This window comes from Heteronotia binoei, chromosome 7 (genome assembly GCF_032191835.1).
Source record: "Heteronotia binoei isolate CCM8104 ecotype False Entrance Well chromosome 7, APGP_CSIRO_Hbin_v1, whole genome shotgun sequence".
Lineage (NCBI taxonomy): Eukaryota > Metazoa > Chordata > Lepidosauria > Squamata > Gekkonidae > Heteronotia > Heteronotia binoei.
The window spans coordinates 73,619,566-73,890,859 of record NC_083229.1 but is presented as its reverse complement, the minus strand read 5'-3'; the positions used below and the strand labels follow the sequence as shown (position 1 = coordinate 73,890,859).

The following is a 271,294-nucleotide window of genomic DNA, read 5'->3' as shown; positions in this document are numbered from 1 at the left end:
ATTGTTAATGCATGACTCCATGGGTGACCTTTGGAGCCCTGGCCTAAGTGGTTCTGGAGCCTGCTGGTTCAGGAAATGGAAGCAACAAAGAGTGCATACACTGGTAGTAGGCTGTAATCCCACATCCCTCCCCATGCCAGTCCCTGCTGTGTTTATGCTGCATAAGCTCCGGTATGTAGCATTAAGGATATTGTGTGCAATATGTGGGAGCTCGTGGAGTTCTTCCTAATACTATCCAACTGTCCTCAACCAGAGCCAGGGCTGTTTTGGCCTTAGCTCTGACCTGGTGGAACTCTGCCAAATGACATCCATGTCGGCGTCATCAGGGACAACACTGGATTTTAGGCAAAACAGTATGGTAAAAGTGGCATCAAACCATAGAGTTTCCCCAAAAAAACAGAGTGTCACTGCATGACATACCCAATGCAATGACATCACATGTCAGAGATGTCACACAGCAACATAACTGTTTGCAGGTGTAGCTTCCCCACCAGCCCAGCCCATTGGACATCCACAAGCCAGAGACCCCAAAACCAGGGAATCTTCTGCCCAGAACTGGGGAATGGCAACCCTTTGTTTACATCATTCTCCTCTCCTCCATTTTATCCTCATAACAATCCTGGCTCATGGTTAGCTAGCGAGTTCCCATGGCCAAGTGCGGATTCAAAACCTGGGTCTCCAGATTCTAGTCCAGATCTCTTAACTACAGCACAATGCTGGCTGTCATGTTCTGTGCTGGATGATTTAATAATGATAATAAAAAAGAATCCATGCTAAAAATGTGTACCCTATGGCTACAGCGTACATAGGAATTATTGCCTAATTCTGTCCATTGTCAGACATAAAATTTCTGTGGAACACATTTTGAGTAATGTCTTGTATTTCATTTCACTCATTTCCAGAGGGGGAATCGTAGGAGTTTTTTCAGTGGTCCCCAAAATGTCCCTAAGGTGTTTTCATTTTGAATGAGAAAAACCTTGTTCTAAATAGCATTTTACTTATTCCAAAAGAGAAAATACTTCATTTCAGGTTTGTTTTTTCAATGCTCCCTAAAATTTCCCATTTTTTCCATCAGAATAGAAAATCAAAAAAGTTTTCCCAAAAAAATTCTACCCCTCCAGCCCTTTATATCTGTAGGAATCAGAACAGCAGTCAGATGTTAAACTTGGCGTAATGTCATAAATGGCTTATCCCTGACTAACACATGTGCTGCCTCACTCTGTATTAGTTGAAGCTTCCACATTGTTTTCAGGAGCAGCCCTGCTGACTGACCTTTTTGTCCAGCAGGACAGCCAGATTCAATTTCATCTAAGCTTCAACATATTCTTCAGCCACTTGCCTGTGGCTTTTGAAGATTGTCCTAATATAAAGTCAGGTGCTTCTGGAAGTTTACTTAATATCATAGCTGGGTGTTATGAGCATATCAATGACAGCCAGCCAGCCACTCTGACTTACATCTTTAAATTGTTTTCCTGGGTTTCTGGATGACTGGCATCCATCCTGGTCTATTTTGGCCCAAGCAGTATCCTGCACTAAGATATCTGGTGACTTATGGAGAAGTGTCTCTGCCTCTGTAAGCTATAAACTACCCTTCTTAGGGAGGAGAGGTTTGCTAACCATGTACCCCTGTGAAACTCCACACAAGAGCTCTGAAATCATAGATTAGGTCAACAAGAACCACTTTCTGCATTTGGTCTGATCAAAATGATTGAAATCACCTAAGTACTGTTCTAGATATGCCAGTTGTTGATGTGTGTCTGTTTAAAGGATGAAACCGATTTGCTGTGATCTTAGGTCAGTGGTTTTCAACTTTTTCAGACTCAGGACCTACCAGGTTATGACTTCACCTGTGTCAAAGTCAGGACATTAGGCAGTAGATCAAGAAAGCAGGGATAGGAAACAAAATTAGTACTAAGAGGTGCACCATGCTAAGAAATAAACCAGGAGTCAGCACCACTGAGGAACCCTTTCCCCTACTGGGTGACAACTGGCCCACTGCTCCTTTTAGCTTGCAATGGAGTGGGACCCATGCTGTCTACACATGCATGCTAGCAAAAAGGCCTTCTCAAAAACAACAGAACAAATATGGCAACATTTTAGCAGCTCATGGAAGTGTGGGTCTCCAATGCACTTGAGGTCCTGACCTTCAGGTTGAAGACTGTTCTAGGCTGAGGTACTAAACCATCAAATGTGGCTATACAAATCAGATTACATGGCCAGGTGCAATATTTGATATTTCACAGCATCCTGTTCATGTTAAGAAACTTGCAACTGGAAAACCTCCCATTCAACAAAGAAGGGTTGTTTCATTTTGTTAATGAAAAACTGAAACACTCTTATTTATGTTACTAAATTCCAGGCGAGGAGAAGGCCTCGCATCAGCAGCAGCAGATAAGACTTTGCATGGGATTTCTTTGCACGGCCTACCTTTCTTACCACTAGGTGGCCCAGCCGAGCCGAGCCCAGGTGGTGATTGTGGTGGTGGTGGCAGGCTATAAACTCACTGGGAAAAATCCCAATGGCTATAATGATCAATCCACATCTGCTACTGTGAGGCCTTCTCAGCTGGAAGGCAGTACCCTGTTGAACTCTGTGTGATGTGGGGCTATCTGGACAAGTGGGCTTGGTCTTTCTCCCTCCCAAAAGAAGATAACCGCTTTCCAAAGCTGTTTTTAATACTAGTAGAAGAAAACCGAACATGCCTTTCTTTTTGTTGCCTACTGCCACAATGGTGGTGGAAAGTGTCATCAACTTGCAGCTGTCCTAGGTAGACCCTGTATGGTGTTCAAGGCAAGAAACTAACAGAAGCAGTTTGCCATTGCCTCCTCTGCATAGCAACTCTGGATTTCTTTGGTGGTCTCCCATCCAAACACTAATCAGGGTCAACCTTGCTTAGCTTCCAAGATCCAATGAGATTGGGCTGCTAGCCTGAGCCAATCCAAGTCAGGACATTAATACAATAGATGAGTCATAATAGCTTGTTTAGCATGATCAAGGTACATATCTCATGCCTGCAATAAAAGAGCAAAGGTTCTAGTTTATGACAGCATATTAAATACATAAAATGACATGGACATTAAGAGTCTGTAGTTCATGCATAGTACACAGTTCATACAAAGATTGTACAATACAATGGATTGGTGGCCAGTTTCTGTGGTCTTAAGCTGGGCTCTTCTTCAGGTTGCTTGCAGTGTGGTAAGGCAACAAAGAAAATATTATTTTCATATATTTAGACTTGAGAACAGAAATGGATAACTTTTTAAAAAAATAAGTTATATTTTTGAGTAATGAAAAACATCCTGTGCTCCCCACTTCTAAACAAAACATGGACTAGGAAGAGCACCAGAAGTAAAGCTATCAGCTAAACAGCAGAGAAAAATACTATTAAATGAAAATTTAAAAAAGATCTAGCTGCAAATTATTAAAAGAGCATGGTGCATCTTACTGAATCTTTTTCTTTTATTCCAGCCTATTCAGGAACAACTTGGTGAGTTGTATTTAGCACTCTATTAATTTGTTTAAAATCTAGAAAACAGGACCAGTTTGTGAACCCAGCAGGTACAAATATAGATTGATAATTACTATCACATTGACAGTCCAATGCTTAAAAAGTTTAACTGGAAATGTGCTGTTGAGTTCAGGATTCCAGCAGGATTGTTATGACTAATAAATGTGTAGTATGATTATTTAGTACAGTAGTATCAACTTTTCCTAAATAAATTGCCATACAACAACCAAATAAAATATACAATTATAGACAGTGTTATGCTGAATACATTGTTTCTGTGCCATTTTTTCAGAAATAGGTGAAGACAATGGAATGGATCAAGATATCTTTGATATCAATGAAGGTTTTTAAGTCTGAATTTTTATATTTTTTCATATTTTTGCCTTTTACAACAATGGGGGATAATGAGAATGCATTAATCTGTACTGGATTTTCTCTTTTTTTAGCTTTAGGACTGGACCTGTTTGAGGGTGATATCAAACTTGATGAGGTGAGTTCCAGAGGCAAGCTTCAGTGTAAATGTTAGCAAATCTGGAAATGAAAAGGTCCATAGCTTATTATGGTAAAAAGGTTATCAGTTTTTCCTCTAATCTGAGATGTCCTCTTCTTAAGGGTTTAATGATGAGGAATAGGAATGTGCATGAGCTGGGAAAATATAGTTTGGTTCATGGTTCATGGCAGACCTATGAACCAAAGCACAGACCATCATGAACTGAAAATGCATTATATGAACCAAACAGGTTTGTGATGTGGTAGAATCCCCCTCTGGTGTGCTAGAGACACCAAACTTGCAGGGGACTTTCCTCTACCTGTCCTCTGAGGTTAGTGAATATAGGAATTATGGGGTCTAAGTTACACCTTCCCCCCCCAAAAAAAAGAGAAGGTACCCCCAGGAAAGTGAGAAAATGGCAGGTGCAGATTCAGGAGTGTATAGAATGCCCCCCATGTGCTAGAGACACCAAACTCACAGTGGACCCACGTGCCAAGGTGACTGCTTTATTTATCAACCCACTAAAGCAATCACCCTGTCATTGCTTCAATTGTCAAATATTTCCCTTCAGCAGATGGCACAGTAGGCACAGGTAAAGTTTTGAACAGTTTTTGGTTTATTGCAGGGGTGGCCAAGTTGAATCCGACAAAGACGGAGGTTCTCTACCTGAGCCGTCTGCTGGCTCTTGACGAGGTGTCACTAATACCGGCCCTTAAGGTCAAGAGCTTGGGTGTGCTCCTTGAGTCCTCTCTTACAATGGAGGCCCAGGTAGCAACCACTACTAAATCTGCCTTTTTTCATCTTTGGCAGGTGCGGCAGTTGGCCCCTTTCCTGGAGCAATGGTGATCCATGTCACGGTCACCTCAAGAATAGATCACTGTAATGCTCTCTACATGGAGCTACCCTTGACGCTGATTCGGAAACTACAGCTAGTGCAGAACGCTGCAGCATGGCTGTTAATGGGGCTCACCCAATGGGAGCACATTCGGTCAGTGCTGAAAGAGCTGCACCAGCTACCTATTGTATTCCGAGTCCATTTCAAGGTGTTGGTATTGATCTTTAAAGCCCTTTATGGTCAGGGGCCTATCTGCGGGACCGCCTTTCTCCACATGTTCCCCAGAGAGCACTGTGTTCAGGGACAAAAAAATCTGTTGTCCATCCCTGAACCAAAAGAGGCTAAATTGTATTCAACGCAAGCTAGGGCCTCGGTGGCAGCACCAGAATTGTGGAATGCTCTCCCGGAGGCCATAAGGGCCCTGCAGGATCTTTCCATTTTCCACAGGGCCTGTAAGACCGAACTGTTCTGACAGGCCTTTGATATCTAACCGGGAGAGAACTGCCACCCGACATCATATAGAGTACTAGGTGATCACTGTCAGAAAAGAAGAACTCGCTTATATTGTAGTGATACAGCACCACGAAATGTTTTTAAAATCTTAAATTGTAATTATGTTTTATTGGTTTTTACTGGTTTTAACTTGTGAATATGAATGTTGTCAGCCGCCCAGAGTCCACTTGCGGAGAGGGCAGGATAGAAATTTAAAGTAATAATAATAATAGCTCTCCAGGTGTTTTTTGCCTACAACTCCCATCAGCCGCAGCCAGCACGGCCAATGGCTGGGGCTGATGGGAGCTGTAGGCAAAAAATATCTGGAGAGCTACCGTTGGCCACCCCTGGTTTATTGGAACAAACTGGCAGGGAAGGGAATTGATATTTACATAGGATTTTGGATTTGGTGATGACTTGCTCCTGGCTGGCTGTGTGGGCACAGAGCACTTTGGCAATGTCCTGGAAAAGCTTCAGATCACACGCCATTTGAGAAGAGGGTCAGCTAGTCATTTGAGCTGATGCTGAGTTTCTCTTCACTGTGCAGGACATGGAGGAAATTACTTCTTTCAGTGTGCTCTTCTGCTCCACCAAATTCTCTATTATAGCATAGGTAGAGCTCCAGCAGGTGGGTAGGTCCTGGATGAGCCAGTGTTCAGGCTCCTCTCCCTCCATCTCCTCTCACACAGCAGATGGGCAGACTTGATACTGTGCGAGAAGTGGGTAGCCAGGTACTGGCATGTTTCAAGGGACTGCAGCCCAAGGGCAACAGCATATATGGATGGATTTATAATGTTTAGCCTTACACCAAACTAGATCAGTGAACCACCAAAAAGGAAATGTCAAGAAGCACATGCCATGCATTTACAAGCCTTTCTTCATAGAAGTCTAGAAAGCTATTTTGTGTTTATTAAAATAGGTGATACTTTACAAATTTGGTATCAGCATATATGACCTTGCACAGCCCATTTGACTAGACTCAAGCACTAACAGATTATCCCCAGTTAACTACATTACAGTTTGCCATAAGCAATGAGAAACAAACATGCTCCATAATAGAGTCACTAATACACAAGGGCAGAGTGCTTTGGTAAGATCAACCTTCGTGCTTTGCTTCCCTGAATTCTTTCCACTTACCTTCCTTTCTAGAAACGAAACTCCATTATTGGCGATGAGTATCGATGGCCCCACACAATTCCATATGTCTTGGAGGACAGCCTGGGTATGATAGTGCATTCATTTATATTGCGCTTTGAAAAGCAGTCTTCAATATGAACACTTAAAATGTTAGTTTCTGAAGTTATTTGCCAGGATGGAGCAAACATGCTCATTAGAATAAATTGGATTAAAATATTAGTGATGAAACATTTTGTATTGTGCAAAACAGACAAAAATGTAGAAAAATACAATGAAAGGGGGAAATGTTTAAATAGAAATAATATTTTAGCTTGCATACTTGTACTACTTATCCACCATGAGTCTCTACCAGAAAGGAACACTATAAACTATGCCAATAAATAACATACAAACAATCAAAGAAAATGCCTAAAGGTTATAGTAAATTAAGCTAGGCATGGTAATCAATTTTATATAGAACACATAATATAAGCAATAGGCTAATATAATTTTTACAGCAATATATTTTCTATTAATGATCAAATTTATACTCAGTGTTACCAGCAATATTCTTGGTTTATGACAAGAATGTTACCTGAGTTAACAGACATATATTTTAATAACTGACTGTTTATTTTTCTTCCAGAAATGAATGCCAAAGGACTTATTCTCAAAGCCTTTGAACAATACCGCCTAAAAACCTGTATTGATTTCAAACCCTGGGAAGGTGAAGCAAATTATCTCTCAGTGATCAGAGGAAGTGGGTATGAAGAATCACAACATATTATATTTTGCTGACATACCAAATGGTGCCAATTTATATGCTGGGGAGATGTACACAAAGCAAAACCTGCACACTGTCTGTCCAACAGCAGCATCTCTTCCCCACTGCATATGGGATTCAGTCAGGAGGATTCTGCGGTTCAAAGAGGCACATTAGCAAACTGACACAATTCAGAGTGGACTCAGAAGGGTGTAACTCTGTTTAGGATGGTGCTGTAAAGATTAGGATTTGTGCCAGCTAGGTACGTGGAATTATAAACTTGGGACCTGTAAATATGACATTATCTACAGGAGACACTAGGCTGGCTCCAGAAGAGCACTTCTATGGACAGAAAGCCTTCCATCCACAGAAGTACTCTGTTGGAGCCAAACAATGTGTTGTTCAGAATTCAGTGATTCTAACGTGTGACTAAATATTTTGTAATGCTGATCCTGATTATGGTTTGAGATGGTATTTTGCTTGAAGGGTTATCATGAAATCCTTCCAGTAATGGCATAATTGCCAACAGCCTTTTTTCCCTGGACCCATCACAAATTTATACTTAGCTCTTCCTCTGCCATTTAAAAAAAAACCTCTGTATGCTCTGTACACAACTGTCTTAAAAAAAAAAACTTTCACACAGAGCATTTTTGCTAGATATGCCTCCATTAACTGCAAACCCTTAACTGAGATCTATGCCCGCCTCCCCGTTTCAGTCCCTTGGCCTGAATGCTGGTGAAAGTATAATACAGTGGGTCCCATGCAATAAACAGGCGAGGTGGTAGTGATCATAGCTCTTTTTATTATCACAGCATAGCATAGTATAGGGCTGTGCTCTAAGACTGAAGACTGGGCCAACAGGGCCAACTATATATACACTCAAGGTTCCCGCGCTAGCATGCTATTGGACCATTCAAACCAGCAGGGGGCTCGTGATTGGAGCAGGACAGCAGGGATTTGGATCCTGCTGCCTATTGTTACCGAGTCCCCAAGCTCAGTCCTACAGGCTCCAAGGAGCCAGGCAAGAACACCATACTATATACATATATCCAATCGCATATACAACAGAAAGATAATATTATTTGTCATTGTGCTGGTTACATTTATTTACTAGCACAGTAAAAAAATTATTTCAGTGGCAAATTTTATACCAGTAACAGCTGAACTGTTTTCTTCTCAGGATACTGCTTTTTTTTTTTTAAATCTTGCAACTGTAATAACCATGTACAAAAATGCCAGTTCATCTGGTTTGTTGGAATTTATCTTGGTTTTTACATAAGATACCTATTGTTGTAAACAATCTATAAACAGTGCCTGTCCTCTGAATAGTGCAATATATTCCTATTTTTATAGTTGCTGATAAATTTGTATAGCTTCCTGCAGGAATGGTTGTATGAAATGTGTCTAACAGCTTCCACTTGCATTGCTTTGCAGTGTCAGTGTTTACAGTGTCTTCACACTATCTGAATTAGCACATTTTTTATCTGTCTTTCAGACATTTTGAATATTTTAGATCACTTTTCCCCCCCATCTGATCAGTTGTCTGGTTTAAATAATCCAGGCTGGGCCTTTATTATGAGTTCAGACTCTCTCAGGTTTTCAGAACTGAATCAGCTGAGATAAAAGATCATGAATCGGTCATAAGGATTTTGAAAATAACAGTAAGAGATGGAAGCGTAGCAAGTGGAGCTTTAGGCAACATTTTTGGCCCAAATACTATCGCCCCTTCTCCCCTGCTGGCTGGATTTACTGTACTGGCTGATCCACGTTGCAGGCCAGTCATGAGCAGGAATGCACCAGACATCAGAACTCAGCTTTGGTCAGGCAAGGAAAAAGCTGTTAGCAAGCAAATTTAAACCAGTGTTTCTCAGAACAAAGTGTGAGTCCAATGGCACCTTTAAGACCAACAAAGTTTTATTCTGGGTATGTATAAGCTTTTGTGTGAGAGAAACAAAGTGCTTCAATACTACCTCTACTCACTCATGTCTGGGGGCCAACTGATAAGGTTAGTCAGGGCTTTTATTGCAGAAAAAGGCTAGCAGGAACTCATTTGAATATTAGGCCACACCCCTTGATGTCCCTATTGTTTTGCATAGGGGGGTTTTTTGTAGAAAAAGCCCAGCAAGAACTCATTGGCATATTAGGCCACACACCCTGACACCAAGCCAGCTGGAACTGCGTTCCTGCTCAGAAAAAGCCCTGAGGTTATTCATTTTCCATAGTCAAAAATTTGGATCTGCTTGCAGTTTGTGCTCAAACACCAAAACTAGAGAAGCATGTGAACAGTTTTCCATGCACATCATGTTACTTTGTGGTCATTTGTTTGTACCAGTCAGACTTGAAAGAGGTTAGGGGGGTGCATTAAACACAGAACATGCAGAAATCCACAAGAGCTTTTTAAATAGGCTAGATACCAACCTGCTTAAGGTAGGGACTGAAGACTGCAAATCAAATAGAAGTTCATGCCATCACCCCCATCTTAGATGATGCATTTGATATCTCCAGTCCAAATGTAGATGTGTGACTACATTAATTGCATTCATAATAACTGATTTAGCAAGCTCTTTCTTGTTTTATCAGGGTGATGTGAAAAATGTTTCTGCTGGGAAGGACCTGTTTTTGAGGACAAATGTAAGATCATACACACCATATATTTGGATCTCTTTATATTTCTTACTAGCTGCTGGTCCTATGTAGGAAACCGTCAAACTGGAAGGCAAGAACTCTCCATAGGAACCAACTGTGACCGGATTGGGACTGTTGAGCATGAATTCCTTCACGCACTGGGATTCTGGCATGAGCAATCACGATCTGACAGGGATGATTATGTCACAATAATGCGAGACAGAATTCAGGCTGGTAACTAATCTGCCTTCATCTAATCATTTGTAGCACTCTACAAAGTTTCTCTTTCACATAAAATCTGGTTTAAAACATTATAGTTTGATAATATCTAAAAATGTATGTATGATGAACACAATGCAACTAAGATTAGCCACAACAAAATCTTATTGAAAGCAACTGAATAGGACTGATTTAAATCCTATTGATGTCAATAGGCCTTAGTCATGACTAAATTTTGTTGCTTTGTGTTCAAAGGGTACAGATAACTTTTCACTGTTAAGAACCATTAGAGCGGTTCCTCAGTGGAACAGACCCCCCCCCCCCCCGGGAGGTGGTGGGCTCTCATTCCTTGGAGGTTTTTAAACAGAGCCTAGATGGCCATCTGACAGCAATGAAGATCCTGTGAATTTAGGGGGAGGTATTTATGAGTTTCCTGCATTGTACAGGGGGTTGGACTAGATGACCCCGGAGGCCCTTCCATCTCTATGATTCTAAGTATTTATTCCGTGAAAAGTATATTTAAAACTAGGGTTTTTTCCATATACATGAAAAAAACTTCACTATATTGCTTTTAAAAATACATATTTATTTCAGTAAAATGGAATATGATCCAGCCAACACTGAAACATTAAGTCCTATTGACTTAAATGGGTGAGTTAAACAAATGCTGAAATTTCCTTTGAAAATAATAAAAGTACGACAATATGATTAATGCTGGCTGGATTGTCCTCTTATCAATTGATATAAAACAAAAGATTTAATAAAAATTATCCTAATTGCAGTCAGATATTCTGAAATATAATCTGGGGATCAGGGAACAGGATATTCATCTATGACCTCCTTTGGAATTCATTGATTCAAATATGGAATCCAGACAAACTTCTGTGAAAGACATTTAGGAACATGTTTAGCTCTCTTGTTGAAATCAAAGACTTTTTAAAAATGTTTAACTTTGGCTGGATTGTGCTCATTAATAACTGTTGTCACCAAAGTATGGAATATTATATTTTTCTTTCTTGGTTAGGAAGAGAAGGAAACTTCAATAAATATAATGACAAAACATCAGACTTCCTTAATGTCCCTTATGACTACACCTCTGTAATGCACTATAGTAAAACTGCCTTCATGAATGGCACTGAACCAACAATAGTAACTAAAATACCAGCCTTCATTGATGTGATTGGACAACGGATGGATTTCAGTGAATATGATATCCAGAAACTGAGTCGATTGTATAACTGTAGTAAGTGTTTAAGGCTCCTTCATATTGATTTTTTGTAACTTTCTTTTGTTGGATTTTTTAAACATATTTTTATTAACAGATTTTGGTTTACAATAAAGAACACTGTTATTTATCACCTCAAATAATGCAGCCTTAATGAGGAAATAATTAACAAATTTTTAAAAAACCAAGAAAAATTAATTCATAAAATAGAGAACCAAGGAGCAGTCATACAATTATACTGAAGTTCTTTGTTGGATTTGATTTTGCTACCAATGTTCGTATGCTGGCACAGTGGTTGGCTTTGCCTGAAGACTGTTATAAAGGTTTTTGAGCTTCACAGTCTGGCTTTTAAATTGCTACTTGGCCAGTTTGCTTGGGATGAGTATAAACTCACCTTGGGTGACCATGGCTGATTAAGAATATTCCTTTTGGAATCTATCTTCACCAGGGCTTTTTTTGTATAAAACTCCAGCAGGAACTCAATTGCATATTAGGCCACACCCCCTGGTGCCAAGCCAGCTGGAATTGCATTCCGGTGTGTTCCCGCTCAAAAAAAGCCCCAATCTTCACCATGGGTCTTTTAAAGAAATCCAGTTCTGAGTGAATTTTATTTGCTGACACCGATATATAAATGAACTTACTTTTGTGCCTGTAGCTCCCTGCTTTGTTTTACATACTATCAGGGCTTTTTAAAAATTATGTTTTAGCAGAAATGCACATAAACACAGTTCTGGCTGGCTTGGTGTCAGGTGGTGTGGCCTAATATGCAAATAAGTTCCTACTGGGTCTTTTTCTCCAAAAAAAAGTCCTGCGTACTATGGTTCTTCTCTGGCTGTTCATAATATATGAATGCAGAAACACTAGTCAGGTTCCCCCTACTAACTGGAATATAAAACAATGGTTTCTGGCTACCTGGAAGAAACTAACTGCAGTTTACCTGCATAACTGCACCTGGTCAATGGGTAATCAGGGACAGTGTTTAACCATAATTGCTTCTGAAAGAAATGAAGGGGAGAAGCAACATACACCCTTTCAGATTGAATGTTTTTGCTAACTGGGCTAGGACAATTTCACCCTCTCATACAGAGTTTCCCTTTATCTCCTTTTTGGCTGAGCAGCCCCTTTTCTTCTTTGTTTTTCTCTGACTGTCTCACCCATTTGTTTGAATGTATATTGGTAAAAGTTGACCCAGCCTTGGGAACTGAAAGGAGACTCTAAAATCTTTCTTATATCCTTTTTCATAACAACACACAAGAGACTGATGGTAGAAACTCCCCCACACTGCTTTATTTGAGCTGAAATGGTCAGGTAGGAATCAAGCTTAGCACTTATGAGGTAAGTAGGCAACAGGAATGAGGTAAATTTTGTACAAATAAATGCCAGATCCTTTGTCATAAACAAGTAACTGTTTCTGTTATTCAGACAGGTCTTTAAAACCTGAGGAAAGATTTCTTGGCAGTCTCTGCTTAAATACGCAATTTGTCTAACATTTGTGAAAGAAATGAGGGGGAGTAGCAACATGCACCCTTTCAGATTGATGCATGTTTATGTTAACTAGGCTATGACAATTTCACCCTGTAATTAACTCCACAAAAGTTACCAACTCAGTAAAATACTATTAAAAATCAAATAAAAATTCACCATCCTTCACAGAGTTTCCCATCCTTGTCCTGCATAGAGCGGTAGTAATGGCTTGGCTAATAATGTTATAAAAGCCTTATACAGCATTGTATATTGAATTTCTTTGAGAACTTGGGAAAGTGTTATATTAATGTGTATGGCTTTCATTTGAAGTCATTGGTTTGGTGTCGTGATGTAATGGATAAGAGTGGTGGATTCTAATCTGGAGAACAGGATTTCATTCCCCACTCCTCCACATGCAGCAGCTGAGTGACCTTGGGCCATTCACAGTTCTCTTAAGAGCAGTTCTCTCAGAGCTTTCTCAGCCCCACCCCACCTACCCCACAGGGTGTCTGTTGCGAGGAGAAGAAGAGAAGGAAATTGTAAGCCACTCTGACTCCAAGTGAAGGGCAGGTTATAAATCCAAGCTGTCATCATCATCTTCTTCTCCTTCCAGTTGGTGAAAACAGTAATGTTCAAGTTCCACTCTCCTTCTTATCTATAGGCTAGGGATTACCCCAGTCTTTTAGGAACTATTTCTCTTGGATTTGTTAGGGATGGGCTAAGCTTCCCATTTCCCTAATTCAGGATCCTTCTTGATCCTCTCCCAGCCTCTTAGCCTTCCTTCCCAGTCAACTGTCAGTTCTTAACTGCCATTCCTGCCACTCTTTAACTGATACTCTCAACTGAAGAATTCCATCCAATTCCCATGTCACCCAAGGTTCTCAGACCAGGTTACGGCATTAGCCATGTACTTATTATGTATCACACAGACTTATGTCTGAATACAGCCACTGTTTATTATTTGAGTCAGCTTGATCATATGAAGATCACTTCAGGAAGGCAGCTGTGTTGGTCTGCAGAAAAGAGCTATATAGAGTCCAATAGCACCATAAAGACAAACAACAGTTTTGGGGTATAAGCTTTCCAGAGTCAAGCTCCATCAGATATGGAGTGTTGTTTCCCCAAGAGGTCCTTCTTATAGAAGGTTGTTGATTCTGCTAGAAATAGATAATAGGTACCTCCTAAGGGGGTGGGGAGACAAAGAGCTTGACTTTTGTTGATTTTAAACTGAAGCCAATGTACGTGATCTAAATGATTTATGAATTCTGCTGATACTATTAATTGATGATATAATGGCTAAGTTGATATCAACTGTAAAAAACTAAGCTCCATTATATGTTGATCCAGTTGAGTTCTTTTACTCAGCTTTGCAAACATTGAATCTACCATGTATAAATATTTTGTTTGTTTAATTTTGTAGCCACCTCCTTAAGCTTTATGGAAACATGCAGTTTTGAATTTGAAAATGTGTGTGGCATGATTCAAAGTTCAGAAGATAATGCGGACTGGCAGCGTATAACTGAAGTTCCTGGTGGACAAAAAACTGATCATACCTATGCTGGAAACTGCCAGGGTAATTTGTGGCAATAACTGTTATCTCTTAAAGAAGTAACTCCTGTAGGTACATTAGTGAACTTTGATCTTATTTAACTCTCTCTCTCTCTCGGCTTGGCTTCACGAATGAAGATTTAAGAAGGGTGCAATAGTCCACGTCTGCTGCAGGCTCGCTGGTGGCTGACAAGACCAATGCGGGACAGGCAGGTCCGGCCACAGTGGCTGCAGGGAAAAGTCTGATTTAGGGTTGGTGCTGTAGCAGTGCGATTCTTCCTCAATCTCCTTTTGTCCTCAAGACCAGCTATGCGTGCGTAGTCCTTGTACCTCTTCTTTGGTGCCCCTCTATTTCGATGGCCGGTGGAGAGTTCGCCATACAGGGCAATCTTGGGAAGGCGGTGGTTTTCCATCCTAGAAATATGCCCTGCCCAGTGCAGCTGCATCTTCAACAGCAGTGCCTCGATGCTGGTAACCTCCGCCCGCTTGAGAACTTCAGTGTTGGTCACAAAGTCACTCCAGTGGATGTTGAGGATGGTGCGAAGGCAGCGCTGATGAAAGCGCTCGAGGAGTCGCAGGTGATGACGGTATAAAACCCACGATTCGGAGCCGTAGATGAGGGTTGTCATCACAACCGCTTTGTAAACATTGATCTTTGTGCCTTTTTTCAGATGCTTGTTGCTCCACACTCTTTTGTGCAGTCGGCCAAAGGCACGGTTTGCCTTTGCCAGCCTGTTGTCAATCTCCTTGTCGATCTTAGCATCTGAGGAGATGATGCACCCCAGCTAGCTGAACTGCTGGACTGTCTTCAGAACTGATTCACCCACAGTGATGCAGGGAGGGTGATAATCTTCCTGGGGTGCAGGCTTATTTATTTATTTAACTAACTTACTGATAAATTACTATTGCATTTTAAACCTATGAAATACTTAGAATTTTTTTAAAAAAACTTTTAGAAGTTCAAGTGAGAGACACTAAACTTTTTTGATTACCTTATTACCTTGACTCATTTTACAGGACGCACACATATCTGTTAACAGTGCCAGAATCTTACTTTGTGCTCATTTTTGCTGGCATGTATCTAAAACTAGCTTAAGCTCCAAAAGTATACTTACAATGTTTTCTAAACATTCACAAGAAGCACAGGGGCAGATTGACCATTAAGGCCACCCACCCCACCCCCAGGGACCACTCTAATTTGCAAAGTAATCTCCATATCTAGCCTACTCTCAGTCAGCCATGACAAGGAATGAGACATGCCCACTTGTCCTTGCCTCACCTCCTGCTTGGGGCTGGCTAGGCAGGCTTTCCTTCCTTCCTTTGGGGGTGGTGAGGAGACGCCAAGGTGGACTGAGGCTGAGGCTCTTTTGCAGTGCTGTTCCCCCCTATAACAGCGCACCTCGCGGTCTCACTGGATCGCTTCTATATGCGGCTTATGGCTACCCCAGCCCCTCTTCCGCCTCAGTTCTTCCTTTTGAATTTTACCTCATGACTATGAAACTCAAGGGGTGGGTGTAATATGGATTTCTCACTACTAGTCTCTTCGGGGTTTTTGTTTTGCTTTCAGATGGATATAAACTCAGTTTGTAGGTAGGGGACCACAGCAGCTTTGATAGTTTTCCCAATATACTGGCACCAGAGAACTTTAAAGTAAACCACAGAAATTTATTAACATACACACACCGTCTTCAACTGGGGAATGGGAAATATATACATGGGCTATATTGTATCTCAAGCAGTTAACAGTTTCTTCGTAGTTCAGGCTTTATAATATCAAGTTCACTTAGGTCTCTCAGGTTTCACAGATCCTATAGCTTTCACTCTCCAACACTATTCTAGGTTGGCCTCTTGGGTATAATGTGCCAAGTCCCTGAAGTTGACTGGTGTCTCTTCTCCCAGCCCTTCAGACTTCTAGACCCACATCTTTCCCTCAACCACCTCTTTAGTTCTTAAGAGAAGTGTCTCCGTGTCTGTGACCTCTCAGGTCTTTTACTGTGACTCTTCTCTAGTCACACACAGCCCCTTGGCTGTCTTAATAGAGAGAACAGTGAGCTTTGCTTCTCTCGAAGACTCTCCTCAGCTCCTGTCTCAGCTCCTTCTCAGACCAACTGCTCTCTTCAGCAGTCTCCCTCAGACTCTGTCTGACACTAACTGCCCTCAGCCGTTAGCTGTCAATCACCTCTGAGAGTTCCGAGCACTCTGGCCCCCACCCTCAGGTCACCTGAAGCAGGCTCTATGCTTCCTTGGTTTTCTTGTTAACCCGTTCATTACCGTCACACCCCCAATCAATCCCAGGGAGACTTCTTCTAGAAGCTTATTCCAAATACATGGGACTACTCTTAGGGAGGTCCTGCTGTTCCCTGTTTCTCTCTAGATCTTGCTGGATGACAGGACTTTGAGTTCAGTGATCTAGGGATAAAAATGTATCCATTTCTCTCATTCATTAATGCTAGGTTGCAGGCCTCGGATTCTGTGGGAGCTCACAGGAGCACAGCTCCTGAACCTTTCTGAGAGTTCTACCTCCTCCTTCCCACCTTGTCCATTGAATAGTAGGTGCAGCTGCATATCAATCCCTGGATGAGCTCCACCATCTATTTTTCTACAAAACAACCCCTGGGTTTCAGCATCAGATGAGTACAAACAATGCTTTGGAATAGAAACAATGAAGATAAAGCCAACTAAATAGGAAGTGATTATGACTTTCTAATTCCAGTAATCTATCCCCAGAGACTGAGCATCTTTTCATTCATGAATTTAATGTCACGTGTGTGGTTTTTTTACTTGCTAAATTCTAATTGGGTGTTGTTTATTCCCTTCTTTCTATGCCTTCAATAGAAACTGGCTTCTTTATGCATTTTAACACTAGCGCTGGAGTCACAAGGGACCAAGCCATTTTAGAGAGCCGATTTCTGTATCCCAAGAGAGGATTCCAGTGCCTGCAGTTCTATTATTACAACAGTGGGAGTGAAAGTGATCAGCTGAATGTCTTAGTTAAGGAGTACAGTGAAGCAAACCCCAACGGTACTTTAAAACTTGTGAAAACAATTCAAGGTATGAAAATCATGCTACACTCAGTGTCTGTTAGTTATTTCTAAGGGATCAAATGGATGAGGCAAAGATCATGCTTGCTGATCACTTTGGGGTGGGGGGGAGATTTTAACTCTTTAGCCACTACTCAGTTTTGCTACTTAAAATGGGCTACCCTGACCCTGATAAATCAGTGTCCTTTAAAAGCAAGTATCTGTCCTTTTAAAAGTCCAACAACGGCACAGGAGAGCTGGTTTCAAATATTAAAACTGAGTGGAGGTTGAGGAGTTAAATGTCCTCTCCCTTTTCTGCATGGCCCCAGGCAAACTGATGCTGTACAAGCCTGCAGTATTCATTTTATGGATGGACCAGGATGTGTGTGTTTGCATTTATCTTCTTACAAAGCTTTGGCTGTTTAAGATTTTATGTGTCAAAGCCAGCACCTTGAGTTCTGTCTGGAAGACAAATGGGACCAGTCCAAATAATACTCCACTAGTGACTCAGAAGCCCCATGGCAGAGTGGTAAGCTACAGTTCTGCAGTCAAAGCTCTGCTCACAACCTGAGTTTGATCCTGGCAGAAGCTGGGTTCAAGTAGCTGGCTCAAGGTTGACTCAGCCTTCCACCCCTCCAAGGTCAGTAAAATGAGTACCCAGCTTGCTGGGAGTAAAGTGTAGATGACTAGGGAAGGCAATGGCAAATCACCCCGTAAAAAGTCTGCTTACCAAAGTCTTATGCTTACACAGGGGACTACCTTTTCCTTTACTTACTCAGCACAGTTAGGAGGCAGGCTTTGGTATTTTGTACCAGCCAAAGTTCTGAGCAACATGAAAAAGGGTGTACTTTATTGAATGCATTACAGTAGTCTAGCTTTGAGGCAGGACACAATAATGTATATATTTAAAATTTTATATACAGTTTTTCAGAAAGAAAAGTTTTTCAGTTCAGCGAAGAGACAGGCTTTGCCTCTACAAGCTTATAAACAAAAAAGAAATGCAGAAGAGCAAAGAAAAAGGACAGTGGAATGAATTGTGACAAGTCTTTGCACATATTCTAAATACCATTAACAATATTAATATTCACAAGCAGGGGACCTATAAGGACTTGCTGGAGCGCATCTAATTTCCCCTCCTCCACTATTTCTTCTTTTCCTTACCTGAAAGCTGCCATACTCTCCTCTTTTCCTAGTTCCTTCTTTTCTTTCCCACCCACCAGCTAACCTACCTTTAACTGTTCCCATGTCTTTAGCATTTCATCCTCCCCTTCTCCAACGCCTTCTGCTTCAGAAAATGATGGCCCAGTTGTACAGTATGTAACACACAACTTGCAAAGGCATCTCATGTATTCCGGTATTCCTTTCCCCACACTATTTTTTCTTTCTCCCTTCCTGGCAAACCCCATATCTCACATTCCCCTTCTTCCTTCTCTCCTTCCCATCTACTCATAAACTTATCTTTTTATATGCCAGCCATTTTCAGCAATACTTATTTTCTCTATTTATACCCCACCTTTCTGCAAAATGCAAAGCAGCTTATATCATTCTCCTCTCCTCAATTTGTGAGGTGAGCTTGGCTAAGAATGTATAACTGGTCCAAAGTCACCCAGTGAGCTTCCATAGCAAAGTTGTAATTTAAACCTGGGTCTCATAGGTCCTATTCTGATATGCTAACCACTCCACTCCACTGGCTTTTGTGTGGTGGCTGGTGTTGAACAGTAACAAGCAACCAGGCCTGAGTGAATAATGCAACTTGTGTGGTATTATATTGTCGGTGGGTCTGACCTCATTAAATGCTCTCTTAAAGGACAAAAAAAGCCCTGGAAAGGGATCTGCCCTCCCTCTGCCTTTTACTGACAGAAACCAAGGCTGGAAAGCTGGCAATACTGTTGTGATTTCACAAGATTTCAGATTTTACTGAAAAACATGGAGCTTTTCTCAGTCTGTCCACGACCCCCCCATCTCAGGATTTAAGTATCCACAGATGGAGCCATGTTGAGAGTTAGATGCATCATTGAAATAATATTTACAACTTAATAAAGTATATTTATAACATATTTTGTGCTTCTTTTTCAGGTTCACCAAAGGACTATTGGGAGCTATACCATGTTCCACTGAATGCTACAACTAAATTCCGAGTTGTATTTGAAGGCATAAAAGGATCTAGTGTATCAAATGGAGGTCTTTCAATTGATGATATCAATCTGTCAGAAACCCAGTGCCCTCACCATGTTTGGCATATAAGAAATTTCACTCAGCTCCTTAATTCAAGCCCTGCAGGAGAGGCAGGAGCATTATACAGTCCACCATTTTATTCCATGCAAGGTTATGCATTTCAGATTGCATTGCATGTGAATAGTACGAGCCCATTTAATTTAGGTATATATTTGCATTTAGTCTCTGGTGCAAATGACAATAATCTTACATGGCCTTGTGCATGGCAGCAAGCTACTATGGTTCTCCTTGATCAAAATCCAGACATTCGTCGACGTATGTCAAATCAAAGGAGCATAACAACAGATCCACAGCAATTACTAGGTGGGTAATCAGTTTCCCTTAGATTATATGATAGTTCTTTTTGGCAACTATGAAATTCATCATTAAGCTTTGTACAGTTACAGTGATGATTTTCCCATCAGGGATGCTATTGAACAAGATGACAAAAAGTAAATACTCTAAAGGATAAGCTGGTTGTCTCCTTCAGTGGATTCAATGACTACAGTGTTTCTGATGAATGCCCTCTGTTTATTTGAAAAATATGTATTCTACAACCCTACGCTTATGTCTTTTAATCATGCATTCCTTCCCTCATAGTAATCCATACACTGTTTTCCTCCAATCCTTACAAAGGAACTGGATTTCTTTATTTTTCTGATGTAGCAGACACATGTTTGCCAGTGCATTGCCAGTCAAAGTGTACTTTTCTGTTTCCAAAGGTAGTATAAAGAGTCCACAGAAATATGCAGTCAACCTGCTAGATGTCAGTAGCATCACTCCACCACATAGATTTTCATGATGCATGATAATCAATTAAAGAAACTTGACTTCTCCTGCTCAGATATGTCTGGCAAATCCACTGAGCAAAGATTTAAAATGGGAGTAGACAAATCTGTTGAGAATAGGGCTATCAATGGCTATGAGCAGGGGGGGTTTTTTGAGCAGAAACGCACAGGAATGCATTTCCAGCTGGTTTGGTACCAGGGGGTGTTGCTGAATATGCAAATAAGTTCCTGCTGGGCTTTTTCCACAAAAAGCCCTGTGGAACAATGGTGATGTCAGTGGGTGTAGCCTAATATGCAAATGAGTTCCTGCTGGACTTTTTTTTACAAAAAAAGCTCTGGCTATGAGTCATAATGGCTATCTATTCCCTCCAGTACCAGAGGCTGCATGCCTCTTTTTCTATCAATTGTTGGGGAACACAGGCAGGAGGGTACTTTTGCAATCATCCCACGTGTGGGCTTCCTAGAGGTGGCTAGTGGGGCCTTTCTCTGAACAAAATGTTGGACTTGATGGGCCTTTGGTCTGATCCTGCACAGAAGTCCTTGATTGCTTTTACACATGATAAGTAACGCAGTTTCAATCCATTTCAGCAACAGTTTGCAAGTGATCAAGTTGCTAAGTACATTGAAAGTGGACTGAATGTACATCATTTAGTGTGCATGAAACCACCCCAATAGCAAATATTTGGAGGCTTGTAATTGGTTTGCTTGCCTCTGCATCATGGGATTTACTGTGCTGCAGTGGAATCTGCAGTAATCCTTGCAGAAAATGCTGGGTCAGGATCCATACAAGCAGGTCTCTTTTTGGGCAGGAGCTCACAGGCGTGAAGTTCAAGAACCTCTAAATTTTATTGTGTTCCTTCTTTCTTAAACCCCCCCCCCCCCCAAAAAAAAAAAACTTGCTTCTGGGTTCCATTGTTCAAACCCCCTGTGAGAATTTTGATGAACTCTAAGATTTGACAAACTTTCTAATATTTTCCTCCACAAAAATGGGAAAATAACTAAAACATATAAAGCAGACAGCGGGAAATCTTCATCATGCCACTGTGGCCACACAGGAGAAAGCAATTTAAAAATATGATGGGAGTAATTATAACACTATAATTCAAGAAGAGTTTTAAGATAGATGCTGAGCTGGTATAATTTAGTACACCTACCAGTGATGTCAGGGGTGTGTGGCATATGCAAATTAATTGTGCTAATGAGCTCTGGCACCCCTTTTTCTATAAAAATGACCCCTGCATACAAGAGATTAGCTTTGGGGACTTTATTAATACCTATATTGTTCACTTTCCTGTTAAGAACCACAAGACAACTAGGGCTGTTGATGAATCTATATTTTAATATAATTGAATAAAATAAATAGCCAAATCCATGGGTAGCTAAATCTGCTGATCAGGCTCACTTACACTGAAGTAAGACTTTCTTGCAAACTTTGGGTCTGGAGACTCTCCAGGGTTGCAATATAAATCTGAAAGTAAGAAAAAAAAGGCTGAGGGTACTACAAAACCTAAAAATTTCAGCACTACTGTGGAAAGGGGGATGAATGATTGTCTCTCCTAATGGTAACTGGAGGAAAAGATGAAATCCATTGTTCAAACCCCCTGTGAAATCTAGGGTGCTGATGGAGGGGTAGGGCCTGTTCCAGTGCCTGGGGCTCTCAAAAGGCAACTGCGGACAGCTGAGAGGTGGTTGGGACTGGTGGAGGAAGCAGGAGGAAAAATGGCAGCCAGAGAATCACCTTGCAGCAGCCTCTAGAGACAGAGAGGCAGGGGCTGGGGTAGGCTCAGGGAAGTCATGAAGTCCCAAAGTGGCAGCAGCAGGACAGAGGAGTGCCCACTAGCTGCAGTGAAGACAGGACCATAAGTACTGGTGGGGAGGAGAATGGGGAGGCAAGGAACCCCCTCCCATGAACTCTGGAATGCAATGGAGGCAGGTAGATGGTGAGGCGAATGGAATGGCTGCCCCTTGCAAACGCTTTTCAGATCCTCACTTGTTCTGGGATCAGAGTGGGTTATTAGAGTAAAGCCTTTATAGTCTTCCTACTTTTCAGACTCTCATATACCTGGGCTCATTTCAGTCTTTTAATTTTGCTAAGAGGTAGACAATATCACTTCAAAGTTCCCTCACACAAGGGAACTCAGAAAGGTTCCTGTGGAACTTGCCTATATTCCACAGGGCTTGTACGACAGAGTTATTCCATCAACCAGGCATTCCACTAATATAGTTTTGTTGGACGCTACCATCAATTCTGTTGATTTTTATGCCAAAATCATTAGCTTTCTGCTAAGTTTTTTAAAAATTGGATTCTATTGAAGTTATAATTTCATGACTTGTCATACTACTGCTATGTTGTTAAACTGCTCCAAGCCCCATACTGGAAGAGGAGTGGGATAAAAATATAATAAAATAAATAAAAATAAAAATATACAGTGTATTTATTATTCGTTTTTCCCCTCACAGGATCTTTGAATCTTTTTTTCTGGGACAGACCAGATAAAGTAGGAGAATCAGCTAATTTTACTAATGGCACTGAGTTTATGAGAGGTCCTAAATCTGGAACATCCGCCTTTTTAACACATGAAAGGCTTAAAAGTCGTGACTTTATTAAAGACGACAGTGTTTTCATTTTAACAACAGTAGAAGGTATGTGGGTCTTTGTATGAATCTGTTCTTCTATACTGTAAAATAGCTTTTTACTTTAGAATCAAGTATCCAAAATTAAGCACCAGCTGCCTCATGACAGTCAATGTAGTTGATTTAAGACTGATAGCTCAGTCTCCTGCCTCTCTTCTGCACCCCTCTGTCTCGGTTTAGAAGACACTGCTTAGACAAAGGTAAGGTAGCCACTTAAATGTGTGGAGTCATGTCTAGGATGCCTTAGCTTCTGCCATATACTAGAGGTTCAAGAGCCACTAGAAGGTTGCATCTCAGTCTCAGGAATGCCACTATGGCAAAGGGAAGACTAGCTTGACTAGTATATAGATAGGTTTCCAGTTGTTGGCATCAGAAGCTTAAGGAAAGAACAGGGTGCTAAATGCAATCAGAGCCAGTGTGCTGAAGTGGTAAAACTGTCAGATTATAATCTGGAACACTCAGGTCTGAATCACACTGTGCCATGAAAGCTTACTGGGTTACCTTGGGCAAGTCACATATTCTCAGCCTAATTTACCTCACAGCAGGTGTTTTCTTTGAGCAAGAACGCACGGGAACACAGTTTTGGTTGGCTTGGCCTATGGGGGTGTAGCTTAATATGAAAATGAGTTATTGCTGGGCTTTTCCTACAAAAAAAGCCCTGCCTCACAGGGTTGTCATGGTAAAACTGAGAAAGGGGAGAATGTTGTAAGACACTTTGGATCTCCACAGGGAAGAAAAGTAGTCTAAATGAAGTCAGTACATAAAAATGACTAATGTGAAGCTCCTACATCAAGTTGAATCAAGTCTGTTATGCTTGTTTTTCAGTATATTCCACTATCAAAATATCTATTTTTAAGAACATTCAAATTAATGTTGTTTAAAGCTTTATATTAGGGCCCTGCAGGGACTGTTGCAGTTCTGCAGGGCATGTAAAACAGAGCTGTTCCACCAGGCATTCAATTGAGGCTGCGGACGATTTGTTACTCTGTGGCCTCCCTGCTGCAGGGGCCCAGTGAAATAACTCTGTTGAGTCATTTATTTTATACCAGCTGGGGGATGTATGGGAGTAGTGGAGGCAACTGGTACCACCAACTGCAGAATTAGAGTTCGTTTTCAAACTATTATGTTTTATTATATGAATTTGAATTTAATTTTGTATTATTGATTGTTGTTACCTGCTCAGAGCCCATTCGGGAAGGGGCGAGCTATAAATAGAATTATATATATATATATATACACACACAATATGTCATATTTTTAATTATTTCAGTTCTTTGATTTAAAATTTTTTTGCAATTACACTTTTAAAAGAAAGTGATTTTCACAGCAACATGTTTAAATGTATACTTGCTTAAATATTCAAACCCAAAGTTTGTAAAATACCACAACAAATATATAGTACAATAATTGAAGCTATATTTCATTTGTTTTTCTTTTAGATATATCCCATTTATTATCTATGGAGCCAAATTTTACAACCACAACTACTGCAGCAGTTAGCACAGAAGAATCAGCTATTAGGTCCAGCACTGCTGAATCAATTATTATGCCCAACACTACTAAATCAACTATTATGCCCAGTACTGCTAAATCAACTATTATGCCCAGCACCGTTAATGTTTGTGACACTTATGGTTGTCAAAATGATGGGATCTGCACTGTTGTAGACGGAAAGCCAGTTTGTAGGTAACTGATTTATATAGCTTCTCAACTTTAGTTAATGCACAGTTCTTTCTAGGAGAATATAATTAAGCAACTTTTTTTAAAAAAAAAATCTTGTATAGATTAGTACAAAATATTTGCATTTCTGCTCTTAAACATACCTGTTGAAATTACTATACACATTGGAACTGAATTTTTTAAAAAAATATTTCCTGAGCCTGGTGCAAAGTTTTAGGCCTCAGTCTTGCAGTATTTTATATGTCATTAAGTCTGCTGTCTAATTCAGTTTTTTGTAGTTTTTTGTAGCTAGGGTTCTGTATAAAAACTTGACATGCTGGTAAATCAACTATTTAGTATTAACATACCTTTGTCAGTTTCCCTTTTGTTGGCTATGGAACTGAGAAAGGTGTTCAGCAGAAAATCCTTCAGGAATTGAGTCTGTGACAATAAGGTGAGAGGGGCTATAGCTCAGGTAAGACCTAACAAAGACCTTTGCCTGAAACCTTATAGAGCTTGTGGCTGTTAGAGCAGACACTATTATGCTAAACAGATCAGTGATATAGGACAGTTTTAAGTATTCATGTAAGTAAGAGACAGACAGTAAGAGGCTTCTAGAGCTGGAAGGGAATCCATTAGATCATCTAGTCCAAACTTTATTCCTGAAATAGAACATCCATATCCAAGATTCTTCAGCATATACATGCCTGACCTTTCCAAAAGGCTCCTTCACTGCAGGTTTTCATTTCAGACTAGAGCATTGAGGCCATCTTTTCCCAATGTTTGAATACATCTAAATCCTCAGCACGGCAGAATACATGAATACTTAAATCCAGATTCCAGAGCCATGAACAGACAAGACAGATCTCTCTACAAACTTTAGAAAAGCCCCAGATTTTTAGAAAAACCTGAAATGGAGAGAGAGGGAGATCTCAGCCTAACCTACCTCACAAAGTTGTGAGGATAAAATGGAGAAAGGAGAATTATGTAAGCTGTTTTAGGTCCCATTGTGGAGAAAGGTGTAGTATAAATGCACCAAATAAATAATAAGTATAGCTGAAGAGGGGAAGGAGAGGTAAAGGGTGGGTTGGTAGGAAAGAGAAAAGGAAACAGGGGAGATGGAGGGGATGAGGGTTGCCAGAAGAAGGACAAGAGAAAATAGTGTGGGGAAGGAGAGACAGGGGAAAGTGAGATGACCCCCCCTCCCCGAAAGAAGTCCTTGTGGGTTCCTCACCAAGCAACTGAGCCTGACAACCAGCACATGCAAAGTTTTCTTGGGGAGAATTTGCCTGGGAGTGGGAATGATGGAAAGCTGAAGTAATGGAGGAACAGATAAAGGTAGGTTGAATGGTGGGTGGAAGGGGAAAAGGAAGCTGGAAAGGGGGGGAGGATATGAGGGCTTTCAGGAAAGGGAAGGAGAAATAGTAGGGGAAGGGAAATTGAGATGTCTCCTGTAAGTCCTTGTGGGTACCCTGCTTGTGTGTGTGTATTATAACCTTGTTATTAACTAATTCCCATGTTACATGCATAATTAATAAAAGATTTAACAATGTGCTTCCCTATTAAGAAAAGCTGAAGCTCAAAATTTAAGCCACCTTAAAGGTAGTTTCCTTAGAGTGATCAAAAAACAGAAGGGACATATGAAATGTTGGATCTACCTGGAAAATTGGATAGAATTAAGGTGTTGTTTAAGGAGCAAATGTCCTTATAGAGTGAAAATACAATAGAACATATTTAACTATTTCAACTGCATTTGATTGGCAAGGATAAGCATGTTGAGAACAGGGGTTGCTGCATCCCCCTAGAGTTTATAAGACCCAGGAGAAGAATATTGTGGGGATCCTGTTTATTTTCTCTGTGATTCTTTGGGGACCCATTAGGTTTGTAACATTAATTGAAAATATGATGGAATATAGTCTAAATGCTTCTAAGACAATTTCACCTTCAAGACAATATTAACTATGCATAACATTTTACAAGTTTGAGCATCGCATTATGTTATAATGCGAGTTTGGTGTAGTGGTTAAGTGTGCGGACTCTTATCTGGGAGAACTGGACTTGATTCCCCACTCCTCCACTTGCACCTGCTGGAATGGCCTTGGGTTAGCCATAGCTCTGGCAGAGGTTGGCATAGCCTCTCCAGCCCCACCCACCTCAAAAGGGTGTCTGTTGTGGGGGAGGAAGGTAAAGGAGATTGTGAGCCGCTCTGAGATTCTTCGGAGAAGAGGGTGTGATATAAATCCAATATCATCATCATCATCTTCTTATAGCAGTTCAATATGCCCTTGTCCACTTTCTATTTGTGTTGCTTACTTGCTTGCCATGCTTTGCAGGTGTCCTGCAGGTCATGACTGGTGGTACATGGGAGAAAAATGTGAAACAAGTGGATCAACTAAGGACACATTGGTTATAGCAATTTCATCATCACTTTCTGTATTTGCCGTTATGCTGATTGTCACTGTTGTTTCCATCAGCTGTATTCGAAAGAAATATCGTAAGCAACTGAAAGCTAGTACAGACCAGGAATTACAAAATGTAAGTAAACCGCTTGGGACACTGGCTGTATTCAGATATTGCAATATGCTTAAACTCTAGTTGTGATACCTCTAGTTGAGACAATTCAACAAAGTGAAGGGGGGGTTGGTAATAAATTAGTTGCTTGTGGTAAAACAGCTCCTTCAGATATCTCTAGTTCTGCCAACTGGTTCATTGGCTGAGGTCCCAAGTTATCAACCCTTGTCTTGTCCTCGCAGAATTTTATTAAACTTTATTAAATTTTAAAAGTTGGATACAATCAACAAAAGAGGTACCTAGTTGACATCCCCTTTCCCAGTGCCAGCCTCTGTCCCTAACCAAGGAGAAATGAGGAAAGACACAAATTCCCATGTAAGCAAGGCAGTGGTTCAGGAGCCTATTTTACCAGGTGTAAAGTTCCAACCACAATTCTGTACCTCATTAAAAAGGCCACAAAACTCCTAGTTGTTGTTACTGTATAAAAGATTCCTCAGTTATCCCTTCAAAATAAAATATCTATTGAATATTTACTTAGGCTGGTTTTATGTATTCAGTGTAACTATAGTCTATGCATAGTAATATAATTTCCTCAGAAGATTTGTGAAGTTTTTTATTTAATAGTCATGATTCACGAAACATATTTTCTTCTACAGAAAACATCATTCTGAAGATGGTAAAAGTTTGGAATCCAAACAGATGACATAAAATATTCACAAAATTATGTCTATCTTCCTTTTTCTCCAAAGCTGGATAATATTTTGCCTTTATGAAAAATTATTTGAACATAGAATCAGCGTAAGAATTAACTGTTTAAAACAAACACAACGATTGTTGAAAGATGGGGGCATGTGAGTGTGAACATGTGAAAGGCATAAGCAGGGCTGCCAAGAGTCACCATTGGCTCCCGGACAAAAATTCCACCTGGGCCCTCTATATGATTCTGCTCCAAATCAAATATAATGACAAAACAAATCACTTGGCTGGCTGTTACCATGCATGTATATAATAATAATAAAGAATCTACATGTCTCTGCGTCTATTTGTGGCAAGCATAACTCATCCGCAAATAATAATAATAATAATAATTTATTATTATTATTATTATTATTATTACATTTGATTTATATCCCGCCCTCTCCGCAAGCGGACTCAGGGCAGCTCACAGTATCTACACAATTAAACCAGTACAATATATAAAACCATAATTTAACATTTTCAGTTTAAAAAATATATTACAATTAAAATTATTAAAACCATTTTAGAGTGCTGAATCCCTACATTATAGCGGCATTAGAATTCCAAACAGTGATCACCGGCGTTCTGTGTGATGTCCGGTGGCAGCCATCTTCGTCAAGCATCGAAGGCCTGCTTGAACAACTCGGTCTTACAGGCCCTGCAGAACGCAGACAGATCCCGCAGGGCCCGTATGGCTTCTGGAAGAGCATTCCAGAGCTCTGGTGCTGCCACCGAAAAAGCCCTAGATCTTGTCACGCTTAGCCTGGCTTCCTTTGGTCCGGGGACCAAGAGTAGGTTTTTTGCCCCTGAACGCAGTGCTCTCTGGGGGATATGCGGAGAAAGGCGGTCCCGTAGATATGCAGGTCCCTGACCATAAAGGGCTTTAAAGGTCAATACCAACACCTTGAAGCGAACTCATAACACAACAGGTAGCCAGTGTTTGGAGAAACTAGGATTCTCCAAACTGGCCACTACTTCAAGATTATGTGGGAGTTCCAGAGCACCAAATGAAAGGAATTGGAAAATCCTGACCCAAATTATCTCCAGACTCCCCTCCCCCTTCCTGTTGGCAATAGAAGGTACACTAAATCCTAATTGACGTTGCTTGGTTATTACCACTAAAGCAGATTAACTTTCTTTTTCTTATGTATGTAAAGAGTGGAAGTGGTGAAGCATCCAATTACTGCTTCGCCCTTTGGTTTAAAATATTAACAAAGGTTTGCTGCTATTCTACTATTAAATATGTTTTAAATTGCCAGCTGGGATAGATGAGAAGAAAATTGACCAAGATGGAAAAATAAGGGAAAGGAGAAAAAATTAGAAACGTAGAGAAAAATCAGATCATAAAATTAAGAGAGCCAAATGAAGGAGAGGGAAGAATTAGAGACATTAAGTAGAAGACAACACGTTTTAAAAATTTTGCTGCCACTTACTAAAGCTCTGCCCCTTTGCAGGAACTGACTGTGCAGATGAAACTATGGAGCTGGATTAGGGTTGGCAGGCTGACCCAGGAAATATCTGAGGACTTTGGGGGTGGAGCCAGGAGACTTTCCCATTAGATAGATGGATAGATGGATAGAGGATAGATGGATAGATAAAAATACAGCAGTGTAGTTCCCCTGAATACAGTCTTAATTTCCTCATTTTTTTGCCTACACTGGCAAAGCAGCATTTCCGCCAAATGAAAGTGAAATCTGTCATACTCCTACAAGTCCCCTTGTTAGGCTTTGGAAGCGTTTCCAAGCATGGCTTTTTTAATGGACAGGCACACACACTCACAAAGCAGCCAAAAGAAACAAGTTTGCAAGCCCACACTTTTAGGATCTCACTGGGATAATGTACTCATGAGAGTGGCTGAATGTATTTCAACCAGCTTCTTCAGACAGGAACAGGAAGAGAACAGCCTGGGGTGGGAGATTTCCTTCATCCCATAATCAGGTTCTAGTTAACTCTTTCTGTTCCATTTTACTATAGAAGCAACTTCTGAAGCAAATGCAAAACACATGTACTCTGCTCTCTGCCTTTCTCACAGCTTCACACACTCATGGCTCTCCCTGCTTGCAATGTCCCCTGCTTTCCTGCTGCTGAGATTTAAAGGCACACACATGTTCCAAAACACAAATAGTTGCAAGTGTCTTCTAAGCCTACCAAATTTAAAGTCACATGGTAGCTGCTGGGACTGGGCTTTCTCCCAGTGGTTGGCTGGCTGGAGGCAGGGAGGAGCCTGAAAAACTGGAGGATCCCCTGCTGGGGCCTGGGGACTGGGAAGCTTGATGGAATTGAAGAAAAAAAAAAACCAGACTGCTGGAGATAACTTTAGGAGGCTGCATCCTGGCAACAACTATAACTTGTACAGGCTGGTCTTGCCTTGCTCCAGTGCTAGCTTGGCTGATGGATTTAGCAGGATTCGTGAAGCAATGGTTTCCCTCAACCTCTTAGTAAAAGTTGCAGAAAGGCCTGGCCAGAACTATTTATTGTGCTCTTCCTTCCCTATGCCCCTTGTGGCTGCAATGCAGAATGGCATTCAAGTAAAAAAAAAAAAAAAGTGAATACGTTCCTCAAATGTAGCAGGAGCCCTCTAGCTGACTTGGGCCCTGGGTAGAAGCCTTATGAACATTTTTTTTATTACCCTGACATAACATGTATCTTGGAATGCAGTTCTTTCACTGTAATACATTTTGTTGGTTGAGTACCAGGGCACATACATTTGAATTTTATCAACAGCTTCTCTACAGAAGACTCCCCCTAAACTCAAATTGCTCTTTAGACCTCCAGAGTTCAAAAAGCAGCCTGGTGGTTTGACACAACCGTTTTGAGTGGGGAGAGAAAATGGGAATACAACGGCCCATGACACCAGCAATTACTTTATTGTCAGGGTATAAGGACAGTTGTGTGGATGTGTATGAGGTGGCTCTCTTTAGGGTGGTGACTGTAGCAGCTTTTTACGCAGCACTTTGGATCAGAGTTGCTTGCAGCATTCTGCTGGGATGTTTCCTGGAAAGCTCTGCAAATTGAGGATTTGTCATGGGTGGAAGGCGAGGTCCAGTTGTGAATACACAAGTCCAAGGCTGATCAGCTTGGCAGGGGTGCCCCAGTAGTCCTTAGGACTGCAAATGTCACATGAATATGTCCACTTTAATTGCTGTCTCAGTTCATGGGGCTCTCCTTGGTTGCCCCCAACCAGTCAAAAGGCCAGGAAGCCACCCGCTACCCCAAATCACATAAGAATTGGAGAAAGGGTGGTGTGGGGTTCTCCAGGGGTTAATGAGGGCTGCTCGGGGTGTGGCAAAGCTCCTGGTGGGTGAGTGGCTGCCCGCTTTTCTAATCCAGGGATTGTTATGCAGCTGCACCTTGTCCATTAAATGGACAAGGTAGGTGGGGAGGAAGGGGGCCATCAGCATGGCCGGTGTGTGGGAGTAGGCCAAGTAGGTGGCTGCCTAGGGCGCCACCTGGCCTGGAGATGCCACCAGGTGCCCCTCTTCCCAAGTGCAGTGTATGTGCTCCTTGGAGTCTGCCTTCCCCAATAGAAAGCAGGCTGCATGCAGCACAGATGCTGCCTGGCTGGTTTCGTGTTCCCTGGGTCTGTTGCAGACCTGGGAAATCCAAAAGTGGATGGCACCTACGCAGCGTGCTACTTAGAGAACGGCAGGGATAAATTAACCTATTATAAAAGCTGAAGAAGAGCCAATTACAGTTTCTAAAAATTGGCTCCTGTTGAAGTTGTATGCTGTCACTTATCCTTTCTACTCTACTTTAACAGCCATGGGGTGGGAGCCATAGCTCAGTGGTAGAGCATCTTTCTCACATGCACAAGGTCTTGTCACTGGCACTTCCAGCTAAAAGGGTCAAGTTATATTCTCACAATTTTTATTGCTTAATCTCACAATGTTTTTTTTAAATAAAATTTAAAATAAAAAACCCTGTAAGTTAAAAATGTAAATAGTTTCAAGTGTCTTCATTTTTCCTACAATTCTGTTTTTTAAATTTCAGGGGGGGCACTAGTGGGCAGCTCACCTAGGGCACCAAAAACCCTAGCACTGACCCTGGCCATCAGAAAGGTTCAGGAGCTGTGCTCCTGTGAGCTCCTGTTGAATTCAAGGCCTGGGTGCAGCTTCTATGACAGCCAATCTGAGGATGTCTGGCCTAGCTACTCAAATAATTGGGGGATGGAAATCAAAAGCTTACAATTATTATATTAGATAAGCAGATTGATTTTGTTTTTTCAGCTCCAGGAATACCAAGGAATCCATTCAGAGAAATAATACTGGGGCATTCCACTGTATTGTGAGCTAGCAGACATGCCATCAACAGTGGAATCAAAACACAGCTCATTATATCCCCTCACCAGTGTGCTGTGGTGTGGCAGAAGAGGGATGTTGTGGAACCATCCCCTGACTTCTCATTAGGTTTTGAGAGAGAGCAGATATTCTGAGATCCTGGTGTTCCACTTTGGTGAAAATGACCTAGTGTGCTGCAAACCCAGGGATTCACTCTTAGGCACAGAATAATTAGGGATTTAATAGGGTGAGAGAGTTGCTATCAGGAGTCATGATTGTTTGGTTGCAGCTGTTACAGCAGAGAGTTTCTAGTTGGGCATTAACCCCCCCCCCCCCCCCCAATTGAAAGATCATGGCACAAATTGGATTTGGCTGTCTGTATGTTTTTGATGGAGTTGGGACTTACATCCCATGTCAGGCAATTAGATTTAATCTGCCTCATCTTTTTAAGGATGATGGGATCCATCTCTCTCCAGTGGGATGCCACTTTTTCTTGCCTAATCTATATCAGGATCCGCAGTAAACTACAAATTAGTTAAACCCACATTGTTGTCTTGAGTCTTTATTTGCGTTCTGGGACCAAAGCTAACTACACTTAGTATCATTGCTAATATAATGCTTGCTAGAAAGGAATGAGAGGATTCCTGTGTGTGAGAGAAGGGGGGTACATACAATCGCCTTGTTAGCATTAAGTTTATATCTGGTCTTCATACACATTTATGACCAATCAAAGTCTAGAAGCAGTGTTGGAATTCACAAAACTATACATTGTAAATAAGTGCCAATTTACTAAGTTAAAAAAAAACCCTTACCTGTAATTTTATTTCAGTTTTTCGTAACTGAATAAACTGTTGCTAGTTGTTAATTTTAAGCTATCTATTTAACTATTAATGAAATAACTGAGCTATACACATTTCAAATATCATGAAAATAATATTTAATATAGTTATATAATTACAATAAATCATGGACATTTATTCATGTACATTATAGGGTTATTTATCCGCAGCTTGTTTAAATAAACATTCTCCACCCCTTGTTTTACAGAGATGTTCAAGCCAGTACAGACTTTCACACATGAACATTTAATTTTACAATATTCACTTGGAGGTTGTTCTGAAATATATATTTTATACATGAAAACCATTAGAAGCTGAACAGCTTACCCCAGAAGTTGCTTTTGTTTGACACAAGCAGAATCCAGGGGAAAGCATATCTAAAATTTTGCCGGTTATATTATACTTCATTTGCTTCTAGATTTAAAACTATTCTGAGATGGAAAGGCTCCTCCTCTGTAGTTATTAACTAGGCTTGGAGACAGCTTTCACAACACAGAAATAAAAGCAAGGCAGTATCATTTGTTATTTCAATCTTCTATTTGGGTCATCTTATGAAAAGGTTGTTTCAATTAAAGGTAATCTCATGTACTACTATTAATTCTGTAATTCAATTTCAAAAATAACGTTATTTAAACTATGGAAGTTAATGTTCAAATTGCAACTGCCCGAAATATAATACTAATGGTAGTAGGAAAGTAAAGATCCCCACGCGCCAATTTGAGTACGTAGGTAGAACAACTACATTATTATATACTCTTTAAAACTGCAGTCTGTAATTCACAATGAGTCGAGCTGGATTCATGCAACTCAGCCATTCTCTAGCACCTAGACGCAGTTTGTTCCATATTTCTAAATGACAGTCTTCTCACACCTCTAGTTCTCCCGAGGCCACACACATATATTATTAAGATGTAGAATTGAAGTTTGAGTTGGTTTCTCTCAAGCTACTTACCAATGATTGAGCTGATTTGGTTAAGGCACAAGCTTTTACGGCGTGGGCTACTGCAGATTTTCTCAGCGCAAGTCCAATTCATAGTGGCATGCCTGTAATGTGAACCAGGGGAGACATGAACCTACATCCCTTTAGGATGTCACATGCCCTTAAAAGTTTGGCCAACATCTCTGTACTTCAAACTGTATCTGGGGCAAATTTTTTTTTGCATTAATATACTTTAAAGTAGTAGGGAACCAAAGATTTCCAAAAAAGGAATTTTTAGGACTAAATGTTTTAGCTTTGAAAGAGGGTTTACAGACTGTAAAACTGAATCATACCGTCTCTTTCAAATGAGCTGTTTCCATTATAAAATTAAAATACATAACACAATTACCATAATGTGGCTATAAAAGAAATCTAGTTTAACTCACAATATCTTAGCGGCAAACAGCTTTTAAAAGTGCATGTACCTTATGTAATTAAGCGAGTACTCTAAAACTTTATATTTCTATCACTAACAGCCTGATCCAGTGCATGTTTACTTGGAAGAAAGCTCAGTGGGGCTGCTCCCAAGTAATGTGCTTAGGATGGGCAGCCTTTCTATAGAAAAGAAATTGAATAAAACATATGAGTTCTTCAGTAAATCCAAGATAATACCCAAGGTACTGCAACAGGTACATTATGGTGGAACTAATTTCTCCTTATTCCCCTGAAAAAAACCATAAAAGATATTGGATTTATATCCCACCCTCCACTCCAAATTTCAGAGTCTCAGAGTGGCTCACAATTTCCTTTATCTTCCTCCCCCATAACAGACACCCTGTTAAGTGGATGGGGCTGAGTGGACTCTCATAGCAGCTGCCCTTTCAAGGACAACCTCTGCCAGAGCTATGGCTGACCCAAGGCCATTCCAGCAGGTGCAAGTGGAGGAGTGAGGAATCACACCCGGTTCTCCCAGATAAGAGTCTGCACACTTAACCACTACACCAAACTGACTCACAAAACTTGAAACTTGTGGGGAAAAATATTTTGTAATATTTGTTATATTTTGTTCATGTGTACAGTACTGCATATGAGAGGGTTTCATAGCAAGGATGACTAAAAACAGGAATATGACCATTGCACTGTTCCTAAAGGGATAAATTATATAAATGCATCTTTTAGCCAGCACTTTAATCTTGATTCTTTATTCAACATGCATTTAAGATTAGAGCTTGTTTAATCAGAATACGTACAGGAAGTTATACAGTTAATTTTTGTCATATTCTGTAGGAACTTTGACAACAGCTTCCTTGTCCAACTAGATATTCAGAGTTCCAACTCCAACCTGCAGTAGGAAAACACAGGGAGAATGCTGCCAAGTGTTCTGGGCTCTTCTCCTTGTTCTATTGCTTGTATACCATCATGAAAAAACTCTGGTAATTAGTCTCTAATTCAGTAAGAAGGCAGATCGCTAAACAAGGAGGGGGGCACTGGAAACTACACTGGAGGTCTTTTGTTACATGGAGAAGTTTTGATGGATTAGTACCACTTATTGCAATTGGTATGAATCAGTGTGACTATCTCTCCCACAATTAGTCATCCAATGGATGATCGTGATAAGAAACTTCATTTTGGCAGACTGGAATGGGATTTCCTTTTTCAGACTTATCTTTGGAATAGGTTTTTTTCCCCTTAGGAATGATAAGAACTATTAATCACAATCACATGCTTGTCTGCAAGTAAATGGAATATTACTATCTCATATTATCTGTTAGCTTCCAGTTGTTTCAAGGCATACATTTGCACTAAGCTCCAAGCCAATCACAGTGAAGGCTAGGGAGTCTGGAGAAATAGACTGTATGGGTGGAGAGGAATTTAAAACGAGTCTCTATGAAGACAATATCATTCTAAACAATCAATTGTCAATATTTTATGAATTATTCAGTGTTTCTGGGTATAATGTATCTATCTGAACAAGTAAGCCCTGAATCGTTAAAGTTCATACTGAAATAAGTCGTTAGTTTTTAAGGTATTCACTGGACTTTTGTTTTATAAAGCAAATAAGAGAACAGGTTGCTTACCTGTAACTGATGATCTTCGAGTGGTCATCTGTGCAGTCACACTGATGGGATATAGGCGCCTGCGCCGATCTCGATCGGTATTCTTGAAAGCTGCGGATTTCCGCGCCCCAGGCCCAGTGCGCATGCGCAGAAGCCCCACTGCGCATGCCCACAGGGACCGGAGCGGACATCCCGCCAGTTCCTTCTGACCGCTGCGTAAGCCCTTAGAGATGGACCGGCAGCGGAGGGGAAGGAGGGCGGGTAGTGTGACTGCACAGATGACCACTCGAAGATCATCAGTTACAGGTAAGCAACCTGTTCATCTTCTTCGTGGTCTCTGTGCATCACACTGATGGGAGATTAGCAAGCAGAGTCCTACCTGGAGGAGGGTGCAACGGTCCATCATCGAGAAGCCTCTTGAAGCACCGCACGGCCCACTGATGAGCGTCTACGCCAGTCCAGGTCCAACGCATAATGGTTCACAAACGTATGCGGGGAGGACCAAGTGGCCGCATCACAAATGTCTTTCAGTGGGATTCCTCTCATAAAGGCTGCCGATGTCGCTAGGGCTCTAGTGGAATGAGCTCTAATCTGTCTTGGCAGGGGCCTCTTGCTTAACAAGTAGCATAGTTTTATCGTCTCAGTTATCCATTTGGAGATTCGCTGTGACGATACTCTTACACCTTGTGATGTTGTGGAATATGAGACAAAAAGTCTAGTGTCCTTACGTCCAGGCCTCACTCTATGTAAGTAGAACGAGAGTGCCCTTTTTACATCTAGAGTGTGAAGTTTCCTCTCCCAGTCAGTGCTTGGGTTTGGAAAGTATACGGGTAGGCATATTTCTGCATTGAGGTGAAAGGCAGATGTCACTTTCGGAAGGAAGGTTATATCCGGGCGCAGCCTCACTCCTTCTGCGCTGAATTTCAAGTATGGGTCATCGCAGCGTAACGCTGCCAGTTCACCGACCCTGCGGGCTGAGGTAACAGCCACTAAGAAGGCTGATTTCCAAGACAGTAATTGCAAGGAACATGTCGCCATTGGTTCGAAGGGTTTTCCCGTTAACGCCTGCAACACTGCTGGAAGGTCCCAGGCCGGGGCTGGGTCACGTACCGTAGGGTACAATCTCGCTAAGCCCTTTAAGAACCGTTTAGTATCAGGGTGAGAAAATACCGAATGGCCTCCCAATTGTTCATGGTTAGCCGATATAGCTGCCAGGTACACCCTCACCGATGACACCGTTAGTCCCTTGTCCATTAGTGAAAGCAAAAAGTCTAATATTAGTGGCAGGCCTGCTGTCCTAGGTTCGTTATTAGTCCTGTTAACAAATTGGGCAAACCTTGTCCATTTGTACTGATACGATTTTCTCGTGGATAACTTTCTACTATTCAGCATGACGTCAAGGGCTCTGTCCGACAATCTCGTCACTCCAGCCGCCAAGCTGTGAGTTTCAGGTGGGGTACATCGTGGTGAATCACCCTGCCCTCGTGAGATAGTAGAAGGTCTGAGCTCACTGGGAATTGGTGGAACCTCCCGTGAGACAGTCGCAGTATCGGGGAGAACCATTGTTGTCTGGGCCACCATGGTGTGATGAGAATCCCCTTGGGGCGTTCTAAATGAATCTTGTGAACCACCCTCGTGATCAGAGGGATCGGTGGGAAGAGGTACACGTGGCGGCGGGACCATGTGATCAGTAACCCGTCTCCCAACGATAGGGGGTCCGCCCCCCCTCTGCAGCAAAATTTTTCGCATTTTGAGGTGCTGCGTGTGGCAAACACGTCCACTTCCGGTGTGCCCCATTTCTGGAACACCGGCCGAAGGAACTCCCAATTGAGTTCCCATTCGTGGAGGGAGGCGCCCCCTCGACTGAGGTAATCCGCACAGGCGTTCAGATTGCCTGGCAGATGTGTGGCTACTAGAGTTGTGTCCAATTCTCTGCAGATTTCCCAAATCCTTAGGGCTAGAAAGCACAGTTTCCTTGAAACCGTGCCGCCTTGTCTGTTCACATAAGAGAGGGCAGTGGTGTTGTCTGTCAAGATCGCTACCGTTCTCCCCGTAATCAGGTGTTTGAAGGAGAGGACGGCATGATGTATGGCCAGCAGCTCCAGGAAGTTGATATGGTAACGCAGAAGATCCTGAGGCCATTTGCCCCCCACACACATGTCGTTCGCGTGTGCACCCCAGCCCCACAGGGATGCATCCGTGGTTATAGTCAGCGTGGGAGTCTGCCGGTGGAACGGTGCTCCCTGGAGGAGGTTCTGTCTCTCCTGCCACCAGGGCAGGGTCCAGAGCACCGCCAGTGGGACCGTCAGTTGGCGTGAAGGGGGGTCTGTTTGGCAGTTGAACACACGTAGGAACCACAGCTGCAGTGTCCTCATGTGGAATCTGGTGAATCTCAGGACTGCCGTGGTCGCTGCCATTAAGCCCAGGAGGCGTTGAATCTGGAACGCCGTGACTGTAGGGTTGGTCAGGAACACGTGTATTAGAGATATGATGTCTTCCGCTCTTTGTGTCGGCAGGAAAGCCCTGCAGGCTTTTGAGTCCAGTATGGCCCCTATGAATTGCACCCTCTGGGAGGGCTGCAACGCCGATTTCTTTAGGTTGACCTGTAGGCCTAATTTTTGCAGAAGGGCTAAGGTGACTTCTACGTGTCGTGTTAAAAGTGTTTTCGAACTCGCTACCAGCAGCCAGTCGTCTATATAGGGAAAGACAGTGATCCCCTGTAGACGCAGATGAGCAGCCACTACCACCATGATCTTTGTAAAAACTCTCGGTGCCGTAGAGAGACCAAAGGGCAAAGCTTTGTATTGGTAGTGGGAGTCTCCAATTGTGAATCTGAGGAACTTCCTGTGGCCCTGATGTATGGTCACATGGAAGTAGGCATCTTGCAGGTCTAGTGTGGCCATCCAATCCCCTTGGTTCAGTAGGGGTAGGATATTCTGTAGGGAGACCATTCTGAATTTGTGGTTTTGTATGAAATTGTTCAGGCCTCGTAAGTCCATGATGGGCCGAAGGCCGCCATCCTTTTTGGGGATGGTGAAATAACGGGAGTAAAACCCTCGCCCCTCTTGGTTGGTTGGCACCTTCTCTATCGCATCTTTTTGGAGAAGCGATTGGACCTCTTCCTGTAGAGTGAGAGATGCTCTCGTGTGAATGACAGTGGGAACTGTGGGGTTTTCTCTGAAGTCTATTTGATAACCCTCGCGGATTATTGACAGAACCCATTTGTCCGTAGTGATTGTGGACCATGCCGGAGAGTATGGGAAAAGTCTGGTATGGTGTGAGTCCGAAAGGTAGGGGGCAAAACAGGGGGAAGGGCAGTCAAAGACCCTGTTTGGACGGTCTATTCCCCTTTTGCCTGGATGGCTGTGACGAAGTAGGTGAGTACTTCGTTTTCGGGTTGTACGGCGGCTTAGAGTAGGTTGAGGAACCCTTGGGCCTCCATTGTTGCTCGGTGGGTTGCTTGGAGAATGGCTTCTTACCCCAAGGTTTGTTCCAGGAGCGTTTCCCCTGGGTTCTAGATGACATGGGAACCCCCAAATTGCGAGATGTTTTGATGCTCTTGTCCATCTCTTGCAATATGGTGTCTGTGGTGGAGCTGAACAACCCACTTCCGTCAAAGGGAAGATCTTCGATGCAGGATTGTGTATCCGGTTGGAGTGCCGTCGACCTCAACCAAGAGTGGCGTCTTAAGGTGATAGCTGAGGTGAGTGTTTTTGCTGATATGTCACCTGCGTGTTTAGCCGAATTAATTTGCTGCTTAGCTAGTGCTATGCCTTCCCTTTGGATCTTCTTGAGTGCCTGTTTGGCTTGTTCTGACAGGTCCGGAAGTGTTGATAACTGATCCCAAAGGGCGTATTGGTAGCGGCCCATGCACGCGGCATAATTTGCCACCTTTATTCCCAGCGAGCCCGCCGTATAAATTTTTCTGCCTAAATTGTCCAACTTCTTTCCTTCCTTGTCTGGAGGAGAAGCATGTGTCTTTCTGGCCTTTGACGAGGACGCCACCACTACCGAGTTTGGTTTCGGGTGGGTAAACAAAAATTCGGCTGTGGATTCCTGAACTCGATACATGTGGTCGAGTCTTCGGGAGCTTATTGGTGTTGAGGCTGGCTTGTCCCACGACGCTTTTGTCGTGTGTAGCATCACCGTAGTAAGTGGTAGAGCTATGGCCGTCGAGGTATCCAGTTGCACGACATCGAACACGTTATCGGTAACCACCGGCTTGGGTTGGACCGTCGGTAGCGATAGAGTGTGCGCCATCCTTTTAATTAAATCTCCATATGATTTTAAGTCCTCTGATGGAGATATGGGCAACTCTTCGCCCACCTTGCTGGATGGAGCTGGCTCTTCCGGCGAAGAAATTTCCTCTTGGGGAGAGTCTTCCCCGGATGTTGGGGAGCCTTCTCTGGATTCTGAGTGTTCCGAGGAATGCTTGGGTGTTACTTGGGCCCTTGGTGACTCGGGAGTCTTCCGCTCGGGGCTCCGAGATCGTGGGGTAGTTTTCAGCTCTTTCGGTGGCGATGTGTCCGGCGGTTTCGACACCGACGGTGTGTGTCGGGGTCGGTATGACGTTCGGGATCTGACAGATGCTTCCGATTGTTGGTCCCAATCCAGATGTCTGGGAGGGAACCAGGGGAACATAGAAGGCATGGGGCAGGACCCGTAGAGGTACTGCCACTGTCTTTGATCCCACGACATTGTAGGCGGTGGTTTCGGAGGAGAACGATCCCTGTTGCGAGATTTCTCCTCTGAATCTCTGGATCGATGCCGATACCGGGGAGCATGCCGAGGGCTTCTTGAACGGTCGCGTCCGCGGTCCCCTCTCGGCGTGGTAGATCGATCTTCCTTGGGAAGCTGGGTTTGCCGACGATCGGGGCTGAGTGATGGTTCCCTGATCGGCGTTCGGGGTTGAGCGGTGTCCTCCACTGTGTGTATCTCCAGTGGGCTGCTCTCCGCTCCCGACCTCTGGGATAGCTCTAAGTCGCGATCGGAGTCGGATGAGATGGCGATCTGCGTCGACATCGATGCCAACACCGGGGGGCTTAACCGGCGGCGTGGGGAAGCGAACAGCGTCAGTGGTGGTACTTTCGCCGTCGATCCCGATGGTGACGTCGGTAGCGAAGTTGCGGACGATCGATGTTTGTCCGATTTTTTCTTTTTCTTCGCTTCCGGCTGCAGTCCCTTCTCCTCCCTTGGCCGTTTTGCAGGAGTGGAGGAGGCGGACTTTGATGCCGAGCCCGATTTCGTAGGGCGGTCGGCGTCGGAGGTGCTCTTGTCGGCGCCGAGCGACTCCGATGTCGACGGGGTGTGTGTCGCTGCCGACGTTCGTTTAGGCGACAGTGCTTTCTCCATCAGTGCCGCTGCTAAACGACCCGCGCGGTTCTTTTTCGTCTGGCGGGAAAATTTCGCGCAGTGGACACACGCGTCAGGAATATGCGTTTCTCCCAAGCAAAAAAGGCAAAGAAGGTGTCCGTCTGTGGGGGAGATCTTACTACCGCAGTTCTTACACCTTTTGAAAAATCCCCACCGTTTTTCCATACGGGGGGGGGGGGTGAGGGAAAGGCGGGAAAAAAGGGGAAAACTGAGGGAAAAATTTCGGAAAAGTCTTTCGCCTTCTCCCTCCCTAGTCTTTAAAAAGACTGTTGTGTGGTCTATGCCAAATAAAGTTCTATAACGTTCAAAATCCAACAACTAGCAACTTCCAAGAAAAGGATTTCTACCGACCGTGCGAGAGATCGACCGATCCAAGCGGCGGTCAGAAGAGAACTGGCGGGATGTCCGCTCCGGTCCCTGTGGGCATGCGCAGTGGGGCTTCTGCGCATGCGCACTGGGCCTGGGGCGCGGAAATCCGCAGCTTTCAAGAATACCGATCGAGATCGGCGCAGGCGCCTATATCCCATCAGTGTGATGCACAGAGACCACGAAGAAGATCAAAGACATTGTTTGGCAATGAATATAGACCAGATAATAAAGAAATCTCTTCTAGGTGTGGTATAATCAGAATCAGCAGAATGGGCTAAATATTTGGTTTTTTAAAAAAACTAATAATTATGTAAGGCTACTGAATCAAAATAAGGAGGATTTACACAGCTGGTTGCAACTTCATTTCATATCAAGCTGGAGAATGGTATATCTTTCTCGCTTCTTAGAAGTCCACCTAACAAGCAATATACAACTTTTTTAGATCTTTTAAGCCACTGGATGATGCAGCTTTATTTGCAGCTTTATACTTAAGTTTTTATCATATCCTATTTTATTGTATCTCCCTAACTCTGTTATAGGTAGTTTTGTTTAATACTGTTAAGGAATCTTCTAAAAACACTATTTTGGATTGATCTTTTAATAAAGATAAATTTAATCTAAATTGGGAGTCAGTACTGAAACTGAATGGAGGAAATTATTTGTATTGGGCCTAGCAAATACAGTTTGTACTAATATGAAAGAAAGTTTTTACAGATTAACCCATTTTTAATATTTCACATCCCCAAAGTCAAATGTTTTGGGACAAATCTCCACGCATTATATCCAAATATGTTGAGAGCATCCAGTAATTAAGGATTTTTGGAATAAAGTTATTGCAGAAATAAAGCATCTCTTCATATTTCATCTTCCTAAACATTCAAAAATTATTTTCAGGCCTGGTGTCTGATTTTTGAAAAAAAGCAAAATATGATATTGGATCTTATCTTGGCAGCCAACTACAAAAAACTGAAAATTAGCTATAAATTCAAAGTCTTGGGTTAGAGTAAGGTAACTCTGGCAAATCACTAAATTGCTAAAATAGAGTGAAATGGTGCACTTGAGAGGTGGTAGACAACAGAAATCTAACTTTTATACACCATGGCAACCTTTTCTAGTTTATTGGCTGCAAAAGTTGGATTATAAATTGAATATGTTTAATTGCTAATTTAAAAAACAAGCTGTTTTAAAGATGGTTAATGATGTAATTGACATCTTTTCTCTAGCTTTCCCTCCTTTCCCCTTTTTAAGTTGTATGACAAGGTCGCCCCCATGCATTATGTATACATTTATAAAAATATTTTTATAAGAGAAAATTTATGGGAGGGCAAAACAATTGAACTGGGGGAATAACAGAACATGGCTGACATGTAGCAATAAAGGGTGAAAACAGAGGAAGAACTGAATCTACAGATGTAAATAAGAGCCATTAAGAATTCTGTGACAACACAACATACAGATAGTGTTGATAGTGGGACATCACATGGCCATCCCAGAGATAGTGGGACATCACATGGCCATATAAAAACAATTGGCCAGGTGAACTAATGGGGGGGGGGTTACTTATTTTGCCCTCAAAAATTCTCCAAAAAGGTGTAGCACCTGGTTTCTTAAACATGAGAACCTTAAAACAATAACTGAAAGGTAAGTCATAACAGTCAACTAGCCTTGACACAAAGTGAATTGGGTGTACTATACGAGTTCTCTCAATTGTAGGTAGTTGTAAATAAATGTCAGCTAAATTAAATGACTGAACACACCTATCAAAGTAAAGAAGGACTGGGGAAGAATTTTAAAGGTAGCCCAAAGCACAGAATTGGTTGGCCTCAAGAGAAAACTTGCTAAAATCAGATGAACCAAAACACTTTCTTTATAACATTAATAACTCATAACATGGAGGCACTTGACAGCTCACAATGGATTATGAGCTGTGAAAAGCTAGTTCTGGAGCCTTCAGTTTTAATTACAAGCAGGCATCAAAAGCAGGAACATAGATTTGAAAATCTAGTGAACAGCAGCTATCAAACTATTGTACCATATCATTGATAGAGGTGGCAGGCTGCGATTCTCAAGACGTTGTCTCTATTTAGACATCACACCTAGTCATAGCTTGCACTAACCATCATTTGGAATGTAAACCATAGTTCAAGCTTTCAAAGGTATACCTGCTAAGTGCTAATTTTCTGTCTTTGTGTTTCAGCATTCAGTTTTGCAAGTCCATTCCTGCTTTCAGGACACAGTAGCTTCTTAAAAATAGAGTGATGGCTGCAATTGTGGTTTGTCACTCTGAACACCAGGCAAGCCACAGAAAACACAACCATGGCTTCCTGCTCTGGTTTGTCAGCTCTGATGTGATACCCAATCATAGTTAGGCACGACAAATGAATTGAATAACTGATTTAAGATAATGGTTTGGTACAGAGATATTTTTTCTTTATAGATGTGACCTTGGCAACGCATGTTTTTGATCACATAACAGGGAAAGGGGGTGGGAGTAAGGGAAGAAAAATCAGTGTTCACCAAGTAGTATGCAGCCAATAGTAATTTCTGGGTTGGATTCCACAGAAAAGCTAATGGAAGATGATGACAAAATAGATCTTTCTCTACTTCCTCTTCTTGCCAGCAGGCTGCTGCTTGCCCCCAAACCCCTCTCTGTGGTTTTCAAAGCCTTTAGTGAATAAAATGTACCATGTTACATAACATTGCAATTTGATCTACCAGCTTTGATCACAGCTTCCGTGAGGGTGAAGTAGATGAGATTTCCTTTTCCTTCTTCCAGGATTCAACCCTTTGTGATCATAGGAGCACTTTTGCTAAACACTGTGATCACAAACATTTCTAGAATTATCTGACTACCACCCAATTATACTGGATTCTCCTTTCTTAAGTATGTACCTAATGGCAGCTCTGGATTGTGTACAGAAATTGCTAGGTAATGGAAACAGGGTGTAAAGTAGCAGTTACATGATGTGACCAAGATTCCAAAAATAGAAGTAATGTCAGTTATAATCCTATGCTAATGTTCAGTATTTTCTTTCTGCATGCAATCTTCTGTTTAATTTTCTTCTGCTATCTTTGGGCACAACAGTGAGAAGATTATATTAAAACAATACTGCAATGAAGTCACAGACAGAAATTAAATCTGATTATTTTTGCCTTACATGCAAACATGAAACTTTTTATCCCAGCTATTCAACCCCAGATGATTGAACAGTGGAATTAGTAGTGATGTGTCAGACCAAGATCCCGCCTCTTCCTTATGTTTGCTGCTTACTATAGCAAGAGCAGAGCAACTGGATAAACATACGATGCAAGATATGAGGGGAGCCAGCTAGGCCACTGCTCAAATAGTCACAAGAGCGTAACTCTGCTTAGGACATCCAGAATCTCCTTTAGGAACAGGAATGCTGCTTTACAGATAGGGAATGCCCTCCCTATAACTCTGACTGGCACAAAATTTGTTGATCTTTCAGTGCCACATTAAGACATGGATGTTTGTTTAGGTACTACCTTAATATTTGTTATAACAAATAGCTCTTGTCACTGGTACAGCTGTTTATGATAGCTTTTTACTGTGTTTATTGCTGTATTTGATAAATTAATTACATTGGTAGAAAAATCATTTTATTGCTGCTGGATTTGCTTTGCTTTTATTTTCTGAAGTCTTTTATGGCTCTGTTAAATGTGTTTTATTATTGTTGAAAACAACATTAGGAATTTGTAAGCTGAGAAATGCAGTATACAATTGTACTTAACATTTATACTTCAATTTTCTCATTCCCAAGTAATGAACTCAACCCCCCCCTCCCAATTTTTTTTTAAGGTTAGTCTTTGTATTTCCTAAGTACATTTTAAAATGAAACTGCAGCAAAGTGCTTGGAATGATTTCTGAAATTAGTGCTCTATAGTATCACCTCCTGACGTTATCCTGCGATGCAGACCACCATCTTGTTGTGCATGTTACACCTAAGACAAAGGGATAATCATCCCTTTTTGGTAGCAAAAGCAAGGTATCAAAAGTTGTTCAGAACACAGAAAGGCATTTTGGTTATCTGCCAAATAGTTGTAAAAACAATTACATTCAGATTGTTATCTACTAATGATGAATGAATTTTCTGAAACAAAGTCTTTAAAACAATATGTTTATAACTGATGAGTTGCATCCAGACAGATTTCAGTGTCAGAACTGAACTTTCCTGCTTCTCACTAATTTTCATAAAATTTTCCTGGAGAATAAGGGACCCCAAAGAATTTCAATAGTGGGAAGGTGGAATTGGTGGAAATTGCAAGATTTGTCTTGATCCAACCTCTTGTCTATATTTTCGACCCTACAAGACACTTGGGCATTTACTTTCTATATCTGTTGTATGCTATGCAAGAGAACTCTGAGTGAACGCATCTACCAGCTTTGATCACAGCAGTTTCTAGTGTGTACTGAACAATATCATGATAAACAAAACTGGAAATTTGTAGTAAGAAGGAAGTGGATTGCAAAAACAACTCATCAGATTAATTTTAAGGGAAAAAGAGCCATCAAAGGGCTCATTCACAGATGATTCTATTAGCCTACTGGCTGTTTTGACTCTCCTTGCTTTCCCTCCTTCCCACTATGAAGGGGTAAGGACTGAGCAGGATGTAGCCACAAAAGAAAGGAAGTCCCAGGGAACAGAATATTTGGTGTGGACAAGGCAGTGGGGAATCAGTGTTCCATTTATGGGGAGCACAGAAAGGGGGCTCTTAGTGAAATTGGTATGCTCCAGCCCCCTGAGCCTCAACATCATCTAAAACTACTAGCTGTCAGTCGGTTATTCAAACACAGCAGCTCATATGTGTTTTCTCATCTCCAACGATTCTATAAGAAACAAAGTTCTCTTCCAAATAAACAATGAGCTATATGGTGAACTTGTTTTCCTCATGAGAAATCTGCAACATCTGGAGGACATTTGGAGCTAAACAAGTTCTTATTTTTATTTTGCTTTGTGAACTTTTAATAGGAATAAGGGCTCAAGGAATATAACAAGGAATCTTATCCCAAGAAACTTACATTTATATGAGTTGCCAAAAAAGATTTCATACCTGTTTACTTTACAGGCGACATTTCAACAAAACAGTTATAGAAACTGTTAGAAGGGGAAGTGAACACTACTTTCCATCGGATAAAGCAACATTAAATGCATGGTACGTAAGCCTTCAGAATAAAAATCCCAGAGGAAATACATTTATTTATAAGAACACAAAATTAAACTGATTTCTGTGCTGCTCAACATTGCCTAATCAATAATAATAAATATATGATGTCTCAACAGACTATGTAAGTACAAATTAAATTCCCTTTCATGTCCACTGTTTAGCAGCTGCTGAATGTTCAGGGATGCCCAAGGCACACCTTTACGCTTCCACTATGTAGAAAACGTCTGCTGACCACTTAAAGTATCTGCATAGTAAGACTTTTTTCCTGCTACTATTTATACACATACATGTACAACAAAGATTTTAGTGCAAAAAAAGTTAGCCCTGGCGCTTCTAGCACATCTCTGCCAAATGGTTTAGTACTACATTTTAGGCCGCCAGCCATTAATAAACTGCAATATTTTTTTAACTTGTAGTTTGCTTAGCTTGAAGTCCTCAGAAAGGATCTCTTCATTGAGCTGAACGAGCAAGTTGCCATCAATCTTCTCAGTAACAAAAAATGATACAACATCCTCTGATAGGCCTATAAATCTTAATGATTTAGAAACTTCCTCTATAGAGAGACCAGACAAATCTGTAGGTGGTTGCCAAGGAGAGCCATCGCCACAAGACCTTGGTGCTAGTTGAAGATGAAGAGGAGATGAGAAAGAATATGAAACTGCAAATAAGTCCTGCCTGCCCTTTGGACCAAGATACTGATCTTCAGAAAGATCTGTTGAGCTTGTTGGAGGCTCTGCTTCAGCGCCATCTATTTTGAGAGGCAGTGGACACAGCTCAAGACCTGGCTTTTCATCCACCAGTTTTGGTGCACGAGGAGGTAAGGCAGGACATGAGAGAGACTGCAGTGTGTTGCTTACTGCAAGACTTTTCTCATCAGTGCACTCAAGAGAGTAACTCGCAGATTTGGGGCAACTAGAAACAGCACTGCCAAACTCTGCTGTGACTGGCAGTGCTCCCCCTGCAGGAAGTTCACACTTGTCAAAGTCAAATGTAAAATGTGCTGGACAGTTTCTCTTTGGTGTGCCAGGAGTCTTCTGCCTTGGGTAACTGTAACTCCTGCTTGGATCCAATAGAAAATCACCACTATTAAGGTCTTCAGCCCCCCCAGAAAAATGATTTGGCCATGACAGTCTGGAGGACAGGGTATCAGCAGAGGGGCTTCCAAAAGGCAATTTGCTCCTAAGATCTTTTTGGTCAGCTTTCACGGTGCCACATGGATAACATGTGACAGGAGCACTTTCTGTAGGATTTTCCACCTCTTCTTCTGCAGAAGTACTTCTAAATTTTAAAAAAGCAAGACAGAAAATTAATATAAAAGCGTTAATAGTTAATTGTCATGTTAGGATTCTTTTATTTTGTCCATCACTCTAATACTCCAAAGTGATTTTTTAAAAAAACCGAAACTTAAGTAGAAGTTTTTGTGCAGCATAAATTCAAACTTAGAAATTAGACCAAGTAATGGATGGTATGAGAGACTAAATAACCCCCTGAACTCTTTTCAAAGAGAGTAGATAACTTTATTGGTTATGGCTTCAGCTTGCATTTGATAGTTAAAGACATATGCAACATCATCTATAAAGCAGCTCACTATGTTTCCGATCCCTATTCTTAGGCCAACAGACATCACATTAGGGCCGTCACTGAAGAAGGATAGAAGACTGGTGGAAGTGGGCTTTGAATTTTGTGATGGGACAATTGGCACATTCAGAGACCTGCATTTTTATTTGATCTGGCTTTTTAATCAATTAAATTTAAAATAAATGTGCATAGTGCCAAAAGCTCAACAAAGAACCTCTGAGAAATTAAAGTGTAAGGTGACTTGAGGCACAATCATTCCCATGTGAATGCAAATCAAGGGATTCCCCCCACAAGCCCTGTTTTCCCTTCTCCTCAGCCCATATTTAGGTCCTGCACTATGCCATTATGAAGCATACAGTCCTTGACTGAGTGGACTGGACTGGGATCTGGAAGGAAAGCACATGGTAGCCCTGTACATCTGAACACAAACTGAAGAGAAAGGAACAAGGTTTGGTTGGTTGTTACGCCCTGCAACAAAACCTCCCCACTCTGTGCCCCCATGGGAAAGGACTGCACCCCTATATATGCATCCTCTTGTGTTCCAATATTTTTTTTTCTTTTCTTTCAGCAAGGTATCAGTATCCAAATAATCTAAACCCCCTCCCCCCGCACTAATCCCCTGAACCCACATCCCTGCCAACTAGAATTGGCTTTCACTGATCTAAGTTTTATTTGGCAATCTATCACTTTAATAGACTGAAACTTCTGTCTTCCCCATTGTAGCGCCTCTACTGCTGTGCATACCTAAAACAAAGTTAAGAGCTGCTTTTTCATACTTACGTAAATATCCAATAAGGTCAGAAATTGATACACTAATTTTAAACTCGTTAAAAATGCTGCTCAATTTCCTCTCCCACTAGGACATTTTCTGCACATTTTTCACTTGTGAATAACTGGTTTCTTTATTTATACTTTGACCCAATCAACTGGTTTAAGAAGATGAGGTGCAATTGCAATCTATGCCAACATAGAGAGTTGCCTGTAGCCACCACCCACCATCCTAGATTTTCTGGCTCCCATAAAATATACCCAATATAAAATGTCAAATTTAATTACAAAAGTCTTTAGCTAGGGAAGAATTACATGCAAAAGGTTCCTGTTTTTCAATATTTCCTACCAGTCTATGACTTCACCATACCTGCCAGTGCCAGCTACTAAAATCCAACTGCTTCCCAAGATAGTGCCTGACATTTGCTACAAGGTAGAAATTACTCCCTTTTGAGGAGGTAAAAAAAAATCACTTATATGCTAGATAGGTTTCACCACATTTTATCATGTCAATAAAGCTGTCAAGTTAGAGAACGCTGCATATTTGCATTAAGTGTACAGGAGAGAGAAAATGGATTGATAAAGAATATTTGAACTGCAAGAATGAAGCCCAGACTCAATGCAATTAACAAGCATTATATTTCAATAGATACCTCACAAAGATACCAAGAGTCTAGTGTGACAAGGAATTCTTCCATTTATTTGGAAATTCTTGTTACATTTATCTGCGTAATCTTCATATTAAATCTTCACATTAAAATGAAGCCTGAATTATGCTCAGTTCTACATCAACCTGACAAATTACTCTTACCAAATCAAACCATCACATAGATCAGTGCTATCTGCTTTGACTGGAAATAACTCTCTAGGGGGAAAAAAAACTTTCCCTAACCCTGCCACATGTGCAAGTATGGACCAATTTTCTTAGAATAGTGCCATCAATCAAAAAGGTCTTCCTATATTTATTTGGCCTTCCCTAATAAGCTGCAACACTGACTGCATTTCATCATGAGTTCACACAGTAACTATTAGCATATGTATATTTTTCAGGGTGGATAAAAATCAATGCTTTTTAAAAAAATATAAAAAATCAGGTTTTTTTAAATCAATTTTTAAAATTTAAATTGGATTTTTAAAATTTAAACCGGATTTTAAAAAATAAAATGCTTTCTGAGGAAAATATCATCCAAAGGTTATTCCATCATGAAATAAGGATTAGTTTTTAATTCTGAAGCATAAGGCTGTATATTCATACAATGTTTAAATTTTTTGGTAATAAATTCTCTTAATCCATTCAATGTCATGCTCTTCCAGAGGTTTCTGTAAGATTACTGGGCAGTTTCTCTGTCTACAAGATATTATCACAGAACACAGATGCTTGGTTTTGCAGTTCTCAAAACTGTAATTTGTGTCTGCAGAGATCACATGTCTCTTCTACACAGCAAAAAATGTTATAAAATGAACAGAGTTGAGAAAAAGACCTTAATCTCATTGTCCTACAAACCTATATACACAGAATCAACTCCTTAAGTGCTAAGTTTCAAAAAATTCAATAAATGGAAAGCTGAGAACGAAACGTCTGGAAGAAAAACTTTCTCCAGTAGAACACGGCACTTGAGCCCGAAAGATTCTACAAACCCTAATGGAAAAGACTGCTTGGAGTGGAATATATCTGCACAAGAAGAAACCTAAGTTTGAGGAGGGAGGGGCAAGCAGTAAAAATGAAAGTGAAATTTTTTTAGCAGAATACTGCACAAGACTTTGGATCTTTTGTGTGTATAACCCGAGATTTATCACATTATTCTTTCCCTGGAGGAGAAAACCTATAATGGCAGCAGGCCATAAAAGAGACCCAGTTTGGGAATATTTTAATGAAGATCCTCTACCTATTGGTAAGGCAGGCATGTGTGCAAAATGCAAACACTGCAACAAAGAAATGCAAGGTCTGGTGGCCTGAATGAAGCAACATCATGAGAAATGCTATGATGACGATGACAACAGAAACAGGATTTTCATTTTTATTTAATCATATTTCTTAAAGACTGCCTTGAATTGTCATGTTTGAGCAAAATTATATTTCTTATTATTACTGCATGTTACTGTCATTTTGATACAGTTATGAAGAAAAGCAAATATTCCTTTCTGGGCAGTGCTGCATGGCAATGAATACAATAAGCAGAAATTGTATAAATAAAATAACAGCATTGATTTTTTTTTTTATTTAGGAGAATTCATCATCAACACATATCTGGTAACCAGATCAAAACTTAAGTGCTGAGGAAGAGGAGTTAGCTATGGCATGGGTATCCAGCAATCATCCATCTGTAAGGCCAGCTTTAATAAACTTCAGAGCTAAGGGGGAACCATTCAATAAATATATGTTTGCTGAAGATGCTTTAAAGAAAGTCACACCAGTGAACTGGTGGAAGTCACTTAAGCACTTAGATTTAGAGACTATTCAAATGATTTCACTTTTAACAGCAGTTGCTTCTTCTGCAGTGTAGAAAGAATATTCTCTTCCTTCCTTCATTCTAAATTGAGAAATCGCTTGGGACCTGACAAAGCAGTTAAGCTTATTTTTCTTTTCCAGATTATGAACAAAGAAGATAAAGATGATGAGTGAGCTAAAGAGGACAGTATTTAAGTTTTCATGTGTAGGCTGGGCTAACAGTTTAAGTTTTTAAAAAAATATATATTTTGTTTAACCACAACAAACATGGATGTTTAAGCAAACATATGCTATAATGTTATTGTTTTAGGTGAATAAAATGATTTAAATTAAGGAAACAATTATTTTTCTCCTTCCAATAAAATACAGCAGAAAAGTTGTCCAAATATAAATGATTAATCTATTAAACCGGAGATAATTCACCTCACAATAATTTCAAACTGCCTATCTATAATGTGTTTCTAATAGTATTAAAAATCAATATTTTTATATAACTGTAAAACGAATATGAACAGTTGTTATTCTAAAAATGAAATCTTCATCTGATTGTGAATATTAAGGTTATACCAACAAAAATGAGTCTATTTAGAAAACGATGATTTAAATCAAGTCTTACTGACTAGTGATTTAAATTGTGATTCAAATAAATTTGATTTAAATCGAATCCACCCTGATATTTTTAAAGTCTATGTACATTTTCGTTAATACAGAAGGCCAAAATATTTAACTACAAAATATATTATTGTTTAGTAAATGTATAAAGGTCAGAATCGCCCCCCCCCACAAAATAGATAAATAACTTGAGTTAACACAAGCAGCAATTACTGAAACCAGGCTTAGCGCCAGAAGGAAGCACTCCTTACTTACATACTATGTAGCCCTGAAGAATAGTATGAAAGCGTGGGACTGGGTGAACGAGTCTGCTGCTGCTGTGCTGCTTTGTTCATTCGAGGAAGAACGGACGGGCTGGTGGACGTGGGCTTTGAATTTCGTGGTGGGACAGGTGGTGCATTCAGGAGTCTGCATTCCTCTCTAACCTACATAAGACAAATACTTAGTCATTATATAGGACACTCAAAAATATTCCATAGCAATAATCCCAGTAATTCTTACAGCAATCCTATATGTCCCTCTATTCAGATAGGTAAGGGGGGTGGGTGGAAGGCTGGACAACAGTAACTTTGCCTGAATCAATTATTTACTTAGTTATGATTTCCCTTTCTCATTGAGACTTAAGGGGGATTACAGAATTAGAAAACAATCTAGTGAAGCCCAGGATAATACATATTGGCAGTGCAATAACACTGGACTGCAAAATTAGAGAACACTGCAATAAAACAGTAGAATATAGCCAATAACCAATTCCATCCCCTTTTTCATGATCACTACTCCCTTTATAAAAATACCCTCCTGAGCAATGCCATTTCACACATTCAGCAGAAGCCTGAAAACACAGAACCCTTCCCTTTTTATAAAAAGAGCCCTCTTGAATGACACTGAACACTTCCATTGTACTACTGCCTTATTCTCTACTGTCTTAAGCTCATTATAAAAACTGCTTTGTGGTTGAAGCACTGTTTGAATTGGAGGGGGGCCTCACACCTCATACCCATATTGTACCAGCTTTGTTAAATATTTAAGACAATGCTGGGGATGCCAGATAATTTGACTCAAGAATTCATGTCCTAGTTTTTATGGACAATAAACACAAAACACATCCATGGTAGCCCTAAGAGACTTTTAAAAAAATCCGAGTACTGCCATACTATTGTTTTTATGCATTCTTGAAAAGCTGATCCCCATTCTTAAAGAATATATGGCTGAGCTGGCTTACTTATGTGTTACCAGCAGAGGGCACACAGTAACCACTGGAAATGATCCTACAATCCTTTTGAATTTGGTTCCTACAAGTGGACTACTCATAAGAGCAGAGGCACGTCAGAGAGGAGAGTTCCATCACTGGAAAAATGTTTTGGGGGGTTATTTGAAAGTGTTATGAAACCACCTGTTCTCCACAGGAACAAGGAGCAATTTAAAAATGTTTAAAAGTATAGCTACTTGTGTCCTTTAAACTACTAACTGCAAAATGAAAATAATTGAACCTCAAAAGCAAAAAAGAACAGCTAATTCTGCAAGAAGAGACATGATGGAAGTTACAGACACTGACAGGATCTCTCTCCCTACAATAATGCTTCTAAAACTCCCTACAATAATGCTTCTAAAATTGCTGAATCAGTTATCCTAAATTATCAAAATTAACCTGCTCGTTTACTGTCAACTACTGAGATATGATCAGAACAACTGTTAGAGTTTTTAAAATGGTGACTAGGCAAGATGATCTGCACATTTCTATAGTCAAAGATGTGATCAAGCTAAGAGCTCCTAAACCTGAAGTTACACTTCCCTACTTGAATTATAAAGACTTGATTTAGGGGTAGTGAAAAGAAAATGGCTGAAGAGGTACATCTCTGAAAAGCCAGAAAAAAAGCCATAAGAGAATAAAACTCTAGAGTTTATTGAAACAAATGTGTATATAAGCTACTGTGTGATTGAAGGTTATCACCAATCCACACATACACCCCTCACAAAAACGGACAGAAAATTAACATTAATGCAAAGCTTCACTTATTTATCACGCATTGGTAAAGAGTGGGTTTACAAGGAGCTATTTTGAAATCAGTTACATGCATACAAGTATCTGCCCACTATGGCTACTGCAATAGATGTAGGCTTTGCTCTTGTTTCAGCAAGTGTTTTACTGTGAACTGTATGAGCTGCTTCTACTTTTTTTTGACATGGTATAATGGATACATACATCTAAACATACACACACAGTACTTTATATAACATTCACACATAACAAACTCAGATAAATCAAAACAAAGTTTGCCATGTATAATTCCATTCAAGCATACCATCAGTAGTATTAGTGATGCTACCTTGTGCCCTTATGAAGATGCCCAAACAATCCCCCTGCTTTGAAGATGAGGAACGTACTCAAAATTGCAAGGAATAATTAAATAGTATCTGGGTTATGAAAGCCCTATTGCCACTGTGGATGTTAACAGTCTGTCCTTTGCATAAACAAAAGTACACATGGACCAAGGAAATGGTAGTTTACTTGACGATCACATCATGACTGGTTAGGTTCCAGTTTCATTTGAAATCAATACTTGGATGAGGGTCTGCACTTAAATGTGTGTTTTAACATTTAACATGTGACAAAGATGCATATCGTGGAATTAAAACCCCAAAGCCTTAATTTACAGCCTATATAAATATGAACACCCATTCAAGGAGGCAGTCAAAGCACACTCCCCAGAGATAGAATTTTATGTGACCACTTTAACATTTGAAGTCCCATTCACAATCCAACAACTCAAGAGTAATCTACACTACTAGAGTCGAAATGAGGCATTCTCATTGGTGGAAGAAAAGAAGTATTTAGATGTTGTACAAACAGCACCTCAAACTGACAGAGAGAACTGCTTTTCATGACCTCCATGTTGGGACTATAATGCATAAAAAAGCTCTGTTCTATACAAATGAGTTGTTCTTGTTACTGAATTCAAGCATAAATCTCATACCATTTCCATGGTGCTCAGAAACTGTTTTAACTCAAACTCTGAAAATATGCCATGCTAGATAATATATGTCCAAAAGGGTATAAAAGAAGCCATTCAATGGAGCTTATAACTGTACATAAAAATTCTTTCACTGATAAAACAAGATAACAAGGTAGCTAAAAAACCTCAGATACTCTAGATAATTATTTGAAATTATTAACCAGCTACACATGCTTGTTTAATAAAGGTTACAATAAATTGCTCAATAGAAAAAAATTAAAATACCGATTTTCTTCTTCCCTGTCAGAGCCTTTTTTTGCTATTAAGTCACAGCTGACTTATGGCAACACTGTGGGGTTTTCAAGGCAAGAGACATTTAGAGATGGTTTAACCATTGCCTGCCTTGGTGGACTCAGATCTAATTACTGACCAGAGCCTACTCTGTTTAGCTTCCAAGAAATCATTACCCTGGGCTACGCAGGTCTGGTAAAACCTTTTTGGAATCCCACACAAATACAGTTGTAAGTAGTAGTTCACAGAAGCACATACACATTATGTGAATTTCTTAGTACTCAGTGTCTTTCAGCTGAATATCTGAACCAAATATCATTGAAGAGCATTAGTTTTAAAGAAAAGTGTAACTTATGTCTAGTGTTTATGTGTAGGGCTCAGGGACAATCCAAACATTATGAAGTCTTTATGTGCCCCATAGGTCCTGTTGGCAGATATGCTCTCTGCAAGTTCAGTGCTCAGAACTTAATTCCCAGGTGCATGGGGGTCCAATACGTATAGGAAATATTGTGAAAGGGGGCATAACTTCCCCCATGCCATTTTTCCACACTAAAATTGCCACAGGAAGTCGCTATTTTCCCTTCTTGTACACATGTAAGTTTCACTAACAAGGAAACTGAAGGTCTCTGGGGAATTTTCAAGAAAATGGTGTAGGGAGAACTACAGGTCCTTCTCTTCATGGTTTGACCCAAACCGGACCCATGCTGATCTGGGAATTAAGTTTTAAGCACGTCTATAGGACATGTAGCGGACACAAGGAATTTGTAACAAGTAAACTGGGTCTCATTTGTAATCCCTAAATCTTCTCGGTAACGGCGCCTTACTGGTGGAACCAGCTGCCGGAAGAGGTGAGGGCCCTGTGGGACCTAGGGCAGTTCCGCAGGGCCTATAAGACAGCCCTCTTCCGGCAGGCCTACAACAACTAACTAATACTGAGAAACTTTTGGGATGGAACTAGAATGCATTTAATAGACCGCTGGTTTTTATGTTTTTATGTCTTATTAATTTATTGTTTTAATCCTTATTATGTAAATGTTTTTAAGCTAAATTTATGTAAGTTTACTATGTTGTAAGCCGCCCTGAGCCACTTCGGTGGGAAGGGCGGGATATAAGTCAAATATAAATAAATAAATAAATAAATAAAAATTCGTAGTTTAAAAATTCACTATGGAATCTAGACCTTAAACATGACTTTGCCTTCTTAACCAGTTAACTAGTCTCTCTCAAAACATGCCCTAATGTAATCAATTTTCATTATACTTGAATATTTATAAACGTTATCTAAATATCATACCAGGAGAAAGCAGCAAGCTGTCTCTGGTTAAACTAGTAATACAAATTGTTTTCCTTAGCAGTTCCACAAAACTAGTCTTTGCCTTCAGAAACATTTAAATAGTTTTGTCTCAATAATGATAAAAACAAAGAATTTTAAAATAAACCATGGCAGTTAGGCTAACAAATACTTTAACTCTATGACCATAATCCAGAAAACTACTTTAGATGTGTCCAGCAGCTTCCACATCCTGAAGCAGCTGTACATTTCTCAGGATTGTGGCCAAAATTGCTACAAAACTTCAATTCAATCATTAAAAACGTTAAACTGAACAAGGATTTCTGAAAGATGCTCATGCTTGAGCTCTGCTTATTCCACACAGTAGGAAAAACAGCTCTCTGATAAGCTGAAGGGGGCTGAAAATAGTTCACTACTGTCTTTTGATCTCCTACTCCAACTCACAAGTTCTTCACAAGTCTGTCTATGACCTTCACTAACCTCACAGTTAAGATGCTTTCACACTGGAGCCATTCTTAGTAAACACAAGAAGTATTAGTTGTTCAAGGCTAGGGATAGATGATCTTTCACTTTTTTATCCCATTGTTTTTGTTCCAAGGAACTCAGGGAAGCGTATATTATTTCCCTTCCTATATTTTTACCCTCACAACCATCATGCAAGGTACGCAAGAAAACATGATTGGCTCAAGGTCCCCCAGGCTGTATTTATGTGTCACAGTGAACTTGGTCATTTAAACCATTTTGTTGCCTCAAGCCCTGGCAAATCTTCCAGGCAGAAGTTAAGCATTCCCTCCTTTCCTATCTTCAAGCAGAATTCCTGGATATCATCCCTAGCTCCCTCATCATACAACACTGCTGGAAAAGCCTCATTATATAGGCAATTCACTTTCTATTAATTGGCTGCAATAAGTGACGGGGAAAGACTCTTAGGGCAAGATGAGCCTCTTCTTCTTGGCTAAGTAGCAGCCTCCCTTGTGCTCCCACTTTCCACTTAGCTTCATTAAATCCCTAAACTTTTGACTTCTGAAACCGATAAAAGCCGTTTAACCCCTCTTCCACTTTCCCACTTGTTTGACATCAGCCCCCCTCACCTCTTCTACCTACACAATTCTGTCAGTCCTTGCTTAAAATCCCATTTAAACACACACCACCAGTTTGCTAGGCAACCTGTATTTAGACATTACAACAATCCAGAGTTTAATCAAAGCAGAGTTTATAAACTGCTGTCTACCGTGAAGTTTGGTATAGCTGTGGTGATTTTCATGACTAAATGGAGATTAGGAGTCAGATCTTGCCAGTTCCAGTTCACCACAGTTACCAGTTTATCACAATGACTCTCTGGCTACACCTTTTTAAAAGAAGTGCATTAAGAACGTCAATCCTTTGCAAAATTACACCGACCCAAACTAACTGATTTCAATCCATTTAGACTGGCATAGCTCTTCCTAGGATTATATTGTAAAAGAGGAATCGGAATCATGGTGTTCAACCTTTGTAGGTTCTTCTGTTATTTCACAAACCTTCCAATTAAGAAGCAACAATGGGATTTTTTAAACAGTTTGCATGCACCATGAAAAGTGAAGCATCTCTCAAATTACAAATTATTGCTTGCCTTCCTTAGAATTATCTGTCTGACAAAATTCTACCACTGATGTTCCGCTCAAAGTCTGATGTATTTTCACCCACTGCCATATTATTCTGCCTAATGCAATATACAAAGTGTACTGCAATATACTCTTGTAGTGAATATAATCTTTGCTTCAAAGAAGATACCATCAATATTGCATTCAGAAGAAAATGGCTAATGTGTATATGTCAGAAAGACAATACACAGAATGAAAAATCAGCAAAGGAATTAAATCACATCCCTAAAATAAGGCACACACACTGCTTTCAGGTATCTGTGGTTTGCTCCAAAATCAATTTATGAAGTACAGTTTTGGAAAAATACTGAACCCTCAAAGACATAGCAGATACCACCTAGATAAAAGAATAATATCTAATATAAAACAACTCTAAGATGAAAAACAAGTTAATAGTAATAAGAATAGCTATTCTATGATGGGGATTAAGTTTATCCCTTGCCAAACTTTTATTATGAATATTTTTATTCTGCTTTTCCAATTTGTCCAAAATGAACACACAATCCTTTCAGATTGAAATCTAGATGCACCAAATCCCTTTAATAGAAAAACAGAATGGAAAAAAAAAGACTTACTGCTTCAGATTTAGGAGGCACAGGTGGTGGAGGTAGGGAAACATCTGAAGACTTTGATGCTACAGTTGAAGGGCCAGATGCTGGAAGAGATGAAGTACCACACTTGGACCGGAAATTGCTCCTATAACTGTCATATTTGTTCTTTTCACTTTGTGTGCGAGTAAGAGGCTGATCACTTGTTTTTCCACCCCCTTGGTACAGCCACAGCTCTTCATAAGGAAGTTCTGGCTTGGCAGGTGAACACACTTCTTCGCTAACTTCAGGAAAAAGGTAGTCACTGCTACCATCACCCGAATCTTGGTACTGTAAAGCATCATGAGAAAATAAAGCCCACTCATTGCACAAATCCCTACAACCATGAAGGTTCACTTCGCTGTTTCCATGCAGGTTGTTTCCATAAACACACACTGAGAGGCGGTGGAAGGACTGTGTCAATTCATCTCGAGCATAGCTAAGAGAGTTGGGCACATGATTGTGACTGGAGCACCGACTTTTCTGGGGGCTTTTGCAGTCTTCATTCCAATCTGCTTTCACGTCTCTCACAGCACGGGAATATTCATCTATATCAAACTGCTCTTCGGAAAGGCCAAACCAGTGGTTGACGAAGCTTTCGTGCCATATCTCCCCTTTCACAAGGCTTTCTGGGAGGGAAAATTTGGGAAGAGTCAAGTGCAGTGGGAAATGCATTGGAACAATTTTGTTACTGTGTAGAGCACAACAAACCACCACAGTCTTGGTTTGAATGTTCACAAACTTGTACCGGTGCCCCTCACGGACAAAATGTAAGTCATAAGGATTTCTTGGAGGAGGGCTTGGCACAGTCACATTCACGGGCAGCCGTGTTTTTTCTACAATATTGCGGATTGTGTGCTCACCTTCTTGCATTTGCAACTCCAGAGGGCTGCGTGTACTGAAGCGGCCCTTGCATTGAAAGGGAAGGCTAATGCTTTCATTGGTCCTATGGTTCATGCAGATCAGACATGGCATTTTTCCTTTGCCTAATTTGCTGATGGAATTCAGCTTCCCGAATTTTTTGAAGATGGTGTTGAGCCGTGACTTTTCCTTTGAAGATTTTGCATAAAGGATTTCTGCTTGTCCCATTAAAGTCAGCTCATCCCCAGTACAAAGTGTGATGTTGAAAACCTCAGTGTCCTCATTGCATTCACCAGAAGCGACCTGCAACACAGTGAATTTAAATTTAAGATACTTGAATAAGCCGCTTTGAATACTTAGTAGGAGAAGTAAAATAGCCGCACATGTACAGAGAAAGAGAGAACCTGTAGAAAATGAATAAAATTGCTAAGTTGGTGGTCTCTTTAGATACTAGGTTGAGGGATCACCACTGCTTCTGTAACCATCCTCATTTTGTTGTTCTTCTCTTACATAAAGAAGGAATTTCCCTCAAATCTGTACACTAAACAAAAACTTCACTAATCAGGGGAGGAGAAAACATTCAAAAATACAATGATGATTTTATCAGTGGAACTCATTATTAAACAAAATGAACACAAACATTCTAAGCCTCCACATTCCCAGTATGCAGTGCTATGCAAACGAGCATTTAATAGCACACAGAGCTTGTCTGGATGTTTCTCCACCTCACCCATACTGCTCTCTTCTTTCTTACCATAGTATAGCTCTGTATTTATTTAACTTATAGGGTGGAGCTGTAGCTCAGTGGTAAAGCATCTACTTTGCATGCAGAAAACTCCAGGTTCCATACCAGCCCTCTCCAGTTATAGGTAACAGGTGATGTGAAAGATCTCAACCTGATATCTTGGACACCCATTTCCAGTCAGACTTTGACAAATCCATGGTCCAATTCAGTATAAAGGTACCCATATGTGTTCATGTGACTAGCGGAAGTGGTGCATTGTGGTATAGTCTCATTTTTCTCCTGCTTTCAATTTAGGGATCAACATAAGGGAAAAAACTGTTAACGCATAGTAATGTTGCTCTGTTAACAAAAACACAGACTATTGAGGGGCTGTAAAAGGTTTTTTTTGGGGGGGGCTTGTAACTACTCCTAACCACACTTTCCAGAGACACCTCCCTTTGACATAAGGTAAATAATAATTGTGTGCTGTCAAACTGCAACTGACTCATAGTGACCCATCTAGCAAGAGATTAACAGAGGTGGTGTGTCACTGCCGGCTTCTTCATAGCAACTCTGGGCTTCCTCAGTGTTCTCCCATCCAAGTACTAACCATGGCTGACCCCTCCAGTATGAGACTAGGCTAGGCTGGGCTATCAAGGCTACTATACTAGGTAACTAGAACAACATATATATTTTTATTTTAACCAGGTCAGATTAATTAAAGAGATGTTAAAAGTAGGACTGAATCTACTACATTTGTTTTCTGTTCTCTCATGGGACAGAGCTTTGAGTTCCAGAGGTTTTCCTAGTCTCTAAGGTGTCTATTTATAAACTTTTCAATAGTATTCAACAGTACGTGTTGTGGTTTCATTCCCTTCAGGAAGTTTTTGAGTGGTAGCAAATCTGAGAGAGGCAGATGTGATAAACGACTGCAGCCAAAACAACAGAGAATATTGTGCAACTTTACAGACTAATTTTTTATGGCACATACATTAGTACAAACAGAATAGGGTGCAAGTACTAGAGGGAGGCCAGACAGTCCAGCATTCCAAGGCACAGGTGTGTTACAATACTCTGCAGAGCATGGCTGAAAAACAAGATTCAGTCCAATCAGTAATCAGCACAATCAGAGTGGGTGTGGGCCATTCCCAACTACTGATGAATTAGCAAGGTCAGATGATTAGGTGTAGGGTGCAAAAAATTAGGAATCCATCTCAGAGAGGAATGGCACACCTTCTACCGGTCTTCTGAAAATACCGAAGATGGCACAATACATATATGTGATCCCCAAAGCCAGTTTATCTTTCAGCAGTGCTCAGTTTTCTCAAAACTCTTGATTAACAGTGGTCCATTACACAAATGAAACGGTTTACTAAAGTACTTTATACTATTTCTTCAGAACAATATGAAAAATGCACTAAGTAGTCCCTTAAATCTTTGACAGAAGAAGCAACAATGTGGCAAAACAAGAAAGAACAAGTCACCTCTACTGAGAGCCCTCACAGAAAACCTGAACCATGTTTCACACTGTTTTGGAATGTGCTGTCTGCCTGGCTAATATCTCAAGTCTAGAATTTCCTGAGAGGAAGTTATTCAAACATTATGTTATCTAGATATCCTCAACACAGCCAATTTCGGAAACAATCAGCGTCTTATTGTATGAGGTGTTCATTCACAATTCAGACCAATGGCAAGGCAGCAATATCAAACATTAATGTTAGAAGACAATAATCTTCCTGTTGGTGATTTACTGATGTCTCTGTCTCTCTCTTTCACACACACAGCTTCAGGTAGCATTCACACAGGTATCTGCTACATAAAACCATCAATATGCAAGACAAGATGCGCATGTAAAGAGGTAGATTCTGTAATCTGTAAAAAATGCATAATTGTTTAACCACATATAGACATAGCAGGACAGACATATATACATTCTTCACAAAACACATTCCACATACATTTCCTAAAATGCAATATCCATGTAGGAAAGCTATACTGTGTGGCAGACCTCTTTTCGCTACAATTAAAATGCCTATTTTTCTGTTATAATAGTTTATTTATTTTAGCTCACTTTTCTTACTGAGGCTCAAGATGGACTATGCATGTAAGTCAATACAATAAACAGAGGAATCCACCTGATAAACACTATAAGAGGATGAGGAATACAGCCATCTCAAATAATCAATAAAGCCACTGCAACATTATAATTATGTTTAAAATCCCAAGCATAAAATAAAAGACAATAAAACATAATGAAAGTCCACTGGAATGATTTTTTTTAAAGGTCTCTAAAGATTCAGGCCTACAGACATCCCAGGGGAGGGATTTCCACAAACAATGGAGCTGCTATGGTCTTCTTGCCTTCATTAGATTCCTCCCATTGGCCTGTGACTAGGCAATCTGTTCGGGAAAATTCAAAGTTCTGGCTGGTGATTTTCTGAGAATTTGTGAGCAACTTGTTAGCTCAGAAAAGGTGCCACCTGGCTCAGTCAAAAAACTTTAAAAAACCCTGGCCCAATCAGGTCCAGGGCATGGGAGTAGGTGAGGTAGGTGGCTGCTTAGGGTGCCACAAGTGTGGGCACCCCCTCACTGTCTCTGCTCACACTGTTCCTGATCCTCCGTGTCATTCTTTCTCAGTTCTGAGCAATTGGATCAGAGAAAGAATGACACCCCCCCCACCCCCAGCTCCTTCTGAATTTGGAGAGGGCTAGGCAGGGGTGTGCCAAGCATTTTCTCTCAGCTCCGAGCGATCAGAGTCGAGAAAGAATGATGCGTCCCTTGCCCAGCTCCCTATGAACCTGGAGAAGGCTGGGCGGGGGTGTGTGTGTGTGTGTGTGTGCACTGAGTGTTCTTCCTTGGCTCCAAGAAATAATGCTTTAGAAAAGTGCATGGGTACAATGACATCACTTCTCGATGACGTCATCATGCTTTGCATGCACATGAATGAAGCCAGCCAGGTGGACCAGGGTTCTTCCTGGAGCAGCAGAACCCCTAGCGCCAGGGCTGATCAGGTCTATCTTCTTACCTTAACCCAGTGTAACAAAAGAACACTCTCCCCTTTATCCTGGCCTGTTACCTGATTTTACTGCCGTACTATCCACCTTTCTCACTGCTTCCCTTACTTGAAAAAGGTTTCCATTGCAAAAGCCCCCCTCCCCAGGCATATTTTACAAGGGAAACAAAAATATTGAGCAGAACAGGCTAAACAACTACCCTGTACCAGCTTTATCATAAAATCCACAGTATTTACATCTTGCCTGAATTAAATTATTTTAGTCTCTCAGGTCCCGCTGGACTCCTATTTTATTTTGTCAGGATTAAGTTTCAGTTTGTTCACCATCATTTAACTTTTTACAGCCTCTGAACACTGATACAGCTCTTCTACTACCTCCCAGATTTTGATAAAAGTGAGAGACAGCTCCAGGATATGCTAGGATAAACAGTAAGGTTGTTACTAGGTGTTTGTGCAGTGTCAAGGACAATTTCCACCCTGTGGTGATCTGTGGTGCTTATGGCAAATAAACAGAAGGCAGACATCTTGTTTGATTCTACATAGACACCACAGAAAAACCTTGTTGTTTATCCTAGCATTTGAATTTGGAGATGTGTAAGTTCCTGCATTTCATGATTGCTGAGAAATGTGGGTGTGTAGATACCTTTATTCTAATATCTAAAGCCAGTAAGAAGTGGGGGTTAGAACTGGAAAGCCAGGTTCAAATTCCTGTCCTGATATGATCTTGGGCCAGTCTTCTAATCTAATTTGCATGATGTTGTAAATGCAAAATGGAGGGGAGAATCATGTACAACATTGATGAGCCCTTGAAGGAAAGGCAGGATGAAAATGGCATCATATGCATGGAAACTACCCAAAGGCTTCAATACAGAGTTGGATTCCCAGGACACAGCCTGAAAGCAGGTCAGATAATACTCTGAAGCAAAGGGTGGTGGTAAGGGACCTCTTGGGATAGAAATGCAATAAATAAATAAATAAATAAATGTCAGCTTTGTTATTTTGCAGAGAAATGGAAAGTGGAAAATGGTGTACATTTCAGATATCTATTTATTTAAAGGACAGACATGACAGAGGCACAATGCAAGATAGAAGGAAGAGTCCCCTGGAGATCTACAATTAATCCAATATAGCAGGAAAAGTTGAGCCAGCTATTAAGCAGCTGAAGTGATTTATCTTGTGGCTTCACAGCAGCAACTACATTGAAACAAAATGCTGGGTATCAGGGATGCCTAATTTATTCCTTACAGAGAAACAGTATTTAACACCTTTAACAATAAGTAGATTATTCGAATAGAGAAATTACAGCATTTTCAAGATTTCCTCTGAACCATGACTCATAGCATCTAACTCCTTTTCAGACTACTAAGAATACTGTAGTGAGCTTGGTCTTTTAAAATGCCATGAACAGCTACCATTTGGTACTGTGGTGTTAATCTAGGAAAAGAAATGATTACATTGTCTCTATTCTGGAAAAACCTTGGGCAGGAAAAATGCATTTGATACCACTTACACATTGCAATGGCCAAAGTCCTCTCTATTAACACCTTTCAGCAGTGCTTGGTCACCACAAACAGATCAAGGTTCCACTGTGTTTGGTGTGAACTCTGTTTGCAGGATAATTAAATTTAGGGTTTTATATACTTTGCTAGGAAAAATATTCTTTAATATCATGAAAGTGTTGGCAGTCAGGGACCTGAAGATTTAGGCCAAGAGTTGAGGGAAACTGTTTCTAGTTCACTCGATAATAACTACCACTTGTTCCAAGTCACTTATTCCTAATAGATGATTATTAAATTAATACCATCTGAACCAAGAACACAGACATTTTTGAGCATTGTGCTAAAAGGAAGATATTTGCATTCCAGAGTCACCTTTCAGGAAAAAGGGATGTGGAATGAGTTTTGACTCTAACAGGATTCAATGATAAACTAGTTTGTGATTACATGAATGAGCCTGGTTGATTCTCACATGAGCTCCCTCACCCTTCTTTCACCCCTCAGAAATTAATCAGTTTCCCCTTTATGACAAAAGTCATTTATGGCACGTCCAAACAACAAATTACAGTTTGTTTTCTTCCCTCTAAACCAGGATTAAACCATGTTTTGCGAACCCTGGTTTAGAGAGAAGAAGCAGTTATACTTTGCAGCTCTCCTTTCCTCCCAATCTCTATGCAGCTCTCCACTGGCTTCCCTCCCATTCCAGAACTCTACCTCCTGTGGCACTTTCTTATATTCACTACCCAGAAAATGTAAATGGCATGCCAAGGGGTTTTAGTAGTTACTTCAACCTCATAACTTCTTGCTAGTTCTCAAGATGATTCAATACCTGCTAGGGCTGATAGCTACGGACCACAATGGAACCACTAAAAACTTGATAAAGTTCCTAAGCCTTCTAACTGTCCTTTCAACCTTACGTTGTTAGAAATGTTAGTATCTAACCTGCTCTGAGCCTTTGTGGCATAGCATGATTCTAAAGAAAAAAACATACACTTCAGACCTCTTTAACTGTTCTCTTTTCTGGGTGATAGCTGCCCACTTAAACAATATGATACTTATGTCAACAATTTGACCTTATTTCCCAGATTCATTTGGAATGACCTCAATATATAAATCCAAAAAGATCGTGTCCAGTAGATTAAGAATTATTTCCTTACAAAAACTATGCATCAGTACTAGATTAAATAAACCGTTAATCAAAAGCAAACTGAAACAGTCAGATTCTGTCAAGAGCAGATGCACTATAAGTCCTCACTGTTCTAATCTATTACAGTTTCCTGTAATTCAGATAATGATTTTTCCCAACACATTATGTCTGATGTCTCTTGCACAGCATCCATTTTAAAATGTCAAGTTCACTCTTGCTACCAGCTCCTACAATCATCATCCATACTATTTATAGATTGCAAAAGAGATTTTGTGGGTGGAATCCTGCAACAATTTACACATTCTTCAGTCCTAATGACTTCAATGGGGTGAGCTTAATAAAGGATTCAAGCCAGTGAGTGATCCAGGACCTTACTTCACTGAAAGTTTTGCCACTGACTTAATATATTCCCCCCCCCCCCAGAAGAGACGGGAAGGGACAGAGAAGGAGAACCCAATGCAATACAAATCAGCATGCCAAGGTCTTCCTGTTGATATCATTTAATTTAATTCCATCATATGCTGCAGCCTTTGACCCAGTAGTTGAAGTTAATTTGGGAATATTTTGAAATATTCAAAATCAAATAAACAAATGGTAGCAGAATAATCAATGAAAGGAATGTTATCGGTCTGCTTGCCTCCAGAATTTCTCTCTTCTGGATTTAAAACTGCATGTAATAGTTACTCATAATACCTAAGTGGTACAATTTATTTATTTGTGTATGTTAAGTGTCATCAAATTGCTTCCAACCATATAACTAAGCTTATTATTCTTTCAATCTGTTTAAAATATCTTCATTACTCTGTGTGCTAATTTACTACCCACCATCTATATATAGGATATGTATGATTCTGTTTCTGTTTCATTCTGTCTGAGGAAGTGTGCTTGGCACACAAAAGCTCACACTTTGAATAAAACTTTGTTGGTCTTAAAGATGCAACTGGATTCTAACTTTAGAATAGGAAACAATTTTCTCAGCTCCCTTCTACGGTGTTGGGGGGAGGCTATCCCTCAGGAACAACATTCTGGGATCATTTTGGTCTGAAAAGGAAGGGGAAAAGGATGGCCCACTATGACAGAAACGCCTTCTCTTAGCGGAAACTTATCCTGGGATTCAACCCATTCTTTAAGGTTCCCCAGTCTTCTGTGGAAGTACTTCCCCCTGTGTAATGTAATGTTTCACTGTAATGTTACTGGGGGTAGGACTGACCTGAGGAAGCAGAGGCTTCCAGCAAAGGATCACTTTCTTTTGTCACACCCTCAACTCTCCTGATTTTTTCACTTGCATCAGTGGTGCTAAAATCAAACAACTCTGACGTACAACTAGTGTTAATGCACAATGTTGTAATATCTTTGAGCTCTAACAGAACAACTGATTTTAAATTGCAACTCACAGACATGAATGAGGAGTTAGTGACTGAAGAACATGCATACCAATCTGTAATTGAAATAATCTTTTACCAAAGGCTCCAATGCAACACTTGTCTACCCTTAAGCAACAGCTACTTTTATCCATAATCCACCAAACACTATTCAGGCAAAATGTGCAAGGCCTCCAAAGCATCTTGAGAGCAATTTTCACCAGAACAAAAATATGGCATAGATGTGGCTTTTTAATCATTACTTCAAAGGGGTTCATATTCAACAGTGGACATTCAATTGCACTGCATTACATAATATTTTATCCAACATTTGTGTACAGAACACTTGAAGACTTAAGCTCCAATCCATTTTTTAGAGAAAAGCTATACCAATCAGTTCAAATTAACTTGTCTGTCTTCACCTCCTGAGAACAGATTACCCAAATAAACTGGACACTAGCCTGGACAGGTTTAAAAAGAAAATCTGCACTAAGTCTGTGCATGCTCAATTCCAGGAGTGATGCACAGAAAAGACAGGTTGCTTACCTGTAACTGTGGATCTTCGAGTGGTCATCTGTGCATTCACACTCATGGGATAGAGCGCCTGCGCCGATCCCCGAATCGGTATCTGAAAAGCCCGGGATTTTTCCATGCTCGGCGCCAATGCACATGAGCAGGCGTCCCAGTACGCATGCTCACCGGCGCCAGCGCGGGGATCCCACCAGTTCCTTCCTGTCCGCTGGAAGCCCCTACTGGAGGGAGACCGTCAGCAGTGGGGAAGGAGGGCGGGTAGTGTGAATGCACAGATGACCACTCGAAGATCCACAGTTACAGGTAAGAAACCTGTCTATCTTCTTCGTGGTCTCTGTGCTTCACACTCATGGGAGACTAGCAAGCAAGACATACCTGGAGGCAGGAAGACGGTCAACCGGAAGAAACAGCTTGCAACACCGCAGTTCCCAACCGAGTCCTCTGCTGAGCATGCACGTCCAGCACATAGTGCTTCATGAAGGCATGCGGAGAAGACCAGGTGGCAGCCTTGCAGACATCAGTAAAGGACACGCCTCTCAGGAACGCCACCGACGTGGCCATCGCTCTTGTGGAGTGTCCACTAACAGGTCCAGGTAATGGCTTCTTTGTCAACAAATAACAGAGTTTAATCGTCTCAGTGAGCCATTTTGAGAGCCTCTGAGACGAAATCCTGGAACCTAGCTTGGGAGCAGCATATGAAACAAAAAGCTGCTTGTCCTTACGAAAAATCTTTGAACGGTTCAAATAAAACAGCAAAGCACGCTTAGCGTCCAAAGCATGCAACCATCCGAGGAAGGGCTAGGGTAAAAAGTGGGCAACCAAACTTCTAAATTGAGGTGGAATTGAGAGACCACCTTCAGAAGAAAACTAATGTCCGGAGCCAGGGAAACCCCAGCCTCTTGAAAAAGAAGTTAAGGATAATCACAACGGATCGCCGTGAGCTCCCCAACACGACGTGCTGATGTGATGGCAACCAAAAATGCAGTCTTCCATGACAGGAGCTGCAAAGAGCACGTGGCCATAGGCTCAAAGGGACGACGAGTTAGTTTGTCCAACACTAAAGTCAAGTCCCACAACTGTGGGGGCGATCTTGATGGTGGATGCAGCCTAAACAACCCCTTCAAAAATTTCTTGGACTGAGGGTGTGCAAAAACAGAGTACCCCTCCACCTGATCATGGAAGGCAGATATTGCTGCCAAATAAACTTTGCTGGAGGAGAAAACCAGGCCCGCATCCACTAGGGATAACAAAAAATCAAAAACTGCCGACAATCCCACCCTGCTAGGTGAGACTGAAGGGTCAACTAAGAACTTAGTGAATCTCCGCCACTTCCTGTCATAGGAAGCGCGGGTGGACAGTTTTCTGCTGTTCATAAGGACTTGCTGGACCCTGTCAGAGAACCCTATTGGTCGATGAACCACGCTGTCAGTTTCAGATGGGGGATGTTTGATGGAATACATGCCCGCCCTGAGCTGACAGAAGGTCCGGTTCTGCCGGAAACTGGTAGAAGACCCCCCTCGATAGTTGGAGCAGGATCGAGAACCAGTTCTGGCGAGGCCACCAGGGAGTCACCAGGATGCAACATGGTCTCTCTCTTGCTATTTTGTTGACCACCTTCGTCAACAATGGCAGAGGCGGGAACATGTAGAGGAACCAGCCCTCCCAAGGAAGCAGGAGCCCGTCTCCCAGAGAGGCTGGATCCGCTCCCCCTCTGGAACAGAACATTGGACATTTCTTGTTCTCGGCTGTAACGAAGACATCCAGCTGTGGGTACCCCCAAAGCTGGAATACAGGCTTCAGAAAACGCCACTGCAGTTCCCACTCATGTGGGGAAGCCCCACCCCTGCTGAGGGAGTCTGCCTGTATGTTGAGGACCCCCGGAAGGTGTGCCGCCTTCACAAAGATGTCGTATTGGAGAAACTCCAACCAGAGATCCATCGCCAATGCGCAGAGCTGACGAGACACTGTCCCTCCCTGCCTGTTGATGTAGCACAGGGCAGTCGTATTGTCCATAAGTAGCGCTACAGTCTTCCCCGCCACCAAGGGGCAGAAAAAGCGTAGGGCAAAGTGAACCGCCAGCAGTTCTAGGTAGTTTATGTGGCATTGAGTCAGTTTTGGCGGCCACTGGCCCCCCACACACAGGCCTTCTATGTGGGCCCCCCAACCCCACAAGGAAGCATCTGTCATGATAGTCACAGTAGGAGTTAGGAGATGAAAGGGAGCTCCCTGACAGATGTTGTTCTCTGACTCCCACCACTGTAGTGTCTGGAGCAGCACAGATGGGATGGCGAACCTCTTTCGAGGTAAGTCTCTAAGTGGGCGAAACTGGCGAAGAAACCACAACTGAAGGCCTCTCATCCTCAGTTTCGCAAAAAGTAGCACACTTGTCGTTGCTGCCATTAGCCCCAGCATCCGCTGAAGCTGCTGCGCTGTGCCCCACTTTCGCCTCTGTAAAAGTCGTACCAGATCGATAATGTCCCTCGCTCTCTGCGGAGGCAGGTATGCGCGATGTTGGTTTGTATCCAGCAAAGCCCCTATGAACTGCACTGTCCATGACGGAGTAAGATGAGATTTCTCCAAATTGACCTGCAGCCCCAAGGTGTCAAGAAGACGTAGAGTGATGGCAATGTGCATTGACAAACTTTCCCTCAACTTCGCCACGAGGAGCCAGTCGTCGATGTATGGAAAAACGACAACTCCCTGGAGACAGAGATGGGCAGCCACAATGCTCATCATCTTCGTAAACACCTGAGGTGCAGTGGACAGGCCGAATGGAAGGGCTTTGAACTGGAAGTGTTGGGAACCCACTGCAAACCGAAGGAAACGCCTGAATGCTGGATGGATGCTGACATGGAAGTAGGCATCCTTGAGGTCCAGGGTCGCCATCCAGTCCCCCTGATTGATGAGGGGCAGGATTGTTTGCAGTGTGGACATTCTGAACTTCTGGTACAGAATAAATTTGTTCAGATTCCGAAGATGCATAATTGGTCTTAAGCCCCCGTCCCTCTTGGGGATCAGGAAATAGCGAGAGTAAAACCCTCCCGTCATGGCCTCCAGCGGAACTCTTTCTATGGCTTGTATCTATAGGAGGTTGTTCACCTCTGCCAGCAGAGGTGGGGAGAGGGGAGTGGTGATCACCACGGATTGGTTCGGAATCTGAGCAAACTATTTTGTAGCCCTCTTCTATGATGGACAGAGCCCACCTGTCTGTAGAGATCAACTCCAAGGCAGGTAGGAAAGGGCGGAGGTGGATAGATGTTGAACCAGCAGGGACGATGATGTGTGCCACGAGAAAGTCAAAGGCCCTGCTTTTGAGGGCGAGCACCCTTGGATTTGCCAGTAGCCTGAGAACCATAACGGTTCCTGTTGTTGCCTGAGTACAATGGTCTGCTGTCAGGCTGGGTGGAACGAGGTCGCCATTGCTGTTCGGGCGAGAACTTCTGATAAGGCTTCTTGGCCCATGGTTTGTGCCACTGCTTCGCCTTGGGAGCTCTGGAGGTAGCCTGCACACCCAGGTTCCTGGAGGTCTTCAGGCGCTTATCTATCTCCTGCAGTGCACTGTCTGTGGTAGTGCTGAAAAGGCCATCTCCCTCAAAGGGCAAGTCCTCAACAAAGGCCCTAGTATCTTGCTGCAGGGCTGTTGACCGTAGCCATGAGTGCCGATGAATGCACACAGCGGACGTGATGGCCTTTGCCAACACATCCACCATGTGCTTTGCTGCAGCCAACTGTTGCCTGGCCACAGCAAAGCCTTCTTTCTGCAGCTTCCTAGCAGCAGCCTTTTTGCCTTCGCTCAGGGAAGAGAGGAGAGGGGTGAGCTGTTCCCATACAGAGTATTGGTATCTAGCCATGCAAGCCGCATAGTTAGATACCTTTACTCCTAGGGCCCCTGCAGAGTAGACCTTTCTTCCCATGTTGTCCATTTTTTTCCCCTCCTTGTCAGGTGGGGATGAATGGACCTTGCGTGCTTTAAAAGAAGAGACGACCACCGTCTTGGTGGAGTGCTTGGAGAGGATCGGCGTCGATTCCCGGATGGGCGACTGGGTCGATGTTGATGGTCACCGATGAGTTTCAGAAGCTTGGGCGGTGCGTCTCTCTGGAGGGATCGATGTCGATGGTCTTCAGGAATGGTGCGAAAGCCTCGACATGCAGGATGCCTCTGATTGTTGATCCCACTCCGCAAACTCCCTCGGTGGAAACCACTGATATGGAGGGTAAGGGTACGGATAGGTGGCCGGCCACTGACGCTGCTCCCACGGTGGTAGCTGTGGGAAACGGCATGTTGCCATAGAGGGCAACACTGTGTACCACCCCCACTGGGCCCTGGCAGTTGCTTTACCTCAAAATATGCTGACACATTTAGTCGGCAACAGCACTCCCAACTGCATACACTGGGCAGTGCTGTTGAGGAAGGGATGTGTAGGTGGTGCAGGCAATTGAACATGGGCATTAGGAGTTCTTGCAAGCTGGAGAAAAATACACAAAAAAATAGGTGCATGCAGGTGTGGGGGTGAAAAGAGAGGACCGCCCACTTTCCACCCCCATTTTGGCTCAGCATGAGTTTCAGAGAGATTTTTCTGAAAATGAATTTACTTCTGAAGAAGAGGCAGTTTTGGGGCAGTGCCCTGGAAGTGACATCACAGGAAAAGGTGGAGTTTTGGTTCAGTGTGCCCTGGAAGTGACATCACTTGGTCCTTGACACCACAGGAAATGACATAATTTCTGTCTCCTGGCTCCACTCCCAAAGTCTCCTGGCTCCACCCTCAAATTTTAGTGGGCCACGAAGGAGAAGTGTAAAAATAACTGGGCCACAGGAAAGAAGAGTTTGGGAAACCCTGCTATAGAGTAGACTTCAGTAGAACTGAGTAGCCCTTCTTAAGGTTGCGGTCAATCTATGCTTTCTATATCAATGTGTGTTGTTTTTGTTTTTGAACATTAATGAAACTGCAGATATCATAATTGTTAACCAGAATGTTTTAAAACAAATTGGGGAAAATATATATCATTCTTACAAATATTATACAGATAGTGTTTTTATCAGTTGGATTTGGTTACTGACCATAATAATAAAACTAAACAAATATATAGAGAGACATAGAAATATACAGGCATTGTTGGGCTGCCGGGCTTCGGCGCGGGGAAACCCGAATAGTTTTCGGCGGATTTGCCGGTGTCGATGCGCCACCTGACGGGGAAGGAGTGCGGGGTCGCTTACGCTTCTCCTTCGATTTCGCCTTTTTCAGAACTCGGGTCCCCGAGTCCTCATGGCGTTTCTTAGCGGGCGTATCCACCGAGCCCTCGCGGGAACGTTTTGTGGAGCCATGCTCTTCCGGCAGTTCTACAGTCGGGATCGGAGCGGCATCGGCCGATGCGAGCTTCTGTGCCGGGGTGTCAGTCGATTTCGGTGCCGATCCCTCCATCGGTCGATGAGGTCGAAGCGCCGATTCGGTTAGTGCCGCCGATAATCGAGCCGCACGGTTCTTCCTGGTCTGTTTCGAGAACCGAAGGCAATGCGGGCACGACTCTACTCTGTGCGACTCCCCCAAGCACAACAGTCACAGAGAATGGACGTCCGGAGGGGCAATCTTCTTCCCGCAAGCACGGCAGCGCTTGAAAAACCCCCAGCGACTTTCCATAAGCAGTCGCACGAAAACAATCTCTTTCTGCTCAGAAACGCCTGAGAGAAAGGCGGGGGAAAAGCGAAAGCGGAATACCCCAAAGGGCAGTCCGCCGGACACCGAAAAACGCTTTTTTTTTTTAATACTAACTATCACTAACTAATACTAAAGACTAACTAACTAACTATTTACAAAGGCAAACGGGCTAAAACGAGAGAAAAAGGTACTCTCACCGACCGGAGAAACAGAAAGGGAACCTCTCTAGCGCAGCGGTCAGAAAGGAACTGGCGGGATCCCCGCGTTGGCACCGGTGGGCATGCGCATTGGGACGCCTGCGCATGCCCAGTGGCGCCGAGCGCGAAAAAATCCTGGGCTTTTCAGATACCGATTCGGGGATCGGCGCAGGCGCACTATCCCATGAGTGTGAAGCACAGAGACCACGAAGAAGATCCTTTCTTCATAGGGAAAGTGTTCCATTGACTCCAAAGTATTCAGGGTGGTATAATCCCTTTGCCCTCAGTCACACTGCACGGTGGAGTAAGGCATATGATTGAAACAAGGTTCCCCAGTGAGTTCCACAGCTGAGCGGAGAATCTGAAACCTGAGCCTCTTCATCTACACTTACAATACTGGACCTGTAGGGCTGATGTGGCTGGGAGAGAGAAGTACCATAGTATACCCCTTTAATCAGGGAATAGTGTGGCAAAGGACTGCCCAACCCCAACAGGTCTCTTGACATTGCACAAACACCAATACAGAAAGTTTATCAGTGCTAACAACACAGCTCTGTTTAGCATACACTGTAAAGCACAATATATACATATTTCTGTTAATGGAGGCACAGCCCAAGAAATCCTGACCAGAAATCCCCCAACTAATACAATTTAGAAGAGCTCTAAGAGGTGAAGACCCAGGAAAAAGATCCAGAAAGATCTGCAAACTCCCCTTCGTTTTTTAAAGATACAAGACAATCTACAGCATTGGATAGTAACAATTTTATGCATACTGTAGATCAGGGACCTCAAACTCATTGAGCCTCATTATAGCATTATCATTATAGCAATTATATGCTATAATGATAATACATTGCTAAAGAATTCAGTGTTGTTAAGTTTAATCTGATAATCAAATATACAGTCACAATAGGACTCCTGCATAAGATTGTTCTACTAAGTTCTACTAATTGTACTAAGTTATAAATGTTGCTCTAGTAGAACAGTCATGGAAACTGCTCCATCCATCCAAGGTATCTAGGCACCAGTGGCTGCCTGAGTCTCCATCCAGTGACACACCACGCTTCCAGCTTTCTCAATCCTTAGAGAGGTTCTCTCTCTCTTTTGGTTCTGCTGCCAACACTGGCCTTTGTAAGGATTATCTGATGAGAGGACCAGTGCTCCCAGTTTCCCTTCCCTAATGCCCAATCTTGCATCAGCATTTCTCACTATTCAGCAACTTGTTACAATGGGGACAGCTTTTTGCACTTGCATACTACCAGGGAATTCGTGATTTGCCAACTGACCACTTCCCTTTTCCTGGCACCCATTTTAAATAGTGCATTTGAACAATGGCAGTCTATGTGGTACAAACAGCTGCCAGCATTCAAAATTATGAAGCATGTCCACATAAATACTCTCAATACAACAACAGACTGAGTAAGGAATCCAAAAGAAAGGTGTACACATGCAGTTCCTTATTCTGTACATGCCCTAGCTGATCTTACGCTAAGGTAGGCTCTAATTTATGTCACAGTGTGCTAAAACTTTTCATTACCTGGATGTCTTTACTCAGACAGACAGCCCTTTGTTTCTTCCCCACAAGGGCAACAGCAAACTTCAGCTGGAGCCCTCATGTGAGAACTTGTCCCTTCATGTCAAGGGGTTTTATTATCTTTGTTTGCCTAGCTCCCTGTGGGTAAAAAGACTTCCTTGCAGTCTCCAGGAAGATGCATTCTAGCCTCTTTCACCTCCCAAGTCTGTTTCCTTCTAGCTGGAGTGGTGAGCTGACCATTTCATTGTCTCCAGATAGGGAGCCTGCTAGCATTTCTAAAGCATTGCCACATGAACTAGAGAGCAACTGACTCCCTGCCCTCCTGTGCTAAGAGAGAGAAAACCTTTTTAAAATGAAAGGTAAAGTTATTGTAAAACCCAAATCGCAACACATTTCTCCGCAGTTGCATTTAGGTTTGATACCAAAGTAAACATTACATATATTTAATCCCCCCCTTTCCACTTTCCCCTCTGCAAAGACACAGGGGAAATGGATTTTCCACAGCTTCAGAATTTCTAGAACTTATTTCTTCCCTGCAACAACATAAACCCAGTGAGATGCTGAATTCTACCTTTCTTCTGAATTGCATGTGTAGACAGAAAAGCGAAGGACAGGGATTGATAAGAAGCAATAAAAATCCTAATAGGATTATCTCTGAATCAAACCTTGTCAGTTTCAAGCCATTTGTTCCAAAATTTCAACTCAAGATTTTGCCTTGCCCATTTTACTGAAATACAACGAACTTCTCATATGAAGTGCCAAGAACACAGGAGCCACATCCAAGATGGTGGTTATCAATATGTATGACCTCACTATACCCAGAAAACTAACTTCCAAAGTCTCAGATGCAGTTGAAAGTAGCTGGTCCCATGTGTAAAAGGTTCAGTTTAACCGATACATTTCAGCTATGTTCAGGATGAACTTGGAAACTGCTCAAAGATGGAGCAATGGGCCCCCAATAAACAGAACTGTGAGCCAAGAGTGGCACATTCTATAAACACTGCAGTCAGAATTTATGTGGGCATTTTCAGATACTGCCTAGTTTGAAACTGTTACAAAGCTTGCTATTTAGATAGTTGTAAAAGGATTCATTTTGCTTTCATATCACTTCATTCCGCTTGGATGCCACACCAATTTAAATCAAGACATTACAAGCCCATTCCTTTTCTACCATACCGCCAATCATCTTCAATAATTCGAGTTGAAAGAGCTTCACAGGCTACATAGAGACCATATCTAGTGTGATGAAGACATTCTGAAGAGTGAATGAAACAGCTGCTTCCTTACCAAATAAAATCTAAGGGGGGTCAGAGAAAGGGAAGGAACATAACAAAAGGACCTCTGTATAAAGCTTAGAAGCAGTATTTCCAATTAGAAAGACCAAATAAGAATACTGCTTATCAGAGGTGGTTCCCTCCTATAGAAAGGCCTTTATTTCTTAGCACATACTTAAGTTTTGGAACACACACACACAGTTTAGAAACCACAAGGTTAAGGACAAGTCAAACACCCCAGATTATTTTCCCCAGAGCAGACAGTTGCCACACATTTTTATACAAAAAATAAAATAAAATAACGGTAAGTAATTCCATTGGGTATAAATATTTGTTTAGGGGCTACCTTAACGTTGAATGTTATTTCCTCCATGACGTAAACTCGTTCAGGAAATGCTTTAGCCACCTCCTCCACACTGTTAAAGTACAGCACTGGCTCCTTAATATCACGGTCTTGTTCCAGCAGTTTAAACTGCCCTGAAAACAGATGATAAATAGAAGAGCAGTAAGATATTTACATGGTATGGCTGTTTCTGTGGCAACTGCTAACGCACTCCCTGCACTATTTAACTTGGTCGGCTTCCTCCAGTTATTAACAGTTAAGCAATGGAAGAACAGATTGCACAAGTCTTTACAAACCTGAAAAAGGGAAGAGCTATGGAGCTTGGCTAAACCAGAATTAGAAGAATGTGTGTGGGCCGATGTGAAATTTAATAGAACTTACAGTCTTTCTGGCAGCAGGCTGAAAGTACTCAGATTCTCAGGGTGGAATTGTGAACAGGCTTCTGTATGCGTAGAATGTTTTCAACAGAATTTAAAAGTATAACTTAAGTTACAGGAAAATATACTTGAAGAAAAAAAAACAGAACTATAGACATGTATGAACAGAAAAAAATTAAGTAAAAAACCTATCTGCATGATGCCTTGTTCCAAGCATATTTAAACTAGTGTATTTTTAACACAGTTATTTATATCCTTTCTGTCTAACAGGGATCCAAAGCCGCTTACAACATCATTCTCCTCTCTTCTTCTCACAAAACTCCATGAAGTAGGTTAAGCTAAGAGGGTGTAACTGGAGCTTCCATGGCAGAATGGGGCTTGAAACCCAGGTTTCCCAAGATCCTAGGCTGACACTCTGCCCACTGTACCATGCCACCATAAAATGCATTTTTCACTTGCTACAAATGCATGGCAGTCTTAATCATGGTTGATATAAGAAAAATACAGCAATAGCAGCACCCTTAGCTTAGGGGCCATCTGTATGAATATGCTGCCAGTGATAATGGCCAGTAAGCTGGTAAACTGATTTGTTTGTAAGTAGATGATATTTATTCATACCCCACCCTTCATTCTGAATTTCAGAGTCGCAGAATGGCTTACAATCTCCTTTACCTTCCTCCCAACAACAGCCACCCTGTGAGGTGGGAGGGGCTGAGAGAGCTCTCACAGAAGCTGCCCTTTCAAGGACAGCTCTGTGAGAGCTATGACTGACCCAAGGCCTTTCCAGCAACTGCAAGTGGAGGAGTGGGGAATCAAACCCGGTTCTCTCAAATAAGGGTCCACGCACTTAACCACTACAGCACACTGGCTCTCCAGTTGTACCTAACCAGTACACCAAACTGGTTCGCCAGTTGTACCAGTTATCAATTTAATCATGCACAAGCTTCACTGTAATACAAACACAATACAAATAAGTGAAAATAAATTTATCATGAATTAGATTTATTTGGTAATTACCATTAAAGAAGCGTTGAGAATTTCACCTCAGCCATTGTAATTTATAGTAAACAATAATTATTATTATTGTAATATAATTTTATTAATAATTATAATTATTATTATAGTAAATAATAATTACAGATGATTAATCTTAAACATGTACACTATCAGTGGAGTGCACTGAGATAGTATTTTGCTTAATTTGGGAAAATACAGATGTATGCCAATCCTAGCATACAATTATATACTTCTGAGGGTAGAGATACACATGATACACATAATGAGAAAAACACCTGTGAGGCTTAAACAACAGGCTTAGTATTGTTTCTCGTACGTACACACATACTTGAAACTGTCTGGAGAGTTCATTTCAACAGATTAAATTCTTTAATTTATTCACTCACAAACACACAAGATTATTATAATGACCTTACAAAACCTTAAGATGCTCAACAGTGCTCATGTTAAGACTCATTTTGGGGGTTGTGTGCTATACATAGCACTCTTTCTGCATGATGTATGGAACACGCACACATTACTTTGATGTTGTGTTTCTGTTATATAGCACATCTGAACAAAATCCTTATTATAGTAGACAGCGACATCACCCCAGAGTTGGAAACGGCTGGTGCTTGCACTTCTATCTTTTTAGAGTCAGGGGCAGGCAGTGGTGCTCCCTTCCCCCCAGTGTGTGTGCTCCTTGGAATCTGCCTTTCCTTGCTGTGGAAGTCTTCTGCGGCAAGGGCAGGCGGGCTCCGAGCGCATGCACTGCTCCGCCGCTCTCACCTTCTCAGGTCTGCAGACCTGCAAGGCAAGAGTGGTGGCGTGTGCACGCCTTCCCTGGCGCCAGCTCTGCCTTGAATTGAACTTGGAAATAAACTGGCAGCCAATATGGCTGTTTCAAAATGGCAAATACAACAGAGGATAATCACAGTAAAAACACAGTAATATCAAAGCAAAACTGAGATCATGAAGCACTATTGAATAACCACTACTATTAGTGCAATCAAATGAAGACACTCCTCTGAAATATGAATTCCAATGATGTAATAAAGTGTACAATATCTACACGTATTCCGGATACCATATGTGTTTCGGAACAATATTATCCTTCATCAGGGATAATTCCACTCAACTTCATATGACTCACTCAGAGTAAACCATATATGCTAATGAGGCTTCAGTTCATAATACATCTGGCATCTTCTATGATCACAGACTAAATTTTATCTCTTCACGTGTTTTAAAATGGCAACATATGTTCCCAGCTGCTAGCCCTGACAATTGTTGGGCTGCTGCATTTTGGACCAGTTGTTGTTTCCAGGTTGTTTTTGAGGGTATCCCCATGTTGCAGTAATCCAACAGTAAACTTACCAAAGCATGGATCAGGATGGCAAAATCAGGTGAGTCTATGTAACAAGAGCATTGGCAAATGAGATGCAGCTGGTAGAAGGTGCTCCTGGTGCTACAATTTAACATGCAATCCTTTCTGGTTTGGTGATACTTTTATATAAGAACACATGGAAAGAATGTTGGATTTGTAATCTAGATTCAGTTTTGACAAGAGACACCTGTTCGTTAACTTCTGAAAATCCTTTTGTGTAAACAATAGCAAATATCTTGCCCAATCTCACCTGGGAAAACTACCACTTAACCACTTAGTCACTGTCTAAACAGTCCAACATGTAATCCATTCTAAACTCATTGACTTCAAAGGGTGCAACAATGCTTCGAGTCGCACTGTTAGGCTCCAGTCCTCTGGTGACTTGTGTTTTGGTGCATATCTTCTCCCCAGCAATTCTAGAAAGAGTTCATACTTAACACAGCATGGAAGGGGCCTACAGAGAGTTACAATTTAGAGCAGAGATTATTTAATGGATTCTCTGCTTTCTCCTTCTCCCCATTGCACTACTAAACATTTTAGCATTTTTAAAAGGATTAATTGATTGTTACAGAATTAAGTGTTACAATGGTTCAGTAAACTACTGCTAAGCAACAGAGGCTGGGTGTGGGGTAACAATTCCAGTCTCCCACTTCTTTCGTTTCTTTGGCTGAAAAGACTCATTGCATTTACTACTCCTACAGCAGGAGTTCCCTTTTCATAGGGACTTATTTTATTCTCTGCATTCTAGCTTATTGGCCATTCTTCTGTGCCTTTCAGGTTTTGACCCTGCTCCATGTTAAACAGGCCTGTGGTGAAAGAGTAGGATGTTGTACAGTAAAAAATTCCATCTGACGGGGACAGTTATGTAAACATTTTTCCTGCTCCTGCCTGGAAGTCTGAACACAAATGAGCCTTAAAAGGGGAGGGGGATAATAGCTTTCAGAAAGCTGTTTATAAGATGTACACACATCATTTAAATTACTAAAGGACTGATTTAAAAGAACAGATGCTATATAGCTCTTGCTAATAGGGTTGAATTCAGCCAGCTGTTCTACTCCATCTCCCCAATTCCTTTCCTTACTAATAGCTTTTGTACATGCAGATCCCCCAGCAAAGCCTTTTTGGGTGGTCAAAGGGGATGCCTGCTTCCTCATCATCAGTAAAAAAGCTAATTTGAGTACATTTGTAGGAACACACTTCAAATAACAAATATGCAATGACCACCAGTGTCTTAAAAAAAACCCCAGAATAACTAGGATGGTGGCATTCAAACTTGAACTTCATTTTCATTTTACCAATAGGAACTTACAGGACAGAAGTGTTAGCATCAGGCACTTTAAGATAAAAACTGCTGATGCAACAGTATGTAACTCCAACTATACTAGCTAATGAGAGGCATGTGAAGCTAGTTAAGTGGGGTGTAACATGATTGGCCAGCTGCACCATAAGAACAAGGAGCCTAACTCTTAGTCGTTGTTGGGTTGATGAGGAGGAAGGACGTGTTGGAGAAGTGGAGAGCTATTGTTATCAGAGACTGTTACTCTGTCTGCTTGACTGATGATGGTAATGACCCTGGTATGTGTAGACTATTCTCTGGATTTGTGACTGTGTACTTCTGACCTGGATGAACTGAACTAACTGTGCTTTGACTATCTTGGACTGCCTTTAACTACCCTTTTGCTGTAACCCCAATACAACTGTTTCAACCGGCTTACTGAAGTTGTGTCTTTGTAGACTTTTTACTAGAGGCTGCACTTATCAGCATACTCATACTGCAGAACTTCCACGCACTACTGACATCGGTTGTGGGCCCAGCGTGGTCTGCGGGAGAGTGAGCTCTGTCTGCTGCAGCACTCGCCGGAAGTTCTACTCGTGAGTAAGGGAGCAGTTTGGGGCGTGGCACTTTGTTTGTGTTATAGGCAACAATGGAGTCCAGTGTTCATATCTCTGGCTTCTTGATAAAGAGGCTTAATGGAGAGAATTTTGGGACATGGTCAGAGAAGGTCACCCTATTGTTGAAGTTCCAGGGGCTGTGGGAATACGTGGCAACTCCGCCAGACATAACCACACTACATGCAGAGGATGATGCTGAGGTGATAGCAAAGCATAAGAGTAATGACGAGAAGGCGTTCGCATTACTTGGCTTGACCTTGGAAGATTCACAACTCATCCATATTAAAGGGGCCGACACAGCCAAGTCGTGCTGGGATGCACTAAAGGCAATATATGAGAGAGAAAGTGTTGGGTCACACATATTCTTAATGAAAAAGCTCTTATCCACACGTCTGGAGGCAGGTGGTGATATGATGACTCATCTTGAGCACATGACTCGTATGTTACACCAGCTGCAGGACAAAAAGGTAATTTTTACTCCCCTGCAGCAAGCCTACATAATCCTATGTTCCCTGGACAGTACGTATGATCAATTTGTGGCCAACCTTGATATTGTTCCACAAGCTGAAATCACCGTGTCCAGCGTTACCCAACGCCTGTTGAATGAGGCTATGAGAAGGAAGGATGCAGCTCAATTCTGTGAGGCTCCAGCCCATTCAACAATGAATGTTCCTGCCCGGGAGGTCTTTAAAGGGGCAGAGTGCAAGGCAGTAGTAGCAAAAACAAGTGCTGTGCGCAAGTGCTACTTGTGTGGAAGTCAAAAGCACTTACAGCGTCAGTGTTGTTTGTACAAGAAGAAACATTCTCCAGCTGTTACCAAAGGAGGTGGGTGCAATGTAATCATTAATGATTCCTCCTGCAGTAGCCAGCAATTTATGATTGACAGTGGTGCTACGGAGCACATTGCCAAGGACAGGAGGCTCTTTGAGACTTTTACTCCTACGCAAGGTCAGAGCGTGAAGCTCGCAAACAGGCTGTCTGCCAATGTAGCTGGGAATGGTCTTATCAACATCCCGAGCCTGGGGAGAAAGTTCCTTATGCTCAATGTTCCAAGCCTGAATTATAATTTGTTATCAGTTTCGGCTTTGACTGAACAAAATTATAAAGTTTGTTTTACAGCTACTGACTGCAATATATGTACAGAAGGAATCACTGCTAAAGCTAAAAGGAAAGGCGACCTCTATTTCCTGGAGAAGGAGCGAACGGTACAGCATGTGAGTACTAATGAACCACTGCATGATAATTGCATACATCTCTGGCACCGCAGGCTGGGGCACCTCAATTTCCAGGCAGTGAAGAAGACGCTTCAAGCGGCCGGAATTACTCCCAAGCCATGTGGGTGTTACATTGACTGTGAGGTATGCAAGGCTGTTAAGTCCAAAGCAACAGCCACGATCTCTCCAAGCAAGTTTCAGACCGATGACATACTTGATTTAGTGTTCCTCGACCTGATAGGCCCGTTCCCAACGAGGAGTCTGGGCGGAGCAAAATATGCATTTTGTATCGAAGACCATTTTTCCAGGTATGGTTTCTGCTTCCTTCTTAGGTCTAAGTCAGAAACATTCCAGGCATTTCATAATTGGCTTCGCTTTGTGCACCGCAAGACAGGGAAATACCCTAAAACCATTCTGAGTGACAACGGTACTGAATTCTGCAACAAGAGAATGATTGCTTTGTGCAGGAGGCACGGCATTGAAAGAAAATGTACAGCTCCTTACCGCCCCCAGCATAACGCTTTTTGCAAACGCAGAAATCAAACGCTAACCAATATGTGTATGAGCATGCTACAAGACAGTAATTTACCTATGTGTTACTGGGGGGAAAGCATAATGTGTGCTTCTCATGTATTAAATTTGTCTTGGTCGTCAGCTACAGGTATGATTCCTGCAGAGGCATGGTACGGCAAGAAACCTTCCTTAGAGCATGTCAGGATATTTGGGATTCCAGCGTACGTTCACATCCCAAAGGAGCTCAGGAGGAAAGGGAAAAACAAAGCTAAAAAATTGTTGTTTGTTGGCTATTCTAACAATCATCGAGCTTTCAGGTTTTGCCATGCTGGAGAGAAAAAGATAACGACTAGCGCATCGGCTAGCTTTCTTGAAAAATCTGTTGGCTGGCAACGAACGTCCTCAACTCTGATCATTCCGACAGGAGTGAAACAAGAGCCGCTACCCGTTCCTCGGAGGGGGAGGGGGAGCCCGTCGCCCAGCAACGGAGGCATCAAGGAAGAACCGTTAACTCCTACATCCCCAGGAGCTGGTGTTTCTCTGCAGCCTGAGATGGCAACACAACAGACAGTGTCTGATGAAGCTGTAGAACCAATTCTTCGGAGGTCCACTCGAGAAACGAGGCCACCAGATCGCTACAGCCCAGGACAGACATGCGCTGTGATTGCTGAACCCTCGAGTTATGAGAGTATACAGCATCTATCAACAGATGAGCAGGCTGGATGGCGCGCTGCAATGAAGTCTGAGCTAGAGTCCCTGCAAAGCCAGCACGTCTATGAAGCAACGACTCTACCTATCGGTCAGAGACTCATTGGGTGTAAAAGGGTGTTTAAGCTGAAGGCTGGCATAGATTGTACTACTCAGTACAAGGCCAGACTTGTAGCACAAGGTTTTTTACAGGGGGGGCAAGACTATGACGAAACCTTTGCACCTACTCTAAAGGCTACATCACTGTATTGCGCTCTTACTATTGCAGCCAAACAGAAATGTTTAGTCAGGCATCTTGATGTGAAAACAGCCTACTTACATGCACCACTGAGGCACTGTATATATATGCAAAAACCACCAGGTGTCTCAGATGACGATGATAATGCTAATACTTGTTGGTTGCTTAAGAAATCCTTGTATGGATTAAAGCAGTCTGGATTCGAATGGAACCAGCATTTGGTAGATAACCTTAAAATGTTGGGTTATAAGCAAGGCGTTGCAGATCCCTGTGTGTTCACGAAGGGAACAGGGGAGCAACGTTCTATCATCTTAGTGTTTGTTGATGATCTGGCACTAATATGTAAATCTGCCAAAGTAATGAGTGATACTATTGATGCTCTAAAATCTAAATTTACTGTAAGAGATCTAGGAGAGATCAAGCAATATGTTGGATTGGAAATTGCAAAAGTAAATGATGGATACAGAGTATCACAGAGGGCAAAAATATCCCATTTGCTAAAACAGTTCAAGATGGAACAATGCAAAGGGGTACAAAATCCTATGCTACTTTGTAATGAATCTGACTGTGAACAGAGTCCACTGTTCGATCAAGGAATATACCAATCCCTGATTGGAAGCCTGTCATATCTCGCAAATTGGTCCAGGCCGGACATAGCCATGGCCACTAATGTTTTGGCTAGAGCTGTTAAAGATCCTAGGCAAAAGTACTGGCTAGCAGCCAAGCATATATTAAGATACCTAAAGCAAACCATAGACTTAAGTTTATTCATAACACCTACTGGTGAACTTACTATGTACGCCTATGCAGATGCTAGTTTTGCAAATGATCCTAAAACTAGGCAATCTACAACAGGAATGGCTATCTTTCTGGGTGGCACCCTAATTGGGTGGAGATCACTAAAGCAGAAACACGTGTCTCTGTCCACCTGCGAGGCAGAATACGCAGCATTAAGCGCAGTGTGTACTGAAATCATATGGTTCAAGCAACTGTTGTTAGATTTTGGTATATGTCATATGAATCCCATCATTGTGAGGGAAGACAATCAGGCAGCTATCCAGTTAGCAACCTCTCATGGAGTCAAGAGTAGATCTAAACATACAGATGTACGCTTTCATAATGTTAAGCAATGTTTAGAGGACAAACTGATAGTGCTGGAGTACTGTGAAACTAATGCTAATATCGCAGACTTGTTTACCAAGATTCAAACCCATGTAAAGCACAAGGAAAGTTGTATATCTTTGGGTCTTAGAAAATGAAACAGTAAAGTCATGCTGTATGAATGTTAAAATGAAATGTTTTATGGTGACAAAAATGTATAGTCCATGTCGTTACACAAGGGGAGGATGTTAGCATCAGGCACTTTAAGATAAAAACTGCTGATGCAACAGTATGTAACTCCCAACTATACTAGCTAATGAGAGGCATGTGAAGCTAGTTAAGTGGGGTGTAACATGATTGGCCAGCTGCACCATAAGAACAAGGAGCCTAACTCTTAGTCGTTGTTGGGTTGATGAGGAGGAAGGACGTGTTGGAGAAGTGGAGAGCTATTGTTATCAGAGACTGTTACTCTGTCTGTTTGACTGATGATGGTAATGACCCTGGTATGTGTAGACTATTCTCTGGATTTGTGACTGTGTACTTCTGACCTGGATGAACTGAACTAACTGTGCTTTGACTATCTTGGACTGCCTTTAACTACTCTTTTGCTGTAACCCCAATACAACTGTTTCAACCGGCTTACTGAAGTTGTGTCTTTGTAGACTTTTTACTAGAGGCTGCACTTATCAGCATACTCATACTGCAGAACTTCCATGCACTACTGAGATGTCAGAGCTTATTAAAAATAATATATAAATAAGATCTGGTAGCAACATCAGGCCAGCTTGTTTTTCTCTTATACATCTGGGTATTGAACTGTCAGCCAAAAACATCACAGGTTCACTGGTCTCCAGTGGTTCAGCCGCTCCAATATTTGGCAAGCAAACTAAAGGCCCGTACTGCTGTTTCAGGACAATGAGAAAGTGTTATAAACTCCAATTCCATTTTTGGACTAAATTATAGGATGAATAACGAACAGAATCCCAGATACACATTGCCAGAAAACTGACCAGTCTTGTACCTTAAACAAAATTGGTTTCTCTCTGCCACTTGTGTTCCTTAGAGTTGCATTGTCTTGTTTTTGTTTTTACCATCAAAGGCTCACTATGACAAAATTGAACAGAATAGGTTTGAGAAACATTTTGTAATACAAACTGGTTTTAAAAATAATGTAATTATTTGTCTGGTAAGAGAAAAGAGGGAGATTTTTTGAATCTGCATACATCCACAACTTGCAAAACTGGTTGGTGATATCAGGTCAGCAGGACTGAAATGTTAGTGTTTTAAAATTAATTCACCTATTTTCCCCATGATTTAGGAACTACCTAAGTTTAAGCATCAAATATCTAATTCCAAATCAAGCCATAGAGTATGGATTAATGGATCAGACAAAATTGAGTTAGAAACAGATAAAAGGATTCCTGTACAAACCTGAAGGAAGTCCCAGGTTTGCAGGAAAATATATAACCTGGAAAAAAATGCACCTGGGGCTTAAAAGAAGATGATGATATTGGATTTATACTCTGAACTTCACTTGGAGTCTCAGAGCATCTTACAATCTCCTTTCCCTTCCTCTCCCAGCAACAGACATCCTGTGAGGTAGGTGGGGCTGAGAGAACTCTGACAGAAACTGCTCTTGAGAGAACAGCTGAGAGAACTTGTCACTGGCCCAAGATCACACCAGCAGCTGCATGTGGAGACGTGAGGAATCAAACCTGATTCTCCCAGATTAGAATTTGTGCTCTTAACCACTATACCAAATTGGCTTTCCAAACACCCCCAAATAGTAGAAATAGTCCCTGTAGCTTTAAGAATGCCAGCTAAGCTCTCAGTTTTGCCATTTGGAGGTTGCTAACTGCAATTTTTTTTTTTAGCCTTTCAATACTTGGTTTCTATAAGTCATGACCATGGCAGCGGTGGGTGGAGACCAAAAAGAAGCCTGGAAAAGAGTTACTTTCCCTTGATGGTAAAGGACTCACCAGGGATAAACCCAGCAATGTCCACCAGAGATTCCCTGCATCACTTGGCTCAGCCTGATGGCATCAGCCAGCCACAGGGAGGGAAAGTTGAAGATGGGAGCAGGTGAATGTAGGCTGACTGGTGGATGGGAAGTAGAGAGGGAGGCATGAAAAGGGAAGGTTATGGGAGCTTTCGGGAAAGGGAAAGAGGAAACAATGTGGGAGCGGTGCATGGAGAAATGAGATGTCTTTGTGGATGCCCTACTTGAGCATATCTGTTTGCAGAAACAATTGCAGAATGAATGTAATAAATTAGTGAACTGTCTATTTTAAAAACAAATATATGGATGGATGTATATATGTATGTTTAATGTACAAATGAAGAAAACAGAAACATCTGTGTAAAAGAACAGATGGTAGGTAGTTTTTCACTTATTGGATTTTTTAAATTATATGTTAGAAAAGAATCTTACAGTAGAAGGGAAAGATTGTATGGCCTCATAATTTCCCCTTTAAATTCCCTTCACAGTTTTCCATTTCTACCAGACAAAAAAGGGATATATTTTATGTGGAATCATGTTCTTCTCCTGGCAAATAATGTGTACCATAAGCAGAATTTAAAAAAGCTCTACCTGATGAGAGATGCAGATGGCATGCTCTGCTTTACCAGAAAGATCAAAAACAACTGGCCCTTCAGCTTGTGCTGCTTTGTTTTCTGCTGCTTCTGTATCTGTGACCTACTGTGTGGATTTTTAGCAGCAGTTTAGGCAGCATCAAAGTTGGTGAACAAGAGACTGGTAACTATCTCATAGCAGAGGCCAGGACTGGACTGCAAGTGCCAAGTCACACAAGACATGAATTGTTGGGAAGGAGCACTAATTTATTTAGTTATTACATCCATTAATCTTTTTCATCCTGTACAAGTAGTGCAGCTGCAAGTTAAATTTCAAAATATTTTTGTCACTTAATTTGTTAGTAGCATATCAACATTGCTATTAAATGTTCTCCCCTCCCCCCAAGCAGTGACCTGATTAATTTCATGCACATGTTAGAGAAATAATGTGTTTGTTGCACATGAAAGCTCATTTTTATGTAGAGAATTCATTTCTGTTTGAACTAAAAAAACCTTTCCAAAACAAAGGCATTTTGTGAAGTTCCCCAGTGCCAGAGATATTTGGCTATGCCGCACAGCTTCTTGTATAGATTTCTTATGCGTTTAAAGATGAGTGCTAGTATGCATATACATCTTAAGCTGATACCGCTTTACCTGCATCTAGACTGAGTTGCATCACTTTGGTGCTTTTTGGGGATAGTGGTTCAAAAGAGCTGCTGTTTTTGAACATGCTTAGAAGTTCTGCGATTTCTATTTGCATGGGGAAAAAATTACAGCCTACCTATCAGTGCAGCAATTGTAGAAAGCCAGGAAAGTTCAAAGGAAGGAGAGGGTTTAATGCTTTTAATTACTGTGTTTTAATCCTCTAGAATAGATGATACAAATCAAACTGGAATCCAGCTAAGCCATATATTGTTTTCTAGACCTCCTGGCACTCTTTCCATTGCCTCCATCCCCATCTCTTAGTCCTTAGACCTCTTTCCAACTGTGTCTTCCACATGAAATCGCTGCTACTAGAGCTTGATTGAGTTCTCTCTCCCAGACTAATAAACAACTTGACCTGCCCACCTCCTGAAAGTGTTCTGTTCTATAACATCACACCAGCTCAGCCAGTCTAAGAGACCTCACTGCCCCAAGTACAATGCAATATAGAAGCCCTTTGAAATGAAGGCATTACAACCCCTCATTGACAATAGGCCTTTCCTTGTTATCTTAAATTTTGTATTCAGATTAAGGAGGGAGAGAGCAACAGAATCAGCATTACCTGGTTGAAAATTTCATTAATTAGGAGGCCCATAGGGATCTATTGCCTGTTCATCTGGTTCTGGAGATAACAGGAGGCAGAGAATGGTTAGTTCACAGGAAGTGGGAGGAATTCAGTGCCATGGAAGAACCAAACTGCTGTTCTGCCTGACCCTTAGTTCCATCAAACAAAACGGAAAAGTCAGGATTAAACTATGGCTGCTCTCCTGCACTGATTATAGCACATTCCCCATTCTTAATAAAGGGATTCACAGAATTGAGGGCAGGGGTTAAGGGAGAACCACACTACTTTGGGTGTTTTGATACTCACAATTGCTATCCTGCTACTAATCCGTTCCTAGCAGTCGGCAGCATCACTGCTAGGCTTCAAGAACTTAATTTGCCTCCCTGGAGGGGAAGGAAGGACTTTTGCGGCCCGTTTGAGCGCACTTTGGAGGATGAGGGGCTTGGCCGTAGTAACAGCCGTACCATTTGCCCCCTAGTTGCAGTCCCCTTTGGAGCTTGGAGGGAGTGTTTGCTAGTGCTCCAGGAGTGGTTGCTCCTGGACAAGCTTTTCTTCACAGGCTATGTGATGCTATGGCGGGCCTGCGCCTGCCTCAGCATAGAACGAGGGTTACCAGCAGCATGCGGGAGGATTTGAGGGTATGGCAAGAATTTTTGGAGTCCTTTAATGGGATTTCTTTTTGGAGAGACGACATGAGGCTTGAGGCAGAGCTTCAGGTCATGTCTGATGCTGCTGGGTCTTTAGGTTTTGGAGTTTACTTCCGCGGACATTGGTGCACAGATGCATGGCCAGATTCATGGGTTCAAGCAGGTGTGAATCGAGATCTTACGTTTCTCAAGTTCTTTCCTATTCTTGTTGCAGTTTGGCGTTGGGGGAGTTACATGGCCAATCGCACGATTCATTTTTGGTGCGATAACATGGCAGTGGTCCATGTCATTAATTCCCTTTCATCCAAATCTCAACGGGTTATGAGACTAGTGAGGGCCTTTACTTTGCACTGTCTGCAGCTTAACATACTGTTTTTAGCCAAGCATGTTCCTGGGGTAAATAACGGGGTGGCTGACGCTCTCTCTTGTAAACAGATGGAGAGGTTTCGTCAGTTGGCCCCAGATGCCGATCGCAAGCCGGCAATAATGCCCCAGGAGCTATGGCTGATTGGAGAGCCGAGGCCTGCAGAGCGATAGGCTTTGCCATTGCGCCTAGCACCAGGAAGTCTTACGAATCTACTGTGCAGCAGTTTGAGGACTTTAGGGCTGAGGTAGGGTATCGCATTGTTTGGCCCCTCCCGGTGGAGAAGTTGCTCCATTACTGTGTTTGGTAAGGGACTGGCCGTGTGATCCATTAGGGGACGCCTGTTTGCTTTGGCTTTTGCTAGCAAGGCGTTGGGATATAAGGAGGAAACAACAGACTTTCGTCTTCGAAAGATGCTGGAGGGGTGGTCCAGAAAGGCCGGGCCTGGTCCTGACACAAGGAAACCTATTTCCCCTTTGATTCTTAGGGGCCTTGAAAGGGGTTTGGGGCACAGTGTGTCATCTTATTTTGAATCCACACTGTTTCATGCGGCTTCCTTGGTTGCCTTTTTCGGGGCCCTTAGAGTTAGCAAGTTAGTGGCAAGTTCCAGAAATGATGTTTCTGGTAACGCTTTGTTGCTACAGATTAGTTGAGGGTAAGGCGGTCCTTACCGTTCAACGTTTTAAGACTGACCAGCGTAGCAAAGGGACCGTGTTGGAGCTGGGCACGTGCTCTGAGCTTGAGTTGTGCCCAGTTTCCGCTTTGGCTGCTTATTTGGCAGTGCGGGGGAACAATGAGGGGGTTTTGTTTTTGTCACCTTAATGGCAGCCCACTGACAAAGCATCAGTTTTGGGCCGTGACTTCTCGGGCTTTAACTAAGCTGGGGTTGTCCGGGGTGCAGTTTGGTACCCACTCCTTTCAAATAGGGGCGGCCTCTACAGCCGCTGCCCAGGGATATCCTTCTTCCTCTATTCAGCGCCTGGGCTGTTGGCGCTCATTGGCCTATAAATCTTATGTTCGCCCTCTGCTCAGTTCTTAGCTTCGTTTGTTTGTAGTTGAAATGTTATGGTTCTTGTTTCTAGTTTGACTGTTTTTTCTTTTTAGATGCTGTTGTTCTTGGCCAGAGGAGCAGAGTTCTCGTCTGTTGTTCTGTGGCCAGAGGAGCAGAGTTCTCGTATGTGTTTTGGGCTTCACATCAGGCTTGGAGAACTTTGGTCGGCTCTCAGCTGGGACTCAGCCAATATGTTACTATTGAATGGCATGGGCGCCGGCATCTTCAGTGGCCTGGCCTGCTGCCATTGTTATTTCATGGGAATGCGGGCCCTCCTCCTCAGGTTTTAATAATTCACCTGGGAAGGAATGATCTTGGGTTGGTAAAAGGCAAGGCTTTAGTCTTGCAGGCCCGAGAGGATTTTGGGTACATTAGGGAGAGATGGCCTGGGCCCATTATAATTTGGTCAGCCATGATTCCCCGCCTTGTTTGGAGTAGTGCATGGGACCCTGCAAGTATAGAGAGGGCTCGTTATAAAGCTAACAAAGAAATTAGGAAGGCATTGGATGGGGGGTTGGGCCACTTTTTGCCCCACCCGGATATTTCTACGAAATTTCCTGACCTCTACAGAGGGGATGGGGTGCATCTCTCAGGAAAAGGTAATATGCTTTTCTTGAGAGATCTCCAGCAAGGGCTACGGGTGGCCTTGGGCCTCCCGGTGGGTGCTAAGGCCTAAGTAGAGACTTGGCCTTAGTAGTGGCAGGTTTTTACTGGTTTATGGTACTATGCGGCTAGGGGAGGACCGGAAATCACCCCCCTTTGGGGGAGTTAGGGGTCTGGCAGGATCAACCTTTGAGTTTTCATGACCTGGGATGGGTGAATGCAGACCGCACTGGAGGCTCGAGTAGAGGGTGCCTTCCATTGAAATATGTGTCTGGTGGCTGGGCCCTCTGGGATGTGCCTCCTTGCTGGGCCGGCCTGGCGGGAGCTGTGCCACAGAGCTCCGGTTGGGGGCTGGGTCTCTTGCCCGCTAATGGCAGGGGAGCCGTCTGTTGAGACCCCTGGCCCTGACCAGGCCGCAATTCTAGTTGCCCTTGCCGTTTTTATTATTCTCCTTAATAAAGTGGCCCTTAGTTATAGCAATACCTTGTGGCCGACTCTTCATTCCGACTTGAGGGGCAATCTGTTCCTAGCAGCCGGCAGCATCGCTGCTAGGCTGCAGGAACTTAATTTGCCTCCCTGGAGGGGAAGGGAGGACTTTTGCAGCCCGTTTGGGTGCGCTTTGGAGGGGGCAGGGCTTGGCCATAGTAACGGCCAGACCATCCGCCCCCAAGTTTCAGTCCCCTTTGGAGCTCGGCCCTCCCGCCTGCCCTGTTTGTTATGTAGGCAAGTGCTTGTGTCCAACTCGTCATTCCGACTTGGGGGGGCGATTGCCATCATCCTCTTTTCAAACACAGTGCAAGCTTTCATTGATTCCCTCCTTTCTTCTAAACTAGGTTGCAAGTGCACATTTGGTGTGGGAAGATGGGATCAACCCACAGAAGATCAACTCCAGTTCGAGTCGCACTGTTAGGCTCCAGTCCTAGTATTAGTTCACATTTTCTACATACCAAATGGTTCAGGCCACAATATGCTTTACTGGATAATATTTTGCAGCCCTCTCAAAGCCTGTTTAAGGCATTAAAACACATCCTTAGAAGCAGAGCCTTAAAAGCTTCAAAATGAATACAAAATAATAACTAATGGCTCAGTTAATACTTGACCTGTCTGAGGTAAATGACAACAGACCAAACACTTAACTGGTTAACTGCAGAACTTTAGTGCTGGAATAGAAAAGGACTCCTTTCCTTTGAGAGGAGCCCTTTTCTATTCCAGCACCGAACTTCTGTTTTCTCCAACATTATACACAAGAACATCTACAAAGCAGTCCAACTGGAAGTTGCATTGCCTTCTCTTAGGAAGATGTGAACCATGTGTGTTCACCTTGCTCATTTTGCTGGGGTTAAAAAGATTCAGATTCTTTAAATACCAAGCCAACAACTGCTATGCAAGCAATGAACTGAAGTAATTTACAGCTTCACCACAACCTCTGGAAAGAAGAGCTGGATTTATACCTCACCCTTCACTCAAGAGTTGTCAGAGCAGCTTACAATCTCCTTCCTCTCCCCTCCACAGGCACCCTGTGAGGTAGGTGGGGCTGGGTGAGCTCTGAAAGAACTGCTCTTGAGAGAACTGTTCTGAAGAACAGTGACGAACTCAAAGTCACCCAGCTGGCTGCATGTGGAAGAGTGAGAAATCAAACCTGCTCTTAACTACTACACCAAAACTGCGAAGATACTCCAGAACCCCTGGCTTAACTCACAGGAATTCTACACGGAAAGGGGAAGAGAACAGTTCTACACTTTCCATTTCAGAATTCTCTAAAAAAAAGTCTGGAAACTGGAGTGGCAGACATGAACATAGTTTTCAATATTAATAGTGCTATGAAGTAACAAGGATGTCCACAAAAAAAAACCCTGGGTTTTTGGATTCAGGTGCATTGGACCCCCCCAAAAAATCAATATTTCCCGTTATTCCTGAATCCCAATATTAGTATGATATTGGGATTCAGGAAATAATCAGGATTGCCTTCCATTCACTTGCAGAGTTTTACCATGTGGTGGCATGCCTCCACAAGTGGAGGGAAGGCATTTAAAAATACCTACCCTTCACTCTCTGGAGTTGCACCACCTCAGCAAAATGTCTCCAAAAATCCTTCCCTTTTTAAATGCTTTCCCTTCACTTGCAGAGTCACATCAGAGTACTCTTCCACAAGTGAAGAGAACGCATTCTTCAAACCCTGAAGCCTGGTGGCACAACTCGGCGATATAGCTGGCATGAATAAAAGTCTAAATATCTGCTTTTATTTGGGCCAGCTCTATCAGTAGCTGAATCAAACTGTCTAACCTGCATTCAGCTGATAAATACCCCCCAAACACCTATAAGGTATTCTCTGGGTATTTACTCAGTTTGGTTTATGGTGAATGCACACCCCTAATCTGTGAACATAGCCTCTACCCACTTCCAACTTCTGGTCAATGACATCATTATGCAGATTAGTTAAGTGTGGCAAGGATCAAAGGAAGTAAAAAGAAAAGAAGGTACTTTTTGCTTCTACTTACATTCCTTCAAAAGGCCTTAACTGGTTCCCCTCTTCCCACCCACAGCTATTTGTGAGTTCTTATTTGCTTAAGCCTATTATTCAAGAAACTCACAAGGAATAACGGCTAAACAGTTCGGCTAAACATATGCAAGACACAGTTCCTAAATCAGTGCTAGTCTTGCAAGTAATCACACATTGCCATATGGCAGGCAGATCCATACAGAAGCAACAAAAGAACTGAAAAGTGTTTGAAAAACCTATGTGCTGTACGACTCTTAAACCAAGCCAAGGTTTAGGTAATGCACTGCTGTGTAGCTTCTTGGCAATCATGCTGTACTAATTAGGGAAATAAAATGCCATCTCTCTACAGAAGTAATTCTTCCTCTAAGGAGGACTGTGAAAAGAGGGTTCTAGTCTTTTTACAGCAATCAATATGAAATGCACTTGCACTGGTTCTCAAATTTAGTGCTTTTTTCTCTCAACACACATACATTTTAATGAAGTGAAAATCAGTTATGCTAAGGGGACAGGGATTACTTCAGTTGATTCATTATTTTTGGCTTTTAGCCACATATAAATAATTGCCACAATCTGTAGACCATCCAAAATTTCAACTTGTTTGATGCACTGGCATTCATCAAGATTCTGGTAAAAAACGTTTTCCATCTGTGTGTTTTTTTGTACAAGATATCATGTTCCACAAAGTTCTGCATTTCTGAGTTCTTTGCTTCCCATCTTAGAGGCTATTACCAAGATCTTCCTTTCTAGATGTGTGCTGGCTGTCCCAACTCCATCTAGGCTAAATTCCATTTTAAGAGGTAGCAATGGCTTGCTTTAAAGAAGGTGAGGCCAAAGTTCTCCTCAAGCTATGCTAACAAGTGGCCAAAAACTTGGTTGGGAGACTGCCAGGACACATCAGCATCCCTACTCATCATCCTGGGTGTTTGCAAAACCAGGAACCCACCTTGATCTATCAATGTAATTTCATCAGCAAATGAAAATTACTATCAAGCAGCCAGATGGGCTCAACGGTTTTTTAATGATCTTGCTTGAATGTCTCCTACAAGCCTGCTTCAGGGATGGGAGAAGCCTCCACCCTGCCAACACCCCCCACCCTCTTTAATTCTATCAGAAATCCACAGATTCTCATCCTGAACTCACCTTGAATTCCTGTACTTCACAATTATTTCTGATAGCAAAAACTGTGCAGTCTCATCCCCTCTGTTGGTGCTGTTTTCTTTCTTTGGGTCTGGGACATTCCTTGCTGCACAGAAGCAAATCTTCATATTATCCCCTTGGGCCATTGGAAGCTTTGAGTAAAGTCCCCTACTCTCAACTTCTGGATCACCGAAACAGATGACATACTTTACTCAGTTCAGCAGACTGAGGACAGGTATATTCTTTCTTATTATTTATTTATTTATTACTTCCCATTTATATCCCGCCCTCTCCACAAGCGGACTCAGGGCGGCTTACAACATTATAAAAACAATCAATCCAATAAAACATATAAAACCATAATTTACATATATTAACTTTAAAACCATTCTATAGCGCTATTTCAGTCCAGTATAGGCGGTATTGACTTCTCAACCAAGATCGCCAGCATTCTGTAGGATGTCCGGTGGCAGCCTTTTTTCAATCAAACCGCAAAAGCCTGTTTGAACAATTCGGTCTTACAGGCCCTGCGGAACGCAGACACATCCCGCAGGGCCCTTATAGCTTCTGGGAGGGTGTTCCAAAGTTCTGGTGCTGCCACCGAAAAGGCCCTGGATCTCATTATACATAGCCTGGCTTCTTTTGGGCCAGGGGCAGACAACAGATTTTTTGTCCCTGATCGCAGTGCTCTCTGGGGGATATATGGGGAAAGGCGGTCCCGTAGATAGGCAGGTCCCTGACCCTAGAGGGCTTTAAAGGTTAATACCAACACCTTGAAGCGAACTCGGAACACAACAGGCAACCAGTGCAGCTCTCTCAGCACTGGCTGAATGTGCTCCCGTCGCGGCAGCCCCATTAACAGCCGTGCCGCAGCGTTCTGCACTAGTTGTAGTCTCCGGGTTAGCGTCAAGGGTAGCCCCATGTAGAGAGCATTACAGTGATCTATTCTTGAGGTGACCGTAGCATGGATTACCGTCGCTAAGTCGTTGCGCTCCAGGTAAGGAACCAGCTGCCGCGCTTGCCGAAGATGAAAGAAGGCAGATCTAACAGTGGCTGCCACCTGAGCCTCCATTGTAAGGGAGGACTCAAGAAGCACGCCTAAGCTCCTGACCTTAGGGACCGGTATCAGTGGTACCCCGTCAAGAGCCGGCAGCTGGATCTCTCTCCCCAGACCGCCCCGACCCAGGTAGAGAACCTCCGTCTTCGTCGGATTCAATTTCAGCCGACTCAGCCTGAGCCAAGAAGCCACAGCTTGTAACGCCAGGTCTAGATTTTCTGGGGTACAGTCAGACTGGCCACCCATCAATAGATAGAGCTGGGTGTCATCTGCATATTGATGGCAACCCAGTCCGTACCTCCTGACAATCTGGGCAAGGGGGCGCATATAGATGTTAAATAGCATCGGGGATAGGACCGCTCCCTGCGGCATCCCACAACTAAGAGAGTGTCTCTGGGATGCTTCCTCCCCTATCACCACCCTTTGTCCCCCATCTTGGAGAAAGGAGGTCAGCCACTGTAAGGCAGATCCCCGAATCCCCACATCAGCAAGGCGGCTAGTCAGTAGCTGATGGTCAACCGTGTCAAAAGCGGCTGACAGATCTAATAACAACAGCACCGCAGAGCCGCCCTGATCCAGATGTCGCATAAGGTCATCTATGAGAGCGACCAGAACTGTCTCCGTCCCGTGACCTGGCCTTAAGCCGGACTGGAATGGATCCAGTGCGGAAGTGTCCTCCAGGAATCCCTGCAGCTGAATCGCCACCGCCCGCTCTATGACCTTACCCAGAAAGGGAAGGTTTGACACCGGCCGATAGTTCGCCAATATGGCCAGGTCTGCTGATGGTTTTTTTAAGAGGGGACGGACCACTGCCTCTTTAAGAGGTGTGGGAAAGATCCCTTCGATCAGGGACCTGTTGATAATGTCCTATAGTGGTTCACGTAGCCACGTTTGGCTGGCCTTTATAAGCCAAGACGGGCACGGATCTAACCTACAGGTCGTAGGGCGCACAGCTGCAAGGATCCTGTCGACTTCCTCCAGACTGAGTGGACCGAAGGAGTCCAGAATTGGACCAGAAGACGTGCTCAGTGCCCCAAGTTCATCTACTGTATTAATTATAGCGGGTAAGTAGTGTCGGAGCGACGAGACCTTATCTGCGAAAAAGCTCGCAAAAGCCTCACAGCCTATTTCCAATTCTCTATTATTTTGTTTGCCCTGCGGCAATTCTGTTAATGACCAAATTATACTAAACAATTGTGCTGGGCGCGAGGTCGCAGATGCGATTCTGGACGCAAAGTGATCCTTCTTTGCAATCCGAATAGCCATCTCATAGGTCCTCATAAATGACCTATATGATGTTCTTGTAGCTTCGTCACGAGCGTGGCGCCATTGTCTCTCTAGTCATCTTAATCGTCGCTTCATTGATCGCAGCTCCGGGGTATACCATGGAGCAGATCGTGATCAAGGATGAAGAGGACGTCGGGGAGCGATTTCGTCGATGTCCTCGGAGAGCCGGTTATTCCAGGTCTCCACTAGCTCATCCAATGAGTTGCCGGTGGGCCAGGGATCCCGTATAGCCATTTGAAGCCGCAACGGGTCCATCTGATTATGCGGGCGAGCCAAAATCTGCTCACCGCCTAAACGGGACAGGGGTGGCATGTCCACACAGGCCTTCAGGGCCTGGTGGTCAGACCATGGCACTGCCTCGGCAGATATCTGACCCACTACTACTCCCGCCGAAAGATCAGGTCTAGTGTGTGTCCAGCCTGATGCGTGGGCGCTGTTACATATTGGGAAAGTCCTAGTGCTGCCATGGAAAGCACTAGGTCCGTCGCACGAGTGGAAGCTGCATCCTCAGCATGGACCCTGAAGTCACCCAGGACTATAAGTCGAGGGTGCTCCAATGCCCAGCCTGCTACAGCCTCCATCAGGGACGGCAGGGCACTGACCGGTGCATTAGGCGGACGGTACACCAGCCAGATTGCCAAACTTTCCCCAACGTCCCACACCAGGCCCACACACTCCACGCCCTTGATCTCTGGCGGCGGAAGTATCCTGAAGGAGCAATCTTCCCGTATGAAAAAAGCCACCCCTCCCCCCCGCTAGTCCGGGCCTGGTGAAGGACGGAGAACCCAGGCGGGGCAACTTGGGAGAGAGCAACTGTCTCCCCCTCCCGCACCCAGGTCTCCGTCACGCAAGCCAGGTCCATGTCCTGCCTGGTGAAAAATTCTTGCAGGACTGAGGTTTTATTAATTATGGACCTGGCGTTGCACATCACCAGGGATGGAGGCGAGTGTCTCCACTTAGCCTTCCCACTTGCCATCCTTGGGATGGGACACAGGCTGGAAGGGGACCGAGCCCTCTTGTGTCTTGTACTCCTTCCGTTCACACTCTGCCTGCTCCCACCGCTGTACTTTCCCCTCCCCAGGAGCACTGGAATCCCCTGGCCTGACATCTGTCAGAACTTCTCTCAGTTCACTTCTTTTAAAAACTCTCCTCTCCCCCCTTTTAAATCCCTTTCTTCCATTCCTGGCGTAGAATTTTTACTCAGCCAGAGGACTGGCTCTCTTTCACTTTCTCTCATCTCATGTACACTTCATGCATGCATCATTCTGAACACAGTTCCACCGTTTTTGTGCTTGAGTACCTTTTCAGTTCCTATACCCCTATATTTCCCTAAATAAACTCTAAACCTTGTTTTGGAAAATAACTAGTTATTTTGTGGTTCCTGGTAGCCTATTAGAGGTTCTTTGCACACTATTCAGGTAAAGATCCCCAAATCACACTTTCTGCTCCTCCTTAACTGGCAAATGTGTCAGTTTTCAAGCTGGCCAGACTGTGGGAGTGGGAAGAGGTTTCCGCTGATATTGAACTTAATTCGCTCAAGTTGATTGTGGTTCTGAATGAGCATGCTGAACCCAAGCTAGAGATTCCGCACATGTCTAATGATACATGTAATATGGTTGAAGATCACTGAAAGCTCTTATTTCAGAGTCACATATAAGGAATGGTTGCTGTGGATGGCTTGTATTTAATCAATTGCCAGCACAACACAGGGAGATCTCCCCCAATTTATCCTTCTGCCGATAGCCCTTTAGACCCCTCCACATCCAAGACTATGATTGATGTTGGAAGACTCATCTTGACAAAAAGTCTTCACCTAGAAGAGCTGCAGTGGTCTCGCTCCTCAATTCAGCACCTGACGTATTTGGCTTATTGTCTACATGAATCTTATGACTCCAGTCATAACTTTTCTGGGTGGTCAAAAGGGATTAGGGAAAAGGAAAAAGGTTGATTACCTGTAACTGTAGATCTTCGAGTGGTCATCTCTGCATTCACACTCATGGGATAGAGCGCCTGTGCTGATCCCCGAATCAATACCTGAAAAGCCTGGGATTTTTCCATGCTCAGTGCCAATGGGCATGCGCAGGCGTCCCAGTACGCAAGCTCACCGGCGCCAGCGCGGGGATCCCGCCAGTTCCTTCCTGACCGCTGGAAGCCCCTACTGGAGGAGACCATCAGCAGTGGGGAAGGAGGGCGGGTAGTGTGAATGCACAGATGACCACTCAAAGATCTACAGTTACAGGTAAGCAACCTGTCTATCTTCTTCGTGGTCTCTGTGCTTCACACTCATGGGAGACTAGCAAGCAAGACATACCTAGAGGCGGGAAGACGATCAACCGGAAGAAACAGCTTGCAGCACTGCAGTTCCCAACCGAGTCCTCTGCTCAGCATGCACGTCCAGCGCGTAGTGCTTCATGAAGGCATGCGGAGAAGACCAGGTGGCAGCCTTGCAGATGTCAGTAAGGGACATGCCTCTCAGGAACACCACTGACGTGGCCATCGCTCTTGTGGAGTGCACACGAACAGGTCCAGGTAACGGCTTCTTTGCCAACAAATAACAGAGTTTAATTGTCTCAGTAAGCCACTTTGAGAGTCTCTGAGACGAAATCCTGGAACCTAGCTTGGGTGCAGCATACAAAACAAAAAGCTGCTTGTCCTTACGAAAAATCTTTGAACCGTTCAAATAAAACAACAAGGCATGCTTAATGTCCAAAGCATGCAGCCTACGTTCCTCATCCGAGGAAGGAGTAGGGTAAAAGGTGGGTAACCAAACTTCTAAATTAAGGTGGAACTGAGAGACCACCTTCGGCAAAAAACTAATGTCCGGAGCCAAGGAAACCCCAGCCTCTTGAAAAACAAGATAAGGAAAATCACAACGCATCGCCGTGAGCTCCTTAACACGATGTGCTGATCTGATGGCAACAAAAAATGCAGTCTTCCATGACAGGAGCTGCAACGAGCACATGGCCATAGGCTCAAAGGGGCGCCTAGTTAGTTTGTCCAGCACCAAAGTCAAGTCCCACAACTGTGGGGGCGATCTTGATGGTGGATGCAGCCTAAACAACCCTTTCAAAAATTTCTTGGACTGAGGGTGTGCGAAAACAGAGTACTCCTCCACCGGGTCGTGGAAGGCAGATATTGCCGCCAAATATACCTTGACGGAAGAGAAAACTAGGCCCGCATCCACTAGGGATAACCAAAATTCAAAAATTGCCAACAATCCCACCCTGCTAGGTGAGACTGAAGGATCAACTAGGAACCCAGTGAATCTCCGCCACTTCCTGTCATAGGAAGCACGGGTGGACAGTTTTCTGCTGTTCATAAGAACTTGCTGGACCCTGTCAGAGAAACCTACTGGTCGATGAACCACGCTGTCAGTTTCAGATGGGGCACGTTGTGATGGGAATACATGCCCGCCCTGAGCTGACAGAAGATCCGATACTGCCGGAAACTGGTAAAAGAGCCCCCCCCACGACAGTTGAAGCAGAATCGAGAACCAGTTCTGGCGGGGCCACTAGGGAGTCACATTATCATCCATGACGGGTTGTGATTGCGTCACAGGCAGGGAAAGGGAGGTTACCAACCTCTTCACCATGTCGCCATAGGACTTCAGATCCTCCGATGGTGAAATAGGAAGATCTTCGGCCGTCTGGGACCCTGGCGAAGGCTCCAAAGCACCTTCCTGGGTGTCGGTACCGCTCTCAGAGTCCGATGAGGAAGACTCCCAGTGTACGGAGTGCTCAGAGAGGATCGGCGTCGATTCCTGGATTGGCGAATGGGTCGACGTCGATGGTCGCCGACAAGTTTCAGCCACTGGGGCGGTGCGCCTCTCCGGAGGGATCAATACCGATGGCCTTCGGGAGTGGTGCGAAAGCCTCGACATGCAGCAGGGTGTCTCTGACTGCTGATGCCACTCCGCAAACTCCCTCGGTGGATACCAGTGGTATGGAGGGTAAGGATACGGGTAGGTGGGCGGCCACTGACGCTGCTCCCACGATGGTAGTGGTGGGAAACGGTGTGGTGCCATGGAGGGCTCTCGCTCCCGTCTGCCTCTGGGTTCCATCGGGGTAGATGGGTCCATCAGCGCCAATGCCTCCACTTCGGAGATTGAACTGCTCCCACTACGACGCCGCGACCTGGATGACGAGGATCGCTGGGTGAGATCGATTTCCTGCTCCGACGCCGAGAGACGGAGTTGTTGAGTACTGCCTCTCGATGCCAATGGGCTGTGGCACAGGGACGCCAGGATCTTTCTCGGCAGAGCAGAGGTCATCGGTGCCAAAACGTCGTGAGAAGGCGATGGAGTGCGGGACCTCTTCCACTTCTCCTTGGACTTGGCCTTCTTTGGGGCGGATGCTCGGGTCCCCGAGTCATCCCGATGCTTCTTGGCGGGCGTGTCCACTGATCCATCATGGGATCATTTTGTGGAGGAGCCTCGCTTGATCGGCATTTCGGTCACGATCGGGGTCACATCAGCCGATGCGACCGTCGGGGCCGGAGTGTCCGCCATGGTCGATGCCAACGGGACCAATGCCGATTTCTGAGGGCGGAGTACTGATTCAGTTAAAGCAGCCAAAAGCCGCGCCGCCCGGTTCTTCCTCATTTGCTTGGAGAAGCGGAGGCAATGTGGGCAGGACTCCACACGGTGCGCTTCACCCAAGCAGAGAAGACACAGAGAATGGTCGTCTGGGGGCGCAATCTTCTTCCCACAGGAGCGGCAGCATTTGAAAACCCCCCAGCGACTTTCCATAGACGCCAGTCGCCAAAAAACCCGCTCAGAGTCCTCTGAGGGGAAAAAACTTTTGGGGGAAAACAAACGGAGGGAAAGGCCCCGGAGGGCAGTCCGACAAACACACACACAATTTTTTTTTCTAAACTAACTAACTATCTATCTACGCTAAGAAAAACAACAAATGGGCTATTTACACGATAAAGGCAAAAAGACCAAAATCTCACCGACCAGGGACACGAAAGGCAAACCTCTCTGCGCAGCGGTCAGAAAGGAACTGCCGGGATTCCCGTGCTGGCGCCGGTGAGCATGCGTACTGGGACGCCTGCGCATGTCCATTGGTGCCGAGCGCGGAAAAATCCCAGGCTTTTCAGGTACCGATTCGGGGATCGGCGCAGGTGCTCTATCCCATGAGTGTGAAGCACAGAGACCACGAAGAAGATCTGGCACCTGTCAGCACTTTCTGCTGCTGGTTGGATATAACCCAAAGTATAAAAATGAAGCTACAGTCAGAAAACTGACTTCCAAGAAGGTATATGCAAGTCACAAAGTTGACAGACTTGTAAAATCTAAAAAAGGCTTATCACAAGCAGTACAACATGCAAATTAGAAACAAAACAAATAAATCATGATGTATTTTGTAATTTCCTTCCCCACAAGATTGTCACACCAAATTAAACTATATAATTTTCTTCCCAGAAATTATTCAATAAATTTAACTATTTATACTTGTAAAAACAAAGGTTTCACAAATAGCCACAAATACTGAATAACTCATGGTTCTGCACTGACGCCTTTAAATTCCACATAAAAATGCCCTAATCTTAAGTATCTTGAAGTGCAAACTAGTTTAACTGAAGGTAGTGGAATTTCACTCTGATTTTTACTCTGAGGAAAGGGATATTTCAGCTACATGCACAGGATAGTAGCTTTAGTAACAGTTACTGTACTCAGATTGGAATGTAAGTACATTTAAAAATATATATAACCCATCCATTCTCAACTGAAGTAGATTTGTGGCAGCATGGGATATTTGCTCATCCATTGCCAAGCAGAGTGGAAATTGCTTGACACGAGAGTTCAGAATGACATATTCAGGTGGTCTATGAAGCAGCTGTGGCATAGTGAAGAACCACTGAAGCATGATAGAAATCATGTGCTGTGAACTTATCGGGAAAACCAGAATTTAATTTCCCAGAGATTTGTCACCTGTGAGCTTTAAGCTTCAGCTTTTAGTCTGCCTGTGCACACTGCCAATTCCTCAGGTATTTCGTCTTGAATGAACACACATTTAACCAAGATAGAGTAGCCATCTTCGGTTATGAGATATGAACTCCGGATAATACCACACACTATGGAAAGGCAATATACACTCAAGCATTTTGCCAAGAGGTATTGGTGGGTAGTATTGTGAACATTACAAATGATTTATAAGAAACATAAAATAAAGGTATGTTTTCTCTCTCTCTCTCTCACACACACACACAGGTATGTATAATGTACAGGATGAAGATTTTTATGAAAGACCATCTATCCATTTGAAAATGTTTTCTGTGTATGCTGCAGATGTATACTATGCTCATTCCATTTCTGCATAAAAACTGCTATCCTTATGAGTGCAGCAGACATGGTCTTCTTCACTTGTTTTCTGCTGTGCTCTACTGGTGGAGATGGAAGCAGCCAGACCCCTGAATCTGTTGTTCTCTTGACCTGTCTTGCCCTTAGTGCAGCTCTCTGTTAAAAAGGACACAGAGAAACAAATAACTTACTGCTATTCCTTTCTGGAGGCAATGTTTGTATTTTCAAGAAGATGATTCTTCTTAAATACATTTAATTTTGTATACAAATAGCATGCTCTAGCTTAAGGTAATACACTATTAAAAAGTTCAGGGTTTCCAGTGTTATACAAGTACCTTCATATCCAAACACACTTTCAAGTCCTATGACTTCTGTCCACATAACATATTGTTTACTGCAAATTATGTGGTTTCCCATTTTCAACTTTTATTTTTTTTTCTCTCTCTCAGATAGCAGAAACCAAGACACATGTCATAACAAAGCATAGAACATAGCTGATTGCTGGGTGTGAAATTCTGCTCAAAGAAAGTCCAGGCAAAACAACTGTAAATTGTATTTAACTTTGGTTTAATCCGGTTTTAAAATCCCAGTTTGCATATGGAAAAGCAAATTCCAGTTTACTCAAGTGCCTGGGCTATCCCAGTTTAATCACCAGAGCAGCACAATGATACACAACACCAACAATCGTTAAGATTGGTGAGGGAAGAGTGAGGAATTTTTGCAGGTAAGATTGGGGTCTATTTCTAGCTCAGAAACATCACAATCATCATAACTACACAGGTCCACATTAGAAGTAAACACGCCTTATCTAAAGTATTTGTAGTTTAGTGTAGGGACAGAACTTTAGATTACATTTTTGGTGACAATAAAATGAAAGCTATGCACTCTCGATCTATGATTCTTTTAACTTATTCCTAATCCTTTTCAAACTGCATCCTCAGTTGAACATTGACAGCTATAAATCAGGTTTCAGTATAAATTTATTTACATGTGAATACTAGTGTTGCCTAGTGGTTAAGAGAATCAGATTAGGATATGGCAGACCCAAATTTCAATCCCTACTCTTCCATAGAAACCTCTTGTGTGACCTTGGGTCAGTCCATTCTTTCAGCCTAGCCCACCACACCTGGTTGTTGTGCTAAAATGTAGAAGAGGGAAATATATAAGGTACTTTGGGTCTCCCTTTGTGGAAAAAGGCACAGAGTGAATTATCTGATTTCATACGTCATGTTAAATAGCCAAATAGATTTGTAAGGACTGTAGATGCTTACTAGTCTTACTAGTAGCTGAAGTATTTTGTGACAAATAAGTATTACTATCATTAATCTCTCAGACTAAACCATGGTGATTTGGAATCTTGGTGAACTTGCTAATTATTTACAGTTGCCAATCTAAATGAGAAGCTAAAGGAGGAACCGGTATATATGTTGCTCTCTCAGCCGAGCTTTGCCCACTGTAAAGAGTGTAACAACTCTGCAAATTAAGAGGTCACCTAGCTCCTTCTCCTGCTGGCACTGGTTCCACTGTGTGATCCATTAAAAGAAGGTTTGTGCACATAGGCAGCAGCAGACAGTATCCTAGATGGGGAACACACACAAAAAGCTCCTGCCAGTCTTTTCTTCTACCATCATAACCTTTTCCTGCAACAGCTGCTACTTGTGGAGTGTCAGAGCATGAGCACTTGCACACATTGCGGTTACAGTACTCCAGTATGATGCTTCTAGTGATGGAAACACAACACACAGTACTATGAAAGCTGCCACAGTCCATTAAGAACTGCGTAAGCATTCATTTTTCCTGTGCTGGTTCATAAAAAATAAAATTAGGACAGTCGTCAGAATAAAGTTGCTTTTTCAGTTAGACAGATTGTCTTTTCAACAATTTATTTTTTAATAAGACCACATAATTCCAGATACAGACTGGAAATTAAAAAAAAAATTACATTTGTGGCATCTTATCTGATTAAGTTTCAGACAGTCTCCACTCTTGGGTATAAAGTTACCCTTTGGCAGCTCTTCTCCTTAAGACAGACAGTTGGCCAGTGGTTGTATGCAGATGCTTCAGTATTGCCTTTGTCCCAAGTTCTTATTGATTGTGGAGGACTATTCAAGAAGCTAGATACATACTGCTGATTACTGGCAGGTCACTGAATTTTACCTCAGCAATTTAAAACACTGTTCCCAGATGAATATAAAGGCTAGTTTTCAGGAACCTGAAAAACAGGATAAGTCTTTTTTTAAAAAAGTAACAGATCCAGATGTGAGAAACTATAAATCATTCACACTGTCAAACAGCCTTCCTAATGTAGAAAACATACAGCTCAAGATAAAGGCGTGAAGTCTTCCCATTTCCTAATTAACAGGAAAGTTACATCCATGGGGTACTTTTTTCTGCAAAAGCATCAAAACGTGGTTGCTTCACCTTGGAAGACCTGCATAATTCCATGCCACAGGATTTCATTTTCCTTTTGGAGGAATGTTAATTTAGGAAATTAAGAACAAGGAAATGTTTGTTGAGCATACTTCCTCTGAAAGGTACCAGTCAAAATTTCTCTCAGAGCACAGAACCAAAAGAAAATAAAGCAGATCACCACAGGAAAAGACAGTAGGGAGATAAAAATTCAGCTAATAGTATTATGATGTTACCTCAGATTTCTGGCATATGATTCTTGTAGACTACAGGCAACCTAGCAATTATATCAACAATTACAGTGATAGACCCTATTTTAAAAAGAGAAAGTTCACATGGATTAATTTATTTATAACACATTTGATAATATAACCAATTTTGTCATTATATCATCTTCCAAAAAGATGGCTCTGAAGTTTCCCCAGCTGAACCATATTCAGTGTAATAGCACTATTAAAGTTGCCTTCTCTCCAACTGCCAACTAAGTGCCCCATACAAGACAAAGGGTTCCATTAGATGCAAGCCCGGAAAGTGGAGATACTGTGATTAAGCTCACAACTTACTGAAGCATCATCATACCACATCGTACCACAAACAGTCTAGTTAAACTAGAAGTATGAGTACAAATTACTGCATTGGAAACACACACACGCTTATAATAATATTTGAGTAAGCCATTGCCCATTTCCTGTTCCACAGTGAACCTAGAAATACAGGACAGCTCCATGCAAAGGGCTTTCACGCAGAAACAGCAGCAAATGAATTTCAAATATTATGAGAAGGCAAGTCCAGATTGCAATGAAGTATTCATTTAAAAGAAGCTGCTGAGGTGTACTTAAACTGTAGTACGCAAAGTTGTCTAGAAATACTATACAACCTACATAACACGGTATTATCTTCCTGAATGCTGGCAACTAATTTTTTCCTCCGTAGCAGAATTCACAAGTGTTAATGTAAATTACCAAACAATGGACCATAAGTACTTATTCGAGAGATGGGCAACTAAACAACTTTCAGTGTGCATATTTTTAGTCCAGAAGAATAAAAATGCAGAAACATCTTTAAAACATGGCTCTAAAGCGAAAATACTTTCTTTTAGATTAGCTAGTATTCAAAAAGCTGTAATAAAAACATATTTAGGTTCCTCAAAACATCCCATATCCTGGCTAGTCTTGAGTCAGTAAAACTGAGTGTATAATCAAGAATATTTAAGATGAATGGTGTTAGCGAGGGCTTTTTCCTTATTATTTCCTCATTCAAGAGATCAATCAGTCTGTAAGGATCTGTACCACTGTGGGTGGGCTCCTGGATCACAACTTCCTCTAAGGTCCTTTATCTGAGGCTCAGGCAGCTTCAGCACAAAGAAAGGAGGGAGTTAACTTGAATCTGTGCCCTCTCTCTCCTTTCCAAAGACAGCCCCATGCAGGGATTTCCCCATTTCTGGGGACACAGCACGGAACTGGGCCTAGGCCCATACTTTGTAATCTATATTGACATATTTCACTATGAAATTATTTATATTTCCAAAAACTATATGCAATCAACTATTAATCATTATGATTTTTTAAATATAGGGTAAGTAAACACTGACTTTTCAGATACCCTGGCCTGAAAAATATGGGAGTCTTTGTTTGGTTGAAGTAGTGTCCAGGACAGCAGAATCACATCACTTTCCATATTTGAGGAACCAGCTTTATTTCTTCCTTTCTCCATATGTACAGGGACAAAAAAATAAAAAAGGCTAAAAGACAGAAATATTTATTTATTTCTATTTCCATCCGGCCCTCCCATAAGGCTCAGGGCAGGTTACAACAAATATTTCCATTTCCTCTTTTCTAAAGCAGGTCCCAAGATACCAAAATCAATACAATGTCTACCCTTTGGGCCACAGGTCTTGCTCACTCCCTGCACTCCTACACACGACTTCCAGTATCTGGGCAACAGGGCTTTGCCCCAACCAAACATACCAGCTTAAATACAAAATAGAGATGGAATAGAAATATTTATTTAAAAGGATGGCTTAAGTAGAATAATCTATCTTGCCACCTTTGGGGAGCTACTTTTCTCCAGTTACCACATATACTCCCTTTCACATATATCCTTAGATATGTATGGACTCTCTACCTAGGACTGAGGTCAAGCCAGGCACACACAAGTGACAACCCTAACCAATTTGGGAGAATTAAGCTCAGTGTCAGAGGCAGGGTTTTGGGGTTTTTTGTAGCAGAAAATCCTTTGCATATTAGGATACACCCCCGATGTAGTCAAACCACCAAGAGCTTACAGGGTTCTTAGTACAGCTTATAGCTTACTATAAGCTCCAGGCGGTTTGGCTACATCGGTGGGGGGTATAGCCTAATATGCAAAGGAGTTCCTGCTCCAGAGGGAAACCATTCCCCACTTTCACAGCCTGGCCACCTAGGAAAACTGACAGATGCCAATGGATTTAGGGGGAGGGGGAAGCAGAACATGTCATTTTAGGGAAAGTTGAAAAAGTATTGGCAGGAGTATGAGCCCTGCTCCCTCTCTGAAATTTATGCCCCTGCTCCCACAACCTTCTGGAGAGCTTGGGCCTATACTCCCTTGCCCACACTTCAGCCTTCTTTTAAAGCAGTGAAGGTGCAGCTCTTGCAAGGATACTGACTGGGACTTGTTCCTTGCCAGTCCCTCAATCCCTGACTGGCAGGCAGGTAGCCGAGCTGGCTACTACTGAGCCTACCTCCACCACAGCCAGCTGTGGATTTTGGGCTGGCACCTTGTTGATGGACATAAAGAGCAACAGGCTCCCTTCTTCCCACCCCACCAAAGCAGTGAGCCTGGTTAGCCTGGTGGAGCTCCCCCCCCCCAGTCCTGCCCCACACAATGAAGAAAGACTGTATTTGGTTCCAGCCCAAGGGGAGCAAGTACCCTTTGCATGGATGTTTGCTTCTCTCTTTAGATTTATTCTGTTTTATTCTGATGTATTCTGTTTGGCTGTGACTAATAAAATACGCTGTACTAGTCTCTGGGAACCTATGTACAAAACATAAATAAATGATACTTCTGATAATCTACAAAAATAGCAGACAATAGTTTGTGCTTCCCACTTTGCACTCTTGATACCTTGTCCATAGTTGAGTAATGGTGAAGTCTTTCATATGGGTCATTTTCAGTTGCTCTTTAACATCAGGAAAGCTACTTTCCTATCTTTAATAAGAGAGGCATAGTGCAATTTAAAACCAAGCCTTATGCATATAATATATTGCTGATTGTTGTTCAACAGTTAACTCTTTAAAATACAGCCTCTCTCTTTTGGACAAATCTTGGCTTAATAGCTGTACTTTCTCTGTAGAACATTGTGTCATGTACATGGACTTGAAATTTTACATCTTAAATCATCCATGGGATGTTAATTCATCCTAAAATTCAGATACCCAACATTCGAGCTTCATTCACATTTGGCAACACCATAAGCGGCAAATAATAGATATTGTGTTGCCAATGGTGTATGAAGCTTGCATATTTAAATTCCAGGTTCCTCAGCATTAAACATGGAAGTAGACGCTCACCATCTCAGAGTTTACTTCAGAGTTTATGCTGGGAAATCTGATTATTCAGTGTTCATACTCTTTTGACAACTGTCAGTGTGCTGTGTTTGCATTGCCATTTAAACTTGTAGTTACTTCATAAACTGGTCATCTGTATTATCCTGTCAGTGGTGAGCATGCTTTTACATCTCCCTTGCTTCCATAGATTGCTGGCCATCTACAAAGGGGGGGGTAACATTTTCCCCTTGTGGCTGGACCAAATCACCCAATGTTACCACAATAAATGCTTATCTGGTACTTTCATTTCATAGAAAAATACAAATGCAAGTAAAAAATTAGCCATGTGCAAACAGAAAAGGTGTATTTTATTAGTCACAGCCAAACAGAATACCGTACATCAGAATAAATCTAAAGAGAAGCAAAATCTGAGAGACTGTGCTATACAGAGAAATACAACAGTTGAACATGGGCACTGAGTTGGAAGCAGGACTGGTTCAGCAGCTAGGCAATTGCCTAGGGTACCAGCCTTCTGGAGTGCTAAATGGGCACCCCCATGTGACTTGATGACATTATCAGTGCAGGGGGGAAGGGTCAGAAGTTAGCCTTGTCTAGGATGCCAGACAGTCTAGGGCCAGCCCTGGTTGGAAGATATATTTAATTTACTACTATATGCTATTACTAAAGAACAGTATGAAGGAGTCAAACAGGAAAGAATAATAAAGAAAAGAGAAATAAGGAAAACCTGTAATTTTTAAAAAAAGTTTAACTACTGAGTACCTATAATAAGCAAATTCCTCTGCAGCAGCCATCGCACACTCAGCACTCACGCTTGCTTTGTTGTTTTCTAAGGCTTTTATCTACATTTCAGAATCACTTTTTAGAAGAGATTGATCTGAAAAGTTACACCACATGCTTTGTGTGTTCTCTAAAGTCTGAAGGACACTGAAATGACTGAAGAGACATAGGAAGTACATGACTGAAAGGCATCACAATTGTAGCTCATGCTTTCTGCGTCTTTTGAAACAGAAGAATAATCCTTAAATGTTTTAGAAATGGCATGGTGGATTCATGGTAAAAACTCATGAGTCAACTTTTGCTGTAACAGGAGAAGCAACCCTTAGGACAGAACTAGATGTTACAGGCAGAGTATGGCTATGACTAATCTGCAGCTCCCTAACAATTTCTCTAAAAATGAGCACAAGCTGCATCATTACTTTTTTTTTTATGAGACATTACTGAAAAGAAAAAGGTTAGGAGCAACCATGCATCCCCCTTGCCAACTGAAGCACTTTTGGGTCCTTGAAAATACAAGATGGAAAGATATTTCCAATGAAAACCACTTATTTGGAGAAGCTAACAACAGATTTCTAGTATACCAACAGTCTGTGCAATCCTACTCATAGGAACTCCAATCTAAGGTCACTGACATCAATGCACTGATAACTTGAGTAACTTTGTCTTTGTGTTTTGCTTTCCAAATCCAAGTTTCATATTCATGGTGTTTAATTGCTTCTCTGTTGATCAGAACATGCTATTTTAAACCTATATAAAATTAAACAGCTATATTTCTGAGCACTTGGTTAGAAAACAATGTATTACAACATGGCTTTCCCCACAAGTTCACAAGGATAATCACTATTTACCCATTACTTTCCTGCATTGTTATATGAGCTGTAACAGTTTAACAGTGACGATGATTCATAAATTCCTCCCTTTCTGACATCACTGACATTCTTCCCAGATTTTGGAATATTCCTGAAAGCTTTGTTTGTACCACTTTAGAATACCAGTTGTGATGTAATTAAGCTTGTCAGAGCATTTACGTAAAATGGAGGGGATGAGGGGTCAACAAAACCAGTGCATGCCACAAAAGGAAACTTTGTAGAGAAATAGGCCAATATTTTATTTATACAGCACTGTAAAATGTAAGCAGCTTTTCCAAACAGATGAAGACAACCAACATTAATTCAAAGATGAACTAGTCTGTTGCTATGGAGAATCCATTACATAGCAGACAAGAATTTTATGGGGTGAGGTGGTCTGTAGAAGAACTAGTGTAAAGGATTAAATACAGAAGTTTTCCATAAACCCAGCATGCTCCCTCTGACCTGTACATTACCTCCTGATCCCAAATGCTGTGGTTAGTTATAAAGAAAATGCACATGGCACATGCTCAGAGAAACATTCTATAGCCACCACAAAAACAGATCCATGGCTGACATCTACCATTTAAAATAGATTCATTATCAATCCCCAAAGTTCAAGAGCCAAACCTTGGTAACCCCTGTCTCTAATTGTCCCCTCAACAGAATAAAGAAAGCAGAACTAGTGATAGGCAAGTGCGGGGGTCATATGTACAGAGGTCTCCTCATACGAATAGCATCTTTACATGAACATAGCTCCATGGTGAACTCAGAGGTGAGGAAGCAGAAATGAAAAAAATCAAGTGAGAACTGTTCCTAAGTTAAAGCAATTCCCAAATTTACAACACTACAGATCTAGGCCACTTATGTTGCAAGCTGCTTCAGGCATCTTGTAAGGAAAAGTGGTATATGAATATTCTTGGATAAATCTTGCATTTAACATTTATTTAGCAAAATAAAATGGCTTAAATATATTCTGAACTGAACCATTCAGTAAACTGTCTTTTGCCTCTTGCACAGCCTTGGAGCTCCTTTCATCACAGGCCACAGACTCTCACTCGTTGTAACTAAATGCATCACAATCAGTCTCTGTAGCTCACAGTTTGATGACAACCTTAATTTTCCATCAAACAGAAGTGTAAGAATTTTCTCTGGCCATGCATGCACTGAATGAGCAGTCAAATTCTGAGTGGGAGGCTTTATGATAAAGTCCATTGAGTGCCATATGTTTGTCTCTTCCTAGAGAATACTCAGAAAAATTATAGACATTCTAAATAGCAGGATTTTTGCTGAAAGTTTCATAAAATGGGCTTTCATATGAATATCATGTACTGATACTGCCCTATCTGTTGAGGTTTTTAGCCTAGGAAGCCAGCTGTGACAAACACCACAGAATTGCAAGATGCATGCCTATGGTCAGTAGATCATCAGCATGGTGTAAGACCTTGTCTCCAAAGATCAGACTAAATATAATGGCAAAAGTTTTCAAGATGCGTACCAAAGCTCATTGTGTTGCCATCTGCAATATACAATGCTAGATTTTACTCCCTTTCTGCTTCATCCCCCTGTCAAAACCCTCAGACTATGAAGCAAAAGGCAGATAAGGGGTTTTTTTGGGGGGAGGGGTGTGTGTGGATGGGATGATCTTTGTTTTTTACTATAATAGCAAGCAAGTTAGTAATGCTCAGATACACACTTTAAATTAACCCAGGTCAAGTAAGACTATACAGAGCTTCTGTGCTGCTTTGTTTTCAGACTATAAGAAGGAAGTAAAAAGGAGTCTTCCCTCCTACCTCGCAAACCAGCACTGCACAGAAAAAATGCTCCAACATTCTAGAAAATTCGCTTTCACTGATTGTGTATTATGTGTGATGCACACAATTACTGTTTGTTTCACAGTTATTCTTTGTTTGCCTGGTACCACAATTCAGTCACAGTCTGAGAAAGCTATGATGTCAGTTGCTTTAAGAGGCTGACGTGACTGATGCTGGTTGCCAGACATGAAGTGCTACTGGTTTCCATGGGGAAGATGCCGACTGAAGTATTCCAAGCACTCTTCCTAACAGCATTCTCTACATCCAGGCACAGACTGTTGGATATTTGAACAAACACTGACAGGATGACATAATTTAGCACTACAGGTGTCCTCAATGCCTTCCTTTTAAAGCAGCAAGAGGCTAATGCCCATCCTTCACTAGTCGTTAAGTTCAAACCAGTTCCTCTCTAATGGAATGAACATATTTGGACAGCAAGAATGGTTAGTATTATTACTTGAGAAAGTCATAATCTCAAGATGCATTTTTTAAAAGATTTCAGATATTCCAGCAAATCTGAGACTTCCTTCAAGTCTATAGAGAAATCCCCCACCCTCCACATTCTATGGTCCAGTCTGGAATGAAATATATGATGCTTAATTGAAGCGGATTTAAATCACGGAAAAAATAGGTGAATTAATAACTAAAAATTACTAGCATTTCAGTTCTGCTGACTTATATTACTAGCCAGTTTTGAAAAATTATTTTTGTCAGCTATGTTTGACACAGTCAACCATCAGTTACTGACCCACTGCCTTGCCAACACTGGGATTCAGAGGCCTGCCTTACAGTGGCTCTCTTCTTTTCTCCAGGGTTGGGGACAAAGGGTAGTGATAGGGGAGTAGTTGTCCTGATGATACCCGCTTATATGGGGAGTGCCACAAGGGGTGGTTTTCTCCCCAATGTTGTTCAACATCTACATGTGCCCCCTTGCCCAGATCACCCGGAGGTATGGGTTGGGATGCCATCAATATGTGGATGACACCTAGCTCTATCTGCTAGTGGGCAGCCAGTCTGACTGCACCCAGGACAATCTGGCCCTGGCATTTCAAACTGTGATTGGGTGGCTCAGGCTGAGTTGACTGAAATTGAATTCAACGAAGACAGAGTCTTGTATTTAAGTTGCAGCGGTCCATGAGTGGAGATTCCACTACTGGCTTTCGATGGGGGACCACATACATTGGTGTCAAAAGTTAAGAGCTTAGGGTGCTTCTGAATCCATGTTTAACAATGGAGGCCCTGGTAGAAGTCACCACCAAATCAGCCTTTTACCATTTTTATTTTATTTTATTTATACCCCGCCCTCCCCGTCGAGGCAGGCTCAGGCATCTTTGGCTAATAAGGCAGTTGGTTCCCTTTCTTGAACACAGTGACTTGGCAACAGTGATCCATGCTACAGTCACCTCGAGACTGCATTACTATAATACCCTCTACATGAGGCTGCTCTTGTCTCAAACACAGAAGCACCAACTGGTGCAGAATGCTGCAGCCAGGCTATTAGGCCTCTTCTTGTGGGAGCACTTACCTATTGCATACTGGATTTGTTCAAGGTGCTGGTTCTTACTTTTAAAGCCCTATTTGGCCAGGGACCTGCATATCTTCGGTACCGACTTTCCCCACATGTTGCCCAGATAATATTACAGTCAGGGTCCCAAAACCTTCTTTCAATTCCCCGGCCCTAAGGAGGGCAAGCTAAATACAACTAGAACCAGGGCCTTCTCTATGACAGCCCCACGCTGGTGGAATGAGCTTCCTGAAGATGTTAGGGTCCTGCTGGATCTGTCTCAATTCCACGGGGCCTGTAAGACTATGCTCTTCCACCAAGCCTTTGTTAAGATCAGAAACTGCTACACTGAACAAAGTGAAATGGCCACCTTGAAGCACAGACCTGGATCCTATGCTTCCATGGAACGCCTGGATGTAACAGTCCTGAAGTTATGAAATAGATAGGCTGTTTTTCACCACCATTAAATATATCAACATCTTCAGACCGTTTTGATATAGCACCTGTATTACTTTAATAATTCGTTTTTATTGTTTTAATGTTTATACCTGTTTTAATTGGCTTATGCAAGTGTTTTCCTACCTGTTAGCTGCCCTGAGCCTGCTTCAGGGGGGAGGGTGGGATATAAATCTAGTAAATAAATAAATAAATAATTTTATTTTAAGGATCTTTATGTCTTTCCACCCAATCTAGGTCACAAGTATAAAAACATTAAAACAATTAAAATACTGTTAAAATATCGAATTCAATTAAAACACATAAACACAAGAAAGGAACATTTACTGTAATGGTTCCCTCTGCTCTAAGAAAGGAAGGGCATTTTAACATGAATTATTTTCGCCTGTCCATCAAGGAGGCAGGACTAAAATTCTTCCAGGCTTCCTGTCTCATGTGCAGAGTCATCCACTTTCCTCAGTCTGATAACTCCCAAAGTAGAAGTTATATTAAAATACTAACTGTGCAATCCTAAGAACACTTTCTTGAGAGTAAGCTCCACTGAACAGACCTGAGTAGGATTTTGAGTAGGCCTGTTTGGAATTGTTCTGTAAGTAAATCATTCAACATTTTAGAAAACGGAAATTAGAAGGCATTAACATGGAAAAAACAGCTTATTTCCCACCCCATTCAAATTAGGGTGAGACAAGACACTTTCCCTTCCTCAGAGCAAAAGGAACCTTTAAGGTATGTGTCAATGTTCTTTTCTCAATCTTGGGGGGGGGGGGGCGCATCTTGACATGAAACATCCAAAAGCAGTTGTATCCCATGTTGGCTTCAGTCCACCTGCACCCTTCTTCCAAAGGCTCTGTCAGCTAAGCAAAGGTATTAATTTTGTAGGACCAGATGAAGGTCAATAGTGATGACCATGGGGCCACCTTAAGATTTCCTCAATGGAAGCTTCAGCATCCAATGCTGTATTAATTGCTGCACAATGAATGGAGCAAGCTGTGGTTCCAGGTAGTACTTGGAGCTAGCTAGCTTGCTAAGCATGTGAGTTGCACTGCTTCAGATGCAGGGGTCGTTTAGTAGGAAAAAAAGTGCCAGAGCTCATTAGCACATTTGCATATGCCACACACCTCTGACATCACTAGAAGGTGTACCAAATTATATCAGCTCAACATCTACCTTAAAACACTTCTTGAATTATAATTGTCACAATAAAACCTTACTGCCATCATACTTTTTAGATTACTTTTGCCTATGTGGCCACAGTGGCATGATGAAGATTTCCATCTGTCTGCTTTATATGTTTTGGTTATTTTCCCTTTTTTATGAGGGGGAAAATATTAGAAAGTTTGTCAAATCTTAGAGTTCAGCAAAATTCTCACAGGGGGTTTGAACAATGGAGTCCAGAAGCAAGTACTTGTGTATGGTGGGGGGGAGCAGGCCTCAGATTCAGCAGGAGCTCACAGGAGCACAGCTCCTGAACCTTTCTGAGGGTTCCCCCTCCTCCTCCCCACCTTGTCCACTGAATAGTAAGTGCAGCTGCATAACAATCCCTGGATGAGCTCCACCACCTATTTTTCTACAAAGCGACTCCTGGACGAAAGAAAGCACAATAAAATTTAGATGTTCTGGAGCTCTGCTCCTGTGAGCTCTTGCCCAAAATGAGGCCTGCTCAGATGTATTACTGTCCTAGGCATTTTCTGTTCCTTGTCAGATGAACTTATTGAGATAAAGAGAAAGCCTATTTTATTTCAATGCTGTGCACCTAATGTAGATGCTTACAGCTCTGAAGAACTAGCATGCATCACTTTTTCTCCTTGGGGTGGAATGGTTTCAGACAGAGTGAAAGTAATAATATTTCCTGGAAGAAGTAGAAGCAAGTATTGACCTTTGGACTGAATCCATTCTTAGAATCACTTGTCCTTATGAAAAAACACAGAGTCTTCTTGGTAGATAAAGCTCCTGATTCAAGACCCTTCTGACCAATCACAGTTGTCAGAAACAGGACCTTCTTTCTCAACCATTTTAGTGTAACTTCTCCCAGAAGTTCAAATGGATTGAGTATGTGCTGATAGGACTACCTGTAGTTGCCAAGAAAGAAATCTATGGACAAATGGAGGGTTGATGTGGTCTTCATCTTTGAGAAATCTGATTGTGCGGAAATATCTGAATACAGAGTATCCATCAACCTAGGCTCAGATGGTGGGGGCAACTGAAGCAGCACCTTCAAGGATGACAGGAGAGAGCAGGAAAATTCATATGGGAGATGGTGGTCTTTAAGGTATGTTGGACCCAAGCTGTACTGTGCTCTAAAAGTAAATACCAGTACCTTGAATTGGGAGCCAGGAAGCAAGCTGGAAGCCAGTGCAGGTGGAACAAGGCTGAAGTAATATATTCCCTATTACCCACACCAATCAACACTCTGGCCTCAGCATTCTGAAACTGCTGAAAGGCACCTCTGGCCACTGTTGTTACTTGTTTATTCAACAGGAGGCCTGGGTCCAAGAACAGCCTCAGCTACAAGGCTGCTCCTTTAAGGGGAGTGCAACCCATCCAGAACAGAGGATAATCCATTACCAGAGTCAAACCTTCCCCTCACCAGTAGCAACTCTGTTTTGTTGGGATTAAGTTTCAGCTTTTTAGCTCTCATTCATTTCAAAACTGCCTCCAGACACCTGTTCATGGTTTCCACAGACTTCCTGGGCTCTGCAGGTAGAATGAGATAGAATGCAATCTCCTAACTGTGGCAGCTCAGCATAAATCTGTGGATGACCTCTCCCAGTGGCTTTACATAGATGCTAAAAAGCACATGAGAAAAGATAAAACCTTGGAGAACACTACAGGCCAGAGGCCAAGGGGCAGAGCAGCAGTCCCCCAGCACCACACTGACTAGAACTACCACAAAACAGTGCCTCCCGGTCTTAAAGGACATCCCAGAACACCATGATCAATGGTCTCCAAAGCTGCCGAGAGGTCCAGGAGAATGAATATGGTCACACTCTCCCGTCCATCTCCCGATACATGCAGGAAGCAGTCCCATAAGCAGGCCTGAAACCAGACTGGAATGGATGTAAACAATCTGCTTCATTCAGGAGTTGGCCAGTCCCGACTCATTCAATCACCTTGTTTGAGAATAGTTCATTTGAGACTAGACAGTACTTTCCTGGGTATAGAGTAGGTTTATTTAGGTCCATGTTGGGAATTAGATCTACTGATTAAATGAGCTGTGCTTCTTCCTCAGAATGAGAGAGAAAGAAAGTTGCGCTGAAAGTATAAGGCCTAATCAACAGGGAAAAAATCTTTAAAATAGTCTAATTCCACTAATTCTAACCCTTAAAATTGTCTAATTCCTCCCCCCACCCCTCAGCTGAGACAATCCTTGCAAACTGGAGTACAGCTGCTGAGTCTCACCCTCCCGCCCACACATGCACAGATCCTCCCTTTTTGGTCTTTTCATGCCAGGATGTTAAATGATCCTTGCAGGAAGCAACTTTGGCTCATAGACTGAACTCCTTGCCAAGTTTTTGCCTTGACCCAAATATTATTCATCTGGCATGCAAATTTTCTTGTTTTTTCACACCAGGAATCTCAAGACTAATGGGCAATTACATGCACATCTATTTGCACAGCCAAGTGATGCACTAGGAGAATTATCAAAGATTTCAGGTTTTCACAGCTGGTAACATCATTAGGGTTTGTAGAATATTTCGGGCTCAAGTGCCGTGTTCTACTGGAGAAAGTTTTCCTTCCAGACGTTTCGTTCTCAGCTGTGGAGAACATCCTCAGTGGCGTTGCAGCCGGGGCAGGTGCTCTGACCTTCTTGGCTGCTGTGCATCGATGCACAGCAGCCAAGAAGGTCAGAGCGCCTGCTCCGGCTGCAATGCCACTGAGGATGTTCTCCGCAGCTGAGAATGAAACATCTGGAAGGAAAACTTTCTCCGATAGAACACGGCACTTGAGCCCGAAAGATTCTACAAACACTAGGAGAATTGCTGAAATATCTGCTCTATAAAATTTCCAAGTAGAGAAATTACTAGATTAGACTGAAAGTCAAGATTCTTGGCCCAGGAGCCATAACATATGACTAGCTTCATACTAGTGTTTCACTACGATATGCAAGTACTATTTCTTTGCTGCATTTTTAAGTTGCTTCCTCCTTGCACCATTGGTGTTATGTTACACAACATCTGCCAGGAGTTTTCTTGAGGGCAGTAAGGGATGATGGCTGTGACAGGTATGTGCGTATGAGGGGGGGGGGAGTTGGCCTGAGGGAATGGTGGAGTGGTAGACACTTTGGCATCTTCATGTGAGAGGTTCACTTCCAAATGAGCCCTTGAAAGGTCATGCAGCATTTCCCCCTGATCATTTGAAAACTGCTTCCATACTGGCTTTTATGTAAAATCCCTAGTGAATTTTAGAGGAAGACTGGGAGGTGCATTTTACCTCAGGGCACATTCAATGACTCCCAATAAAAAATGCATACTGTTTAGAATGCTGTGGATGAGGACTAATCAAGCTGCATATGCAAATGACGCCTGTGTTCCAACTGTTTGGGGGGGAGGGGAATGAGGTATAGATTGTTGTTAGTATTTTCCTGTAACTATAACTCAGATCAGAGAAAGATTGGCAAGCCTAGTGAGCTTTAGCATGTTGGACGTGATGTTTAATCAGGCAGTTTATACAAATGACTTTGTGCTCTAACTATATCTGTGAGCAGGAGAAGAGGCAGCAGCCTCCAAGCCACACTGTATCCTTATGGGGAAACAGATTTTACTCCTTTTTACCCCCTTAGGTGGCAGATTCCTTAAAATCCTTTTTTAGTGCCTGTTTACATCATGAAAGGAATGTTCTCCCAAAATTTCAAGTCTCTAGCCCCAGGCTGGGGCTTGATTTGTAGGTCAGGAGACTTGTCTTGTAACTCAGACCAGCTAGGCTCCACAGGAAGATTGGCAAGCCTAGTGAACTTTAGAATGTTGGGGGTGACATCCAGTCAGGCGGGTTATGCAAATGAATGTTTGCTGTAACTGTCTCTGTGAGCAGGGGAAGAGGCAGCAGCCTCCTTGCCACACTGTTATATTTATGGGGAAATATATTTTACTTCTTTTCACCCCCTTAATGGGCAAATGTCTTTAAATCCTCTCTTAGTGGCTGCAGACATCATGAAAGGAATGTTTTCCCAAAATTTAGTTTCTAGGTCCAGGGGTTTTGACTGTGGCCTTGATTTGTAGGTCAGGAGACTGCATAGTCCAATTAGATCAGGTTTTGCAATGAAATCAGAATCCCTGCCACTTAGACCGCACATTTGATTGAATCTTGGTCCTTGTGATGGGAGATTTGTTTTAATTTTGCTCATTAGCCTAATTTGTCAGCTATGGTTTAACTGAGTCTATTGCTGCATTCTTTTTTTGCCTTTCCTTTTCTTTTGGTATTTCTGAATGAATTGTTTCAGTTAGTGTAAAGCTGACCTTGGCTAACTTAGCTTAAATTGCCTTTTCCTTCTGTTTTTTTTCTGAGGAAGCTGAGCTAGCTGGGATTTGAGGGGTGGAGGAAGTCATTCTCTGTTTCTGTTTTCTTGCGATTGGCTGTTGTATTAATAAAACTCTGATGCCTACTGCTGTTAATGAGTCTTAATATGTTGCTTTTTTTGAATGGACACTCAGCCATATGAGTTTTTAATCTTCAAATAAACTATACATAAATTTATTTGATTGTTTGCTAGGGGTTTTATTGAATATTAGTTCTTGACTGGTTTGTTTCACATGAGTCAAAGCTAACATTTGTCTAATAGAGTTATTAGAATACATTGAAACTTAATTGGATTAATTAGGTTGTTTGGATTAATTAGATCAAATTGATTAATTAGAATAAACATGAGAAAGAAAAGAGCAGTACCCTTTGAAGGACATATACCTTTTTGCAAACAAAGCAGAATGGAATAATTTTCTTAAAAAAAAACTTTCACCAACAATCTCCAACAGATTTGACTACTTAACTAATGAAGTTACAGCCCCTTGCAGTTCAAACAGTCTTTCAATATGTTCCCAGCAGGACTCTCTAATCAATTTGGAAGCCTTTAATGAGATGGGGGGGGGGTATATTGTCACAAATAAGAGATCAGATACTTTAGCTATGTCAAACTTCTAATCTCAGAAATTTGACAAGAAACATGAAAAGACTGATCTACTCACAGAGCAGATTGGTATTTTCTTAGCCAAACCAAGTGGAAATGACTGCTTGACCCTGAAGTCAAAAGGTCCTTAAAAATCATTGCCATATTTATCATTACATAACATCTCTACGGGCAAAGGGTCAACTGAGGAGAAAGAGGGGGAAAGGGTGGATGGAGTTCATAAGAAGAGTATCTATACTTCACACACCATCTCTCAACCTCTGATCTTGGAACACAATAAAATTGCTTTGAATATCTTCCCTTATCAAGGCCACATGATCAATTGGTCAACAAACTGAACAGTTTGTTTTTCCCTACAAAGGCATTTTTCATATGTGGAAAGGGTTCCAGGACTTATCAAGGGATTCTGATATTGTTATTCTATTTGAGAAGAATAATGACTAAATGTCAGTAAACGGAAACTGAAAATCTTCTCTTGGAACATGGAGAGGGATGGGGAAATATATTAGGATCCCAAGAAAACAGGAAATTTCTAGTCGATTACGATATAGTTGTGCTTCAAGAAACCTGGCCACTTAGCAAAGTTTGTCTTTCTGGCTTCCCTGCTTATTCTTTTGAGGCTTTCAAAAAAAACTGAACTAGGACACCCCTCTAAAACAGGGATGGCCACCGGCAGCTCTCCAGATGCTTTTGCCTACAACTGCCATCAGCCCCAGCCAGCATGGCCAATGGCTGGGGCTGATGGGAGTTGTAGGCAAAAAACATCTGGAGAACTACCGTTGGCCACCCCTGCTCTAAAGGAATTGCCTGTTTGGTCTCTGTCACAGTGCTACCAAATGAATCACCTTATGTGATGGCTTTACTCTTGTGATTACAAAATCTTTCATTTTGATGAATGCATATATCTCTCCAGCTGCGCATCAATCAGCATCGGCGTATTATTGCAGAAATTGAACAACTGTATCTAGGAAGTTGGGAGATATGTAGCTGACAGTTCTGCTCATGTTAGCTAGTGATTTTAATGCTCACACTGCTACCATCTATGAAGAACTTTTCTTTTAAAAGTTTTAAAGATCTTCATCTTCTTCTTCATCAAATTTATGAATCGCCTCATCCCAGCCAATGCCAGGCTCTAGGCGATGTACAACAAAAGGTACGCATAAAATCAATAAAACCAGTAATTTAAAACAGTTGCAACCCAATAAACATACTTTATAGTGTGCTGTAGTTCTGCTTTCCAGGCAATGGGAGCAGTTCCCCCCTTAAGTAGAGGGGGGGAAGGGGTGCCAACCCAGCAGCTGTCGCTGTCCTCAAACAAAAGCCTGGTGGAATATTTCTGCTTTGCAGGCCCTGAGGAATTGTAAAAGATCCCACAGGGCCCTGGTGTCTTCCAGCAGGGAGTTCCACCAGGTCAGAGCCAGGACTAAAAAAGTTCTGGCCCTCGTTGAGGACAGCCGGACCTCTTTAGAGCCAGGGATCACCAATAGATTTCAACCAGTAGAGCGTAGTTTTCTTCCAGGGACATAGTGGAGGATAGGCTCTCAATTGTTATTGGTTGCCTGTGGGTCAACACCAAGGGGGACTTTACATGTTAATCAATGCCATCAGTACCATTGATTATTTTATAGTATCACTTAGTTTACTCAATCTGATTGATTCACTGGATTCTCTGGAGACAACAGAATATATGGGTTGTGATCATTTTCCTTTGAGTTAATATTAAATATCCCATAGGGCAACCTTTTTCAATCTGCTATCCTTCTTCAGTTAAACCAGAATCACAACAGACTTAGAAAAGTGTCCTGGAACAATTACATTACAAAGGAAATAAACAGTTTAAAGAGCTGTCCTGAAGTCTGTCAACTTAAGGCTAAAATTTCCAATTATTCTTCCCTGGAGAGGAACTTAATGATTGTAGGGCATTTAAAAGGGCAATTCGTTAGCATTGATTGGCAATTAAAATTACACATTGACAGAGACATACTCAAATGGATTTTCTTGTCAAAATGTGAATTCAGAATGCTTATCAAAAAATAGAACCTCTAGCTACCTCATGAAAATGTTAGATTTGGGCTTCCAAACAGAAAGACACAACAATCTTTTGGAATATGACTGCAAATGATCCAGAGGCACATCTCAAGGCCTTATTTGTGACGTCTGCCAATAGTATCCTGCCCAAATGGTTCCTACTCCAAAGTTTGAGAAATGGCCCCCTGTCAATATCGGAAAATAAATTCTTAATATCTCAAATGAAATATGGCAAGGCACCAGGACCTGACCTGACATCTGCAGAGCTGCTTAAAGCAAATGCCAGTTGGTGGGCAGAGATTCTGGCACCAATATTCACACAAATCAATGCGATAGGAATTATGCCCATGTCTTGGCAACATGTAATAATAGTCCCTATCCATAAAAAAGGGGATCCAACAGACCCAGATAATTATCAGCCTATATGCTTTTTATCAGTAGTGGGAAAACTATATGCTTCCTTGCTATTTACTCTCCAATTTATTGTAGACAAATATAGTAGCTCAAAAGATGGCATGTTAGTTGTTCAGAGGAGTTTTTGACTCACTGTGTAGGCAGACTATGGGAAAACTGAATAAACTGTCTGTTGACAAATGTCTCCCACAGCTTACTGCCCAAGTGAGATGTGGTCCATCTGGTGAACTGACCAGGGCTATTCCATTGAGTAGATGTATCAGCAAGGATGTATCCTGGCTCTGCTGCTATTCAACTTGTACCTCAATTATTTAACTTCTCATATTTCTGAAGAGAAATTTCACTCACCTTATCTGGCTCATGTTAATTACCCTGTCACTTATACCTGGATGATACCACTCTTTTGTCAAGATCTGTGGTCAGCCTAAACAATCTTATAGGTTCTTTTTTGGAGTATTGTTCCAATGAGGGCTTAGCTATTAATGTTACTAAGTCAAAGGTTCTTCTTTTTGGTAAAAAAAATGGATAAAGAAGTACAAGTAGTCAGTAGCAGGTCAATCTATGGAGCAAGTGGAACATTTCAATTATCAAGGAATATTTTTCAAGCAAGCCTTTCTTGGAAGATGCACTTGAACTCTGATGTAAGAGTTGCTATAAGTATTGGGAAGGCCATCTCAAGATTTTATTATTCCTCTGGCGGCTGATATATTCCTGCAACAGTTAAGGTATTTAATTCTAGAGTCACTGGGCAAATGCCATATGCTACTGGGGTTTGGAACACAGCAGTAATAGACAATCAGGACTTTATCTCTTCAGAAGCAAAATTATCCTGGTTACTCAGATACAAAGATAAAGAAACTACTTTGTGGGAAAATTTCTGGCAGCTGGCATGATAACTTTCATAGTAACTTTTAGGCTCTCTTTTTGTGAGGTGGGGTTTTGTTATTTAGGACTCTGAAAACAATAATTAAGTAGTAAGTAAGCAAATAAGATGGGCATTATGGGCCAAAAACAAACATGAGAAGGGGAAAAAATTGCCATAGAAGCACCTCACCCAATTGTACAATTTAAGGACTTTGACAAATGTGCTCCCATGGCTTGACTCAAGTTCCCTGAATCACAAGGAAATCCTAGGAATGCTTTTGCTGACTTCCCTAAATTGCAAGCTTGCATGTGTGTTCCTAAAAAGAATTTTAAAACACATTCAACAATTTCTCTCTAGAGCACAATAAGTTTTCCAAGTGAGCTCCGGACTGTGCTCTGAAGAAATTCTTTTGTACTAACTTAGCTCAAAATGCATCCCGATATTATGGATGTCCATGTGTTAAAATCCTTCATTTGGAGCTAATATGTTTTGTAGTTTTATTTTTTATTGTATGAACTGTTAGCCCCAAGAAAGGATTAGTTTAGAATATAATTAAGTTGATTTTATTCTTGAGGTTCTGTACACATGCAATCTGTTCTTCAGGGTTTATAAGAACAAGAATATTTTATTTCTACTTATGGACACAACAATAAATTTTGGACTAAACCAACTAAAAGGGGGTACAGATTTGGAAAGCTAACTGGATGAGGCATTAATTGGTTTGTCTTCAGTGAAATAGCTGCAGCAAAGAAGTGATTTAGTGTTTGAGGGTCTGACAACCTCTCTTTTAACAACCTCTCTCCTTTGGTATTAACCATCTAGTCCTGCACTTTTTGTGGCCAGTAGCTAACCAAATGTTTTTGGGAATCCTGCAAGCAGGCATTAGGGCAACAGCATTCCTCTATTCGGCCTCAGCATTTGATAGACAAAATAGCAGTTATGGGATATGAGGACAGGTTCTTTTTTGGATTAAAGTTTAGTTAAATGACAGGAAGCAAAGAGTAGTTTGGCCAGTTCCGCAGGGCCTGTAAGACAGCCCTCTTCTGGCTGGCTTATAATTAACTGGCATTAGAAGCTGAGTGTAGTTCTGATAGACCGCCGTTATATGTTTTACATGTTTTATTATTCTACTGTTTTAACTGTGTAAAATGTTTTAAATTCAAATTATGTTAGATTTTTATGTGTTGTGAGCCGCCCTGAGCCACTTCGGTGGGAAGGGCGGGATATAAACAAACAAACAAACAAACAAACAAAAGAGTAGGAATTGATGGGTGTTTCTCACAATGGAGGGAAATAAATAGTGGGGTACTACAAGGATCAGTATTGAGGCTGGTACTATTTAATTTGTTCATCATTGGTCTACAACTAGGGGTGAGCAGTGTAGTGGCCAAGTTTGCAGATAACACAACATTATTCAAGATGGTGAGAACCAAGGATGACAGTAATGAGATCCAGGAGGATCTTCATAAATTGGGTGTATGGGTGAAAATGTGGCAAATGAAGTTCAGTGTTGATAAGTGTAAGGTAATACACACTGGAACAAAAAATCCCAACTTCAAGTATAGGTTAATGGGGTCTGAACTTGTTGAGGCTGAGAGGGAAAAAGATTTTGGGGTTTAGTAAACAGCTAAAGTGTCAACCCAGTGTAGAGCAGCAATGAAAAAGTTAAATTATGCTAGGGATTACTAGGAAAAAGATTTAAAATAAACCAGTTAATATTATAATGTCCCTGGTCCAGCTTGATGGTGCGGCCTCACTGGAATACTGTGTACAGTTTTGGTTACTGTATCTCAGAAAGGACATTACAAAGCTGGAAAAAGCACAGAAGGAAATAACGAAGATTATTAGGGGGTTGGAGCACTTTCTCTATGAAAAAAGGCTGGAGTCTGGTTTTTTTTCCCATTTAGAAAAAAAAGGCAACTAAGGGGACACAATTGAGGTTTATAAAATTATGCATGGGGTGGAGACAGTTGGCAATGAGAACTTTTTCTCCTTCTCTCAAATACTAGAACTTGAGGGCATCCAATGAAGCTGATGGGCAGTAGATTCAGGATGGATAAAGAGAACTACTTCTTTATACAGCAGAAAAAAAGCAAGAGTCCAGTAGCACCTTAAAGACAAACTTCAGATCTGAAAAAGAGAGCAGTGATTTTTGAAAGTTCATACCCTGCTACAAATTTTATTAGTCTTCAAAGGAACCGCTGGACTCCTGCTCTTTTTTACTGCTTCAGACAGACCAAAACACCCATATTTTTCTTTCTGCAGGGAGTAATTAAAATGTGGAACTCACTGCCAGAGGATGTAGTGATGGCCAAAGCAAGGAGAAATATATGAGCTTTAGCAATTTTGCAGCAACTCACAACCAAACTGGTAAAGACATTGTGATTCATTTCATCTCAGCTGATTCAACCATCATACTTGTGTATGACACAGGCTCCCAGTTTAACTAAGATGAATTAAAGAGGAACAGGGGAAACTAAAAAAAAAGGACAAGCAACATGCTGGAACATGTTCTGATTGCTTGTTTCTCCTGTGTAACAAGATGCTATGTTGATAATACTCACCATACATTACAACATAATCCAAAGAAGCACATAAAATACAAGCAACAACAAGGAGTTCTCCCTGAGAACTAGCAAATAAAGAGAATCAAACAAGACCAGAGATACAGACTGCCCATGCTGGCCTAACTGTATCTTCATGCACTTGGATGACATTGGGACAGCCAATGTAGCGATTAAGAATGTAACATTATGTTCTGGGAGACCCAGGTTCAAATCTTCACTTTGCCAGGCAACCCTGGGCCAATCTCTCCTGCTTTCAGCCTAACCCACCCTCTCATGGCATTGCTGAGAGAGTAAAAGGGAGGATGACAGAATGATGCAAAAACTTCTTTGGAGCCCCAATAGAGAGAAAAACATGGTATAAATTTCTTCTAAGGAATTCAGATCACCAGGAGACACGCTCCTGACTGTCCCATCAGCAAAGAAGTTCATTTGGTGGGTACACTAAGAGGGCCTTTTTGTTGACAGACCCATGACTATGGAAAAACTTCCCCTGGGAAGTGCATCTGCCTCCCTCACTTTCCACTCTAGGCCCTTTCTTCAAGTGGTACAGAGCACACCTGACCTCATTTAATGTGATGCAATAAGAACACTGTCCAGTGTAAAAAGTGGGAAGAGGGATGCTTTGTGACAGAATATCCCACACATGGCAGAAAACCCAGATACAATGCCATGGCAGCGATGTTTTTCTTTTAAAATTATCTTTGTGGATAATGCTGAGAAAAAATCTGAACATCAGTTCAGTAAATTAAATAGTTTTACAGCTTTGTTTCACCCCAAGGCCAAACATGCCCAAACTGCAAAGAGAGATGGTTCGAGGAATAGCTTCCTTTCCCCTAGCAGTCTTCAGAATAAGTCTGAGGGAACAGGTCACCTTCAGGAAGCCATTCATTCAGTCTAACTTATGTGACAGGTGAAGATATAAAATATTTGTTGCCTCAAGTTCCCTGGATAAGAGCAGTACTAAACTGAATCAGCATTAAGGAGATCATCACAAAGACAAATGCAGGAAACCCACAAATATCTACCGCAAATTCACAGGATCTTCATCGCTGTCAGATGGCCATCTAGCCTCTGTTTAAAAACTTACAAGGAAGGAGAGCCCACCACCTCCCGAGGAAGCCTGTTCCACTGAGGAATCGCTCTAACGGTCAGGAAGTTCTTCCTAATGTTGAGCCAGAAACTCTTTTGATTTAATCCCATTGGTTCTGGTCCTACCTTCTGGAGCCACAGAAAACAATTCTACATCATCCTCTATATGACAGCCCTTCAAGTACTTGAAGATGGTGATCATATCACCTCTCAGCCGCCTCCTCTCTAGGCTAAACATGCCCAGCTCCTTCAACCTTTCCTCATAGGACTTGGTCTCCAGACCTCTCACCATCTTCGTTGCCCTCCTTTGGACCCATTCTAGCTTGTCTATATCCTTCTTAAAATGTGGTGCCCAAAACCGAACACAATACTCCAGATCAGGTCTTACCAGAGCAGAGTAAAGCGATACCATCACATCATGTGATCTGGACACTATACTTCTTTTGATACAGCCCAAAATTGCATTTGCCTTTTTAGCCACCGCATCACACTGTTGACTCATGTTCAGCGTATGATCCACTAAGACCCCTAGATCCTGTTCGCACATACTACTGCTAAGACAAGTCTCTCCCATCCTATAACTATGCATGAGATTTTTCCTACCGAATTGCAGAACTTTACATTTATCCCTGTTAAAATTCATTTTATTGGTTTTAGCCCAGTTTTCCATTCTTCATTCTTGGATGAAGCCAGTTTTAAAGCAAAGCATTTTGGCAGTAGAGAACAGCAACAAAATTCAATATTGCCACTACTATGCTATGCGTCCACTGAGGGCCTCTCTACTCCCGCAAAACCGTCCCTTTTCATTTCAAGAGGAAAAGAAACATGTTTTTGTCTTCCAATGAAAGACAAGGATGTACCATTTAAATATGTCTGTCCTTTAATACAGAGAGTGTATGGGTCAACTGGTCATTTTACAATTAAAATATATTTATCTGAATTGAAACTTTGATCCAATTTTCAAAGGAACAAGACATTGGAGAAAGTAGCCTTACTGAGAGTGGGGAAAAAACAATCTTTACTTTTGAAAGTATCTTCCTTGGAAAGGAATTTGGTGGTTCTACAAACCAATGAGGTGAGGAATGAAAAGACACCTAGCTAAGATCCAAGAGTAACATTAAAAAGCACCACAAGTGTTTCTTCTATGACAACAGGGATCTCTTTGTACTTGACAGGATGGGTATGTATGAACTTGCAACAGCATGACAAGGAAGAAAGAAGGGACGAACAATAGCTGTTTACAGGAGAAAATAAATCAGAACTGAGCCTCCAACTGGCACCCTTTCTGACATTCATATGTTTATTCAGAAGCATGTAATAACTGCCAGGCACAGACAGAACCAGGCTGCCAAGTGGGCTGAACAAAGTCTTAGCCAAAAACAGGCAACACCTGAACATACTGCAAAACAATCTTAAAGATAATTTTTCATGACACGAGGTACTTTCACCTCAAAGTAAGTAAGATTTTACCAGTTATGTTATATAATTTTGCAAAGTATTCACAAAAATATCTGTGGTGAGAATACATTGCAGTTTTTCTTCTGTACTTATTTTGCTAAAAGTATGTCACTCTGGCTTCATCAGCAAATATTTTCTTTTCATTTGCCAAAATAGCTGATATTAGTATAATCTCAAAACAGACGCCACACTTACCAGCATAATGCACAGGGATTTCTATCTTTGGCCCTATGACATAATGACCCTCCTCCAGACTATGAGCTGTAATTGTTGTCCACTGCCGACATGAATGAATCAAAAGATAATCACTCTCTCGAAGACCTTCTATAGACTCTCCTACAAAAAGAAATGAGATTAAAAGTCATCATCAACGTAAAATTATTTCTGGCTCCAAGCACAGTCCTTGTACTAATACAGTATAGTTTCTAAGAGACTGGCTGTGAACTCATTCTCACCTCCGCCATGAATTCAATGAGTGGATTAAGGAAAGCCACCCATTTTGTCCCAATAAGAGACTATTATCAAACCCACACAGTTATAACAAATTATGAGAAGCACTTTGAGTTGTTCACATAAAGTGTCAAATATTATGACATCACTCTTGTTTTATTCTTTAGAGCTTTGTCTAGCCTATTGATTGTAAGGGAAAAATGCATGTTGTGAACAAGTCATGTGGCATCTACTGGCAAGTGCAGATTTGCCTTTTGGTTCATTACTATGCAAGATGCTTTTGAAGTGGCATGCCTTTAAAGGCCAAATCAAAGAATTGCCACTCACTGGTCTAAGTGGCTAGAAGCCAACATTAGCAAAGGTTGACAATAGTTTATATAAAAAATGAAGCAGAACTTGAAGTTGCTATATTCAGTAATTTGTCGACTAAAAGTTTGATCCTGCAAGCTATTCTTATATGCTGTAGGACCGGTATTCGCTTCTGTTAGGGCAACTGGTATCATACAATAAGGGGGGGGGGGGGGAAACCGCTACCTACATCTCTCTTTTCATTAAAACCACCCCTTGACACCTCTCCCTACTCCCTCAATGACCAGATATGCATAGTTTTGTTTACACATAGCATCCAAGAACATTCTCACAAGCCTAGGGACATATAGGATACTGATGTTTGCCCTAGGCAAAAGGGGGTAAGCAGCCAGGACAGCAGCTGTGAGGCAGCATAAGTTCACAGGGCGTGAGGAGGGAGATGGCTGCCAGGTTCCTATCATCCTTAAACCCTCTTTGGGTGAGAGCCAATGTGCTGGGGAGTCCAGTGATGGTACAGAGTGGGGCCAGGAGATTCCACATTAAACAGGTGTAATAATCGTAGTACTTTATTTATTTATTTATTTTATGATTTATATCCCGCCCTTCCCACCAAGTGGCTCAGGGCGGCTTACAACATAGGATCCCACATAAATAGTGTTTAAGCATTTCACACACCACTAAGCAGTTTCTGGGGTAACTTTTTTACTCTATAGTAGTAGCACGTATCTTCTTGCTCTAATCAAGCTGATTAAGTTTTTGTGTTGTACTTCTGCATCCTAACTCCAATTGGCCCATTTTTGTAACACCCCTCCCACCTTCTGACTTGAATATAAGGCTGATGGATCTTTATTCTCATTTCTATCTGACAAAGTGAGCTTCAACTCATGAAAGCTTATATCCTGGAAAAAAATGTGTTGATTTCTAATGTGTTACTGGACTTGAATTTCCTACAACAATAGGTATGTACTGCATGGCATCTGTGTGTAGCTATGTCACTTGCCTTTGAAGAGATAGGCTATTCACCTTGTGGTGGAAGGTCCTGTTCCACCCTGCCTTCCAAGGTTTTTTCCAGAACCTGGAAAGGCTTTTCTTTCTCTCTCCGGTAGTTCACCACCACCACCTGATTTTTGTAGGAACAGTCCACTGGGAGGATCAGGGCTCCCAGCTTCCCTTCCCATTTCTGAGGCCTTGCTTCTGTGTTTCCTGCTGCCCAGCACCTGGTCATCATTGTGCTGGGCATTCCTTTTAAAACAGCGTATTTAAAATGGTGGCCGTCTATGTGGTACAGAGAACCACTACCAGCATCAAAAGTTTAAAAATATTTATTAAAAAGAAAATGTTCATAAGCATACTTTAAGCACAGCACAAGACTGAGCAAGGGATCCAAAAGAAACTGATAAAATGTAAATCCTCTGTCTCTCTTTCTACATGTACCCTATCAGTTGTTAAAATATAGGACAGGCTCTTAAGCTTAGGAGTCACAAATCTTTACAGAGTTACTGTACCTTGAAGCTTTCTGTAGCTCTCCAGTTAGGAAAGCACATGGTCAATGGCTGCTTGCTTCAGACCTCAGTTAAGAGTTCTGTCTCCTCTGATGGATCCAGCATGAAAGAGACCTCCTCCTTGCTGCAAGGAGTTTTATCATATCTGTTTCTCCACCCACTGTCCTGGTCAGGCTGAATCAAGAAAGCCTTTCCTGAAACCTCCAAGAATTTCCTTTCTGGAGATTATTCCTGGAGCCTTTCTAGTCTAAAGTCCTTCACATCTCTGTTCCTTGCTAGAAGGGGGAAAAACTTGACCCACCCATCATCTCTCTGGCTAGTACTATTAGCATTTGTATGAAGGTAAGCTGGAAAGCAATTGGACTGTCTTCCCTCCTTCCAGCCCCTTTTCTGCCCGGGGGGGGGGGGTGACTTTTAAAACTTGGAGTGGAGGTTGTGCGCATTTCAAGCCTACAAAGAAAAAATGGATTTCTTCACAAACCCAACAAAAATTAGCTATGTACTAAATGTAAAATGTAACTGAACTTTGCTTATGATCATACCAAGTTGTTTCTCAATTTAATCAGTACTATATTCTTATCTTACATGATCTTTCAAAACTGCGGGGAAATGGGAGAATAATTTCTTCACTGGAGAAAAGGATTTGAAGGCAGGTATTACTAGGAACCTCCTGCTTTAATAATGAAGGTACTAATTAACTACTGTTCTCTTCCCCAGTACTATCAATGGCTCCTCCCATACCAGCACTGGAGAGGAGCGCACCAAATTCCACTGGAACTCTGAACGCCTGATTTTATGAGCTACTATGCCAGCTAAGTTTATAAATGTTCTCCTTGTTTACTTCCAGACTTCATATCCCAAGACATGACAATTTTGGGCCTATTTGAATACACATTACAGTACCGCAGCTGAAATAATGAAACGGTTGTATTGTCTAAGCATCTAAGCCAAACAGATTCCCACTCTGTTTGAAAATATGATCATTTCACCAGATATAAGCACTCCTACCATAATATTGCACAAGTAGAAAGCCTTCCACACTTTTGAATTGAGAGACTAGGATGAGAACAGGAAATATTAGAAGGAATGAGTGACACTAACAGACAGTTGTTAATGCTGCTATAAGAGACCGAAGGACAAACAAGATTCCTTTCATTTGAATGAACCAAAATGGTTCATTCAGGTTCTCTGTGGACAGGTTTTATGGTCTCAGGGGAACTGCATGTGCACTTTCCCATTCTCCTCCAACCCAACAGACAGCCATCATGAATTCCTGCTGGGTGATCTGTGCAAATTTTTGTTGTGCAGCACCTATAATCATATTGCTATACTCCAATATAACTGAATTGTTTCTCTAGCTGCTTTGTAATTCCTCCAGTGTGGGAATCAGGTCACTGAATATTATGCTTGGGCGAGTCTATATGACTTTCATATCCTTATTCTCCCTCCTTGGGTGGCAAAACTTTCAAAGCTGCACTTTACAATGCTTACCTGCCTACACATAAACACACTATCCCTGCCAACAACAGTGGGAGATGCCAGGAATAATAGGAAGGTTCACACATCATTACACAATGTTCTTATCTTCAGAAGTTTAAGTACTTAATATGGTGCACCACTAACAATATCCAGTAGCCAATGAAGGGAAGTGGTCTTCACCATGGTTGCTGCAAGGTGCTCCTAATTAAACACTCATTAACGTAGCGGCATTTTCTATGAATGACACTGCTAGAAGCCAGAGGACAAACAAACAGAATAATCCCTTCTTATAACCCAATATATAAAAATAAAACATACAACACAGTAAGGAAATCAGTAAGCACCAATATAAGCAGTACTGCTTAAACCAAGTGTTTCTTTTGATCACCCAGTAATGAATTTTTAAAAACCCATTCTCTATTTTATTATCAAAATTCTTTCAGTAATGGAATTCTTTGAATGTAAACCATAAACAAGCCTTAGATCCAGGCTAAGGTAAGATCTGGATAGGCCACTGCCTATGATACCCTATATACTGATACAACAAAGAGATCCTGAGAACTCATAATCCAGATGAGTTTAAGTCAACAGTGACAATGACAAACTCTGGCATGAATAATCTCAGATGCCCAAATTATGGGGAAGGGGGGTGCCCTGGAATCAGTTTACAGTGCCTTTCAGTACATTGCAGTGCGTAAGGTTCTACCAACAAACTCATGCTCATGAAAACATGGTTAGAATTTATTGAAAGTCATATACAAGTGGCAACTCTTCGCTCAGAAAGCCATTGCCAGGAATAATGCAATTAGAATAAGTGATTACAATTATAGGAATCAAAAGTGTGGACAAATTCATATCTCCACCGTTCTGTAAGTTCTTTCCCAGAGAGTTTGGTACCCAGCAGTGCAAGACACTACATCCCAGGGGCCTCGTACCTTTGAGGCCATTAGCGGCATTCTCAGGCGAGAATGTGCCTGTTGCTGTGGTAGCAAAATAAGCAATATAACGATAACAGCAAAAAGGTGCAAAGTAAAAGACATCCGTCACCCTCCTAGGCACTGGAATACATAATTCATGAGTCAGCAATGATGAAACTTAACATAGTCAATAAGAAATGAAACACGGCAGGTCCAATCTGACACAGTGCAATTAGAAAACATGTCACCAATTCCTATACTAGATCAACAGAATTCTTTTACTTAAACTGGAACAGCCTTAAAATGGTGACAGACTACCTGCCTGAGACCTATGAGTGGCATCCTACCAACCTGCTGAGCTCCTGGCCTAGAAAAAAGACAAGTCTGACTGGATCTCTTATGGCTCAGAGCCCTCCATCCATACCCTCCAATGAGCTGCTCATGGTTGCTTCCCTGAAGGGTTGAGCAATTTGTCTTCCTGAAAGTCAACTTGGTGCTCTTCAACTTCCCAGCCCAGGAAAGGACTTTGAAAGTAACTGAAGGGAACACATGCTTGTGCCTGCATCCTTTCAGTGTGTGTTAGGGAAAATGTTCTTCCCAAAATTTAAAACACAGAAGCAGAAAGAAAAAGCAGTTATCTATTTTGATAAGCACAATACAAAAACCACATTCCAAATTATGTTCTAAAAAACCTAAATAAAAGCTCAACTGTACCATGACTGTTTTGCTGCACAGGGCAAGGGGATGTTGGTGGGGCTCAGCAACTTCTCAGCACAATTCTGAGCAAGAAATATTAAGCATGGTGCCAAAATGTTGCTGTTGCTACTTTCAAAGAAAACCTCCACAAATATCACTGGAACAAGAGATGTTAGGAAAGCAGACAAAACAAGCAGAATCTATAGAAGCACCTAAAATGAAGCCCATGAGTGCTGTTTTAGTATTGTGTTTCTTCCTTACAGGGGTGTGAGAGAACATGAGCACCAGTGATGTCTGGCAGCTGCTGCTCCTGAAGCTCCTCTTGCAAGCCAGTGATAATACTGGCTGCACAGAAAGAAGTCAAGGTCCCAAAGCCTCTTGCTTCTCACCTGGGGGTCTTCCTCAGGGAAGCAATATTAATATGTGTTATGTCTGTGTCAGCATCTTGCAAGATCTGGATGGCTGCCTTGGTATTATGTTGCCTGGTTTGTTTGACTGGTTTAGTACTGGTTCTGTTGGACTTGTTGGTTCTATTTGCATTGGGAGGCTCTTGACCAGTGGTTGCTCTGGAGAAAACATGGATTTCCACACATACACCCCACAAAAAAAGATGAGTAGGACAGCTGGGGGTTCCTTGTTCAGGGACCCACAGAATTAGACCCCTTCAGCTAATTTGCTTGAAACTTAGGGCAGGGGGGGGAACTTTAGTGGACAGGCAGGACTACATTCTTTGCAGTTTTGGTGTCATTTGGTTGCAAAACATCCACTCCAGCCCTCCAGAAAGACGCTCCCTATAGGGAACAATGGAACCCTGTAATTCTGGAATCCTCCCCCCTCCCAATCCCAAAACACTATCAGGGAATCCAGATACCAGTGTCAAAATCCAAAACTGAAAAATACCAGTTTTAAGGTATGAATTCCTAACAGTCTTGCAATTGAAGATGTTCAGTAATAAAGTTAACCAGAAGTTTTCCATAAGGCTCAGATATTTTCATTCATTAATGGTCTTTAGAGTCAATGAAAAGTAGTACCGTACTTCTCTTCCACAGTGTATGTGCTTATAGCCAAGGTTTCAACTAACATTGGCTACTATTACTGGCACTACAATAGTACTCTATCCTCTGTCTCCTGAAAGCTCAGAGTTTTAATTTAAAACAGATATACTGTCGAACTCAGAAACTGTTAAAGAGGTAAGGGAAACACAGATAACATCTTTCCAGTGTGTCTGGGCCCAGCTCAAAGCCCTGTCCTCCCAGTTGCCAACTGCCATCAACAAGATCAGGGAGAGAAAACAGCTGCCATTAGGCACTTTTGCATTGTACCTGGACCTAAACTATGCTGGGAACTCTTTTATTATATTTTAATTAATATCTGTGTTGCTTTTAAAATTGCCATTAAGCTGCTTAGAGAGCCAATTTCTGGCTGAAAAGTGAGATAAAATTAACAGCTTTGGAAAATTTGCAGAGGATTCCCAGAAGAGCCCACATATTTTAAAAAAAAAGAACTGCAGCCTTTATTGTGCAAGTGTCACATTTTCTCCATGTTTAATTACCACCTTCAATAAAACTGGACAGGAACAAAGAGGATGTAGATAGGCTAATATTAGGAAAGCACAATGGTGATGCCTTTGTTGAGAATACATGCAGCAGTAGCAAACAGCCAGCAATTGTTTTCTCTAACTACAAAATGTACACTATTCTTATTGAAGGGGAACTAGAGGCTGAAGAACAGAGCAATCATAAGAGCACTTTACTGGGAGTAAGCCCCAATGGCCAGACCTCAGTAAGATTTTTAGTAGGCCTGCTTTAGCTTGTTCCCAAAGTCTCTCAGTCTATGCTCCTGTTCCTTAAAAGCCAGAAACAAGCTGTCAGTCTATAACTATGGAAGAAAATCAGAGAAAGGAAGAGTTTTTCCTCAAAGCCTGAATATATAAATGGCGCACTACAGATGCTCCCCTTACATGCAGCATGACACAAAACTATACCTCTGCAGACTGACAGAACTTGTCCAATTCCCCTCCCTACTACAGCCCCTGTCCAGGACTTTTTTTGTAGCACGAACTTCTTTGCATATTAGACCATGCACTTCTGATGTAACCAATCCTCCTGGAGCTTACAGTAGGCTCTGTACTAAGAGTCATGTAAGCTCTTGGAGGATTCGCTACATCAGGCATGTGGTAGCCTAATATGCAAAGGAATTTCTGCTACAAAAAAGCCCTTCTTGTCACACATACCTTTCCCCCATACAGGTCCCTTAATTCCCAGCATGCCCTTTTGTGTGGTCAAAGGGAAACCCTCATCCTTTTTTTATCACAGAAAGGCTGCGTAAGCCCCTTATAAGACAAGATGCTACCTTTACAGCTCTTCAATCAGAAGGCCCCTGTCTCTTCAGCATAGGAAGAGGAGAAAACAAGTCCATTTCTCTATTCTGACAGACAGTCAGTATTCAGAAAGGGGACATTTTTCCAACTCTTGGGAGTGAAATCAGCAGATGTGAAATAGGCCATCAGTCCATGCTCACTCATGTAATGTAACTCCCACATTCTGGCATATAATCTTTCAGACAAACCAAAGGAAGGAAGAATGCAATCTGGTAACTTCAAAGGAAAAAGCACTAGGCTAATTAAATCTATGCATGCATGTGTATGATTATGCATATATTAATTTTTTAGTTCCATCCCATATGCCTACAAACATAATTAATTCATTGTTAAGGCATCTGCCTCCATATAACATTTTTGAAAGATCCACACACACACACACACCTCTTGCAGAATTAGCATATTTATCCATTTTACAGCTAAAACCAATGTAACCAACTTCTATCTGTCAGCATGTCTCCAGACAAATAACATGCTCCCATTTAATATAAGCAGGCTACACTCAGCATAAAGAGGAAAGTTAGGAAAAGGAAAGGAAAGGTCCCCTGTGCAAGCACCAGTCGTTTCCGACTCTAGGGTGACGTTGCTTTCACAAAGTTTTCATGGCAGACTTTTTACGGGGTGGTTTGCCATTGCCTTCCCCAGTCTTTTACACTTTCCCCCAACAAGCTGGGTACTCATTTTACCAATCTTGGAAGGATGGAAGGCTGAATCAACCTTGGGCCAGCTACCTGAATCCAGCTTCCGCTGGAATCAAATTCAGGTCATGAGCAGAGAGTTCAGACCACAGTGCTGCAGAACTGCTACTTTACCACTCTGTGCCACGGGGCTGTGTATAAATTCATCTGTGCTGGAAGTGATGGAGAAGCAAGGAAGTGGGAGGTTTTGCCCACAGTGGATTAACAATGATCTTTGTAGTAGCTCCCCTCTGTCCACAAGGACTGCCGCCTTCACACCCTCCCTCATCAACCAGGGAGGAAGGGGACATACCTCTCTCTGGACCAACAGTAAATGATGTCCTTCTAAAGCCCGCCAGACTACTGCTATAGGTACACAACAGAAGGGCATCACCACTCTGGCACTGTTCTCAAAGACCACCACCACTTGTTTAGTTATAACAATTATACAGTGTTGAGCTTTTTATAGGCCTGGTGTTTCTTAAGTAGAGTTTCTTTTTGAATCTGTAACCACTGAGTTTTATTTAGTGATTTCCTCTTCAGATTTCCTCTCCATCAGGTATACCTAATGACTGGAGAAGAAAAATGTCCCACATGAAAGAAGACTTTCCCACTTGGTACATTTTATTTAATTTATTTACCTTATTTATAATCTGCCTTCCTCACTAGGACTCAAGACAGATTACACAGAGAGAGTCAGTGCAATCAACAAGGTGGGACATTCAGTAACAATGAAATAGGATTAGGATTGTAGAGTCTAAAAACAGAACTGAAGCAAAGCATAAGTGTTAATGCAACACATTAAATGATGCAAAGTTATACAACAGGCTCCAGTCACAGCAAGCTATACATGGTAGTACAGACCACAGTCCCTAATAATTCATCCAAGAATCTCTTAAATAATTCAGTTTTGCATAGTTTGCAAAAAACAAGAAGAGTGGGAGCTTTCCTGATCTCCTCGGGCAGGCCATTCTGCAAGGTGGGGCCACAATAAGAAGCCATGTATACAGGAAGTCGCTAATTTTGGCCATTTGCAAGCTGGCACCTGCAGAAAGTCCTCATCAGTGAGCAAAACTGTCATGGTGGAGCATAGGGGGAGAGACAGCTCCATAGATTTGAGGGTCCAAGACCATGAAGAGCTTTACATGTGATATCCAATATTTTAAATTGAGCCCAGTAACTGATGAGCATCCAGTGGAGTGAATGAAAAATGGGAGTAATATGCATGCTCAATCTAGCTCCCCATAATAGTTGAGCTACAGCATTCTGCACCAACCGGAGTTTCTGAATTGATTTTGAGAGACCACCATACAGTGCATTACAGTAGTCTAGTTTCAATGTCACTGTGGGATGGATCCAGGTGGCCAGTCGTATCAGGTAAGGGGTCATTTTTCAAACAAGCTTGAGCTGGAAGAATGCCTTCTTGGCAACAACATTAACTTGCTTCTCCAGCAATAGTGTTGGGTTCAGTACAATTCTGAGGCTCTTAACCTAGTCAGCAAGACTCAGCTGAGCCCCACCAAAAGTGAAGAACACAATGTCCTTCAAGACCTCTGCTTTCCCAACCAATAAAATGTCTCACAAAACTATTGCTCAAAATAGTAAAAAAACCCACAAAAACTCACCAAATCTCTTAATATCAGTTATTTGAAAATGAGCTTTATTAATCAAAAGTTCGATGGTAAGTTTGGGAATAAATTGAGTAAACTGGAAATTCTGTCTTTTCCATAACACAAATTTAAAAAGTGGGGACTACATCGCTGTTATACTCCCTGTCGCTAATGAACAATTGCAAGGAGACTCCAGAATCTATTAAGAAATGGAAGAAATCCTTGGACTATAATTTGAATTCAAGGTTTTGTACCTGTCTTCTGTTATGAGTCTTCCTTTTTCTTAAATATTCTTTGTGATGAAAACATAGCAAAATATTAGGATCCTGTCGAGCTTATGTCAAATAAATGACTCTGGAAACTTCTGCAGATGATGAATATGCAACTCATCTCCAGAGACCCCTCAAAGGTGCCCCCCCTGGGACTCCCGGTTAGCCAAGGTAAATCTCCTCAGAGTTTCCTGTGCATATCTTGGACTGATCTCTAAGTAGGCAGTAGGCATTAAATTGCCCTCCACTACCCCGAACAGAAGCCCCAGCCTCCTCTGAGAAGCAATTCAGCTCGGCATTTTCCAACCCCGGAAGTCGCAACAATGGCATTTAAGATCTATTAGACTTGCAAGAATTTATAGAAATTGCTGTAGCCAGTGTCAGTTCTATGGCCAATTAAATGCTGATTTTTGTACACCTATGGTGGCACTGTACAAGAACAAAAGGATTCTGCAGAATAGTTCTAAATTGTATATCCACAGATTTTTCTATTAAATTGAAAAACTCAGTTGATCTTGTTTTGTTTAATTATATAATCTCTATTCCACAAAAAATATCAAAGTATTGTTATTTATTTGTTGAAAGCAGCAAGGTTAATCTTCACTGAAGTTTGGAAATCTAAATTACACCCACAGAAACAAGATTGGTTGAATATTTATTTTATTTAAAACAGCTGCCTTTCTAAGAACTCAAGTTTAAGTGCCTTTGCTTTCCGAATAACGCTAGAATGTCTACACTTTATTCTGAAACAAGGTAATCGGTCATTCAGACCACATTCTTACTGAGATATCTGAGCACATTGCACTATATGCCTAAAGCATCTAACACATGATTTGCGGCCAGTTCTGCAGTGCCATAGGTAAGAGTGGAGTTTTGACTGAGTGAGTAAGCACAACACTATGTAGGTCAATTATAGTGAGGATGCCACGGGGTATGGAGGAGGAGAAGGCTAGTCAAGACATGGATCCAGATGCACAGCAAGGCTTCCAAGCTGTTCCTTCAGAGAACTACCCAAGAAACCCATCCCCCAAATCTGGGGAAACTTCAGACAGGGTGTGCTAAGGACTGTTGTTGGGAAACAATTTGAAGAGAAAACCGTGCACAAGCTTACCATCACCTAGTGACTTTTTGGATTAAGGCCAATCAATGTTTTTTCTTCAATGACAGTGAACTAAGTAGAATTTCGGCCCATTGTAAGTTTCGTTCTCTTCAGTTGTACATTTTTGAAACATCAAATATAGAATATATTTTAAGAAATTTTCCCTCAGCATTTCATTGAAGAAGTAATGGACATTACAATCACAAAAATATGAAACAAGTGATTCATCTGCTTATACTTATATATGCAATAGGAAAGGAAAGAAAAGGTCCCCTGTGCAAGCACCAGCCATTTCCGACTCTGGGGTGACATTGCTTTCACATTTTCGTGGCAGACTTTATACAGGATGGTTTGCCATTGCCTTCCCCAGTCATCTACACTTTCCCCCCAGCAAGTTGAGTACTCATTTTACTGTCCTCAGAGGGATGGAAGGCTGAGTCAACCTGGAGCTGGCTACCTGAAAACCCAGCTTCCACCGGGGATCAAACTCAGGTCGTGAGCAGAGCTTAGGACTGCAGTACTGCAACTTTACAGATCTACAATACAGATCTACAAAAGTTACTCTTAAATGCTATAAAAAATTAATTATTAGAAGTGCATATGCATTTTTTAATTTTTTAGATATTCACGAATAATATATTTGAAAGCTCCTGCACACTAACTTTATGTAGTATAACACTACACAGGCTTTTTCTGATTTTGGCAGGAAGTCATGTCATCTAAACAACCCCGTGGCGCAGAGTGTAAAAGCTGCAGTACTGCAGTCCTAAGCTCTGCTCACGAACTGAGTTCGATCCCCGGTGGAAGCTAGGTTTTCAGATAGCCAGCTCCAGGTTGACTCAGCCTTCCATCCTTCTGAGGTCGGTAAAATGAGTACCCAGCTTGCTGGGGGAAAAGTGTAGATGACTGGGGAAGGCAATAGCAAACCACCCCGTAAAAAGTCTGCCATGATAACGTTGCGAAAGCAACGTCACCTCAGAGTCGGAAACGACTGGTGCTTGCACAGGGGACCTTTCCTTTCCATGTCATCTATCAGCAATTTGTTTTTGTTTTTGATGAAAAAACTGTATATCTTTTCCTCCCAATGGCTGAAAGCAAAGCACTACCAAAAGCATTTTTGAAGTTTTAATTCTCCTCAGTTTTTCATTTTGGAACTGAATTACCCTACTTCATGTTGTTATAAGTTATTTCATGGGGGGGGGGGCGCTAAGTTTTAAGGACGTCATTTTTTCCCTTTAAAGTGCCAGTAACAGTGAAAGGCGGCAGCTTTAATCAAAGAAACTGAACAGAAGCCCCCCATTTCCCCATCTGAACTGGGGCCACACATGTTTTCAATTAAACTTCTGCAGACAAATCTGTGAACTTCTGTGTATTCTGATCTTGTGACAGAAATTATTCTAAAACTGATTTAAGAGAAGGCGCTTCGGGGGGGCTTTTGTGTGTCCGTAGGTTAAACTAAAAAGTAAGGTTGCCATATTAACTGTTACAGCATGTGAGCAGTACAGTTGTTTGTAGTCTTTTCTGTTCTTCTTTATAAGCTTTTATCTGTTGTTTTCTTATGCTCTAACTCCCCCCCCTCAAAAAAATTGCACTGCTGTTAAATTGATTGTTTCTTATGGAAATTACATACCACTACTTTTGGCATACCAGTGAATGTTCATTAAACATTCATATGCCATGGACCTCACGTTCAGTGTTGCACTGTCAGCCCACAGAAGTAAAGTGTGTCTACATGAAGCCTAACTGAGCACAAAATGTCAGACTGTAAACATCTGCACTGTTCACAATGCATTTTTGGAGCATAAATTATATTTAGAAGACTCTGAGCTCACAATTGTGAAGTTACAAGTGTACTTAAAATTATATAGTTCTTACCCCATGGATTCTAGTGGGAGTAGTTGTAAGATGTAAGATAATCTTTGGATTTTATTATGTATCTTAGTATCAAAGCTGCTGCTGTTTTTGTTCAGTCGCACAGTCGATTCCGACTCTTTGCAACCCCATGGACCAAGTCATGCCAGGCCCTCCTGTGCAAACCTTTAAAGTTTGGATTACTAAAAAAAACATGTCAGCATTGCCAAATAAAGGCTACTTCAACTACAATCACTGATTCCCTTTTTGTAACAAATTCCAATGAGGATCTGAAAACAAGGATGGTCCCATTCATATATTTCCCCCATAATTTGAGTACATGTTGAATACTAAGCTTCTTGTTGGCAGTGTAATAACATATAATTGATTGTTTCACTGAGCCAGCAATACGGTATTATTTGCTTTGGATAGTTGTGTTTTGAGGACGATACCATGAACAAATAAATATTTCTTGTGGCACTTTTAAAACAAATTAATTATGGCACAAATGCACACTCATTTTTGTTTTGCTGTGTCAAATTCAGAAAGAACTTAACCTAATTTTACATTTTGCTTCAGATTTTACTATTTGTTAGGCAATGAACAGCATTACATATCACATCACCATGCAACCATAGCAAACTAGATGAAATGAGAATTGATCTTTGAGCACCAAGAAACACAGATGTCATGCAAATAAGTGATTATCGTAAGCCCTAAAGAGGCTGGGGCTAAAGTAGGTTGACTTCATCCAGAAGAAAAACACAAACACATTTGTGATCATGAAGAATATCAGTCACTGAAGTATGTGTTTGGTCTTCAAGATGACTGAAAACAACATAATTCCACTAAGTGAAGAAAGCCACTTAACAACACTAGACGGTTGGCAGCAGTGTGTGTCTGGGGGAGACAAATGGTTAACAAGCTTGCAATATTTACTATGATCCAGTTTAATGCTTTAATCTTCAGAGAAAAGGAACGGAGCTCAACCACTAGCGGCCAAGCTGGTGCATATTCTAGTATTTAAAATGTTGAGCAGTGCAACTGAATTCTACAAAGGCAACCAAAATTATTTTAATTAAATCAGTACTGAAAATAGCTGACAACTAGAGCAAGGCAGAAACAACCCAAGAATGGTTCCCCCCATGCTCACTTAGTTGAAATAGCAACCAGCCAGCTAAAAAACTGACTCCTTAGTGGCAAGCAGTACTAGTAAAACAAAACAAAACACCTCTGTTATAGCAGCACAGTAGTACATACCCATTTATACTTTTAGATGTCACACGGGCCTCTTTTATCTAAATATTCATTTAATGATCTTGACAGCTACTGTGCTTCAGATAAACAGCAAAAAGGCTTATTTAACAGACTCAGCAGACATGCAAATGAAAATGAGCACATCAAGTGTTTTCCACTCAAGAACCAGTCAATGTTAAGTTTTACAATCACCTCACAACCTCAGTACTGCCACAAATACCTTGGGTTTTTCTTCCTAGTGTATGGCTTTCAAAGCCATTTCTCTTGCACAAAAGTCAACTGTCTTCAAGCTTTCCCCCCTTCATTTAGTAGAATGTAGAGACTTCTCCCAAGATTTTTGCACTGAGGTTTACACATAAGAAAATATAAACATAGTGATCAGTGAGAACAGGGCTTTTTTATAGAAAAAGCCCAGCAGGAATGTATTTGCAAATTAGGCCACACTCCCTGACACCCAAGCCAGCCGAAACTGTGTTCCTGTGTGTTCCTGCACACACACACAAAAAGCCCTGGGTGATAATAAATTCATGATTGCATTGGTTACGGAACCATTCAGAATGGAACAGAGTTTAAGACCAGGCATGCAATATTGCTCAGTTTGTGTAAATTGTATTGGAACGAATTTTAAGAGAAATTGTATTTATTGTTTTAATCATTGTTGTTACCCACCCTGAGCCCTGCTGTTCACAGGAGGAAGGGCTAGAAATCCAACAAAATAACAATATCCCTTGGCAGGAGAACTAAGGTGTTAGCAGCTCAAGAACATGGCATTTCAGCCAGTTTCTAACAATTCTTGAGAAGTCCCATTATTTCAACCCAATTTGCTTTCCATTATATTCAAGACCTAACACAGTCAAAGTATCCTCAACACACTCCCAGGGTTGACAAAAGGAGATAGAGACTGATCACGGAAACAGTATTATACAGTTTTAAAACACAGTATTTTTCCCATGTCCTTTCAAGATGTATTGGGTCTTATGAGGCCCAGTTTTTTCCATAGTTATTGTCCATTCTTAGACAAATCACAAAGATTGAGCTTAAAGTGTCTTGTAGATTCTGTAAAATGTATAGTGATTACCAACTAAATATGCAGTGAAGAAAACCATGCATCTCCCTGCCATTCAACTTTGGGGCATTTTCTTCTTGCCTCATGAACACTATGATACTTAATAGGAGAAGTCTAAAATGGAGGGAAAATGTCTTGGTATAGAAATTGTTAACTTTCTTCACTGTGGTTTCTGTATTCAACCAAACTATGATGTCACAAGAAAATATTTATCACAGAAGACAGAAAAACTGAACATGCTGGAATTCCATCACTTACTGAACCACAGATATGGAAAAACCTGACCATTGGTTGGTCATTCCTATTGTATTAAGAACATGTAGATATTAATAGATAGGAAGGCAAGCAATTTTCTACTCACTAGTCCAGCTAACTTTACTTTTTGACCTGATAATTCATAAGAATTGAGAGCTTTCTGTTTCCAGGAGGTATCTATCAAGCAGGACATACAAGCCTGATTTTTAAGCTTGAATACATAAATGCTCTTTATCAAAGTTTTATAGCTTTGGTTTTTAACAGGGAAATATCTAATGTACGGTAATTATGCAACTTACAGATAGACGCTCCCTCTTTGTTATGCTGAACTAATTTGAACAGCATGACATAGAAGTAATGGACCAAGGACACACACGCACAGTCAAGGGAACTGGTTAATAAGAACTGTATGTTCTCCTCCCTTATCCTGAATTACAAAATTTCAATCTAGGGAAAATCACATCACACACTTTTAAAAACAGATAAATAAAAAATAAATAGTAAAATAAATAAAATAAACAAAACAAAATAAACTAAACTAAATAAATAAATAAAATCACATCACACACCTTTTAAAAAAAGATAAATAAAAAAGGAGAGTGGTGGTGAGAGCGGCAGGGAAAGCGGGGTGGCGAGAGCAGTGGCAGTGGTGAGAGCGGGGGCAGCGAGAGCAGCAATGGTGGGGAAAGCAGGGGCAGCAAGAGCAGCAACAGCGAGGTCAGCAAGAGCAGCCGGGAAAGGAGGGGCCATAAGGATGGAATAGGGGTTAGGTGGAGTGGCCTGCCCCCCCATAGCTACAGGCCTGTCAACTCCATGTCTTTATGGATCACTCATGCTCTGGATCCTTCTCAGTCTGGTTTCAAATGGACCTTTAGGATAGAAACAGCACTGGTAGCTTTAGTTGATTATCGTTTTCTGAATACAAAACACAGACATGTATTTTTGTTGCACCCAACAGATTTATCTGCAGCTTTTGGTACAGTAGATTATGTCACCTTATTAAGACATTTGAAGACAGAAGTATACAATATACATAATGTATCCATATACAAAATAATTCCCTCAGGTAAGCTTCTCCATTAGCATGTCATAGCCCAGGAAACTCTCACAAAATAATGACTCAGCCCTACACCACCTGCCTGAGTAGATATAAATTACATGCCTACCAACTTCTTCTCAATTTGACCCAGAGAGAACTCCAGTTTTCTGGGTTACACCTCTTGAGGATGCCAGTCACAGCTGCTGGCGAAACGTCAGGTCTCACAATGCCAAGACCATGGCCACACAGTCCAGAAAAACTACAACAGCCAAAAGAAGTAGGTGTCATGGGATGTACTCTGAAGTGGTTTAAATTGTTCCTTACAGATCAGTCTCAAAGAGTTGCTATCAGAGACCAGTTGTCACCAGTGTGAGATTTGTCTTATGGGGCTTCCACAGGGTACAGTTATATCCCTCTTACTGTTCAATCTCTTTCCCTTCAGAGAAATCATCTGTAGTTTTTGAACTGGTACCTAGCTCTCTCTACCCAAATCTCCTAGTGATACAGTAGAGCTGTAGAACTGCTGTTGTTAGATGGCTAAGAACAGCTGAAACTGAATCCTAACAAGATGGAAGTAATGCTAGCTGGAGAGGCTGCGGCCTTGAAGGACCTTGTAACTTCCCTACCTTTGATGGAGTTCAGGTGACCCTTGTTGACTTCGTTAAAAGCCTAGGAATTATATTGGCTCCAGCTAGAAAAGGAAGTTAATGCTGCTGTGGCAAAAAAACAAAAACTTTCTTCCAATTTCATCAATCCTAGAAGTTTGCTCTTTACTTGACCCAGCCAGTGAAGCCACCTGGATCCATGCCACAGTAACATCAAGATTAGACTATTGTAATGCACACTACACTTCCCATAACAACAATCATACACCGCATTTTTCGGTCCATTGGACGCTCCGGACCATAAGACGCAGGTGCCTGGCTGGCAGACAAGGGCGAGATCACTCCCTCCGCCCCCACCGCAAACCCAGCACTTCGCAGGGAGCGATCTCGCCGCTTGTCTCCCAGCCAGGAACGCAGGTGCTGGCGTGCTTCCCCCGCGCCTGCATGCCTGGCTGGGAGACAAGCAGCGAGATCACTCCCTGCGAAGTGCTGTTTTGCGGTGGGGGCGGAGGGAGTGATCTTGCCGCTTGTCTCCCAGCCAGGCACACAGGCACAGAAAAAGCATGCCGCCCCCTCCGCAAACCCAGCGCTTCACGAAGCGCTGGGTTTGCGGAGGGGGGGGTGCTTCCTCTGTGAATGGCTTTAGCTGCTGCTTATACCAAGGGCTGGGATCGGAGGCTTGGCTGCCTCCAATCCCAGCCCTTGATATAAGCAGCAGCTGAAGCCAGGCAGACAGGAACAGAGGAAGCACCCCCCCCCGCAAACGCAGCGCTTCGCGAAGCGCTGGGTTTGTGGAGGGGGGGTGATTCCTCTGTGCCTGGCTTCAGCTGCTGCTTATAGCAAGGGCTGGGATCCCAGCCCTTGCTACAAGCAGCAGCTGAAGCCAGGCAGACAGGAACAGAGGAACCCCCCCCCGCAAACGCAGCGTTTTGCGAAGCGCTGGGTTTGCGGAGGCGGGGTTGATTCCTCTGTGCCTGGCTTCGTCTGCTGCTTATAGCAAGGGCTGGGATCGGAGGCTTGGCTGCCTCCGATCCCAGCCCTTGCTATAAGCAGCAGCTGAAGCCAGGCAGACAGGCAAAGATGAAGCACCTGCCCCCTCCACAAACCCAGCGCTTCGCAAGTGCCGGCTGTGGAGGGGGTGGCGTGCTTTCTCCCTGCGTGTTTGCATGGCTTCAGCGCTTTTGCTTAAAGCAAGCGCTGGGATCGGAGGGCGGAGGGAGCGATCCTGGCGCTTGCTGTCAGCGTCAGAGCTGCAGCCAGCAGGCAGGCACGGGAAGCGCTGGGACGGAGGCAGCGGATCACCCCCCCCCCCGGAAGGTACGTATGGTACCTTCGCTCCATAAGATGCACACACTTCTCCACCACTTATTTTGGGGGGGGGGTTCGTCTTATGGTGCGAAAAAATACGGTACTTCAACTTCACTTGCCCTCATTAATACCACCAGATGGTTATTCAGAATGAAAGACAGGAAACTTCAGAGTCTCAGGATTCTCTGCAACAACTGAAGCCAATCCATTTTCAATATGTGACACTGATAAAGAATGCTGGGCAGATTCATAACCTCAGCTTTTTCTAAACAAGTGAGCAGACAGGGCTATTTTACTTATTTCTTAATGTCAGGGCCTAAATACATGACCAGGCAAGCTAACCTTAGAAAAGAGCCTCTCTGTGGTCTACACATTATGGCTGCTATGCAATTGCTACTGCGACTTACAGCCATCCACAGCTGTGAGCTCCCCATAGGAACTCAATTCAGAAGTGCCACAGGAGCCCAGTTCTGGTCATCTCCTAACATTGCAGTCTTGACCAAAATCCTGTGGCATTTCTAAATTGAGTTCCTATGGGGGTCTCACAGCTCTAGTACAGCTACAAGTCCCTATGGCAACTGTATGTTACAAGTAATGTGCAGTTTGGCTCTGTACTGGCTCTCTGACATGACTACCCACACACTGGGGTAGGTCTGATTCTGGCATACCAATTCAGAGGTGGGTTTGGAGTGTCTGTAGAAGTCACCAAAAGCACATATGTGCCAAAAGAAGCACAATGGCACTGCTACCCTGCGTTATAGGACTTAGAGGAAAATGTTCCTGTGTTATGTCAAGATGAGGCTTATACTGTTCATATTTCCTTATGTGCATAAGGAGAGAAAAATACCCCCCAACAAAAAACCCCCAGTTATTTCAAATCTGTCTCTTACTCAAGGAATAGTGTGACCCATGATCCAGGCTGAATTAGGTTTGTAACCTGAAAAATTTGAACCAAGACCTAGCATTATCCATTTACCCTGAAAATTTCAATACAGCCCTTCAAATCGCCAGCTTACATAAGAATGTCACGTTCGCCAATGGGATAAAAAAGTTCAGCTCTGCCCCTTATTTATTTAGGCTTTCCCTGAACAAGAGTACACATGCTGGGAAATGTCTAGAACAAACTATTGATAATTATTTCCATTAAGGGATGCTATTAACTTTATGTGTTGTCTGGGCATATTACAGAAAGACTTCCATTTTCTTATGAGAGACAAAAATCACTGGCTTGTCACTGCATTAAGATGAGAAGGCAAAACACTGCATTAATTTAATACATAATACCATCACATGTGGTCATTTATACTAATTCTTAACAGCTTAATTCAAAGTACTGGTACTGACCTTTAAAGTGCTGTATGGCCTAAGACCAACATATCTTAAGGACCACTTTCTCTCATATGAACCTACCCACTCACTCCAGTCATCCTCGGAGGCCCTGCTTCGGTTGCCCCACCATCTGAGCCTAGACAGCTGGTGATCATGGCACCATGATGGAGTGTGCTACTGCACGGTTTACAACCGCTGCAGCTTGCCAGACCACATCTACTGTGAGAACTGCCGTGGCAAAGATCAAAGTCATTGTGGCTGAGGTAGGAGGTGCTGGTGCCCACTCTGGAAATCTCTTCCCAGGAAGATTTCTCCATCTCCCTCTATAGGTGTGCCTTCTGTCAGTAGGTGAAGACTTTGCTTGTCTCATCTGATGTACCCCCAATAACAGATTCTGGCCCACCTTCTTGTGTTGTTTGCTTATGCGTTAATTGACTAGCAGCGGTCAGGGTGCTCCAGCAAGGTTAGAGGCAAGGGTCCAAAACAATAGAACAGTAATGGAGTTTGCTGCTGCACAGTTTACAACCGCTGTAGCATGCCAGACCACATCTAGTGTGAGAACTGCCGCAGCAAAGATCAAAGTCACTGTGGCTAAGGTAGGAGGTGTTGGTGTCTATTTATGAGGTGCTGTAGCATGGGGCCAACGCACAGGCCACTAAGAAGACACTGACGTTCCTCCTGCATCTCTCTCTCTGCCTCCTACATATTAATCCTGTTATTGAGATTTTTAGACACAATGAAGGAACCATAAAATGAATTAAAAGCCTTTTCCATGAAATTATTTCTAAGCACAAATCTGGCTATTAGAATCAAGTGGTAGGTAGTGGCAGAATTTCAAGATATCTACCTGTTTTTGTGGGGGTTTTTTAATAGAAATCATTAGAGAGGAAGGAACTAAAGATAACTCTGAATTTCTCAGGCCTGATGTATGAAAACTATGAATTGTCCAGGGTAGGAAATTGTTCATTACCTTTCAGAAATACTACTATGCTTTGATAACACTGAAGCAAGTAAAGATGGACCTTTCCCAAATTCATAATAATAAAAACTCCATAAGACATACAGCAAGAACTGGATTTGACTCCCCACTCCTCCACCTGAAGCCTGCTGGGTGGCTTTGGGCCAGTCAGTGCTTTCAGAACTCTCTCAGCTCCACCCAGGTGTGAACTGCAGGGACCCAGTTCACTGCTGATCTAAGAGAAGGGGAGGAGAAAGGGAAGGCAATTGTAAGCTGCTTTGAGACTTCTTAGGGTAGAGAAAAGTGAGGTATAAAAACCAACCTCTTCTTCTACCCTGGAAGTCAATCTGGAATTATGCTATTAACTGACATTTGTGTAACAGTCAATTAACATTTAAACACCGCTTAAAGTGCACATATGGCTATTTTCATGAACCTGCAAGCAATTGCTGGCAAGCTAGGTGTGAACTGCAGGGACCCAGTTCACTGCTGATCTAAGAAATGCTTCAACACCCATAATACATTTCTCTGGACTATGGGTCAAAACAAGCATGCTGAGAGATCATGTCAGTATTTTAAAAATTAGCAGCTTCTGTACAGGACCTCAATTTGAATCAGAGTTGCTGCATAAAGGGAAAGGGTTAAGGCCCCTCCACACCTCTCATGCTTGCTTCCACACCTCTGGGCTACCCAATACCCCTCTCCCTCAAGCTTTTGTAACAGCATGTGTGTATGCATGATTCTGAATATAACCACTGCTAGTAGACTTAAGTAGTACCTGTGTATTGAAAAATATAGCAGCTGGAGCCCACAACCACTCACAGCAGAATAATAATGGATCCGGGCTGGAGTGGCCAGAGCATTTCACAGGGGATTTATGAAAACCTACAAGGTGACAGTGAAGGCTGCAAACAAGATGTTCTATTCAGCCTCCATCACGTCTACCAGCTCATACCAAGCACAACTGTTTAGGGTAATTAGGTCATTAACATCCATATCTATGAGGGACCCAAACAGATATAAGAATTTGGATATTAGTTCAGAGGCATTCATGAGCTGTTTTGCAGAAAAAGTCATGTTGCTCTGCTAGGAATTGCCTGACAATCATAGAATCATAGAGTTGGAAGGGACCTCTAGGGTCATCTAGTCCAACCCCTGCACAATGCAGGAAACTCACAAACACCTCCCCCTAAATTCACAGGATCTTCATTGGTGTCAGATGGCCATCTAGCCTCTGTTTAAAAACTTACAAGGAAGGAGAGCCCACCACCTCCCGAGGAAGCCTGTTCCACTGAGGAATTGCTCTAACGGTCAGGAAGTTCTTACTAATATTGAGCCGGAAACTCTTTTGATTTAATTTCAACCCATTGGTTCTGGTCCTACCTTCTGGAGCCACAGAAAACAATTCCACACCATCCTCTATATGACAGCCCTTCAAGTACTTGAAGATGGTGATCATATCATCTCTCAGCCGCCTCCTCTCCAAGCTAAACATCCCCAGCTCCTTCAACCTTTCCTCATAGGACTTGGTCTCCAGACCCCTCACCATCTTCGTTGCCCTCCTCTGGACCCGTTCCAGCTCGTCTATATCCTTCTTAAAATGTGGTGCCCAGAACTGAACGCAATACTCCAGGTGAGGTTCTACCAGAGCAGAGTAAAGCGATACCATCACATCACGTGATCTGGACACTATACTTCTGTTGATACAGCCCAAAATTGCATTTGCCTTTCTAGCCACCGCATCACTCTGTTGACTCATGTTCAGCGTATGATCCACTAAGACCCCTAGATCCTTCTCGCACATACTACTGCTAAGACAATGTTGATACAGCAAGTGAACTGAAGACCCCTTGGCTGTCTTTGAGTTCAGTGTGTTATTCTTTCAACCTGCTCTCCTCTTCTGATGTCGACAGGGTCCCGAGTGCTGTTAGGCCAACCACATGCTTATTTGACCCATGTCCCTCTTGGCTGGTTAAGGCTGGTGATGAGAGGATTTGGGGTCCTATGAAGGAGGTTGTTAACCTGCCATTGAAGACAGGGAAACTTATGGAGTGGTCTGGAACCAACGTATCTGCAGGACTGTCTCCTCCGTTATGTCCCTAGTAGAGCGTTATGCTCCACTGGCAGCAATTTGCTGGTGATCCCCGGCCCCAAGAGGTCCACTTGTCCTCGACAAGCACCAGAGCTTTCTCAGCTCTGGCTCCAACCTGGTGGAACTCTCTGCCAGGGGACATCCAGGCCCTGCAGGATCTAATGCAATTCTGCAGGGCCGGAAAGGCAGAGGTGTTCAGCCAGGCTTTTGACTGAGGACAGCGATGGCTGGCATCTTTCCTTCCTCCCCCCTCCCCATATGCTCCAATATTCCAGACAAAGAACAAAATTGCCAGGATGCCATCAGGGTTTGAGGAGTCTATTATTTTAATTTGTATTATTGTATTGTTTTAATCTATATGCTGCTTTTACTTGATGTACATCACTCAAAGCCTGGCTTAGACTGGGATAGGGTGATTCAGTAAACTGAATAAATAACAGCAACAACAACAAAGCACTAGTAATGGCACCGGAACAAGACTATCTAGTGCCAATTAAAAGTTTAAAGCATAATTCATAGTTCAAAGATACTAAGAAACCACAAGAACTGCTCCAAGTAGCAAAGATGTCATGAAGTAAAAATCTGCTGTGCTAGAGCTACAAGAAACTATTTTATATTAACTAATAGAAATGAACAACAGGAACAGTAAAAAAACCTGTGGGGAGGAGGCATCCCATCTCCCCCTCTTTTGACAATCTTCTCCCCCCCTTTCTGTTTCCCTGCCTATCTGTTTTCTGTCAGTGTGAGCCCAAAGCAGGGATTTAGGTATCTGCAGATTGGTCCACATTGAACTATTAGAATAAAGAATGATGATGATGATTAGCTTTTTAAAATTTTAAAAAGCTTAAAATGAGTAGGCAAAAAGCTTGTACGGTTTCTCTGCAATCAAGAAAGACTTGCAGCGATAATTATATTTCTAAAAGCTTGCATTGAGACATGAGGAAGTAGTATGTCAGCCAGTTCTAACCCTGATATGGTAAGAAGAGAAAGAGAACTCATTCAAGTACAACAGGCCACAGTCTTTAGAAATAAGAGAGTATCAGTACAAAATATTGTAAAGAACCCATGGGTGGTTTTTGCCACGTCATTTGACTTAGAGGCTGGCTCATGAGACATTAAAAATATTCGTGTGGAGAATGAATGTTTCTTTTTAGTTTTAATTACTGTAAGAATTACACCGTTTGATAAGGACATCCTCATGGCCCTCAAACAATATTTAAAAATGTCTAACCAACAAAGGTTATTTTATACCTAACCTATGTATAAATTAGAATATTCCTATGCTAAAACATGTATCCTGCAATATCTCTATCAGGAGAAAAATGCAGTTCTTAAAAAGCACTGCCACTTTTCTGTACAAAATCAGCCATACTTTTTAAAGGGGCTTATAAATTATTAAAGTATTTCCCAGCATCCTTTATAATCCTGCCTGTCAACTTAACCCTTTTCTTTTGATGAAAGCATATCTAATGAGAGGGACTGACCTGGCTGGCCCAGGCTAGCCCAATCTCCTCAGATCTCAGAAGTTTAGCAGGGTTGATCCTGGTAGTGTTTGGCTGGGAGACCACCAAGGAAATCCAGGGTTGCTAAACTGAAGCAGGCAATGGCAAATCATCTCTGCTTCTTTGCCTTGAAAACCTTAGGGTGCAGCATTAGAACCTTTTAAAAATTCCTTTCCGCTGAAAGCTTTAGGAATCCTCCAAATACAACATCATTCTTAAATGAAAAGTACTTCTGTATATGAAAAAAAAACATACAAACAGTATGCAGAATATTATGTGACCATGTCTTGTTAGGGATAAATACTAAGCATTCAGAAAAACAGATGAGTGCAAGAGACTGGCTCAAAGTATCGCAGCAAATTTCCATAATAGGGTGGGGATCTGAATCTGGATCTCCTGGTCTGTCACTTTAACTACTATAATACAAGGGCCATGGAAGCATTCTCCTTAATTTTCTGAACCTCTGCTTTGCAAGCTTGATTTTTTTTTTCAGATGAACAAGTTGCCATTTGCTTGTTTACATATTAGTTATGGTTTCTACAACATTCTCCCCCAGAAATGACTCATGTTTTTTTTTTTAAATACACTCATGCATCTCTGTTCGGGGCAAGTGATGCTCTGTATTCTTGGTGATTGGGGGAGGGCTTCTACTGTCCTGGTCCCACTGGTGGACCTCCTCATGGCACTTGGTTTTTTGGCCACAGTATGACAGCATATTGGACTGGATGGCCATTGGCCTGATCCACCATGGCTTCTTTTATGTTCTTATGTTCCTAATGTACATGCTGAATGTCCAAAGGTAGATAGAACAGATTCAGTTAGCTCCTTGTGGCAGTATCAGCACACAAAGAATTATTCTACTATTTGATAAAAGCAAATTACCGGTAATAGGAATAATTTTGCTGCACAAACAAGATGAAATCTGCCCCATGAACATAAAATGTGACTTTACTTTTGCATTCTATAACTTTCCATGCAAATTGAAATTGGTTTTTAAAAGAGATGAAAACTAATGGTAGGCAACCTTTAGTTATCAACTTTTCCGTAACTTAAAACCAAAGTTTTTACATGGAAATTAAACAGAAGACAATGTAATGAATCAGTTTAATTTGAAACAAACACTATAAATACCAAGTAATGACTCATGTTTTTAAAATACACTCATGCATCTCTGTCCAGGAAAAGTGATGCTCTGGATTCTTGGTGCTTGGGGGGATCACTAAAGTAAAAGTACTTGAGGTCAGAAGGCCCACACCTAGGACACTGGCACAGGACAGGAACCATTTTAGATTTTCAATCTGCCTCTTCTTATGAACAGCTCACAGAAGTGCACATAGCCACCCTTCACTATGATCTTTACAACAACTCTGTGAGGCAGGTTAGGCTAAGAGACTATCCTAAGGTCAAAAGCAGGCTTTGAACACAAGCCTCCCCATCTAAGTCTAACACGCCAATGTAGTAAGATAAAAATGATAAATAAATATCCCTTTGTTTGCTGAGGGGGATGAAAATATTATCAGAATGTTACAGGAGATAATCAGCCTCTTTATTAAAAGCAAACGGTCACAGAAATGGAGAGACATGAATACCAAGAGACAAAACAGGCTAGAAAGAAAATATTGTATATGTTGCTTTTTATCAAAAGGAAATGATGTACTTAAGGGTTGCACACACACACACACAAAAATGAGTGCAAACCCAGGGCTTTTTTTGGTAGCAGGAACTCCTTTGCATATTAGACCACACACCCCTGATAGCCAATCCTCCAAGAGCTTACAGGGCTCTTCTTACAGGACCTACTCTAAGCTCTTGGAGGACTGGTTACATCAGGGGTGTGTGGCCTAATATACAAAGGAGTTCCTGCTACAAAAAAAAGCCCTGAGTGCAACAGAAGACACTGCAGAAAATTATGGGAAACGAACCAACACAGGTGGGGAACAAGTCTCAGCGAGGTACCTCCTCAGCTCAATTACTCAGACCACAACCACCTCCACACATTGCTCACACACTACTTTATCCCCTTAACAGGGGAAGGAGAGGCACCTAAATGACTGTTTTTGCCTCCCACATGCAAGAGGAAAGGAAGAGTAGATGAGGACCTGACAGATGGCAGCTCCCTAATAATAGAAACGGAACCATCAACAGCTCTTTCGTGCCCTCCTTTAGCCTCCTTTATATAACATGGCTATTGGTTTTGCTTTGCACAGGTCACTTGGTGATAACTTGTGCAGAAAAGTCAACTATAGTGGACTACCATGGAAGAAATCAAGGCAGAATGCCCAGATGAAGTACACAATCTCTCTGGCTTAATGAATTTCTAGTTTAATAAATTGGGAAGACCTTGGCAGAGCTATACTAACAAATGAAGCAGGGCAGGAACCATTATCTATTTAATATTTCAAGAGGCATAAATACTGCATCATAACTGTCATTCTCCTGTATTTAGTCTGTGCAAGGCAGATGAAGTCCAGATTTTTTTCCTTCTCTGTAACTCCTTCCCCTATTTCATTATAGAATGCTTTTGCAACTTGAAAGTTTTGCAGGTTCACACACATGCAGTCATTTTCAAAGGATTCAGTCAAAAATTCAATTTACACCTGGCACAGGAAAATGGGCACACTGCATTGTGTTATCAAAACAAAACTGCCTTATCTTCTGGCAGAAAAAACCTAAAATCACTATCTACTCTTTCACACAGCAATCAAACTACACTTTAAAAGAACTAGCTAGCTTAGTAAGTATAGATAACAGCAGAGCTAGTTGAACAAAGCAGGAGACAAGTTGCACCTTTAAGACCAACCAAGTTTTATTTAGAACGTAAGCTTTCGTGTGCTCTCTTAAGCACACTTCATCAGACGAGGGGATCAGGTGTTAGGCAGCCACTGCAATTACAAGAGAGCGATCCTATGCAAACTTACTCTAACCTAAGCCTGCTCATTTCAATACATAGGACTGCCCAGTACATTTCTTAATACTTCTATCTGCTTAATAAAGGCGAAAGGGGACGGTGAGCCACAACATATGAAAAGTTTCCAAATTAATACAGTCTGTTTTTCTCCCCACGCATTTATCCACCAGGACCCAAGCCTGGCACTCGCCTTCTCGATGGCCCATTCATATTTTTGGTCACGTGTCCCTTTTCCCCAATGGGCTCCTCTCCCCAGAAGGACTAGCGGCGCGGGGCTGGAGTTTGGCCAAGTCGAAAGCAGACAGCGGCTGCCTAACTAAGTGGCTGCAGAGCCATTCCCGGCGCTAAGAGAAAGCCACACGCAGAGGTGACTCTGGCAGCTCAGCCTCCCCCCCCTCCCCGGGCCAGGCAACTTAGCAAATGGGTGGGCGCTGCTCCTTTCATCTCTCCTGGCGCCTACTTACCACCGTCCAGCCTGACGACTTGGGGCAGGCGGTAATTGCTAACCAGCTGGTCCAAAGGGACAGACACGCAGCTCCACTTCACATCCTTGAGACTGGCGCCCGGCGGGGGGCCCGCATCCATTTTCCCAGTCTGGGGAGGGGGAGTCAGGCGGCGCTCTCAGTGCACTGCGGAGTGCTGCAGCCGACTCAACGGAGCGCGCCTCCTTCAGCCTCTGCTGCCGCCCCCTCCTCCTCTACCACCGGCCATGGTGGCCTTGACCTAAGGGCAAGGTGATTCCCAGCCCACGGCAACAGTTGCTCCGCCAACCCCCTGAAAGCGGCGTCGGCGCGGACTGCAAGGGCTACCGCCACGCCTGGCTCCTGGGCTCGTAGCTCCAGCTGGCCCAGGAAACGCCATCCCAGCACTGACTAATCAACAAGGTGCGAGAGACGCCTGCGCAGCTCGCGCTGCTCCTCCTCCTCTCCGCTCCCATAGAAAGCACTGCCAGGCGCTCCCGCCTTCTTTAATGAGAGGATGGGAGATCTCTGGCAAATGATTAGGAGTCTTCAGCAAACTCTGTCCCTCTCGCTCCCTCCTCCGACCAATCAGGCGACCTGCAGCTTCGTCATGGTGGTGCGGCGGCGGCTCCGCATGGTATGAGTGAGCGGTTCTTGACTTGAAAAGTTAGTAGAACTTGTTTCCACGAAAATCCAGTGGCAGCTTGAAAACGGAACACAATTTATTCCCGCTTAAAGTTTTCGTGAGTTAGAGCTCACTTTGTCTATGTGTTTTGTTTTTGTTTCTAAGGAGGTGACGCATAAGGGACAGGTTTACTTGGAAATAAATCCCTTTCTACACAGTGGGATTTTAGTTCCCAGGGCTAGGGTCAAGCCAGTCTTATTCACTAGGAGTTGCCAAATAGATATTTCATAGGCTGCCTTCCCAAAACTTGTTCCTCCCCAGTAGATAGGCATAGAATCCGGCTGCACAACTTGAAATGGTCCCTGGTCACTTCAGTGCCTGTAACTCTGCTTAAGATGGCACTTTCTGTGTCGTTTCGTGCTGTCATTTGGCCCCATCATACAGCGCAAACCTGGGGAGGCAGTAATTCAATGGTTGTCCTCCACAAGGGTGAGATTCCTCGCGGCTTGTTTTGTTTTAAGAATTTAGCTTGCGTGGATGCAAATCTGGGTTATCAAATTCATGGTGGGGTCCAAGGCGCTCTCAGAATTACAATCAATTAACACTGCTGCTACACAGATCAAATGAAATGACAGATTCCGAGGGGGAATCTGAGGGGGAAATGTAATACTATAATTTCCACTGAGCTCCCTCTTTCCCAAAATTCACCCCTCAAGGACCAGATCTCCAGAAACGTCCCACGATACAATTGGCAACCCTATGTTTACATTCATATCAGGTTTGCTAGGCTCAGGACTCTGATTCCAACTGTAGGAACATTGCTGGAGCCCACAAGTGATTTCAATGCACAGGACTGGCCAGTATTTTTCTTAATAATTGTGTCTGCTTAATAAAGGAGAAGGGGGATGCATAGTCATTACTCAGTTCTGCCTGCCCATCGCACACACTAAATAACGCACTTGGAAACTGGATTTTTTGTTGTGTAAGAATAGCAAAATTCTATAGTTGCTGTATGAAAGCACCCATTGATCCTACCAACAGCAGGGTGCTTGGTGTCAAGAAACTCCTTCCCAGTGCTTCAGCTTGGGCCATCTTGACCTGGCTACATCACCTGCACTTACCCTATTGGGAGCAGCAAAGGATGCTGGTGAATTCCTTCCCCCAGAAGTGAGAGTGTTTCTGTTCTGGCCTCTGGGTCATCTTACAGCCCCTTTGCTTTGACCTCACTGATTATTTGGGGGAACTACATTTTGCCCTATAGGAAGATTAATATCTGACATAAAGATTGACACTTAAAAACAAGGGCCACACTTTTAGAAATGTATGCTGGTTTTATGATATCCTCTGAGTAGTTTCCAACATTAATGTCTCAAAGTGATAATTCTTTAATCAGTTTGTTAATTTTACTATTTTACTATTCTGTCATTGTACCATTTTACATTCTAAACCACTTTAAACTTAAAATTACATCCAGTATGTTCTTCGGTAGTGCTAGCACAGGACTGGCAACTAGAACTTCCGAATTCTGGTCTGTTAGGTTAGAATGTAACCTTGAATTTGTGTGAATAAATTATTTTCAATCATTATTATTTACATACCAATAGAGGCATCTTTTTTATTTCAAACAGGATATTTTTGGCTTGACAGTGATAAGTTTACAAGCTGGTAGTGTGATTATCCTGAAGCAGGATAGCAGTAGGCAGTCTTCAACAAAGGTTTCCTATCACCTGACTTTAGCAATGACTCGTTCAGGAGCCTGTGGCTTCTTGCTATCTTAATAAAGAATATGAGGGGTATGAGCCCTGACTTGGATAGCCCAGGTGAGCCTGATCTCATCAGATCTCGGCAGCTGAGCAGGGCCGGCCCTGGCAAGTACTTGGATGGGAGAACTCCAAGGAATATTAGGGCTGAGATGCAGAGGCAGGCAGCAGACCACTTCTCTTAACGTCCTTGCCTCCCAGCCCCACTAGAGGTTGCCAGAAGTAAGCCATGACTTCCAGGCATGTGCACACAATTATTTTGTTTTAAATAAAAGAATTAGGGGGGGTACACTTAATATTCCATTATACTCCTGTAATGTCTGAATGCCCTGCCTGACCTGAATAATCCAGGCTAGCTCAATCTCATCTCAGAAGGTAAGCAAAATTGGCCCTGGTTAAAATTTGGATGGAAGACCACCAAGGAATACTAGAGTTGTTACGCAGAGGCAGGTAGAGGCAAACCATCTCTGAATCTCTCTTGCCTTGAAAACCCCTTAAATCAACTGTGACTCAACAGGGGCTCCTCCCCCCCCCCCAAAAAAAAGTATGTGCAGATGAATATTGTATGACTTCCAAAGATATCTCTGTAAATAATTCCAAAAGTGAACAGAGGCAATAAAGACTTGTGCTAAAGAACTGCAGGATTTGTGGTTTAAAGGACTTTTTTTTAACATAGTGGGTAGTATTCGGTAGACTACTAATTTTGTCCCAGTTTGTGTGGGCTAGAAGGGTGTCTTCCTTTAACTGAAGCAATAGGAACAGCCCAACTGGAGCACTCCATTTTATTATACACTAGCCTTAATTTAGAAAAATTCCATTAATACAATGCTGTGTTAATGAAATACTTAACCTCTTACACTGGCTGTAAGCTGAACTCACAACTAGCTTTATACACTGCTGAAATTGAATTCCTCATTTGAAAAGACAGTACCATTATCTATCCAATGTACATTTTTAAGCAAATGCTGCTTTCCAGCCAGTTCTGGAAATCTTATTGAGGAAAATCTTCAGAGCCTTCAAGAAGATCAGAGTAATCTGAAGACTACAACTGAATTTCCTCATACTGAAAGCCAGTACAGTGTATTTCAAATAGCACACTTGAGTCTATTCATCTCCTCAGATGCTCAAGAGGACTGTGCTGCTTCCGTTCACAAAGGTATGAAAGTGATTGTTTGGATGGCTGAAGCTAAAACATGAATACAGTGTTGACTTTGGGCCACTTCACACATCTAAGCAAGCTACTGTTTCCTCCACAAGATTCTGCCTAACAGTTCTGGTACAGGATTAGATAGAACAGTTCAAATAACATTTGAACAGGATATTGGACTACTACAATATCCACAACTGTGGCAGCAATTTTAGAAAAATGCTAGCATGGAAATTTAATTTACCTTCAAAGTATATCTGTGTAGTGCTGGCTCCCTTTTTTATTCTATACCTGGGAATTCTTTAAAAGGCTATGTATTTGCAAGTGATCACTGCCTTACATTTTACACACACCTTTTTGTACCTCAAGTTCTTGCTCTATCAAGAAAAACATTAATGACTAGCAGTATTGATGCTTTGACCTTTTTTTGTCATCAGGCGACAGCAGACTTTGGCAACCCCACAGTGTTGTTCAGAAGTGGTTTGCCATTCCCTGCCTCTGTGTAGCTACCCTGGACTTTCTTGGTGCTCTTTCATCCAAGTACTAGCCCGGGCTGACCCCGCTTAGCTTCAGAGGTCTGACATACAGTTAGCCTGGCCTATCCAAGTGTGTTTATATATCATTACTAGAGTTGCCAGCCTCCAGGTGGGGCCTGGAGATCTGCTTTTACAACTGATCTCCAGCTAGCAGAGATCAGCTGTTTTGAAGGGTGGACTCTATGGCATTGCACCATGCTGAGGCCCCTTCCCTCACCAAAACCTCAGCATCTCCCGGATCCACCCCCAAAGTCTCCAGATATTTTCTAATACAGACCTGGCAGGGCTACTTATTACAAATGCAAGCAGACACAATATTGGACTTTTAAAAAACCTGTATTTTTAGTAAAGTAAAATGGAATCTACAAGAATTGGAGACATTCAGAGCAAAATGAGAATTAGATTCCCCTTTCCACAACTCCCACTTATCCAGACTAGCAGGTCTTCCCAAGCGTTCCCCATTCCCACCTCAGCTCATTATTTTACTATATTGCTCGGATCTTAAGCAGTGTGAGCGGAGTCAGATTAGAGGAAGGCTGTTTCTCCTTTCTCACTACAGCTTTTTGTGTGCCTCACCCATTTATGTTCGCTCACCCATGGACCCCCAGGAACAATGTCTGAGAGTGGGGATATGAGCCTGGAGCAGTATGTGAGAAATCAGAAAAAAGTCCTGTCCCCCTCCTGCATGATTCTGTCAGAGGAGTTGTTGCTTCATGGACAGAACAGCACCATAGGATCCATGCCTACAGGAATAATTTTTTAAAATAGAAATATTATCACAGTATCTATTTTATTAGTGAAATAACTAACAAAAAAAATAACAATAGGATTTGCCTAATACATTTTATAAAGTGTAAAGTGTGTTCACAGCTATATGTGCCATAGTCTTAGTTGTAGATGTAGAATGATTTAGATGTAGAATGATACTTGAATACAGTGGTACCTTTAAGACTAACAAAGTTTAATTCTGAGTATAAGCTTTCATGTGCATGCACACTTCTTCAGATACATTGAAACAGACTTTCTTAAACCTTACATATAGATGGAGACTATGGAGGGGGGAGATTAATTAATTAATTTATTTGATTTATAACCCGCCCTCTCCCGGAGGGCCCAGGGCAGTGTTCATCAAACAAAACAACAGATGTGAAAACAGAGATATTGGGGTTCTTATCTCACTAAGAGATGCTAAGTCACTCAGTTCTTACTTCTACCAAGAATTAAACTTGGTTGGTCTTAAAAGTACCACTGGACTCAAACTTGGTTCTTATATTCTATTTTATAATCTGTAAACTAATTTGCTGCTATCCACAGGTACCAGTGGTTGGATTAAGTATAGCTAAAATTGGATTAATATTAATGGTATTAATCCAATCTTAGCTATACTTATTGCTCAGTTACTTATGCATCTTGACTAGGGATGGGCACAAACCATGGTGTTCCATTTAAACAGCTTTTGGAACCGGCACAAACACCTGGAAATGAATGCATGTGGATGACTGTATGTCTGTGTTGGGGTAGGGGTAATGGTATAGGTTGGTTACTCCTGCCCCCCAACACACACATACAATCGGCCATGCATGTTCATTTCTAGGTGTTCACGATGCTTCCAAAAGCCATTTAAAGGGGAAATTTCCAAGTTCGTGTCCATCCCTAAACTTTAATCTAATGAGCCCTTCCTGGCAACTAACCCCACCCCACCTCTCTCCACCTATATGAAATGCTTGAGAAAGTCTGTTTTAATGTATCTGAAGAAGTGTGTGTCTACACATGCTAAGACACTCAGTTCTCTCTTATACCCAGAATTAATCTTTGTTGGTCTTAAAGGTTCCATGGGACTCTAACTTAATTCTCACATCTGATTGTTAATTCTTGTATTGCTGCTATTCATAGGTCTTACCAATTCAATCAGATATACTGATTGCTCAGTTACTTATACATCTTGACTCTCACTAGGCCTTCCTGGCAACTGACCCCCACCCCCACCTATATGTAAGGCTAGAGGAAGTCTGTTTCAGTATATCTGAACAAGTGCACATGCACACAAAAGCTTACACCAAGAATTAAACTTTGTTGGTCTTAAAGTTGCCACAGGACCAACAAGACTATCTACCTGAAACTACAATCTTTAGTGCAATCCTAAGGAGAGTTACTCCAGTTTAAACCAATAAGTGAATGGGCTTAGACTGGAGTAATTTTATTTAGAATTTGACTGTTAGATGTGTAAACAAAGTATATTAACACCAGAGGTAGGTAGATCATTACCAGAAAGTCATAAAAACTTTGATGGTTAATTATACAACTGAATAACCCCAATACAGATTTAGATGTCTCAGAAATCCTCCCCCCCCCAAAGTTGACTATAATTTATGAACTTATTTTGTCTAGTTAAAAAATACAAATAAAAACAGAGCCTGCCCTGACAATGGAGGCCCAGATAGCAGCCACTGCCAAATCCGCTTTTTTCCATCTTAGGTGGGTAAGGTAATTGGTCCCCTTCCTAGAGCACGACAACCCGGCAACAGTGATCCATGCTACAGTCACCTTGAGGTTGGACTACTATAATGCCCTCTACTTGGGGCTGCCCTGTGCCAAACCCGGAAACTACAGCTAGTGCAGAACGCAGCAGCCGGACTATTATTGGGGCTTCCCAGGTGGGAGCACATACAGCCGGGTCTGCGGGAACTGCACTGGCTGCCAATAGTGTACCAGATTCGTTACAAGGTGCTGGTTATTATCTTTAAAGCCCTATATGGCCTAGGACCTGCCTACCTTAGGGACCGTCTCTCCCCACACATTCCCCAGAGGGTACTTCAATCTGGATCTCAAAATTTATTGGTAATCCCCGGGCCGAAGGAGGCCAAATTAAAGACCACCAAAGAGAGGGCCTTCTTGATTGCAGCCCCCCACTGGTGGAACCAAATGCCAGAGGAAGTGAGGGCCTTGTGGAACCTTGCTCAGTTCCACAAGGCCTGTAAGATCGCTCTCTTCTGGTTGGCTTTTAACTGACGCGGAGCCTACATCGTAGGAAACTGAAGAAATGCCGTTGCCACTGAAAATATACAACATCTAATGAGGCTAGCACCATACCAATTTTGATTGTTTTAAATTGTAGAATCTGTGATTTTATTATATGTATTGTTTTGTTACTGTGATTTTATACTGTGAGCCGCACTGAGCCTGCCTTGGCGGGGAGGGCGGGATATAAATCAAATCAAAATAAAGTAAAATTACAAATTGTCATCTGCAATAATATCTAAGGTTAATCAAAATGGCTTGTAGAACAGTACTTAGAACTGAGCTGTGTGTCAGGCAAAATTGTACACTGAATAGCCCTTCTTTCCATATTACAGTAGACAGGAATCCTTTGTTGTTCTATGTAACAACTTATTGTATGCACATCTTCAAGTGAAAGTTTCTAGTCTAGACATTTAAGGTTTCCTGTGTAAAGGAACAGCTATGGCCAACTTTTTCATGCAGGTAATATATATTTCTTACACTTGCACTTGAACAAACTTTACAATTATGATCTCAAGAACACATCATAGATACATTTCAAACAGCTGTACCAAGCAATAAAATACGTTATTTGACATACTGTTGTTATTTGCATTGTTAATCTGAATACTGAAACAGCTGCATATTTTGTGTACTGAACTCACTAACAATCCAGGAAAATCTTAGAATTATTGCATTTGGAACATATTTCTTCCACAACCTAAAGTCCACTGTATTTGGGGGGTAGAAAAAGTTTCACATTTTTGTTTGTGGTGACAAAAATCACTGTTTCATGGTACAAAAATATACTTTGACTTGAGATAGAATGCTTCTTTTACAAAGATTCACCCTTCCCCTTTGACATATGGAATAACTCATACGAATCATTCATATCAGCCTGAAGACCCTTTCTAACAACATAGGCAATGGTTCCTCTTTACAAAGGTTTTTTTAAAAATTTGAAACAACAAAAACTATGGTTTAAGCCGGCGTATTAGAAAGCAAACAAACTTTCATAGATTTCAAAGAAAACATTTAAAAACACCTAAAATCAATAATATACAACAGTTCTGTATCTCCCCGCAAGACTTAAACATGTTTTCCTGAATCAGAGTTTTCTTAATGAAGTCCTGGAGTACTTTCCCACCCCCATAATACGTTAAATGGGTTTGGGTTGTTTTGTTATCTCAGTTGATTTTTGGTTTACAGAAAACAAACTGAACAAAGTTTAAGTGCGGTGCTTTACTTTGGGGACATTGTTTACTACAGTATACATGACACTGTCCTAAGAAGGAAAATTTCCAAACCCCCAAAAAGTGTGACTGAGGTATACAAATACACCCCAATGGCATTTCCAGTTAACCATGCTGTTAAATATGGGAACTGGAGACAGTGATTGCTTTTTTCAAGTTTATTTAGAAGATAAACAACAACCAGACAAACTAAAACAGAATTGTCAGTCATAATTTGCAGCAAGTTCTTTTTTGTGCATTTCCACTTAGGTCTACCACATCTGAGCTGAGTAGTATGCAGGAGCTCTGAAAAACAAAACAAAAAGCAAATACTGAATTAAGTCCAGTGTTTACAGACTTTAGAAATGCAAATAATTTGGGTTTAAATCATTATGAATTTTATCAGACCCTTCACTTTACAAGGAGTATCACAATAATGCTGCAATCATAAGAAGAGTTACTTTTCTATGTCCACTGAAATCTGTAAATCAAAGATAGCCTACAAGATGAACACTGTTCACAGTTCTCTGTACCTAAGCAATGTGGATGTTTCTTATCTCAACAGTACAAAGAGCATGCAGAAGAGAATTGAACTTCTACTCATCCCAAACCTTACTCCCCCCCCCCATCCCATCAGTCTGTTGCTCCAGTGACTTTTTTCCATTTCCTGTTCACTTCTGTTATTGAAGTTGGGAGGCAGAAAAGCAGCTAGTATACAACGGAATGCAAAAAGATGCAGAAGGTGGGAGGATTCTGCATCCCTTTCCCAGATTACAGTGGGCACAGAAGGATAAGCCTGTTTATGAGTGCACTATGGTTGTGATGCTCCTTGTAACTGAAGGGTCTAATACATGCACTAAATAATTATGCACTAAATAATGATGATGGCCATCATCAAATCTAGATTGGATCTTATAAAGTGAAACCATATTGAGAATTTTGTTTAAAGGCTAGTATGTTGATAAACAGATATACATATTAGAAATTAGCCTAATTACTGCTCTATATAGTATCCCGAAAAATGAGCATGTGGGTGCCTATTTTCACATGTTTTTAAAGAACACAGAGCATATGCATGGTTTGCCAGGTCCAACTCAAGAAATATCTCAGGACTTTGGGGGTGGAGCTAGAAGCAAGGTTGTGACAAGCATGACTGAATTCCAAAGTCATGCTTGTCACATGCTGAGCCACTTGTGGGAAGGGCGGGATATAAATTCTAAATAAATAAATAAATAAAAAAGTGAGTCCTGACCACATTTAAAGGGACTGCACACCTTTTAGATGCCTTCCCTCCATTTGGAAATAATTTTAATTTAGTTTTTAGATTTCTATCCCGCCCTATCCTGCAAGCGGGCTCAGAGCAGCTTACAACAATAAAACAACAGAGTTAAAGTAATATAAAAACAGACATTACAAAACTGGAGCAGCACAGTAAACAATCTTTCAGATATAGGCAGTAAACAGCATGCTGCTGATGGCTAACAGCTTAGCATAACACCATAATGGAGTTATATAATGGAGAATAGGGATACCTTGTTTTGGGGCTCATAGAATTTGACTCCCTGGTTCAAGCTTTTAGAAACTTTGAGGGTGTTTTTAGGAGATGTACTAGATGCTATGCTGAAAATTTGCCTCTAACTCAAAAAACAACATCCCCCTTAGAGCCAGAGATATTTGCAGACTGATTCTCCTTTATACCCTATGGGAACCAGTCTCCATAGGAAATAATGGAGTGCTCAGCAGACATCCCCTCCCACTTTCTGATAACCCTGAAGTACGGGGAGGGCTTCCAAACCAGGGGAACTCCTGCCCCCAACTGAGGACTGGCAACCCTAAGATTGCTAGAAGAAACAATTGGTGAAAGGACTGTATTTTGCAGTGAGGTGACACCCAGTGGAGATCCTGTTCAAATGATCAGGAGTACATTTTTTTTAAACTTAAGTAACCTACTTAAAATTTCATCTGGAAATTAATACGTAGCCACTATTTTCTATTGAGTTACCGGTACATGTAGTAGTTATTCTAAGGCAACGTTACTGGGGAACATCTATAGCGGGCTCGGAGAACTATTTGCCCTCTAAGTTTACTATTTGAAATATGAGAGAACTGTGAAAAGCACCACCCTAACATCTGCAGTCAGTTTAGGTATGGTTACTATAACAAGAACTAATTGATTAAAGTAGTTGGGCTGATGCATTCTGAAAACAAAAAGTTTTTTTTCGCAAGTACTAAAAAGAGTTGTGAATAATACATTTATTTATTTGATTTATACAATTTAAACCCTGCCTTTCTGTCCTCATCAGGGCCACCAAAGAGATAAAAAACAAACATAATAAAGACAAGCTTTAAAAATCATTAAAACCAAACTAAAATAAATATACAAAACATTTTAAAAATTATTAATAGGACAGGAAGGCGGGATCACTCAGGGAATGCCAGATGAAACAAAAATGCTTTTACCTGGTGGCAGAACACAGTAACAGAAGAGGACAGGTGAATGTCTCAGGGGAGAGAGTTTCAGACTTTTGGTGCCACAACTGAGAAAGCCCTCTCCTGGATTGCCACCTGCATTTGTCCAACTGACTTTTTTTTTTAAAGTAAATATTGCATTTCTTTAGAAGTATGATCTAGCCCAAATGCTTGTTTATTAGTAAAGGCTTAGGATTGGATTCCAAGATTCTGTTCTGGGACCTTGTGTGGCCACATGCTTGTTACTTTATATATTTAGAACATTTTTATCCTGCCTCTCCAGTAGATAATACATTTATTAAATGTAAAGTGGGTAGGGATGGCAAGTCGTCAACAGTAAAGTATCTGGGAGAAGGGTGCAGAATCCTCCCACCTTATGCATCTTTTTGCATCAGCTGCTTTTCTGCCTTCCCAACTTCAATAACAGAAGTGAGCAGGAAATGGAGAAAAATGCTCCAGCAACATGAATAGGTTAAATAAATATTTATAGTGTTAACTTAAAGAGTGTCTTATAAAAATTCAGTGCTAGATTAGTTTTAAAAAAATGTCAGATCTCTGTGAAAAAGGTGAAAAGCATTTGTGTGCTTTGTTGAAAGATCTTTTAAGTCAGAAGTATCGAACTCATTTGTTAGGAGGTCCAGATCTGACACAAATGGGACTTTGTGGGGCCGGGCCATGTGTGTCATAAAATGTAGTGCCAGGTAGCAGAGATACAAACTTTGTAAAGGACACAGACAAACGCAATTAAAGATTTTTTAAAAACTTAGAATAAAACATGCTTAAAATATTAGCACTCTTGGAATATTTTGTTTATTTAGCAGTCTCTGATAACTGACACCTTTTGCTCTGAATTATTGCATCAAAATCTGGATACATTATCTGTGCTGTAGCAATCTTGAGTATGCTGTTCAGGTGTTGTTCAGGTGTCTATTTGTAAATTGCAAATTACATTGTATTTATTGACATTCATTACAGAAATCCCATGGTCAATGCTCTGAGCCTAAGACCGAGAGGAAAACTTGAAATGGTTGGGCATTGTGAGCTTTTGTACATAAGTTGCTTCATGTGCTGATCAAGAACATGTGAAGGCACCATGACACAGACTGAGGGCTATGTGTTTGTCTACAGAACTTTAGTCTTCCCCAGAGAAACAACTACAGCTCCTATGAGGCACTGCAAGAATAGAGAGATAGCAATGTATAGTTGTCAGTATCAGCTTACTATCTGGGAATAAGTTCAAAATCCTCAGTCTACAAAGGAAATGTGCTGGGTGAACTTTGTCTGGACAAACTCTTAGCCACATCTACCTCACTGGTTTGTTGTTATTTCTCATCTAAATAGTTAATATTGCTTTCCTACTGAGAAAGACTGGATCATGAAGGCATGGATACAGTGAAAAGGGGGAGGCAAGCCCAGTTGCACCCAGGAGAGTACTGGAATAACAAGCCCAACAAAACAATTCTCTCGCAAGCAAAAAGCTCATACCTTGAATAAAACTTTGTTGGCCTTAAAGGTGCTTTGTATCTCTCCCTGCAACTGAGGGGACTGGGCAAAGGAAGCTCTTGCTCTTTCCCTCCTCAGGGGATAAGGAGGAGTAGCCTCAGCCAATAGAAGGAAGAGAGGCTTGGCTCAATAGCTCTGTTGTGCAATTGCTAGAGCCTGGCAAAGAAGAAATTAGAGCTCTGTGGGACCTGGTACGGTTCCGCAGGGCCTGCAATACTGAACTCTTTCGGCTTGCATTTAACACCTGAGGCGGGCAATCGCTACATCATAGCTCTGAGAGTTCGACCAGCACTATGACAATAACATCTGAGCACCGACACAACAGAAGTAATAATGTCAGCAATATGTGAGCACCAAAGCAATAATAGCAGCGATGGTAAACAAATCTTGAATGATCAGTTTATAATTTTGTAAATTGTTATATTGTTGTTTTATTATATTGTCTTGTTTTTAAGCTGAATTACTGTTTTAAAATTTTGTTAGCCTTTTATACCAAGATTGTAAAAAAAAAAAAAAGGTAGCTGCCCTGAGCCTGTAAGGGGAGGGCGGGATACAAATCTGATTAAATAAATAAATCAAGTTCTCCCTTCTCTAGGTTGGACCCCGAACAGGAGGGGCTCTCTCCCTGAGGTTTTAGAGGGCTAAAAGTAGCTTTAAAAATTCCAAGCAGCTGACTGCGCATATACAATCCCAGTGTGCAACTGCACAGACTAGAAATTAATTTTGTTTCATCTGGCTTTCCTGATTGACTCTCCTTCATGTTTTTATGTGTTTTTACATGTACTGTTTTTTAAGTTGGCTTTTAATGCCTTTTTAAGTTAATGGCTTCAGGGCCCTAACTGGACAGACTGGCGGGACACTAGTATTCTAAATAAATAAGAGGGAATTCACAAAAGTGAATGAAAATCAGCCTCAGAATAATGTGAAAACATCTAAGATGAGTCAGACAGCTCAATGCCATTTCTCTGAAACTGAAGCTAATTGTCTCCTGGATCTTGTCAAAACAGACATTATGCAGAAAAACCTGTAAAATTAGTATTGAAACATTTTTATTAATGCATAGTTAAGAAAAAGTACTGGAACTGCAAAATAGCAGCAAAAGACAATAATTCAGTTATTCCTAATTTTAGATACTATGTAAGGCACTTTCAGAGTGTTTGAGATGATGAGGCATAAAACAATTGGTAAATTTTGTGGAACAGTTTATGTGAAAGGTAAATGCTCTTTATTATTGATATAGCAGCTTGGATCCTATGCAGTTCTTTCCTGCTTTTCTCCTTCCCCTTGCTGACCACAAATCTTTGAAATGGTGATGCTAGAAGTTGGGAAACTCATAGGGGGAAAGCCACAAGGCCTAGAGACTTCACTGAGGAAAGAGAGCCAGCAAAATTGTTGTCTTCTGTCAGGAGAAAGTCCATTGCACAGAAGCAGTACCAGCTTGTTTCCCCCTTCATGGTGCAGTCCATGGTCTGCCTGGCTTTTTATCCATGTGAATCCTTGCAACTATTAGTATCAGAATTTTGGAGGACTCAGGAGACACTGGTTGAAGAAGGAGGGTAAAGAAGACCCATACCTGCACATATTGCTTTACACTGGTTTGGATCCTATGGAGCACATGTATCTAATACATTATCAATAGAACATACAATTACTTTGGGAGGGAAATGTTTGGACTCTGTTTTTCCCATAAATAATATTTGAAATTAATAGATGTTCCCCTCCTGTTACAGATATTTAAGCCTGTGTGTAGCCAGAGACGTTTGATGTGAGTAAAAGGGAACTTGGCCTTTGGCAGATAGCCTGCAGCCAGTGGCCAGGATTAGCCCAGTGAATCCAGGATTAGCCCAGGATGCTGAAAGGACTTGCTGATTTGTTTAAATTTTATTTTTATGTTTTCTTGTAAGCCACCTTGAATCTGCAGTAAGGAGAAAAGCACAACAAATACTTCAGTAACTTACTCATAGACAAAATAGGCGTTCCATTTCAGTTTTCTAAATTTGCTTTTAGATCCCCAATTCTAGGCACAGTCTATAATCAAGTTAATTGACTTTGCCTTGAACATACTGCCCTTATTAAAAACAATGTTTCTGTCATGCCTGGCAACTATAACATTAGTGAACATCCACCCAAAGTATGGTAGCTGGCAGAGAATTGTAGTACAAGCTGAACTTATTTCACCTACTGCAGTTCACTATAATTTATTTTATTTTAGTAAATTTCTATTCCGCCCATTCCCTGTAGGGCTCAGGGCAGAGTACAACATATAAAAACAATAAAATAGAATAAAAACATTTTATAAACAGACGACTCAACAGCACTCAGACTACCATGACATCACATATTGCCCAGCCTAGCCATCTCACATCATGATATCTCATAGGGATGGCAGTTTTTATTCCAATTCCTAGCGCAGATGAAGTGCTGGCCAGGCAGGCCAACCAGATAGACGCTTACAGCCTCAGCTAAAAGCCTGGCAGAACAGTTCCGTTTTACAGGCCCTACGGAAGGCTAATAAGCCAGGTAGGGCCCGGATCTCAATAGGGAGCTGATTCCACCAGGTTGGGGCCAGGACTGAAAAAGCCCTGGCCCTAGTTGAGGTAAGGTGGGCATCTCTTGGGCCAGGGACGGCCAACAGATGTTGGGAGGCCGAACATAACGACCTCCTGGGCGTATATGGAAAGAGATGGTCCCCCTCCACAGTTAATTCAGGTATTCTCATTTTTTGGTCATAGTGAACATCTCTCAATTATATAGATTCAAGACAGCTATGCAAGCATAAATGAACAGAACTAAACTAAAGGCATATGTTTTATCTAGCAAAAATAATTTTTGCTTTCTGTCCAGGACAGAGTGAAAAGAACCCTGGGGGTAAAGGCACCTGGGAAGCAAAATACTGGGTGACAAATATGGAACATTATCTATTTAATTCCTATAGCTAACAGAAAACAAGGGTAGGGGTGGGAGAAGATGTCCAATCAAGATATTGGTAGGGTTCAAAAAAAGATTTCCCTTATCCTGTACACTGATGCTATTATTCCCCCCTTTGAATATACAAGGAAGATAATTTTCCCAGCAACTATATTGTCTCTGTTGTGTGTATAGGTTTTGTGGTCATTGTTGGTCCAGATGTTTCTAATGCCAACTTTATTCCAAAATCTTTCAGTTCTCTATATAGGAGACTTTACTTTGCTGTCTTTAAGAAGATGACAGTTAGCTTCAGTTTAGCATCAGCTTCCTCCTCCTGATCAGAGGTGAGAAAAAGAAGTCCACAGGAAGCAAAGTTGGTACTAAATGTGGCAAATGAATGTCACTTCCAAGCAGCTTGTTGTGAGCAACATTCTTGAAAACACCATTCTACAAGGCTGTAAATTGTATGCAAAAGTGCACAAACCCTCCATTCATAAACAAATCCACTTTAAATGTATCTATTGTAATCTCTGATTTTTGCATGAACTTTTCATGTTGAAATTATTCATAATTTATGTCCTCCTTTTTTACAGCCAATTATATTTCAGGTACCCATCTGTTGACTTGCAAAAAGCTGCATCCTTCAAATAGAGAAAAGTGAGTTGCTACAGCAATACACACAGGAGCCTGTAAACTATTTGAATGGAAATACACACTGTTCTTCTACAATTCTGCAAGTTCTCCTCAGTCAATTCCCAAGCCTTCTGCTATCACAACAGATGCTATCATAATACAAATATTTATATTTGACTAGATAAAACTGTTGACTGAGTAATATATCATAAATTGTAATTGTAATCACCACTAGTGGTTAGAGCAGTTTACCACACATACACAAGATTGCTAATTACTTAATTGTAATAACTATTAGAAACTGAGTTGAGCAGGGCTCCAAAGAGGCAACACAGAAATTTTCTAAATAAATAAATCACATTACTTTAAAAATAGAACTTTTTATTGTTTCTGCCATTTAAATTGTCATGTTTTATGTTTTCTGAGACAAATATGGTGAAATGAGATCAAGTCATTACAGACAGATAATCTAAAAAGATCCCCCTCCACATCACTGGAAGCCACATAGCTCCCTGTCCACTCACCCAACAAACAGAAAACAGTCTAAGCTTTTCCTCAGATGGAAAGCACTGGAAAAATGCCAACAGTTAACAAATATCTTATTTATTTAGGAAATTGTTATGTTGCCTCTCCAGAATCCTGTTGGAGATGGTTAATCTGACTCAGAAAGGACAAACTGTGCACATCAAAGAGACATAGAAAAATATTGATGAAACTCTAAGACATTAATCTAGATTAGATTACTGGAATACGCTTTACCTGGGGCAATGATAATGTTGACTAGAGCAGGTCATAGGGACCATACAACTCCAGTCGTGTTCCATCGACACTGTCCCCTTCTGTTGCTGTCTTCTGCCAGAGGGTGAAGACTTTTTTGTTTCTTTGACATTCCCTCAGTGACCTCTCCTTCCTCCCCAATGTTTGAACTGATGTTTTAATCTTTTTTTACTTGAAGCTTTGATTTTAATTTATTTTAATGATGTATTTGTGTGTTGGTTTTAATGACTTTTAAGATAATAATTTAATTTGTGTGTTCTGATTTATTAGCTGCTGTGGTGCCCCTATGAAGATAGAAAGGCAGGGTCAAAATCTTGTAAATAAATTAATAATTGTGGCTCCATGCTTCATTGGAATTCCCTAAGGTGGTAAATGTGTACAATACCTGGCCTACAGAAAACCAATGCAAACCATTCTGCACATTTTTACTATAAAGAATGATCTCATAGTCCCAAAACAATTACGTTTGGAAGCAGTTTCTATCATGCTTCTCTTCCTTTCCTCCAAAGAAACTGACTTGAGGGTTGGGCAATGTCCTATCTAGGCACAGACCTACTTATTTCTTTTAACAGATAATATGCTGGGCTTTCTTTGAGCAGGAACGCACAGGAATGCAGTTCCAGCTGGTTTGGTATCAGTGGGTGTGGCCTAGTATGTAAATGAATCCCTGCTGGGCTTTTTCTACAAAAAAGCCCTGTGTGGAACAATGGTGATGTCAGGGGGTGTCGCTTAATATGCAAATGAGTTCCTGCTGGGCTTTTTCTACCAGAAAAGCCCTGATAATATGCATTGTGTGTCCTCAGACCATTTTCTGGGATAGGGCTCTCAGCCCACCAAAATGCATGCATTATTTCTCCAAAGAAGAAACCAAAAGCAAAATATTTAGTATTGTAATAACAGTCAATTAGAAGCCCTCTGACCACATCCTTATCTATTAATAGTAACTTTTGAATTGCCCTTCCCAATTGTATTCATTTATTTTATACAAAAAATAAATTTCTAATCTGAAATACCAGTTTTGTATATCTGTTATTTGTGGTTATTGACAATAATGATAAATGTAAGGGGGGGAAATGGTTTATGTAAAAAAAATTCAAAGGAAACCATGTGTCTTGATAGAACACTTAAGTATTGGATCCTGCCACTCTGTTCTGATGGCAGCTTCTTACATCATCAGTGGAGTGGAGTGGTAAGATTCAGCCTTTGGGCCTCATCACACACTAAAGTGCTTCACAATTTTGTGTATTCTTCAGGAATTAATTCAGGAATATTTCAATCAGTATGATTTAAAAGTTGAATTTATTTTCCTGGGGGTATCATTTTTTAAATCTCAACTAGTTCACATTCATTCCAAATTAAATTTTGAATTCAGATATAACATCCACTTTCCTGGGACAGGAATTCAAATATAACATCCTGCAATCCTAAGAAGAGTTACATCTCTTCAAGTTCCTATGTGAAGGACGAAATGTTAGTAAAAACCTGCACAGTTTTTAGTCAGGAAAGTCTTTGGGAAAGACTTCAGGATAGGAAGGGAACTAATTTAGTCTCCTGGGTCATATAATGGCAGTTAAAATACATCATGATCAGAAGTACTTCTACTTTTGCAGATGGGGTTGTAGGCCGTGTAGGTATGTAGCCAGTTGATACACATGCCTAAAAATCCTCCTTCCTGGCTCATATATTTGCCTTCTTCCAAACCATTCTTTTCAATGTAGTAAAGACTGCAATATGCAGAAATGGGTCATATTAGTACTTCAACTACATCACTCAATTCACAGGATTTGATCTAGGGGTGTGGGAGTGTAATCTGCTTCTATCACAATCCACCTCTTTTCCCAAAAGCCTACCTTGTCCAATATTTCTTGCGCTAATACTGAAAAAGCATGTTCAATGTTTATATTGTTCTTAGCACTGGTCTCAAAAAAGGGTATTCCATACTCCCATGCCAGCTGGAAAACAAAAGAGAACGAAAGGTTATGTATTCTGATGCTAAGTAAAAGTGGAACTAATTCAAAGCCAAGGAACCCCAAAATCAAAATAGGACTTTACAGTCCTGATTATGAATACATGTATGCATTGAAATTACATGCATAATTTGACATATTAAAGTAAAATATTTAGGGTTAAGATGAAAATATATACTGCTGAACAACAGTACTTGTTATCTAATAATTAGGAAAAACATATTCTTTAATTTTACTGGGAGTCCTGATAATTTCGCCAACCCCCAGCACAAATGCTCATGAGTTAGGTTCAAACAGGGCCAGTCCTGCCACTAGGCAAACTAGGTGATTGTCTAGGGTGTGAGCCTTCTGGGGTGATGAATTGGGCACTCCCTTGTGACTTGATGACATTATCAGTGCAGGGGAGGGCACCAGAAGATAGCCTTGCCTAGGGTGCCAGATTGTCTAGGGCCAGCCCTGGGTTCAAACCAATACCACCTACTGGTTCTCACTTCCAAAACAGCATAATTATGTGAGACCGTTATCAGATATACTACATATTAAATTAAATTTTACCATAAGGAAACATAACTTGCAGTTTAAACTGTTTATAATTTTAAAAATCCTTACCTCTATCAATAAGGATAAACCAAGTCCTTATTTGTAAGGAAAAGATCTTTGAAATTACAAACAATATTAGCCCAACCTTTTAATCTGGTTTTATATTGTTTTACAACAATAAGTGATTGTTCCAACTATGAGTTTCCAGCACGGACTGATCCATTCAATTTACACATGAAATGTGTCCTTTTATAATGAGTATAATTACTGTTATAATAGTAACTTGTTTTTCCAGGCTATCCTAGTACAATTCTGGCAGAAGTAGACAAATGTTAGCCAAAACTCCCCTCCCTTTACTGACATATTTTAGATAAACCCAAAACAAGTCTAAATAATGGAATGGTATTTCACATTCCTGTTATTTATTTATATTAAAAACACTTGTTCTATTATGCAGAGTGCAGACCCATACCTATTACAAATGTCAATACTTGGTAAAAGTGTTTCCATTCTGTTTGTGTTATCTTTATTGGGGTATAACAACATTAGTGTAATAGTTCTGGGGGGGAAATTCTTGAATCTTGTTTTTAATACATATCTGATATCTTTCAAATATCAAGGAATAAATTATTTTCAATGAGAGTATATTGGTGGATAATTCAGAATGAATATATCTCAGTTGTGAAATGTCATGTTTTATGAAATGCTGGCTGTCAATAGAATCTGAGCAAAAGTACATGAAAGCGTGACTAAATCAAAGCATGCGACATATCACAACTGATATACTCACCGCCAACTCCATACTGAAACACTCCCATCAAAATAAGTTTTGCTTCAGCTTTTTTAAAAAATAAGTTTTAACCCATGCCAATTCTTAAGACCATTTTCAAAAAACCTCAGTATCCTCCTAGCATATTTTGTGGTATCTTTATTTTAGAATGGCTGGCATTTAAAGGTAAAAGAAAAATATTGTTGTATCAATCCAATTTTAAAATTCAGTTGGTGTGCACTAAAACTAGAGAATGTTCGTGTAATATATGAAGTCCATTTATTTATATAAAGCTCTTATATAATTTTTGAATCTGCAGTGATTTCTTATGGATACAAGCTTCCTCTGGTGGGGCAGCAGGAAAGAAATAGGAAAGGTCAAATAAATTGAGGAAGGAAAGAACCAGCATGACTCTTTGAACGCTGAATTCCATTCTTTTACCTAATTTCAATGCAGAGCCCTTGCAGATGTCTTTCCTGCAGGTTAGCAAAGGGGAAAGGCATAGAATTTACTGCTATTTTAAGCAGTTCTAATTACAGGTTACTTTTTATAGGTGAATACGTGGAGCAAACGAAAAGGATTAAGGTATTTGTGCCAACAGGCAGAAACCAAAGAAGAGCAAACCTTTTAATCAATCATATTAGGAAAATTTCAAGAATCTCATCCCAACAAAACAAGTTAGCGTTCAAACTTATCCTAGAAACTCTGTGTGAATTTATATCACCCACCTTCAATATACAAGAGTAGGGCAAGTTGACAAGCCAACAATTTTATTTTAATTTGAAGCTACTTAAAGTGTAATCCTAGGAACATATTCCTATGAGCAAGTCCTGGAGCAGACTTCATTAGGATTCTTAATAGATTTCAGGATTGCACAGTTAATGAAGCAAAAAGTAGCCAAACCTGTATCCAGTGTCCCCACTCCTGTACTTATCTGCTCCAGAGAAAACTCCAACAGGGGGTCCACCGCCTTGCCCAAATACCACTGAAGTCCAACAAGAGGCTATGGGGAAGGGAGCAACAGTGAGGCAATTCTTAAACATGCACTAAACAGAGGTGGCCAGACTGTGGCTCGGGAGCTGAATGTGGCTCCCAGAGGTTGAGGAGGAACGTAATGCAAGCTTACTTTCAAGTTAGCGTGCATAGCATCAGGACCTCAGTCAGTCTCTGGGTGCTGACCCATAGGTAGGTGACTATTTCTGCCAAGTGGGAAGTGGGAAGGAGGGGAAAATAGGCAGGCTTGCCAGCTCTTCTCCACCACAGAGGTTGAATGTAAACCTAGAGAGAGAAAAGAGAGTGCAAGAGCACACAGTTCTGATTGGGACTAAGCTCCATAAAGAGCATAGGGAATAATGGGAAATTGATCCGTCGGTATCGGGGGCTCTGTATTTTGAGGAAGAGGCACCATATTTTCAGTATAGCATCTAGTGCCCTCTTCTCAAAATACCCCCCAAGTTTCAAAACAATTGGACCAGGGGGTCCAATTCTATGAGCCCCCAAAGAAGGTGCCCCTACCTTCATTATTTCCTATGGAAGGCATTTAAAAAGATGTGCTGTCCCTTTAAGTGTGATGGCCAGAACGCCCTTGGAGTTCAATTATGCTTGTCACACCCTTGCTCCTGGCTCTGCCCCCAAAGTCCCCAGATATTTCTTGAATTGGACTTGGCAATCCTAACAGAGCGAAGCTTTAGTTATGCCAGCAAAGCCCAGTGGAAGAATGAACATTCTTTGATACCTGTAATGCCTCTCTTCAGGTTCCTGTTTAGTCTTACTAATATAACAGAACATTATACATTTATTACTGGAACTAATGCTACAGGAAAGGAAGTAGAGAGTATTAGCTGTTCTGCTTCCTAGGAAATTCAACGAGAGGCAGAAACCAGAGTCTGTCATGTTGTGAAAAAGGAACCCTAATGGAACAGGAATTCACAACACAAAGGGAGATACTGGATTGTTCCATTAACAGGAAAGGAAAATTACTCTCTAATTAAAGCTAGTATTCAAAAACTAGGAAACAGAATACCAAAACACTGCCCCCTTGTGAATGTTCCTCATGATAGCCTCAAATGTCACAAGCAATTGTTTGAAAAAAGGTAACAGTTTTCACAGCTTATTCAAGGAGCCTCCCTTTAGCAGTACAAACTGAAATTTGTTTGTAATTTCTGGTGTATTTTCGATTTATGCAAATATTCATTCTATAGTAAACTGGCTGCTCCTTCCAGATGACAAACACAATAAAACCAGGCTGCCTTACAGACAAGACCAGGGTCTCTAACATTCCTTTTAAACCAGCCTGATGGGGACTGAAAATGCTCCAGTGGGATTTTAGAACATCTCAGGTCAATTAAAGGAGAGTGGGGCACGGGTGGGGTGGGGATCCCCAGACAGATCCGAGAATCCTATATAGGGAGATTTTCTTGTACATTATTATTTTTTGTACATTTTTATTCTGAAAACAGCAGCTTTTAATTAAGACAATGCCTGCAAGATGCCATCATGTAGTATTCCTCCTACCGAAGCAGGTTGAAAGGTATGAAATAACTATAGTGCTAGTTCAGAAAGCACTAATCCTTATCATCAGTCAAAAGCACATCGAGATGAGGGTTACACTTGAATAATGATATCAGTCATACGTTCAAGCTGATATCTTCATAGTGCAATGTGCGTACACTGTTCTTCCACCATACAAATCCCAAGTAACATACATAGGGGCCAGCCCTCTCTATTGCCATTTCTCCCTCGTCTTTACTTCTTGGAATCTACTATCCATTCCAGGCCATTGCTACACTATCCCAGCCGGTAAATGGATCTTTGAAGAGACTGATTGCTGGGCAAATTGAGCTGTTAATAAAAGGAAAGGATTTTTTTTTTAATTTTCTCCCTTTTAAGAACCCTTTCTGTTAGCAGATATGTGTTTTTCTTTTATATTTGTTCTGTTTAAGCAGGGTTCACAAATATATTACCTGAGCAGGGCTTTTTTGGTCGAAAAAGCCCAGCAGGATTCATTTGCATATTGGACCACACCCCCTGCCATCACCATTGTTTCACACAAGGCTTTTTTGTAGAAAAAGCCCAGCAAGAACTCGTTTGAATATTAGGCCATACTCCCTGCTGCCAAGCCAGCCAGAACTGCGTTCTTGTGCGTTTCTGCTCAAAAACAAGCCCTGTACCTGATCATATTTTCATGCTTCTGTGGCCATTTATTAAGAGTTGTAAGTCTAAACTTTTTGATGTAGCTCTTTGTATTTAAGAGACATTTCTCAGGATCAATCAGTCAATGAAGTTGCACTGAAGGAAGAGGGAGGAGAGGGTGGTTTGCCCTTCTTTCCCTGCAGCTCCCTGATAACACTTAGCTATCAAGCCATGCAGATCTCTTGACCCTGGAAGTAAGCTTTCCTGGAACTGGAAGGGACTCCAGGGAAGGTGATGCTCCATGCATTCACAGAGGGATCCAAACCACTTCTACAAATCAAAACAGCCCTCATCCAAACCAGCAGTGTGACTGGTGTAAATACCACTCTGGGAAGACAAACTTACCAGTGCAATTCATTTTGACGGCAAAATCTGTAACTCTACTGACTAGTGAATGTTCCTTTCAGTTATATAAATGTTAAGTAAATAGTTCCTTTCCCCCTTCATCTAACTTTATGAATCTTAAACCAGATAAGCAAATGCTAGAATATCAGTCAAAGCGGAAAATTTCAAAAATATCATTAATTTCTCCATTTATTTTAGTGTATATATTTGATAGCTACATGGGGCTCCATCATGTGGATCAGAATCTCTCTACAATAAACCACCTAGAACTAGGTATAGTTTTCTGTAAACCTGGGGAAAACCCAAGATTTGCAGGGGGAGGGGCGGAATTAAATGACAGGGAATTCCTCTCCCAATATTATAAGACACTACAAAAACCTTCTCGCAAAATGTGTTGGTGTGACCACTAGGAGCAGGCACAAAAGGGAAGCTACAGCCATCTTTCTTGCTCTACATGCCTGCCTCTACTCAGCTGTTCAAAATGGGATTTCACCTTCCCATAAATCCTTGAAGGTTCCTCTCTTTGTAATAACTATATAAACAAATAGGACTGTTTTTCTTTCAGGTTTTTCATTAAATATCTGACTGCGCATTTTTAGCTCAGAAGTCTTTCTAAACAAAAAAACCCCCACCCATTTATGGCTTGTATTTAATATTTATACTATTAATGCTCATATTTAATGAATGTAATATATGATTCTTCCCTTGAAGCCAAGAGAACTTAATCTTTTCAATTAGCCAAACAAATGGCTTCACAGAAAGATAATATTTATACAAACTAAATATTATATAAACACACAGTTGCTTTATTAAATTAAAATAGTCATAGAATCATAGAGTTGGAAGGGACCTCCAGGGACATCTAGTCCAGCCCCCTGCAAAATGCAGGAAACTCACAAATACCTCCCCCTAAATTCACAGGATATTCATTGCTGTCAGATGGCCATCTAGCCTCTGTTTAAAAACCTCCAAGGAAGGAGAGCCCACCTCCTCCCGAAAAAGCCTGTTCCACTGAGGAACCACTCTTACGGTCAGGAAGTTCTTCCTAATGTTGAGCTGGAAACTCTTTTGATTTAATTTCAACCCATTGGTTCTGGTCCTACCTTCTACAGCCACTGAAAACAATTCCAAACCATCCTCTAGATGACAGCCCTTCGAGTACTTGAAGATGGTGATCATATCACCTCTCAGCTGCCTCCTCTCCAGGCTAAACATGCCCAGCTCCTTCAACCTTTCTTCATAGGACTTGGTCTCCAGACCCCTCATCATCTTCATCGCCCTCCTCTGAACCCATTCCAGCTTGACTATATCCTTCTTAAAATGTGGTGCCCAAAACTGAACACAGTACTCCAGATCAGGTCTTACCAGAGCAGAGTAAAATGATACCATCACTTCACGTGATCTGGACACTATACTTTTGTTGATTCAGCCCAAAATTGCATTTGCCTTTTTTAGCCACCACATCACACTGTTGACATGTTCAGTGTATGGTCCACTAAGACCCCTAAACCCTTTTCGCACATACTACTGCTAAGACAAGCAGGACCGGATCTACATATTTTTGAGGGGGGGAATTAAAAAATGGCGCCCCCTTATGGGCAATTCTATCTTATGGTCCCATAGAATACAATGGACATACCCAATTTGGCGCCCCCCCTCTGTCGGCACCCAAGGCAAGCACTCCCCTCTGCTCCCCCCCCCCCCCCCGATCCAGCCCTGAAGACAAGTCTCCCCCATCCTATAACCATGCACTGGATTTTCAAACCTAAATGCAGAACTTTATATTTATCCTTGTTAAAATTCATTTTATTGGTTTTAGCTCAGTTTTCCATTCTGTCGGGGTCATCCTGTATCCTGTTTCTGTCTTTGTTGGGTCTTGCATTTCAGTCCTGAAGTTACAACGCAGCGAACGCTACAGAGGTGACCAGTGGGAGTCCACTGGTCCCTGGACGTAGCTCGCAAATACACTCCGCCAATCAAGATCTGGGGCGGGAAGTTTAACTGGCCAGGATTGGAGCTGGCCAGGCTGAGGGTTGTTCCGGGGTATGTATATAATCGGGACCCGGCCCGCGTTTCCCTCTCTTGTGATGTATTCGCTAATAAAGCATATTGTCTTCAACATGTCTCATCACTCAGTACATTACAGTGGTGACGAAGGTGGGATCCTAGCCAGGTAACTCCCCAAGCGGGACTTCGCTGACCTGGCCGGAGACGAGGAGGGCACGTGGTCTAGGGAGACTGAAGCGCCCGCCGCTGCCGCCATGGCTAACCCGAGTGGGATGACGGGCCACCTTGCTGAGTTCGACCCCGCCAACCCCGATAGGTGGGAGACCTACACGGAGTGGGTCAACTGCTACCTACGAGAGAACATGATTACAGCCGACAACCATAAGAGAGACGTGCTCCTGAGTGTCTGCGGGGAGGCCACATTCGAGATCGCAAGAGTCTCTCAGCCCCCGCGAAGATCACGGAGAAAACGTACGAAGAGGTAGTCAGACTCCTGACCGGGCACTTCTTGCCCCAGCCATCCATCATCGCCCGCCGATTCCTCTTCCACAAGAGGGATCAAGTGGCGGGAGAGACGGCCGCTGTCTACCTGGCCGCCCTCCACCAAATTGCAGGGAACTGCAGCTTCGACAAGCTGGATGAAGCCCTGAGGGATCAATTCGTCTGGGGCCTCCGAGACGAAAGACGGCAGCAAAAGCTCTTTGCAAAGGAAGAGCTCACCCTCCAACTCGCCTTCAACAAAGGCACCGCGTTCGAGAGAGCAACCAAAGCTTTCTACAACCTGTGAGCGGAAGCTGTCCACCAGGAGGAGATGGCACCAGGAAACCCAGAGGAGGAGGAGGCACACCAGCTCCGTCGCCAACCAGGAATGGGGCCGAGAGCGCCCACTTGGCCACGAGCAACAGAGAGACCAGCCAACACCAAGTGTGCCAGCTGTGGGGATCCACACGAGCGACGGGACTGCCCCTATTGCAATGTGGACTGCAGGAACTGCGGAAGAGTGGGCCACATAGCGCAGGCTTGCCGGGCCAAGGCCACCCGCAGACGCCAGTCCACCAACCACGACTCGACCGATGCCTACTTGACACATCGACTAGCCTGCAGGTAATGAACTTGCCCCTCACTACTCTCGATAAGGTCAGGGTGTCGGTCCTAATCCAGGGCGCTCCATGCCTAATGGAGCTGGACTCGAGCTCCTCCATCTCCATAATTTCGGAGGAGTCTCTAAGAAAACTTTGCCTACGTGGCTGGCCCCGGCTGCGACCGGCTGATTTCATACTGTGGGACTTTCAAAAAAAGTCCGTACAGATTTTGGGTTGGGCGACTGTAAGGGTAGAGTTTAAGAACTTTAAGGGCACGCTGGACATACTTGTGGTCAAATGCCAGCTCACCACATTACTGGGACTGGCCTGGTTTCGACCGCTGGGTATTCAAATAGTGGGGGTGCAGCAGATGCAAATGCAAAATTTCAAGCATGTGTGCCGGGAATTCCCAGAAGTGTTTGATGGGTACCTGGGGTGCTACAAGGGGCTTCCCATCACCTTACTCCTCGATCCCCACGTGAGACCGATAAGACTGAAGGCCAAGCGAGTTCCGTTCGCACTTAAACCAAAAATAGAAGTAGAGCTGGACTGCCTCACGGCCCAGGGAGTGCTAGAACCAGTATCCTACGCTGCATGGGAAACACCAATAGTCACTCCAGTGAAGCTGAATGGAGATGTGCACATATGTGCTGACTATAAGTGCACAACAAACAAGGCACTCCAGGACAATCCATACCCTATTCCGGTGGTCAGCCACGTACTAGCAGCCCTAGCAAGCTCTAAGGTTTTTGGGAAACTGGACCTGGCCCAGGCATACCAGCAACTCCCGGTGGACGCCGAGACAGCAGAGACTCAGACCATTGTGACTCACAGGGGAGCTTTTCGGGTGCGGCGGTTGCAATTTGGGGTTAGTATGGCTCCAGGGATCTTTCAGAGCATAATGGACTCTCTTCTCAAAGGGATCCCCGGAGTGCAACCATTTTTTGATGACGTTTTGATCGCCACCCCGGACGCTGAGGAGTTCAGCAGCCATCTGCGAGAGGTACTCCACCGCTTCCAGACGGCAGGACTAAAAAATGAAGCGGGAGAAGTGTTCCCTTGGGGTGTCGAGGGTAGAGTTCTTGGGGTTTGCTGTAGACGCCACGGGAATCCAGCCGACGGCTGACAAGACCAGGGCAATAGTCCACACCCGGCCCCCACGTGCAAGGCGGAGTTTCAAAGTTTCTTGGGCTTATTAAATTTTTATCATTCATTTTTGCCCCACAAAGTGGCCATCGCAGAACCCCTTCATAGGCTCCTCGATAAAAACGCCCCGTGGATCTGGGAAAAGAAGCAGGCCGCTGCTTTTCAGGCAGTCGAGGACCTCCGAGTTTCCAATGATGTGCTCCACCATTTTGACGAATCCCTACCAGTGATTCTGGCTTGCGATGCTTCCCCGTACGGGGTGGCCGCCGTTCTGGGGCACCAACTCCCGGACGGGAGGGAGGTTCCTGTGGTTCGAGGACCCTGACCCCTGCAGAGCACAACTATGCCCAGATAGACAAGGAGGCCTTGGCAATAGTGGCGGGTGTGCATATATTCAATTTCACGATAGCCATGGACCACAAGCCACTACTGGGCCTCCTTGCCCCAGACCACCAGACACAGCAAATTCTGTCACAGCGTGTCCTGCGGTAGAACCAGTTCCTCAATTCGTACACATATGCCCTGGTCCACCACCCTGGCAAAGCTATGGGACACGCTGACGCCCTTAGCCGCCTGCCGCTGCCCTCTATAGACCCGGATCCCACCCCTGCACACCATGTGATGTTTCTAGAGACTCTACCCGAGAGGCCCCTCCATGCTGCTGAGGTAGCTAGGGCCACGGGTAGAGACCACATCCTCACACGCATTTTAGACTGGGTGGGAAGGGGGTGGCCCACGGGCAAACTGGACACAGAATTCAGGGCATTCGCATCACGCAGCGATGAACTGTCCATAAACAAGGGGTGCATTCTCTGGGGTAGCAGGGCCGTGGTTCCTCCCCCCGCCATTGCAGAAGCAAGTGCTGGAAGCCTTACACGAAACACACCCGGGGATAGTGCTTATGAAGGCCCTGGCACGTAGCTATGTATGGTGGCCAGGGACGGACGAGAAGATAGAAGGGTGGGTTAGAAGGTGCCAACCCTGCCAAGAGTCCCGGCCTGATCCACCCAGTGCCCCTGTCCACCGCTGGGAGTCCAACAGGAGGCCATGGTCCCGGTTACACCTAGACTTTGCGGGGCCATACCAGGGCCAAATATTCTTTACTCTAGTCGATGCGTACACCAAGTGGTTGGAAGTGATTCCCGTAGCTTCAACCTCCACCGCGGCGGTGGTCAGAGCCTTGCAAAGGGTCTTTTGCACTCATGGGATTCCCGAGACCCTCGTCACGGACAATGGTACCGCTTTCACCTCCTGGGATTCCAGGAGTTCATGAATAGGTACCTCATCCAGCACATTCGGTCCACCCCTTTCCATCCAGCCACCAATGGCCAAACAGAGTCTATGGTGCACACCACTAAAGAGGCCCTGGGTCACATTGTACAGGGAGATTGGGACAACTGCCTGGCAGCCTTCCTATTTGGGAACAGAATCACCACCAATCCCGTCACCGGGTTAAGCCCTGCCAAGTTGCTAATGGGGAGGAAGTTGATCACTAGGCTAGGCAGGCTGCATCCTGACCGGGCCACAGACCTCTGCAGTTCCCCCGAAACCAGGAAAGCCACTAGGGGATTCTTTCCAGGGGATCCGGTATATGCAAAGAACTTTGCAAGCAGGCCGGAGTGGGTAGCCGCCCGGGTGCTGCAGGTCACCGGGTCTCATTCCTACGAGGTCTCATCGGAGGGGGGTCAGATCCTAAGGAGGCATATTGACCAGCTGCGCCGCCGCACCTTGCCGGAAGAACCAACAGCGATTGGGGGATCAGGGAGCGGGGGAGAACTAACAACAACACCCTCGGGAGCTACCCAGCCTATGCCGGCCGCACCGACTATGCGGGCAGAAGAGCACCACAGCGAAGGGAGCGACCCCCCCAGAGAGGAGGTTCTGGAACAGCAACATGCGGCGGACAGCCCTCTTCCGGCATCACCCCACCATAAGAAACCAGCCACCCCGCCAGCCACAGCGGCTGCTCCAACTTCCCAAATAACCCCGAGGAGGTCGACCAGGGAACACAGGGCACCAGCCTACTTGAAAGATTTTATGTCTTAAACTAAGGGGGGAGGAGTATTGTGTCTTCAATTCAGTCCTTAAGTTACAATGCAGCGAACGCTACAGAGGTGACCAGTGGGAGTCCACTGATCCCCGGACGTAGCTCGCAAATATGCTCTGCCAATCAAGATCTGTGGCGGGAAGTTTAACTGGCCAGGATTGGACCTGGCCAAGCTGAGGGTTGTTCCGGGGTATATATATAATCGGGACCCGGCCCGTGTTTCCCTCTCTTGTGATGTACTCGCTAATAAAGCATGTTGCCTTCAACACGTCTCGTCACTCAGTACATTACAGTCTTCTACTGTATTTCCAACCCTTACCAATTTAGTATCATCTGCAAATTTAATAAGCATTCCCTCTATTCCTTCATCCAAATAATTTATAAAGATGTTGAACACAACAGGTCCCAGGACACATCCATGAATTACTCTGTTTTTAATGTTTTTAACTGTTTAAATATTTAACTGTTTTATACTTGAAATTGTTTAAATTTTATGTTTGATTAATTGTTGGAAGCCGCCCTGAGCCATTCGTGGGAAGGGCGGGATATAAATCCCAAATAAATAAATAAATAAATAAATAAATAAACATCCTTGAGGCACTCCATTTGTCATTCCTATCCAAGAGGATGAGGAACCATTCACAAGCACTCTTTGGGTGCGATCTGTCAACCAGTTACAGATCCACCTAACGGTAACAGGATTCAAACCACATTTTACCAACTTGTCAACAAGGACAGTATGTAGAACCTTATCAAAAGCCTTAGTGAAATCAAGATGTCTACAGCATTTTCCTAATCCAGCAAGGTACTCACTTTCTCAAAAAAAGAGATCAGATTAGTCTGACATCAAGTTAGTCATGCCACTTCAGCCAGGGTTCTACCAATCACTTCATTTCTACAACATAATTCACACAAGCTCTATGGACTCTAATGTACAGTTGCCCACTGGCATGGGAAAAAATGTCCTGTCCCTTTAACAGAGGCTTAATGTGTAGAAACAGGCAATGGAAGCTTTCCATCGCATGGAGAGAAATCACATCACCTGACAAACAGGGTTGCCAGGTCACTCCTGACAATCAGCCGAGGGTGGGGGGACTTACCAGGAGCAGCAGGGAGCCCCATCTGATGTAGAGCAATGTGTCTATGTCTATGTCACTGCCCACATGACCTGGAAGTAACATCACAGTGTCCAGGACATTGGGGTAATGCTCTGGAATTTGGGCAAAACCTCTATGTAAATTTGCTTCTACCATATGAGTTTTTGCCCAAATACCAGAGCATCACCCTGATGTCCCAGATGTGATGACGCCACTTCCAGGTCATGTGGTCAATGATGTAGACATGTTGCCACATGTTGAATGGATTTCTCTCTTTTGGGGGGTAAGTTCCCCCTTGCTGGTCAGCTGATCATCAGCAGGGAGGTGGGGCCTGGCAGCTGGAAACCTTGCCTCCACCAGGGAGTCTGGCAACCCTGTGCTACCCTAAGACAGGCTTTTCAGTTGTTCTGATAAAAGGGTACTGCTCCAATGGGCCTTAGCAATGTTGCAAGTGTTGTATTTTGTTTTTGTTCTTTTTCTATTTTTCCTTCCCCCTCCCCCCCCAAATAGCAGGTTTTATAGCACTTTTGAAAATACAACTAACAAAAATCAAGTATCAAAGTCAGTAGTTTTGTAAGCATATTTTGAAATCACCTTAGTGCAAAAATAGTATTTTAAAGATATTAACATATTTTTTGTCCTGGAAGGGGGAAAGGACAGTGTACAAAACTTAAAATAAATACTGAAACACTCCATTCTTCTGAGGCAACTAATGACCAAATAATTGCAAGTCTTCATCATATCATAGTCTTTATTACATAGTTATACATAATTATACCCAAATGCTCTTAAGAGATGAGAGCATGTTTTTGTGACTGATGCCTACCTTTTCCCCTCTGTGTTTTGGAACTGCACGTTCTGCCTCTTTATCACACTTGTTACCCAATAGTATCACATCTACATTTTCATCTGCATTCTGTAAAACAAACAAGACACTGTTAAATACCTCCAAACTGAAATACAAAACTGTGGCTGTCATGTAAAGCTGACACTTGGTGGTACATAAATACAGTTTTTTGCCATGTTCACACATACCTCTAAACTCTTCCTTCCTGCTTTCTTGTATAGTCTGCAATGAAGGTATCTGGGCTTAAAACGACTCTGGTTACCTATGAAATATGAATGCAGCCACACTGCTTAACTGGGTTGCACCCACCCACCCACCCTCACCCTTGCAAACAGGGTTTCCAAACCAGGCTTAGATTCCCAGTTTCTTAGAGGGAGAAATTAATTCTGGTTAACCTGTGCACCTACATTTATATATAACCACAATTACAGAAAACAGTTCAATTGAGCAGCATAAGACATCCAGCAAACAATGTAATACTACAGTTTCAACAGGACCGGATCTACATGTTTTTTGAGGGGGGGCAAAATTAAAAAATGATGCCCCCTTATCGGCCATTCTATCTTATGGTCCCATAGAATACAATGGACTCCATACCCAATTTGGCGCCCCCCTAGTCGGCACCCGTGGCAAGCACCCCCCTCGGCCCCCCCTAGATCCGGCCCTGAGTTTCAAGCCAGGATTCCTTCACCACACTCAGCAAGAGGAAGAGAAGATTAAGTTGTGTGTGTTACCACACTGCCACAAAAACATTAACATACATTCAGATTAACATGGAGAAATAGCTTGTGTGTTTGTTCAGGGAGCAGAAAACGAGGATCTTTAACCTAGAGATAGCTGTGAGTAGCACATTTTCAGTAGGAAAAGGATGACAGAGACCTGAGTATACTTTCTTTGATGTAATGCACATTATGTAACATGTATCCATATTATAATGGCTAAAACTTATTAAATACAAAAATGGAACCAGTGGCCTTTTTCAGCTGTCCACAAACTTAACATGGATGCAAAAAAACTACTTCTAATTCTCATCAAGGAGGTTGAGAAACTTTCTAAATGCAATGGCTTATTTACTACTGTTGTTTAGCTGCAGCAATTCTGCAATATAGTACCTTTCTCAGTGCAGTCCTTGTTTTGTGGTAAGGCTGTAAAACAGTTATTCCAAAAAAATCCCCCTGGATAAAGGGGGATTACATTGTTGGTACAGGAACAAAGTGTTTTTAGACTGCATGTTAATGTTTACTGTACTGTACTGTACTTTATTGCTTCAACTCAGCTATCAACAAAAAGAAGAAAGAAAATGCAAATATTAATATCAAATTACAATGTCAATGCAAACTATCACATAAAGTAATCAATAAAACAATACAGATTGACATATTCCTATTAATATGCCTAAATCCATAAAACATATATAACAATATAATAAATTCTATCAAAATGGACTTATTAAACACATTTAATTAATAAATATAATTTACTTCAATAATCAAAAGTTTATTATTACAATCCAAGATCAGAATTTAAAAAGGCATATAAATTAATACACTTCAATAATCTTAACTGTATCTTGGTGACTGATACTACAAACTTTGACATTTGCATTGTGATCCATCTACCTTCATCCACCAGTAACATAACTAATTTATTTTGCTCTGACCTCCCTGGCAAACTTCAAATTTTTCTAAGGTACTTTTCCTAAACAGTTACAAATCTTGGGGACGAAAAAGGAAATGAGCCAAATCTTCAATGGATTTGTAGTGACAGGAGCACACGCAATTGTCAAATGAGTTCTTATTGTAATGGCCCTTATAAGATATCCATTTGAGCTCTAGTAAATGCCTTCTATATTCTATGGTCATTAGGTCATCAATATAAATTTGTGTGAGCTGAACTCGTCAGATCTTAGAAGCTAAGCAGGGCCGGCGACCCTGGCAAGTACTTGGATGGGAGACCTCCAAGGAATACCGAGGCCAGAATGTAGAAACAAGTAAGCAAGCCGCCACTCTAAAATGTCCAAGCCCCACTAGGGGTCACCAGAAGTTAACCATGACTTCCAGATGCACTTGCGTGCACACAAATACTCACCATTTTTTTTTAAAAAAAAAGATAAATCGGGTGAGCTATAGGAAAAGATTTAAGTTGTTTATATAAAGTAGCTCAACTCATGGTACGGAGTTAACCCATGAGCTACTTCTAAACTTATGTCCATTACTTTGTTTAATTAGCCTCTAGCAACTACATGATCAAAACTCCTTAAATATTCTTCAAGTAATCCTGGTTTTGCCAGTAAAAACAATGTATGTGATCACCATGCCATATTTTCATCTCTTCATATGCCAATATTATTAAAAGTGATGCTTGGTGAAAAAAGATCTTCAATCAGAAATATATAACCAATTTATAAACTATTATCAATATTTGTGGCAAAACCAACTCTGATTACACCATAACTGATTGTGTTGAATTAGGTACTTCCAGCATCACATGTGCAAACTGATTTTGTATAACTTCTAATTGGTACAAAGTTTCCAAATTCCCAGATTGAAGCACCATACAACATTTTATATCTATTATTTTAATATTTATTGTTTTATCAAAATGTTTATATGTTATCAAAATGTGTATATTGTTACCCACCCTGATTCCTGGGATGCTTGGGGGAAAGGTATAATTACAAAGATATAATTAAATAAATAATTTCTAAGTCCATTGAAGTCAATGGAAGGGCGTAACAGTAGCTCTATTTAGGATTGCACTGTCTCATGCGTATGAATTTTGCTACAGAATAAAACTTCTGTTCACCTCTGAAAAAAACAAAATATTTATTCATGAAAGAACAGTAAAGTAATTATTATGGGCCTGTATGCCTAATCACAAGCAAGTTACTTCGTTTCAGCAGTATAGCACCTAGGGTTGCCAAGTCCAATTCAAGAAATATCTGGGAACTTTGGAGGTGGAGCCAGGAGACATTGGGGGCGGAGCCAGGAACAAGGGTGTGACAAGTATAATTGAATTCCAAGGGAGTTCTGGCCATCACATTTAAAGGGACAGCACACCTTTTCAAATGTCTTCCTTCCATAGGAAATAATGAAGGATAGGGGCACCTTCTTTTGGGGCTCATAGAATTGGACCCCCTGGTTCAATCATTTTGAAACTTGGGAGGTACTTTGGGGAGAGGCACTAGATACTATACTGAAAATTTGGTGCCTCTACCTAAAAAAACAGCTCCCCCAGAGCCCCCGAAACATCCAGATCAATTCCCCATTATACCCTATGAGAATCGATCTCCACATAGGGAATAATGAAGTGCTCAGCAGACGTTTCCCTCTCCCCCCTCCCTTTTCTGGTGACTCTGAAGTGAAGGATTGGCCTCTCTACTCATGAGTTGATGCCAACTTCTTCAAAGTAACAGACACACCATCCCAAGAAGAAGCCTTTCAATCAGAGACTGAAGCCTCCGGAGGTTGAAAGGCACATGGTCCTCTGGGGGCGGGGCTTCCCCCCGCTGACCAGCTGACTGGGGGCAGGAAGGAGTCTGAGAAAGCGGAAGAACCCCCGCTGGGACCTGGCGATTGGCAAGCCTAATAGCACCAGGTATAATTAACACCACCAATTCATCTTTTTAATCTCTCAACTAATACCATTTCATAACTGCACCTGGTATTCAGAACAATACAATCTTCAAAATGAAGTAAATTCACTATAGGAGTGCAAAGCACAGGTTTAGAACAATGGATCAATCTAACCTGGATTAATAAACCAAAATATAAGTTGTTGGAAGATAGGGCAAGTTTATTTATTAAGTTTAACTGTTCCACATAAAATTATAATCTCCAAAATTTAGTAGATATTTTAATTTGAAAGCAGACATGATCTATTTACATGTTTGTAAATAACGTCTCAGAAGAACCCTGTGGCACAGAGTGGTAAAGCTGCAGTACTGCAGTCCTAAACTTTGCTCACAACTTGAGTTTGATCTCGGCGGAAACTGGGTTCAGGTAGCCAGCTCGAGGTTGACTCAGTCTTCCATCCTTCCAAGGTCAGTAAAATTAGTACCCAGCTTGCTGGGAGGAAAGTGTAGATGACTGGGGAAGGCAATAGGAAACCACCCTGTAAAAAGTCTGCTGGGAAAACATGAAAGCAATGCCACCCCAAAGTTGGAAACCTGGTGCTTGCACAGGGGACTACCTTTACCTTTTTAAATAACATCTCACTTTGAAGATTTTTTTTTAAATTTACCTATATGAAACATTTGAAATTTGCAAAAAAGTGTTTTAAAATACCCCTACACTGGGAAATGACATATGTTATTTGCTTAAGAACTGTTATTTCAAATATAAATAGAAGACACTGATAAATGATTGGTTATTTTCAGAACACTTATTCAATGCATTTTTAGAAAAACATTCTCATTGCTCCAACTGAAATGTTAAACTAGTGCTCGGATTCTCACACACAGTCACGTTATTTGAAACCTTCTTTTCCTGCATTCATCTCTCAAACTAGGGAACAGAAGTTAAGAGAGAAATACAGGCTAATTTTACTGCTTTTAAGATTAACAACCTTCTCTTGTTCAAGATTGTTTGCGATCTTCAGCCACAAGGAGGAGTACTTCAATAACATGAATGTTCAGTATGTTGAATCAACTGGCTATGTATAGAGGTTCAGTGAAAAAGTCTTGCTCTGCAAGCAAAAAAACCCCCCAAACATCAAGGCCTCATGTTACTTTGCTCTTTCTGCCAAAATCACTGGTTGAAAACCCCAGCTAAGTTATGCCAGGTACTAAAAGTGTAAGCTTCTTTGTAAATGCATTTGTACATCATAAGATCATTGTCCAAATAAGATCACTGTCCACAAGATGATTTTCATCTTGCTGATAATTTTAGATTTCAAGCGCCACACTGTGTGAAAATAAATCCTGAAACACTCTGATTGGGTAGTTATGTTTGTTTGCTTGCTTGTTATTATGGTGGTCTTTAGACCAACCAGATTAGGTAGTTAAAATATCTATACTTAGAGGAGGAAAAACTACACTGGAATTCAATTTTGCCTTTTGCAATGAGAAATCTATAAAAGATTCCATTTTGAAGTCCTTTTCCATTAGTAATAATGAATCTTGAAAATGCCCTTAGTTAATATTTAAATTTAGTTTAACCTTTTAAATTACTTTTCAAATGCAGCAAAGTAAAATGTGTTCCTACTGCAGAATTAACACAATAACTGGAATGTTTATTTTATGACAGAAGAAACCTAGCCACACACATACAATTTGCTAACATCCAGATGGTAGAATATATTTGGTAACATCCTCATCAGGATTGGTACCAAAACATGCTCTTTGAACATCTTTTGGAATCCTCAGCTAATGCAAAGCACAGTGGCTGGGATAACTGTAGGTGTGTGCTGCAATGAACATCTGACATATCCAGAGTACCTGAAGAACCACCTCCATCCATATCAGTTTGCTTAAGACTTGAAATCATCTGAAGAAGGGCTTGTTGATAGAATGTGCTATTTCTGCAGCGCAGCTCAGAAGGACTCGTGGAAAACCTTTATGATCCTTCTTATGTGAAATTGTTACCAAATGGTAATTAGTGGGAGAAATTAGCTTAGATAGAGGTGAGTTAATTGGGATCCCCACCAGTGTATACCAGGATTTTTCCTTAACTCTCAAAATAAACCAGGCAGATGTTCACCTGGAAAGGTTTTTATTTAAAAAGCATACATATACACACAGTAAACACGCAAACTAGCTAAGAGAAAAATTAAGGAGGAGCACAGAGAGAGAGAGAAACTTTGAAGAGGTAATATTTACCAATCTAGAAGCGCAAAGTCCATGGACTCAGTGAAACAGCCCGTGTTTCACAGAGAATAGAAGACCCACATGCAAATGGGTGTGTGAGGATGACATTGAGAGTCCACATACACACAGGATTGGTGACTAGGTGCGCTTGATATAGGGAAAATGTTCCCTGGGGCTATGCTGGTATGTGTGCCCCCAAAACAATGCTTTGATGTGCATTTCAGAGAGTAAACAATAACATGGAAGTTTTATGGGACTTCCTGAGGTGTATCAAAGGTGTGAATGTCTCTTGAAGTTCTTGATGACCAGGTGTTCCAGGTGTTAAGAATAGGGTGAAAATTGCTAAATTGGGGTAAATAGGTGTGGAGCGGAGCGAGGCTGCTGTTGACATAATTGGCCATGGGAAACCTATTGTCCTTAATTATGAATCTCAGTAGAGTGGGGAGAGGGCTGTTTGTCAGCTGCCTTTTGGCTTCCCCTGTCCTGGAACAGCAGCCTGCAGCAGCTGATGCTGATGCCCAGCCAGCTGAGCCTGTTACCATCCCTGTCAGTGACTCTGGAGCGGCAGAAGCAGGCCCTCAGCTGTCACGAGCTGGGGCCAGGCCAGGCAAAGTCCAGGGGCAGTCCAAGGTCTGTAACCGGTGAGCAAGAGTGTCCAAGGTGCCAAAGCCAAATCGTTGTCCAGGTATCGTAGGTCAGAGGTTCAGAAGCCGTAGTCAGGGGGTCCAGAAGTCAAGCCAAGGTCAGGAGGTCCAAAGTCAAAAGCCGAAGTGGATGCTAGGATGTCAGGTAGATGACTAGTTGCTTCCACAAAGCCTCCTCCCAAAGCCTACAGCTATATAGCCCTCTGCTGGCTGTTGCCCATTTGGGCTAATTGCTGGCTCAGAGAGGCAGCCAGGATCCTGTTGCAACTCAAGCATCCTTGCTCTTAGAAGGGCCAGAATCCTCTCAAAACTCAGGGCTCAGGGAGCGTCTTGCTTGTGAGCGTGCCGCCCTCCTCCGATCCCTGAGGTCCTGACGGAGGCGGTCACGCACACGCGCCACCCGAGAGGGCGAGGCAGGGGGGCTGGGATCTTCTCCAGCAGGAGGCAGGGGCACTGGTGCAGGTGGCAGGGGCACAGTTTCTGCTGCAGGCTCAACTTCCTCTACAGGGTCCCCAGCACCCATGACACTATCCCCCCCCCCAGGGCCCCTCTCCGTCGAGGGGCCTGGGAGGTCGGGGTGGTCGTTGTGGAACCGTTGCACCAAGTCTGGGGCATGAAGATTGTCCACGGGCTCCCAAGACCGGTCTTCTGGGCCGTATCCCTCCCAGTCCACAAGGTACTGGAGGCCTCCACGATGGTACCGGGAGTCCAGGATCTGGCGCACCTCGTATTCTTCTTCATCATCCACCAACACTGGTGGTGGTGGCGGTGGAGACGGAGGCCGAGCTGGGTCAGGGCGTGCAGCTGGAACAAGGAGGGAGCGATGGAACACGGGGTGAATGCGGAGGTGGGGTGGCAACTGGAGCCTGAAGGCGACGGGGTTTATTTGTTCTAAGACAGGGTAGGGTCCAATGAACCGCGCATCCAGCTTGTGAGACCGACCAGGCCGGCGCAGGTAGCGAGTTGAGAGCCACACCTGATCCCCCGGCTGGATTGGGGGGCCTTCCTGCCTCTTCCGGTCCGCAGCTAGTTTATAGGCTTCCTTGGCCCGCTGTAGCTGCTCTCGGAGCAAGTCTTGGCTGGCGTGGAGTTCTTGCAGGTAGGCCTCAACGGCGGGGACATTCGTGGGTGGCAGGATCGCCGGGAAGAACCGAGGGTGGTACCCGTAGGTTGCAGCAAACGGGGTCATTTGGGTGGAGGAATGGACCGCGTTGTTGTATGCAAATTCCGCTAGAGGCAACAGAGTGGTCCAGTCGTCCTGCTGGTAGCAGGTGTAACAGCGGAGATATTGCTCTAGCGTGGCATTGGTGCGCTCTGTCTGACCATCTGTCTGTGGGTGGTAAGCTGAGGACAGGTGCACTCGAGTCCCCAGGCTGGAATGGAGGGCTTGCCAGAACCGAGAGGAGAACTGGGGGCCCCGGTCTGAGATCAGGTGGGCTGGGAGTCCGTGCAGACGAAAGATGTGTTGCAGGTAGAGCTGGGCTGTCTCCTGAGCTGTGGGAAGTTTCGGGCACGGAATGAAGTGGGCCATCTTGGTAAATAGGTCGACGACCACCAAGATGCACGTCTGACCCTTGGATCGTGGAAGTTCCGTGATGAAGTCCATCGAGATGGTATCCCAGGGTCCTGAGGGTGTGGGCAAGGGCTGTAACAACCCCGAGGGTTTGGCTGGGACGTCTTTGGCCCGTCGGCAGACGTCACAGGAGCTGACATAACGGGCAACATCGGAGCGAACTCGTGGCCACCAGAATTCCCGTGTCAGCAAGTGGGTGGTCTTATGTTGTCCAAAGTGCCCAGCGGGTAACGCGTCGTGGGTCATGCGTAGTACTTCTGCCCGCAAGGGCCCGGGCGGCACATAGAGGCGTTCGTGGTGTAGCAAGAGGCCGCCTCGAGTCGTGAACTCGCCTGTTGAGCCATCTTGGAGTGCCTGGAGGTGTTGCTGGACCCAGGGATCATTGGCCTGGCTAGCACGAATGTCCTCCACGAGTGCTGGTGAAGTGGAGGTGGCTGCAAACACTGAGGGTGGCAGGATGGGAGCAGCAGGCACGGTCTCAGTCGAAGCAGGAGCGTATTCCGGTTTCCGCGAGAGCGCATCGGCTTTCCGGTTCTGGGTATGGGGGATGTAAGTGATCTTGAAGTCAAAGCGGGAGAAGAATAGGGACCACCGGATCTGGCGCTGGTTGAGACGGCGGGTGGTCTGGAGATGCTCCAAGTTCCGGTGGTCGGTGAGCACTTGGACAGGGTGGCGAGCCCCTTCAAGGTAATGTCTCCAAACCTCAAAAGCCACCTTGATCGCGAGCAACTCCCTCTCCCAGATGGTGTAGTTCCTCTCTGCCGCAGTGAGCTGGCGTGAGTAATAGGCGCAGGGCTGGAGTGGCTGGGACGGCTCCTCGCGCTGGGACAGCACTGCTCCCAGGGCCACGTTGGAGGCATCAGCTTCCACCGTAAAGGGAAGCTGGGGGTCGGGGTATCTCAGGAGTGGCCCGGTGGCGAAGCGGGTCTTCAGGGTGGAGAAAGCGTTATCGGCCTCTGGGGACCAGTGGAAAGGTTCTTTGGGGCGGAGTAGTTGAGTCAGGGGTGTTGTCAGAGATGCATAGGCTGGGATGAATTGCCGATAGTAGTTGGCAAAACCAAGGAACCGCTGCAGGTCTTTGCGGTTCTGAGGGGCCTGCCAGGTCAGGACCGCTTCCACCTTTTTCGGGTCCATGAGGATTCCCTGTGGTGACACAATGTGACCAAGGAACTCGACGGAGCGCAGGTCAAAGTCGCACTTCTCCAGCTTGGCGTAGAGGCCATGGGCTCGTAGGCGCTGTAGGACCTGGCGGACGTGCTCGGCATGCTGGGCAGGATTGCGGGAGTAAATTAGAATGTCATCCAGGTATATGATCGCGAAGCGGTCGAGCAGGTCCCGGAATACATCATTCATGAACCTCTGGAAGACAGCGGGGGCGTTGGTCAATCCGAAGGGCATCACCAGGTGCTCGTACTGCCCGTATCGGGTCCCAAACGCGGTCTTCCATTCGTCTCCGGGCCGTATGCGCACCAAATTGTACGCTCCGCGGAGGTCCAGCTTGGTGTAGATTTGGGCCCCCTTTAAACGATCCAAGAGTTCAGGGATCAGTGGTAGAGGGTACCGGTCGCGGATGGTGATCTTGTTCAGGGCCCGGTAGTCATTGCACAGCCGGAGCTCCCCGCTTTTCTTCTTCACGAAGAGGACTGGAGCAGACAGGGGAGAAGTTGAGGGTCGGATGAATCCGCGCTTCAGGTTCTTGTCCAGGTAGTCTCGCAAAGCTGCCAACTCAGGCTCCGACATTGGGTACAGACGCCCCACCGGGAGTGGTGCCCCAGGTACCAAATCAATGGCACAGTCATAGGGTCGGTGAGGGGGAAGCTGATCTGCTCCTGTCTCTTCAAAGACATCGGCGAAATCTGCATACTTCTGAGGGAGCTGAGGACCACCACTCGGGATGCCGGCTGCTAGAGTGGTGGGAGGAGTCAGATGGGGGCATGGGTCTCGGAAGCGTAGTTCTTGCTGAGCCCAGTCCACGATGGGGTTGTGCAGCTTCAGCCAGGAAAGGCCTAGAATCAGTGGGAAGCGAGGCATGCGGGCGACATCAAACTGCAGCTGTTCTTGGTGCTGCTGGACGTGGAAGGTGATGGGACAGGTCTCCTGGGTGACGGGGCCAGAACAGAGGAGGCGCCCGTCAATAGCCTCCACCAGCGTCGGAATCTCTTTTGGCTGCACTGGGATCTGGTGCTGCTTTACAAAGGCGGCATCTACGAAACAGTGGGCCGCTCCCGAGTCCAGCATGGCATACACGAACAGCCAGCGTCCATCGGGCAGATGGAGTTTGACTGGTAGCAGGAACGGGCCCGGGGTATCAGCCTGTTGTTCGGAGGACCCAGCTAGTCGCCCCAGGCTGGAGGGTCCACTTACGCCTGGGGCTGGCCTTTTGGCGGCGGTGGCAATGTAGGTCTGGGTATTCGATGTTTAGCAGGGCAGCCAGAGGCATAGTGGCCTGCCGTGCCGCAGTAGAGGCACAGGTTCTGCGTGCGGCGTCTGGCCTTTTCTTCTGGAGTCAGGCGGGGTCGAGCAGCTCCAAGCTGCATAGGCTCACCCTCGTCTCTGGTACTAGCTGGGGATGGGAGAGGAGCCAAGTGGCATGGCGCAGGGAGCTGGCGCCCTCGGGTCTTGGCTTGGCGGCGACTTTCCAGGCGGCCATCAATGCGGAGGCAGAGGGTGATAAGTTCCTGGAGCGTGGGGGGCCGCTCCACCCTGGCCAGTTCGTCCAGGACTTCCTCTGCCAACCCCTCGGTAAACTGGTCCATCTGAGCAGCCTCATTCCACGCCAAGTCTTGGGCCAGGAGCTTGAATTCGGTGGCATACTGAGCCACCGAGGACTGGCCTTGTTTCAGGGCCCTGATTTTCCGGTTGGCTGTGGCTGCTTGGACTGGGTTGGAGAAGGCAGCAGACAGGTGGGCCTCAAACCCCTGGTAATCAGTCAGTAGGGGAGAGGACCCAACCAGTAGGGGTGTGGCCCACTTGGCCGCCTGCCCCTTTAACAGACTAATGATAAAACACACCTTCGTCTTGTCATTGGGGAAGTCCCGTGCTCTTAGTTCAAAGTACAGCTGACACTGTGCCAGGAACGCAGGAAATTCTTCCACAGCACCCCCAAATCTGTCAGGTGGGGGAACTGGGCACTTGGCTGGAGCACTGGCTGCAGGCTGTTGCTGCAAGTGCACTACTGCCTGTGTCAGCTGCTGTACCTGGGCTTGGAGGGCAGCCAGTAGTCCTGCGGTTCCACTTGCTTCAGCATCCATCCTGTGGAATGGGTGTTTGTGTGGGTGGAAGCAATCTGTCACGAGCTGGGGCCAGGCCAGGCAAAGTCCAGGGGCAGTCCAAGGTCTGTAACCGGTGAGCAAGAGTGTCCAAGGTGCCAAAGCCAAATCGTTGTCCAGGTATCGTAGGTCAGAGGTTCAGAAGCCGTAGTCAGGGGGTCCAGAAGTCAAGCCAAGGTCAGGAGGTCCAAAGTCAAAAGCCGAAGTGGATGCTAGGACGTCAGGTAGATGACTAGTTGCTTCCACAAAGCCTCCTCCCAAAGCCTACAGCTATATAGCCCTCTGCTGGCTGTTGCCCATTTGGGCTAATTGCTGGCTCAGAGAGGCAGCCAGGATCCTGTTGCAACTCAAGCATCCTTGCTCTTAGAAGGGCCAGAATCCTCTCAAAACTCAGGGCTCAGGGAGCGTCTTGCTTGTGAGCGTGCCGCCCTCCTCCGATCCCTGAGGTCCTGACGGAGGCGGTCACGCACACGCGCCACCCGAGAGGGCGAGGCAGGGGGGCTGGGATCTTCTCCAGCAGGAGGCAGGGGCACTGGTGCAGGTGGCAGGGGCACAGTTTCTGCTGCAGGCTCAACTTCCTCTACAGGGTCCCCAGCACCCATGACATCAGCCACCAGTTGCTGAAGTTACTAAGGACACTGGAGACCCTAGCACCATGGGCATTGAGACCACAGAGGAGGCAACCCTGACAGGGAGGGTTCAGGAAAGACTGCCTCGCCTCCCCTTTCCCCAAAGCCAGGGCAATGTGGGAGGTGACGGGTTCGCTTGAAGCTCCTCAAGACAGAGTGCACACCTCGCAACCCAGCATTTACCAAGTCAGGAGGAGCACCTGGAGCTAATGAGCCAAATTGATGGCTCCCCTGTAAGTTCAACGAGACCCAGCTGTGAACTACCCATAAAACACAGGACTTCAGACAGCTCAGGTGTGAGAGCAACTCGTCAACATTCTGGAGACGCCAGAAAGGCCAGGCTTGTGTGGGTGGAATCCTGCATGTGAGAGAGGATCCAAACTAGTGGCTAGTCAATAAAACCTGAAAGCATGTTTGCAGCTGAAAGCATTAAAGAAAATTCAGGCCACATTTTGAAGCCATAACTAACTTGAATTTATGTGCCCCAGCCAGGTTTCTCCTTTGACAATCTGGAGTCTTGTGCTGCTGATTTGTTCTTTAAATCCAACCTGCTCATCTCAAAACTGACCTCATGACAGCAAACCCAAAGCCTTTACACCTGCTACCTTAAAAACATTTGGTAACTGAGGGGGAAACTTACAGTTTAAAACAAACCTAGTTTACAAAATCATATGAAATGTATGCCAATGTGCACTGCACACAATTCATGTCATGCTGGCTCTGATCTGCTATTTGCATCTGTACTTTCTGAACCAAATCTGGGAGGCATACTACAGAAACACTATTCAACATGTATGCTTTTGATTATGTACCTCAAGAGGCCTCACTTACATCTTTCAGCCTTGTGCCATTCTATATTCATTAGGAACCCCCTCCCTTTTTATCCAATATTGTAAGTTGTACCATGAGGCTGCATGTATACAATATGCTTGACCTCTGAAGAAGGCCTTTTGAGTCTGAAATGCAAAGGGTCACACTGTTTTCCAGTTGTGCTTTATTAATTATCATCATCATCATTATTAGTTTATTAATAATATAGCACAACATAGGAATAGTCTCCCAGAGACATATACTTTATGTATTTTAATTTGTAATGAGGCTAATGTTGGGCCCCTAAATGTTTTAAATTATTTAATAATAAATACTTTCGAAATAATATTTGAGCTATTACTAATTTTAACAATAGGACCTCAACTTGGTTTGTTGTTAACCTTACCTTCCAACCAGAAGTTCTATCACTGAGCCACAACTCCACCCCACACAAGCTCTATCCTACAACCTTGTCTGAACAGTAAGACTTCCTTCATCTTCTCTGGGAGACTGTTCCAAACCCTATGAGTATTGCTGTGGTAAAGCCCAAGAACAGGCCTCAACAGTATGTATTTTTGTACAGGAGGGCATTGCTTATTACTTGAGGTAATTGCTTTTAGCTCAGCATGAAACTGCATTCATCAAGATGTTTGTCAATCAAACTCCCTCCCAAGGCTGAACAGGGACTTGAGATTTTTTAGTCATTAGGTGCTAACAATCTTGGTGGAATCTGAATACAACAGCCATTTCTTATGTTAAACCAACTTAGCATACATCTAACATATGAACAGTCTCAGTGCTATATTCATAGCTCGTTGCTTTTTACAGTTTCCCATAAAAATGCATGGTATGGTCCCACTACACCATATCTGAAAAAGTAGCCTCCATCCACTACCCCTGCCTCAGGCTTGGATTCTACAGGGTGGGGAAACTGCCACTGCAAGAACAAGGGAAAGTGTTGCTGCAGAAAGGCTAGGTTTCAGACTGCACAGGAATTGTGTGTCTCCATCAGCATATGAGATTATTTTGGATGGACTTGGAGTGGTTTTTGTATTTTAGTGAAAGGACAAAGGAATGAATTCAGCTTCTCAGGAGAGATGCTGTAACTCTATACCCACCAATATAGTAAAGTACATAGCCCTTTGGCACCTCACTAAGGAAGCCAGAATGACCAGACCCAGCACCATGGCCTATAGATCTGCTGGCCTGAAAGATATGCTTTCCATACTTCTATCTTATAATAACTCCTAAGCCTGACAGAGTCCTGATGAGCTCAAAAGCCTACAATCTTTTATATCAGTTTGGTTGTTCCTAATAAAAGATATTTCATTAATTTCATTCTTGCTTTTAAATTGATAGTGAGCACAATACATAAAACTGCAGAATGTAGACAGAGCCCAGAACAGTCTCTGAACAGCAAGAGGAAGGAACATCCTCTGCAAGCAGTGAGCTGCCTCCCTGAGACTGTTGCTGCCTGCCTGCCAAAACCCCATGGGAGGGATCAACTACTCTACCTGGACAGCCAGCTGGGGAAGTCTGCTTCTGGTGCAGAGGCATTTCCCACAGACAACAGCCAGCCCTAGTGCTGCTGACACACACTATGGGCATCACATAAAGGGCACCACAACAAGGGTGTGGCCATTATTGAGACCCTTAACTGAGGACCACCTGGAGACTAGTGAATTTCTGTATTTTGAACTGTAATGTTAAGAGAAAATAATCATTTGCATTCAAAGCAGGTGACAACTGAATTGGAAGTATTGCTGAATAAGGTAAAACTGACGGATGCATATATAACTGTAAAAATGCTATTTAAGGGGAAACGGGTCCTGTCTGAGTAAGGAAATGAGCCAGGGAAACAATTAGCCAATCTCCTAGCTGATAACAGAACTGAGTACAAAAATCTGCATATCATAAAAGATTCTGGGGGAAAGTTGGACTCAAGAACTAATTGTGGAAGACTCTGGAAGAGTTTTTTGTGTGAAAGACTTTGTAAGATTTTTTGTGAGTGAATTTATATATGACAAAAGCAGTGGAGGAAGACAAGATTAATAACTTCCTATCAATATCCAACTTCCACATATCTTGGTGGATAACTGTCAAGTTTTGGAAAGACCTATTCAGTTGGAAGAAATCAAATCAGTAAGTAAAAGTTTGAAAACTAGGAAATCACCAGGACCTGATGGGTTAGTAAATGGGTTTCATCTTTTTGTAAAAGATTTGGCTCCATATTTACCAAAATTATATAGATTAATTTTTTCGGATGATTAAAACATGGCCAGATGCCTATGTTACATTAATACTAAAAACAGGAAAGGAACCAATTCCACTACTCAACATTGATTATAAAGTACTGCTTTCAATTATAGCTAATTGATCAGAGAAGGTGCTAAATAACTGTATAGAAACATCAAACAGGCTTTCTACTGGGGTAAAAAAATGACAAATAATATTCAAAGACTGATCAATTTGATACATTTGGAAAAACAAGAACAGATTTATGTGGGCTTCTAAATTCTGAAAAGGCATTGGATTGTGTCAGCTGAGATTTTATGAAAGTAATGTTGAAATATTTTGGATTTGGATCTAACATTTGTAATTGTATTTATCTGATATACTCAGCTCCAAGAGTACATACAAGAGATTGCCAGTTTGGTGTAGTGGTTAAGTGTGTGGACTCTTATCTGAGAGAACTGGGTTTGATTCCCCACTCCTCCACTTGCACCTTCTGGAATGGCCTTGATTGTCCTTGAAAGGGCAGCTGCTGTGAGAGCCCTCTCAGCCCCATCCACCTCACAGGGTGTCTGTTGTGGAGGGAGAAGATAAAGGAGATTGTAAGCCGCTCTGAGTCTCTGATTCAGAGAGAAGGGCAAGGTATAAATCTGCAATTCTTCTTCTTCTACATAAAGTTCTTTTCCCAATTTCAGTTATCTTGAGCATTAAGGCAAGGCTATCTATTATTGCCATTATTATTTAATCTTTATAAAGATGTAGTGGCTATTAAAATACAAGAAAAATTATCTCTAGTCTTAAGGGTAGCGATATTTTCTATATGGGTGAAGTAGGGTTGATGGTAGCTAACTCAAGTCAATTAATCATTTATTAAATATGATTGGAAGTTATGGAATAATTTAAAGCTACAAAATAAATCTCAAAAATCTATTCTGATAGAAGTTAATATGATGTTGGCTGATAAAAAGCTAATTACTGCTCACACAGGTACTTTTTGGAAGTAAGAAAATATATTGTTTTGATATTTGCTTCTTCAGTTACATAGGTAATATAAATGCTATGCTACAGGAGGTAGAGAATAGCTTAAATAAATGATCTGAATATAAGCTATCACGGCTTGGAAAAATTGCTCCCGTCAAGATGAAGATATTGCTTAAATTTGTAATGCTGTTTCTGGCCTTGCTGCTTTTAGTGTCTCAAAGATTACTGAAAAAGATTCAAGCTATCTTGAATAAGTTTATGGGGGTGGGGAGCCCAGAATACAAAACAGAATTCTGCAGGCACCTAATATTATTAGGTATAATGACTCTACATTGCTGGTTGCATTGACACATTGGTTTTTGGAAAGGATCTGATGCTAACTGGGAACAAGAGCTTAAAGTGATTTTGGCACCCCTGAATATATGAACATGGCAACGTAAAAGACAAAAAGTTTCTATTTTTCCCTATCCTGTTACAGACTAATTAATAGGAAATTGGGACAAATGCTTTAACAATTTTGAGTCTATTTATTCCACACTGAAGAAGAGGAGTTGGTTTTTATACCCTGCTTTTTTCTACCCTAAGGAGTCTCAAAGAGGCTTACAATTGCCTCACCTTCCTCTCCCCACAACAGGTACCTTGTGAGGTAGGTGGGGATGAGAGAGTGCTGAGAGTACTATGACTTAACTAATCACATCCATGATTTTTCATTAACAAATTAATTTGTTGTAAGTGCTTCACCACTTCACTTAATCCATTTTAAAAATCCCTAAATTATATGGGCTGAATCCAACTATTCTCTTCCACTAAGCAGTCCACTGGATAAAGACTCCTCACTTAGCAGAAATAAGTAATTGGATCGAACCTTGTATTTAGCTAAGGTTCCCAATGCAGCCTCAGCAAATGCTCGGAGACTTGGAGGGAGTGTGTGCGTGTGCCTGGAAAGGGTGGAATATGGGGAGAATATGATATGATAATCCTCTAGGCTGCCAGCCATAGTCTCTGTGCTATTTATCACTGAGACTAGGGGGAAATTTCTTTCCCTCCTTAATACATTTCAGGCAGAAAATTGGGACTGGAGGCATTATATTCCCTGTCCTAGTTGGTATTTAGTACAAAACAGAATAGCATACACTTACCTCATATATAGCTTTCATCCAATTTGCAACCCCTTGAAAACTTTCTGCATTTGTGATATCATAGACAAGAACAAATCCATGTGCTCCACGGAAATAACTAGTAGTCATTGTACGGAATCGTTCTTGTCCAGCAGTATCCCTAGATAACATTGGAAGGAATTACTTAGCACTGCTTAATATGAATAAACATCCCTTACACATTAATGGTACCCTTTTGAGAGTACAAAAGCAGAAATAATGCATACAGGTATATACCAGTTGACCTAATAACATTTATTGTGAAGTATGTCTTAGTACTTCTGCACTAAAGAGATACTCCACTACAGAATCTATTCAAAATTAGTTAGTATGGATGCAGATAGTCCCCATTCTGAATTTCCAAACTGGCCTTGTAAAAGAATGAGATAAGTTGGCTGAATGATTAGCAGACCAATCTAATAAGCAATTGTACCAACAAATAATATGATTTAGGTGCAAAGACAGCTGCAGTTGGAGAGAGGGGGTTATGTTACTGCTCCCGGGTAGACACCTGTTCCTTGAGCTCCTTCCTCCTCAACAACAACAACAAAAAACACTCCAAAACCATCTACTACTTTGAAAACACTAAGAAAGGATAAATCAGGAGAGGGAAAGCAATACATTCAAAACCAGCAAAATGATTTAAAAGTTTGCTTCTCAGGGTAGCTTAATTTGAAACTAACAAGGCTGCAGAAGTTATATTGCCTAAATACAACTCTGTTCTAGTTCTTCAGATAGAAGAATCATCAGTGAAACTGAAATAATATCCTTTTCTCTCAGCACTATAATTGAGGAGAGTAATACTCTGGCTTTTCTTCCAAGTGTTTTTACACAGTAGTAATGCCTCCATTATGACTTAAAAAATATAGTCCAGAATGTCCTAGGTGATGGGAGGAGGTGGTGGGGACTAAATTTTTCATGGTTCACCAAAATACCTATAATTAAATTAATAATTCTGCCCCAAATCTTGGATCTTTTCTAAAAGCCACTGATGTTATTATCCCTTGAAGAAAACATTAGAATTTCTACATCTATGAACATATGAAGCTGCCTTATACTGAATCAGACCCTTGGTCCATCAAAGTCAGTATTGTCTACTCAGACTGGCAGCAGCTTTCCAGGGTCTCCAGCTGAGGTTTTTCACGCCTATTTGCCTGGACCCTTTTTAATTGGAGATGCTGGGGATTGAACTGGGACCTTATGCTTACCAAGCAGATGCTCTACCACTGAGTCACCGTCTCTCCCTATATTTATATGCTGCCCAGAGAAAGAAAAAATGAGAGCTCCTGATCTCAAATTACACCATGTAGCATCACTAATCAATCATATTTATTCTTTTACAAAATTTGTGTCCCATCTTTCTTCCTCTCAAGGGCCATTAGGGTGGCCAATCATTTAAAACATACATGATAAAAATCATATTCTAAAATATTAAAATCAACCCTGGTAACACACATCATTAAAACAATCAAACACAGACTTAAAATATGTGTAAGACACAGAAACAGCAATTAAAACATTGGTTAAAAAGGATGGATCACTGAAGGCAGTTGGCTCCCTTCCTGGATCGCGACGACCTAGCAACAGTGATCCATGCTACGGTCACCTCGAGGTTAGACTACTGCAATGCCCTCTACATGGGGCTGCCCCTGTGCCAAACTCGGAAATTGCAGCTGGTGCAGAATGCCACGGCCCGGCTGTTATTGGGCCTCCCAAGATGGGGACACATTCGGCCAGGTCTTCGGACTCTGCACTGGCTTCCAGTAATGTACCGAGTTCGGTACAAGGTGCTGGTCATTACCTTTAAAGCCCTATATGGCCTGGGACCTGCCTACCTGAAGGACCGTCTCTCCCCACATGTTCCCCAGAGAGTACTGAGATTGGGAACCCAAAATCTTCTCACTATCCCTGGGCCAAAAGAAGCCCGCCTAAAATCTACTAGGGATAGGGCCTTCTCTGTTATGGCCCCTACATGGTGGAATCAGCTGCCGGAGGAGGTGAGGGCCCTGTGGGACCTTGTTCAGTTCCGCAGGGCCTGTAAGACAACCCTCTTCCGGCTAGCCTACACTTAACTGATATGAGAAACTAAATGTAGCTTGCCAGACTCCTGTTATACATACTGTTGTAATGTTTAATGTTTTTAAAGTTTTAAATGCTTATATATTTAAATACTTGTTTAATTTTGTGTTTGACTATCTGTTGTGAGCTGCCCTGAGCCACTTTTGTGGGAAGGGCGGGATATAAATCATAAATAAATAAATAAATAAATAAATAAATAAATAAATAAATAAATAAATAAATAAATAAAAATGCCAAACAAAACAAAAAAAGGCTTTAGCCCTGGACAGAAGATAGCTACACAAGGGAACAGATGAATCTCCCTGAAGACAGGGTTCTTGAGCTTTGGTTCCATGACCACAAAGGCCTTCTTCCTAGTTGCCATCTGTCAATCTCAGAAAGTAAGGGCACCCAAAGCAGGACCTCCAAAGATAACCACAGTGGTTGTCCAGGTTCATAAACAAGCAGGCTGTCCTACAGGTATGGTGGTCCCAAACCATTTAGTGCTCTGAACGCCAACACCGGCACCTTGAATTTTGCCTGGAAACAAATTGGGACCGAGTGTAGATGGGCCAGGACTGGAGTAATATGGTCCCTATTACCCATTCCAGTATACATCCTGGATGCAGCATTTTGTACCAATTGAATCTTCCAAGCACTTATAGAGGCCAGTCTCACAGAGAGTGCAGTGCAGCAATCTAATCTAGATGTAACAAGGGTGTGCATCACAATAGCCAGATATTTTCTGCCCAGAAAAGGCCACAGCTGGCTAACCAGTGGATGCTGATAAAAGAAACTCCTGACACCTGCTTATCCACCAGTAGCAATATCATCTTGTTGGGATCAAGTTTCAGTTTATTAGCCCACATGCACGCCAAAACTGCATCCAGGTACCAATTCAGGGTTTCTGCAGCCTCCCTGGTTTCAGCCGGAAGCATGAGACAAAGCTGAACATCATCCGCATATTGGTGACTAACCAACCCAGACCTCTGGATGACCTCCCCTGACAGTTCCATATAGATACCTGGAACCCCCTCCCCACCACTGTGGTTCCCCTGGCTCTGGTGCCAGGCCCATATATACTATTAGTTACTATGGTCTGTTACCCAGAAACTCACATATACGCTGCTATATTGGACTCCCAGTTTTAATTGTGTCCAAACTATTAATGTGGGTGCCAACCCACTATGGACATTGTTATATGTGTGAAAAAAGGAAAAGGAAAGGTCCCCTGTGCAAGCACCAGTCGTTTTCGACTCTGGGGTGACACTGCTTTGACGGCAGACCTTTTTACTGGGTGGTTTGCCATTGCCTTCCCCAGTCATTACACTTCCCCCCCCCCAGCAAGCTGGGTACTCATTTTACCGACCTCGGAAGGATGGAAGGCTGAGTCAACCTCAACCTGGCCACCTGAACCAGCTTCCTCTAGAATCGAACTCAGGTTGTGAGCAGAGGGTTCCGACTGCAATACTGCAGCTTTACCACTCTGTGCCACGGGGCTCTTATATGTGTGTGAAACAAAGCAGCAAACTTTCTAGCCAGGCTCCAGATGGTTCTGTGCCTGTTTTTGCTATTGTTGTGCCTGTCTGCACTTCTCCCACAAAGAAGGGCTCCAGATCGCGCTTCCCCAAGAGAGCTACCCAGCCCTGCAGACCACAACTGCATCCCTGTCATCAGAAGGACAGTGACAAGAAGCAGCCTTTCCAGCAACCATGTTCCTGGGATGTCCTAAAAATAACAACTCTTGCTCCTGCCCAGCACCATGAGGGTGAGACAAGAGGCCCACATATTCTAGATGTGCTATGGAGATGCAAACGGAGACATCAACGGTTAACAATAGACTTGCTGTCACATCTTCATACCTAACAAAAGACTGCTCCTGCCAACCATTGAAACAAGCGTTTGACACAATGAAACATCCGGAAAGATGATAGTTGCTGAAGACTTAATCCATTCACATAGGCCTCTCCCATTGTGTTAGCCATGGTGTCACAATCGATAGTAATTGGGCACTAGATTGACCCATCATATTTCTTTGTTTTAAGAATGACTTGCAGTAGGTAAATCCATCAATGCCCATTAATCTTTTTTCCAAACTTCTGGGAGCCTCCTCCTTGGGTGATGTCAGATGTCACAGCGCCTGAGGACATGAATTTGGCCAGATTGGTGTCTCACTTGTGGCACCCCTACCGTGTTGCTTGAGCCACCCCCAAACACTTGATCAGTTTTGAGCCCTTTTATTTGTGAGTTATGCTGGTCATTTCTTGCTCCCCCCTCCCTCATCGTCATCGGTATCGGTCCGTGTTTCTGGATTCTTCAAAACTGGTAAAGTATTTGCCCTGTCTGTCTTTTATCCTATGTGTTTTCCTATCCATTTTTTTTGCTATTTTCTTAGGACTGTGTGCTTGTTAGTGTGATTTATTTTCTTGTATGCTTGATCTATTTTTCTAATACAAATCCTTTTATTTACCATCTATCTCCTTTTTATTTAAAAGGGTTTCCTGGGCAGACCGCCTCCTGTATACATAGGTTATTGACCCCACACATTTGCCATCAAGAGTGTGATTCGCATAATGTGTAGGAACAGTTATTACCTGAGACAGGCCCATGGTTGTGACGGAGGCCATGAAATCCTGTGCCAGTCCAAACAAGACAGCCTTGGCATGAATACTGAAGTCCCCTAGGACAACCAGCCTAGGGATCCTCAATACCACTCCCAAGATCACTTCTGTCAGCTCAGGTAGGGAGACTGTTAGGCAGTAGGGTGGGAAATATACTAACAGGATTCCAATCCTGCTCTCAATCCCAACATTAGGTACACAGCATCAAAACCAGAAGTGTTCTGGATGGGGCACTGTAGTAGGGAGGCATTAACCTCTCCCAGAGTAGCCCTCTTGCTGCAGGATTGTATAGTCTGTGTTGCCTAGGGCTATCTTATTTCTTAAGTATTTAATAAACCTTCATATATTTTACCAAGGTCTGGTTTAAATAACATTGAGGTCTGAGCACTGCTTGCGTGGTCAAGGGGTAGTGGCTCAGAGGAACCCAGGTTATACTGTACAACATGCATGGAATATAATAGCAACTCATTTTCATAGGAGTTCATCAGACAGTGCTGTAATAAAGAACTATTCCACATGTTTATCCTGCAGCTCCACTGGATCAAGGCAGTATTTGTGAACTGGCAAAATCCAGTTGGAAAGTGCATCGAAAGTGCATTATTTAGTGTTTTTTATTTCAGAGTATGTGACTAGTGGCTACATTAGACACAAATAGAGCTTCAGGAAATACTCAAAGTGTACAAAGGTTATAGATTGAAACAGAGAGCACTGAGTGAAAGGCTGTGCCAAGCCATCTGATTTGTTAGCTTCAGCTGAGCAGAGAAAGACATGGAAGCTGTATGCTGAGGAGAGCGTCTGACTTGACTGCTGAGTTTGATTTCAGCCTTACCTGAGAACAGTTTTATACAAATTAAGAAGAAAGAATAAATGAAGAAATTGGATTTATACCCTGTCCTTCATTCAGAGTCTCAGAGTGGCTTACAGTTTCCTTTCCCTTTCTCTCTCCACAACAGATATCCTGTGAGCAATGCTCCCTCTAAACTGTGGAGTCTTGTGAGCAAAAATTGTACTTTCTGAGCTACTAGCATTAAAGTTGTGAACAAGTGATTTGACTACTGCATGAATCTGTTTGTTCTGAGGGCACCCTTCGTGAGCTAAGACAAATATGTGTGAGCTGGAAGCTAAAAAACTGAGAGCCAGAGGGAACACTGCCTGTGAGGTAGGTGGGGCTGAGAGAGCTCTCAGATAACTGCTCTTGAGAGAAGAGCTCTGCTGTGAACTTGTGGCTGACCCAAGGTCACACCAGCATGTGGGGGAGTGAGGAAGCAAACCCAGTTGTCCCAAGTTAGACTCCATGCACTTAACCACTACACCAAACTGCACACCTAACCACTACCAGGCCTAGCGCTAGGGGTTCCTGCACCCCAGGTCGAACCCCACTCCTCTGTCCCCCCCCCCCGGTGGTATATTCGTCACCAGGGCTCTTTTTCTAGCAGGAGCTGCTCTGCATATCAGGCCATGCCCCCCTGATGTAGACACTCCTCCTGGAGCTTACACTAGGCCCTGTACTAAGAGCCCTCTAAGCTCTTGGAGGATTGGCTACATCAGGGGAGCATGGCCTAATATGCAGAGCAGCTCCTGCTAGAAAAAGAGCCCTCTTCGTCACTCCCGAGGCCTCGGCGAAGTCTGGAAAGCAGCGGGTGCACTCAGAGCCTGGCTCTGAGCGAGCTCGCTGCCATGCCCCTCAACTTCACCAAGGCCTCCCGAGCCTCAGGAGGCCTTGGCAAAGTCCAGAAGACCACAGACATGCTCTGAGCCAGACTCTGAGCGTGCTTGCTGCCACGCCCCCGGCTTTGCTGAGGCCTTCCGAGCCTCAGGAAGCCTTGGCAAAGTCAGGACGGCAGCATGCATGGGATGTGAGGAGAGGGGACACCTCGTGGTGCCCCTAGGCCAGGTGGCGCCCTAGACCGCCGACTTGGCCTACTCCCACGCATTAGCCCTGACCACTACACAACTGACAGAGAACTGGGGGAAAGTTGTGAAGAAATTTGGGGAAGTTAGGTGAAGACTTGCATTTGGGCAAAGTAAAGGAGATAGATCTCCTAGAGAGAGAACAATTTCCCTATCCAGTCAAACAGGGAGTTCGTTCTGAAGAATGGAGAAATCCCTGGTCTAGTGTATTTAAAAACCAGCCTTCTGCAAACCAAGAGAGTCAGAGAATACTCAAAAAAAATGTGTGTAGTGTTTGGGAAAACACTGGAACAAAAGCCTCTCAACATAAAGATTTAAGTAACTGTTAATAGCTTTAAAAACTCTCAGAGGAGGCTGAAGTTGGTTCCTTATTTGCAGGTCCTTATTCATTCCTTATTCGTTACTTATTTGTGAATTCAACCAAAAACACTGAAAAGAGTTTGAAAGCTCTGAACCCCAAAATACGGTCTGGAACACCTTATATCATACACCCCCTTGTTCAGGGGACTCTACCCTTCAAGAAGACACAGGCTGCTTCATGGTCCAAAGAGCGGTTCTCATGCCAGCTGCTCCAAAGCAAGCTGCCCCTGGGACACTCAAAGAAGCAGAAACTGGCACCAGGCTGTACCCCAAAACAATGTTTGGGCCACCCTAAGTGACACATTCCCATGCTCAGAACACTGTCCCCTGTCATATGCAGTGCTGCCTGGTCCAAACAATGGTTCCGGTGCCACAAGCTTCCATTTGGAGTGCCACCTAGAAGCCTGTATTCCAAAGGATATTTGAATAAGGAACTATTCTGCTTGCCCTCTGCACCCCAAAATACAGCATGGACCACCATATGCCATACACCCCCACATGCAGGGGACTCTGCCCTTAGAGAAGACATGCGCTGCCTCATAGTCCAAAGAGCAGTTCTCATGCCAGCTGCTCCAGAGGAAGGTGCCCCCAGGACACTCAAAGAGGCAGACACTGGGGCCTGAACCATTGTTTGGACCAGGCAGCACTGCATGTCTTCTTGCAGGGGACAGTGTCCTGTGCATGGGGATGTGTCACTTGGGGTGGTCCAAATATTGTTTTGGGGTACAGCCTGGTGCCAGTGTCTGCCTGTTTGAGTGTCCTGGGGGCAGCTTGCTTTGGAGCAGCTGGCACAAGAACCACTCTTTGGACCCTGAAGCAGCACATGTCTTCTCAAAGGGCAGAGTCCCTTGAACAAGGGGGTGTATGATATATGGGGTTCCAGACCTTATTTTAGGGTTCAGAGCTTTCAAACTCTCTTCGGTGTTTTTGGTTGAATTCACGAATAGGTAACGAATAAGAAATGAATAAGGAACTATGAATAAAGAACCAACTTCTGCCTCCTCAGTCTGAAATACAAGATCTAAAGTATGTGCATGTACTGATTTTACCTCAGTGTTATCTAGATTGAGTTTCTTCTGAAATTTCAATCCCTGATTTCACCTGATCTTTCCCCTCTTTGTTAAATAAAACATTTTGTTATTTTTGAATTTCAGAACACCTCAAGTGCCATTTAAGTTGTTTAAATTAAAGTGGGTTCCTGATCCTTCCTTCAGGTTCCTGGGCTGAGCTGACTACCAAAATATTGTACTGTGACAGGGTGGGACAGCCAGAGTTCTTCAGCAAAGAAGAAAACACATTACTAGGGCAGTTCAGACAGTAAAGGGGAAATCTTGCCTCTGAGGGTGGGTAGAGAAAGGGGGGCATCATAATAACATTTCCCTATTTTGTTCTAGTGTTTTTAGACAAAGCAAGAAAATAGCCTACTTTTAAATAAATATGGCGGAAGAACTGCAAACTCAAGGGTTTTTTAAATTGTTATTTACATATTCTAAATCAGTGGTTCTACTTCTACATTTCCTATAGATTTCATGACTACTATTTATTGTACTTTTCAAATCCACTTACAATGTAACTCCATGCTGTTTCCCCACTCCTCAACCTAAAATGCAAAAATCATGTAACACTTAACAAGTTTGTATTTAATTTTTCATGTTAATATGTAACATTAATAAGCAATAAGCTGATTGCATAGCCAATGTAGATTATGTGAAGGAAATCTCAAATTTGCCTGAGATGCTCCTCTTCCACCTTCAAGGCCCCACAACCCTCCTGAGAGTTGTAACTCACTTTTGGGTTCCAACCCACTGTTGAGGGACAGGCATGAACCATGAAAATGGGTTGTTGTCCTGGTTTGTGGGGGTCTTATGAACCATGAACCTTCACAAGCCTCCCTGTTTACCAAACCAGTTCATTTCATGAGGTTTGTGAGATCTTCCCTCCATTCTGCTGGGGGCAGTTCCCTGAAGTGGGGGGAGATCTTACAAAAGCCATTTAAAGAGAACATTCCATTTAAATGGCTTTTATTTATTTATTTCATTCGATTTATATCCCGCCCTACCCCACCGAAGCGGGCTCAGAGCGGCTTACAACATAAAACTCTAACAATAAATCAGCTTAAAATACATTAATGGTTAATACAATAAAATACATAAAAACACATTTGCAAACTGTGCCACACAAGAGTGAAGTCCAAGCTGCAAGTTCACCCAGAGGTGGGTGAATTCACCACCTGGACTTCACTTGGACACAATTGTACAAACCTCTGTGAAAAATTGGAGGTTTATTGGTAGTTCATTGTGGGCATGATTGCACAACCAACTGCTCAAGAACCACAAACCAGGCAATGTTCATTATGAAATTAGATTCATGACAAGGCTCGTTCCCAAGTTGAGAACCACTGTTCTAAATAATCATAACCTGTTTACAAAGCTTACCATATTTGAAGTTTCAGTGTTGTATCATTTAATAAAATTGTTTTTACTCTGAAATCAATGCCTAAAAGAAAAAAAGAAAAAACTATTTTATTGAAATTTTAAAAAATGGAAACCAATCAAAGATATAATTGTCAAAAAAGTATACAAAAATTCATATAATCTGTATTTTTCTTTGAACCTTGCCAAGAAAAGTATACAGGAAAATGGCATGTTCATAGAACAGGAATTCCAATACCTCTGTTATGCTATTAAAGCTTTTTCTAACTCCTTCACAGAAAATCCAACACAGAAAATCAAAAACCAAAAGCCCTACATCCATTAAATCTTGTAGGGTTATGGCCAATCAAGATAACACAAACTAATAACAGAGCTAGATCCACTAGGATTTTTTTGGCTTAGGGGAGGGACTAATTTTAACCAAGTTTCCCCTCTCACTGCAGACCTCCAACTCCCCCTGCATCCTGTCCCCAGGGCGTCATCTGCCCCCCATCAGATTAGCATTTGGGAGTATTTTGGATCACAGTGGGAGGTTAGAAAGTCACTTCCATCATCTGAAATATTTCCATGGAATTCAAGCCCAGGTAGGGGAAGGGTGGCTGGGTATAGGAGGGAGTAAAGAGCAAAAGACTTGCTTAATTTCCAGTTCTGCACTAAGTACCATATAGACAGGGGACAGCATGATCAGACATGACAGCTTTTTGGACTAGAATTTAATTGATAAAATGAACATTACATGAAGTATCGTTTGTGCCAAACATATTGCTATGCCTATGCAAAGTGATCTATAACTTTCTTTTAGGAAAACATTCCTTCTTGTTATACAGAATTATCTACACAATGTGACATTTATACAGGTTTGTACAGTAGCCAGAACATCATTCATGAGGGGCCTCATATGTAATAGGGTACAGGAAGGTCATTCTCAAACACTGAGCTGGAAATACTTAAAAATAATAACTCAGTTGGGGATTTCCAATCCTACAGGAAAACATTTTCCATTTGACATAAATTTTAATAATGAATTGACATGAGCATTTTTATTTATAAAATGAGAACTAAAGAGTGCTGAATCAGGTGAAAATTTAATCTAAATTAAAATAAGGCATATTGACTTCTTAAATCAACTGTACATTTATTGACCTAAAAGGTCAATGAATGTTAGTGAAAAAGAGAAGTCAATAAGTATTGCATGCATGATTTGTTCATAGCTTTATATAAAATTTCAAACAAATTTCAGAAATAGACAAGGCTGTAAGAAAAAAATGAGAAATGTAGTGTCAAATGCCAACTACACTGCAGATAAATATTAAGCCACAGCATTATAGCACAATATATGGTCATCGTAAGTAAGCTACCATTGATTACTAACCAGATAAATGTTATTTGATTGTAGTATGTTTGTTTGTATTTTCATTTTGGCTTATTCTATAATTATAAATAAAGTACACAGCAATCCAAAACCAACTGTAAGAAACATTTTCAGACTTAAGAACATAACAGAAGCCATGTTGGATCAGGCCAATGGCCCACACAGTGGTCAAAAACCCTGGTACCATCAGGAAGTCCATTAATGGGGCCAGGACACTAGAAGCCCTTCCACTGTTGCCTCCCCCCAGCACCAAGAATACAGAGCATCACTTGCCCCAGACAATGAGTCCCATCTATACCCTGTAGCTAATAGCCACTGATGGACCTCTGCTCCATATGTTTATCCAATCCCCTCTTAAAGCCCTCTATGCATGTAGCTGCCACTACCTCCTGTGGCAGGGGATTCCATGTGTTAATCACCCTTTGGGTGAAGAAGTACTTTCTTTTATCCATTCTAACCTGACTGCTCAGCAACTTCATTGAGTGTCCACGAGTTCTTGTATTGGGAGAAAGATAGGAAAGTACTTCTTTCTCTACCTTCTCTATCCCATGCATAATCTTGTAAATCTCTATCATGTCACCCCTCAGTCAACATTTCTCCAAGCTAAAGAGCCCTAAGTGCTTTAACCTTTCTTCATAGGGAAAGCATTCCAACCCTTTAATCATTCTAGTTGCCTTTTCTAGACTTTTTCCAATGCTGTAATATCTTTTTTGAGGCTGGTGACCAGAATTGTACACAGTACTCCAAAAGAGGCCTAATAATAATAATAATAATAACAATAATAATAATAATAAGACTTTTTACAAATGCAAGTAGTACCCAGCTTAGGCAGGAGCCTGATCATTTTAAGGCGTCCACGACAGACTGTGCCATTGGTTGCCACTATTCCTTCAGTGCTGCTAAGGCCCATTCATCTCTTCAACAGCTACACTATGAACAATTTTCATCTTCAACTTCTTAGGGCAGAAAGGAGTGATGCCACAACAAATGGACAAAATCAGCTTTCCTCTGCAAAGAAGGGCTGGTATGAATTCCATAACGTAGGCAATGATAGAATTTACTGCTCCACTCTTTTTCCTTGTAAACAAACAAGCCAGCCTTGTGAGGCAGGCAGGCAGATAGGTAGATAGGCTACAGTAACAGGTAGAAATGGCTGGGGGGTGCCTCCCAGGTGTGAATGTGAGAGAGACTTCTCCCATGCCATCACTACAGTCAAAAGAAAGACTGGTATCTGAGCAAGTGACATCACTTTGAAGTGGAGATCTAGGATGTGCATGTCAGTGAGAGAATGTTTTTGCCACAGGTCTCTATGTTCATTCATAAATTCACATGTACTTACATAATTGTATACTATTTGAAAGAGAAGAAAATGAACAAAGAGATTCCCAAGTATCTGTGCCTTAAATACATTTATTTTAGAAAGGAACAGTGTCAAAGATTGCTTGTGCAACATCTCCTCCACTCATGCTTCTCTGGATCCAGTCAATGTTGGAGGGACTACCACGGTGGGAACCTGCACGGCCTGAGCTGCGGAATCTGCATTGGCTGCCGGTTGTCTACCGTGTTCGCTATAAGGTGCTGGTTATCACCTTTAAAGCCCTATATGGCCGAGGACCTGCCTACCTAAAGGACCGCCTCTCCCCATATGTACCCCGGAGAGCACTGAGGTCTGGTTCCCAGAACTTACTAACAATCCCTGGGCCAAGAGAAGCTAAGTTGAGGGCTACTAGGGAGCAGGCCTTCTCGGTGATAGCCCCTCGTTGGTGGAACGACCTTCCAGAGATGGTGCGAGCCCTGCGGGACCTGAACCAATTCCGCAGGGCTTGCAAAACATTTCTTTTTCAGTTGGCATTCGAGACAGAACCTGATTAACTAACGAGCTGACACTTAGCCATCTTATGTACATCAGGATTACAACATTTTAGCACCTATTTTATATGTTTTATCTATTTTAAATAACTTATTTGTAACTGATATTTAAACTGTTATGTTGTTTTATGTGAATCATGGGACTCCCATGTCTGTTATGCTGTTTATGTGAATCATGGGACTCCCATGTCTGTTAGCCGCCCTGAGCCCGCCTGGCGGGGAGGGCGGGATATAAAAATAAAATATTATTATTATTATTATTATTATTATTATTATTATTATTATTATTATTATTATTATTATTATTATTATTATTATTATTATTATTATGTTTTTATTATCTACAACCAGGGGGTGGTTGTAGAAAAAGCCCAGCAGGAACTCATTTGCATATTAGGACACACACCCTTGATACCACTATTATTTCACAAATGGCTTTTTGTAGAAACAGCCCAGGAGGAAACTCATTTGCATATTAGGCCACACACCCCTGACACCAAGCCAGCCAGAACTGCGTTCCTGCTTTTGTTGTTCTGTCTACAACAAAAATTCAAAATATAAATGTATTGACCCTGGAGGTCCCTTCCAACTCTATGATTCTATGTGTGTTCTTTGGTGCCTATTTCTATTAATCCAAGATTTAAGTTTCATCTCCAAAGCATTTTGAAATTTATATTTTGTATACAATATCTGACTTGTAGCATTGCTGTGAATTTTACGAAGAGGAAATATGTCAAGAAAATGTTTTAAAACTTATTTGGCAAGGAATTTCCATGTTCACTTGGACATGCAAATCTTTTCCCCCCATAAACTTTCCCCCTGGCATTCAACGAGGTGCCATTGTTTAAACAAAACCAGTTATTCTTTATAGTCTGCTATTCTCAATGTGATGAGTCTGCCTTATGATCCGTATAAGTTTAATTAGAAAACTATAGCTGCTTATAATTCACAAAAACTGCATAATTGAAGAGGAAGAAGGGCAACCATCCCTGAGAGTTTAAGTGCTGAATAAAGTGCTTTCAATGAAAATTTACTGTGAATGCATTTTTATTTTTAAGAAAAGCAAATCTTGAACAGCTAAATGCTGCTATCCACAGCTGCAATACTCCAAAATATTGCTAACAAACTAGCAATGCACAACTAAAATTTGTGGTTGTGAGCAGGATTTGATATTTACTGACTACAGGAGACAAAGGTTCCAGAGCACTGAGAAATGAAATTTTAGCATATTAACCTTGTTGCTATATAGACCTTTCCCCCTAGGTAAAAGAGACAGGACTCCCTCCACTCTTCCCTCTTGGTAAAAGTGATTTGGAAGAAGGAAAAAGATTTGTGCACTCTATGGAGGAACAAGCCTGTTCTAGACTGCAGGCCTGGTTCCACCCTGCCCACTCCAAGGTTCTCCCAACACCTGGAGAGGCTTTTCTTTATCTCTCAGGTAGTCCGCTGCTATCACCTGACCTTTGCAGTGATTCCCCATTGGGTGGGTCACAGCTCCCAGCTTCCCTTCCAAGATCCAACACCTTGCTTCTGTGTCTCCTGCTGCCCAGGTCTGGTCACCATGAGAACTGGTGTACCCTTGTGTACCCCTGGAGGAATAGCCACTTGCAAACTGCTGGCCTATTCTCCCTGGCACTCCTTTTAAAATAGCATGTCCAAATCAGTGGAGTCTCTGTGGTACAGAGAACAACTACCAGAATCAAGTTATAAAAGAAACTGGTAAAACACAAATCCTCTGTCCCTCTCGATATATGCCCTATCAGACATTAAAATATAGGATAGACTCCTACAGCTTACAAATCTCTACAGAGGTGCCTTTACCTTGAAGCTCTCTCCAGCTCTTCAGGTGAGCACATGGTCAAATGGCTGTCTCATTTAAGATTCCTGTCTGCTCTGAAGGACGCAGCACACACAAAAAGCTCCCCCTTGTTGCAAGGAGTTTTATTCTCTCCTTTTCCCCTCCCACTGTCCAGGTCAGGCCCGGTCAGAGACGCTTTTCTGGAAGTCTCCAGAAATTTTCTTAATAGAAATTATTCCTGGAGCCTTTTTAATCTAAAATCCTCCAATTCTCTGTTCCCTGCTCGGAGAAGAGGGAGAGCTAGGGTTGCCAGCCTCCAGGTGGGACCTGGAGATCTCTCTATTTTACAACTGATTTCCAGTGGGCAGAGATCAGCTCCTCTGGAAAAAATAGCTGCTTTGAAGGGTGGACTCTATGGCATTGTACCATGCTGAGGCCATTTCCCCTCCCCAAACCCCGCCCTTTTGCAGATCCACTGCCAAAGTCTCCAGGTATTTTCCAACACAAAGAGCTTGATTCACACATTCTCTCTCCTGCTAGATCTATTAGCATTTGTATGAAGAGAAGCTGGAAAGCAATTAGACTGACTTTCCCCCTTTCAGCCTGTTCTCAGTGCAGAGGGGAAAATACATTTAAAACAGAGTGAAGGTTTTGCTCATTTCAAACATCCACAGGAAAAAATGCATTTCTTCACACACCCTATGGAGATTTACAGTGCATTCTTCACACATACTATTAAATCCTCTGAAGCTTAAGGGATTGGAAGGATATAACTCTGCACTGATAATGTGCCTTCTCCCCAGTCTACACTGTTTGGTGGTGGGTGTCAGCACTTGCTAAACATTTATGCTACATTCACAATGGATGTACAATTGCAACATACCCTTTTTGTCTGCCATACAAGCAAACAAAGTTTACAAACCAGACAAAGAACGCCTATTCTATCTTTAATAGTTCCTATCTACAGATTAAGCAAAAATTGAGATAACCCCAGTCATACAATTTGACACTCGACTGCTCTCGTGGGACAAGTAGCACTTGCCTTGTGGGCAAACAGCTGCAAATCAAATGCAATTCCCTGCCCTTCCTTCCTGCTGCCTACCCATTTCTGTCCAAAACTGGCAGCCACATAAGGTTTCCGTGGTGAGGAAAACTTCAGAAGCAGGCTATCAGGAGTTGTGACACACTCTCACCTGCTAGGAGAATGCAAACACAACAGCCATATATCTTTGTTACAGTTTCCCAGTAAAGGAAACAAAGCTAGGATCCCTGCCAATCTCACTATGACTGAAAGCAGAATGATAAGCCACCACTTACATTATTAGGACATTCAAAGCAGAGTTACACCCTTCTAAATCCATTAAAGTCAATAATTTAGAAGGGTGTAACTCTGTTTAGGATTGCTTGGTATACCTCTGTATCATAAATAGAATGACACAGGACAAACCAGCACTAGGACTGACACCATGCCGATGCTGGCATATCAATCATATCAACAGTTATGTCAGTCTGGAATGCAGATTCTGCCACTTGGTTGTACATTGTAGCTGACCTACAACACATGCACATGATGCAGATTGTTTTTACACTGGCTATACAGCGATGCACAACTGAGCTGCAGATTTTCACCTGCACACACCCAGCCTTAGCTACGCTTTAGCTAGAAAACAATTTGCTGAAGAGGATTTTAAAACCTGACACATAATAGAGCTTTTAAACAGCAATATGCTCAGTCCAAAGCAGGCACAAAGCTGCTGTATCTAAAACCTTAAAGAATTAACCCTGGGTGATATGGCCAATATGATCACTTTAGAATATGAAACATTCTGATTAGTATCTGCTTGAACAGAAAAATACTTGCTAAGGTATAACTATTCATCAGATGAAAATGCTCTTATTTGTGTCCTTTCATTTCAAACCAAAAGAAAGTCGGTTCCCACTGAATTTGAGTGGGCGCTTGTGCTTGCTTGCTCCTCCTTCTCTTGGAATGAAGCATGAGGAGTAGGGGAGCCTATATGGTTGCGACTAATGGCTGGGGACCAATGCGAGGCAGGCATGCCAGCTTGTTTTGGCAGTGGTCATTGCCTTTCCCTCCGTCTAGCATTTTGGAGCTCTCCACCCTTCCCTCCCTTCCTCTTTTGTGGCTGTGTAGGATTAGCTACCCACCTTTGGGACTGAGCAGGAATTTTTTTGGACCCCTCCAAACCTGGCCAATCAGAAGGGTATCTTTTTCACCTGTTCTGCATGGTTATGTGAGGGTTAAATAAGCCTGGTTTTCTTCTGGTTAGGCCCTAACTAGAATGGCAGAATTGCGTGAATTAAAGGGTATATGTTTTGGCAAACAACTTGAGATATTACAGTAAGGGAGGCCCTTCAACTGGGCACCTAGTGGCTACACAGTCTGAGTGGCCCAGGGTGCAACCTCTTTGGGATGGGGAGCATATGCCATGCCCTAAGGCAGGGTTTTCCAAACTTTTCTTTCCTGTGGTCCAGTTATTTTTACACTTCTCCTTCATGGCTCACTAAAATTTGGGGGTCAAGCAAAGAGACTTTAGGGGTGGAGCCGGAAGATAGGAATTATGTCATTTCCTGTGGTGTCAAGGGCCAAGTGATGTCACTTCCAGGGCACACTGAACCAAAACTCCACCTTTTCCTGTGATGTCACTTCCAGGGCACTCCACAAAACCTGCCTCTTCCTCTGAAATAACTTCATTTTCAGAAAAATCTCTCTGAAACTTATGCTGAGCCAAAATAGGGGTGGAAAGTGGGCGGTCCTCTCTTTCCACTCCCACACCTGCATGCACCTATCTGTTTGTGTGTTCTTCTCCAGCTTGCAAGCACTCCTAATGCCTTTGTTCAATTGCCTGCACAACCTACGCACCCCTTCCTCAACAGCACTGGCCAGTGTATGCAGTTGGGAGTGCTGTTGCCATTGCCATCAGGAATGATAGCATTGTGTAACACCCACACTGGACCCTGGCAGCTGCTCTACCTCAAAATATGCTGAAACATTTAGTAGGCCCTTCCTTCAGCTGCTAGTACTGGATCCTTAACTCAAGCTATAACCAAACTTGCTTGGTATCAAGAAAATCTTTCAACAGCTGTTTTTCATACTTTTCTTTGGCTGAAACACTGGGAAATTGCTATGAAAGGTAGCAGAGAATTGTACTGAAATTAATGAATTAATTTCCAGTTATATGACATTCATACAAGCTTTTCTGTAGTTATCCCAAAAAGGATACCTATGAGGGGTCTGCAGCTTTTTACTGGCCGTGTTTCCCATGCCTTTAAAAGCAACTTGTTTTGCAGATATTTAGCCAGTGAACTTCTTTAATCCATTTTTAATATCTACAGTAGGAGTTTAATTTTGGTGTCAGAAACTGTTAAAAGCAGGACCAGTAAAATGGTGCCAAGTTCATAGTGCCATCATTTCCAGTTCTGTTGAGATATACTGCAGTAACCTCCAATAATCTCTTTCTGCCCCACACCTCTCACTCTCATTCACTCACACAGAAATCTCATAGAAAGGCCAGCTGGCTACAACTGGGGGTGCCAACTTTTCATTGGCAGAGCTCCTATGTCTGCAACAACAGCATGATGAACAGAAAAGTTTCTTCCAGTAAAAATGGAAGGAAAGAAAGAAAGGAAAAGAAAGACATGGAAGGAGAGGAAAGGAAGACATGGAAAGAAAGAACATGAGGAGCTATGTTGGATCCGGCCAGTGGACTATCCAGTCCAAAATTCTCTGATACAATGCCCCAAAAGCATCAGAATGTCCACCAGTGCGGCCAGGGCACTAGAAGTCCTCCCACTGTTGCATTCCCCCCTCCCAGCACCAAGAATACAGAGCATCACTTGCAGGGAAAGAAAGAAAGAAAGAAAGAAAGAAAGAAAGAAAGAAAGAAAGAAAGAAAGAAAGAAAGAAAGAAAGAAAGAAAGAAAGAAAGAAAGAAAGAAAGAAAGAAAGAAAGAAAGAAGGGGGGGAGGGAGGGAAAAAAAAGCCTTTCTCACCATCAGATGACCCCAGCCAGCAACAATTCTGCGCAGGGGTCGTTTGGTTAAAAAAAAAAGAAAAAAGCTACTGGAATGCCCACTCCCTACCTGTCCCGGTGGGAAAAAAAACACACACCCTTCTTGCTGTCCAGGCCTCACGGGGAAATCTCTCCAAAAGAGCATACTGCAAGGCACATGAAAGCTCATACCTTGAAGAACACTTCATGGGTCTAAAGTGCCAGTGAACTCTAGCTTTTCTATTAAACAATGGAAGGGGGGGAGAAGGAAGAAGAGGCAGCCTAGCTCCTCTCTGCACAACACAGAGATGGGGGAAGGAAGCCTAACAGAGCTCAGGCTTTGCAGCCTGTGTCAGTCTTCAAAGCTAGCTTTTTTCTGCACAACAGAGAGACGGGGGAAGGAAGGAAGCCAAATGGAGCGCAGGCTTTGCAGCCTGTGTCAGTCTTCAAGGCTAGCTTTTCTCTGCACAACAGAGAGACGGGGAAGGAAGGAAGCGGAGTAGAGGTCATGCGTTGCTGGGGGTGGAACTAGCTTTGCTCGGGGTGGGGCTAGCTTTGGCTTTTCTTGTGACCTGGTAGTGAGGCTTCCGTGGCCCGGTACTGGGTCACAACCCTGCAAATGGGAAATACTGCCCTAAGGCTTGCAAAAGAAGAAACTGCCAAGCATGAATCACAACAGTTAACAAAATGCAAAACTCTATTATTGTGAAAATATCTAGCCAATGGCGAACAGCCAAATAATAACTTAACAGAGCAAAGTAAGCTCACAGGCACCAAAAGTAAGAAGATGAAAACTGATAAATTAAGTACACCATTTCCCCAGAAAGAAAAAAACATGTCCATCAGTATTTACTAACATCAGACACAGAGCTTATAGTGCTTGGTAGAATAACAGGTTCTCATCATACTGAAATCGGATTCTGTCACAGCAGCCACATGAATTTATTTTATCAATTATCCTGTGCTTTTGGTGCCTGTGAGCCTACTTTGCTCTGTTAAGTTATTATTTGGCTGTTAGAAGGTAGCAAGTAGGACAATGGGCTGCTGCAGCATTGTACAGGCACACAGTTGCATGGGTGATAACATCACATACTTCATTTTACAAAAATTATCTTCTGATTGGTCCTTAGTTGTGGATTTAAAAAATGCACTTCACCATCATGAGACTCATTGGCAAGTAACACCTTTTGCATTGCTGTCAATGATACACCATGTAGAATAACAAGCGTGATTCATATTATTTGTTTTTGCTGCTTTTCTCCCTCTTGCTCGGTCTACTTGTGCAAACAGAGTATCAAGTGAGCCAGGAATTCATGGATTTCAGCCACAGGAACTGTCATGCTCCCTGAAGCTGCAAATTTTTCTCATGAGATCATGGAAGTTGCTGTGCTTAAGATTTGTGACCTGCTTACATGCTACATTGCCCCTATAAGCAGACACAAAGTAATGTGTAAATTTGCTCTAAGACCTGGCCTAATATACAGCAGAATGTTGAGACAGCTGAATGGACTGAATAGCTTTTCAGATTGCAGATGGAAGATGTCATTTTTGATATTCCTCTTTAAAAAAAAAAAATCTCAACAAGTAAAAAGTAGCCCATTGAGGTAAATGTTCTACCTCAATCCACTTCAGCAGCATGTCTGATGCTACAAAAAGTCCCTGCTTACTTGCAGCAGACATGAACTTGGCCTTTAACAACATGCTTAAACATTCACTCACTCTCCCCTCCCCCCCACATGGAGCACAACAGAATGGCTTCCTGGTTCTGGACACCCTGAATCTAGGGTTGCCTGGTTCAAGTCAGGAAATATCTGGGGACTTTGGGAGTGGGGCCAGATGACTTTGTGGGTGAAGCCAGGAGCAAGGTTGTGATTGAACTTCAAAGGGAGTTCTGGCCATCACATTTATAGGGACCATGCTTCTTTCCAATGCCTTCCCTTCATTAGAAATAATGCAGGATGGGAGCACCTTCTTTTGGGGCTCATAGAATTGGACTTCCTGGTCCAATCTTTTTGAAACTTTGTTTTTTAGGTTTTTTTGATGAGAGGCACCAGATGCTATGCAGCCCCCCTCCCCTGCAGAGCCCCAGATACCCACAGATCAATTCTCTATTATACTCTATGGCAGGGTTTTCCAAATGTTTCCCTCCCATGGCCCGGTTATTTTTACACTTCTCTTTCGTGGCCCACTAAAATTTGGGGGCGGAGCTGGGAGACTTTGGGGGTGGAGCCAGGAGACAGGAAATGATGTACAAACATGCTTAAAACTCTTGCAATATTTTGTTTAGGAAAGGTAGGAGAATAGTGGGATTTTGCAATGCAATTTTAAAAATAAAACATAGAGAAAAAGCACAAGGATCACACAGCAGAAAACTAAAAATAGGAAGGAAGGAAGGAAGGAAGGAAGGAAGGAAGGAAGGAAGGAAGGAAGGAAGGAAGGAAGGAAGGAAGGAAGGAAGGAAGGAAGGAAGGAAGGAAGGAAGGAGAGGGGGGGAAGAATGACACACACACACAGAGAAAGACAGCCAGAAAGAAGGAAGGAAGGAGAGAAAGACAGCCAGAAAGACAGACAAATAATGGCCCATCTAGTCCAACACTCTGTATCACACAGTGGCCAAAATAAACACACACACACACACACACACAGTGGCTAATAGCCACTGATGGACCTCTGCTCCATATTTTTATCCAATCCTCTCTTGAAGCTGGCTATGCTTGTAGCCGCTGCCACCTCCTGTGGCAGTGAATTCCACATGTTTAATCACCCTTTGGGTGAAGAAGTACTTCCTTTTATCTGTTCTAACCTGACTGCTCAGCAATTTCATTGAATGTCCACAAGTTCTTGTATTGTGAGAAAGGGAGAAAAGGACTTCTTTCACTACTTTCTCCATTGAATGTGTACTTGGTAAAGTACTTCTCTATGTGTTTTGTGATACACACCAGTCAAAATTTACCATATTAATGCCAGTGTGCCCTTTACCAAGTCCTTTCAGAAAAATGCCACTGACATAATTAATTTAGTTTTATCTTTAAAGCTGGAACTTTAAGTCATGCTGCAATGTGGAAACTTCCAAAATTTGCCATATTCTAGATTTCCACAACATGGCTTATTACAAAAAGCTTTACTTTACAGTTCTGGAAATAAGTCTTTTGTTGAAAATTGGGTTGAAGACATTTTAGACCCATCCAGGCCTCATATTCAGTGGGAGATCACAGGAGCAGAGCTCTTGAACCTTTCTGAGAGTTCCACCTCCTTGTCCATTGAATAGTATTGCAGCTGCATAACAATCCCTGGATTAGCTCCACCACCTATTTTTCTACAAAACGACCCCTGAACCCATCAATTAGTAAATGAATCACATCTTACATGAGGAATAAATTAAAGAAATTCAATGTGATTTCAGCAGCCTTTTAAAGAATTGTTTCATAATTGATCATTGATCTTCTCACCTATGAATAAAAAACCCTAATTTTTTACTCAAACCTCATTGTCTTTCCTAAAACTGATACTATTTGAGGAATGTTGATTGTGTAGAGCAGGATTTCCCAAACTTTTTCCCCCCGTGGCCTGGTTATTTTTACTCTCTTTTTTTGGGGGGGGGGGGGGATGGAAGGAAGCAAAACAGGGCTCAGGCTTTGCAGCCTGTGTCAGTCTTCAAGCCTAGCTTTTCTCTGCACAACACAGAGATGTTGGGGTATGGAAGGAAGGAAAGCGGAGCTCAGGCTCTACAGCCTATGTCAGTCTTCAAGCCTAGCTTTTATCCGCACAACACAGAGACATTGGAGGATGGAAGGAAGGAAAACAGAGCTCAGGCTTTGCAGCCTGTGTCAGTCTTCAAGCCTAGCTTTTATCTGCATAACACAGAGACGGGGGAAGGAAGGAAGGAAGGAAAGCAGAGCTCAGACTTTGCAGTCTGTGTCAGTCTTCAAGCCTAGCTTTTCTCTGCACAACAGAGAGCTTTTCTTTGCTGGGGGCGGGGCTAGCTTTGGCTTTTCTTGTGATCCGGTATTGAGGCTTCCGTGGCCTCGTACCGGGTCATGACCCTGCAAATGGGAAACACTGGTGTAGAGGAATCAGGGAGGCCTTCGTAAAATGCTCTATTTTCTAAATCTCTGACTCTAGTGTGTATGTGTTGAAGTCAAGATCTTGGCTGATGAGTAAGGGGCACAGATTGAATACAAGTTTAAAAAGTGTCCATGTGAATCAACTCTCTTGGTTGATATATTTTAAAACCTTTATTTCACTGTATTGTACAACACTGATTGGAACAGGATTGTCTGAATAGTTTGCCATGAACACGTGGCAGTTTTGAATTGTTGCTGGCAATCTTCCAAAAGAAGACTTTTGCAGAATTGTCTTGCTGAGTTGCAAGCAGTATTCTACTTTGGGTCCTCTAAGCAGCTGAGACATTCAATGGCTCTTCTGGGCCTCCTCCTGGTAGCACACTACTTTCCCAAGCCCTCTCAACTCCCAGGAGTTCTTTGCTTTTCTCTTGGTATGTACTACCATTTAGTATCGCCAACTAAGAGGGACAGCATTCCTAGCACGCTGTCCACATTGCTATTTAAAGGCTCTGCCTAGTGCCTACATCTCCTACTCACTCCAGTTAGCTATCACAGAGATGGTTTTCTGCACTTGTGCACTCCAAAGAGCTAGCAGTCTGTTGACCAACCACCTCCCTTCCCTTGACCTTTATGATAGCATGTTTAAGTAGGGCTTAATGATGATGATGATATTGGATGTATATCCAGTCCTATACCCTGAATCTCAGAGCGGTCACAATTTCCTTTACCTCACCCCCACACTACCTGTGAGGTAGGTGGGGCTAAGAGAGCTCTTGCAGCAGCTGCCCTTTCAAGGACAATTCCTGTGAGAGCTATGGCTGACCCAAGGCCATTCCAGCAGTTGCAAGTGGAGGAGTGGGGAATCAAACCAGGTTCTCCTAGATAAGAGTCCGCGCACTTAACCACTACATCAAACTGGCTCTCAGGTTAATGAGGTTACAGAGAACAAAAAACCAACATTCAAAGTGATTACAAATTTATTTTTTAAAATGTCCACACACATATTCTGCACAGTAACAAATTGAGCAAGAATACAAGGTAAAGGTGCATACAGTCCTCTGTCCCTCCTCTATACATATCCTGGCTGTTATTATTCTAGAATAAGCTATTTACTCTTAAAGCTACACTGTTTTTTCAGTCTTCCACTTCCCTGTGTCTTTTTCCAGGCCATATGCCCCTTTGTTAGCTCTGCATGGTAATGTGGCCATCAAGATGGGGCCCTGGTATAAGAACTCCTCCTTGGAAGTTATCCGTAGATGGAATCAGCCAAAATGGACCCCATTCCTTTCATGTCCCTTTTAATCCCCTCTGTTTGGCCACACACACACTCTGGGTCTGTTCTGTTCCTTTATTCCCAGGAAGAGATACACTCTAGCATTTGAAATCCCGACATCACTGTACTCCTCCTTGATATCACATTCTTGCCAGGGTGTGAGATGGTCCTTTGGTTGCTGGCTAGAAACATCTGCATAAACAAACAAGTACTGGGTGCTGGTGAGAACCTCCAACAAGATGGAGGAAGCTTGACAGCAACTCAACTCTCTCCTGTTTTCTGTCCTTTTAGCAACAGAGAAACTGCACAGTATGAAGGGGTTGTAGCCTCCAAACACCCAACAGTGTGATGTAACTAACAGCACAGAGGGGGTTTCTCCACATGGGCCAAACAGTAGCTAGCATGTCATATTTAATCTGTATTTGTGGCATAGACCATGCAGTTATCCAGGTAAAGAACATACTTTCTGGCTAGGCTCAGAGTAGCTCTGCAATCCAATTCTTCACCTGCTGCATCCATTCTTCACCTGTCACATATGCATGCAGAACTGAATTGTTCTCAGTCTTTAAAGTGGACATTTGTTTTATTCAGGAGGTAGCAAAGTCAATTTGCTTCACTGCAAATAAAGAGCAATCTTGTGTCACCTTAAAGACTGACAACTTTTTATTACAGCATACAGATTTGTAGTTTAAAGATCACTTCATCAGTTTGCCATGGATATGGAAAGAAATACAAGGGAACAATTGCTGGACTTGACCAAAAAGATCATAGAAAGTATTGTGGCATACATAGTCCGAACAAACCTAGCCTCTCAGGGAAGCATGCCAAGGAGGGAATCTAGAGACCCAGAATAGAACAGCCTTGAAGATCAGTATGAGGAACACATAATGGTAACCATTATATGGCCTTGTGTAGTTTAGAAGCTGTCTAACCCACTATCAATAGATACAATTTGCTGAGGTCAGAAGCAGAAGCATCTGAGAACTGAAAGAATGTCTAGCTTCCCAGAAATAATATGATTCAAGCACGAGAATACTGGTCGAGGGCCAGAAGATATTCATGTGCATGAGAAACTTGTAATAACTATCTTTAAATAGTGTTAAGATTAAAAATAGCAAGAAGAAAACATTCTTTATATATTCTAAAAAGATATTTTAAGTATAGGTTGTATGGTGTTTGAAGCTATACGATAATGAATTAGCCAAGAATGTGCACCCTAATCAAAAGGGCAGTTAGCTATTGATAGGAGATTATTTTTGTTGTTGTTCAGTCACACAGTTGAGTCTGATTCTTTGTGACCCCATGGACAAAGTCACGCCAGGCCCTCCTCTCTTCCACCATCCTCTGAAGTCTGCTCAAATTCGTGTTTGTTACATCAGTAACACTGTCCAGCCATCTCATCTTTTGCCGTCCCCTTCTTTTGCCTTCTGTCTTTCCTAGCATCAGGATCTTCTCCAGGGAGTGCTCCCTTCTCATTTGGTGGCAAAAGTATTTGAGCTTCATCTTCAGCATCTGACCTTCCAGTGAACAGTCTGGGTTGATTTCCCTTAGGACTGACTGATTTGATCTTCTTGCAGTCCAAGGGACTCTCAAGATTCTTCTCCAGCACCACAACTCAAAAACATCTGTTCTTCTGCGCTCGGCCTTCCTTATGGCCCAGCTCTCACAGCCATACATTACTACCGGGAATACCATCGCTTTGACTATACGGACTTTTGTTGGCAGGGTGATGTCTCTACTTTTTATTATACTACCCAGGTTCACCATAGCTGTCCTCCCAAGGAGCAAAAGTCTTTTAATTTCATGGCTACAGTCACCATCTGCAGTGATCTTGGATCCCAGAAATGTGAAGTCTGTCACTACTTCCATGTCTTCCCCTTCTATTTGCCAAGGTGTGATGGGGCCAGATGCCATGATCTTAGTTTTTTTTTTGATGTTGCATTTCAAGCCTACTTTTGTGCTCTCCTCTTTCACCCTCAACAAGAGGTTCTTTAGGTCCTCTTCACTTTCTGCCATTAGAGTGATGTCATCTGCATATCTGAAGTTGTTGATGTTTTTCCCGGCAATCTTAATTCCGGCTTGTGCTTCGTCCAGGCCAGCATTCCGCATTATGTACTCTGCACATAAATTAAATAAGCAGGGTGACAATATACATCCTTGTCGAACTCCTTTTCCTATTCTAAACCAATCATTTGTTCCATATCCCATTCTGACAGTTTCTTCTTGACCCTTATACAGGTTTCTCAGGAGACATGTGAAGTGGTCTAGGTACTCCCATCTCTTTAAGGACTTGTCACAGTTTGTTGTGATCCATGCAATCAAAGGCTTTAGCATAGTCAATGAAGCAGAAATAGACGTTTTTCTAATACTCCCATGCTTTCCTCATAATCCAGCGAATGTTGACAATTTGATCTCTAGTTCCTCTACCTCTCCGAAACCCAGTTTGAACTTCTGGTAGTTCCTGATCTACATACTGCTGAAGCCTAGCTTGTAGGATCTTTAATATGACCTTGCTGGCATGTGAAATGAGTGCAATGGTGCAATAGTTTGAGCATTCCTTGGCATTACCCTTCTTTGGGATTGGAATATAAACTCATCTTTTCCAATCCTGTGGCCACTGTTGCGTTTTCCAGATTTGTTCACAAAATGTGTGCATCACTTTAACAGCATCATCTTTTAGGACTTTGAATAGCTCAACTGAGATGCCATCATCTCCACTCGCTTTGTTGTTAGTAATGCTTTTTAAAGCCCATTTGACTTCACACTCCAGGATGTCTGGCTCAAGGACATCGATTTCACTGTCATGGTTGTCTGGGACATTGAGATCCTTCTTGTATAACACTTCTGTGTATTCTTGCCACCTCTTCCTGATCTCTGCTGCTTCTGTTAGGTTCCTACCATTTTTATCCTTTATCATGGCCATCTTTGCATGAAATGTTCCCTTGATTTCTTCAATTTTCTTGTAGAGATCTCTTGTCCTTCCCATTCTATTATTTTCTTCTATTGCTTTGCATTGTTCCTTCAGGAAGTCCTCCTTATCTCTCCTTGCTGTTCTCTGGAAATCTGCATTCAGTTGGGTGAATTTTTCCTTTTCACCTTTGCCTTTCACTTTCCTTCTTTCCTCAGCTATTTGTAAAGCCTCGTCAGACAGCCACTTTGATTTCTTGCATTTCTTTTTCTTTGGAATGGTGCTGATTGCTGCCTTCTGTACAATGTCATGAACCTCTGTCCATAGTTCTTCAGGCACTCTATCAACTCTAGTTCCTTAAACCTATTCTTCACCTCCACTGTATATTCATAAAAGATGTGCGATGAGTAGTTCATGATCTGAGCCGCAGTCAGCTCCAGGTCTTGTTTTTGCTGACTGTAAGGAGCTTCTCCATCTTTGACTGCAGAGTATATAATCAATCTGATTTCTGTGTTGCCCATCAGGTGATGTCCACGTGTAGAGTCGCCTTTTAGGTTGTTGGAAGAGGATGTTCGCTATGACCAGCTTGTTCTCTTGACAATACTCTATTAGCCTTTGCCTGGCTTCATTTTGTTCTCCAAGGCCAAACTTGTCAGTTGTTTCGGTCACCTTTTGACTTCCTACTGTGGCATTCCAGTCCCCTATGATGAGGAGGACATCTTTTTTTGGTGTTAATTCTAGAAGGTGTAGATCTTCATAGAACTGGTCCACTTCAGCCTCTTCTGCATCAGTGGTTGGGGCATAGACTTGGATTACTGTGATATTGAATGGTTTGCCTTGGATACGGACCGAGATCATTCTGTCATTTTTGATATTGTATCCCATTACGGCCTTCCTCACTCTCTTGTTAACTATAAAGGCCGCACCATTTCTTCTACGGGACTCTTGTCCACAATAATAGATCTAGTGATCCTCTGAGTTAAATTCACCCATTCCCTTCCATTTTAGTTCACTGATTCCCAAGATGTCGATGTTCAGTCTTGCCATCTCTTGTTTGACCACATCTAGATTACCTTGATTCATAGATCTTACATTCCATGTTCCAATGCAGTATTGTTCTTTGCAGCATCGGACTATTCTTTCACCATCAGACACATCCACAGCTGAGCATCGTTTCAGCTTTGGCCCAGCTGCTTCACTCTTTCTGTGGTTACTTGAACACTCTTCCCCAGTAGCATATTGGGCACCTTCTGACCTGAGGGGCTCATCTTCCAGCACCATATCTTTTAGCCTTTTGTTTCTGTTCATAGGGTTTTCTTGGCAAGGATACTGGAGTGGTTTGCCATTTTCTTCTCCAGTGGATCACATTTAGTCTGGTTTCTCAGCTGTGGCCTGTCTATCTTGGGTGGCCCTGCATGGCATAGCCCACAGCCTCATTGAACTGTACAATGAACTGAACCTCATTGAACTGCCATGACGAGGCAGCAATTCATGAGAGGGAGAAGATTATTTTAAAATCTTACAAATATGGGAAGTTGTAGAGGTTGGTAAAATGAGTACCCAGCTTGCTGGGGGGAAAGTGTAGATGATTGGGGAAGGCAATGGCAAACCACCCCATAAAAAGTCTGCTATGAAAACGTTGTGAAAGCAACGTCACCCCAGAGTCAGAAATGACTGGTGCTTGCACAGGGGACTACCTTTACCTTTAGTGATTGAGAGCATCTTCTCAGAAGTGCTACCTTGCCTGTGAACTGCTTACTTTGGGGGTAAAAAACCTGTATGGACTCATGTAATCACTCCCCTTTAATATAATGCTTTGTTGATTTAGTCTATGTTAAGAATGCAATAGTTATGATTTAATAAAAAGCTTAGCATGAAAGCAGAGATTCTCTGGCAGTATTTATTTGTGCACTATACTCAGAACAAACATAGCATTACTGAGGTGTATCTATGGCTAGGAGTTAAATGATCTAGTGTAGGAAAGCTAACTAGATTCCTTGGGTGTCTTAAGTGCATGTCAACAGAACAGTTGAAGAAGAGTTGGTTTTTATACCCTGCTTTTATCTACCTTAAGGAGTCTCAAAGTGGCTTAAAATTGCATTCTCTTCCCCTTCCCACAACAGGCATCTTGTGAGATAGGTGGAGCTGAGAGAGTTCTGAGAGAACTGTGACTGAATCAAAGTCACCCAGGAGGCTTCATGTGAAGGAGTGAGGAATTAAACCTGTTTCTCCAATGTCCATCACTCTTAACCACTACACCATGCTGGCTCTCTCCCAAATCAGGCATGACCAGAGTAATTCAGAACAATAATAATAATAATACTTTTTATTTGTATCCCGCCCTCCCTGCCGGGGCAGGCTCAGGGCGGCTCACAGCATAAAAATATAATATACATCAACAGTTATAATTATAAAATCATCATTAAAACAATTTACAAATTATATTAAAATTATCATTAACATAGTGGTGCTATAACATTAGGTCTTCAGTAGGATTCAGTAGCTAAAAAACATATCCGGCAGCACTTTCTTGGCTCGGCATTAGTTGAATGCTATTTTGAAGAGGTAGGTCTTACAGGCCCTGCGGAATTGATCTAAGCATCGCAGGGCCCGTACCTCTTCTGGGAGTTGATTCCACAGCAGTGGAGCTGCAATGGAGAAGGCCCGATCCCAGGGGGCCTTCAATCTGGCCTCCCTTGGCCCAGGGATATTCAGCTGGTTCTTTCCAGCTGACCTCAGCGCTCTCTGGGGCTCATATGGGGAGAGACGGTCCCTCAGGTAGGCAGGTCCTCGGCCATATAGGGCTTTAAAGGTAATAACCAGCACCTTGTAACGGACTCGGTATACCACAGGCAGCCAGTGCAGTCCACGCAGCCCTGGCTGTATGTGCTCCCATCTTGGGAGCCCCAACAACAGCCTAGCCGCCGCGTTCTGCACCAGCTGCAGTCGCCAAGTCCGGCACAAGGGCAGCCCCATGTAGAGGGCATTGCAGTAATCCAGTCTCGAGGTGACCGTAGCATGGATCACCATTGCTAGGTCCCGGCGCTCCAGGAAGGGGGCCAGCTGCTTCGCCCGTCAAAGATGAAAAAACGCGGACTTGGCAGTGGCCGCTATCTGTGCCTCCATTGATAATGAAGGCTCCAGAAGAACTACCAAGCTCTTGACCCTATGGGCTGCTTTCAGCAGCACACCGTCAAAAACCAGTAAGGGGATTTCCCTTCCCGGAGCACCGCGGCCCAAGCAAAGGACCTCTGTCTTCGTTGGATTTAACTTCAGCCCACTCAGCCTAAGCCAACCTGCCACGGCCTGCAATGCTAGGTCCAGGTTTTCTGGGACGCAGTCAGGCCGGCCGTCCATTAGTAAATAGAGCTGGGTGTCATCTGCATATTGATGGCACCCAAGCCCAAACCTCCGAGCAATCTGGGCAAGGGGGCGCATGTAGATGTTAAACAACATCGGAGAGAGAACTGCCCCTTGTGGCACCCCACACACTAGTGGATGCCTCCGGGACAGCTCTCCCCCAATTGCCACCCTTTGTCCCCGTCCATCAAGGAAGGAGGAAAGCCACTGTAAGGCCGACCCCCTAATCCCTGTGTCGGCGAGCCGGCGGGCCAGTAGCTGATGATCAACCGTGTCGAACGCAGCCGACAGGCCTAACAACATCAGCACCTCCACGCCGCCTCGATCCAGATGCCACTGGAGGTCATCCACCAAGGCGACCAGCACTGTCTCCGTCCCATTGCCTGGACGGAAGCCGGACTGGTGGGAGTCTAAAGCGGAAGTGTCATCCAAAAAACTCTGTAACTGTAGCGCCACTGCCCTCTCAATGACTTTACCTAAAAATGGTAAGTTCGAGACCGGTCAGTAGTTCGCCAATTCGGCCGGATCTGCTGTACTGTGGCATGTACTGTGTCCAATGGCTGTTATAGACTAAAATATCGCTGTCAAGCATCGATATTTTGCAATAATCAAGCTTTTGTTTTTTAATCAAAGACTTGTTTTATTGAAACTCCATGACTTGCTCCAAGAAAGGATTCTTTGGAAGTAATGATTGACACAGTATTGAATAGTATCTTATAGACTACTTCAAAAGGCAGAGTTACAGGTAACTTCAAAAGAATAACATAAAGATGCAAATTGAGTTGAAGGTTCAAAGGCTACTCGCTAGTATCTCTTTTATGACTAAGGAATGTTAACATCTCCATTTCTCACACATTCTCTGCTAGCTGATAAGACATGGCTGTGTGAATCTGGGGGAGAGGCTCTTTACACCATTAATACAAGGTTACACTAAACATCCTGGATTCAGAGGGATTTATTATGCCTCCACAGGGGGGAAGGGAGAGAAGGGGGGGGGAAGAGAAGAGAGGTATGGAAGAAACCAGCATTTAGAAATAGCATACTTGACAATTGCTACTCTCTAAAGTATAATAAGCAGGGGTGGAATTCTAGCAGGAGCTTCTTTGCATATTAGGCCACAGATCCCTGTTGTAGCCAATCCTCCAAAAGATTACAAAAAAGAGCCTTGTAAGTGCTTGGAGGATTAGCTACAACAGGGGTGTGTAGCCTAATACGGAAATGAGCTCCTGCTAGAATTCCACCCCTGATAATAAGACACCTATCCATTTTATTCATGATAGTGAAAACCAAAGCAAATTGTGAAGATCCCTCCAAACAGGTGAGTGGGCAAATGAGATTCAGTGTGAGAGAATGTAAAGTGATAAACATTGAGGCAAATACATTACTGACTTTAAATATATGTTGAAGTGCTGGTGATATGACTAACCAGGAAGGAAAATAATCTTGAGGTCAATGTGGGTAACTTGAGGGGGGAAGGTCAATTTAGTGTGCAGCAGCAGTGGAAAAAACATTCTGTGCAAGGGATTATAGGAAAGAAATTTAAAAAGGCCTACATCACAATGCCTTTGTATAGCTCTATGGCACAGCCACATTTGGAATATTGTGTAGAGTTCTGGCCACTATATCTCCAAATATGGGGATTGAGAGTGGGGCTGTGTCGCAGTGGTAGAACATCTGCTTGGCATACAGTAAGTCCCAGGTTCAATGCTTGTCACCTCCAGCAAAAGGGTGTTGGTAAAAACCGCTGCCTGAGACACTGGAGAGCCACTGCCAGTCTGTGTAGACAATACTGACCTTGATGAACTAAGAATCTGATTCAGCAGCTTCATGTATTCAGATGAGATTAAAAGAATATTGCTGTGCTGGAAAATGTACACAAAAGAGCAGTCAAAATGATAAAGGGATTATAGTATCTTCCCTGTGAATAAAGGGTAATGTGTAAAAGGTTTTTTACTTTAGAGAAAAGATGTCCAAGGAAAGACTATAGAGGTTTATAAAATTGTGTGGTGGAGAGAGAGGGGACAGAGAGAACCTTTACTCCTTCTCAGGGGTCATTTTGTAGAAAAATAGGTGGTGGAGCTCATCCAGGGATTGTTATGCAGCTGCACCTACTATTCAATTGACAAGGTGGGAAGGAGGAGGTGGAACTCTCAGAAAGGTTCAGGAGCTGTGCTCCTGTGAGCTCCCGCTGAATCCAAGGCCTGCTCCTTCTCCCATAATTCTAGAACTCAAATACACCAAATACAGCTAGAAACACTACAGAAAGAATTCTCTCTCAAAGACTAATTAACTTCTGTAATTTAGTGTCACATGATGTGATAATGACCATTACTTTAACTGGCTAAAAGGGGATTATTTATTTAGAAAATTTGTACACTGTCTATCCAGAGACTTGCTCAAGGCATCTGATGAAGAGAAATTCCTGGAGAATATCAATGGTTATCAGCAACAATGCCAAATATAATTTTCATGTTCAGAGGCAGTAACTGAATACCGTCCTGGAGCCAATAACAGAGGAAGGTTGCACTAATGGGCTGGCTACTCCATGAAAAAGATGGACCATTGGTCTGATGCTTCCATGTTACCAGTTACTTATAACATCTTTAACTTCTGTTTTTCCTCTGTACATATATATTTAATATTGTTACAGAAGCCCAGTATGATTTTCATACTTTTCCTGCTCTGTCTTCAATCACAGAACCAATTGTCAATTTTTTTATATTACCTTTTTCACAGAGGATGGGCCTGCTCCCTCTTTCCTTGCTCCCAGAGGAAGCGGACACTTTGCTTCTCATAATCAATGGTCTGATGGCAACTGCTTTAAGCTGTAAACCTCCAGATGGGGTTGACTATAAAGAACTGAGCTTCATTAGCATTCTTACATTAGATTGACATAATCTAGCCTTAACTCATCTACCTCTCATAAAGATTCTGACACTTTTATTTAGTTTGATGAATCAAATGGAAATCAATGGGACTGAAGGATGCCCAAAACAGTACTATATTCTGCACAAAAGTAGATTTTTCTGTATAATTTTGATGTCAGTTTCAATTACTTGTTTTATTTATGCACTTGTACGCCACCTCCTTTTTAAAGGAAGGAAGGCGGATGTCAGTATCAAAAATGAAAATCATGACTATAATCCAACAAAGAGGCACACTTAAACTGATATAAATCAATAAGCATGTTCAGTCTATGATAGATTGTGATGCACAATCAGCATCGTTAGAATTAAAATGGGCATTGTGCATGGAAAAGTAAATACCCTATACCTAACTATAGCCAACCTCACTTCACTCATATTCATCCTTTCTGCCATTGCCTCTTCGTCCTCTTTACCTTAGCTCTTTCTACCAATTTTGGCTGCAAGTTTTTAAACAAGGAATTGACATTTTTGCTTATGAAAATCTGTGAATCATCACATACTTTAATGTTTTGTTGTAAATAATAACATGCAAATGATTAAATGCCTTTCTGAAAAGCCTTTCCTTCTTCTACAGCTGAATTCCAGCAAGCCTCCCTTGTGATAAAAGGTTAATAGATCTAGGCTTCTTCAGAGAAAGCCCTGCAGAGCCCTATAACTGATTCTATAAGGTGCACAAACAGTATCTTAAAGCCAGGAGGACTCATAATTGGAAGAGACACTAAAAGATTCAGAGGTCTTGGGGTGTTCACAGAAAACTGAGTATCGATAGATTCAGGTGGGTATCTGCGGTGGTCTGAAGCAGCAGAATAAAGTTTGAGTACAGTGGCATCTTTAAGACCAACCAAGTTTTATTCAAGGTTTAAGCTTTTATGTACACACACACTTTCTCAGATACACTGACATGGAAGTTGCCATATAGGTAACTACATATAGGTAGAGGGTGAGCAGCAAATTAGCATACAACATAATAAAGTTGTTTTATAGATGCAAGGACCAAATTGTAATAACAAGCTTAGTTTATGTGGTCAACATTTGTTTGGATTTAATTTGGGAAGGGGGCAATTTAGTAAAGGAAATAAATATATCAAAATTAGAGATTGATGGGTAGCTGTACTCTTCTTAATTGTGGAATGCTGACAGTAATTAACTGAAAACCTGCTATTATGCTCCTTCTATCTCCTCTCAAGCATGCAGGCGACCTTACAGCATCCTCGTCTTTAAGATGGGGCAACTGACTGTGCAGTCTCCTCTGTCCACAGACCAGAGAAATAAATTCCAATCTGCCATTCCAAATTACATTATATTCTACTATTCATTACATTACTTTGCAATCTATTATTCTACTCTACTATTCCAAATAAGAAATAAAGAGTATGTATAGCCCTTCTGAGGAATTGGTGCGAATACAGTTGTAAGGACTGAAGGAGATTAGCATATCTCTCTCTCTCTCTCTCTCTGTCTCTCGGCTTGGCTTCGCGAACAAAGATTTAAGAAGGGTGCAATAGTCCACGTCTGCTGCAGGCTCGCTGGTGGCTGACAAGACCAATGCAGGACAGGCAGGTCCGGCCACAGTGGCTGCAGGGAAAAGTCTGATTTAGGGTTGGTGCTGTAGCAGTGCGATTCTTCCTCAATCTCCTTTTGTCCTCAAGACCAGCTATGCGTGCATTCTCAAAGGAAGAGACAGCCTGGTGGATGGTGTGCCTCCATGCTTTGCGATCTGAGGCTAGGTCAGACCACTGGTGATGGTTGATGCGACAGGTGCCAAGGGATTTCTTCAAGGAGTCCTTGTACCTCTTCTTTGGTGCCCCTCTATTTCGATGGCCGGTGGAGAGTTAGCATATGTAGTGAGATAAGAAACCAACATCCCTGTTAAGTCCTGGAGGTTCCATTGTTCTTCATGTTGAGAGCCAGTTTGGTGTAGTGGTTAAGTGCATGGACTCTTATCTGGGAGAACCGGGTTTGATTCCCCACTCCTCCACTTGCACCTGCTGGAATGGCCTTGAGTTAGCCATAGCTATCACAGAGGTTGTCCTTGAAAGGGCAGCTGCTGTGAGAGCCCTCTCAGCCCCACCCACCTCACAGGGTGTCTGTTGTGGGCGGAAAAGATAAAGGAGATTATGAGCTGCTCTGAGTCTCTGATTCAGAGAGCACGGTGGGGTATAAATCTGCAATTCTTGTAATAATTTGTAACTCAGCAATTTCCCTTTCAATCTGCTCCTGACGTTCCTTTGCAATAAAACAGCTACTTGGAGATCACTCATTTAGTGTCTTGGAAGGCTGAAGTGTTCTCCTACAGGTTTCTCAGTCTTATGATTTTTGATGTCAGATTTGTGCCCATTTATCCTTTGGCACAGAGTTTGTCCTGTTTGCATTATGTAGAAGATTGAAGGGCATTGTTGGCATTTACAGTGTTAAAAGATGAGTAAGTGAATGAGACTGAGATGGCATAGTTGATGTTGTTAGATCCAAAGACTGCATTGTCTAGGTGTGTTGTGAAGTTGACAACTAGGTTTATTGCAAGCTTTGGTACCAGTGTCCATGTTCAAGTTAGATGTTGCATTATTGTGGGTGACAAGTTGTTTAAGAATGGGAAGTTGTTTGTATGCAAGAAAAAGTCTGCCCCCCCAGTGCTAGTGAAAGAGAACAGTCATTATTCAGGTAGAGGTTGTAAGTCACTGATGATGCATTGAATTGTTTTGAGTTGAGAGCTGTATGTGACTATGAGTTTTGTTCTGTTATTGTCTCTTTGAGGCCTGTCTTGTCTTGTAACAAGCTAGTAAGTACATACAGCTCTCAACCCCAAACAGTTCAGACTTAACAACAATATACAAAGGCATTACAATATTGACCAGTTTATTTTCAGCCCCTTTCTTAATAATTTCTAGCATGGAATTTGCCTTTTTTTCACCACTGCTGCACACTAGGGGGGGGGGGAGAGTGTTGACATTTTCATCAGACTTTTCACAACAACCCCCCAGGATCTCTATCTCAGTCTCAGCCAGTTCAGAGCCCATTAACATATATTTAAAATTGGGACTTATAAGTTGGTGTTATCTGCAAACGTGGCTTCTACACTACTTGTCCCACCCCCACCCCACTGCCAAAAAAATGATGAACAAATTAAATAGCATTGGTCCCTACTGATTCAGCTGGTACACAACACTATGGTACAATTACTATTAGAAGCTAGACAGAATATGCATATTACACCCAGCGTGCAGTTGCTCCATCGGCTATCAAGGTTCATGTCAAGGTGCTCCTTATACCCACAAGGCCCTTCATGGCTATGGAAGAACATTTATCACAGTATATTCCACTGTTGTACCCTTGGTCATCTGAGCAAAGCTTCCTGGTGCCACTTTGCAAATGAGCAAGGCTAACAGTTGCCCATAAGTATTCTCCACAGGCACTTTTACAAGTAAATATTTTGTGTTTTCTTATGTTCTATTTTGTAATCTGCCTAATGCACTAAAATAACAAAGGTGCCCAACTTCTGAGAAAAAGGGCGCTGTATATATAATATGGACTGTTCTACTATTCCTTAATTTTGCAGTTGTTACATTGTTTATAAACACTACACTGTTAATACACAGTTCTCCAATTTTATAATCTAGTTTTATTCATTGTTAGTTGTATGTTTTACACTGTTCTTATTGCATTGTCCTAATCATGTAATTCACCTGGAGTCTCAGCCACAAAGGCAGACTATAAACAAAGTGAATAAATGAATCAATTATGCAGCTCACATCATTTCTGAATTGAGCATAAACAAATGTGTTGTTGTTAAAAGAACAGAAGACTATCTTGCTTCCCTAATTTCAGAGATTTTGCAGCCAAATTTAAAGCGGGGGAGGAAAGGCAGAAAGAGCAAGCTGGGAATTTCCCACTAGGCATGTAATAAAACAAGCAGAATACACTAAAAAAAATCTCAATACACCTACGCAGTTCTTTGTACACAATAATCCTCATGATCCCTCTTCAGTTTAATTGCATAAATTTTATTCCATCATGTAAAGGTCTCCATGTGATCTTGATCTTTTGGGGCAATTAGATGAACATGTTCATAACATAACTGCTGAAAAAACTAGTTTAGGATTTCTAAAGGCATATGCCTACCATTTGCGTGTATGTGTACAGTACTCATTCAATATATGTGATCGCCATAGATTACAGAGTGCCATGATAATCCTTCATCCATTCACATAGCATCTCAAGCCATACATGGGATGGCAGGCCACACAATGTACTTTCCACACTTCCGTTTGTGCACTATTAACAAAAAAGTCCCCATGCAAAGAAAGTTCCCATGCAAAAAATCCTTTAGCACAGGGCTGTTTCACATATTACTTATGATGGGTATCAAAGTGGCCACATATACCCATTCCATGATTAGCAAAGGATTCCATCAGATCTACCCCTGCATCCAGCATGGAAACGCTTGCAGAAGAAAAGTGCTGTGATATAAATGATTGAGTGTGGGATACAAGAAAGAAAATTGATTAAGTAAATTTTTATCCTGTCTTTCTTCCAAGGAACTCTTGGTGGTGTACATGGTTCTCTGCCTTTCCATTTTATTCTCACAACACTCCTGTGAGTTACATTAGTCTGAAAGAGAATGGCTGGTCCAAGATCACTGTGTTTCAGGGCAAAACAGGCATTTAAATCTGAGTTTCTCCAGACCAAGTCCTACACTCTAACCATTAAGAACATAAGAGCAGCCTGCTGGTTCAGCTCATCTGGACCAGTATGCTGTCTCAAACAGCAGCCAACCAGTTGTCCTGGAGGGCCAAAAAGGGCATAGAGGCTGAGGCCTTTCCCTGATGCTGCCTCTTAGCACTGGTATTCAGAGATCTATATGGAGATTCCCCTTAGTCACTATGGCTACTAGCCATTGGTAGACCTCTCCTACATAAGTCAGTCTAACCCCTTTTTAGTGCTATTGTCCAGTATGCCCACCAGCAGTACATTCTACAGTTTCATTACTAGTTGAATAAAGCAGTGTTTCCTTTTGCCTGTCCTGAACTTATTTCTTAACAATTTCATTTGGTGTCCATTGGTTTTAACAGGGGTCAGTTTGTAGAAAAATAGGTGGTGGAGCTCATCCAGGGATTGTTATGCAGCTGCACATACTATTCAATTGACAAGGTGGGGAGGAGGAGGGGGAACTCTCAGAAAGGTTCAGGAGCTGTGCTCCTGTGAGCTCCCGCTGAATCCAAGGCCTGCTCCTTCTCCCATAATTCTAGAACTCAAATACACCAAATACAGCTAGAAACACTACAGAAAGAATTCTCTCTCAAAGACTAATTAACTTCTGTAATTTAGTGTCACATGATGTGATAATGACCATTACTTTAACTGGCTAAAAGGGGATTATTTATTTAGAAAATTTGTACACTGTCTATCCAGAGACTTAATCAAGGCATCTGATGAAGAGAAATTCCTGGAGAATATCAATGGTTATCAGCTACAATGCCAAATATAATTTTCATGTTCAGAGGCAGTAACTGAATACCAGTCCTGGAGACAATAACAGAGGAAGGTTGCACTGGAGCTCCTGCTGAATCCAAGGCCTGGGTTTTAATATAATGGGAGAGGGAGAAAAGATCCCATCTTCCCACTCCCTCCACGCCCCAAGCATAATTTTATAAACCTAGCTGTCTTTTTTCCTAGACTGTCATATCCCAGGCTGTCTGGCCTTTCCTTATAGTTAGGATGCTCCAACCTCCTAATCAACTTGGCCACCCTCCTTTGTACTTCATTCCAGTTCTGCAATATGCCTTTGAGACACAGCAATCAAAACTGCATACAGTATTCCAAATGAGGCTTCACCACAGCGGTACACAAGGGCATTACAATATTGGCCAGTTTCTTTTCAGCCCTTTTTCTAATAATTTCTAGCATGATGGTTGCCTTTTTTTCACCACTGCTGCACACTGGTGGGGTTAACATTTTCACTGAACTTTCCACAACAACCCTCAAGATATCTTTCTATCTCAGTCTCACACAGTTCAGAGCCCATAAGCATACATTTAATATTGGGACTCTTTTTCCCAATATGCATCACCGTACACTTACCCACACTGAATTATCATTTACTGCACTGTTGCCTGCTCACTCAATTTAAAAAAGTCCTCCTTTAGAAAGGTCCTCTTCACAGTCTGCGTTGAGTTTCAGCATCCTGAATAAGATAGCATTATCTGCAAACCTGGCTTCTACTACACTACTTGTCCCTCCCCACCCCAATTCCAAATAATTTATGAACAAATTAAATATCATATATTGATTCTTGTGGGACCCCACTGCTCACTTTCCTCCATTTGCCAGTAAAACTTGCTTCCTGACACTTAATCTGTCCTCTTATCCCATGATGGCTAAATTTAGTCCGGAGTCTTATTAAGATACCTTGTCAAAAGCCTTTTGGAAGTCCAAGTATATGATATTGACCAGATCACCCTCCTCCACATGCTTCTTAACCTGCTCAAAGAACTTCAAGAGAGCTTCCCTTTAAAGAAGCCATGTTGATTCTCTCTCAGCTTTCCTTCCTCAATGTACTTCATAGTTCGCAATTTAATAGCAGTTTCTATTGGTTTACCCAGATCAGACGGTAGGCTAACTGGCCTGTAATTTCCTGGATCCCCTCTGGACTCCTTTTTAAAAGGGGGGCGACATTTGCTATTCTTCAGTCATCTGTCTGGTGCAGAGACCGATTACACCACACCAGCTCTAAAGTGTCAAGCGTTTAAGCTTCACAGAGATCTTCAGGCAGAACTGTCACCTCCCGACTTAAATCTGTGGCGCTTAAGAGGATACCAGAGGATTAAAGCGAGGGTCGTGCCATTGTGCGTTGCCGCCATACTTCTTATGTGGAGCTGACCCGGAGATAACCGATCTGAGCTCCAAGCTGGCGGGGAGCAGCGTCAGAGACGGCGGGCGGGTGGTCTGTGGCGCTGGCGGGAAAGGTGGCAGCAGCGGGCAGACGACGGGGCGGGGCTGCGTTCTTCTGACTTACCGACGGTGGTGAGGAAGGAGGCGGGCTGCGAGAGCGAGGTGGTCGGGGCGGAGGGCTGAGTGTATCGCCTCAGGATCGCGGTCTTGCCCACGTCGGGCTCCCCGGCCATCACGATCTTGGCCAGCAGCGCTCGCGGAGGCTCGCAGCAGGCGCCACGCCGGGCCATGGGCCGAAAGCACAAGGCGCCGCCGCCGCCGCCGCAGCAGGACGGACTGAACCGAAACTTTGCCCGGCGAGGTCAGAGCCCGCCCTTCCTTCCTTCCTTCCTCCCTCTGCCGGGTCTTTTCCTCCTGCTACCGCAGCTCGGTGTTTTTGCAAGCCTGGGCAGCCTGGCAAGCCTCTCAACTGGGCTGGGCGCTGCTACTCCCCGCAGCCTTGGTCGCCTCGAGCCCTCCGTTCCCCTTTCTTGGGAGGGGGGGGGCGCTGTTCTGCCGCTTCTTTGTTTTGTTCCTTGTGGTTTGGATGGGACACTGTTGGCAGAAAATCAACCGATGAAGTTTCTTGATGAAGCTCTTGCCCACCCCCCGCCCCACACTCCAATTCTTCGGCAGGGCAGTGCGAGGCCCCCGCTAGATCCCTTGGCTGGAATTGCTTTGTTGCTCAGAAGAACGCCCTATGTTTTGGAAAAGAGCAACCTCACACCAATAAGATAAAATAAAACACTTTAAACATAACGGACGTAGTATTATTTTTTAACATCACTTTTCTTCCTCTGCAGGTTGGGCACAAAGTTGAGCTCTGGAATCAATGGTATTTAAATATTTAACAACAATTTCGTTACCTGTTGATGTTAATAATACTGGACATGAACTGGAAAGAATGGACGTAGTGACAGTTTGGAACCAAGTCTTTACAAACATAGGAATGGAATCACAAAATAGTATAAATTTTATTGTAGCATCATCTGATGAAGAGAGCTGTGCTTCTCAAAAGCTTTTGCTACAATAAAATGTGTTGGTCTTAAAGGTGTTACTGGACTACTATTTTGCAGCAACAGACTAACAAGGCTAACTCCTCTGGACCTATGACAAAATAGTACATTGTACAATGCCTGCATGGCCTAGAAGATAAAATGGCAGCTACCTTTTCCTGGGTGGTATGTATAGGAACTGGAGTTTGGCCTTAGGGCCAGCAGAGACTTGGCTGAGCTGGAAACCTAAAACAATAGCCACTTGGATTCAGGAAGGAGGCCCATCAGGGATCGTTAGGCCAGCTATTAACCTATAGTTGTGTGTAATGGGATGATGGTAATGGGGTTTTGGGTGGGGAAGTTTGCATGCATATAAGCAGGGCTGTTGGTCCTGCCAGACAGTTCTGTTCCTATCTCACTATGCTGAATCACCAAATAAAGAGCTCAGCTCACTATCTCTTGGGCGTCCTCATGCTTTGAACCCAGTACATTTTACTGGGACTAAGTCCTATAGAGCAGTGTTTCCCATTTGCAGGGTCGTGACCCAGTACCGGGCCACGGAAGCCTCACTACCGGGTCACAAGAAATGCCAAAGCTAGCCCCACCCCCAGCAAAGCTAGCCCGGTTCCATCTCTGTGTTGTGCAGAGAGGAGCTGGGCTGCCTCTCCTTCCTTCTCCCCCACTCCCAGTGTTTGAGAGAAAAGCTGGCATCCACTGGCACTTTAGACCCATGAAGTGTTCCTCAGGGTATGAGCTTTCATGTGTCTTGCAGTATGTGTCATGGGTACTGGGGACCCTGCAGAAGAAGCTGAGCCTGCAGAAGAAACTGTGCCCCTGCCACCTGCACCAGTGCCCCTGCCTCCTGCTGGAGAAGATCCAAGCCCCCCTGCCTTGCCCTCTCGGGTGGCTCGTGTGCGTGACCACCTTCGTCAGGACCTCAGGGATCGGAGGAGGGCGGCACACTCAAGAGCAAGACGCTCCCTGAGTTTTGAAAGGATTCTGGCCCTTCTAGGATTGAGGATGCTTGAGTCTCAGCAGGATCCTGGCTCCCTCTCTGAGCCAGCAATGAGCCCAAATGGGCAACGGACAGCAGAGGGCTATATAGCTGTGGGCTTTGGGAGGAGGCTTTGTGGAAGCAACTAGTCACTTACCTGATGTTCTAGCATCAACTTCGGCTTTGGTTTCTGGACCCCGTGACGTTGGCTTTGACTTCTGGACCCGCTGACTTCAACTTCTGAACCTCTGACCTGCGATACCTGGACTGTGATTCGGTTTTGGTGCCTTGGACCCTCTTTACTCACCAGCTACAGACCTTGGACTGCCCCTGGACTTTGCCTGACCTGGCCCCAGCCCGTGACAGAATGTTCTTTTGGGGAGAGTTCCCCGGGAGGTGAGGGCAGCGAAGAAGGGTGTGTGTGTTTTTTTCAGCTGGGAGGGGCGGGGTATGGGCATTCCAGTAGCTGTTTTTTTTACCAAATGACCCCTGGGTAGAATTTTTGCTGGCTCGGGTCATCTGATGGTGAGGAAGGCTTTTTTTTCTTTGCCCCCCCCCCCTTCATTTTTTCTCCAGCTTGCAAGAAGAGCCAGTTTGGTGTAGTGGTTAAGTGTGCGGACTCTTATCTGGGAGAACCGGGTTTGATTCCCCACTCCTCCACTTGCACCTGCTGGGATGGCCTTGGGTCAGCCATAGCTCTGGCAGAGGTTGTCCTTGAAAGGGCAGCTGCTGTGAGAGCCCTCTCCAGCCCCACCCACCTCACAGGGTGTCTGTTGTGGGGGAGGAAGGTAAAGGAGATTGTGAGCCGCTCTGAGACTCTTCGGAGTGGAGGGCGGGATATAAATCCAATATCTTCTTCTTCTTTCTTTCCCTGCAAGTGATGCTTTGTCTGTATTCTTGGTGCTGGGGGCGGGGGGGGAGGGAAGAAACAGTGGGAGGGCTTCTAGTGCCCTGGCCCCACTGGTGGACATTCTGGTGCTTTTTGGGCATTGTATGAGGGAATTTTGGACTGGATATTCCACTGGCCTGATCCAACATGGCTCTTCTTATGTTTATGTTCTTTCTTTCCACGTCTTTCTTTTCTTTTCCTTTCCTTTCATTCTTTCCCTTTCTCTTTCTTTTCTTCCATATTTGCTGGATGAAACTTTTCTGTTCATCATACTGTTGTTGCAGACATAGGAGCTTCGCCAATTAAAAGTTGGCACCCCCAGTTGTAGCCAGGTGGCCTTCTATGAGATTTCTGTGTGAGTGGGTGAGAGTAAGAGGTGTGGGGCAGAAAGAGGTTATTGGAGATTACTGTGGTATATCTCACCAGCCCTGGAAGAGATGGTATTATGAACTTGGCACCATTTTATTGATCCTGCTTTTAAAGGCTGTCTGACATCAAAATTAAACTTCTCCTGTAGATGTTAAAAAGGATAAATAGTTCACTGGCTAAGTATCTGCACAATAGGTTGATTTTAAAGGCATGGGAAACACTGCCAGTAAAAAGCTGCAGGCCCCTCATAAATATCCTTTTTGGGATAATTGCAGTACAAATCTCTGCTGCCTTTCACAGCAATTTCCCAGTGTTTCAACCAAAGAAAAGTATGAAAAATAACTGTTGAAAGATTGAGGCAGGGTTCCAGTAGTAGCAGCTGAAGGAAGGGCCTACTAAATGTGTCAGCATATTTTGAGGTAAAGCAACTGCCAGGGCCCAGTGGGGGTGGTACACAGTGCTGCCATTCCTGATGGCAACAGCACTCCCAACTGCATACACTGGGCAGTGCTGTTGAGGAAGGGATGTGTAGGTGGTGCAGGCAATTGAACATGGGCATTAGGAGTTCTTGCAAGCTGGAGAAAAATACACAAAAAAAAGGTGCATGCAGGTGTGGGGGTGAAAAGAGAGGACCGCCCACTTTCCACCCCCATTTTGGCTCAGCATGAGTTTCAGAGAGATTTTTCTGAAAATGAATTTACTTCTGAAGAAGAGGCAGTTTTGGGGCAGTGCCCTGGAAGTGACATCACAGGAAAAGGTGGAGTTTTGGTTCAGTGTGCCCTGGAAGTGACATCACTTGGTCCTTGACACCACAGGAAATGACATAATTTCTGTCTCCTGGCTCCACTCCCAAAGTCTCCTGGCTCCACCCTCAAATTTTAGTGGGCCACGAAGGAGAAGTGTAAAAATAACTGGGCCACAGGAAAGAAGAGTTTGGGAAACCCTGCTATAGAGTAGACTTCAGTAGAACTGAGTAGCCCTTCTTAAGGTTGCGGTCAATCTATGCTTTCTATATCAATGTGTGTTGTTTTTGTTTTTGAACATTAATGAAACTGCAGATATCATAATTGTTAACCAGAATGTTTTAAAACAAATTGGGGAAAATATATATCATTCTTACAAATATTATACAGATAGTGTTTTTATCAGTTGGATTTGGTTACTGACCATAATAAAACTAAACAAATATATAGAGAGACATAGAAATATACCGACAACAAGAAGAGGCTCCCTCTTCTCCCAGTGCTATTTGGAAGTATACCAATATCAGAAATGAGGAATGAACAGGCTGGTCCAGTCCATAAAATAGAATATGTGGGGTAAACCAGTTGTTTAATGCCTACAAGGAGTAATTTGCAATATTTTAAGCAGCTCTCCATGCTGAAAAGGTGAGAACTAAACTTCATTGCAGTAATTATAATGATGGTAAGGGATACACCATGGCCTGATTGGGGTGGGGTGGGGTGGGGGGAGCATGTTTTGAAGGACTTTTTGAAGCAAGTTTCCCTTTCACTTTCATAGACTGGATCACCATAGATCCTTTCCCCTATCAAAATACTGTCTCCAAATAATGCACAGACCTATATAGTGGGAAGGCAAGTAAGTCTTTTTTCTAAATGAACCTAGTTTTGCAAGTAAACAGTACAAACTGTATATAGCTTCACAAGGTCCTTACCTCTTTTCTGCTACAATTATATACTTGTCTAACAAGCATTTGGCCAAAGTATATTACCTAGATGAGTGACAGACCCCAGTTTGTTCCCTGTAATAGCAAACTTCACATTTCAGTGCCAGTCAGTATGAAAAGGACCTACCCATCAAGTAAAAATGGAGCTACCTATCAAGGTATGTTTACTTGACTTCCCACAAATGCAGAGTAATATTTTATGAATTTTAAAACAGAGAACCATGAATAGTGGCCTGTTAAGGACTGAGAATGCTCACGACCTAACAATGCAAGGAATGTTGTGGGGAGTTGAGAGTCAGGTAGAAAAAAAGAAAAATCTGGGTAGGTGAGGGGTGTGCTTCTTTGTGCCCAATGTATTTACATCCCTTTTCTTTCCCCTAATGCTGACCCAAAGTGACTTACAGCATTGCTCTCCATTCTCCATTTCATCCTTACAACAGCCACCTGTTAGGTATTTCAGGCCCAAGATCATCTCCATGGCAGAGTGGGGATCTGAACCTAGGTCCCCAACATGAACCAAGGTCATCTGACACCCAGACTACATGTAGTTTATAGTATCTTGAGGAGGCGATTCTTCTTGTGAGGTGTCTTCTCAGGGCAAATTGACCATGAAGGCTGATGATCTGGGGCGCAGCTGCCACCCATTGTTGTGGGATGCAGCCTTAGCTGGGAAGGCCACAAGCAAGTTTAAACAACATCCTTAAGGGTTAACACACAGCTGGGCCTGACTGAGAAGAAGAAAAAAAGACAGAAGGGTTACCAACATTGTAGTCTAATCTATAATCTTGCCCTATGCTTTACTGCATTTCTACTGTGTTCCTAGGCAACAGTAGAAGCAGGGGGTTCTTAGAGCTCCAAACTGGATTTATCTGGTCAAGGCACATGCAAAGTAGAATTTCTTTCTGCAACATAGATTCTGTCCAATGGGCTTATTATGCCACCATGGCAGTGTGTATCAATAATGTGTAACTGGCTCTTGTGATGAAATCATGCTGGATGTTGTAACCAATTAGTATGTGGCTACCATAACATGTGCCAACATGTCATCAAAGGTATGTAAGATTGTAACCATTTTGAAAAAGTTTAGAGCAGCTTGGTATGTAGGCTTGGCTCTGCTCTCCAGTTATTGCAATAAATGTTTTTTCCCCTTCCTCTTTCACCTCGACTCTGGCTGTATGTCTTTTATTGGCTAAGGACATTCAGGTGTCCAGAATTGTACAAAACTGTGGCCACCCCAGCCCCCAACAAAGATCATACCTCGTCCTGCTTTGGGTGATTCTGGTAGCTGCTGCAAGTTAGCCAGAGGCCCTTGCAACCTCTACAAGTGAACTGGCTGCCCTGGCCCCATGCACTGTGGCTGAACAGCTGGCTTGCTTGTGATAGTGACTCCAAGGGCCTCTAGCTTGCTCATAGCAGCTACAAGAACTTCTGAGGCCACCCTAGCCCCCAGTGAGGAGTGGATTGTGGACAAGAAGCTCCTGCTGCCTTAGCCACAATTGGGGCACCAAGCAGCTGCCACCATTTTTTTTTTTGTATTTTTGTATTATTGTGTGTGTCTGCACCTGGAAGTCATGGCGACTTCTGGTAACTGACCCTACTGGGAGCCTGGAGGATATTCAGAGAGGTGACTGAATAAAGCCTGCCCTGTTTTCCTGATGTGGTATTTCAAGGAAGTCTCCTATCCAAGCACTAAACAGAGTTGACCCAGGGGTAGGGAATGTTGGCTCTCCAGATGTTTTTTTGCCTACAACTCCCATCAGCCCCAGCCATTGGCCATGCTGGCTGGGCCTGATGGGAGTTGTAGGCAAAAAACATCTGGAGAGCCAATGTTCCCTACCCCTCCAGGTCAGGGCCAAGCAGCCACCATCATGAGTGAGCAGCCACCACAGCAAGCAAGGTGGCTTTTGCTCCTTTGCCCTCTCTGTTGAGGGGAAGGATCAGGGATGGACCAGCACTTTCCAGGGCTGTTTTTTCCTAAGTTTCCCCAGTTCTCCCATAGCCCTAATTCAAACCACCATCAGTTCAGGACATACAACCTTTTAGGGACTGGATTACATTGAAGATGAGTCTCACTGGGGGCAATAATTAGGGATGGAGTAAAAGAGCTTTGACATCCTATTTCCCAAAGACTCTTTAATAGTTGATTTAAGCCTGAGGCTGCTGAAGCGTGACTTTGCATTTGCACAGCTTCTCACTTACACTTTCCTGTACACCAGCACAGTACCAACCTGGGCTGCTATTCTCTGTGATACAAGCTAAGCACATAAACACTTTGTGCAGGTAGCAGCCCAATTTAAATGACAAACTGTGCAAGGACAAAATCAGATGAGAGGTTTTTTGTCTCCTCAGACTCACATTTAAATTGTCTCTATGTTGCAAACATGTAGAACAGCTAACTGGGTATCATAAGTGTAAGAAAAAGCTCCCTACTTTTCATACACATGGACACTGTGATCACCAGTATGGTTGCCAGGGTGCCTGGAGTTTTCACTCGCACACATCTGCTCTAAGAAGTGGACTTTGCCCACGGTTTCTAAGGCTTATGTGGATACTATAAGCCTCAGCTTTGCAGCAGCATTCTACATCTCTGGATGGGTGTTAGCCAGAACTACAGATGAGCTTCCAGCTGCTCCTTGCGTGACTAGTCTTGGCCACTGAAGTGGAAGAAGCCACACCACCATGAACTGTACAGGCAAAAGGTTTCCAGTCTGTTTCCATGAACCAAAGACTAACACCACCAGAATCCATCTTGTTTTCCTGACTCCATTACAGCAAAGCAAGAGACTCACGTATCCAACAGCTGCTTCAACTTCTGCGTAAGGCAATGAAGCTTATCTTAGGCATGGATCCTGCCGGACCGCCTAAGCCTTTGTCTAACGGAACTCAAGACAAAGACTGGTGCCAAGAAGAAGACTGAAGAAGAGGAAGACCATCTTCAGCCAGAGCCAAGTTCCTTTGTATAAAACGGGTGTTACCTTAGGTAGCAATTTGGCCATGTATTGTCACCTTTTTAGATAAGTTTGGTAAACTGAAAGCACATCTCCACTCAGTAATTTCCCCCATTCTTCTGTCATTTTGGAGCCTCCCCCTTGGCCCATGGTTACCTGTACAGCCAATCAGGTAACCCGGGCCCAAGCTTGTTCATTGGTCAGTTATGGGTACCCAATTAGGAGCCACCAATCAACTTGCTATTGGCTACTTCAGAAGTCCAGCCCTTCTGGTCACAGCAGAGCCTCCCCTTTCTCCTCTCCTGTACCTCCCATCCCCTGAGAGTCTAAGGTAGTCTGTTTAACCTCTGACCCAGCTCTCCACATGTGTGAATCTAGCAGTACCCTATCTCCGCTGTCTAGATCCATCCCCAATTCTTGGCCAGTTGAGGGTCCCATTTCGCCAGTCCTCTTTTGTCGGCATTGGAACCTTCCTTGAAGACTACGATAGGTAATTATTACCATGTTTGTCTACCCATGTGTTGTCTCTATCTCTCTATTTCTCTTAGGACTGTATGAATGATTTTATGAGTATTTTATCTTGTATGTAAGCCTATATTTTCTGGAATAAATTGTAATTGTTTTGCTTAATTAGAGTCCCCAATATTTTATGCATTAATTTCTGGATGTAGAATCCTGTATACACAGGTAAAAGATCCTGATTAAGCCAGGTGCCCACCTGACAATTCCCCATCCTCATATTGAGGGCATTCTGGCTTACATAAGGGTGGGTGGCTGGGAATAAAAACATGATCAAAAAGAAAACATACCTTTCCCAGCACTGTATCACGGAGATTAAGGGCAGGATGAGCAGTTTCTTTACTCCCCAAGCCTCAGCAGTCAGAGACAGAGCAAGTATGGTATAGAGCTAGACTGTTGCAGTTCAAGACTAGATAATCTGGAGGGAGGAAAGACTCCAAAGGTGGAAATTTTGATTAATATTTGGAAAGAGGAGGGAAGGAGACTGTAACCCACTCTGAAACTCTGACTAAAGGGTGGGGTATAAATCCAATTTTTCTCCCTCTTCTTCTCCTTTGCATTTCAAGGTTCACTTTTTACAAATGTGGCCTTTATTTTGCTGAAACTAACTTATGGATAGGGTTGCCAATCTTGTACTGTAAAAAGCTTTGGAACCCTCACCCCTTGAGGAGCCTCATTTTTGTAATGTTTGATCTCCATTTTGTACAGATTTATCTTCGCATGGGCCTAGAAATAATAGATGGAGTCTGTATTAAACTAATATAAAATGGCAGTGAGTCATACTAAGAGTGTAAAGGAAGCAGGGCAGCTCCTCCACCAATCATGCAAAGCCCATCCTAAAAGAGATTAATTTGACAGCCTCTTCTCCCAAGGACCTCAGGGCCTCCTCCCTGATAATCTGATCTTAATGAATGACCCACATCTCCACAAAAAACAACGAAAGGAAAGATCCCCTGTGCAAGCACCAGTTGTTTCTGACTCTGGGGTGACGTTGCTTTCACGTTTTCACAGCAGACTTTTTTACGGAGCAGTTTGCCATTGCCTTCCCCAGTCATCTACACTTTCTCCCCAGCAAGCTGGATACTCATTTTACCGACCTCAGAAGGATGAAAGGCTGAGTCAACCTTGAGCCGGCTACCTGAAAACCCAGCTACCGCCAGGGATCGAACTCAGGTCGTGAGCAGAACTTAGGACTGCAGTACTGCAGCTTTAACACTCTGTGCCACGAGGCAAGCAAACAATGGGCTTATTTCAGCAATTTCCCCCATTTTCCACAGGAAAACTAGTGCCTTTCCTCAACCGTGAGAAGTGCCTGGCCATAGATACACATCTAACTCCCCAGGGGAATATTTTTGATTCTTTCAATGTGAACAGGAAAGACTGCCCTCTATAGTGCAAATCATGAATCTCATTTGAAATTTGTCCATCTTTGAAAAGATTGAGTTTTCATCACTTTTACACTCCAGTGCCAGCACCCCTTCCTTTCCCATTCTCAGCAAAAGGGTATAAAGGCCTCAGCAGGGTTTTTTTTATAGCAGGAATGCCTTTTCATATTAGGCCACGCACCCCTGATGTAGCCAATCCTCCTGGAGCTTACAGTAGGCCCTGTAAACTATTGGAGAATTGGCTACATCAGGGGTGTGTGGCCTAATATGAAAAGAGGTTCCTGCTACACAAAAAGCCCTGCCCCTTAGCCCCAGTGTTGTAGTCTGTTTTGACTCCTCCAGTTACGCCCACCTCCATGGTTGGCCTCTTAATTCTTCCTTCAGGTACCCATTTTGCTGTGCTTTCTTTCCCGCCTGATCAATTTCAGCTCCAGCTGCTGCTTTGTCACTGCCAAGCAGGAACCCTCCTCCTCTGGGAGACCAGCCTCCTATGTCTTGTTTTTCTCTCCTTCTAGTTTATTTCTCAAGTTAGGCAGTTAATTAGGAAAAGGTTTTAGGACTGTATCTGTATTTTACCATTGTGTTCTTCCATTATGTAAAACTCCATTCTGCTCTACTGTATTGCTTAACAACCTGGTTTCTTTTCTAGTAACTAAATAAAATCTTTTGTTGTTGTTTAAGAAAACTTATCCCACCCCACCCCATTATTTCAAGTAGTGGTCTGAATCTGGATTCTTGATTAATGCAGGATTAAAGATCCCCAATATATTTTAAATCACCTCAAAATACATGTGTTTGATCTATGCTAGCAAGGGGACATCTTTGCAAGTTTTGGGACCTTCACATGTATGCTGATTTGGGTAACATGTCCCAGTTAGAGCAGTGATTTGATCTAGTGCCTGACAGACAGCAATATATATTTTTGCTTTTTGGATCATAAATTGTGCCAGATTTCCAGATTGCATATTTAGGCATGATCCTGCCAAAACTAAGCACCTTAATACCTCACAGCTCGCAATATGAGAGTTAAGCATGAGTTCTCCCCCATTGAAATGGAAGGGACCAAATGAGCTTAACTTTTGACTGGATTGTGCCCTAAAAGTTTAACATATTGCTGCCTGTATCTGAGACTATATGAGATGGCTGCACATCATTCTTTTTTTTTGTTAATACACACTGTGGAAACCAGAGCAGGTTGCTACAGCTCATACAGAAGAAATAGAAAACTGAGTTACAGGTCAGCTAAAAGTTTAAAGAAAGGGGACACAGCAGAACAAAACACCCTGGGCAGGAAGAATGAGGTTTTTTGTAGAGTTTAGGTATACAGGCTAGTTGGCTGCCATTTATATAATGGCAACTATTAAGGCTGGATGGTTAAAAATATGTTTACACAGAGCTTTTTTTGTAGAAAAAGCCCAGTGGGAACTCATTTGCATATTAGGCCACACCCACTGGTCCCAAGCCAGCTAGAACTGTGTTCATGTGCGTTCCTGATTAAAAAAAAGCTCTATGTTGACTCTGACTACCATTCCAATATAGTGACTGTCTGGTTTCTAATTTTAGAATTCCTACAAGAAAGGTTTGAGACACCTACTGTTATAGAAGCTCTTCATTTATGGTAAATGTATGCAGTTATTTCCTTATAAAAATAAGTCTGACACCAGTGATATGGAAAAGTATGTATTTGTTAATACTGTTAAATAAGTTTCTATTGCTACATAATAAAACAACCAATAGAAATTATTTTTGGGGGGAAGCCCTGTGTTTGCAGACATCCTAGTCTCTGCCTGCCAAATTGTTTATGTAATTTAACGGGAATGTGGCTGTTGTTTTTAACCCAGCTACCCCTCCAAAGAGATCATTGCCATATGTCCAGATGCAGAGTAGGCCCAGGATTGCTTAGCTTCAGAAATGCAACTACCACTACTACAATTTGCTATTCCCCTTTCTGTCTCATTTTTATTTATATTCCTACCCACAAGGGGACAGTCTTTTCATCTTTTCTTCCAGCAAATAGTAAAATACGGGTCTTGAAAATCTTAGTGCTTTTCTCGACCAAGCAAAACCCAAGAATCCCTGTTATTTTTAGTGCTATGCTTTCTTTTATCCCTTCCCCCATAAATTGTAGCATAATATGTCTTCGCACATGAGATTAGAAGTGAGTTCATAAAAGTTGATAGTATCACTATGAGAAGCAACAGCCTTGTCTGTTTTTTTGTCCTTTATGCTGGATTAGTAGTAGGTAATCAAGAAATTTAAAATTACCCAGAAAAAAATAATTAAAGGCAAGTTTCCCATTTGGTAATTAATGCATTTTCTAAACAAGCATTCATACTATTTACTATAGCAGATAAAACATATTGGTTTGCAGCAAAATTGAGCTTCATACACTGGGATGATAGCTAAATTCTATCACATTTTTTTTATTTCACTCTTCCTCAAAGGATCTCAGGTTGGCATACTTTATTCTCACAACAAACTTTGAGCTAGGTTAAGCTGAAAAGTTATGACTGGTACACAGTCACTCCGAGAAGTCTTCCTCCACCATCAAGGCTGGGCCAGGGAAGGTCCTGACACCCTGAGACCTCACCTTGTATGTTATGCTCAGAAAATATAAACATTTTCTTAAACTAGCTTTAAAAGTGTAGTAGGTAACGACTTCACTGTATTGTTCTGAGGAATTGAGAAGTCAGAAAATGTCATTGGATATACATGGCTTGTTATGTGCAATTTGAAAAGGAGATACCCAGTATATGGTGGAAGATGGAGGAGGGGGTCCATGAAAATTTTAAAGTCAAATCTTGTGTTGCTAAAGACTGAAGCCTCTTTCAATGTGTTTCAATGACTGATTTCACACTCAGCTTACCCTGCTCTCCCGTTCATCTTCCCTGTGCGGCATCCGTCAGATTTCCCACTATATCTGCGCAGGAGTTACAGGAAGCATCGCGGCTTTCATGCAGCAAATGGAAACTGGTTTTTAGCAGTTTCCGTTTGCTGCGCGAAAGCCGCGACACTTCCTGTAACTCTGGCGCAGATAGTGGGAAATCTGACGGATGCTGCGCAGAGAAGACGAACAGGGGAGTGGGGTATACTGAGTGCAAAATCCATCCTTATTTTAAAAAATAACCAATGTGAATTTTCTATATGTAAACTAGATTTGCCTGCTCATTCCATGGTATTTTTTTTAAAAAAATTCACATACAGATAGGGTTGCCAAGTCCAATTCAAGAAATATCTGGGGGCTTTGGGGGTGCAGCCAGGAGACTTTGGGGGTGGAGCCAGGAACAAGGGTGTGACAAGCATAATTGAACTCCAAGGGAGTTCTGGCCATCACATTTAAAGGGACAGCACACCTTTTTAAATGCCTTTCTTCCATAGGAAATAATGAAGGATAGGGGCACCAACTTTTGGGGTTCATAGAATTGGACCCCCTTGTCCAATCATTTTGAAACTTGGGGGGTATTTTGGGGAGAGGCACTAGATGCTATACGAAATATTTGGTGCCTCTACCTCAAAATATAGCCCCCCCAGAGCCCCCAATACCCACGGATCAATTCCCCATTTTTCCCTATGGGAAATAGGGAATAATAGCGTGCCCAGTAGACATTCCCCCCCCCCCACTTTCTAAAATGGGGGAGGGCCTCCAAACCAGGGAATCCCCTGCCCCCACCTGGGGATTGGCAACCCTAAGTCACAGCATTCCATGGTGCTAGTTTCTAGAGTATCTGCCCCCTCTTTCAACACTCCCTCTTGGTGGCCCAGTGGTGGCTTACAAAAGCAAAGAGACAAAAAAAGAGGGGATGTTTGGGTTCGCTGGCCAGGTATTGTGCAAAGCTCAAATGCTAGCAAAACATTTAAGAACAGAATTGGGGAGGCGGGGCATCGCTCTAAGGTGGCAGACATGCTTTGAGTTAGCTCTGCTCTCTTTGCCTCCTTTCCTTCAATAAAAATCGCTATGGACATCACCAAAAGGCACAAACAATGAAGAAAAGTGCCCGGAAGACGCCTAAATCATCAAAACAACCAGTTAAGTCAGTTGAAAACTTTTTTCCTTCCTTATCTTCTAAAACCATTGTGGGAGAGACAGGGCCATTAACACCAGCTAAAATGGCCCCGTTACTAACTCTTCCCAAACAGAAAATGATTCTGACAACAATGGAGGCCCAATAACAAAGAAAGATCTGTTTCTTTTCAAAGAGGAAATATGTAATTTCTTTACAAGCTCAATGACAAGCTTGCTCCAGCCAGTTAATTTAAAACTAGACTCACTAGCAGCTGATTTAAAGGAAACTTCTAAAGTGGCAGAAAATGCCACTGAAATGTTCTACGTTGCACAAGATGAAATAAAATCACTGCAACAGTTCGAAATGAGGGCGTCAGAAAAAATCATGATGCTGGAAAATCGCTGGAGAGAAAGGAACCTCAAAATTAGGGGGGTGGAGGAGGGCGCGGAAGATAATACTTCCCTAACCAAACTGGTGGTGGAATGGCTTAACAAATGCATGAAAAATGATGGCATTTCGCCTAATAACATATCTAAAACATATAGACTGGGCTCAAAAGCATTGGGGAGAAACAGACCGAGGGATATCCTCGTGCAATTTACTTCCCTGGAGGCTTGAGACGTTATACGCCAAGAGGCATGTAAAGCTGACTTCAAATTTAAGGGGAAAAAAATCCTTTTCCTCATGGACCTTTCTCCAGAAGCTATATAAAAAAGAAGACAACTGAGAATGGTGTCTACGAAGCTGTTTGAAAAAAAGATTAAGTTCCGCTGGCGTCCAGCCTCCGACATCATGATCTTCAAAAATTGCGCGCTTTTCCAAGCGTCTGATGGCATTACGGGGAAGGCTTTACTAGCAGCTATGAACATCGCACTCAACCAAGAAGAGGAGGAACAACTGCTTGCAGTAGATAAAGACATAACCTGACTGTATGCTGTTTTCAAGAACTGGTGCGGTCCCCATCAATTCGCTTTGGTGCCGGCAATTGCCATTTTTTTTTTTTTAGGATGTCGAGGTATGAGGAGCTGAAAGACAATACCTGCTACTGACCAAAGCTGCCAAGACCTATAAGTTCTGTCATTATATTTCTTTAACTTTATATATGTTATTTCTATGTCTTAAGTATGCTGATTCACTTTAAACCGCTTTGTGCAGAAGCGGCTCTTCGGGCATCGCCATTACTGTGTAAATGGTAATTGCAGGACGTTACCTACCACTGACTACAGTCGTTAAGCCTTCGAAGTACTGCTATTACATTGCTTTAATTTTATTTATCTCTTTTCTAAGTCTCAGGTTTGCTGGTTCACTTAAATCAGTTCTGTGCAGTAGCTCTTCTTGGGCACTGAGTTCTCTGTTTCAGCAAGTTAAGTACTGGAGGCTTGATTTTTGATTTTTGAAGATAGCACAGGTTGTTAATTATAACATTCTCATTGTTTAAAACACATAGTTCGGTTTAAAACCTCCAGGAAATAGTGATATCCTACTCTACTAGTAATGCATGTATTCTAGAAGTGAATTATTATTATTTAATGACAGGGTTACTCCTGTTACTATTGTGTTTATAATTGGAACAAATTTTTTTTTATAGATGGAGGGGATAACAAATATGTTGCTGTAATAATTTTAATTATATTAAGTAAATCTTACTGAACCTACTGAACTCTGACAAGCCAAAGAGTAGTCCATAGAATTTTGTAAAACAGTAAAGGGAGGGGAGAGAGCGCTTATTTTGAATTCCAACAGATTTATAGTGCCCTCCTCGTATTCAAGTGTAATTGTACTTGGCCTAAGGTTTGGTGCGATTACACTCTCAGTTCCTTTGTGTGAGCTTTATGTTTAAAGGCTCTCTTAACTCTCTCCATAGGTACGAACTGAATCCCATTATTTGAGGATTTTGTAAATTGTTAAATAGTTTTTCCTTTTTCTTTTTACTAGAGGCCATAGTAAAGGTTTAAAATTTTGTTTATTCTGGTTGTATATGAATCTACTCGGACAAGCTGTCAAGTTGAACTATATTTAAGAAAGTTGAAGTAATATTGAGTACAAAAATGTCTAACCACATAAAAATAGTATCTTGGAACTGCAGAGGTCTAGGAAATTGTATCAAGGTTAAAAGAATTTCAAATCTTATGTATAAAAAGAAAGCTAACATTTTGTGTCTACAAGAAACTCATTGCAAGAAAGTGAGTGATCCCATCCTAAAATCTAAATGGTTCTCGCAAAGCTTTCAAGCACCAGGCTCATCCAAGGCAAGAGGAGTTGCCATCCTGATATCTAAAAGTATCCCCTTCCATTGTGAAAAAACTTTAGTTGACCCCCATGGTAGATTTCTGTTCCTTAATGGTATTCTTGATGGCTCACCTTTAACTATAGCGTCAGTTTATGCCCCAAATAATAACCAAATGGAATTTCTGGAAACTGTTTTTTCAAAATTAAATGAGTTCAAGAAGGGAGAAGTAGTGATTGGAGGTGACTTTAATCAAATAGATGATCCTAAGCTAGATAAAACTTACAAAAACAGATTTGAGGCGAAAAGGGTACAAAGCAAACCTAAACTGCAATCTTTGTTCTTAAAATATGACTTGAATGATGTGCGGAGAACACTGAATCCAGGTGTAAAACAATATTCTTTTTTCTCTCCAGTCCACAACATCTATTCTCGTATTGACTACATACTCATGTCTGTTGGTTTGTTGAGGCATACAACTGAGGCTGAAAGTGGTTCCCAAACTTTGTCAGATCACTCAACTATTTCAGCGTCCGTTGACTTACATAACATAGAAGACACTAGCCACTCATGGACCTTAAATTCTTTATTATTAAACGACCAAAGTTTTTGTGAATTGGTTATTAAGCAGATAGAAGAATATTTTCGTTTCAATACATCATGTGGGGTAAAACAGGAACTTGTGTGGTATGCATTTAAAGCAGTCATGAGGGGTAACCTCCTCTCTCTGGCGACTCACTACAAAAGGGAAAAACAAAAAACTATAAATGAACTACAAAACAAGATTAAAACCTTAGAGCTGAGGCATATGCGATTTGGTGGGGAAAAAAACCTTTAAAAAGCTAGAATTTGAATGCAAAAAATTAGCTGTATTGGAAACTTCCCAAATCCAAAAGCAATTAATGTATTTAAAGCAGAGGTATATTACCAAATCTCCCAAATATCTAAAACTACTAAAAAATAGGATAGTCAAAAAACAGAATTCTTCGTTGATCCATGCTGTAAAATCCTCAAGGCGAGATGCATTTGAAAACAAAAGAAATAACGGCACAATTCCTAGAATACTATAAAGAGCTATAAAACTCTAATAATCCACAGATGAGTAACATTGATGATTTCCTTAATAAAATTAATTTTAAAACCAAAATATCAGAAGAACACTTAAGTTTTATGGAAAAGCCTATTGAGAGTACAGAACTGCAAAAAATCATAAAGACTATGAAAAATAATAAGGCCCCAGGAAATGATGGCTTGACATTGGAATTCTATAAAAAAATTTTACCTAATATTTTGGTTCCTCTCCTAGATACATGCAATTCGGTGCTTACCAGAGGTTCTATGCCTGATTCATGGAAAGAAGCAAAAGTGATAGTTCTCCCTAAACCAGATAAGGATAGACTAAATGTAAGTTCTTACAGACCAATCTCTATACTCAATCATGACTTTAAAATTTTTTCCTCTACTCTAGCTGCCAGACTAAATAAAATCATTCCTAACTATATTGATAAAGATCAAGCCGGGTTTATCCCGGAAAGATCAATAACAGACAACATAAGAAAAACTCTGAATATTATAAATTTTTGTAGGAACACTAAAACAGAGGCAGTCATGCTTTCTCTTGACGCAGAAAAAGCCTTTGACAAGGTGGAAATTCCTTTTCTGAAAGAGGTCCTAAAGAAAATGGGATTTGGCCCCAATTTTTTACGCTCAATACAGGCTATTTATGAAGAACCCAAAGCTTTTTTGTCCATCAACAATTATAATTCTCAGAGCTGGACACTTTCCAGAGGAACTAGACAAGGATGCCCCCTATCCCCAATTTTGCTCGCCTTGTCTTTAGAACCCCTAGCCATGGCAGTAAGATCTGACCCCGATATAACGGGAGTGCTTATTGGCTCTCAAAAAACTTCCTACAAATTAAGTCTGTTTGCTGACGACGCAATTTTTTACTGTACAAATCCTCTGCTTTCTTTAAATAAACTAATAGCCTTAATTAAAGACTTTGGAAGAGTTGCAGGTTTCACAATAAATTTTCAGAAATCAGAAATATACCCTATTTGGCTAGGTCCTGACCTAGAATCTAAGTTAAAACACGAATTTCACTTTAAATGGGTGAAATCTCACTTTAGACACCTAGGTATTTTAATTCCTCTGGACCTGCAAAATCTTTTTAGAGATAATTTCGATCCTCTGTTAAAATCTATAACAACAACTTTTAAAGATTGTGAGAAACTTTCATTGAGTTTATTAGAAAAAATTTTTGTCCTACCAAAATTCTTATTCTTATTTCAGAACCTCCCCATTGTCATTAAACCAGAGATTTTTCAAAAATGGAAATCATTATTTTTGGATTTTATATGGGCAAAGAAAAAACATAGGATAGCCTACTCGACCTTAGTGAAACCTTTGTCACAAGGTGGGCTACCACTTCCAGATTTAGAGAAATATTATTTGGCGGCTCAACTAAAATATGTTTTGCTATACGCTGTTCCTCAAATTGATAAGGATTGGGTACGTATAGAGCAATCCTTTATTGAACCAAATTTATTGTATGAAATAATTTGGAACAAGCCTAATCCACGTAATTCTAGTCTTCAATTGAATCCTTTTCTGAAATTAACCCTGAATATTTGGGACAGATATAGAAATTTATTAGCACCCCATCCCTCTCCAGCAACAGTTTTCTTGGGGCAGGACTGGTTCCCTGCAGCAAAAGACAATTCAAGTTTTAAGAACTGGAGAGTGGCAGGTATATTCAGATTTAAACACCTAATTATAAATAATTCAATGAGACCATTAAAGAACCTGGAAAGAAAATACCTCTTTCAGGCCGATTGGTTGCAATACAATCAGTTACATCATTTATTGCACAACCCAAATATTTTGTCTCAATTAAATAGACCTTTGAAAGCATTTGAAGAAGCCATAATGGACCCGATACCCAAAATGAAAGGAAAGACTGCTGTTATTTATAAAGAACTAAGTAATTTAAACATGCCTTTAGACAGCTCAATTATGAAGTCTTGGAACAAGGATTGTGGGACTACTATCAGCTTAGAATGTTGGTCTAAACTCTGGTCATCTTATTTATTTCATACCTCCATATTGAATTTGAGGCTACAAAACTTTAAAATTTTCTCCAGATGGTACCTGACACCACTACAGATTTTCTACGCCAAAAGATCAAAAGATGCCAAATGCTGGAGAGGGTGTGGCTTCCAGGGCTCATTTATTCATTGCTGGTGGGAATGCCCTGTTGTGATGGAATTCTGGAGGAAAATTATACTGTTGAACGTATAATTGATCACAAAGTGCCCTTCACCCCGACTCCGTTTTGCTTAACCTTTGGAAAAATGGGGAAATGCCTAAGCATAAACATGAATTGGCTTCAATGCTTATTTTAGCCGCAAAATTATTAATAGCTCACCATTGGAAAGCCCCTGTCTTACCTTCTAAACGTAATTGGTTTCTAAAAATTTGGGACCTAGTAGTAATGGATAAGCTGGCTACTACCATAAAAAATTCTGAAGCATCCGATAAAGGTCTAGATAAAAACATGTTTGTAGAGAAATGGTTTCACTTTTTTGCTTATGTACAATCTGAACAAAAAACATTGTGTAAATTACCGGATAAGTATTTAACTTTTGCTTTATATTAGAAATACACTCTGCATATTGTATTCATAACAGGATGGCTTGTAAGGTAGATTCTATGGTTATCAGTATTATAGTTGATGTTTGTTGGAATGTATTTTTGTTTTTAATTAATAAAAAGTTTAAACTCCCCCCCCCCCCCCCAAAAAAAGAACAGAATTTAGGGGCAAACTTATGGCCTTCTCTGTTTCATTCTCTTGGACTGACAACAATAACACTCCATTCCCAGTCAAAACCTGACATTTCTGGCTCTTAAGAGGGGGGGGGAACCCTCTGCAAAACCTTTTAAGTTCTTCTTTTTTTAAAAAAAAGTAAAGAGAGACCGAAGAAATGAGAAATACTTCCTACTTTACAGGTTACTTTTAAAACACGGGCTGAAGGTTGGTGAACCGACTCTCAGTATTCGCCCTGGATATAAAAAAAATATACAGAATAATACCCCCGCACACACACATAAGCCTGGAGTCAGCAAAGCTGAGTAAATAGCTCCTTCCCCACCCCCCATCCCCACCCCCTTTGGCAGGTAAAGGGATAAAAGACATTTTTCAAAGTGATAAGTAACCCCTGACAGAAGATGGGAATCATCTTCAAGTCACAAGGATTGTGAAGAGAAGAAAGAGGGCAGGATGTCACCACTCAGCCCTTCTGAGCCTCAAAAGGACCCGGACTCGCGGCTCGCCACGCTCCTGGCCTGCCTCCACCCTCCCCTTCTCTCATTTTACCTCAGAGGCGGAGTGGAGCAGGCGACGCCGCTGCGCTGCTGCCGCCTCTTCTCCGCTTCACCTAGCTGCTCCTCTAAGATGGGCTCAGAAGGACCCGGACTCGCGGCTCCTTGGCACCGTTTCCTCCCTTTCCCCCCGCTTCCAGGTTTTTGGAGAGCGGGAGAAGAGGCTCTAAATCCAGGGGTCCCCCGCCAGGGCGGGAGAATTGGGAAGCCTACATACAGATGACCTACCCTCCCTACTGTCTTAGTTAAAATCTTTTCTGCTCTCAATACCAACAAGAACAGAGACAGAACACAAGAAAAAGTTTTATTCAGAGTTTCTTTGTGTGTGTGCGTGTAAGTAAGGACCAGCTTTATACAACTGAAATGTACATATATAATTTTCAAAAATTGAAACAGAACAGCAAAGCCTCCAACAATAACTAATACAGTGCAAAAAGCTTCCAGAACATGCAGCCTATTTGTTTCGGAGTGAACCCACACCCATTTGTGACACTGAGAGATTTTTCATATACTCCAGTTAGGACACTAGATATACTATTTCTGGAAACAAATTTGGGATGATATTGTCATTTCTACTGTACATTTATGATTTGTTGTATGCTTGTGCATAGTTCAATATACATTCATGTGTATATTATATTTCTATGTTGTTTCTATGGTTATTTGTTTCATATTAACCTCCAGGTAGAGCCTGGAGATCTTCCAGAATTACAATTTATCTCCAGACTACAGAGATCAGTTCCTTGGAGAAAATGGCAGCTTTGGAGGGTGGAATGTATAGCATTATAACCTGCTTAGATTCCTCTCCTCCCAAACCCTCCTCTTCTCTGGTTTCACTCACAAATCTCCAGGAAGTTTCCAATCCAGAGTTGGTGACCTAACTCTCTGCACATATGCAAGAATACAAATCAAAATAATTCACATAAAGGCTAACACTCCAATTGTATGCACATATTTGGAAGCAAGTCTCATATAACGTAGAACAAAACCATATATAACTAAGGCCATGGATCTCTGTCACTCTATAAAAAGTAGACTATTGCTATAAAAAGTAAAATGTGGGAGTACAGGGTAATTACCCTGTATGCCCATACAACTCCAAAGTATGTTGGCCCACCATATGCATAGGTTTAACACTATAACACCTGCTTATTTTCAGAAGACCTTTAAAATCCACCCTTTTAATTTACATAGCATTAAATGCTTCTGAAATACTAATTCAGTAGGAATCTTTCAAGTATTTTAAAAAAACTAATTAGCAGCCCTATGTGATTGTATTGAAGACTGGGGTGTGTGTGTGTGTTAAACTTCTATCCAGTCCCTTTCCCTGAATTTAATTGACATGCCTTTCCAAAAGTTGCAAAAAACAGTCACAGTGGAGACTTTAACGTGTTTATATATGCAACTACCTTTTTTTAAAGAAGAGATTTCAGTTATAACTTTTTAAAAGCCTGATTTTAATAGATAAAAATCCCTATTACTCTTTGATTTATAGCCATCCTGTTTAGCTGTATATAACTATATATTGTTATAAATGTTATTATTCATAATGAGTCTTAGGAATAGGACAATGTATAAATCTAAGTACAACACTTTTTTTTAAAGGAACACAGTAGGTTAATTTTATCTGGCTACATCAGGAATAGATAACTGTTCTCCTAAATTAATATTTATTTATTACTTTAATTTTCTATCTTGCCCTCTCTGCTAGTGGACTCAGGGCAGCTAACAGTTGGTTCAAAACAGTTCAAGAATACAACTTTAAAACAAAATTTAATACGTAAATATATTTCATGGTGCTGGTCAAAACTTCAATAGGCGGGATCATAACTTTCTTTCTTCTGACAGTGATCCTACAGTGATTGTAATTCCTTATGAGTGGTATCGCTCAGCAATGTAGTGTGGCAGTCCTCTCCCATTTAAGTGTTAAAGGCCTGTCGAAATAGTTCGGTTTTCTTCATATTAACTGTGAACAGCTGAAAATTTGATAATACACAGAATCTTACATATGTATATGGTAGATTACTTGTAGAGATTTTTATCCTAACATCAAAATATGTCAGATTCATTTATAATATCCATTCTAAATTCTTGGAGAAAGGATAAAGAAGGTCCATTAGTTGCACTAGCTTTATTGCACTAGAAATATCCTTTGGATATGCCGCCAAAATATCTGGAAACTAGTTGGACTATTCCTATCTTTTGAATCACTGTCATACATGTGTTGTTGGTCAGTCACATCCATATTAGATTACTTACATACAAACTATGTATAGGGTTGCCTTTGAAATGGTTCAAAAATTACAGATGTTGCAGAATAAGGTGGTCAGAGCACAAACTTGGACCTATTTTTCTGATTATCATTTTTGTTGGCTTCCAGGTCATTTCCAAGCCCAATTCAAAATGCCTCTTTTAACCTTGAAATGCAGTCCTGAAGCCAGCCTCCAAAGTACTTATCCTGTACACCCACATAACTCGAATATGCTGGTGCAATAGAAGATACACTAGCGCCAGTGCATGGTGGTATAGTGAAGGCACCATGCACAGGCAATGAAACGGACATCATGGGGGTTCTTCCAGGGCCTTAGAGTTTCACATGGTCAAGACTATAACAGTATTTCCCCAGCTCATCCATCACACCCAGGGCTTCCAGTCTTCCAGTCAAGTACTGAAAAGAATTTAGGCAGAGACAAAACTCAGTGGAAAGGTGGTCCAAAGATTGGTTTGGGATACATCATGGCCTGAATGTCTACCTGTGTAAGTCTCCTGGGATGCTTCACTTTGGAGCTGCTGGTACGAGAACCACTCTTTGGATCAGGAATCAGCACATGTCCCCTAGAAGGAGAGAGTCCCCTGAGTATGGAGATGTATGATATATGCTGGTCCAGACCTTATTTTGGGGTTCAGAGCTTTCAAACTCTCCTCAGTGTTTTTGGTTGAATTCACGTATAAGTCACAAATAAAGAATGTATAAGGAACTGGGGATAAGGAACTAACTTCAGCCTCCTCTTGGAGAGGTTCTGTATTCCAATATACTTTGAAAGACAGGCCTTTATAGCGGCACCCCAAATTGAAGCTTGTAGTGCAGCTCTTTGGAGCAGCTGGCACAAGAACCGTGGTTTGTACTGGGAAACAGCACGTCCCCTATATCTATAATTATCAATCTCAGCTCGTATCGCCCAGCACTTATCTATCTTGATTCTAAGTGTCCTTCCTGACAGCAACCTGCCACTCCACCCCCTGTAAGTAAGGCTTGAAGAAACTGTTTCAGTGTATCTGATGAAGTGTGATTGCACATGAAAGCTTATACCCTGAATCAAAATTGTTGTTCTTAAAGGTGCCGCTGGACTCAAACTTTAACCTCATTAAAGTTATTGTTCCATGCTAGAACGGTTGTTCCTGCTAGTGTAAAATTCTGGATATTACTTGGGATATAGATAACTCACAGAGAAGTGTGGATTGGGTCCAGTCATTATTTTCTATTACATTAGAACCAATTATTTTCTTCCACTAAGTTTTCCTCTATGGAGAAAGATTTTCCTCTGACAGTCTTATTATTTTAAGCATACTTTAAATCAGGGGTGTCAAACTCAAGTTTTATGAGGGCCAGATCTGACATAAATGAGACTTTGTGGGGCCAGGCCATGCATATCATACAATGTAATGCCAAGTAATGGAGGTACAAACTTTATAAAGGATACAGAGAGACAAAGATATTTTTTACTTAAAATACAAACATGCTTAAAACTGTTGTGATGCTTTGTTTAAAATGGAAAGGCGGGGGAATAGTGGGATTTGGTAATGCAATTTTTAAAATAAAACATCAAGAAAAAGCACAAGGATCACAGCAGAAACTAAAAATATAAACCTGAAATATAAAATGCTGTGGGTTTAGGAAGACATGAAATGACTTGGCATTGCAAGCTTCTCCCCCTGCCCCCAGGTCTACTCAGACTGGCAATAGCTTTTCAGTGTAATAT

General features: G+C 42.4%; 3 protein-coding genes across 3 annotated transcripts; 1 reads left to right on the top strand and 2 right to left on the bottom strand.

Moving 5' to 3' along the window:
* The first annotated feature begins 3,812 nt into the window (after positions 1-3,812).
* On the top strand, positions 3,813-27,807 carry MEP1B (meprin A subunit beta). Its single transcript, XM_060242974.1, has 14 exons — positions 3,813-3,851; positions 3,955-3,998; positions 6,475-6,547; positions 7,088-7,205; positions 9,885-10,063; positions 11,073-11,291; positions 14,158-14,310; positions 17,121-17,336; positions 19,382-19,843; positions 22,768-22,950; positions 24,381-24,462; positions 24,523-24,627; positions 26,934-27,135; positions 27,768-27,807. The coding sequence occupies exons 1-14, from the start codon at positions 3,821-3,823 to the stop codon at positions 27,780-27,782; spliced, it is 2,082 nt and encodes a 693-aa protein (XP_060098957.1). The 5' UTR covers positions 3,813-3,820; the 3' UTR covers positions 27,783-27,807.
* Positions 27,808-46,879: 19,072 nt separating this feature from the next.
* On the bottom strand, positions 46,880-158,782 carry GAREM1 (GRB2 associated regulator of MAPK1 subtype 1). The gene is made up of 6 exons (XM_060243844.1): positions 158,308-158,782; positions 130,481-130,621; positions 77,182-77,312; positions 59,032-60,207; positions 52,533-52,702; positions 46,880-48,145 (listed from the first exon to the last, which is right to left on the bottom strand). The coding sequence occupies exons 1-6, from the start codon at positions 158,426-158,428 to the stop codon at positions 47,233-47,235; spliced, it is 2,652 nt and encodes an 883-aa protein (XP_060099827.1). The 5' UTR covers positions 158,429-158,782; the 3' UTR covers positions 46,880-47,232.
* Positions 158,783-166,765: 7,983 nt separating this feature from the next.
* Positions 166,766-247,236, bottom strand: LOC132574738 (ras-related protein Rab-10-like). Its single transcript, XM_060242973.1, has 6 exons — positions 247,003-247,236; positions 216,416-216,476; positions 207,013-207,151; positions 189,909-189,998; positions 176,741-176,842; positions 166,766-166,907 (listed from the first exon to the last, which is right to left on the bottom strand). Exons 1-6 carry the CDS (start codon positions 247,166-247,168, stop codon positions 166,830-166,832), a joined length of 636 nt encoding a protein of 211 aa, XP_060098956.1. The 5' UTR covers positions 247,169-247,236; the 3' UTR covers positions 166,766-166,829.
* Between the last annotated feature and the right edge of the window lie 24,058 nt (positions 247,237-271,294).

Bases quoted from the DNA above. Each gene is read 5' to 3' on its own strand.
- LOC132574738 (XM_060242973.1), bottom strand. From the start codon at position 247,168: ATGGCCCGGCGTGGCGCCTGCTGCGAGCCTCCGCGAGCGCTGCTGGCC. The intron at 216,477-247,002 runs GTAAGTCAGAAG...TTTTTCTTTTAG, and splicing joins CTCCTTCCTCACCACCGTCG to GCATTGATTTCAGAGTAAAA. The intron at 166,908-176,740 runs GTAGGCTTTTGG...TTTGTTTTTCAG, and splicing joins CGCAAGAAATATTGGACAAG to AGCTCCTGCATACTACTCAG.
- GAREM1 (XM_060243844.1), bottom strand. From the start codon at position 158,428: ATGGATGCGGGCCCCCCGCCGGGCGCCAGTCTCAAGGATGTGAAGTGG. The intron at 130,622-158,307 runs GTAAGTAGGCGC...TTCTTTTTGTAG, and splicing joins AGTCGTCAGGCTGGACGGTG to GAGAGTCTATAGAAGGTCTT. The intron at 48,146-52,532 runs GTAAGTAAGGAG...AAAATTTAGAAG, and splicing joins TCTTCAGGGCTACATAGTAT to TACTTCTGCAGAAGAAGAGG.
- MEP1B (XM_060242974.1), top strand. From the start codon at position 3,821: ATGGATCAAGATATCTTTGATATCAATGAAG. The intron at 7,206-9,884 runs GTATGAAGAATC...ATTTCTTACTAG, and splicing joins TCAGTGATCAGAGGAAGTGG to CTGCTGGTCCTATGTAGGAA. The intron at 17,337-19,381 runs GTATGAAAATCA...CTTCTTTTTCAG, and splicing joins ACTTGTGAAAACAATTCAAG to GTTCACCAAAGGACTATTGG.